The sequence below is a fragment of the Artemia franciscana genome, chromosome 1 (genome assembly GCF_032884065.1).
Source record: "Artemia franciscana chromosome 1, ASM3288406v1, whole genome shotgun sequence".
In the NCBI taxonomy this organism is placed as follows: domain Eukaryota; kingdom Metazoa; phylum Arthropoda; class Branchiopoda; order Anostraca; family Artemiidae; genus Artemia; species Artemia franciscana.
Genome location: NC_088863.1, coordinates 15,935,354 through 16,208,345, shown reverse-complemented (window position 1 = coordinate 16,208,345; position 272,992 = coordinate 15,935,354). Strand labels below are relative to the sequence as shown.

General features: G+C 35.0%; 2 protein-coding genes across 6 annotated transcripts; both read right to left on the bottom strand.

Moving 5' to 3' along the window:
* Positions 1–19,802: 19,802 nt before the first annotated feature.
* LOC136040113 (craniofacial development protein 2-like) lies at positions 19,803–20,576 on the bottom strand. The gene has a single exon (XM_065724585.1). It carries the CDS (start codon positions 20,574–20,576, stop codon positions 19,803–19,805), a length of 774 nt encoding a protein of 257 aa, XP_065580657.1.
* Positions 20,577–30,677: 10,101 nt separating this feature from the next.
* LOC136026295 (QRFP-like peptide receptor) lies at positions 30,678–253,937 on the bottom strand. 5 transcript variants are annotated; one of them, XM_065702715.1, is made up of 9 exons: positions 253,619–253,937; positions 204,621–204,742; positions 192,358–192,481; positions 127,845–128,044; positions 107,538–107,688; positions 89,414–89,577; positions 70,118–70,270; positions 45,241–45,340; positions 30,678–30,982 (listed from the first exon to the last, which is right to left on the bottom strand). In XM_065702715.1, the coding sequence occupies exons 1-8, from the start codon at positions 253,889–253,891 to the stop codon at positions 45,259–45,261; spliced, it is 1,269 nt and encodes a 422-aa protein (XP_065558787.1). In that variant the 5' UTR covers positions 253,892–253,937; the 3' UTR covers positions 30,678–30,982; positions 45,241–45,258. The 5 variants fall into 5 exon arrangements, 4 of the variants coding, with proteins under 4 accessions (XP_065558787.1, XP_065558792.1, XP_065558801.1 ...); XM_065702720.1 differs by having other exon boundaries at positions 45,253–45,340; XM_065702729.1 differs by lacking the exon at positions 45,241–45,340 and adding an exon at positions 56,037–56,060 and having other exon boundaries at positions 253,619–253,936.
* Between the last annotated feature and the right edge of the window lie 19,055 nt (positions 253,938–272,992).

Below are 272,992 nucleotides of genomic sequence, written 5' to 3'. Positions count from 1 at the left end.
AGTTATGTTCTTGTATAGGGATTGCATATATTTGTCCATGAAATTGTCTAAACTGTTAAATATACCACTGAGGATTTTTACATTTATTTTAATACATTCCATTCAATCATATTTCCAAGATTGGTAGTTTACAAATCAAAATTTTTACAGGAAAATTCTCTTACTTAATGCTAAATCTGAGTAAATTTTTATTTTGTCCTCAACTGACATCGAAAATCTGAAAATATCAAGGTTTAAAAAAATTAATTAGAAATCTCCACAGCTTGAAACCCAGAAGATTTAAATAATTAATCTATAAAAATTGAGAAAAATACTAAGAAAAAATTTCTTTATACAAAGAAAAAACACACACATAATTATTTGTTTTTTAAGGAGTATTTCAACTCGTATACTTAGTTTGAAGCACATACCTACATGCATCTTTATTAGAGTTCCTATCTTACTGACGATTTTGGTCTTTATTTGAATATTTTAGGATGAATAGAAGAGGAAATACTAACGAAGAGTTCTAAACTGACAGGACCGGCCATTACAAACGTTCACTGAAATATCGAGGTAGACATTGACTGTGTAATAAATAGATATGGCGGTAGTGGAAATAGAGAAATAGACTTTTTCTTATAAAATTACGAATTCTGTAATTTAAGCGAAATATAAGAAACAGTTTGTGGTAACGAACTGTAGTAAGGAACGATCCGGCTAAATAGTAACCAAAACTCCAAAAAACGGAATTTTGATATTTGTTGCATCAAAATAATTGTATTTTTTATGCTGATTTGAAATATATATGTTTCATCAAGTTTAGTCTTACCCATCAATGGTTACGAGCCTGAGAAAACTCGCCTTATTTTAGAAAAAAGGGGGAACCGCTTACTAAAAGTCATAGAATCTTTCCGATAATCACACCGTAAGATTCAACGTATTAGAGAACCATACTGTAGAAGTATTTTGTATTTTTTGCCAGAAGACAGGTCACGGATGCGTGTTTTTTTTTCAGAAGGGTGATCCTATCGACCCAGCGGCCCTAGAATGTCACGAGAGGGCTAACTCTAATGGAAATTAAAAGTTCTATTGCCATTCTTAAGTGAAAAATTAGAGGGCACATAGGCCCCCTCCCATGCTAATTTTTTCCCGAATGTCACCGAATCAAAATTTTGAGATGGCCATTTTCGTTCAACAAAGTCAAACACAGTCCCCACAATACCCCGGGGAGGGACTACAATTTACAAACTTCGACCATTGTTTACATATAGTAATGGTTATTGGGAAATATACAGACGTTTTCAGGGGGACCCTTTCGTTTTGGGGGTGGGAGGAGGGGGTTACGTAGCAGGATCTTCCATAGAGGAATTTATCATGACAGAAGAGAATTTCCATGAGGGGGGCGTAGGATTTTCTAATATTATTTAAAAAGAGAAAAAAAACTTTTTTCAACTGGGAGTAAGGAGCAGAATTAAGGAGCTCTTCCTCAATACATCGCTCTTTACGCTAAAATGTTTTTTATAATTTCAATTATTTATTCTATGGCCTTTGTGATTCAGGGGTCATTCTTAAAGAATCGGGACAAAATCCAAGCTTTGGAATAAAGAGCAAGGTATTGAAGAGGGGGCTAACCCCCTCATATGCATAATAAAAATATGCAAATATAGAAGTTCGTTACGTAAGTTAGTTTGTAAGTTAGGTATATTTATTAATAATAAAAACGTTAGAAAAAAATAAAAAGTTCTAGTTGCATATTTAAGTAACCAAAGATCGGAGGGCAACTAGGCCTCCTCCCCACTCATTTTTTCTCAAAATCGTCCGATCAAAACTATAAGAAAGCCATTTAGCGGAAAAATACTTATTATGCAAATTTTGTTTTAATTATTCATGTGCGGTGAGCCAACGTTCCGAAATTAAATAAAAAACAAGTTTTTTCAACTAAAAGTAAGGAGGGACATTAAAGCTTAAAACGAACAGAAATTATTCCGTATATGAAAGGGACTGTCCCCTCCTCAATGCCCCGCTCTTTACGCTAAAGTTTTTTATTGTTTTAAAAAGTAGAGTTGTGAGAAAGAGTCAGACTTTGGCGTAAAGAGTGGGGCATTGAGGAGGGGATAGTCCTTTTCCTCTACGAAATAATTTCTGTTCATTTTAAGTTTTAACATTGCTCTTTACTTTCTGTTGAAAAACTTGTTTTTTTTTTTTGTTTAATTGAACTTTAAAAAGCGGAAAGATACGCTACGTTGTTATGAAAATTGAATTTTGATTAGTAAATTTTTGAGATTTTGTCAAAATTGACACTGTATATTTTAAAAAAGACACTATTTGTTTTTTAAAATGCGCTATTTTTGAAAAGAAAGAGTGACCAGTTAATGCCTATAATCAAAACGCTTGTTTTATATGTCTTCTATGCATTTCTATCTCTTCGTTCTGTTTTTCTTGTTACACCCCTTAAAAAACTAAGCGATGCCACAAAGTTAGGCAACATACTAAATGGTTTGACCTATATAAAATGTCACAAAGAATGCATGACCCAAAAATGGTTCAAGACCTTTTTTTTTTTTTTTTTTTTTTTTTTTTTTTTTTTTTTTTTTTTTTTTTTTTACAATAGAAGGCTCAACTCACTCGCTATAGTGGTAAGAAGTGCAAAGGCAAAAAATTATACAGAAAGTACTTGATATCATACTTTTTCTTATAGATTGTGAACAGCTTTTTTTTTATGTCCGGGTTGTTTTTATAACTTACTATTTTTTGTATCAATATTTCTATGCCGTTTTGAGTTCAACAGATTGGTTAGAACTTAAACCCTCACCAGATTTTAGATTAAATTTACAACCATTTCCACTACCTACCTACAATACATTATTGTCAAGGTTCCCTTTTAATTGCGGGTACTTCTTTGTTCGCAAAGTTTATCGAAGCTTCCTATTATGCGCCCCCCCCCCTAAAGAAAATCCTGGATCCACCGGTGACCCAGCCTGCTAAAATGTTGTGTGTCAGATCTCAGGAACAATTAAGGGTATTAAGTCGAAACTTCCAGAGAATGTTTAAGAACAGGTTGAGCTTAATCATTTGAACAATCAGTTGTTCCAGCTCAATCAGTTGAACAACCATTTTCAATTTCTAGTAACATGAGACAACCATTAAGTCACTGCACTGCAGCATATTAGCCATCTTCAGTTGAAATTAAGCAGAAATGTTGGAATGATGCGTCACCTTGAGTTTATTTTAGCTTATAATGTATTGAGGTCCGTCTATTTTAGTTTAGTACATTCTTACCTTAATTATTGCCCACTTGTTTATCCGAATACATTTAGGAGCAACTTACTGCCACTCCAGAGACAATAGAATAAAGGATTACGACTGAAAGAATATGTTCCATCTCCTGTTACGTTCCCAAATAAATCAAGTACTCAGAGTATGTATGTCACATTGAATATTCTTCCTGTTAACCAGTTTGTAATGTTTCAGACAGTTCTGTTTGTTGTTCAATATCTTAAGAAGGCATTGCCTGCGTATTTTTGATGAATCTGAGCTGTTACAGGTATTAGATGAGGTCGATTCATGTCAACAGTCCAGGAGGTGGTGGATGGTCTGTCAGACGCTAATTAAATCAGAAAGATCGCATTTTTCACTTAGAATAGTTTAGTTACAGTACGAAACAAGTTTGGTAAAAATTACAATCTATCTCTTCCTCTATGAGCACTAAAAGATAAAATTAAGGAGTCCCTAATGAAGATGTGATTGGTTACCGTCGCCCCAACTAAACATTCTTTTACTATGTATGTGTACATATATTATGTACTATGTATTATGTATTATGTATATTTTACTATGCATGTGTTCATATATGCATGTGTATGTGCTTTTACATATATCTGTACGCCTTTTTGTCTGACTTATTTGGGGGAGGTGCTCCCTTTTCCCCTATTGATGATGATGAGTTGAATAAAGAGGTAACAAAATTTAGAATTTTGCTTTTTTTCTGGGGGATTTATGAGTCTGGAAAAATGAGTTACTTATTGTTTTTAAATTTTATTTTGGAGGGTAGTTCTACATAGAAAATTAAAGATTTTGGTTTAAATATGCATATATGGGGAATATTAGTAAAAGTATGATTAACTTAAATGTATTTTTTAAGTGTTTTTGTTCCCTGACGTGTTTTTGACTCTGTCGAGATTTTTCTCTAACAGGAATTCAATATGTTGCGTTTAACTGGTATTAATTATAAAACCTTGGACCTTGTCCTACGCCGTCACTGTCGTACCTATCGGTCGTATTTGACGATTTTGTAATTTTGATACAATTTTTGGGGATACAATCCTAGAGATAATCCATTTCATATTCAATATGAGCTTTAAATATGTTCAGTTTTCTATCCTAATTAATTACATGGGTCTAAGATGGAATCCTTCTTTTAATGAAAATATCTAAAATTGACGGGCCATTCGGGTGGATAAAGCTTTTCACCAATAATCCTTAGATGTTAAAAGGAAAACTCTTCAGAAGGGAAATGTCATTGAGATATTGGAATCAGATTGATTTATTTTCATTTCACAGAGCTACGGGAATGCGGCTGGAGTATTGGACAGGTGGAACAAAATTAGCTCAGGAAGTTTGGGTGCAATGAAACCAAGGAATTACTCCTTAATCCCATCTTGAATAAACGAGTCCTCCAACTGAAATAATTTGGTTTAAGAATCGTCTGTGAAGGAAGGGAGAATGGAACAGGAACGGGAAACTTTGGAAAGCTTATATCTCAAATAAGGATGACTGAGTCTCTGATTTGCTGAATGGTCGGGATGACGACCGCGGAAACAAGACGACGCCGAAAAGAAGATTGTCAACCCAAGATAAGACACTGGCTTCAGATATTTCACAATATTCAAGCAAAGCTAAAGGATATAGTAAAGGAAAAAAAAGTCCGACAGCTGGCATACTATATGTTGAGGGTGGTGCGGCCAAATCCATCAATGGCTCCATAAGCCGTGAACTAATCATGGTCTTTTTCTTTGGGGGGGGGGTGGTAAGGTAATAGGCCTTTGAAACCTGACTTTGACCTTTTTTATATTTTTTTCCGATATTCCGAATGAAACTAAAAAAGAACTATTAAGAAACAAAGATTATATGCTCTGAATGTACTTTAAATATATTTATTGTAAAGCATTTATAAGAGGTTTAATTTCCTGAATATAAAAATCTTTTAATGTTATTTAACAGTTTTCCTTAAATAATTTAAAAATAAAACTAATTTATCTAAAATTAAATCTGAATTTCAATGCTTATCAAGCTTTAGATTCTCTTAAGCTCTGCTTAGGCTTTCCATTTTGATTTAATCTGGAGCTGCTAAGTGTTCTATCCACGGTATACACTTTTTCATCCATAAAGCTACGTTGGTCTAAAATTTGATCTACGACTTCTACGAATCATACCTTCTTTAGCGTGCCGACACGTGAGGTTTTTTTTGAGGAACCATGCTCAATTCATTCTAGTTGCTTTCTTTTCTCTGTCGCGGCTCATTGTCCACAATAATTCTTTTCTACACTAGCTTCCTCTTGGCTCAAGGACTTTCAGCTGTAAGTTTCAAACTGGTCAAGAATAAAAATTTTCCTAAATTTATAGGCGTCCTTTTCCCCCTCCCAACAGGAAAATTTAATCCATACGCTCTAGGAAAAGATCCCCGAAATTTTTTAGCAAATCCCACCATCAGCATCAAAGAAGTGCCAATCCCCCTTTTTCCATTCTAAAATCTATGTGAGAGTTTTTACCCCAGGGGCTGTTGGTGTTATGTCCTTCCAGGAGGCATATCTATTGGACCTTTTGACTATTTTGAACAAAAAGCTTTCTCTAAACTTTGATCAAATGTGTTATGGGCTTCGAGGGGAAGGTGACGATCTGACAATATCGGAAGAAGATGCGTCATTTCCACAATTTCTGACAACTCTCATAGAGGATGGCTATGCTGCAGAAAAGAGAAACCCTATCCTAACTCACAAGATGCCATTTTATCTTGGCACTTTAAACGTATGGACTTCGGAAAAATCTGCAAAATTAGAACCAATGGTCAAAGAACTTGACAGATACATATGGACCTTATAAGACTTTCAAAAACCCATCTACTAGGCTCAAGAGAACAGCGATGTGGCGATATCACACTGTCGTACTCGAGAAAATGTGATGGGAGACACTGACAGGGGGCTGGGTTTCTTTTGACATGTAAATTCAAATCTCTATTCATAGCCACAAAACCAGTCCCAGAGTGTCTCATGATGATTCACCTACGAACGAAAGCAGAGAATATTTCTGTCACCCAAGTGTGCGCCCCGGACCCCCTAAAAACCAGATATACAAGTTGAAGTCTTTTATCAACAACTTCAGGCTCTAGCTGACGAAGTCCCAAGGTAAGACCTTCTAATTGTGGTGGGTGACTTTAATGCTTTTGGTGGGGAAACAACACAGTGTGACAACGATGACTTAGGCAGGTTTGGGCTCGGAAAACGGAATACAGCAGGTGAGTGACTACATGAGTTCTGCTGGGATAATGCACTCTTTCTTAGGAACTCCTTGTTCAGACATAAAAAAGAAGGAAGACGACTCGAATATTCCCACATAGAAAAATAGCAAATAAGATAATTATATGTTCATCTTGAAAAACTGAGAATCGTCTGTAACAAATACCATAGCTTTGCCTGGAAGTGACTTAGACTCAGATAATGTCCTGGTAATGAGCACACTAACCAAACTTTGACTCGAGACGGTTTCTGCAAAGAAAAAGAATATTCCAAGGTTAAGAATTGAAAAACCTAAAGAACGTTCACACGTTAAGCTTTCATATAGGCACTTAAGGAAAGTCTTAATCCTAAACTTGAGTCAGCCACCTCTCTTGTAACTCCTGGCACCCTGGATAAACTAGTCGAGAAAGTGAGCTTCGCACTTCTGGAGTCAGACGAGGAGACGCTTGGTCATAAATCTAAAACTGATAAACCTTGGATCACAGATGAAATACTTCAACTCTGTGAGAAAAAAAAGGCAGGTCTGCAACAAGCAGAACCGCAAAAGTAGTTCATATACAAGATGATTTAACGAACAGTACAAAAAGAGGTACGAGTAGCCCTCAGAAATTACGTACGAGAGAAATATGAGTCTTGCGAAAGTAATTTTAAATCAGGAAATAGTCAAAGAATGAACAAAACAGTCAAGGACTTGCCACAAAAATATCAGTCACTACCACTAGTATTTTGAACAAGGATTGTATGCCACTTGGGAATATTGAATTCATTAAAGAAAGATGGGAAAAAAATTTTGAAGAAAAATTGAATCCGTTTCTCATGTGCAACCCTACTGTACTATTAGGATTTTCCAAACTTGAGTGCGATCCTAATCTCCCGCCATTATCGAGTGAGGTGAAAGATGCCATTTGAAAGCTCAAGAATAACAAAGCCCCAAGCTTTGACAGTATACCTGCCGAACTACTTAAAGTGGGTTCTACAATGCTAGAGAACATATTTCATAAAGCAGCTTTCATCAATTGGAACACAGGTCATTTCCTGAAGCATGGGCCAAAGCAGCAATCATACCGATCCATAAGAAGGGTCTAAGAAAAACTGTGAAAATTATTGACCCATTAGCCTCACAAGCCACCCATCCAAAATTCCAACAAAGATTCTCCTAAGTCTAATCAGAGCAATCACAAACCACATTATCAGTGATTTTCAGGCCGGTTTCTGCACTTGAGGATCAACCACACAATCACAGATAAGATTTTTTGCAGTGAGAGCTTGGAGATATTTATCTTCAGTCCGGTATAGAAATCCTTCAAATATTTGTTGACTTCAAGCAGGTCTTTGATCTTATATGGTGAAACGGGCCATGGACTATTTTGGATCAATAAGGTGTGCCTGAAAACTTAATCAAAATTATTCAAAATATGTCCAATAACTACCGTAACTACGTTCAGAACCAGGAAGGGCAGACGGAAGAATTTGAAACGATTTAAGGTGTGCTTCAGGGTTGCATAGTTTCTCCTCAACTACTCAAACTATTTTTGCACGCTATCATATCCCTACTAGAAAATAAAATAGGCCTGAAGATTAGTGAAATCTCCAGAGACAACCTAGCTTATGCTAACTACCTCGATATGATTGCTGAATTTGTACCTACATTACAGGGTCAAGCTTCTGAACTAGGATACGCAGCAAATAGCTTCGGCAAAACCATTAATCTGAAAAAGACAAAAAAATTTTCATACAGCAAGACACTCTAGCCCTTCTCCCTTTTATGTCATTGTAAGTGGCAAAGTAGTTAAATCGGTCACCCAATTCGCACACCTAGGGAGCCTACTAGAATTAGTCAGTAGTAGCAGCAACAACACAAAAAAAAGACTTGCATTAGGAAGTACAAGCTTCAAGAGGCTGCTCCCCCTCTTCAAGAATAAACATTTATCAATACAACTAAAGCTACAGCTCTTCGACTTGTTAATCGTTCGTGTCGCCCTATACGCTTGTGAGACGTGAACCCTGAAACTGGAGAATGTGCGAAAAATTTTAGCCTACGAAACAAAATGCATTCGCCATTTTGTTGGTATAACGTACCTTGACAGAGTGTCTAACCAAGAACTTTGGAACAGCTGAAGCGAAAAACAACAAAGCTTCAGAGATTGCGTCTACAACAACTGAGGTATCTGGGCCACGTTCACCGGATGGAGAAGTGCCAAAAGCTATTTTTGAAGGTAGAATACACGACAGTCACTGCCCCTTCGGACCAAAGAAGAGATGGCGAGACAGCTTTGGAAGAAACCTCCTGCAACTGATCCGTCAACATGTAAAGAAGATGGCTCCAACGTGACCCACGAGGATGTTCGGGACATAAGTCGATTAGTTTTCAGTTATTCATTTTTGTCCGTTGCAATCTCTCTGTGGGGAATTCAAAAAGTGATTTTTGCTTATTGGGATATTTTGAGACAGAGAGGCGTTAAGCATCAACAGCTCTATAGAAGAGCTGCTCTGTACAGCTCTATATAATCGTCTTGCACGATTTGCCCAACAAAAAATTTGGCCCAAACCAAACCAATAAAAATTAAAAGTGACAAACTTATACAGTCATCGCATGATTCACCAACAACCAAACTTGTAACAAAGCTGGAATCCAAGAAATACTCGTGGCTTGAGTTGTCATACAAAAGGTGTGAGAGCCTATGTTGACATACAGAACCTATGTCAGCCTTGACCCAGAACCTAGCCTTGAAATACTGGATGAACGAAAAGACACATAGACCTGCTCAGATATTCCATTGTTGCTACAGGCTACATTAGTCTATCAATGAAATTGCTATTTTTTTATTGAAAAGATAGCAATAAAAGATAGTGTGTAAGCTTACAGTAACTTTTGTTTCTGAAAAACTAAAGCTGTTGAAAGAAAATATAAGATGAAACTCGTAAAACTTCAGCTGTGTCGCCCATAAAAAGGATGAACTTAATCTCTTATCGATTTCACTTTATTTTGTAATTAATATTGCCGGTTATCAATGTTATTTCTATGCAATTATACATTTCAACGTTGCCAATTGTTTCAGCTCAGTTCAAAGAAGAAAACAAGGAAACAACAAGATGATGACCAACAAGGTCATCAAAATTTAAAAAAACGTAGAAAGTAATAAATATTTTTCATTAGTCACTGTGCTTGTGAAATAATGGACACGGATCTTTAAAAACAATTCACGCTAAGAATATTTGAAATAGCCTCATTCATTATTTTACAGGGTTGTGGTGTAGTCCTTAAGAAAATTACCAAGCTGAAAAAAAATTCTTTTTACGCAAAATGTTTAAACATTAATAGAAACCTATAGTTGATATGTCTCATCACCCAAGCTATAGTTTTGGCTAGCGCTTAAAACCTAACTCAATAACAAAACAGTTTTCTACCTAGAGTTTGTCACTTTCCATGAGTAACAAATTTGAATTTTTTTTACTAGGGGAAAACTGACTGTTTTATTCTCAAACAATTCGAAACTTGTCACTGAATCCATATACTATTTTGACTGTGAGTAATTCGAATCTAATAATAATTTAGATCTTTATCTCATAAAATAAAAAGGAATTCAAACGAAAGTAAAGGGTAACTTTAAAACTAAAAATGATAGAAATTATTCTCTCCATATATGAGAGGGTCAACTTCCCTTCGACCCCTTGCTTTCTTCAGTATACAAATCATGAAATTTTCTTTTATAGTTTCTTAATATTTCATCATAATTGACTAACCTCAATTATGTCCCCCTCAAGTAGTAAATTTCCAGGTTTGCATCTAGTTTCCTGTGTTTATAACAAAAAAAAAAAAAAAATCATATTCCCGTAAAATTATCTATTAAACAGTTTAAAGTGTGTAATTAAGCGTCTATGTTCTGCTGTGTTGATTGTTTATTGGTAAAAATGCTAATTTTTGTATAATCTTTTCTTTTTGAATGAAGAAGGTCACTCCAAGAAATACTCGTGGCTTGAGTTGTCATACAAGAGGTGTGAGAACCTGTGCTGACATGCAGAACCTATGCTGAACATATGCAGAACCTATATTTGTAGGAGCTTAAAGGGAGTGTAGAACCTTGAAATACTGGATGAACGAAAAGACACATAGACCTGCTCAGATATTCCATTGTTGCTACAGGCTACATTAGTCTATCAATGAAATTGCTATTTTTTTATTGAAAAGATAGCAATAAAAGATAGTGTGTAAGCTTACAGTAACTTTTGTTTCTGAAAAATTAAAGCTGTTGAAAGAAAATATAAGATGAAACTCGTAAAACTTCACCTGTGTCGCCCATACAAAGGTTGAACTTAATCTCTTATCGGTTTCACTTTGTTTTGTAATTAATATTGCCGGTCATCAATATTATTTCTATGCAATTATACTTTTCAACGTTGCCAATTGTTTCAGCTCAGTTCAAAGAAGAAAATCAGGAAAAAGATTCAACCTCATATGACAACATATTTTTATGTCAATTTCTTGGTTTGTTACAAAACAATTACAAGGGAATGGATGATTGAGTTTGTACAAGACTCTCATCGGTTTAAACTATTTTTCCCTCCTATTTTCCTTTCAGAAATGAAGTCAATGACCAACAAGGTCATCAAAATTTAAAAAAAACGTAGAAAGTAATAAATATTTTTCATTAGTCACTGTGCTTGTGAAATAATGAAAATGGATCTTTAAAAAGAGATCACGTTAAGAATATTTAAAATAGCCTCATTAATTATTTTACAGGGTTATGGTTTAGTCCTTGAGAAAATTAACAAGCTGAAAAAAATTATTTTTACGCAAAATGTTTAAAAATTAATAGAAACCTATAGTTGATATGTCTCATCACCCAAGCTATAGTTTTGGCTAGCGCTTAAAACCTAACTCAATAACAAAACAGTTTTCTACCTAGAGTTTGTCACTTTCCATGAGTAACAAATTTAAATTTTTTAACTAGGTGAAAACTGACTGTTTTATTCTCAAACAATTCGAAACTTGTCAATGAATCCATATACTATTTTGACTGTGAATAATTCAAATCTAATAATAATTTAGATCTTTATCTCATAAAATAAAAAGGTATTCAAACGAAAGTAAAGGGTAACTCTAAAACTCAAAATCATAGAAATTATTCTCTCCATATATGAGAGGGTCAACTTCCCTTCGACCCCCTGCTTTTTCCAGTATACAAATCATGAAATTTTCTTTTATAGTTTCTTAATATTTCATCACAATTGACTAACCTCAATTATGTCCCCCTCAAGTAGTAAATTTCCAGGTTTGCATCTAGTTTCCTGTGTTTATAACAAAAAAAAAAAAAATCATATTGCCATAAAATTATCTATTAAACAGTTTAAAGCGTGTAATTAAGTGTCTATGTTCTGCTGTGTTGATTTATTGGTAAAAAGGCTCATTTTTGTATAATCTTTTCTTTTTGAATGAAGAAGGTCACTCTTCTCTGTAAGGTTTTATTGTGTTTTACAGAGAGTATTTATGAATACGAAATATGAAATTAGAGAGTAATCGCAAGTGTTTTATTGACCGAAACTCAAATGAGCAGTACTAAATCCGTATATGAGAGAGTCAGCCCCCTCCAATTCTCTAACTATTCTTTAACTGAATTTTCAAACCTAATACCTAAAGAATAGAAGTTGCAATTCTGAATTTACAACATAATTTGTTACACCCATAAATGCATTCAATAAAACAATGTAAAAGTTGAGAGCAAAGAGCGAAGATTTAGGAAGGGGGTAAAAGTTGTAGAACGTATCATGTACAGGAAAATTTCAGTTGACTTTGATTTTTAATGTTGTATTACTTTAATTAGAAAAAAATGTTTTTGTTTCATAATATCAGAAACAAGTTTCTGGAAGTTTAAGGTGTATTTTGACTTTAAATATTGCAGTAAAAAAGAAGAAGAAAAACGAAAAAGAAGAAGATAAAAAAGAAGTAATTTATCCCTAATTTCGAAACCACCAGTAAAAATTAATTCCAACAAACGACACTTTTCTCTTGTATGGAGGAGAGGGAAGGATTAAAGCAGGTGACACTACTAGGGTTATATTCTGTAACGTTTATTCATAATAAGTTTTACTTTATTAGTTGGTATGATTTTTGTTCGCTTTGGTTTCATTCATAAGGTAATTTTGTTCGTTTCAACTTTTACTTCTTGTATGAGTTAATTTATACCTTTGCTGAAAATTTTGGAGTTTTTCATAATAGTTTATGGCAATTTTTCAATGAACACATTCTGTATATGTGCTATTTATTCTAGTTGTTAACAAGTTTCATTAATAACAGATATTAATAGTAACTGATCGCAGTTGTGGTAAAAGTAATTATGGAAGTAGCGTTTTTATTGTGTGGTGTAGCTGCAGGAATAATCTCGGTAAGACTAGTCGTCGAGGATGTTTAGTTGTTGAAGTAGTCGTCGTAGGAGCAGCCGTTAGGGAATCATGGCTGTAGGACCAGTTGTAGCAAGAGTAATTTTGCCTCAAAATTTATATTTCTTTAGAGTTTCTTCTTACCCTAAGTCATTCAACCTAAAATATTGATTCTTACTCGTCGTTCTCACCAGCTGACATAGTAAACTATTAAATCGTAACTTAGACTAATCTTGGCGAGAGGTCTTAAAATTTACATTTTTTTCAATTTAAGTTATATTTTTTAACGGCTTAGAAAGAAATTGGTTACAGGAATAAAATGAGCAATTGTTCAACCAACATGGAAACAAGTTTTAAGTAGTTGCTATGGCCCAAATTTCATTCAAATCCCAATCTTGAAAAAATGGTAAAAGATTATGAGTAAGCTATTGGTAATAGTAATAGCGAGCTTTTAATTAAAATAAGCAATCCTTAAAGCTTTTGCTTTTTTGTGTGAAAGGATATTGAAAAATTCAACCGTAAAGTATTCAAAACGGAGCTTAGATAGGAAAACAGAATGGATAACGCCCATGGAGCAATCATTATCGACCTATGTGAAATTTAGCAGAAATAATGGTGTTTTCATCACTGCTAAGTTGGGGATATGTAGCATCGTCCATTTGTAAAATTCAATGCATAAAGTGGACCCGTGTCAGAGGAGAGATCACGGGTGATCGTTTATTTGTTTTTTTTTGTTTTTTTTTCGTTCTTTTTCCAGGGGTGTGATCATATCGACCCATTGGGTCTAGAATATTGAGAGAGGGCTCATTCTCACGAAAATCAAAAGATCTACTGCTGTTTTTAGTGAAAATTGGATGGCAACTAGGCACCCTCCCCAGCTATTTTTTTCCAGAATCATTTGGTCAAAATTTTGAGATAGATATTTTGTTCAACATAGTTGAAAGACCCAGTAACTATGTCTTTGGAGATAAAGTGACAACCCACAGTCCTTGGGAAAATATCTTTATAATAAAAAAAATGCCTATTGTTTACGTATAGTATTTGTTATTGGTAAGTACGTATGCTTTTTTTTCAGGTGGGGAGGAGAGGACGACTGCTGGGGGTTTGGCACTGGGAGAATTTACCAAGGAGATGTAAGTTTGCAGGGGATGAACTTTTCAGGGAAAATTTTATGCTGGAGGAATTCGCCAGAATCCTCATAAATTTTTTTATGTCTTTCTTTCTCTTTACCGACTCAGTTTTACATGTGGACATGTTAGGGATGATTGTTCGCGGTAAAATTCTCATCAATATTGATTTTTCTGGAGGATATTTGCGTGAGAAAGGGATTTTTACGCCAGATTTCATGGCGCTATTTAAAAAACAAGTTTTTTCATCTCAAAGTAAGGAGCAACATTAAAACTTAAAATGAACAGAAATTATTACGCATAAGAGGGGGTTTCCCCCTTTTCAACGCTTTGCACTTTACGCTAAAGTTTAAATTTTGTCCTGTTCTGAAGACGACCCTTGGACATAGGGCCAAAATATCCACAGAATTGAATTCCACTGTCTTGTCAAATTTTCCTATTGTTTCTAAGTTGTATTTGTTGAAATCATTACTATTTGGATACTTCTGGTAAAGCCTTTTTTTCTATTTTTCGGTAGGTAATGTTATATACTCTATTCACTTCTGGCAAGGTTCCCTCCCTTGCCTAATCTTGAAAAAATTATTCTTTAGCAAATAGACAAAGGAGAAAAAGTCACAGAGGGTCCTTAAGTGTCAGTTCTCTCTTTATGGGTCTTCAATTTTATTGTCATTTTATTAAGTTGAAACTACCTTTTTCCACTAACTCTTGTAATTTTTCTAGACCTAGTTCATATCAGACAGGTTTTTATTAATTTAGAGTATTCTGTTGTCACGTATTCGCAAAGCCCCCATTATATACATTTTTTTGTCATTATAACACTGAGAGAGAAGAAAAGAGTTTACTAAATTTTCAGTACAGTTTTAAGATTTTTTGCTAGTACATTAGGCAAAACTTTAAAACTTGAATGCAAATTAGAAATATTTTTGAAAGAATTATAAATTTTATTTAACAAATCCTTAATGAGCCATGCACGGTGTAAACGGAATCTAATGTTTGAACTGGTTCAACAGAAATTTATACAAACATGTATAGCCTATCTTATAAAAATTAGAGAAACTCATGGGTTCAATTTTTAAGACAAAGACATCCATATAGAGAAATGTTGTCTTCGATGGCGGTATGCGCCAACTTCAACAAAGAAACAGTGGAAATTTATCAAAAAATAATCTAAAATTTTACGGCCCAGACATCCTATGTATGGCTTTCCTTTTAAGGTTTAGTTTTTTAAAGAAGTAAAATATTATTGATGTTTATATTTTGCAGATGACAAGCTTTGTCAAGTTTTAATAATACGTTTCCCTTATCTAACTTTATTATTCAACGTGACAACGCTGAAAAATATGTGGTAGGCTACTGTCCAAAAACTTCATTATTTTGACAAAACCAACAAAATATTTCGGTTTTCACCTTCTCACATGGTTTTCAGGCAAGAACAGACCAAAGATGGGCCCAGGGTGCATAAAAAATGAATTTCAAATTGTAATTCAAATTGAAATGCTTCAAAATTTCCAAAATACGACTATGGGAGTTCCCCTCTCAGCTTAGGGCCCCCTAAGCTGAGTTACTGTCTTTTTTTCATTTTCGATCTTTTTTATTCTTCAATTCGTTGCACCAGGTATAATTAAATATCTGACTATCTCTTTAAATAAGAATAAAATGATGGTTTCTCCTTACTTCCGATAAATAATTAGACATGGATAAATTCAAATGTGTCATTCTACGACAAATCGGATCTAGCTACATGGTTGTTAAATGCCAAAAAGATTTCGTGAAAATCTTTCAGATTTCATAATTTCATGAAAGATCTCATGAAAAATGAAGGAGTTCATGTGAATTGTGAAAATAATTCAGCTGAAATCCAAGACTAAGAACATCCCTGTCACAAATACAAAATCAAGACTAACATATAGAAATTACTTTTGTGCAGTTTGCAATGACGACTTTAAAATTCGTTTAAAATAAAAAATTCGTTAAGTTGGAGTTTGTAGGGTTAAGTTGTGGGTTTCTGAGTTTATAGAGAATCAAGGATGCTCCTTAGTGTCTTTGGTGTCACCTTGCCAGAGGGCTCTGGGGGGTTTAGTTTCTGCCTTGAAGGTATTGTTATATGTTCTTTGGACTATTTTGAGCAAAGTGGCTATCTCACAATTTCAATCAGATACGTTTGATGATAAAGAGGGGTTGTCGAGGTTGGCAGTTGCTGTCCATCACTTTCTTTTAAAGTGAACTAGAACTTTCAATTTCCGAGCAAAGGAGCCTCCTCTAAAGCTTATACAACCATACAATCCATTAAAACTGAAAATACCGCCGGCCATAACTTGCAATCCTTGTTCCAAGACTCTGGTGGTCTGTATCAGCCCCAAAAGCCTTGTTATATGATTTTTCGACTACTTTGAGTAAAATGACTATCTCATAATGTCTGTTAGATGCATTTTAGGACAACGCGACGTGTAGGGGGGGGGGATAGAACCCCTCTGATCACTTTTACTCTTAACAAGGGCATTAGAACTTCTTATTTCAAACCCAATGAGCCCCCTCCAAAGTATATTCGACCAACGTTTCTTTAAGAACCTTATACGCCCCCAGGGTATTACTTACAAAACTTTGGCCTAAGGTCTGTGAGGAATAAGGATATAATCTTCAAAGACATAATTTTTGGACATTCAACTACTCTGAAATAAATTGCTATTTCAAAATGTTGATTGAATGTTTATGGAGAAATGATTGGTGTGAGAGGGGTGGGGGCTGGAGCTCTCAAATCGCTTTGGACTGTTTAAAAGAGCACTATAACTTCTAATTTCAAATCAAATAAGCCTCATCTGCAGTTTGCATGACCACGAGCTCCATAAAATCTTGTATTACCCAAGGGCATAACTTACAATCCTTGCCCCAGGGCTCTGGGGGATAGTGTCAACCCTGATGGCATTGTTATATGCTCTCTGGATTATTTTGAACAAAATGACTAGCTCACTATTTCAATCAGATGTGTTTGGTAAAAAGAGGTATAGTTGGGGAGGGGGAGGGGCTGGTTGCCCGCTATCACTTTTTAAAGGAAACTAGAACTTCCAATTTTCAACCAAATGAGCCTCCTCTAAAGCTTATACAACTATCCCTTCCACAAAAACCTTAAATGCACCCGAGGCATGACTTACAACCCTTGCCTTCAGCCTCTGGGGGTCGGATTAAATCCCCAAAGCCTTTTTATATGATATTTAGACAATTTTTAAGAAAATGGCTATATCAAAATTTCTATTGGATGTATTTTGAAGAAACACGACGTCTGTGGGAGAGGGGGGTAGCTACCCTCCGATAAATTTGATTCTGAAAAAAGGCACTTAAACTTCCGAGTACCAAACTAATAAGCCCCTTCCGAAGTTTATACGACCCTCCTATGTATTAAAAACCTTGTATGCCCCCAGAGCAAAACTTACAACCCTTGCCCTGAGAGCTGTTGGGGGGTTGTCATTCTCAAAGAAATAATTGCAGGGTCTTTCAACTACGCTGATCAAAATGGCTATATCAAAATTTTGATGAGATGTGTTTGGGGAAATGATGGGCTTGGGGGTGGGGTTATTTGCCCTCCAATAGCTTTTGACTATTAAAAACGGCAGTAGCTCTTTTTCCAATTGCAATCGAATGAGCTCTTTTTGAGTTTCTATGAACACTCCTTCGATACGAGGTGCCCTGGCCTAAAACCAAAACAATAAAACAACAAGAAAAAAAAATGCATTATGCATACACCGCTCTTAATTTAGGCAGTACTCTTGTGCTGTCAATTATGTCCCCTATGTATGGGGGCAGGAGGAGGGAGGGGACCTATGAAACGAGAAGACATGAAAGATATATAAATAAATAAATAAATGGCAAACCTTACCTTAGACCTTAGTTCCTCCAGAGCCACCGGTGGCGCATAGGGTGTCGACAAAGCCTCTCCATTCGTCTCGTATTGGTGCTGTAGCGATGACGTCTTTCCATTCAGGTATTAGTGAAGTGCCGGCCGTCCTCAGATCTCCATCATATGTTCGTCTCAATGTATTTTTGGGGCGGCCTCTCTTTCTTCTACCGTCTGGCTTCCATTCATTGGTTGTTCGAGGAAGGCGGCTCTCTTCCATTCGAAGAACGTGTCCCAGGTATGTCCATCGCCTTCTTTTCAGCAACTCAATGACGGGAGGTTGACCTGTTCTGCGTATTTCTTCATTTGTAATTTTTTGTTGCAAGCTTGTATTCAACATTCTTGTGAGCCTCATATTTTCAAATGCAAGGATCCTTTTTTCAAGCTGGGTGTTTATTTTCCAACATTCACTTGCGTAAAGGAGAATTGAGAGTACATTGCTGTTGAAGAGTCGAAGCTTCAATCGCATTGAATATTTATTACTTCTCCAAACAGGCTTCAATCTATTGAAGGCAGCTGTAGCTTTTCCAATTCTACGTTTAATCTCGGTCGAGATCTCTCCATCACAATCAATCCAGCCACCCAGGTACTTGAACTCCTGGACTTGTTCTAGATCCTTCTTTTTGCAATGGAGAACAAGTGGCGAGGTTGTGATAGCCATGCGCTTCGATTTGTCAATGTTTATCTTTAGCCCGACATTCTCTGCATTTTTGGTAATAGTGTCAAGTAGCTGCTGCAGCCGTTCTTTAGACTCTTCAAGAAGGAAAACGTCGTCCGCGAAGTCCAGATCGAACAGTCACCCCGTAGCCCAGTGCGAATCTCAGGGCGTAATCTATTATAATTATAAAGAGCATGGGGGAAAGTATACATCCTTGGTGAACACCAGACATGATCTTGAAAAAACTAGTTGAACCGTTTTCTGTCTTTACGCAACATTCCGATTCTTCATTTAAGCGCTATAATCATATCTACTATTTTCTCGGGAATTCCATAATATTTCAAAACTCTCCACAAGCAATCTCTGTCAACTGAGTCAAATACCTTTTCAAAGTCAATGAATAGGAGGTAGAGCTTCTTGTTCCATTCTTTTGATTCTTCGACAAGCATTCTCAGTACAAATATGAGATCAGAATAGGATCTCCCAGTTCTGAAACCATGCTGCTCTTCTCGTAGAGTTGCGTCTACTGCTTTCCGCAGACGCTGCAAAATGACGGAGGCTGATAGTTTGGATGAGACAGGGAGAAGATTGATGCCTCTCCAGTTATTGCAGTTCATCAAGTCTCCCTTTTTGAAGAGTTTGACTAAAATGCCTCTGCTCCAATCTCTTGGGGCCTTCCCTAAGGTCCATATTTTGGTGAAAAGGGAAAGCCAAATGGATATGCAGGTACTAATTGAGTACTTCAGCATTTCTGCTGAAATGCCATCAATACCCGGGACTCGTCCATTTTTTAACTTCTTTGCTGCATGCATGATCTCCTCAGCACTCAGAGGATCTGTATTGATGTCTAAATACATAAAAGGGATATCAGGTGTGTTTGCTTGATCACAAGTTCTCCGTCTTTTCAAAAGTTTTTTGAAATGGGAAGCCCATCTCTCGTCAATTTTTTCTGGATCATATATAATCGATCCATTTTCGTCCTTGACAAGGGTGATTCGGCTGCTTTGTTTTCCTACCATCTCATTTTTCAATCGGTAGACAGTTTAGGAGTCACCCTTCCTAGCAACTTCTTCAGCTAGAGCTGCTTTCTTTTCAAGGAACTTTCTCTTGTCCTTTCTTGCACTCTTTTTTACCTCTTTATCTTTTTCTTTGTATAATTGTTTTGTTGCCAGCTCTGAACACCTTGTAGTATCTATGAGCATGGCTTGCTTGAGTGCCTTTCGTTCGTCAATCAGTTTCCATGTTACGTCAGAAATCTATCTTTCCTTTGGTTTCTTTCGGAAACCTAGATTTTCTTCGGCAATCGTCATGTATGTACTTTTTATTGTCTCCCATTTCTCTTCAACGCTTTCTGAGTCATTTGCCTCAATAGCCAAGGCATCAAATTTGTTCCATAAGGATATACAGAAATCTCCGCGGGTTTTTCGATCCTGTAGCTTGTCCGTGTCGCACAGTTTCTTCAGATCTTGCTGTGTCTTCTTTTGGGCACGTAGTTTGATCTGCATGTGGGCGATCATGAGCATATGATCCGACTGGGCGTCTGCTCCTCTATACCCACGCACGTCTAAAGGGATTGTACGCCACCGTCTGGCGATCAGGAAATGGTCAATCTGGTTTCGTGTTGAACCGTCTGGAGATGTCCATGTGTACTTGTACTCATTTTTATGCTCGAAGAGTGTCCCACCAACGACAAGGTTATTACTTAGCGCGAAGTCTACTAGTAATGCACCATTTTCGTTAATCTGGCCAAGCCCATGCGGTCCTAGGACTTCCAGACAGTACTTGTGATCGGCTCCTACTTTGCCATTCAGATCACCACTAACACATAGAACATCATGTTTGGGGACGTCTTTGGTGACAGCTTGCAAGGTTTCATAGAAGCTATTTTTGACATCATCATCCGCCTCATTGGTAGGAGCGTAGCATACAATGACAGGAAGCTTGGTGTGTGTTGTAGGTAATCGTGCAAACAAGATCATTTCGTTTATTGGAGTCCATTTGAGCATTGTGTGGTATGCTGCAGGGGACATTGGGAATGTCAAATGACAAACATTCCCGTTTAAATCTTAGTATGAACCTGTCCATCATTTATGTCGGTAAGCGGATGTCCGGCTACCATATGGTGCACACATAATAAATTGCTTACTCCAAAAATTTTTACAAGAATGTAGGAGACTAGAGTGTAATTATGAACCAGCCCCCCTTTATTGTTTTCTGAAGACTTCTGTTCACTTAAAAATTTGGATATTAAAGCACTCCTTTTTAGAACTTTGGTATACTCTCTCTCCCCTCTTCCCCTCCCCCAATGAAAAGAACTGCACATAATCCGGCAAACTTACATTAGAGATTCCACCCTACTCTAAATCCTCCTTTTATTGTCTTCTGAAGACTTATACACTCTTAAAATTTGGATATAAAAGTGCATCCTTTGAGCCTAAAGGCACACTCCCCTCGAAACACAGGTTCCTCTGGCCCTCCACTATAATAGCTGTCGCAGTATTATACAGCACTGTACGCAATTTCGCCATGCCTCAAACAAAACAACTTACTTGAATGAAGCCTTAAACAGAATTTTTATATCAACCGTTTATTTTATACGGAATATCTGCATCTTCAGGAACCAATGCTCTACCATGCTTTTTCAATGTAGCTGAAAATGAAAAAAATGGTGTTTTACACAAAGCTAAAAATTTACCACCAGTTAGCTTTAGAACGCATGATGGTCTGTTTATATGTTTTGGTTAAGTTTTTCTATAAGAATATGTTTGAAGCATCTGAACAGATTTTCGTGATCATGACAATAGGGTAACTTTCCGAACACGGATCCCTTTCCATCCAAACCGACTCTGGAAAAGAGCAGTGTTTCAAATTTTATTGACTAAAAGGCAGGACACAATGGGTCAAAAATAGCTTGGATTTTCCAGATCTGTACAGATTGATACTAAAATCAGTGCAGATTTGTACAAAAAACTTATTTTTGGTACCTAGAGGTCAAATCTGAGTGGATTTTCCATTTCAAGCTGCGTTCTATTTACGATTTCAAAATCAGCAATTTCGTCAAAATTTTATTTCTGCTGCTTTTGATTTGAATTCTGTCTATTCAGTAAGTCGACAGAGACTCGGAAATCTAACGGATTTCGCATTTCCTTACAGTGCACGATGCAAATCCTCTGTCGACGGAGAGACAACAGATTTTTTCCTTAGTCGTTCCCGAGAGAACAGTTTTGTCAACAGAAAATCAAAAGTGCAAATATTTCTTTGTCGACGAGGAAAACAAAATCAAGCGACAAAAAGACAACAATTGCTGCCAAAATACAAATCGAACTGGTTTCAACCCGGCATCAAATAGTTGACAGAACAGATTAACTTTTTGACCGAAATCGCTTGCTGTACAATTAGACACCAAAGAAATACTAATATTTCTTGGCCGGAACTGGAGTTAGGCAGTTTTCTGGTTTTAGGCAACTTATTTTTGGAAAATCACGGCAGGAACTGATGGGTGTCTGGAGCCTATCATTAAAAACAATGTCAAAGCGTGACATCAGGAATATTGCGTTGGATTCCTAAAACCAACTCAATTTCAAAGCTAAGCGACACAAACTATGACGCTCCAATCTGCAGCGAAAGACCAAGGAACCAGTAGCCAAAATGTCACTGACACAAAGATTACCATAAAAGTTCTTTGGCAAATCTTTTGCTTATTTCCAAAACAGGTAAAGAAGCAAGCCAACTCAAGAGGCAGTCACGAACTGCGGCATTTTTTTGATGAAGTCATCTTTGTGATCGAGGGCTTGGATTTGGGGAATCAGTTCCGTAGGTACAGTTTAAAATCATAAAAAAGTGTATGTTTTCCGGTTTCCAAACAACCGAGTTTGACAAAGAGAGGAAGAACTTCTCACAATACGCTGGACGACACAGGTCTGCCGATGGTGGAACGCAAGTCCCAGAACTGGGGAAAAACGATACTTTAACTGATCAACAGAAATCGACAGAACATGGACCTAACCAGCCTGCAATTACCTTTCCCGTTGTTAAAAAAGTAAGATACAAATACCCAAAATATCAAAACCGTTTTGTAAAAATCTATTGCAGCAAATTTTTTTCACTTCGAGCATTGCATTGAGAAAGATAAGGCTAGCTGCTTTGCCTGTGATTTGTTCTCCATAGGAAGGGGGAGGGAATGAAAGAGATGTGCCATGTTTACTCGTTTCCCACTATGAGTCAAAATCCATATAGCATCAGTTTCATGTCTTTTTACTTTTATTTGCCACAAGGCTTCACTGCCATATATAATTGACAATGAAAAGTGGAGCAAAGATATTGAAGCAGAGAAAAAAAGAAAGATAAATTGAAAAATCACAAGAATGTTGATAGATATCACTATCACACTCGATAAACAGGGACTGTACTTTCGGGGAAAAGATCATGACGAAAGTAACTTCATTGAGGTAGAAAACTGGAACATCATAATGTGGAGATTGAACAATGGCTAGAGTATAAAAATTAAACGGTACCCATGTAACTACTTACCTTTGGCGCATCTCACCAAACTATTTTATAGACCTGGTAGGCAAAGAAGCCTTGACGAAGGTCAAGGACAAAGATAAGCGGTCAAAATTCTACGGCATCTTCACTGATACTACATCAGTGGCGATCCAAGAGGAATGACTGGTTGCCTATTTCAGACAAGTCAACTCAATTAGAGTGGTAAAGGAACGGCTCCATTCCCTTGTTTGTTTTCCATCCAAAAAGAGCTCACGTAACTGCAGAGATCCTTGAAGTTTTCAGAGAGTTTGAACAGGATTTAGAAAAGTTAGCAAATCAGTTGTATCACTGCACACAATATGTTGGAGAGGTGTGAAGAGGCCAAACGAGTGTTTAACTCTTGTCATGTACTAAACACCGTATAATTGTTGTTTGGCTCGTCGAGGCTATATTATTGTCAAACATTATTGCGAGGAAAGGGTTTTGACCCGAAACATGTTTGGCGTGTTTCATCAACTGTATGTTTTCTTCACAACTGATTATAAGCGAATTATCCGGTGCCTAGTACATATTGAGTCTGTAGAAGGGAAGCTTAGCATCAAAGAAGTTTCAGAGACGAGGTTATCATAAAGACACTAATCACCAGGTACTTTTTGGAGCATACTCCCAGAAATTATTACTCTTGCGTGACGTAAAAGGGTCCTAAAATCTTGATACTGAAAGGAAATTGAAGGTGGAGTCATTTCTATCAGCAATTTTGTATCTCAATTCCTCGCTAAACTGATGTTCAAGAGGAATACTATGCGCAAGACCTACGCCCTAATGAACTACCTAGACCTAAGCCCTAATGAACCAGACCTACGCCCTAATGAACTATTTTATCGACGTGGCAGTACAAGAAAGCAACTTGTTTTGCGCTTGAAGATCTAATCCGTTCCAGCAACACAGATTTTGCTAGTCAAGTTTAAGCTTATATACAGAATGCAACAGCACTGCTTTCTCTCCCAGATCCTTGTAGACACTTTGATGAAGTCGACAGTTCTTTGTCTGACAAAACAAGTTATTCTAAATCCAAATTCAAAAGAATTTTACGTCGGTGACACCTTCTAAGTAGATTTTCTGATAAAGGTGCAGGAGCAGAAACGTCCAAAAACTAGGAATCGATCTGCTATTAAACCATATAGCTCAAAAAGACAGTGACTTTATCAAGTAAAAAGCTGCCAGAATTGTGTGAGAAAGCATAGCAGCTTTTTCTGCCAATCAAGTGTTCAGCAAAGCTGGACACTTTAAAATTTAGTAAGTCAGTCGTAGCCTTCCCTGTTCTGAAATTGCCACCAGGAGCACTGAAATCAGAAACAACAATAATTCAGAAATATTTAAGACAGACTCAGACAAACTCCAATTGTCTTAGAGCTTTTTTTAAAAACTATATCCATGAACTTAGCAGAAGGTAAGTGGATCTTCTGAATGATCAAAACTATAAAAAGTCGATTGAGGTCAACTATGGGCGATGATAGACTAGCCTTACTTATGTTCCTCTACACGGAAAAAGACGTAGCTGCTGAGTTGGAGCCATCGGTACTTGTTGATTAGTTTAAAGGGAAGAAACAAAGGCTTATCCGTCTTTAATATTCATTACTTTATATTCAGTTTGCTTTTGTGCAATATATTTCCGTAATCAATCGAGTTAAGTGGAACTTCTGTGACTTTGGTCTGAGATAGTTGGGTCCACCACCTTTGTCTTAGAAACGAAAAGGCAAACCTTGAAATTAGGAAAGAAATAAAAATACTGCATTTTTTAAGTCTGATAAGTGTTATATTATTAATATAGCTTATGTGTCCATATTTGTCAGTACACTGGACGATTTTGTCTGCACATTCTTTAAATCTCTCATAAAAACCCAAAACCCTAGCTGCCTCCATAGTTTTGTATTGTTTCAGTTGTGAATTTAAGCAATAGTGCATAAATTAAAAATAATTATTTGTTTTTGATTCTATATTTCTGTCGTGACAATACAGGATACATTCTACTCCACCCTCAACAAAATGACATGGCGTTGTATTATTAGAGAGTATCTACGAATCCCTAGTTGGCTAGCTATCAGCTTCTAAGCTATATCAAACAGTTCTTGGTAACGAACTGTAGTAAGGAGCGACCCGGCTCAATAGTAAACGAAACTCTAAAAACGAAATTTTCTTACCAAAATATACATTAAAGGAATCAGATTTTTTTGCTTATTTTAAATACATAAGTTTCATCAAATTTAGTCATCAAATATACTCATCAAAAGTTACGAGCCTGAGAAAAGTTGCCTTAATTTGAAAAATAGGGAAAAACAACCCCTAAAAGTCATATAATCACACGAAAACCACACCATCGCATTCAGCGTATCAGAAAACCCTAATTAAAAAGTTTCAAGCTCCTATCTACAAAAATGTGGAACTTCGTATTTTTTGCCAGAAGACCGATCACGGGTGCGTGTATATTTGTTTTTTGTTTTGTTTTTTTCCCCAGGGGTCATCGTATCGACCAAGTGGTCCTAAAATTACGCAAGAGGCCTCATTCTAACAGAAATGAGAATTTCTAGTGCCCTTTTGTGACCAAAAAATTAGAGGGCACCTAGGCCCCCTCCCTCACTCATTTTTTCCAAATTCAATGAATCAATATTTTGAGATAGCCATTTTTTCAACATAGTCGAAAAACATAATAACTATGTCTTTGGGGAGGACTTACTCCCCAAAGTCCCCGGGGGAGGGGCTGCAAGTTACAAACTTTGACCAGTGTTTACATAAAGTAATCGTTATTGGGAAATGTACAGACATTTTCAGGGGTATTTTTTGGTCGGGGGGGGGGGGGGTTGACGGGAAAAGACTGTGTGGGAGAGTCTTTCCTTGGAGGAATTTTTTATTGGGAAAGCAAATTTCAATGAGGGGGGCGCAGGATTTTCTAGCATTATTATAAAAAAAACAATGGAAAATTAAATATGAAAAGTTTTTTTCAACTGAAAGTAAGGAGCAGAATTAAAACTTAAAACGAACAGGTATTATTACGTGTATAAGGGGTTTTTCTCCTCCTAAATAATTTGCTCATTATGCTAAAGTATTTTTAGTTATTTCAACTATTTATTCTACGGCCTTTCTGATTCAGGGGTTATTCTTAAAGAATTGGGACACAATTTAAGCTTTAGTGTAAAGAGCGAGGTATTAATGAGGGGACAAACCCCCTCATATATATGATAAAAATATACGAATATAGAAGTTCATTACGTAAATTAAATCTTAAGTTGCGTATATTTTTTACTAATAAAAACGCTCGTTAAAAATTAAAAGTTCTATTTGCCTTTTTAAGTAACTTAAAAATTGGAGGGCAACTAGGCTTCCTCCCCCCCACCCCTTTTTACTCAGAATCGTCTGATGAGGACTAAGAGAAATTCATTTATCCAAAAAAAGAATTAACAAGTCAATTTCATTTTAATGATTTATGTGCGGAGAGCCACAATCAAACTTGCATTAATTCAAAAACGTTCAGAAATTAAATTAAAAAAAAAACTAGCTTTTTTAACTGAAAGTAAGGAGCGACATTTAAAATTGAAACCAACTGAAATTAGTCCGTATATGAAAGGGGCTGTTCCCTTTTCAACGCCCAGAAATTACTCCGTGTATGAAAGGGGGAGTTCCCATCTCAACGCCTCGCTCTTTACGCTAAAGTTTTCCACTGTTTGATAAATTAGAATTGAGAGAAATAGTCAATGTTTAGCGTAAAGAGTGGTGCGTTGAGGAGGGAATAGCCCCTTTCATACACGGAGTAATTTCTTTTGGTTTTAAGTCTTAATGTCGCTCTTTACTTTCAGTTAAAAAGGCTAGTTCTTTTTATTTAATTAGGTAAAAAGACATTAATGTCTGGGTCAAACCAAAAGCAGTACGTCCTCAGATAGGATGGGAGAGGGGCTATTAAAAATATTTAATGTAAATCAGAGCTAATTTGGAGGGGATTAAGAGTGAAAAGTCAAAGAGACTTAATTGGAGCAGGAGTCATGGGAGTCAGTACACCAATTTTCATTTTTTTTTTCTTCTTGATTTATTTTATTCCTTTTCAAGTCCAAATAGTGTATGTTTCTCATTGTTTTAATTACTTTTTATTCTTCAATTCTATTTCATACACCTTGTTGACTTGGTCCTGCAATAAGTTGTATATAGTCCTTGTAGTGTGATTAATTTATTTGTGTTCAGTTTTCATTAGCTTAGACAAAATCCAAAGAAAAGTGATTGGAACTAAGAAGATGGGTTTAAGGCTTGTGAATTTACTTGGAGAAAATATACTGCAGATATTTTACTTGTTCCATCAGCACAATATCCTCACCTCACAACGAATGAGGAAGAAAAACATAAATTACAACAACGAGATACCAAGGCTTGGCAAGCAATAGCATATATCCAGAACAATTTAACAAGAATTTAAAATCAAGGCAACAACAATTAAACAAAATATACAAACTTCCTCGGTAAATTAATGCTTCTAACATTAAATAAGCATAAGAAATCAACAAATATACAAATTTCATGGGGATATTTGTTTTAGGTTAACGCATTTCACTGGCCCTTTAAATTATCTTTGGAATTTCGACTCGGCTGGAGAGTTTGGCTTTAGATCTCTTATTCTGAAACTCCGTACATTAAATTCTGAAATAGGAACAAATTTATAAGGTGATACATTTGTTAAAAAACCATTATTGTCTCTCAGACGTTTTCATATACTGATAAACAATAGGAGAAAATAAGATAGAAAATCATACAAAGAAAAAATATATTATTGAGCAATGGAATAAAGTGAAGTGCCAAACTATCTAACAAAAATACTTCCATGAAAAACAAAGGATGGTGTTGTTTTATGCATTCATAAAATATGCTATCTTCCTGCATCATAAATTGTTTGTTTATTAGTTTCTTCCCTACCAATATGACACTACAACTCGAGCATCCATCCCATTTCCATATTCACAATATTTAATTTCCTCTATGTTTTTAGTATTTATTTCTTACAGAACCAACTAACTTATAAAATTTCAGCATTTGACAATGATGAGACTCAGAAAAACGAGAATGTGAAACTGAACCTAGTAGCTATCAGAACTTCAAGATAAAATCAATCCTAGTCGTTGCAGACTAAGTGCTAAAAGGAATTAAAGTTTAGTGACAGGCTAATATCTTGTAGAAATGAGAAAACAAATAAAGAATAAAATCAATATTTCAATTATGTACGTCTTAAATGAATTTCGACGAAATAAATTTTATACAAAATATTCACGTGTTATAATGTAAAATCAAAGAGGACTTACGTGAAAGAAAGAAAAAACATTTAAGCTGTTAATTACAAAGAGGTTCTAAAAAGGTTACGAAATTTTTAAACTAAAAAACTGTTTTTTCCCTTTTGGGGCCTTGATGGATACTTAACGAACTAAAGATTGTCTACGAATTTTCTTTCGACTTTAACACGAGATTTATTATTTAAGAAATCCAATGAGTTGATTATGTGCTTATCATCTCCCTTTAAGAACCTTAATATAGAGAAGAAGGCAAAAGTGACAGCTCATGAGAAGAAATGTAAGCTACCTGACGACTTCATTTTCGTCACATATTGTCTTAATCTGTTCACAGACTGTTAGATCTTTTGAATATAGGTTATGTAATTTTTTAAAACTGATTTGAGGAGGAAAAGGAGCGTAGATGTGGTGGAGCTGAAATTATAGGTAAAAGGTGACAGTTTTTATTTATTTATAACCTTAAGTCCTAAAGGCTATCATAACCAGGGGTGATCTGTTTTGCACTGTCTTCACCACAATATAATCCGTGACACACAAAAACTGAAATCACCTTTGATAATGAGGATTAGAAATTATAACGTAAAAATCGGACAGAACACTCTTTTCAATTCCATGATATTGCTGGCTTTCAAAATTATTCATTTTCATCTCTAATAAAGGCTACCCCCTGAATATAGGTAAAAACAAGTCTTAAACTGTTTTATTTTTGTGGGTAACTGCTCCTCTACAATATGGAAATATCACTCGCAGAGCCTCGCCGTAATACCAAGATTGACGTTTGAAGACACCATGCACGAGTGGCACCGTAGAATTGCTCAATGACACTATAGCTTAGTTTTAAAAACATATTTTTGTATCGGATTCTGATTAATGAATATTACCCTTTTTTTCATTTGAGGGGCTTATGAGCCGTTCAAGCTTCTTTTCTTATGTTGCTTCTTCAGTATTATATTCCACCTTGTAGTTTTACATTTGTAGGTATACATGTCCTTAGTCTAGGTTAGTAAATGCGGGAAACACTAATGCTGGTCACTGAATCATGTGGCAGGAGGACTATCATTATGTTCTAAAACCTTTGTTTTTATAGAGGTAAGCTCAGGACTGTACACACCTCCATTCAACTGAAATTCTAAATCCCAAACATTGACAAGTGATTTTAACACCAAACAAGATGCTGCAAGATATTACCAGAACATAAATATAAGTGAAGCAATGTGCTTGAGACTTTCAAATTTCGTGACTCCCTAAATTTCACGACAAGACATAGAGGCCTACCCTATGAAACAAGCAACTATACCACGGCTAGTGCCCGTCTTAAGTTTCTTTCTGATGATTTTTTTTTTCATTTATAAGGTTATTATCAGTTTTATTGACATTATAATTATTATTATTATTACTATTATTATTATTATTCTTCTTATTATTATTACTATTATTATTATTACTATTATTATCATTATTATTATTATTATTATTATTATTATTATTATTATTATTATTATTATTATTATTATTATTATTATTATTATTGTTATTGTTATTATTATTATTATCATTATTATTATTATTATTATTATTATTATTATTATTATTATTATTATTATTATTATTATTATTATTATTATTATTGTTACTATTTTGTTATTAACTTAATTGTTTTCCTAAATAAATATTGAATTTATTAAATTTCTCTACTTGTTCTGAATGTATGTCCCCTTTTATTTTCCCTTTCTTGATAAGCTTTGCTACTTTCTTGTGACGACAAGATTTTCATTCATATGGGTATTGGAGCCCAAAAAATCCGCAAGAAGAAATAAAGGTACTTCAGTTTCTCTTTAAAAATCAAAAATCTAAAAAAAGGTTCAATTTTGTAACACTCGGTAAAACTAGATTTTCTTGGCAAAAAAAATTCTAAGCCTTAGCAGCTTCTCAAGAATAACTTAGTACAGTTTCCCATTTTTGATAAAAGCTCTTAATTTAATTTAATGAACACACCAGTCTCACTTACACATTTTTATTTTTTACTTTAAAAACACCAATAACTCACCTCATTTGAAGGTTTTTCACAAATAATGAAGGAAACGCCTGTTTTGGGAGGTGTATGAGACTTATTTTCAAGTTTTTGGCCACAGACAAGCTGATCTTTTTCTGTAGGGTCAGTTTTGAAGATGTTACATCCTGTTGAGCAAGGCCCCACATTCTCAAATTAAACTACATACAGACAAAACAAGACATCATGGTTTCATTTGCATGCCCTCATTGCCGAGATTCATTTAAAAAATAGTATTTTCTCTAGGCACTAGTACTAATAAATTCATATTCTACTTTACTGTTTAATTAGTTTATTCAACAAAAAATATTATAAATATTTGCCCTATATTTTAAACAGGTATACAGAGAGTATAGTTTATATATACGATAAATTACTTGCGCCAACTTAAATTGGAGAGCAGATGGTTTAAGGTGCCGAGCATACCACACACTAATCTTCTTTTAATTCAATTCAGAGTTTTTCCTCTACTGCTTTTTCGACTCTATTCGTATCAGGATCGCCAACTCTGCTTTTCCTTGAGTCTCGACACCTCAAATTGCGTCATAATTTCCCAAGCATCAGATTTGAAGTCCCAGTCCTAAAAAATATATTTGATAAGGCATTCTCTCCCTCCTTCCGTTACAAATTCAATCTACTCTATAAAAGCAATGCATTGGTAAAAAATTCACAAAAAAATATTTTTCAGCCCTGGTGGAAAAAGGAGGAGACTTGGGGGATGGGATGAACTTTCGAGACTATCTAGTTAGGACAGATCATGTTCAAAAGTTGTGAAAAATGAAGTGAATAGAACTGTTAATTTTTTTGGGTATGTTTTTTTGTACTATTGGGATTAGTGAAACCTGGAAAAATAATATTTCATGTAATGAAATTACCAAAAAGACTGGATTTGAAAAAAAATCGTGAAAAGTAACAAATCCTGACAGTTTAACGCACAATAATAGTGAAAGGTGAAATTGACCGTACTTCCGAGGCATTTTCTTGCTTCTGGAAGAAAAAAACTTTTAGTCAAAGACATTTCTGTTTGACCCAGGTATTTTTTAGATCAAACATGAGTCTTCATTCTTCTGTCTAAGCTAGGTCAAAAGGAAAATTTTGTCCAAGAATGCCATCTAAAGACAGAAATGCAACTTAGAATAAACAAACAAAAAGTGGAGACTACGTTTGGGTTTAAAAGGGAAATATTAGGAAAAACTAGTTTCCTTGCTATTTTCAAGAGATAAGTGTAGGAAAAAGGTAATATAAGCAATAATAAAACATTTTGACGTCGCCTAGGAAAATGCTTGTTAACTCCAAGCCTGATTTAGGTCCGAACTTTGTTGCACGTTAAAACGTAATCATCAAATATTCATAGTGCTAAACTTCCAGCACATATGGGTAATAATGTCATAACATATAGTGAAGACTTGGTATTCTATCTACCCCTAGGGGGTCGCACTTATCGTATTCTGGATTCAGTTATGCTTGTCGACTTTGCAATTCCTTTGGGCTCAAGTCTAATTACATATTAGATTTCGAATAGAACGAAAATAAAACAGCTTTTGATTCCATATCCAATGTTCTTTCCCCACAATGAGGCCAGATATTGTTCTTGCCTATATATGTAAAAATTGATGATTTTTTGAATATTCCTTTATTTTTTAGCTCAATTTTCATTACTGCTCATCAGAAGCTGGTCCATAATACCAAATCCAGCTAATTCAAACAACAAGCCAATAAAATCAGGAAGTTTGACTGCCATCCGTCAATCTAAAGTTTTCCGCAAGAACCAGGCAATCTATAGACACCACTTTGAAAATTTCTCGGCATTACAATAACTTGTTCGTGGTTCGATATAAATTACCTTGTTCTTGTCGGAAAACATGAGTAAAAAACAACAAAATTTAGAAAGTAGGCTAATAGAATAGAAAACACGGGTTCTAGGCCACATCATTAATCAATCCAATTTACCCTATTTTCAATTGAATTCACCCTAGTTTATATGATAATTTCCAACATTGTTTCAATTTTCCATCATGAGCTTTCAGATCAAACCAGGTCTTTTGAAATAAGAAATTGATGCATATTTTACTTATATCTAATACTTTATATACACTATTGATAAACTTTAATAATTCAATATGGTTCAATATTTAACTGCTATATCAACATCTAAACAATTATTACTATCCTTACCTTTTTTTTAAAAAAACATTAAAAGTATACTTTTATCTAATTTTTGTAATGTCTTTTCAAGATCAGCTGCTTTAGAACAAAACGATTACGTGCAGATAGACCAACCATTTTACCTTTAAAATCAATAGTGATAACGATTTTCTTTCCATATTTAGTTGTAACATATTTCATTACTTTAATTGCATATTCCATTCCAATGTCTAAATCTTCTTTCCTAATAGTTCGATTATATTTATTTTCCATTTTCATTTCGCTTTAACGTTTCTCCATTTATTAGTTGATTATTTTATTAAAAACATTTTCTGATTCAGAAATAATTTTTATTATCTTTACTGTTTCTGTCAGAAACAAGTTTCAGAGCCTGCACGCAATCGTCTCTGACTTGTCCAGTAGACCTCTATTACAGAAGCTCGTATGATAAGTAATCATTTGAAAAAAAAATCCAGCTATTGAAATCAAACCCTTGAGTAATGATACGTTAATTGGTTAGACGGTTTGTATAGCCTTAGCATTCTAGGAAAATATGGTCTCTATTTTTAAAATTTTGGAGAATATAATGCGAAAAGTAAGTAGGGTTTTATTTATTTGTTAAACTTTACAGACTTGGAGCAGTATATATAACCATTTAATTTTACTTGTTTCATATATATCTCAAAGTAAAAACTGTAATGTTTGCGTAATTTATTTTCACGTTTTAATTATTTCTTCGTTAGTCAACTCTTCCGATTTGTACAGAGCAAGCAATTCTAAATAGAATGAATAAGCAGTTTTATACTCACCCTTTCTTTCTGCTATTCTTAAATTTTTTCAAGTCTTTCAATTAGAAATGTGCAAACACATTAGGAAGCAAGGGGTAATATAGCAAAAGCAGATACTCCTAAAGTACTAAATATAAATTTGGACTGTATACTACTACTACTACTAATAACTCACTGCAGCACCAAGCCGCCTGAGGCCAACACAGCTACGCACGCTCCTCCTCCAACCTAATCTATTTAAAGCCTCCCTCTTTACACCCTCCCAGGAAGTTCCCATTTCCTTTAAATCCTTATTTATGACATCCTCCCAACCCAGACAAGGACGACCTGCTTTCCGTGTAGCCCCAGACGGTTGGCCAAAAAGGACAATCTTTGGTAATCTGTCATCCTTCATCCGTAGAACGTGGCCTAGCCATCTCAACCTTTCTTTCATTATAGCCCCAGAAAGCGGGATTGAACCACACTTTTCGTACAACCTACTGTTTGAAATACGGTCAGTCAGCCGGGTACCCAGAACAATCCGTAGGCAATTTCTCTGGAAAACATCTAGTAAATTTTCATCTGCTTTTCGGAGTGTCCATGCTTCAGAGCCATATTTGACCACTGTCATCACTGTAGCTTCCAATATTCTAATCTTGGTTTGTAGGCTTATCTTTCTATTCTTCCAAACTTTTTTTAACTGTGAAAAAACACCCTGAGCTTTAGCTATTCTACTTTTAACATCTTCACTGCTCCCACCATCTTTACTAATAATACTACCAAGGTAACTGAAGCTCCCAACCTGATCAATCTTTTCGTTACCTAAGGTCACCTGTTCATCTTCACTTATTCCTAACCTTAGTGACTTAGTCTTCTTAACATTAATTTTCAAGCCTATTTTAGCACCCTGAACTCGTAAAACCTCTAAAAATTCATTCATTTTGCTCACACTTTCATCTAATATGCTTAAATCATCAGCATAATCTAAGTCCAGGAGCGTTCTTCCTCCCCATTTGATTCCATGGTCTCCAATTGCCTTTCCTGTGCTCCTTAAGACGAAGTCCATCAAAATGATCCATATAAAGGGGGATAGAACACAACCCTGCTTAACTCCTGATTTAATACAAAACCAGTTGCTAACCTCATTTCCTACCTTAACCGCAGCAGTATTATTCTCGTACATAGCGCAAATCACTTTTATGTATTTTTCTGGTATACCATATAACGATAAGACCTTTGTTAACGCTGTTCTATCAACAGAATCGAAAGCTTGCTCATAATCGAGAAAACTAAGGACCAAAGGTGTTTGACAACGAAGGGACTTCTCAATTATTAACCTAAGAGTGAAAACATGGTCGACACATCCTCTACCTTTTCTAAAACCGCATTGTTCTTCCCTTAAAACTTTGTCTACAGCATGTCTCAGTCTAAAAAGTATCATATTACTCAGTAATTTGCTACCTACAGAGACCAAATTAATGCCTCGATAATTCCGACATTCACTCTTGTCACCTTTCTTATAAAGTGGTTTAATTAAGGTTTTCCTAAAATCATTGGGTACTTCCCCTTTTTCAAAAATCATGTTCATAATCTTCAGTAGCTTATTCCTAACCTCAGAGCCACCATATTTAAGGAACTCATTAATCATACTATCAGCACCTGGGGCCTTATTATTTTTTAATCCTTCTAGTACTGTCGCTAATTCTTCCTCACTAAACAAATCTTCCTTCACATCCAAGGTATCACAAACTTTTTCATTTTCATCTATATCTTTTCCTGCAACTGTATCTCGGTTTAGCACATTCTCAAAATGTTCCACCCATCTTTCTTTAACTTTTTCCTTATCACTAATTGTGACCCCATTTCTATCTTTAACTGGGACTAGTCCGGATCGGCAACTCCCTTTCAATTTATTAACATGCCAGTATAATATTTTACTATTATGCCGTCTAGCCGCATTTTCCAGATCCTCAGCAATTTTATCCATCGCCTCCATTTCACATCTCCTTAGTTCATATTTTAATGCTTTCTCCACTTTCTTTACATTCCTTTTGTTTTCATACGACCTATCGCTCAGATAATTCTTATACAAACCCCTTCTACTCTCTATTAAACCTAAAGCTTTTTCACTAATATTCCTAGTTGCTGTCTTAGCACTCTTCCCTAGGACACCATCAGCAACTTCACAAATTGTTTTTCTGAAATTATTCCATCCATCTTCCACATTGTCAAATTTTAAACCCTCAAGTTTAGTACTCAACTGTTCCTGGAATTTTTTTCTCAAATTTTCATCCTGAAGTCTACCAACATCATAACTTTCCGGGAGGGAGTTACTCTTCCGAAATTTCAGCTTTAAATTAACCTTAGACACTACTAGATGGTGATCTTTACTTTTAACATCAATAACGGCACTCCTATACACCCTAGTATCTTGTATTGATCCTGCTAGTCTTCTGTTTACAATAACATAATCAATAAGGTTTGCTGTCTTACCATCACGTGAATACCATGTCAACTTATGGGCCATTTTGTGACCAAACACCGTATTGGTTATAACTAGGTTGTTATACCTACAAAATTGCAAAAGCCTATAGCCATTACTGTTTTCTTTTCCTACACCAAAATTACCTAGGCTAGGATACCATCTATCCCTATTTCTACCAACCTGGGCATTAAAATCTCCTAGCAAAAACACCATATTTCTACCTGGTACCCTGTCTATTTGCTCCTGTAACTGTAAGTAAAATTCATCTGAGTCACTAGTATCTCCATCAGTTGGTTCAATGGGGGCATATACTACTATAACTGATACCCTAAACTTTTTAGTCATAAAATGAGCAATTAGTATTCTATTATTAATACCTTCCCAGCCTAAACAAGACTTAGCAGCTTCCTTATTCATCATGAGCCCTACTCCCTGTCTATGTACCCCATCCTTCCTTCCTGAGTAAACAAATTCTATGTCACCTAATTTCATGCTTCCTACCCCTGAGATATGAGTTTCTGAAAATGAGTTTCTTTCCAGCATTTGCATCTAATGCTGGAGCACCACTTGTTAGAGAAGCTTTACCTATTGCAGCGGCTAAAGGTATTAAAACTGGAATTAAGCCACCATTTTTAATCAGGTAATGATATGATATCTCTACAGACATCTCTATTCCTTATTTTTCTGTGCTCAATTTGTTTTCTTTTAAACAATAGTTTAATACGGTCTTTACCAGCAATAATACTCGCTATTCGAATTCGTCAATTTTCTATTTTCTTAAAACATTTGTTTATTTTCGATTTTTGAAGAGGAGATAAATGAATTGTGTATTTAATAAAGCCAGCTTTTTGATTCCAAATTGATCAAGAAGCGATAAGAACGATAATCCTGGATGATTTTGAAGTAGTTAATAGTAGAATAAAATAATATCTCATCTTTTATTTTCAATTTTATATTTTCAAATCTTAATCACTTGTCTCTTATATAGTAAAAGTTTAACAGTTTTCGTTTATTAGCTTGTGCATGCGTTACTCGCACTTTAAATTTTTTTTCCATCGAAATGCGTTTCAATTTTTTTTCAAAAGCTATTTCAATGGTTAAATAGAAATCAATACAAAGGAGTTTAATAAAAAGCTACAATTCATTCGAGATGTAAGTGGTAGAGAGAGAGTTCTAAAAAAGAACCAAGTATGGAGATTTCAAATCTTTTTCTAAATAGGAAAAAAATCTGAGAACTTCAATGTATATAGAAAAAACCCCTTTCAGTTAATATTTCAATGAAAACGAATAAAGCTGATTTTGGAATACTTTTTGACACCGTTGATAGAGATTCAAAAAATAAAACAAATGGTAAGGATAGTTCAATTTACAACAGTTGTATTATTTTATTCTCAGGAGGATAATGAAGAACTGATTTTTCATAACAATAGTGATATCGATCAAAGCAATCAAAAAAGCAATCACGGGAATATACATAAATTAACCATAGAGAATACACTCAGATCAGGCCTATAATTTATGAGATTAGGTGAAATTGATTACCGAATGACCAGATTACCAAACTATGCGGACAGTACTTATAAAGAATTACCTGAGTTTGGAAAAAAATTGCATCAATATAAAAAACAATGATAATAAATGCTTTCTTTGGTCAGTTTTAGCTTATCTTCAGTCAGCTAAAAATCATACATACAGACTATCAAACTATAAACCATATGAAAATAATTTCAACATTAAAGGAATAACTAATTTTCCTATGGATATTCAAGATGTTAATCAATTTGAAAATGAATATAATACTAACATTATTTGAATAAGATTAATTATATGAAATAAGTGAAAATAAAGTGTTTAAAGCTTTTATTCCTAAGACAAAGATCAATGGTGAAACTGCTATATATGTGATTAATTTATTCTGTTTTAATGATCATTATGTTTTAATTAAAGATTTAAGTAGATTTCTATCATCGCACATATCAAAACAAAAACTAAAATTTGTCTAACTATAATCTGTGGAAGGACTTTAATGAACAAGAAAAATTTGGAATGCATGATAAAAAAGATAATCATGAGGATCCTGGCATTGTAATGAAAAAACCAGGATATAAAATGGAATTTAAGAGTTAGCAAAGCAAAAGAAAGTACCTTACTGTATTATAGCTGATTTTGAATCGTATAATGAAGAATCTAATCAAAATAAGGTAAAAGACAATTAATATAGCAGAGCAAAATTCCATTTGGATATGGATGATTAATTTACTCTATTTTAATGATCATTATGTTTTAATTAAAGAATTTATTAGATTGCTATCATCGCACACATCAAAACAAAAACTAAAATCGTCTATGTATATTCTGTGGAAGAACTTTAATGAACAAGCAAAACTTGGAATGCATAATAAGAAAGAAAATTGTGAGGTTTTTGACATCAATATGCAAAAACCAGGGTCTAAAATGGAAATTTAGGAATAGGGCTAAGCAAATTAAAGTACCCTACCGTATTATAGCTGATTTTGAATCGTATAATGAAGAATCTAATCAAAATAACGTAAAAGAACAATTAAAGTAGCAGAGCAAAAGCCATTTGCATGTGGATTCCAAGTATGTTGCTCTTTCGAAAGAGCGCAGAACATATATTACGATACTTTGGTTTAGATGCTATCGGGCATGTTGAAATTACCTTAAAAGAACTGTGTGAAGAAATAAGTTTTGAGACAGTTCTGGTTGAAATGCTTGGAAAACATCTAAGTATAGCATGAAGGAAGGCTGAGTATAAAAATATTTATTCATACTATTAAGATTTGCTTGTTAAGAGTAAATTGGGTTAATTGGCTAATGAAGAAATATTCTTTTGAGTAATGAATTACGATTTGAGTAATTCTATATTAAACAAGTAAAATTAAACGGTTATAAATACTGCTACGAGTCTGTAAGTTATAATAAATAAATAAAACCCTTCTAATACAAACCTTAAAAATGAAAAACCTTAAAAATACCAACCACCTTTTCCCAGAGTGCTAAGGCTATGTACACCATCTAAACTAATGACGCGTCGTTACTCCAAGGTATGATTTCAACAGTGGAAAATTCTTTTCCAGTGAGTACTTGCAAAAACAACTTCTGTAATAGAGGTCTATTAGACAAGTCAGACACGATTATATACAGAGTCGGAAACTTGTTTACGACGCGTGTTTGGCTTTCGGACCAGAAATCGTTCATGGAGTGAAAGATTCTTGGGACTGATTCCAAGGCTATTAAATCAAAGGGAAAAATAAAAAAAATATTTCCGATTCAGAAAATTTGTTTAATAAAACCATAAACTAATAAATGGAGAAAATTTTAAGCGAAATGAAAATGGAAAATAAATATAATCGAACTATTAGGTGAGGAGATTTAGACAATGGAGTGGAACAAAATGTTAAAGCAATGAAATTTGTTAGTACTAAATATGGAAAGAAAATCATTACCACTATTGATTTTAAAGGTGAAATCTTTAAGGAGCTGATCAAGAAATATAAAAAGTTAGATCAAGGTATGATTTTAAAGGTCATTGAAAGAAAAGGTAAAGATGAGAAAACTTATTTAGATATTGATCTAACAAATTTATATTAAACCATATTAAATTATCAAAATTTATAATAGTATATATAAAGTTTTGAATATAAGTAAAATATGACCCACTTTCTTATTTCACAAGACCTGTTTTGATTTTAAAGCTCATGATGGAAAATTGTCAAAAATGTTGGAAATATTCATTTAAAACGGCCTAAATTCAATTGAAAGTAGGTTAAACTGGATTGATTAATGATTCTGCCTAGAACCTGTGCTTTCTATAGTACTTAGGCTCTAAAAGCATGAAACATAAACATAATCTTCTTAGATTTTATTAGAAGACAAGAATCTTTCGAATCAGTGGTTGCGGAACATTATTTGTTTTTCCTCGCCATATTATAATATTTAATGAAACAAAAATCATTTAAAATTGAATTGGACTGTTACTAAGTTTTAGAAAGATAATAAAAATAAAATGTTAGGGGATAAATATAAAAAGAGACAAGAGAGAAAAAAACTTAATTTTCTTTCTAAAAGCTTGATTAGAAAACAGGTTAAAACTTTGTATGCTTTTAACAAGGAAGAAGATTAAGAAATTTTGGAGAATCTATTCCGAGCAAGTTTGAACATAATAGTATAGGCCGTAATAGTTCCTACGACCAGGATAGGCTTTTCAAACCCCGCCCCCTACATAACCCCAATCCACCAATCAACTGTCTTGCAGATGCAAGTGACGTAACATTGCGATGTCGCAACGGTAGGTATTTACAAACACCTGGCGGTTATTACACAATATAGTCTAGCCTAGTAAATTTATGAATGTTAATTCTTTCTATGCTAGACAAAATGTTTCTTAGAGTAGGTCTAGGTTTTTCCTAGCTTCCGATATGGCATAAGTATTTAGGATGTATAGTTAAGCCTATACTAAATGATCCTCCATTCTCTACCCCTTTTCCCCCAACCCACATTACTCTTAATTTTTCTTTCTTATTCGCGTATTCCTAATTAAAGACATGGAAAAATTACGTGTGACCCGAAAAAGTTTTAAATTACCCTAGATTCTACGCATCTAGCGGTCGAACCCTGCGGGCAACGCTTAAATCGATTTTCACACGTTTGTTTCAAATTAACCTGGTTTCAACATAGCTAGCGGTCAGAAGCTTGCGGCCAAATTGTTCCTCATACATTGGAGTTCTTGAGAAAGGTGGGTCCCAACAATATTGGATTAGACTGTGAATACAAACACACACATAGGGCTAGATTGGATTCAGAAGAGGTAAGTTTTTTTTTACATTATGTTTTCTAGTGTAGGTAGGTTTTGAAAGTTGTACTGTACTTCAACTAGTACCTGTAGTTAAAGATTTGCAACTTTTCATACCGGACGTGGGTTCGGCCTCAACCGGAAAAGTGTGTAAAAGGTCCAGTTTTCCACCAGTTATGTTTATACTTTGTGGTCTCAGACGTCTAGATTTCTATAAACGCATTTTTGAGTTTAAAATTTTTATTGATCAAAGCTGATAGATACAAAAACTTAATAAGAAAGCGATACTGGTTCACAATGCTTATCAATACAGAACGGAGACAATGCTTTAAAATCAACATTAAAGAAATTCACAATAATATTCTCACTTATAAAATCATTCCACAACGAATTAGGTGTAAAAATAGTTACAATGCTTTGAAAGGAATAACGACGTAAGCGTATGAACAGTAAAACATGAAATCCACAATCCATAGTGATTTGAGTCACTACAGATTTGAGTCACTACTTCAAATCTGTCTACAAATTCTCCAATATTTTTCCATTCACCGCAGGAACAACAAATCTTCTTAAAAGAGGTATGGCAAATCGCATCATTTTCCCAAAAAATTGGCTAAAGGCACCATATCCAACCATAGGTGTAGCTTTTCCTTGATAGTAATCAATTCCAGTTTCATTTTGTATTATTTTCACAAAACAGTCTACAGAGGGACAAACAAATTGTCTACGGCTATTCATCTTTTCTAAATTCGACTGTAAGCGACATTAGTCCTCTGTTAATGGGTATAAGGTTATTCTTTTCAGTTTTAAAACTAAAATGAACAATTTCAATGTTTTGTCTGCTTATATCTAAATACATAAATGGCTGGAACGAATAGCTAATCACTTCTTCGTTTGTCGTTTTTCTCGGGAGAATTTTTAGGATGGGAGCAGTTGTTATTCCAATACGCGCACGCTGAACAATGTCCGTGTACACAGAGATTGAATTCCACTGATATTAAAGTGCTGTGACTAATAGTCCTTCTATGCCATAAGTCTGGTGAAACTTATTATCCGGTTCTGGCTCAATACTGTTTTCTTTGTATCCAGGAACTTCTCGCAAACCATCACCAAGATAGCAGGATTCGCCAACTTTTAGTCCCAGTATATAGACTCGATCATATAGTTTATTATAATGAAAATTAACCGATTCTTTGCCGGTATAAACCAAATTTTTCATGTCTTTGATAATTTTCGGAATTTTATTGTACTGCTTATTCTTTGGAAGTCTTATTTTAGTGCCTAGACGCTTGTTTGGGTCTTTGCTATTACCAACAAATCAAAACTCTTCATCTTGTCATACTTATCTCTTCAAATCAAAAAATACTCTTCATCTTGTCTCAAAGAATCTGAAGAGTTGGTTAAATGAAGGGACACTGGGGCCACTTTCCCTCGTGATCCTTGAAGCACAATTGGGGGGTTAAGATTTGTCAGTAAATCAGCAATCTCGTTTGATTAATCATAAATAGGGTCTGGGACGTCCGAAGTAAATGTAACATAGAAGGATTCAATCGACATTTCTAACATGATCTGCGTTTATCCAAGTGTTGAAAGATGTGGAGTATCATAGTCAATTAACAAGCAACTGTTTAACTCCAAGATATTTTCGCCGCTTAAGTACTTTATCTGTAACATATTCATCGGGCTCTTGGACTTTTTGTAGTTTACTCTGAAAGAAACATCCAAGAACAGGCTCATCTGACAAATCCACTAATTTAAAAGTGACCGGATCTGCGGATTGAACGCTAGCAATTCGAAAAATTTCTTTGCTAAAATTAAATTGTCATTTCTCAAAGACTCCTTTACCACGTCAAATTCTAACACTTTGTCCAACTTGTAATTGATTCGTAAGCTTTTTCCGCTTGCTTTCAGTTTTTCCATGCATAAAATCAAAAATATAAGGTGTATATTGCAAGTTTACTTGATTCTGTGTTATATTTCCAAAGCTACGATGCGGTGAATTATTATACTGACAAACAATTAAGTCAAGTCTTGGTACAAAAGAAAATTCAGATGAATACTTGGTACAAAAGAAGCTTTCGGATGACTATGGGTATGATAGAGTTCAATTTGATACTTTTCAAGAGTCTTTTTCACACTCGGATTCAAAAATTTCTTTCCTCTACCTGTATGTATCTTTTTAAATGTCTGTTGAGAAAACACTTGCTCCAATTGTTTTGCAACTTCACTTCCATGCTTACTTTTCAATGGCTCTACAAAAAGTTTGCATGAAAAAAACATCAATAATGACCAGTAAAAATTTGTATGGTGCATTATGATTGGCACAAGTTCTATACAAACTTATTAAATCTGCTTGAGCAATCTCAATTGGGTAGAGTGCTATAGTTTTTCTAAAATGTTTCGGTCTAACCACTCTCCTATGCAAAGTATAGGACTCTTGCTTCTCCAAAAACTTTTGAGCTTCTTATTGAGATGTATTTGCGGCCAATGCAAGACGGTGTGGAGAGGAAAGAGATCCAAACTTTCCAATATTTTCATAAAATTGCTTTAAATTTTGCCATTTCCTTAGTAACGAAATCTCTGTTGGGCTTGTTGATCGACGTCGATAAAGACTTCTAAAAGTACCAGTCTTAAATCGTTGTCCCGATTTAATTGGTGACCAGCTTGGTGACTCGAGAACTGTAGAGTTGACACTTGCAAAAGATCTGTCGCTTTCAGTGACTTCTTTTGAACTGTTTCTTTTTAAATTTTGCATGTCTTTTAACATGCCTTTATTTATGATTAGACTGTGGGGGGTATTGCTGTCAGCCAAAAAGTTTAAAATGTTTGAATCAATAGAATATCCTGACTTCCTATTTGAGCCAAGGTCTGTTAATAAATCTGTTGCATTATAGAGCTTATCGTGAATTTTTATATCGTTAAAACCACGTTCATTTTCGAATCCATCCAGTTGATGCAAGTGATGATATAATTATTCTGCAGACTGTCGGTAGGATACAGGAAGCTTCTCAAGAATACCTTCATACTCTTGAGCGCTTGCCTGCGGTGAAGAAAGTTCCACCGATCCCGGACCGTGATTTTGATTTACCGGCGCAGGGCACGGGCCCGTATTCTGATCTACAGCGGTTGGGTTCCGTCATGATGCTAGCGGTCCGCTGGGTTGTGGTTCTGAGGGTAGGCTAGGTTTTGAAACAAAATCCATTTTAATTGGTTTTGTCATGTCACTTCGATACTTTTGAAGGCAAAACATTGCAGATTGAAATAAAAATAATTTTTCAGAATCAGATATGGAATCATTATTCAAGAAATCAGCCATCTCATATTCAAAGCGCTGCTTTGGCTTAATAGCTGTCTCCAGTGTAATGAGCTTGTACGGTCGAGCTGCTGCCATTTCTGATAAGTAAAGATCCAATTAAATTTCCAATAATTGGTAATAATACAAAAAAGCCATTCAGTAGTCCTTTTATCGGAAGGTTCACCTATTCACTTCCGCTTTTCAAGCAACGAAAACTATCATTCTGACATGCGAAACAGTATTTTAGAGTTAAAAGTCAAAGTTTTTAAATCAGATGGAAATCTTGTGACAGATAGCAAAAAAGTTTCATAAGATGGTGGCGGCATTATGAATACTTTATTCCAAAACATTCAAGTGTTTGTCAACGATGTGCTTGGACCGAGTGGTAATTCGTTAAGTGCCTACACTTCATTCGCATCGTATACATTATTAACGCCAAACAGTACAAAAAAGTCGCGTGGACCAAAACTTTGGTTCCTACACAAAAGAAGATGGTATTTTGAATGCTAAATTGGCGATAAATTTGCCACTGAAACTCTACACCTTGCTGCGCGACCATCGCACGATTTCTTCCAATTAAATCAGTTTATACCACCTGGATTAAAAATTGACATAATGTTTTTCCCATCATTGCCTAGATTCGTTTTTCGAAAACTTGAAAAAGCCACTCCTGATGTTACACTTATAATAAGTGAAGCAGTTTTATATATCTGAAAAGTAAACATTGTATCCTCTCTAGCATTGGCAGTGGAAAAGGTCAAAGCTAGGGGACGTAACCTGAAAATTATGATTCAAAAACTTCTGTCTACATTAAAAATTATTCCAACTGGCAAGTCTCTCTTTTGCTGAAAGTTCATTGACGACATATGGACATTTCCCTTCAAAAATTATTCTTTGTCTTTTAAAAACTTCGAATCAGCTGGGAAGCTACCAATCCAGCCCGTTTAAATTTGAGCATTTTCATCTACCTTCTCTGCATCTTAAAGTGAATGGACAACCCATTTATTCACTATGCTTGGGAGGAAACGAAACAACTTTTGAAAATTGACTATCATATGATGAATGGATACGCGATTCTGCCCTCATATGCTTGAATATTTTAGGAACTCCAGGTCTATCTTTTATTAAAGACGGAACACTTCGATTAGACCTCACTTTTTCACAAGCCACAGATGCATCTATTAGCCTTATAATTATTGAATTTCAAGAGACGTTTTTGGAAATTGACAACTCAGGAGCAGGATTTCTCCCGATTGCATCATGAATACGGATCAAGTGCTAGCTGTTTTAAAAAAGGACATTGTTGCTAAAAAATATAAAAGTTTCTGCTTACCTTCCAACTTACCAGCAATTACCACTCTATCCAGCATGCTTTTTGGCCATTGGTCTGGTTTACTAGTGATGAACCGGAAAACGGTTGAGGCTTTTGATACCTACGGAAGAAATTATTCTGAATGGAAAAATATTGAAGAATTTGTAGACAGATTTGGAATATTGACTCAGAATCGAAGAAAAATTCAAAATACCATCACTATGGCTTGTGGATTTCATGTTTTACTGTTTATTCTGTTACGTTTACGTCGTTATTCATTACAAAGCATTGCTAATATTTTTACACCTAATTCGTTGTGGAATGATTTTTTAAGTGAGAATAATATTGTGAATTTCTTTAATGTTGATTTTAAAGCATTGTCTCCGTTCTGTATTGATAAGCATTGTGAACAGGTATCGCTTTCTTATTGATTTTTTTTTATCTATCAGCTTTGTTCAATAAAAATTTTTAAACTCAAAAATGCGTTTATAGAAAGCTAGACGTCTGAGACCACACATTATAGACATAACTGGTTGAAAACTGGACCTATTACGTACTTTTTCGGTGGAGGCTCGAACCCACGTCCGGTATAAAGTTGGATATGCTAGTCCAATTTAGAAAGTGTAGTCCAATCTGTATCTAGCCTAGGTAGATTTCTCTATTCAGACTTTGCAAATCTTTAACTACAGGTACTAGTTGAAGTACAGTATAAAATTCTAAAACCTACCTATACTAGAAAACATAATGTAAAAAAAACTTACCTCTTCTTAATGCAATCTATCCAAAGGCGTGTGTTCGTATTCACAGTCTAATCCAATATTGTTGCAAGTCACCTTTCCCAAGATTTCCAACGTATGAGCAACGATTTGGCCGCAAGCTTCTGACCGCTAGCTATGTTGAAACCAGGTTTCAGCGTTGCCCGCAAGGTTCGACCGCTAGATACGTAGAATTTAGGGTAATTTAAAACTGTATCGGGTAACACGTAATTTTTTCCTTGCTTTTAATTAGGAATACGCGAATAAGAAAGAAAAATTAAGAGTAATGTGGGGTGGGGGAAAAGGGGTAAAGAATGGAGGATCATTTAGTATATGCTTAATTATACCTCCTAAATACTAATGTCATATTTGAAGCTAGGAAAAACCTAGACCTAGTCTTAGAAATATTTTTTCTAGCATAGAAAGAATTAAAATTCATAAATTTACTAGCCTAGACTATATTATGTAAAAACCACCAGGTGTTTGTTAATACCTACCGTTGCGACATCGAAATGTTGCGTCACTTGCATCTAGAAGACAGTTGATTGGAGGATTTGGGTTGTGTAGGGGCGGGGTTTGAAAAGCTTATCCTGGTCGTAGAAACTATTAGGGCCTATACTACTAGCCTATTCCAATATTTTTGGATTATTCATTTTAAGTCTAGTAAGCGTTAGCAAATTCTGTCTTGTTTTAAAAGGCTTGACAAATCTTTAGACTGGTTGTATGAGAGATCCATGGGGAGGACTTATAATCTAAAGGACTAAAGGACCTAAAACCATAAAGGCCCTAAAGGCCCAAAGGCACTAAAAACTTCGAACAGTTTCACTGACCTAAGGGCAAGTCAACTTACTCTTTTCACCGTGAGCATCACTGGTACTACCAATCCTATTATGGTAACATTGATTCACAGTCCAAATTTCACCTAAAGGCAAATGTTAGATGAATAGATACTTTGTTTTGATTTCCTATTTATATTGTGTTCCCCATTTATTTCTCAAATGAGCCCAGTTTGATTCCTCAGAGCATGCATATAGTTTTCATGAGACCAATTTTCATGATTTTCATGATATTCTTCCCAGATGTAGAACCTTTGTTAACAGGAACTATGATCCCTCCCCCTCTCAAACATACACTATTAATTTTATGACAAGCAGTCTTATATCTTTAGATGTTAAACCCATCTGTTCCCGATGGAGCCATAAAACCAGGGTTGCCACTCCAACAAAATAAATGGTACTAATAGAAACCACCAAAAAGTACTACTTTAGAAAAAAAGTACTACTTTCCAAAAAATTTTGCGCTTCGCGCAACACGCGCATATTCGACCCGATATTTATCTCTTTGGTTTACCTCATAGCAAGATGATTTTTTTTTTGTGTCTGTGTTCGAGACCGGTTTATCTTGTCCACCTACAAACAGTCTTGGAAAGTATTTGCTTGGAAATGATAAGCTATTCAGCTAATAAGATTAAGATTTATTAATTGCTAAGCAGCCCGAGGGCCATGGCAACAAAAAATAAAAAGAAATGCATCACACGAAAATGCACATAAAAAAAAAAAAAAAATTGCGCCAGTCGCATACTTGAATAAGGCGAGCCTAACATAAGGAGGGTTTTCGCGAGTTGGAAAGCAAAGTCGGAATCACTTTCCAGTGGTTTTCGCGCTGCTTCGAAAAGTTGCCGAGCTTTCCACATCGGTTTTCGCGCGTTGGAAACCGAAGCAGCTTTCCGGGAAAGTGATTCCACGAGGTTAGTGGAAAGCTCCGCGGAAAGTTGAATTTTCGGCGGGAATTTCAAATTTGTTGAAAGAAAACAGTGCAAGTATCACTAATAAATAAAGAAAAATGGCAAGCGGTATTGGGGTGACTTCGGTGGAATGTATGAGAATCAAAGAACCGTTAAGTAAACCATATTTATTCGAAATAGTTTGTAATTCAATATTTTCTCGGGGATATCAGCTTTCCATGTGTTTTCGCGATCTGTCCAGCGGGAAAGTGGAAAGTGATTCCAGGAATCGCTTTCCCACAGTTTTCGCGATGCGCTTCGCTCGCCGGAAAGTGATTCCGAGATCTCGCGAAAACCCTCCTATAGATAAGGATACACACGTTTTGGGCACTATCAGATTTACATATATCGAATTCTTCAGAACAGTGCCAAACAGTGGCACTTGCTGATAGTGCCAGTTGCAGAAAGGTTTGTTTCTTGTTCAGAGGGCTAGGACAATTGTGTAGCTGATAGTGCCCTAGAATTTAGATTGCAACATTTTTATTTCAGGTATGAAATTAACAAAATACAGAGATCTTTCAGTTATTTAAGTAACTAGTATAGAGATTGCATCATCGCTACACCATCATCACAGGAGCATAACATAAATATTTAACATTAGGAGGTATAGGACTTTCGACTTCGAGACTAAAATTATCGGCCTTTGTTAACCATTTTGAGCCAGTGAATTGCTGGAGCGTTAATCTGGCTTCTTTTTGTTGGTATAACAAAACTTTTGCAATAGATTCTTCTTTATAATGAGAGTTTGAAGGCTTCAAAGTTGTTAAGCGAAGACGGAGTTTCGTGTCCTATTGGTCAGAGAACCGTTGTTTGAAAACCTACCATAAGGAAGCACAAAATGTACGGAAAGTTTGAAGGCTTCAAGCTTCCCTTTCTGATGAAACTTTTCTACGAAGCTGTAATTCTACAATTAAAAAAGAGCAAGCAAACTGTTTCCAATCACTTACAGGCTCAGAATGGTTATCAAACACGGATAAATCAGTCACAAATTCGGAAGTCCTATACACAACAATATTAAATTACTTCATTTCTGCCTTTTTCGTTTTCTTCAGGTATTCTACAATCTCTCTACAATCACAGACAAATTAAGGTGCCACGAAACAAGACGTCCTACTTGGCTAATCAGGGCTTCCATTTCTTTGCGCTCCTGATCAGTTCTGCAGAAACATCCCATGTTTCTGGATTCGGAACTTCTCGTTTCACGTGCATCATATCAGAAATCGTTTCTGGCAGTAATCTATTTCGGAGTGGTGTCCGAATCAGCTTTAATGCCGAAAACTGACGTTCGGCCGAAGCGCTGCTGTGAGGCAGAGACATAATACCCTTCATGAATATGGGTAGATCGGTAAAAGCGGGATCTCCAACTCCATCCTTGAGGGTGGATACCAAGTTCCAGAACTGCAGAACTGGCATTTTCCCTTCTTTCAAGTCTTTCTTCAGTAGTGGTAGCCTCCTCCACTCTCTGTTTAGGACTTCAACATTCACCAAACCACTGAAACAGTCCCTGAATATGCGGTAAAGAGGGATTATAGAAGGAACCGATCTAGACAACGCAGTTTCCAGCGACAGCCAGTCAAGCATTCGAAGCAAGGGGTCTTCACTGTTCACTCGTCACTTTATTTCAGAACACAACTTGATGTAAAATGCAAGGCAAGGCTTCTTTGCCGTAGCTAGCTGCCTCTCTTGAAGTTTACGACTGTCTATCTGATCAATTGCGAAGAGCTCGAACTCAGCTCCAAAATGCATTTCTGTCTCCATAGTTCTGAAGTTTCTGGGGTCTGAGAAATCTATTTCAAAGACAGAACGAATGGCCAAAAGCTCATCTTTGATATAATTCCTTGCCAGTTCGGTAAGAGTGTCCCCCACACTTTTTAAAAGCTTGTGAACTTTCACTTCTGTGCTCTGGAATTCGACATTCAACCGGTTCACAATAGGCAGAACATAGTTGAGAAACAGGTAGTAGAGTTTGACTTCAGGATCAGTCAGAGCTGCATAAAGTTTCACAGCCGTTTGATCACGACCTGCAATCGCAGGTTCAGTGAAAAATAGTGCCAGGACAGTCCACTGTTCCACCAGTCTCTGTGAGACGGCCTCGAATGCAAGCCAGCGAGTAGCGGACGGATATAGCAGTGCATGCTCGGCTATTTCACAAAACTTTTGAAATTCTTTGAACTCGCGTAGACGTTTCGCGCTATTCGAAACGTAGGTGTATATGTCATTGCTGAATCTGACGATCTCTGTAGGCAATTTCTCACAAGCGGAAGCAGAGCACAGAGCAAAGCTGTGAAAGATACACCCAAAAACAGCAAGCCATGGAATATCTCTCTTTATGAGGGCTGCAAGACCGTTGTTCCTCCCAAGCATCACACTTGCATTATCAGATGCAAAACCAATACACTTTTCAAGTGATATTTTCTTTTCGCTTGAAGTCTTGTAGATCAGGTTTTTCAGGCCTAGTGCTGTTGTATCCTCGACTTCTGGGATAGCCAGGAAATCTTCCTTGACTTCGCAAGTTGTGCCATTGTAATATCGTACAATTATTACAAGGTACTTGGTACCACACCTGTCAGTACTTTCGTCAGCTATTAGGGAATATACTGACTCTTGCAATCTTGAGCTAAGCTGGCTGATAGCATACGGGGCAATCACGTTTTTAATTAGCCCCGTTGTTTTTGTCCTTCCGCATGCAAGACGTTTCACTACTGACGAATCAGGTATGAACTTCTGCAGTAGTGCTGGTAAGCTATCCATCATGCTCATCTCTTTCGAGTTCGAGGCTACCCAGGCTGACATAGCCAACTCTAAAGCTGTCACCTGTCGGCTTATTATCTCTCTTTCTTTCGCTGCTCCGGACAAAACAAGGTCTTTGCCTTGTCCGTCAACGATAATCACTTGATTCTTCATCGAATCAACTTTAGACATGTGACTTGCAGTCACTGCATGTCTACGTAAATGAGATAGCCCCCCAGTAATTGTCCTTTCACAGAACCTGCACCAAGGTTTTGTTTTGTCTCTTGCATACCTTTGGAGCCAGCCCTGCAGGTCTTTTTCTTCTATCCAATTTGCACTGAATCTGTATTTTCCCAGACTTAGATGGTTTCTTTGTAGAGATTCTCCGTTTGGTTATGGTTACCAGTTCACAATTATCATCTTCACTTTCGTCTGTCATTTCTTCATGATCACTGGCTTCATCCCCAGTGTCATTACTTTCAGTATCTGATTCAGCTGAGTCACAATCTTCACTAACTGATTCACTGGTTCTATTCTGAGAGCTGTTAACCTCTCTAACTGGTTCACCTTCATTTCCTTGTATTGTACTGTCATTTTCTTGTGACTGGTCTGTTTTCTGACTAACCTGGCACAACCTTCATATACTTTCTAATGTCCATTGTTCTGTAATGTATAAATTTCAATAAACATACTGGGAAAAGTGAATTTCTTTTGTAAAGTACATAGTATTAAGCAAAATCACAGACAGCAATAGGCCATGGTTTTGCTGGACAACCTGGACCCATTTAGGTCTAACGTCAATAACTGTCTTCACTTGTATTATTCTTAACTATAACTTATGAATCCTAAATAATCCTAAATTAAGAATGTTTTTGCTTCTTTGTGCATTCCCTTAAAATTGCAAACTTGTTGAGCAGTATAATCAAGTGGTGGTATTATGACATACTGAAACACACTAATTTTCCTTTTGACACACAGTTGGCTTACTTTGCTTCTCTTGTAGTCTTTTAGTTATGTAAGCCACAAAATGAAATGTAACACATAAGAAACAACCAAGGTATACCTGGGGACTATATAATTACCCAGATTTCAGCTAGTTTGTTGTAATACTTGTAAACACTGGTGGGCGATAATAGGTTCCAGTGCACAATAACTGCCAAATATAACAGGATGTAAGATTTTATCGCTCCTGAATCTGCACAAAAGTTAATGCACATATGAACTAATGAACCAGAATGTACATATGAACTAAGAGTCCCCCATCAGGGGACAACAAGTATTCATAATAAAATAAAATTCATTGCTACTTTAACAATAAAAGTAGAACTGCCGGACTAGTCGGACTAGTTATTTGTCACCAGAACGGACTAGTTATTTGGACTAGTTATTTGTCATCAGAATGTACATATGAACTAAGAGTCCCCCATCAGGGGACAACAAGTATTCATAATAAAACAAAATTCATTGCTACTTAAACAAGAAAACTAGAACTGCCGGACTAGTCATGTATATTAACTATTTTTTTGGTTAGGACTAACCCCTTGGGTTCATTAAAAAATAATTTGGGACTAGCCCCATTGGGTGAGTCTACTCTCCCTACTGGATGGCACTAATTCACAGGCGGATTAGTTTACAGACTTTCTCCTTTCAAAACTAAAAGCCACTCTTCTTGAACTGATTTTCCTTCAGTGAAGTGAAGGCTCCACTTCACAGATTATAGAACTGGCTCTTGTCTTGCCTTTCTTTTAAAATGATATTTGTTGAGTTCAAGATCAGTTTTCAGCATTTTAACCCATGGCAAGATGTTGTATCCAGTGGGGCAAATTGAGTCTTCTGTCAGTTGAAATCTGGAATTCCTGGGGCAAATTTCTGACAGAGCTTCAATATCTATCTGACTTAGTTTGAGCCGTGTTACCAGTTCTGGCATCTTGTTGGTGATAACATCAATGTTTGCTGTCACAATGTTTACAAGTTTTTGGGTGTGTCTGGGCAACTTTTGGTTATAAACACTATTATTCTCACTTATAGTTGAAGTGGCTGGATTACAGCTGAGGTACGCAGAGCAGCTATTGAGGGACAATGTAGAGGGGCATGGGGACATAACTGTTAATTCACTATTTTTTACTTTCACAGAAGTTTGCTGTTACATTGTTATTATTACTCACATATAAACTATTTACAGGGGGGGCTGAAATGGTAGGAGGTAGTGGCTATTTTTCCATGCTCAAGCAGCTTGCTATCAGAATTGCTTGTGTTTGCCCATTTTTGTGATTTTTCTTTTTTATTCACTAGGTCTGTTTCTCTGCATGCCAGTCTCTTCTTCATCTTTTCCAGCAGGGTTTTTCTGGTGTTGCAACCTTCGTTGAAACTGTTGCTCTAGAGTCGATTTGTGCTGGTAGGATGCATCCAGGATAAGCTGCTTTTCAGTAGAGCCGGCTACTATGAATAAGACTGGTGGGTGTTGCAGTGGTTGCCCAGCCGTGAGGGCTTAGGCTGGTAATCTCTTCACAGCGAAAATTTTGGTTGCTATTTTGTAGGTATCCTGGAAATATTTGGCAAGGAAATCTTTGTCACTTGCTTGGATTGGAATTCTGTATCTGCTGATGTTGAGTTTTTATTGCTGCCTGTCTTGCTTGCTTCTGACTGTGTGGTGTAGGTGTTCATCTAGTCCATCTGGTACAAGCTCTGTCACTTGTGAAGTCATTGCCAAGTCAACAATCGCTTTTACCTTGCTAACATTGCATTTTGTGACAAGTTCTTTGTGAATCTCTTGGAGGCCCTTGTTGTCAGTTGACATTATGCTAGCAGTATGTCAATATTTGGCAAAGAAGACTTTGTCACTTGCTTGGATTGAAATCCTGTATCTGCTGATGTTGAGTTTTTATTGCTGCCTGTCTTGCTTGCTTCTGACTGTGTGGTGTAGGTGTTCATCTAGTCCATCTGGTACAAGCTCTGTCACTTGTGCAGTCATTGCCAAGTCAACAATTGCTTCTACCTTGCTAACATTGCATTCTGTGGCAAGTTCCTTGTGAATCTCTTTTGAGGCCCTTGTTGTCAGTTGACATTATGCTGGCAATGTCGTCATGCACTTCTTTTTTGAAAGATTCATGAGAGAATATAATTTGAGTTTATGCTATCAAGTATTTCTAGTATACCCTAGTGTTACCAACAGAACTTGAACAAAATTAATGGTTTTACTGCTACTGCTACTAACAACTCACCACAACACCAAGGCACCTGAGGCCAGCACAGCTGCACACTCTCCTCAATCCCAAACTATTCAAAGCGTTCCTCTTTTCCTCTTTATACCCTCCATTGAACTTCCAATCTCCCTTAAATCTTCTTTATAACATCCTCATAGCCCAACTACAGACAACCTGCTTTCCATTTAGCCCTGGATGGTTGGCCAACAAGAACTATCTATGGCAATCTTTCATTACCAGAATGTGTCCTGGACAAGTCAACCTTTATCTCATTACAGCTCTTGAAAATGGGATTGAATTGTATTTTTTAATGTTGATTGTTTGAAACATGGTTAGTCAGCTGGCTACCCAGAACAATCCATTGGCAATATCTGTGGAAAACATATTGCAAATTTTCATCTAGTTTTTGGAGTGCTTGTGCTTCAGAACCATATTTGATTACTGTCATCTCTTTAGCTTCCAAAATTCTAATGTTGGTTAGCAAATTTATCTTCCTAACTTTTCAAACTTTTTTCAACTTAAAAAACACCCTCAGCCATGGGTAGTTTACTTTTAACGTAGTTAGTGCTCCCACTGTTTTTTCTAATAATACTGGCAAGGGAAGTGAAGCTGTTCACCTAATTAATCTTTTTACTACCCATTTTCACCTTTTCATCTTGTCATATTTCTAGCCTTAGTGACCTTGTCTTATTAACATTAATTTTTAAACCTATTCTAGCACACCAAACTTGCAAAACCTATTAAAGCTCATTCATTTTGCTCAAACATTCATTTAGGATGGATGTTTTTCCTTCCCAGTTGATTCCATGTTCTGAAATTGCCTTTCTTGTGCTCCTTAAGGCAAAGTCTATAAAATTGATCCATATTAAGGGGGATAAAACACAACCTTGCTTAACTCCCAATTTGATATTAAACAAGCTGCTAACCTCATTTCCTACCTTAACCACAGAAGTATTATTCTTGTACATAGCACTAATCACTTTAATATGTTTGTCTGGTATACTATACAAAGATAATACCTTCACTAAAGCTTCACTAAAGCGAAACGAAACGATTTCGACTTGACTTGAAAAATTACCGAAAAAGTGCCATTTTATGGACAAAAAAGTACTACTTTTACAAAAAAGTATTAAAAAAGTACTACTTTCACGTAAAGTATCCAAAAAGTACTACTTTGATCAAAAAGTACTAAAAGTAGTACTTTCGTACTACACGTGGCAACCCTGCATAAAACTACTTTTTTTTACGAAGCCTGAACATTGAAGACAAAAAATATAAAACGTTACTTAGTGACTTGTTCAAGATTCAAATAATATCTGTCAGGATCATTTTTTTTTTTTTCAGCTTAAGGATGAAGATAGGGGGTATGAATTTCTGCAAAATTGAAAGAAAATATGTAATACTCGCTTGCAAAATGATAGATTAGTACGTTAACTTGAATATTTTTATCGCGCAATCTTGTTCGGATAGTTAGATGACACGACGTGTTTTATTGTCAGCTAGATAAACGGAAGAATATTATTATGTGAGATTTAATTATTTACATTTTGTAGTCTTCTCGCAAAAAATACTACCAAACAATCTTTTAGAAAATCTACTAATAACAATAACAAAAAATCCTTTAATAACAAGTCAAATTTTTTAATATAGTGAGAAATAAGAAAATAGTAAAAAAAAAAAATTGTAAAACTTGTTTATTTCGGCTTTAAAGCTGGAAGCCTTTTATAAACAGAAAAAAATGTATAATAAAATAGCTTAAATAAAGTATTTAATAATACAAAATATGTCAGCTATTTATAATTGCATGTATGTGCTTGAATTAATCTGAATATGGGACTATTTACTTAAATAGTCCCTTATCAGAAGATTAAGTCAGAAATATACGCAAGCTCGTATATAGCAGACATCCTGCTTTGTACCTTGTGTTATGAAAAAGGTTTTTTTTTTAAATGTGAGTTTACTTTCTTTTTTCTTTTATGTTTTTGTATAGCATCTGTGGGTTTTCTGTGGGGACTTTCCTGTTTTATTTAAGCTATTTTTTTTCTATTTTTACCCGTTGATAAAGGCCTCTAGTTGTAAAGCTAAAATATTTGGACTTTTATTATCATTTTTTAATTAATTGTTCTTACTATCTTAGATATTTTTACCGATTATTAATAAACTTTGATGTCAATTTTAAATGGAGAGGCAGTGTGGTAGAAATGCTATTGAAAAACCGAGCAGCTATTTCCGAATTGAAAATATTTGTAATAAATACGTAATTTAATAAATATTTTTGTGTAATAAATGTTTAGGATAAGTATGTGTTATGAACATGTAATCGTTAGAATAGGTTAGAATACGTACCTATGTTTCATGTTATCGTGGATGCTAAAAGAATAAAGATTTAATCATTAAATTAAAAATGTATTGGAAAGAAAAACGTATTTGCCCTGGAAACAGACTAACAAAAAGTAATTGAAAGTAACTTATTCTTTAAGTATTAATTTATTTTATATTTCTGTTTCAAGACTATAAAAAATTATTCATGCAACCCTCCAGTTATTAAAGGTTTAGTGCAGTCATTTCTCAGTAGTCCTCCCTAGAGTATTTCCTGTAGGATCATTAGTGGCTCAGTAACGTGTACTATGGCTTCTTGTAATATATACTATATATATGCATTTACAAATGCTGGGATTATTGGCCTAAGTAACTGAAGAGTAAAAGAATATTAAGAGCTTAGAACAACAATTTAAGCGTTATTGTTATGCTTTAATATTAAATTACATAATATTAAAGAATTAACTGAAGCTATTTACAGTTTAGAATCATGTACAATTTTGCGTATTTGCAAATATGGTCATTTTCAAAATAAAACTCCTGCCCTCCAGAATCTCCACTTCCTTTGCCTGAAATGTGAATTTTTTCTCAATGCTTTAAGTATGGATGCTTTAGCAAAGAGAAAACATGATAAAAAGTAAAAAAAAATTGGCATGACCATGCAACATTGTAAGGGAATTTAGTTTTTTTTTCAAAGACAATCGGTAAATAAAATTTATATGCTACATATATGGCAGTCTAAAATTTTTCAAAATGCACTAATCTTACTTTAGCTGGGTGGTTGAGGGAGAGCCCCTTCCTGAAACCCGTTGCTGACTCTTCCTACCTAATTTTTCTGCTATGGGCTGCCTTTCATAGTCCCATAATATTTGTAGGAATTACTATATAGCCTAATAGTTTGGAGGTAGCAGAATTGAGATTTTCTGTACAGGATTTCAACTCTTGTTGATAAAAGAGCATCACCAAGTGCTGAAAATCTTGTTATGACTAAGATGGGCCCAGAATTACACAAAGCCACCAACCAACTGGAGGTCCCCAGGGACTTCCTGATGTTGGATTCTAAGCCATTTTAAGTGCTTCTGTGTAGACTTGAGAAGATGTTTTATTCCCCGATAGCACCGGTTCTGGGACCATTGATTTTTCTGAGGCCAAAATAATTTCAATGATATAAAGAAAATGAAAATTATAACTTGTGATGTTATAATGTCAAAAAATAACTATCGTATCGAACTTTTGACTGACGAATTCAGACCATTTGAACTGACCATATTAGGAGTTTCAAAAATTCATATCCTATTATTAAAAATCTAAATCAGGTGATATGCAAATTATTTACTCAGGCATGAAGGATGGGGTACATAGACAGGGAGTAGGGTTCCTGACGAATAAAGAAGCTACTAAGTCTTGTTTAGGTTGGGAAGGTATTAATAATAGAATACTAGTTGCTAAAAAGTGCAGGGTATCAGTTACACTAGTACACGCCGCAGTAGAACCATCTAACAAAGGTTGTAGTGACTCTGATGAATTTCGATTATAGCTACAGGGCAAATGGACAGGGTCCCAGGTAGAAATGTAGTTATTTTATTAGGATAATTTACTGTCCAGGTCAGTAGAGATAGGGATTGCCGGTAACCTAGCATAGGTAAGTTTGGCATAGGAAAAGAACAGTAATGGATACACACTTCTGCAATTTTGTTGGTAAAGTGATCTACTTATAACTTACAGAGTATTTCGTTATTAAATTGTCCATAAATTAACAAGGAATTCGCATGATGATAAGACAGTTAACATTACTGATTATTTTGTTGTAAAACGTAAACTAGTTCAATTGTGTCAATGGTCAAACAGTTCGTAATAACGAACTGTAGTAAGGAGCGATCATGCTCAATAGTAACTGAAACTCTGAAAAACGGAATTTTGATACCAATAGTTGAATCAAACGAATTTTATTTTTATGCTGATTTTCAATATATAAGTTTCATCAAGTTTAGTATGACCCTTCAAAAGTTACGAGCCTGAGAAAATTTGCCTTATTTTAGAAAATAGGAGAGACACCTCCCAAAAGTCATATAATCTTAATAAAAATCACACCATCCGATTTAGCGTGTCAGAAAACCCTACTGTAGAAGTTTTAAGCTCTGATCTACAAAAATGTGGAATTTTATATTCGTGATGTGGATCACGGATGTGTGTTTATTTGTTGTTTTTTTCCCAGGGGTGATCGTATTGACCCAGTGGTCCTAGAATGTCGTATGGGGCTCACTCTAACTGAAATTAAAAGTTATAGTGCCCTTTTTAATTGACCAAACAAATTGGTGGGCACCTAGGCCCCCTCCCACGCTCATTTTTTCCCAAGGTTTCCAGTCGAAAAACCTAATAACTATATCTTTGGGGAAGACTTAATCCCCCACACTCCCCAGGGGAGGGGCTGCGATTTACAAATTTTGACCCTTGTTTACATATAATAATAGTTACTGGGAGGTATACAGACGTTTTCAGGGGGATTTTTTCGCGTTGTGGGGGGGGGTTGGATCATTTGGTGGAGTTTACGTGTGAAGATCGTTTCATGGAGGAATTTATCATGAAGGAAGAGAATTTCCATAAGGGGTGTGCAGGATTTTTTGGCTTTATTTAAAAAAACAGAAGTCCCTAAAGCTAGGAACAAGTGAAGATGAAAAGGTGACGTTGTGTAACGAAAAGATTAATCAAGTAGACAGCTTCACTTACCTAGGTAGCGTTATTAGTAAAGACCGTGGATGCAGTGAAGATGTTAAAAGTAGAATTTCCTAGGCCCAGGGTGTGTTTTCACAGTTGAAAAAAGGTTTAGAAGAATAGAAAGATAAGTGCAAACCAAGGATAGAATATTGTAAGTTACAGTGATGTGAAAAGTCAAGCATCTTTCTGAAGTATGGCCACTCTGAAAAACGGCTCTGTGTACCGGACTGACAGACCGTATTTAAAACAGTAGGCTGCATGAAAGGTGGGGCTCAGGTATGTTTTCTGAGACTATAATGAGAGAGAGGTTGAGATGAATGAAGAATGTTATACGGATAAAGCCTGACCGATTGCCAAAGATTGCCTTTTGGCTAGCAGTCTAGGACTAAACGAAAAGCAGATTATCCTTGGTTGGAAGGGATGATATCGTAAGGTAAGCTTCAAGGAAATCGGGAACTTCCTGGGAGTGTGTAAAGATGGCGGCCTTTAATATCTTGGGGTGAAAGAGGAGTGTGCATAGCTCTTTTGGCCTCAAGTAACTTGGTGCTGCGGTGACTTATCGGTAGTAGTAGTCGTAGTTGAGGGAGAACGTAGTTCTCTCTATTATAGGATAATTTTTGTCTGTTTTGGATTCTACGCCACTCTTGCATAAGAATATGCCCCTCCCCCTTCCGCCTTAGACTGCGGAAGAATATTTTTTGGGAGGGCGATTCCCATTTGAAAAAATGCTTTTTGTTGTTTTAATTGAACAGATGACAAAAAGACAAATTTGAAACCCCGCTAACGTTTGGAAAGTACATTCTCCACCCCTTAAACTTTCGTGAATTTACGCCTCTGCACTCTTGACTTTCACTATAAAGAAAATTTATTAACTTCTGATTGAGGGGGAGGGCTATACTTTACATTTTTCGTGTCCTAATGATAAAAGAAAGGAAAATAAATATTTTTCTTCCATAGAACATTATATTATAGCAAAACATTCGCTTTACGGATCGAAAGTCCTGTACAGTTGAGTCTTAATCAAAAGTCTTAAGTGAATTTTTTCTTGATCAGAAGGTTGATGAGTGACATGCTCCGTAATGTTTTAACAAAACCGTAGCGAGCAAAAATTAGTTCGTAAATGTCATCAATTGTTGCATCCTATTTTTGGAAAATTCTTCGAAATAATGATATAAGACAAACTGGGGGAGGTAACATTTCAAGCGAGCTCTTAGAAAATAAACTGATGGAAGATGAAAGACCTTTATAAATGCAATGAATTTACTGGTGATTTAACATATATGACGAATTTTGTATTTTCGATCAGCTCTGTAAAAGTATTTTTTTTGCGCTGATGGATGACCAAAGATTGCGCATAATATTAACAATATGATTACTTGCAATGATTTCTTTGGAACATCAATATGTGTATCTGGACATGGGGAGATAATCAAACAGTTCGCAAAAGTGAATATAAGCAAAGAGTGACTAAAACCAATAGTCATACAAATAGAAAAAAGTAATTTTTATACCACTATATGCATGAAAAAGATTTATTTTTCATTTTCAAACCAAAACATATAAAAACTAATAGTTTAAGATTATTTATCAAAATTTATTACAATATTAAAACTTGCGTTGTTTTAGAAACGGGGGGGGGGGACACACCCGAAAAAGGATCACAATCCTTATAAAAAATGAAACTGTTAAATAATATGACTGAGAACTCTGAAGCACAGGCTTCACGCTCCACCCATAAGTATACGATAGCACGCATGTTTCCGAAGAAGAACGGTCATGATCACGTATTTTTTTCCTTGTGTGAATGTATCGAGCCCCCGGTCAAAGAATATCAGAAGCAAACTTATTCAAAAGAAAACTTAAAAATATTACTATGCGTTTTGAGCAAAGATAGATATTATAGCTCAGCAAAGTGACAATTTTAGCCATAAGTTTTAGCCATTTGTGGCGCAAAATAGTTTTTGTGGACAAAAATTTGTAGGAAGAACAAAATGCTATCGATTGAGAAGTATGCACCCATACAGAGATATATCCATCCTGAAAACCTAATGCTATTCATACAAAATGAACAAAAACACAGATCTTCAGATATTTATTTTATTTTCAGCTGGATAAAAGTACGCTTAAAAGGATCAAAAGTAGATACAGTCATGCGTTTTTGATTTGCATAGAGAAGCGCAGAAAGCGATGCCTAAGTAAAGTTCAGTTTGTTTTTCTCCCCTAGACCAAGATGTGGTGATAAAAACTTTGGAGGTGGCTTGTTAGACTGAGAATGAAAAGTTTATAGTGCCATTTCAAGACTCAAAATTGACTGGGGGCAACCATCCCTACTCTCAATCACTTCTTGGTTACCCTTCCCCTCAACCCCCAAAGAGATTCGATGAAAATATTTACATGGATCTTTTTTTTTAAATTGTCAAGAGGGCCAATAACTCTGCCTCCGTTGATGATATGCCCCCCTAAACTTAAGATACTAATCAAAATACACTATGTGCAGCCATATTATCAAAAGAGTGTATCTGCAATCAAACAGTTCGTGGTAACGAACTGTAGTAAGGAGCGACCCGGCTCAATAGTAACCAAAACTCTAAAAAATGGTACCAATAGCTACATCAAAAGAATCGCATTTTAATGCTGGTTTTAAATATATAAGTTTCATCTAGTTTAGTCTTACGCATCAAAAGTTACGAGCCTGAGAAAATTTGCTTTATTTTAGAAAATAGGGGGAAACACCCCCTAAAAGTCATAGAACCTTAACGAAAATCCCACCATCAGATTCAGCGTATCAGAGAAACCTACTGTAGAAGTTTCAAGCTCCTATCTACAAAAATGTGGAATTTTATATTTTTTGCCAGAAGGCAGATCACGGATGCGTGTTTATTTGTTTGTTTGTTTTTTTGGTTTTTTTTTTTGTTTTTTTTTCCCAGGGGTGATCGTATCGACCCAGTTGTCCTAGAATGTTGCGAGAGGGCTTATTCTAACGGAAATGAAAAGTTCTAGTGCCCTTTTTAAGTTACTAAAAAAATTGGAGGGCACCTAGGCCCCCTCCCACGCTAATTATTTTACCAAAGTCAACGGATCAAAATTCTGAGATATCCATTTTATTCATCGTAGTCGAAAAACATTATAACTATATCTTTGGGGACGACTTACTCCCCCACGGTCCCCGTGGGAGGGGTTACAAGTTCAAAGCTTCGACCAGAGCTTACATATAGTAATGGTTATTGGGAAGTGTAGAGGCGTTTTCAGGATGATTTTTTGGTTGGAGGCAGGGGTTGAGAAGAGAGGATATGCTGGGGGAACTTTCCATCGAGGAATTTGTCATGGGGGAAGAAAATTTCCATGAAGGGAGCGCAGGATTTACTAGCATTACTTAAAAAAACAATGAAAAAATAAATATGAAGAAGTTTTTTTTCAGCTGGAAGTAAGCAGCAGCATTAAAACTTAAAACGAACAGAAATTATTACCCATATGAGGGGCTCACCTCCTCCTAATACCTCGCTCTTTACGCTAAAGTATTTTTAGTAATTTCAACTATTTATTCTGCGGCTTTTATGATTCAGGGGTCATTCTTAATGAATTGGGACAAAATTTAAGCTTTAGTGTAAAGAGCGAGGTACTGACGAGGGGGCGAACCCCCTCATATATGTAATAAAAACATGAGAATACAAAAGTTCTTTACGTAAGCTAATTTATAAGTTATGTATATCTTTTACTTATAAAAAGATTCGCAAAAAAAAAAAAGTTCTAGTTGGCTTTTTAATTAACCGAAAATCGGAGGGCAACTAGGCTTCCTCTCCCGCTCTTTTTTTCTCAAAATCATTCGATCAAAATTATGAGAAAGCCATTTAGCCAAAAAAAATAAACATACACGTTTCGTTTTAATTATTCCTCTGCGGAGAGCCAAAATCAAAACATGCATTGATTCAAAAACGTTCAGAAATTAAATAAAAAAAAAACAAGTTTTTTAAATGAAAGTAAGGAGCGACATTAAAACTTAAAACGAACAGAAATTACTCTATATATGAAAGGGGCTTTTCCTTCTCAACGCCCCGCTCTTTACGCTAAAGTTATTTACTGTTTTAAAATGTAGAGTTAAGAGAAAAAGTCAAACTTTAGCGTAAAGAGCGGGGCGTTGAGAAGGAAAAGCCCCTTTCATATACGGAGTAATTTCTGTTCGTTTTAAGTTTTAATGTCGCTCCTTACTTTCATTTAGAAAACTTATTTTTTTATTTAATATCTTAGAAATGGCTAAGGACAAAAACTGAAACTTTAGTTGCTTCTGCTACTACTACTACTACTGTGACTGCGACTACTTATGACTGTGACTACAATTACTTGGGAATGTAGCTATTTGTGACTGTGACTAGGTCTACATGTGAATACGAGTAGTTACGACAGAAACTACTTGCGACTTTCACTACTTGGAACTGGGACGATGACTACTTGCCACTGTGACTTACGACTGGGATTTGAACAACTTGCAGCTGCCACTGCTTGTCCCTGTGACTGCGACTAGTTGTAACTGTGACTACTGCTAGTACTATTCCGACTACAACGGCATCTGTGTCACTACTACCACTTTATACTTCTATTGCCACTACTACTACTACTTCTGACATTACTACTACTACTACTACTACTACTACTACTACTACTACTACTACTACTACTACTACTACTATTACTACTACTACTACTACTACTACTACTACTACTACTACTACTACTACTGCTACTACTACTACTACTAATACTAATACTACTACTACCACTACTATTACTACTACTGCTACTACTACTATTGAAGTAAATAAAAAGGATTAAAGTAAATCCAGCTTGACGAAATGGCTTATTCGCAATATCGCAGTATAACTGAGGTTAATAAATTAAGAATTTCAGAGAATTTAGGGGGGGGGGGTGAATCAAATCAAAAGATTCTATGAGCATCCATGCAGTCAAAGAGATGCATCTGCTACAAATCATAAACTGCTAAGGATATTAATTTAAACTATCAGAGAATTTCGAGGAGATATTACACTAAATCAAAAGACACTGATCCAGCTTGTCAAAAGGGCTTATCTGGGTGTACAAGTGTTCATCCCAGGAATGGCTATCGATACCAAGACTTTCAAGCTTCAAGGAATACTAAGGGAGTGTTAGACCAATCTAAAAGACACTATGTGCATCCTGGTTGTCAAAAGGGCTTATCCGCAATACTTAAAAATCGGCTAATATTATTTAGCTGAAGCTTTCAGGGAAGATTGAGGAGTATAACTAAATGACAGGAAGTAAATGAAAGGATAATATATGCATCATGATCATCAAAATTCTGTGTGCAAAATCTTAGAAACGGCAAGGGTAATAAATTTTCAGAGAATGTTCAAATAAATCAAAAGACAATTGACATCCAGGTTGTCAAAAAGCACATTTGAAGTGTCTCAGGGACGCTTGGGTATAAGTTTGAACTTTCCCGAATGTTCAGAGGGATATTGAACTCAATCAAATTATGTGTATCCAGATTACCCCAATGAAATGTTTTCTACACCACACCTGACAATGGCTCACGCCAAACTCACCAATAAAAGAGTTTAAAGAATCAGTAAGATCGAGAGAGGTGAGTAACGCCTCTGATACATACTCGTGAATTATCAATTCAAGTGGAACACAGTCATACAATCAATTCAATGGAACACAACACCTATAATCAATGGAACACAAATGAGGCCGTAGCCTGTAGAAGGTTTACGTTTAGGGGACAGGGGGCAGTAGCCAAATTCATTTTTTTAGTACTTTTTGTTTCTTTTAAGCTTGATTTGTGCATTAATTTTAATGTTTTCTTGTTTTTGGCTTTATTAATACATCTATATCAGTATCCATTATCTATATGTTTGATGTGATTATTTATTTTAATTTCTATTTCTGTTTTGTGTTGTATTTATTCTTTGGTAGTAGTTTCTGGTGAGAATTATTGAAAGGGTATTAACACAGCACCCCAGTAACAGAGGCCTTACAAACGCATAGTGCACCATTTGTCTCTAAACATGCATTAAGTCCATAAAGAAGAGCCGTTATTGTAGACCATTCACCCAATAAAGAATGGCCATGAGATATCGCATAGTTTTTTGTTTGTTTTATCTTTTTTAGCGTTGGGCAATTAATTTTATTATTGTAGGGTGGGGGGGTATTTTTGCACCTTATGGTTTTTAGCTATGTCTTGTTAGTCCCCAAGAAGAAGTGAAAAAATAACATGGACATTTTATTTTATTTTTATAAATAAATCACATTTATTATCTTTATTTATCTTTATTTTTTATTTATTTTTTATTTATTTTTTATTTTATTTATTTATCTTTATTTTATCACATCCCCAGAGTAAATTCACTGCCGAAAATAATAATAATAACAATAAACATTTAAAAGCGACTTCATCATGACAAGAAAAATAGCTGAAGATTAAATTGGAAGAAATACCCTCTCCCCTTGCTTTCACAAAGCCAAATAAGCTTAGTATCTGAAAGATGTAATAACAAAACTAAGGATACAATTCACTTGAAATTCACTAATCTTGGGGCAAAGACTTTTAAATTCATCATGAAGTCTGAATTGGGCTGAGATTCAATCAATAAAACCCAATCCAGTAAAATTCAGTTGGCTACTTCATTTCACAAAACTATTTGGTGAATTTTGGAATGTTTTTGTCTCGTAGTTAATTCTTGTTAGCTTTCTTTAATAACAAATTTATTATTAAAAAAATTATACATAGCTGTTTGAAGAAAATTCGGTTTGTTCCATTTGTATTCAACAAAAAGTTTGACTTGAAGCTAGGGAGAAGTTTTTCATTTATTTTCCCATATATATGTAAAACATTTTCCATTAATGGCCTTGGAAAGACGGTACTTTGGGTGATATATATTGAGAAGAAAAATTTATATTTTAGAGACAGTTTTCTTCGATCCTTTAACTTCAAAAAAAAAATTTCAATAGAAAAAGTTTCAATAGACAGTTTTGTTCGATCCTTTAACTAATAGTTTCAAAAAAAAAATTCATAAAAATATTTTGAAAAGCATACAAAGAAGCTACAGGGTAACTTGTTTTCTCTGACTTACATAAAAACAAAAATTTAAAGTATGGGAGAAATACTCTTTTTAATGGATAGTTTAATAAACTCTAAAGTTCCTCTTTTCATCGTCGTGATGTTTTTATGGACTAACTTAAAAAATTACTGTAGTATATTTGGGGTTATGGAAGAAATTTTTATTTCTCCAGCACTTACAATCAAAGCACTCTTTCTAAAAAAAAAAAAAAAAACAAAAAACATAAATAGCAGAATTACAGTAATTTTGTTCCGTATTTTCTACATCATGGCGTTTCCCTCTTGTTTTTTTTTTGGTTTTGCAAAAGGCAATCAAGTCAGGCTCCCACGTACTCTGATTATGAATTTATCTACCTGAACTAGGTAAACAGCAATGGGCTGTACAGGGCCCTGTTTGAGTGGGTTGATCTAGCCCCAGTCAACGAAAAATCTACTGACCTGGAGCCTGTAAGGCCAGTGACCCTGGCCTTACAGATGAAAAAATATGAAAATTATGGCTACAAAAAAATTTTCGGTTTGTTCAATTTGTATTCAACAACAAGTTTAATTTGAAGCTAGGGAGAAGTTTTTCATTCATTTTCCCATATGTGTGTAAGACTTTCCATAATTTTTTTTTTGAAAAGCATACAATCCACAGAATTTGTAAAAATAGTAATGCCATTGTTCAGCCACTACACGTAACAAAAGATGACGGCAGTAAGACTAACTCCGTGACGGAAGGCGGGGAGGTAATGCTAAATAAGTGGTTTTTAAAGGATAATCATTCAACTGGTAGTAATTACTATAGCGAAATTGGAGCAGAACTTGCAGATTTTTCAACTAATAGCACATCAGGTGTTACCCAAGTCTATTTGATCAAAATAAAAGAAATAATAAAAGGTTCAAAACCATCGAAGGCCCAGGCACAGATGGAATTGTAAAGTTAGTACTACTTAAAATATCGATTCCCTTGCTCCTAGTTTGGTAAAGTTAGTGAATAGTTGCTTAAAAATTTCATATTTCCCGAAAAGTTGGAGAAATGCAAATATAATGGTTAAAAAAAATGGTAAAAATAATGCCGGGAATCCAGCCTCATATCGTCCGATTAGCTTACTCTCAAATCTTGGTAAAATATATAAGCGTGCCATTGCCAATAGAATGAGTGCGATTAGCACTGAAAATAGTTGGCTTTCACCCCCAGAGTTTGGCTTCCGTAGTGGTAAAAGTACTATTGATGCATTTGATAGTATTGTTGCCGCGGTGGAGGAGAACATGCGGAAAACAAATTTTTAAGTTATGCATGTTTTTTTTTATATATAAAAGACGCATTTGACGCCGCTTGGCACCCTGGGATACTGAGAAAGTTAAAAGTAAAATTGTGCCCTCATGGGCTTTTAAATTTAATTTATAGTTACTTTTCAGATGGAGTTGTTACGTATAAGGCTGAATATTCGTGCATTTCAGAGCGATCATGTCCTCAAGGTGGAATATTATCTCCCTTGTTATGATCGGTTAATATAAATGATCTTCTAAAACTAAATGATAGAAAATTATTACGGACTGACCATGTTAGACATAAAATCAAATCTTCAAAAAAAATCTTCTGATCGTCTTTTAACGGTTGCCAGGAATGCTTGGAACCTAAACCCATTTGCATTGAGGATGCTACATAAATCAGTAATCGAAAGCCATATTTTATACGCATGTCCTATTTTGATCTTTGTACTAAAAAAAAAAACATTCAGCAAATGCTACGGTTGGCGCAAACATTCAGAGCATTGGAATTAAGTATCTTAAGTTAACTTCAAAATTGGTCTAGGGTTTTGAGTCCTACTTTAAATGGAATTAGTTATTCGGCACATCATAGCCATTACACTGACCAAATTATTGCAAATCTTTTTATTAAGTGCATCTCAGCCATTTCATATAGACCGTTAATCTTTAAATGAGATTTTGTATACAAAATGGTTTGATATGTTTAAAAATTCTGTTAGCACATGGCCGGCTAACTTTTTTGAAAATAAAGATGATTTTATTTCTACATCAAAAGTCCACCCAAATAGCAGATTAACACGGCTTATTACAGGGCAGAGCAGATTGCTTCTCGAAGACAAAAGCTAAGGAGCATCTGTAGAGGCAATATATGGTTCTAAATGTATGTCTCCGTGAGCTTTCCTCGACAAGTATTGCTGCATACTTTAAGAAACCAGAGAAACGAGCTAGCAGGATTCACCCCGAATCATTAAATAAGGGAGTAAAATGATTCCCCTTATTAATATATTCTTTTTTTCTTTTTTTTCCCAAGGGGTGATCGTATCGACCCAGTGTTCCTGAAATATCGCGAGAGAGCTCATTCGAACGAAAATGAAAATTTGTAGTGCCCTTTTAAGTGACCAAAACCCGGAGAGCAGCTAGGCCTCCTCCAACGCTCATTTTCCCCCAAAGTCACCTGACCAAAATTTTGAGATAGCCATTTTCTACAGCATGGTCGAAAAATCTAGCAACAATGTCCTTGAGGATGACTTAATCCCACCAGTCCCTGGGGGAAAATCTGCAAGTTAGGAACTTTGCCCATTATCTACATATAGTATTGGTCATTGGGAAGTATACAGACGTTTTCAGGGGGAATTTTTTCTGGTTGGGGGGGGGCGTTAATAGGTTACGTAGGAGGATCTTTCCATGGAGGAAGTTTTCAGTGGAAAAGGGAATTCTTTTTTGAAGGAATTCATTTTTAAAACGATCAGAAATTAAATAAAAAACAAGTTTTTACAACTCAAAGTAACAAACAAAATTAAAACTTAAAACGAACATAAATTATTGCGTATATGAGGAGGTTTGCCCCCTAGTCAATACCTCGCTCTTTACGCTTACGTTTTTTTATACTACTTTCAAAAGAGTTTTTTATTCTAAAAAACGTCCTTTGTGATTCAGGGGTGATTCTAAAAGAGTTAGAACAAAATTCGAACTGTAGCGTAAAGAGCGAGGTATTGACATGGGGGCAAGCCTCCTTATATACGAAATATTTTATGTTCATTTAAGTTTTAATGTTGCTCCCTACTTCCATTTGAAAAAAACTTGTTTTTTTAATCTTATGAAGACTCTACGTCTGTGCAGTTATACAGTAGATCTTCTTAAATTACCAAAGACCTTGTAAACAATATCTGATTGTACAAATTGGCTGAGTGGAAACTTGTATAACATATATTATATATTTATTATATATTATACATTTATATATTTTAGAAAATTGTGAAAAATATGGAATTGAATTTTTTATTTAGCTATGCAGCTGTTGGTGGTAGGAGGTGCCATATACAAAGGAAACGTGGGTTAAAAGTGAGTGTAAATTAAGCTAAAAAAAAAATGTGGCACCTAACAGCTTTGGAAGAAGAAACTTTCCCTTAAAGGTGTAGTTGTCTGAGGGAATCAACAGAACTTTAGTGTTTTACGGACCAAAAGATAAGTAGTATATTATTAGTTACTTTTTCTTATTAATTTCCGCAGCTAATAGTTTATTTACTTTACGTGGCAGCACTAACAAAGTGGAGTACTTCCTAAAAACCTTATAATTTTGAGACAACCAAAAGAAAAATATTAAAAAAGTATGCTTTTTAGGTACTAATAGACCAAAGACGGGTAAAGGGAACAAAAAAAAATATTTTTATATCGTTGGTACTTTGAAGACTGGTTGCATATTTGAACCTAATTGAAAAAAAAGTACTGAAAATTCCAGAAATATTGATATAGCATGGCCAGGAATAAAAAACAAAAATTCATATATAATGTAAATACGAAAAATGTCGAAAACATCAAAATTTTATTAAAACCAAAAAAGATGGACATTATTGTCAAGAAATAAAACAATGGAATAAAAAAAATGCATAACACGGTTGATCTAAGAGGAAAAGATAAACACAAAAATTGTGGTGATGGGTTATAATTGCTTCTGCTGTGTATAGAACAAACCCTTCATTGCGCAGCGGCCACTGTGCCATATTACATATGGCACACTGCCATATTACATATGGCTGCGGTGAATAGTCATCTGCCTCTTAGTATACTTTTTGAACATTTTTCCTTGTTAATGGATCTACTTCTTTTTCAAGCCGTCCCGCGGATGCCAAAAGTATATGCAAGGATCGAGAGGTTATTTCTTTATTTTAACTTTATGAAACTTAAATTTAAATTTTGTCCTTTTGTCTTAGCACCAATAAAGCTTACTCTTAAATGAGTACAAATCATGGCTTTTCTTCTCCTCTGTAATGTTTATTCCAGATTTATCCACTATTGTCATTCAATGTTCAAAGAGAGAACTTACCCAGCAGTTTCTGTGAATTTAACAGATGAAGTCGGCTGCCTTCCAAGAGTCATTTTGCTTTTGTTCCTCCCACACTTGTTGCACTTCAATGCTGAAATCATACTCGATCGAAAATTACGAGACATGAATCCATAAATTACAGGGTTGACACAACTGGAATTAGAAAGGAAATATTCGACATTAAAAAACAGGAGATGCTTTCAAAAATAGCTTCCTTTCGTGTTGACAATAACTTCCTTAGAAATTGCATCCAAAGGATGTTCTTTCGTTTATTTGATAGTTAGATGTGACAGTTTGACTGCACATTAAACTGGCCGTTAACTTCTACGTCCCATAAATATAAATTGAGAAAAGATAGAACTTCAAACTTGGAAAATAAATAACCCCAAGATATTGCAAATAATTTGGAGACCCAGGTGCACATAGCATCTTTTGATTTACTCAGGTATTCGTGCCGTTCCTGAGTATATCCTTAGGAAACTGTGGTAATCTAGGCCAGCTACCGCTCCCTAAGAGCTTTTCTACTAAAACTGTATGCAAAATACGGCTATCTCACATAATTTACGGTTAATGTCCCTCGTGCTTTCTGGGTGCCGTTGATCCCAAAGGCATACTATTAGGTATAAATTTTGTTTGGTTTTATTCATGTCTTTTAGTTTTACTGCTGATGATGAACTCTGTATATGTGTTCGAAATATCCAGTTAAATTTTATATTTGTTCACTGTCAATAAAAAGGTTTCATCCCTATTTTGAACTGTTTTACTTTCCTTAGGACACTGTGGTAATCTAGGCCAGCTACCGATCCCTAAGAGCTTTTCTACTAAAACCTATATGCAAAATACGGCTATCTCACATAAGTTACGGTTAATGTCCCTCGGGCTTTCTGGGTGCTGTTGATCCCAAAGGCATACTAATGATGTTTTTGTCATTTATAAGCAAATCGTCATGTCACAATGCTGTTGGAATGTCTTAGGGCTTAGTGAGTGGGGAGGGCTGAGTAGCTAAATAGAGCAGAAGGGGGCTGGTTGCCCTACAATCACTTTTTCCTCTTAATAAGGACACTAGCAGTTAACACTTCCAATCGAATGAGCCTCCTCAGAATTTTCTACAACCAAACCTTCCACAAGATATAGCAGGGGAATAAAAGAAAACTTAATAAACAAATACATAGAAGGCAAATGGTTCCTTATTTAGGCAGTGCCACAGCACTACCTCTGATCATCTGTGCACAGTAAGTAGCCTTATGTTAGGTAATTCTTTGCATTTTGGAGTTAGAACTCACAGGCAAAGAAGATATAATTTGGTTATGAGCTGCTAATTTACTAGTGACAAGCTCTGGCTATAAGCATAGTCCTAAAAATATAAGTAAAAATGAACTAAATAGCAAATCGTTGCACACAAAACTGATAGTGACGAACTTATAGATTGATTAAAAACATGTTTTTATTAAGATTTTTATTCCCAGTGTTGCTGTAGCTGGAGTCTTTTCAACTGTATCAGCCTTAGATAGCTCAGAATTTGCCAAGTAGGTGCATATATGGTGGAAGTAATTCAAAACATTGTTAATAAGATTTTCAAAGTCTTATCTCCGTACCTAAGAATAATCTTGGTTCTCCACAACTCCCTCCTGCAAGTAATATGTTAGCTTAGCTCTTAATGCAGGACACTAGCTACTTAAAATGTCTTATTCCTATTAAAATAAATCATCAGTAGCCTACATAGAGGTTGCATTCCTTTGATTAGCTTTGAATAGCACCAAAGAAATAAAATAAACACAAGCCAAAAATAAAAGCCGATGTAATTATCACACGTATGATTCTGACGGTTATGTCTCTTGAAGCAATTTCGGGTAATACCATTAGAATATAATCAATAAAAGCCAATGAAGTTATAACAATTGAATTAATTTGAAGCCAAGGTCTTCAAAATATAAGCCAATTATTTTGTCACGTATTTATGGCAGAAGTTTTATTCTTTTAAGTAACTTTGAATAACACCAATAAAATAAATACAAGCCAAAAATAAAAGTCAATGAAGTTATCACACGTATTATTCTGACGGTTATGTTCCTTGAAGTAACTTCGGATAATACCAACAGAATACAATCAATTAAAGTCAATCAAGTTGTGACAATTGAATTAAATTGAAACCCAAAGCCTTCGAAAAAAAAGTCAATTATTTTGTCACGCGTTTATGACAGAGTTTTCATTTCTTGCAGTAGTTTTGAATAATGCCACAAATTTCAAGTCTGTATAACACTTACTGTGAAACAAGCTTTTTAATTCAGTAAATATAGAAAAATATAAAATAAAAATATAAATAAAATATAAAAAGGAAAAAAAAAATATATATATATATAAATATAGTAAAAAATATAAAAATACAGTATAAACATATTCAATGATTTATTTCAAAATTATTTATCGACGTAATCATACTGATTTATTAATAAGAAAATTAAATCAAACAGTTCGTGGTAACGAACTGTAGTAAGGAGCGATCCGGCTCAATAGTAACCAAAACTCTAAAAAATTGAATTTTGATATCAATAGCTACATCAAAAGAATCGCATTTTAATGCTGATTTTAAATATATAAGTTTCATCAAGTTTAGTCTTAGCCATCAAAAGTTACGAGCCTGAGAAAATTTGCCTTATTTAGGAAAATAGGGGGAAACACCCCCTAAAAGTCGTAGGATCTTAACGAAAATGACACCATCAGATTCAGCGTATCAGAGAACCCTACTATAGAAGTTTCAAGCTCCTATCTACAAAAATGTGGAATTTTGCATTTTTTGCCCGAAGACAAATCACGGGTGCGTGTTTATTTGTTTTTTTTTTTTTTTTTTTTTTTTTTTTTTTTTTCCCAGGGGTCATCGTATCGACCAAGTGGTCCTAGAATGTCGCAAGAGGGCTCATTCTAACGGAAATGAAAAGTTCTAGTGCCCTTTTTAAGTGACCAAAAAAAATTGGAGGGCATCTAGGCCCCCTCCCACGCTCATTTTTTTCCCAAAGTCAACGGATCAAAATTTTGAGATAGCCATTTTGTTTAGCATAGTCGAAAATCATAATAACTATGATTTTTGGGGATGACTTGCTCCCCCACAGCCCCTGGGGGAGGGGTTGCAAGTTACAAGCTTCAACCAGTGTTTACATATAATAATGGTTATTGGAAAGTGTACAGACGTTTTCAGGGGGATTTTTTTGGTTTTGGGGGTAGGGTTGAGGGAGGGGGCTATGTGGGAGGATCTTTCCTTGGAGAAATATGCCATGGGGGAAAAAATTCAATGAAAAGGGCGCAGGACGAATCTGGTCACGTTAGAAAAAAATGTCAAATTAAGAGCTTAATATACAATGCTGGGTGTTCGGAGCCTCTCTATTATGGAGTATAATTTGAAAATAACACAACTATACGAGCGATAAAACATGTATACCAGAACCATAACTCAACTAACGAAAGAACTGCTAAGAGATAACACAACTATAAAGCGAAAACAGGTGAAAACTAACGGGAAAATAAACGAACTAAGAGGTGGAAGGGGCCCAGAGAAAAAATATAATCCTTTTTCAATTTTGAGCCTAACTTCCGCAAAGGAGTAATAATGTCAGAAGCCCCGAAATACCGAATTATTTTCTTTTCAAACACTTCGTGGTAAGGAACTGTAGTAAGGGGCGACCCGGCTCAATAGTAAACGAAACTCTAAAAAACGGAATTTTGATGCTAAAAGATACATCAAAAGATTCAAATTTTTACGCTGATTCCAAATATTAAGTTTCAATTAATTTAGTCTTTGTCATCAAAAGTTACGAGCCTGAGAAAATTTGCCCTATTTTGGAAAAAAGGGGGAAACATCCATTAAAAGTCACAGAATCTTAACGAAAATCACACTATCGCATTCGGTATATCAGAGAACTCTATAGCAAAAATTTCAAGCTCCTATCTAAAAAATGTGGAATTTTGTATTTTTTGCCAGAAGACAAATCACGGGTGCGTGTTTATTTATTTGTTTGTTTTTTTTTGTTTTTTTCCCAGGGGTCATCTTATCGACCAAGTGGTCCTAGGATGTCGCGAGAGGGCTCATTCTAACGGAAATGAAAAGTTCTAGTGCCCTTTTTAAGTGACCAAAAAATTGGAGGGCAAATAGGCCCCCTCCCATGCTCATTTTTTTCCAAAAGTCAACAGATTAAAATTTTAAGATAGCCATTTTGTTCAACCTAGTCGAAAACCATAATAACTATGTCTTTGGGAATGACTTACTCCCCCACAATCCCTGAGGGAGGGGCTGCAAGTTACAAACTTTGACCAGTGTTTACATATAGTAATGGTTATTGGGAAGTGTACAGACGTTTTCATGGGGATTTTTTGGTTTGGGGGTGGGGTTGATGGGAGAGGGCTTTGTGGGAGGATCTTTCCTTTGAGGAATATGTCACGGGGGAAGAAAAATTCAATGAAAAGGGCGCAGGATTTTCTAGCATTACTATAAAAAAAAACAATGAAAAAATAAACATGAAAACGTTTTTTCAAATGAAAGTAAGGAATAGCATTGAAATTTAAAACGAACAGAGATTATTACGCATATGAGGGGTTCTAAAAATACTTTAGCATAAAGAGCGAGGTATTTAGGAGGAGATAAATACCTCGCTCTTTATGCTAAAATATTTTTAGTGATTTCAACTATTTATTCTACGGCCTTTTTGATTCAGGGGTCATTCTTAAAGAATTGGGACAAAACTTACGATTTAGTGTAAAGAGCGAGGTATTAACGAGGGTACAAACCCCCTCGTACACATAATAAAAATATTAGAATATAAAAGTTTGTTACGTAAGTTAATTCTTAAGTTACGTATATTTTTTACTAATAAAAACGTTCGTTGAATATTAAAAGTTCTAGTAGCCTTTTAAAGTAACCGAAAAATTGGAGGGCAGCTAGGCCTCCTTCCCCACCCCTTATTTCTCAAAATCGTCTGATCAAAACTAAGAGAAAGCCATTTAGCCAAAAAAAATTAATATACTAATTTCATTTCAATAATTTATGTGCGGAGAGCCAAAATCAAACATGCATTAATTCAAAAACGTTCAGAAATTAAATAAAAAAAACTAGTTTTTTTTAACTGAAAGTAAGGAGCGACATTAAAACTTAAAACGAACAGAAATTACTCCGTATATGAAATGGGTTGTCCCCTCCGCAGTCCCACGCTCTTTACGCTAACGTTTTTAATTGTTTTAAAAAGTAGAATTGTGGCAAAGAGTCAAACTTTAGCGTAAAGAGCGAGGGACTGCGGAGGGGACAACCCATTTCATATACGGAGTAATTTCTGTTCGTTTTAAGTTTTAATGTCGCTCCTTACTTTCAGTTAAAAAAAACTAGTTTTTTTTATTTAATAATTAAAAGGATACTACTTAAGAGGAAAAAAATATCAACTGCTTAAGCTAAACAACCATTATGGATTTGTGTTTTGGCAAAAGAATCATTACTATTTGGCTACTTCTGGTAAAGCTTTATTCCGTCTAATTTCCGGAAGGCAATGTTACATATTCTATTATCTTTTGGAGATTCTCGCATAGTTCCATCAGTAGCTTAATCTTGGAAAACTTATTATTAGCTAATAGACAAAGGGAAAATACCACAGAGGGTCCTTAAATGTGAGTTTTCTCTTTACGGGCCATTTTAATGAGTTGAAACTACTTTTTCCATTAACTCATGTAATTTCCCAAGAGCTAAAGCCTTATTAGACAGGTGGAAATTAATTTAGGGTGTTCTGTTGTCATATTTTCGCAAAGCCCTCTCTATATATGTTTTTTCTCATTCTAACACTGAAAAAGCAGAAAAGAAAGAAAGATGTTTCAAGTTAAATTAGCTTTTGCTTTGTATTTCCAAGAGTTTACTAAATTTTCAGTAGGCCTAGAGTTTTAAGCTTTTTTTAGTATACAGCCACGTTACCAATGAAACATAAATATTCCCCATCTACAATTGACTATACTGATCTTTTACATAGTTTTCTGTTAATTACAAAAGCACGTAGATGTGATGAATTCCTGATGTTAATACCATAATCTACTGCAGGGATATAAAAAATGCTGTTTTCATAAAAAAATGATTTTGTTTAAAAAATTATTTTTTAATTACAAAATGTTTTTAACCACATCCATTTCCTTTAAAATGAGCCATTAAACATGTTTCTACGACGTTCCATTGCCAAACTATCGGAGGAGGAAAAGAAAGAAAGAAGAAAAAAAGACACCGTGTATGCAGAATATCGTGGATGTAGCCCCTTTTCTTGATTTTCAAGCCAATATATTTCCCTTGTTGTTCAAGCCAAGCCACTGTAAGTTTCTTATATAAGGGTTTCGGACAAGGCGGTTCTAATAGTGTACTTCTTGTTTTGATCTGACTCTATTTTAGGAGTTAAGGGCTATCTTATTTCTTACTAATGTACTTAATCATCTTTTATTAGGCTGCTAACTACCGTTGCAACCCAGATTAGGCGGTACTCAAAAAATTAAATGAAAATTAGAAAAAAATTTGAGATAATAATTTATTTTTAACTGACGAATCCTTATTGTACCATGCATGGTGAAATAGAATATAATTGATTTTGGAACAAATGGAATAAACTTGAATTAATGGAATAAACTGGTTCAATATAAATTTACACAAATAGAAACATATATTTCGTAAAAAATAGAAAAAGTTGGGAATTCAGTTTTTCATGGTGACGGTGAAATTCAGTCTTTGTTGGTGGTATGTGGCAACTTAAAAAAAAAATAAATGTGTGAAAATTATCAAAAAATAATCTGAAAACACACGGCACCAAAAAGCCTGAGAAGATATGGCTTTCTTTTTAAGGTGTAGCTATTTTAAGGAAGTAAGAGATTGTTGATATTTATGTTTTACAGATGAAAAACGTTGCCAAACCTTGATAACAAGTTTTCATTACTTAATTTAATTATTCATCCTGGCAGCGCTGACAAAATTTGGTACGGTCCAGAAACTCATTATTTTTACACAACCAATAAAATCTTACAGTTTTCACCTTTTCATATGGTTTGACCTAAGATAACCTAAGATGGGCTGAGGGTGCGGAAATTTATCGTTAATAGTAATTCAAACTGAAATAATTCAAAACTTTCAAAAGTCGACTATTGGGAAAGCCCCTAAGCTGCGTCACCGGAGTTGACGACCAAAAAAATACATATTAGTCACGTTTGGGATGCCTGAAATCGACCAACTTTTACAGATTCTAGTTCTTTATTCAATTCATACAAGGAGCACAAAGAATATTTTACTCGGTTTTGAATTATGTTTTCAAAGTTAATTTATTTTAGTTTAGTTCTAAAATTCTGCTTAAGAGATTTGTAAGAACGTCGAGATTGCCCCTTAAACAAAATATCACCTGTGAAGGAACTCTTGAAATATCTGTGACGACCTTATCCCTACCCAGTAGAAAAGAGATGAGCGCATCTCATTGCCCTGAATTAAAAACATGGGCCGCCACTTCAATAATTTTACAAATAAAAATTGACAAACAATTTAACTGTGATCGAGTTTTATTCATTTCCTCTAAAAGTGAAATGAATTGCTTCCTAGTTGGAAAACATTATGATCAACGATGAGGACGAATGAAAGGCTTCACTACGCTGTTAAAAGCGAACAACTGAACGATTATTTCAGTGGAACAAATGGGAGATACAGCTCTTGGACAAATAAAAAAGCAGGTTTTTTTAACTGAAAGCAAGAGGTAACATTAAAACTTAAAACAAACAGAAATTATCCTGTATATGAGGGTGTTTGCCCCCTCTTTAACCTTTCATTCTCTACGTTGAAGTTGTTTAGTGGTTTAAAACAAAATCCTTATTCCAAGTCAACAGCCCTTGAGATCATGAAGATCCAAAATGCTATAACCTATGCTTTGATCAAATATCAGAGGACATTAATAACGAGCAAGATGAACTGATAGCATTCGCTGACGACACTACAATCACCTGCTGCGGACTCGATATGCCTTCACTCCAGCGGAAGCTTGAAAACATCATGGAAGAGACCTATCTGTGGATGGATGCCAACAAACTTGTCATCAATGTCGATAAATCTTGCATCCTATTATTTTCTTGGGTAGGAACCCTTCATTCGGAAACAACAGGAATTGTGACGTTTCATGGAAAGTTTCAACGACCAGCAAATAGATGTGCAAAATATTTAGGAGTAATAGCAGATGAAAACCTTTCTTTCCTTCCTGACATCCATCCTGTAGAATTAAAGCTTTCAAGGAATCTGGGTTTCATGAAGAAACTCAAGCACACATTTCCACGTAAAACCCTTACCCTTCTCTACAATGCACTCATTAAACCCCACTTACATTACTGCGCAATGGCATGGCAGTCGACGTTCAAATCCTATCTGAAAAAACTGGATTCCATCCACAAGAATGCCTTGAAGATCATCAAACACACAGAAGATTATCTCTCGCTGAAATCGCTGTTTAAGCTTTCCTGCTTGGTTTTTGCTTTCAGATTCCTCTTCGGCTTGCTTCCTCCGCCTTTTAGGAATCTATTCCGTTTGCAATCCGAACAGCATCTTCCAATTACAAGACTGTCTGCATAGATCGATATTCAACATACACCAACAGTGAAGTTGGATTTTTTCGCCTGACATCGTCTGTGCTAAGGCTTAATAGGACCTCCCTTGGTTCTTTCAAAAAGAGAATAAAAAATTATCTTATTTTGAATTAGTTTAGTTTTAATGATGATTCTAAATAGAAAAGTGATTTTAGCTATTATTGACTTTTTTGGTGTGGGGGTTGGAGTGGTTTCCTCCTGGATGAAGAGAAGGGGACTTGTAAGGCTGGTTTTGTTGGTGGGGGCCATGGTTGTATTGAGGAGTGGAGGGAGTGTGTATTTATTGTTGAGGTGATAAGGAACTCAGCATGCATTTTTTGCGTAGAGTTGAGAGATTATGTATGTTATGACTGTTATAATTTTTATTAACAAACCCGAATGAACTGAACTGAACTGAATTCTGCAGTTTTTCTTAAAGAATTAAGACAAAAAGTCAAGCTCGAGCGTGGAGAGTGAGGAGCATAGGAGTGGCTAGCCCCCCTCATATACGGAATAGTTTCTCTTCGTTTTAAATTTCAGTGTCTTTCCTTACTTCTGGTTGAGAAACTTATTATTCCTATTTAATTCCGTTTTCCCTAAATCCGTAATGCCAAGTATAATTAAATATCCGACTATATCTTAAAAAAATGAAATAATTGTTCAGTTGTTGGCTTTTGCAAACGTAGTGAATCATGTCTTTCGCTTACATTGTTGATAAAAAAAGAATTGCAACTATTGAAGCAATGATTTCAAGTCATGCCCAGACCTAATTAAAATATAAGATAGGCTACCCGCCCCAAAAACTCCCGATTTCTCGCTTTAAACTTTCTTATATCAACAATTGTCAAATGATCAGTAGCGTCCCGCTTTTTCAGGTTTTCTGCTTAAGAATTAAAAAGTTAGATTGTAATCAAATCTTGCACAAAATTCGAATATTTAGTCAAAACGTTGGATGATAAGCAGTTTTGTCGAATAAGTTCTTAATAATATTTTTACTACCAAATTTTGGGTTGATGGAGGGGGGCATTGCTTTTATGGTTAGAAATTCTCCCTGATCTTTGATCTTCTACTTGGCTGAAGCCAGTACAACTTCTACAATAGGGTTCTCCTATGTTTAAAATATTGTGTCCATATGTTTAAATACATAGAAAATTATACATAATAAGGAAAGAGACACATTGCCATTAAAAATTGCTGAAACTTAAGCTTCTGGTAACACTTGCCAATCCCTCCCTTCAATAAATTTCATAGTGAGGCTCATGATGCCCGCGTCGACTCGTCTGCCTCTGTGCCGGTAAGTTTGTGGATGTAATATTTTATTATAGATAGAATAATATCGTCTCAATGAAAGGGGCACTATTACTCCTCCCTCCAATACTACTACTAAGGGCGTCGGCCAAAAATATAACAAGAATCAAGAGGGATTAGATAGCAATGTCTCCCTTCCGCCTAAAAATCATTGGATACACAACTAAAGACAAAATTACAGTTAGAATATTTAGGCATTATCAATCAATCTTTGAGGCATCTTCCCCCAGCCACTGCCCCAAATCTGTTACCCCTCGTTCATAGTAGCTTTTGCGTACTTACACATCACTGTATAAAAAATTATCAAACTGAAAGACAATCAGTTTAGTTAAATGAAAGTTTAAAACAAATTTCAGAAATATTTCTGCAATAAGAAGATAAGTATCACAACGCAGCACCTTTATTTAGGCTTAGCCTATTTTGAGGGAGACGAGAGATTATTTTCTACACTTCCCTCTACCCCTACTTATCTGAAGGTTCATCAAGAGTTAGACAATTTGGGTCTCGAAATGTGGTGTTTTAGGCATCGTGCATCCTCCTGATTCCACAATGAAAAAAAAGAAATATGAGGCCAAAATTCCATAACCTTGGGATGGGATCCTACAACTTCCTCAGTAGAAGTTTCTAATATGCAGAATCTAGCTGTGTTTTCATTGAGATCACTTGCATTTTTGAGAATGTTTACTCCATTTTTGAAAATGAGGCAATTTTTTTTCGTTCTGGTAGCTTTTGACTTGTAAAATTAAACTTAAGGAATTTTAGATATTTGGAATCAGAATCAAATACTGATCCCTTATGAAAATTCTGTTTTTTTTAGTTTTTTCGCAAAATTCTTTTTTTTTTTAGAGTTTCAGTTAGTATTGGCTGGAGACACATCTTATTTACAATTCGTTGTCACGAACTATTTAAAATATTTCATTCAAATGGTCTGACTGGGTGACTGAACGAAAAAATATTTAATGAAGCGCTTCGCGATGCAATGAATAAATTGCTTCAGTGCATCAGTCGCAATGTAGTTGTTCGGAAAGTTCCCTTTTGTAGTTTTGACTTTAGAAACGCTGTACTCACTTTTAAGACTCCATACATACTTGGCTATCCCCTTTATTTGTTTACAGTGATGTTTTAGTGTTAGTTATGTCTAGTCTAGATATAATAATCTTTTGTTCCATGAGGAACTATAGTCGCATACCATTTACAAGAAGATGGACCAGAATTTAACCCTGAATCCAGAAAACTTTGGTAATAATGTTAAAATTGACAGAGGGGAATGGTATAAGAAAGCCAATACGGCTTGATTAGTGTTTCAGACAATTATTTCCACAATATATGTGACTGCATTTTCCCATCGTAAGTACCTGCCCCCCTTTAGACAAATCGATGTTCCTGTTTCGAGTTACTAAATTCAAGGTGATGAAAGTCGTTACGCTTGTGGAATGCGGCAATTCGGAAGCAATAGAAAGTTTTTTTTTCTAACCTTGTGAAAGTCGCTCTGCCTGATATTAAGACAGTATTTGCATATATATTGAATTTAATATTTCAGACAGGTGCCTTTCCCACCTCTTCTAACGGTTCAAAAGCTATTGCTCAACATAAAAGGGATGACCATAATTTTCTGTCTAATTACCACCCAATTTCAATGCTGTCTGTGTTTTCAAAAATTGTAGAAAGAGCGTTATATAATCGGACGTACAATTTATTTTTGAAGAGTCAGAATTGTTTTCGAAGCTTTAATTTGGTTTCTGGAAGATACATGATACTGATCATCCTATGATCATTCCTCACCAGTTTGTAGATGATTGTCTTGACAAAGAAGAAATTCCTGCAAGCATGTTCCTCGACATTGAAAAAGCGTTCGGCACAATTTCTCATTTGATATTAATTTTTTTAAGCTTAATAATTCGGAGCTTCGTGGGAAAGCATTAGATTTAGTAGAATCATATCTTCCTGAGAGAACTCAAGTTATTCTAATTACTTATTCTGATTTTTCTTTCTCACCACTATCTTCGTAAGTTGGTGTCTCTCAGGGTTCAATTACGGGTCCTCTTTTCTTTCTTCTTTATATTAACGATCTGTGTTTTTCTACGGCTTCATCTTCTATAGATACACGGTTTACTGGTGATACACCAGATTCTGTGTGGGGTAAATTTTTAAATGAGTTTTAAATAACTATTTCCTATGCATACGGTCGTATTTCAAAACGGATTGATAAACATAAACTTGTGCTTTATAAAGAAAAAAAAAAAAAAACTCAGCTTATTATTGAATGTAGAGTTGGCTGCAAATTTACAAAAAAATAACATCTTGATTATGCAGGATTGGTTTACCTAAATATATTTCAATCTAATCTTTCTGAGACCACACTGGCTAATCATGATTAAACATAAAACCCTGAGGAAAGAAAGAAAACGAGGACAACAAACAGTCAGTGAAAAAATAGACAATTATACAAAAATAAAATAGGATAACCCTTTCTGAGTAACAGGAAAGTAACTCAGAAAGGGTAATCAGAAAGGGAGTCAAAAATGATCAAAGGGCCACCTTTCCAAATAAAAACCAGTAGCATAAAAGGGAAATGACGATCATGCCTCTAGAAGACATAGGGCGTGTAAGCTCTATTTCCATTTGTGTTAATTCCTGTTTGCTTTAAGTTTGACTTTACCATTCATTTTGTAATTGTCCTTATGGATTTATGCATTATCGTCATTTCATTTCGTTATTTCTATCGTCATTCATATTTATTTATTCGTTTCATCTCGTATATTCATTAGGGACCTGTAAGTCTGAACTATTGTGAGACTTTATTTATTCTTGAGCTGGTTTTAAAATTTCTCTCTAATTTCCTTTTAAAAATATCACTATAGGAAAGAAATATTTAAAATTAATTTTATAAAAGGAAGTTATAAAAGGAAGTTAATTTTATAGAATGTCAGCAATATACACGAAATGTTACTAAAATTGTTGCTTTTGTCAGCCAGATTTTTTTTTTTTTTTTTTTTTTTTTTTTTTTTTTTTTTTTTTTTTTTTATGGACTCTTTTTTTATGGATTTTAGTACATGAAGCCAAAACTCATAGCTTATAATCAAAATTTCATTCAAAATTGCAACTGAGATTGCAGAGATTTTTACTGAGAATTTTAAGAAGTGTCTTCAAAAATATGTGGAGCTGAGTGGAGCTGAGACTAAAAGAAACTTGACTTGATTCCCAGCAAAAAGTATAGGCCAAGCCATATATAAGAAAGTTGTTTCTTAAAATGTAAAATAGAGCCAATAATGCAGGAATGGTTATTGAATATTTCAAAAAACCCGAAATTCAGCTGAGACTTCAAACTAAGTAGCAAGAATTCCCCCTACCCAAAAAAAAACAGCAAAGAAAAAAATTCTGTTATAATTGCAAAAATACAGTCGATAATTCAGGATTTACCACTGAGACTCCCATAAAACGTCGCGGAAATGGATAAACTGGATGTGAAATTGTATCTATTTTGACATAATCCCTCTAAAATATCGGTATTTTGAGATTGCTTATAAGTTCTGTCTTGTTTGAATAGCTTTAGACCCCTCCCTCCCGCACCACAATAATACATTAAAATGTAAGTAATTGTTATATGGACTAATTTGGATAGGCTATCTTCAGTAAGATGGCCAAGCCTCTCAATTTGTTTTATAACGTTGGTTAGACAAATAGAATCAGTGCCATCTAGGATTTTGAATAAAATCACAAAGCGATTTGCTTTTTAATTGACAATAATCTACTTCAGCGTTAACATGTGGACTTATTTTAACGCTTATCTGAAAATATACGTCAAATTGTCATGAGTGAAGCTAATATAGGAAGAGCATTCTTAGCATAGACAAATCATATATGGTCATAAATCCCCAACAACATTTATTCACTTCTATTTATTCAAAATTGTCGAGCCATGGAAAAGGTTCAACACTTGACCTAGGCTCCAATGGGAGTGAAGTCTATTTATAGGTTAAATTGAAACACATATCATAGTTTCATGGGTTTAACAATGAGAAGGGAAGTAGTATACCCGAAGAAAAATTTTTGTACTTTTAAGGATTTTACGAAAAATCCTCAACAGTGCGTTAAGTCAAAATTTGACAGAAAATAGTGAGTATCACACAGAAACGACAAATATTTTTTTTACGATAGGAGGGGATTTCCTACCATTTAATGCAGTTTTTTCTACAAAGTTTAAGAGCAAAAAAATGTAAAAATACATATAACAATTAATGGCACCTTTATGATACCGTCCCTACCTAATATTCTTCTAGTTTGTTTCTCAGACGCTCGATCCTATTGAAATATACCTAAGTATGATAGAAATATAATACTTTAGAAACAAATTTAGGCTATATATTTGCGCATTAACGAGGGGGGGGGGGGTAAAGTATAGCAGGTCTGTATGCCTAGTGTGTTTGGTACAATTATTCTGCATATTATGAAGTAAGAATTGTTTTCACACTTCACACAGCCCAAATACTTTACCCCCACCCCTAATGTGAAAATATAAAGCCCAAGTTAAATATTTTCCCTCTATTTTGTCACTTTTCTTTTTCATGTCCCATGCTAAGCTAAAAGAAACTAATAAAAAAAAAAGATTCTACAAAGCATCAATGGATGAACAATTTGAGTGGTTGGAACTAAGTCATACTGGTGAGTATCACACAGAAACAACAAATATTTTTTTTTTTATGATAGGAGGGGATTTCCCACCATTTAATGCAGTTTTTTCTACAAACTTTTAGACCAAAAAAATGTAAAAATACATATAACAATTAACGGCACCTTTATGATACCGTCCCTACCTAATGTTCTTCTAGTGTGTTTCTCAGACGCTCGATCCTATTGAAATATACCTAAGTATGATAGAAATTTATTACTTTAGAAATGAATTTAGGCTATATATTTGCTTATTAAGAAGGGGGGCGGGGAAATATAGCAGGTCTGTATGCCTAGTGTGTTTGGTACAATTATTCTGCATATTATGAAGTAAGAATTGTTTTCACACTTTACACTGCCCAAATACTTTACCCCCAACCCTAATGTGAAAATATAAAGCCCAACTTAAATATTTTCCCTCTATTTTGTCATTTCTCTTTTTCTTGTCCCATGCTAATCTGAAAGAAACTAACAAAAAAAAAGATTCTACAAAGCGTCAATGGATGAACAGCTTGAGTGGTTGGAACTATGTCATATAAGTACCTAATTAACTTAGGTTCTGACAGGAGTTGAATTTTTTTGACGTTATATAACTGTATGTAATAAAATCCTTCAACAAAGTTTGGTCATAGACCCAACCCCCTCCCCAGATGAAAAATAGACAAGTATGACCTAATTTTTTCAACCACATTTTCAAAAAGGTGGTTTACTTTCTCGACTATATGTTTGCGACCTCAGATCCATTTTGTGTTTTATGGTGAGAAATCATGGAAATCTGCATGATAGTTCCTGCATTTTTGGCTCCAACATACGCAATTTCAGGAAAAAGATCTTTAACCTCGACAACATTTTGCTATTTTTGGGTAATTTTTCTTTCAGAAAATCTCAGTCCAAAATCTCAGTCCAAAGTTTTCATTCTCAGCTCCATGATGTAGTCTCCAATCCTTAAAAAAAAAAAAAAAAAAAAAAAAAAAAAAATCCGGGTGAAACAATCAGGTTAAATTTTTGGCAATCTTGGGCACATCTTGCGATTTCATTTTGTTCATGTTTGATCCCAAAAGGAATGTCGTACAGCGTATTTGTTGTTAGCCTCCCCTTTAGGAAGTTTTTAATCTATCCTTTTTGTGTAGTTTTTTACTTGCATTACTATGCGAGGAATTTCATATCTTTCTTTGGGACGAAAATTGTCTCTTCATGGCTGCTGTAAAATTAATAAGCTCTAGTAGAAGCTTTAACGGTATGTATATTTTCTTGGAAAAATTATACAAGAAAAATACAGATATCTGATAATATTTTATAGCGAATAGAGTAACTATTAGATCTGAAATTCCTTCCTCACCCCTTATTTCTGAAAATCGTCTGATCAAAACTAAGAGAAAGCCATTTAGCCAAAAAAAAAATTAATATGCAAATTTCATTTTAATAATTTATGTGCGGAGAGCCAAAATCAAACATGCATTAATTCAAAAACGTTCAGAAATTAAATAAAAAAACTAGTTTTTTTAACTGAAAGTAAGGAGCGACATTAAAACTTAAAACGAACAAAAATTACTTCGTATATGAAAGGGCTGCTGACTCATCAACACCCCGCTCTTTACCCTAAAGTTTGACTCTTTCTCTTAATTCTACTTTTTAAAACAGTAAAAAAATATTTATTTTATTATTTTATAGCGAAAAGAGTAGCTATTAGATATGAAAATCATGGAATTTGGGCGAAGTTTTCTCCTCAAATGAACAAAAAGAACAATATTTGAAGTGAAAAATTAGTAGATATTTATATATATAGATTATCTTATATATGAAGCCTTTCCGATTCGTCAACTCTTTGTAATTTACTCTAAAGTTTCACCTGTGCTTTACTGCAAAAATAAAAAAAAACTAATTTTTTTAGCTGAAAGTAAGGAGCGACATTAAAACTTAAAACGAACAGAAATTACTCCGTATATGAAATGAGTTGTCCCCTCCACAATCCCTCGCTCTTTACGCTAAAGCTTTTAATTGTTTTAAAAAGTAGAATTGTGGCAAAGAGTCAAACTTTAGCGTAAAGAGCGAGGGATTGTGGAGGGGACAACTCATTTCATATACGGAGTAATTTCTGTTCGTTTTAAGTTTTAATGTCGCTCCTTACTTTCAGCTAAAAAAATTAGTTTTTTTTTATTTAATTTCTGAACGTTTTTGAATTAATGCATGTTTGGTTTTGGCTCTCCGCACATAAAGTATTAAAATGAAATTTGTATATTAATTCTTTTTTTGGCTAAATGGCTTTCTCTTAGTTTTGATCAGACGATTTTGAGAAATAAGGGGTGGAGAAGGAGGCCTAGTTGCCCTCCAATTTTTCGGTTACTTAAAAAGGCAACTAGAACTTTTAATTTTTAATGAACGTTTTTATTAGTAAAAAATACACGTAACTTAAGAATTAACTTACGTAACAAACTTTCATAACCTTATATTTTTATTATGTATACGAGTGGGTTTGTACCCTCGTTAATACCTCGCTCTTTAAACTAAATCTTAAGTTTTGTCCCAATTCTTTAAGAATGACCCCTGAATCAGAAAGGCCGTAGAATAAATAGTTGAAATTACTAAAAATACTTTAGCATAAAGAGCAAGGTATTTATCTCCTCCTAAATACCTCGCTCTTTATGCTAAAGTATTTTTAGAACCCCTCATATGCGTAATAATCTCTGTTCGTTTTAAGATTCAATGCTACTTCTTCCTTTCATTTGAAAAAACGTTTTCATGTTTATTTTTCATTGTTTTCTTATAGTAATGCTAGAGAATCCTGCGCCCTTGTCATTGAATTTTTCTTCCCCCATGACAGATTCCTCCAAGAAAAGATCCTCCAACATAGCCCCCCCCCCAGCCCCACCCCCAAACAAAATAAAATCCCCCTAAAAACGTCTGTACACTTCCCAATAACCATTACTATATGTAAACACTGGTCAAAGTTTATAACTTGCAGCCCCTCCCCCAGGGACTGTGGGGGAGTAAGTCATCCCCAAAGACATAGTTATTATGGTTTTCGACTATGCTGAACAAAATGGCTATCTCAAAATTTTGATCCGTTGACTTTGGGAAAAAAATGAGCGTGGGAGGGGGCCTAGGTGCCCTCCAATTTTTTTGGTAACTTAAAAAGGGCACTAGAACTTTTCATTTCCGTTAGAATGAGCCCTCTTGCGACATTCTAGGACCACTTGGTCGATACGATGACCCCTGGGGAAAAAAAAAAAAAAAAAAAAAACAAACAAATAAACACGCACCCGTGATTTGTCTTCTGGCAAAAAATACAAAATTCCACATTTTTGTAGGTAGGAGCTTGAAACTTCTACAGTAGGGTTCTCTGATACGCTGAATCTCATGGTGTCATTTTCGTTAAGATCCTACCACTTTTAGGGGGTGTTTCCCCCTATTTTCCTAAATAAGGCAAATTTTCTCAGGCTCGTAACTTTTGATGGGTAAGACTAAACTTGATGAAACTTATATATTTAAAATCAGCATTAAAATGCGATTCTTTTGATGTAGCTATTGATATCAAAGTTCAATTTTTTAGAGTTTTGGTTACTATTGAGCCGGGTCGCTCCTTACTACAGTTCGTTACCACGAACTGTTTGATATTTTAGAGTGCAACAAATACTGTGGTTGGGTAACAGCAAGTGCTTTATTTTAGCATTTCAATGTTTTAAATAAGCAAAAATATCCGATAACCTACCTAAATATTAGCAGTTGCACAACTTACATGTTTTTATGAAGTTTCAAATAAATTTAAGAAGTTAAAATAGTGATACAAAGCTTAAAATTCCTTTTCCGTTTATTTTCTACGGACAACATACATCTACAGGCACGAACGTGTCATCGTGGGCTTTATGGCTCTTGAAATTTCCCTCCAGTATGCTGTTTTTTGCTAAAATTTGAAGAAAGATAGTCAATTTGTCGTTATCAGTATAGGTGCTTCACCACGATAATATACTCTCTCACACAGCCATCATGGTCATGTATTTTTTTTTGCCAAAATGGCACTTGAAAATAACTGGATTTTGCCCCTTGTGATTTTTTCAGCTTCTTTTTATCTATGCAAGTTAAGAAAAAAAAAAAACCAAAAGGGTATCCTCACTGGAATTTGGATGCCATTAGAGAATCAACGTCAAGGCGCTATCATTGGTAAGAATGGAGCAATTCTGTGAGTGGCTGAGTGGCTATATTTTAAATGAAATATTTTTAACCATGGTTTTGGGAACTTCACAGTTGGCAACTTTTTTTACCATATTTCTCTCAAAGAGACAGGGAATTTGGACTTTGTTGTTATTACAATGACATTGTCTATTTGGTCAGTTTAATCATAAATGGGTACGCAAAATCAAAAACATAACTAAATTCCTGAAGAAAAAGCTTGTAATGGAGCCCATTTCATAATTCCACAAAACGACCACCACTTTTAATAATATGCAAGAATTCGAAACAGAAAAAAACTATTTTTCCTTCTTTTCTCCTTTTTCTTTCCCCCACCCCTTTTCCTTGCTTGGAACCTTTGTCTCTTATGTAAAGATTTAAAACTAGCCCTTTTTCATAATCATAATGTCCAGAACAAGTCTCAATATCCTTAAAAAACTTACAACTAATAGAAACGTAAAATGAAAATGTTCGCCCTGTTGAAAGTTAGGATAGACAGATAAAAAAAAGAAAGAATGTCTTATTCTTCATCACAATGATAGAAAAAACATGTCCAACCTGTTTGTGTAGGCCAATAATTGTACAAAAGTATATGTCACTCGCGAGATGCCGACGTCCCTTTGTAGTGAAAGATGGTCAAATGCTGTCAACACTTCATCAATCAAATATGGAGTCCAACAAACAATAAAAATCACAACAACTGTCACAAGCATTTTGATGAGCTAGAAGAAAAATGATAGATGTCATCAATTTAGTCCAGGAAGGGAACACCTCCAAGTCTTACGTGAAAAAAGAAAGAACAACATGACTAAACTGTTAATAGTCGCTCAAATAATTTTTTAGCATTTTGATAGGCTAAGGGAAAAAATTCTAAATAAAAAATTGCACATATACAATTGCGAATATTTTTTTTTTAATTAAAGACTGCTTTCAGTTTTTAGGTTTGAATAGTTAGTGACGAGGTGAAACTAATTTCAGAGTTATATGTATACATTTTTGTACTTGTAAAAGGCTAACAAGCTCCATTAGCTCTCTCTGGCACTTAAAAGTTTACAGACACTTTTTGCCACTTGAACCTAACAATTTGCAATCCTATGACTGTTATCTTCTTTCTTACTCGTAAAAGCCACAAAGAGGCTCCATGTCAGCCTTGGTTGTGGATGGTCAACTTTCTCGTTGACAAAATAGATAAGAATCATAGAGCTACACGAGAGTACTTCTTCCGAGGCAATAATGGCTCGATATTCAATAACGTCTTTGTAAAACATTTTTCAAGTCATCAATAGTATACTCGAACCAAGTGAGCCAACACCACTTTAAAATGTTTTTATTTTCAGTTTCTTTTAAGTTTTGCTATCTTATCTCGTTATTCAATGATACATTTCACCACTATATTGATATAGATTGCACCTCTTTAAATGCTCCCATTTTCACCTTTTTCAAGTAATGCTTTGAGATATCATTATTCGACATCCTCTCCGGAAGGTGAACACCCAAATTTCATCTTAGGCAACCAACCGTTTTTTTATTGTCTAAAAAACTAGAGTCGTGAGAAGGGTGAAACTTTAGCGTAAAGAGCGGGGCGTCGAGGAGGGAACAGCCCCTTTCATATACGGAGTAATTTCTGTTCGTTTTAAATTTTAATTTCGATCCTTACTTTCAGTTAAAAAAGTTATTTTTTAATTTAATCTTTCTGTTAAAAGACGAGAACCAAGTCACAGCTATTTAAATTTGTTTCATTGATGCTATGGAAAGTAAAGCGATTCTTTTTAAAAGCCTTCACCAATTACTAAAATAAACATCTACTGTACAATTCGTAGCCTTTTCTATGGATACACAAAAAATTCCATGATCTACTCATAAACGATAAATCACATAAAACAAACGTGTCAAAATGTTGAAACATATATACTGTCGAAGCACAATGATACGCTTGAGCTAATTAGATTTTAGAGAGGTACATCTCCATCAATCAATTTGATGTACTTCTAAAGTTATTTTCTTATTTTTTTAATAGTGGTTTCCAATAAGACTAGCATCTTGAAGCGCGCATTTTTCACTTCTATGTCAATATCTATCAATACCTTATTCAAAGTAAGAGTTGTTTATCGCCAAATTGTAAACTGTTTTAATATCGTCATAATCTGAAACCATTTTGATTTTTGAAGATGAGGAAATCCACGTTTCTCAAAAAAGAATTATTGTAACGAGCTTAAAATAAGGAATGACTCGGGTTAATAGTAAACAAAACTAAAAAAAAGCATTGATAACAATTAATATGTCAAATGAATGGCTTTTTATGAATGTAAGATTCTTTAAGTTTAAGGTTACCAATTAAAAGCTACGAACTTTTGAAAACTCACCTGATTTTGGTCAAAGGAGGGGAAAGGGGTGGTGACGCTCAAAGAGGGAAGTGGTGCTGATGAAAGTCGCACTGTAGAGCCTAAAATATCAGAAAGCTCATATTTGCTAAAATGCTATCATATTTGCTAAAATGCTAAAAGTTGCTAAGGTATAAAATGCCCTCCATCAACCTTTAGCAATCAAAAAAGGTCGAGTGAATTTTTATTGGAATTGTGCCATCGAATTTATTATATAACAGAACTATTTTGCAGAGAATTAAGGCATTATCTACAGAAATATGAAATTATGTTTTTTTTCCAAAAAGGATTGTTATGGATGCATGTTTATTTGTTTGTTCCTTTTATTTTACTTATTTTTTTTTAATTTCTTTAAAGAAGGGACCGATTTGAACCAATGGCTCAAGAGTATTAGAAGAAAAAAAGTTAGACTGAAAATTGAGCGTGTTACTGATCATTTTATTTTGCAGAGAAGACTGTACCAAAAGAATGCGGCATACACTGCCATTTTGTGACATAAACGACAATCTCAGCCCGAAAGGTACCAAAAACCCATTGAGTGAAACTCTTCGATATAAATTTATCGAAAAAATATGTATATATTAAGATTTCCACTTTCAGAGACAGTAGTGCCGCCCAGCGGTGCTTTTTTCATAAGGATGTAAGTACTCAGGTAATTTCCAAGGTCACGCTGCCTTTCCATGACGATAAATAACAGTTTGAATAGGGATTAATCCTTTTATTAGACAGTGGAAAAGAACAATCAAAATATATACTGGATATTTTGACCACTGCATATGTGATGCGAGTACTCCCACAAAATAAACACTTGATATAAACCTTTCTTATAAAACTTCCTTTAACTAATTTTATCCGTTTAGACCAAAAAAAAAATTATGTACAGTGGTGAATAATTGCGCATCAGCCATTATGAAGGAGGGCCAGTAGATCTTAATGTAGGCAAAAAGAGTATGCCTAAAGCCTCATAAATGCTCTTACGCCCAAATTTCCTATCTCTCCGTAAGCCTTCAGATAAATATTGAAGGAATTTTGGAGAAGGGGTAGAAACTAATCTCTAACCCTTCTTGACTCCCTGAAATACTTATGGCCCGGGTCTTTAATAATGGCGTAGAAGAGGAGGGAGTGAATGCGGTCCAATCACACTTTCTTGGGCTAACACGAGAGAAAGGTTAAAATGGCTAATCAAATTTCACGGATTCCACGGACGAAGGATGATAGATTGCCAAAGATCGTCCTTTTTCGTCAACCAACTAGGGCCGAAAAAAAACAGGTTATCGCTGAAAGGGGTGGGAAGATATCGTGAGGAAAGATCTAAGGGAAAGGGGACTTTCCGGAGGGTGCAAAGAGTGAGACTTTGAATAGATTGAGATGGAGGAGGAGCTTGTGTAGCTGTGTTGCCCACAGATGGCCTGGTGCTACAGTGAGTAGTTGTTAGCAGTAGTAGCATTAGTAGTAGTAGTTGTGGTAGTAGTAGTAGTAGTAAAAGCTTACCTTGGACACCTCTCCATTTAATGCCCATGATTCATAAAGAAAGGATCATTGCTTTATATGAATTTTAAACTAATTTTAAAAATCTAACAGAATACCTCTCAATTTCTAGGTGAAAGTCACTTTACCATTATCCATCTTAAACAATTCATATTCAGTAAACTTCCAATCTTCACGTCTTAAGTTGATTGTGACTGCATTTTTTGATATTATATCCGACCATTTTTTTTTGTATATTCTAGAAAATGTTTAGCACTACTCATTTTAGGAACTTGTGTCTCAGTATGAAATATTAGTATTTATTTCAAATATATCCAATTTTCAGTAAAAATCCAAGTTCTACTCAAATAAATGAAGTCTTGTCATCTCCATCTGTCAATTATTAAATACCGCTTTTGGAATATTATGCCCACATGCAAAAAAGTCGAAATTCTTAATATATATGTCTTCAAGATGGATTGGAGATTGTTCTTATTCAAGTAGCCAAAAATAGACCAACATTCGAAGCAAATGTATTATCTAGAATAAAGTGACTTTGTTCTGGGAACAAATTGCATTTTAAGAAATGAATAGTAGTAATTACATACACCATTAAGGACTAGCTCGAATAAGAGAATAGCAGTTATTTGAATATCTTCTACGTGAAAACAAAGAGAAAGTGAAGCTGTTTATTTTGAACAAAAACATTGGTTGTTTAATATATCTTTCTTCAAAATCTTGTATAATATTCTTTTCAGCCTTGAGAACATGGAATAGAAGAATACTCAAAGATTAATGTGCTGAATTTTGTTGATGATTAAAGTATCTTAAAGACATGTTTCAAAAACTTAAAATATACCCCAACGGATATCCTGAAACAAATGAAGCTCATACAATTAAGATAACAGACAATTTATTTCCTTAAGACCCCCCCAACTTTCACCTGAATAATCTCCAAGAAATGTCAGTTAGTGCTGTGATATTACTGGGTTTTACCTTTTCAAGCGACTTAAAATGGTATTACTATATTTATAATATCTTAAAACATGTAAATGCCACATTTTGTCTCCTTGAACGGCTTAAAAATTGAAATATACTGAATCGAGTTGTTTGAGAATTTTTCGATTATATAGGGAGAACTTCCATATATAGGGAGGGAGAACTTATATAGGAAGGGAGAACTTCTCTCCTGTAATTAGTTGATAAGCTAAATAAGTGATTCCCCCTCTTTTTTATACTATAATTGTATAATGTTTAATTTGTAAATTTCAAACTTTCTTTTTATAGTTTTTTAGATTTTGTTTTCAACTAAATTGTTTTGTGTATATTTATTCACAAGGCTAAATTGTCTAAGTATTTTTATTTTGTTTATTCCCTTTTAACTCTGCGAGTTTTAACTATTTTTCACATTTTTTACAAATTTTTGACATTTTGATAATTTATTTGCTGACTAGCCCTATTATATGTGCTTGCTTTTACTTTTTTATGTTTATTGACCCTAAAGAGCTAATTATCTTATCTTACGTCCTAGAATTTTCGGAATTTGGCGCCATTTTTATATTAAAAACGTGATAGAAGAGCACCCAATCTTTCCACCAGTGTCTTTTGTGCCCACGTGGTGTCATTCCAGTATTGCATGGTATCGGAAAAAAAATTTTATGACAGTCATTTTAACAAAACATTTTATGTAAAACCCGAGGCCCAAGGATACCAAATTTTACAGATGTATCGTTCCAAAACACGTGTAACGCAACATAGATGTCTTATGCTAGAAAAAGTGGTCATATTACACTTTATTGAGATCCATATCATGCATGGATTTTGGTGTGTATGAAAAGGAGCCCAAAATTTCTGCCTTAAACTTCAGTTTCCCCTCACCTTCATATCAATAAATCTTTGCATTTCTTACTTGCACTAATCAGGGACTATTTAGAAAAAATCTTAAACTACTAAATTTTAAATACTTAAATATAGTTCTAATAATAAATTCAGTTACAAATCTAAATTTGGGAAAATAAAGCTTAATAGAAAGGATCAAACATCGGAGACTAAAAAAAAATTTAGAATTGCAGAGAGTAATGAGCTCCACAGCCTCTGGGACCACTTAAGCACGACCGTTTATACAATGGCTGCTCTTACCTTAGCTGTTATTACCTCGACTACTTCTAACACAATAGTTTCTATTAGGACATTTACGACCAAACTTAATCCAGTCTCATTTCTCATATTGTTTTACCTCTACTAGTACAACTGCTCCTTCGACAACTCTTCTTTCCGTGGCTAATCTTGCTGTAACTACTCCCACTACAACAATCTTTAGAATGGACTACCCTTGGCATGCCAATTGTTATTAAAAACCTAAAAACAAGACTTTCCCTACCCTTTATATCATGTCTAATTTTACCACCAATGCTCAAACCGCAGCTACTATCAATCCAGCAATCAAACAGTTCGTGGCAGTGCTGTCAGTTACTTGAAGTACTTTTACTTGAAGTACTACTTAAGTAAAATTTTCCATTACTTGTACTTGTACGTAAGTAAAAACTCTAGGGTGTACTTATTACTTGATACTTAAGTAAGATTACGAAATACTTATTACTTAAGATACTTTTAATGTACTTGTTTTTCAAATACTTTACCTTTGACACGAAAATTTTGTGTGTGTGTGCTTAGGCAATGTACAAGAAAACATCACCTTTATATTTAGAGCAAACTCAGATATAGCTCCATGCCCTATTTTTGGATATGAAATAAGGTATTTGTTTTTGACGAAAAAAAATTATAGTATGATTAACACTTGGTTTAAATTTTGTTTAAAAGTTATATAACAAAGAAAATTGAAATTATTTCACAGTTCACTGGTAGACACAGCTAAAATCCCTTGTTTTGTGCTAAATGTTGCATACTGTAGTCCATTTGGGCTTATATTTCTGACATTAGTGTTTAAGTTTTTTCATCTCGTCAACTGAACCAGATTTCTACCATTTCATCATCTTCAGGACCATATTATTGGTAAAACTACCGAAGCTATGTTGGTAGACAATCTTTGCCCATCTAAATGTTGTCTGCAATAAACAAGTCTGGAGAATTCTATCTGGGTCCAATGCAGTGGTATTTTGTCAAATTCGTTCCGGCAAATTCAGTGACACAGCTAAAATCCCTGGTTTTGTGTTAAATGTTGCATACTGTAGTCCATTTGGGCTTATATTTCTGACATTAGTGTTTAAGTTTTTTCAGCTCGTCAACTGAACCATATTTTTACCATGTCACAATCTTCAGGACCATATTATTGGTAAAACTACCGAAGCTATGAATCTTTGCCCATCTAAATGTTGTCTGCAATAAACAAGTCTGGAAAATTCTATCTGGGTCCAATGCAGTGGTATTTTGTCAAATTCGTTCCAGCAAATTCAGTGACACAGCTAAAATCCCTGGTTTTGTGTTAAATGTTGCATACTGTAGTCCATTTGGGCTTATTTTTCTGACATTAGTGTTTAAGTTTTTTCAGCTCGTCAACTGAACCAGATTTTTACCATTTCACCATCTTCAGGACCATATTATTGGTAAAACTACCGAAGCTATGAATCTTTGCCCATCTAAATGTGGTCTGCAATAAACAAGTCTGGAGAATTCTATCTGGGTCCAATGCAGTGGTATTTTGTCAAATTCGTTCCAGCAAATTCAGGTATTCAGACGAATCTGACTTCGCTTTGTTTGTCGCTCCATTTGTCGCTCCATTCATAAGTTATAAGCCCTACCAAATTAAAGGAAAACTCAACTTTCTTAAGACTTGAACCCTCTCCCCCTCGCCCTATTTGATATAGGGGTTGTGATACCAGAAATTGATATGAGCCCTAATCTTAGGCATCTTTGGTCTAGTTTTCATTCGGATCCGTTACTCCATTTGCAAGTTATACTAAATTAAACAGAAAGCTTAAATTTTTCAGGAATTAAAACCCACTTTCCCTTGTTATATCTGAGCTAGGGTCTTTATCTCAAAACTTGATATGTGCCATGGTCTTAGGCCTCTTTGGCTCAATTTTCTTTCAGATCACTTTAATCCTAAACGAAAAACTGTTATTAGCAGGTAAGGCCTTCTCCCCCCTGTTTTATTTGAGCTAGGGTCTTCGTCTTTCAACTTGATGTGTCTCATGATCCTTGGCAGGAAACCTGGCCATCAAAATTTTCATCCAAATCCAACCAGCGGTTCTTCCCTAAACGCGATTACACAGACGGACGGACAGACAGACAGACGGACGGACGGATTTTGCAACGTCTTAGATAGGCGTGTTGGCTCATTGGATCCAAAAAAAGGAAAACAATAGCACATCATCATCCAGGCATCATCACCTATTTGGATAGTGGAAAATATCCATCAAGATAGGTTTTTAAGATCTGTCTGTCTGTCCACCCGTCTGTGCAATCGAGTATAGCAGGAGAACTGCCATTCAGATTTGTATTAAAATTGAACTATTTGGATTAAAATTGAGTTTAATGAGGGCGATGGGGCTTTAAGTGCAAAAAAATTCGAGTTTTTCATTTAATTCCCTGTAACTTGAAATTGTAGAGAAGAATTTCGACGAAAATTGAATAAAGATGCCCAAGAGTATGATATGCATTGAGCTCTGGGATGGAGACGCAGGCTTAATTAGGGTGAGGGGGAGGGGCTTTAGGTGCTAAAAAAGTTGAGTTTTTTGTTTGACTCAGTTTAACTTGCGAATGAAGTAATGGATTTCAATGAAAGTCAAGCCATAGATGCCAAAGTCATAAGACACATAATGTTTGGAGATGAAGACCCTAGCTTAATTAGGGGAGGGGGCTTTAAGTACTAAAAAAAAGTTGAGTTCTTCATTTTATTCATTGTAGCTTGCGAGAGATTGATGGATCTCAGTGAAGATTGATCCAAAGGTGCCTAAGACCGTGACAGGCATCAAGTTTTGAGATGAAAACCCTAGCTCAAATAGAACGAGGGGGAGTAGGTTTTAAGTGCTGAAAAAAACCAAGCTTTTGGTTTAATTTAGCATAACTTGCAAATGGAGCAACGGATCCAAATGAAAGCTAGACCAAAGATGACTAGGATCAGGGCTTATATCGAGCTCTGATATTACAAGCCCTATCTAAAATAGGGCGAGGGGGAGGGGTTTCAAGTTTTAAGAAAGTTGAGTTTTCCTTCAGTTTAGTAGGGCCTGTAACTACTTCCACCCATGGCTTGCCCAAATCCTGGAAATAACCCTTTTCCAAAATAAGTCATACTGAAGCCAACCTTCAACCATTTATTCCATCCCCAGAGAAAAATTACTTTGTACAGCACTTAGTGTACATACAGTGATCGCAAATTCTGTCGGTCTGTCGGTTTGTCAGTCCCGGTCTTGCTAGTTCAGGCACTTTCAGATAAGCTAGGACGATGAAATTTGGCAGGTTTATCAGGAACCAGACCAGATTAAATTTGAAATAGTTGTTTCCGATTCGACCATCTGGGGGGGGGGGGAGTGGAAGGACAAAAATTAGATCGAATCTTAATTAAATTTGATATTTAGAAGGATATCATGTCTCAGAGCTCCTATTTTAAATTCCTACCGGATCAAGCGATATTGGAGGGGGAAACCTAAAATCTTCGAAAATGCTCAGAGTGGAGGGATCGAGATGAAACTATAGTTGAAAAAATTAGCACAAGTCCTAGATATGCGATTGACATAAACAGAACGAATTCACTCTCTTTTGGGGAGTTGGGGGGAGGGTTAATTCTGAAAAATTAGAAAAAAATGAGGTATTTTTAACTTACGAAGGAGTGATCAGATCTTGAATTTCATCGGAAGAAATTTCATATTTAGAAGGACTTCGTAACTCGGATCTCATGTTTTAAATCCCGACCGGATCCAGTGTCATTGGGGGATATGGGGGGGACCGGAAATCTTGAAAAATGCTTAGAGTGGAGTGATCAGGATGAAACTTGGGGGGAAGAATAAGCAAAAGTCCTAGATACGTGATTGGTATAACTGAAATGGATTCGCTCTCTTTGGGGGAGTTGGAGGGGGTGTTAATTCGGAAATATTACAAAAATTGAGGTATTTTTAACTTAAGAGCGGGTGACCGTTCGTGAGGTATTTTTGAATTTGATATTAAGAAGGAACTCATGTCTCAGATCTCTTATTTTAAACCCCGACCAGTTCTGGTGCTATTGGGGGAGAGTTGGAGGGGGAAACCGAAAATCCTGGGGAACGCTTAGAGTGGAGAGATCGGGATGAAACTTGGTGGGTAGAATAAGCAAATGTCGTAGATACGTGATTGAAGAAACCGGACTGGATTCACTCTCTTTGGGGTGGTTAGAGGGGTCCAGTGCTTTGGAAAGTTTACTACTTCTGAACGTGCTAGGACAATGAAAATTGGTAGGCGTGTCAGTTACCTGCACAAATTGACTTGATAAATTTGATTTTCCCGATTCAACCATCTGGGGGGGGGCTGAAGGGAGAGGAAAAATTAGAAAATGAGGTATTTTTAACTTGCGAGTGGGTGATCGGATCTTAATGAATTTTCATATTTAAAAGGACCTTGTGTCTTAGAGCTCTTATTTTAAAAGCCGACCGGCATTAAGCCTCTGATTTTTCTTTTAAATTAATCTATAAAATCTTATAATTTTGATAGAGCTCATGTCATATGAGCTCTTGGCTCTTCCGGCCTCGTCACAAGTGCCATATGAGCTCTTAGCTCTTGTTTTACTCCTTTTTCTCAGAAGATTTTCGACTTAGTCTCATGGTTTTTGCCACTTTATGGTGTGAAAACTGCTGCTAGAAATAGATAGGTTACAACTTCTGCCGTATTTAATGTGTGCTTGCATCGTGCCTGCGTCCCCTTAAAAGTTCTGTTTCTTACGGTAATATTGGTTTATCTTCTGTTGCATATGCAGACGACATTCTTCTTGTTGCCCGGACTCGCCGTGGATTGCTTTTTAATTTTACTATATTAACCAATGAACTATCTGAGATTGGACTGCCGGTTAATGCGTCTGAATGCGAGTTTATTTGTTCTAATAGCCGTTATGCGGTCGCTCGGTTCGTTGCTGGGACTGAAATTTTGCCATGTTCTTCTTTAGTTAGTTGGCTTGGTCTGTGTTTCGGTCCAACACTTTCCATTACCTTTTCATCGCTAGTGAATCAAGCCGTGAAAATCCTACGCGTCGTTTATGGAAAAATATCCCCAAACAAAAGCTGTTACAACCGCAACGGTATGTGCATGATTTATAACGCTTATTGCGCCCCTGTGCTTTTGTTTTTATCAGGCATGGCTCATCTATTTCGTAAGAAAAATCGCCATACTCTACGTGCGGCTTATTTCAGATATTGCAAATTCCTCTTCCAGCTTCCTAGATGGCACCAAAACAGAAAAATGATTGCTCGATTTGGTTTAATAGATATGCCTTCTTGGATTCGGTCTTCCATTGATGATTTATGTACAAAGACTATCTTCTTTATTCACGTTTACGACCCTCTGCAGCCTTTTTTTCCATATTGATACTGGTTAATTAGTCCATGTTGTCTTTTGTCAGTTTGAATTTTTTTCTTGCATTTTATCGTTTTTGTTTTTGTTTATTTATAATACTCCGTACTTTATGTTTTTTTTAATTTTACGGATAATAAAGTTCATTCATTCATTCATTCATTCATTCTGCAGTTTGAACAGCCGTATGGAATGCGTCTGAATCAGCGGGCTTGCTGCAAGCCCGTGATTTTATAATATATGTTTGTAGGGAGTTTTACCGACCATCTGAATTGACTACACAGCATGCGGCTTGCTTGAGTGAAAACCAGCCAAAGGATACAGATGCCATACATTTTCATAGCGTGTCTGAAATTTAACTTGAAAACTTGAGGCAGTTTCCTTGTAAAGGTGCCGAGGGCGAGACATGTCATCAAAGTGTGAATCAAGACTTCATTTTCATACTCTTCTTTGTTTTCAGCACGCTGAGAGCCAGCGACCTTCAGCTAGCTGCCAAAAGTGTGGATTTTTGCTGCTCCTTTTTATTGAGCTTTGATTTCTCTTATTAAAAAAGTCTGCAACTGACTCACTTGGCTCCTTACTTTTAAATCTGAGTTTTTTTGTTGCTAGGGTTTTTACTTATTGTATCAGAGAATGAACTACTTTATTACCTTTTATCTGTTTTTAAAGCCAATCCAAAGTTTACTTTTCTATTTTCAATTTTTTTCCACCATTCTGACATGTTTCAGAATAACCCTGTATTTCTTCAAACGTGCCAGATTTGACTGAACACTAATCGCCAGAAGTTCAACTCTATATGCACTGTATTAATCCTGTCATGTGATCTGTCTGATCCAAAAAAATTTTTTTGACTGCACTTAATTGTTTTGATAGTCTTTTTCTTTCAAGCCGTTGTTTTGAAAATTGGTTGAGATTATTTTTTGGACTTCGTTGGGTGTTTACCAGCCAAACAAGGGAAAACATATTTTGAATATTTTTTTTTATCATTCCCACATGTTTCAGAATAACCGTGTAATTTTTCAAACGTGCCAGACTTTACTGAACACTAATCGCCAGAAGTTCAAATCTACGTGCACTGTGTTAATCCTGTCATGTGATATGTCTGATCCAATCAAGAGTTTTTTTACTGCATTTAATTGTTTTGATAGTCTTTTCCTTTCAAGCCGTTGTGTTGAAAATTGGTTAAGATTATTTTCTTGGACTTCATTGGGTATGTACCAGCCGAACAAGGGAAACGGTTAAAAACGATAAAACGGAAATTCTGGTTCTTGATTAAGATTTCCAAGAGAGGAATGACAGGGGACATTTTATAGGCAAGGGAAGGGGCTAAGAAGCCTTCAGAATGACTTTAAAAAAGGTATATATATATATATATATATATATATATATATATATATATATATATATATATATATATATATATATATATATATATATATATATATATATATATATATATTGCATAGGATAAATACTTGAAGTAATGATTAAGTACAATTTTGGCAAGTACTTGATATTTGATAATTAAGTAAGAATTTGGAAAGTACTTATTACTTGATATTTAAGTAAAAAAACCAGGAGTACTTAATACTTGATACTTAAGTAAAAATTTAGAGTTCTTGTTGCAGCACTGGTTCGTGGTAACGAACTGTAGTAAGTAGCGACCCGGCTCAATTGTAACCGAAACTCTAAAAAATAGAATTTTGAGACCAATAGTTAAATCAAAAGAATCGTATTTTTATGCCGATTCTAAATACATAAGTTTCATCAAAGTTAGTCATACCCATCAAAAATTATTAGCCTTAGAAAATTTGCCTCATTTTAGAAAAATAGAGAAACACCCCCTAACAGTCATAGAATCTTAACGAAAATCACACCATCAGATTTAGTTTATCAGAAAACTATACTGTAAAAGTTTCAAGCTCTTATCTGCAAAAATGTGGAATTTTGTGTTTTTTCCCAGAAGACTGATCACGGATGCGTGTTTTTTTTTCCCCAGGGATGATCGTATCGACCTATAATTTCGCAAGAGGCCTCATTCTAACAGAAATTAAAAGTTTTAGTGCCCTTTTTAAGCGACCAAAAAACTGGAGGGCCCCTAGGCCCCCTCCCACGCTAATTTTTTCCCAAGTCACTGAATCAAAATTTTTAGATAGCTATTTTGTTCGGCATAGTCAAAAAACCTAATAATTATGTCTTTTGGGAGACTTAATACCCCAGAGTCCCCAGGGGAGGGGCTGCAAATTACAAACTTTGACCATTGTTTACATATAGTAATGGCTATTGGGACGTGTACAGACGTTTTCACGTTAAAGGGGGGTCAGGGGAGGGGGTTACGTGGAAGGATCTTTCCATGGAGGAATTTATCATGAGGGAAGAAAATTTCCATGAAGGGGCTGCAGGATTTTCTAGCATTATTTAAAATAAAACAACGAGAAAATAAATAAGAAAAGCTTTTTCAGGTTGAAGTAAGGAGAGGCATTAGAACCTAAGACAAACAGAAATTATCACGTATATAAGGGGTTCGTCTCCTTCACAATACCTCACTCTTTGCGCTAAAGTATTTTTAGTAATTTCAACTATTTGTTCTATGGTCTTTGTGATTCAAGGGTCATTCTTAAAAAACTGGGGCCAAAATGAAGCTTTAGTGTAAAGAGCGAGGTATTGACGAGGGAAAGAACCACCTCATATACGTAATAAAAATATACAAATACAGAATTTTGTTACGTAAGTTAATTCGTAAGTTACGTATATTTATTACTAATAAAAACGTTCTTAAAAAAAGATAATAGTTCTATTTGCCTTTTTAAGTAACCAAAAATTGGACTGCAAATAAGGGCTCCTCCCCCACTTTTTTTGTTTTTGTCAAAATCGTCTAATCAAAACTATGAAAAAGCCATTTAGCCAAAAAAAAATTAATGTGCAAATTTCGTTTTAATTACTCATGTGCGGTGAGCCAAAATCAAAACATGCATTAATTAAAAAACGTTCAGAAATTAAATAAAAAGAAACAAGTTTTTTAACTGCAAGTAAGGAGCAACATTAAAACTTAAAATGAACAGAAAACATTCCGTATATGAAAGGGGATGTCCCCTCCTCAACGATTTGCTCTTTGCGCTAAAGTTTCTTATTGTTTTAAAAAGTAGAGTTGTGAGAAAGAGTCAAACTTTAGCGTAAAGAGGGAGGCGTTGAGGAGGGGACAACCCCTTTTATATACGGAATAATGTCCATTCATTTTAAGCTTTAATGTCGCTCCTTATATTTGTTAAAAAACTTATTTTTTTATTTAATTCCTAAAAGGACTTGTTTGACCACCTCTGTCGCACAGTATAAACGCTAAACAGTAACGAAAATTCCTACACTTTCCATTAAAAATTTTTGGGACACATCAGTCGTATATCTTTCTTCATGACTTCTTCCGTAATATATGCCGTGGAAGCAACTGGAGCTATATCTATGGTCCAAAGGGAAACTATTTGTAATGTGGCCCTTTCGCAAGTGCGACAGGTAAGTAATCATTACCATAATTACTCTTGCTATGTCTATGAGTTGCTACGAAGATTAGTAACCTATTCCTAGCATGACTACTCCTACGATGGCATTTGTTGTTATGTTTTTACTGTTAATAAACATTAATGTCATCATTAATCAAATTGATTGGTTAACAAAAAATATGTGAATGAAAAAACCGAGAAAATATGTAATATTCAACATAATTACAGATTTAATTTATAATACAAAATATTCAGAAAATTAGCTTGTGGTACGCTGTAAAACTACAATGAAGAGGAATTACTATGAGTAAATAAATTAAGCTTAAAATGAACAAAAGCTATAATGGCCAATAAGGCCAAATTCAAAACAAAAATAAATTATTAAAAATGTGTCTGGCTAATTCCCCTCCTCACTTCTCTATAAGTCTTAAACGTCATAGAACAAAATATCTTGCAAATTTTTTATGTTTCCGTCAACTTTCAGATAAAAATAGAAGGAGGAGATTAAGGGTGGAATTGAACCACCCTTTCTTCATTCCAAAGAATGTTTTTGATTGGCGATGCGTAATGATAGTTCCCCTCCTATTGTTCCCCTCCTATTGCAGATATAGTTAGAAATATCTTAAAAACAAATTTTCCATTTGGGAGGATAAGTCATACCATGAGCTTTTTTATACCAGGATTGGATTTGACTTTGGAATAATTGTCATTTTTGCTTTTCCACTTGTTCCCCAGGAGGAGGGTATTAACTTTTGCCAGGGAGAGGTTATCTTTCTACTCATATATTGTTCAATTTTCAGATCAATCGTTTGAAAAGCAAAGCGTGTAAAAGAAAACATTTACAATTTGGTAATAAAACTTAGAGGCACTTATACTTGGTGCATCCTAATATTTTTTTTTAGTAGGGTACATGTTTATTTTTAGCGTTAAGAGTGAGATTTTGTAGAAAGGGGTGGCAAATCACCAAATATCTAGAATAATAACTGTTTGTCTTAATTTTTTCTACTCCTTTTGCCCTCATATGAAAAAAGATTATTTCATTAAAATTTAATGTGACAGTTGGATGGATTACATATTTGTAATTTTCATCAAAAATGTGAGTTTCTCTGCCCTTCAACTACCTGAACTTTCTGCTAAAATTTCAACTTTCTAACGTAACATTTAGATATTGTATGTTGTCTAGTTGTTATAAAACATAAGAATTTTTAAAGAATCCTGGCCATTTTGCTATCCCAAAATGACACTCAGGAGAAAAACATGGTTTGAATGGATCTTTGAAATGTATGAATCTGTACAAGTGTGGATGCTAATAACCTACTTAGTAGTCTTAAAAATTAATGCCCGTATCGCATTTTTCCGTTTATCTAACAAGCAACAATTGAAGACACAAAAACTAAAAAAATTTAGATTGGACTTTCTCTGTTTTCGCTGCAGTTGCTGGCTCAATCTGTCTGAAAAAAGCACCCCCATAAGCAAATTTCATGAAAAGGACCTTCAATTCTATAAAATTTAAAAAATTCCACATTTCTAATATATCAAACAGTTCGTGGCAATGAACTGTTACCACGACCTGTTTTTTTTATTTAATTTTCCTAAGCTACAGCATTGAGATAATGTACTAAATTGTTCTCAAAGAGAATATCAGCAGGGCAATGTAGATCAAGAGGATTAATGTTTCTTCGAACATACTTTGTTATGTTTTTAGTTGAGAACTAAATGTTGAGAACATTGAGAACAGCTTGTCAAACGGATTTTAGTAATTGTCTAAGAAGTATGAAAATTTAAAGTATGACCTATAGACGTGGCAGTAACAAAATGTGTATCTAATGATGATAGATGGTAATAAGATTACCTAAGCTATGGATGTCAGGTGATTGAGTTTTTTCAAACGATAATTTTGATAGGACCTGTGCCTGTCATCATCATGAACAGATTCAGGAATTTGAACCTGATGATGACAGGTACAGGTCCTGTCGAAATTATCGTTTGAAAAAATCAATCACCCGACATCCCAAGCTTAGGTAAGCTTCTTAACATCCATCATTATTATGTATAAGAGTCAAGTTGGCCTCAGAGAATACATTAAATAAAAAAAATAGTTTTTTTTTTACTGAAAGTAAGGAGCGACATTAAAACTTAAAACCAACAGAAATTACTCTGTATATGCAATGGGTTGTCCCCTCCGCAATCCCTGGTTCTTTACGCTGAAGTTTTTAATTGTTTTAAAAAGTAGAATTGTGGCAAAGAGTCAAACTTTAGCGTAAAGAGCGAGGGATTGCGGAGGGGGGACAACCCATTTCATATACGGAGTAATTTCTGTTCGTTTTAAGTTTTAATGTCGCTCCTTACTTTCAGTTAAAAAAAAACTAGTTTTTTTTTTCATTTAATTTCTGAACGTTTTTGAATTTATGCATGTTTGATTTTGGCACTCCGTACATAAATTATTAAAATGAAATTTGCATATTAATTCTTTCTTGGCTAAATGGCTTTCTCTTAGTTTTGATCAGACGATTTTGAGAAAAAGGGGTGGGGAAGGAGGCCTAGTTGCCCTCTAATTGTTTCGGTTGCTTAAAAAGGCAACTAGATCTTTTAATTTTTAACGAACGTTTTTATTAGTAAAAAATATACGTAACTTAAAAATTAACTTACGTAACAAACTTTTATATTCTTATATTCTTAATTATATATATGAGGGGGTTTGTCCCCTCGTTAATACCTCGCTCTTCACACTAAATCTTAACTTTTGTCCTAATTCTTTAAGAATGACCCCTTAATCAGAAAGGCCGTAGAATGAATAGTTGAAATTACTAAAAATACTTTAGCATAAAGAGCGAAGTATTTATCTCCTCCTAAATACCTCGCTCTTTATGCTTAAGTATTTTTAGAACCCCTCATATGCTAATAATCTCTGTTCGTTTTAAGTTTTAATGCTTTTAATCCTTACTTTCAATTGAAAAAAACTTTTCATGTTTATATTTTCATTGTTTTTTTTTAATAGTAATGTTAGAAAATCCTGCGCCCTTTTCATTGAATTTTTCTTCCCCCATGAAATATTCCTCCAAGGAAAGATCCTCCCACGTAGCCTCCTCCCATCAACCCCACACCCAAACCAAAAAAAAGGCGGAACAAAATGGCTATCTCAAAATTTTGATCTGTTGACTTTGGGAAAAAAATGAGCGTGGGCACTAGAACTTTTCATTTCCGTTAGAATGAGCCCTCTTTCAACACTGTAGGACCACTTGGTCGATACGATGACCCCTGGGAAAAAAAAAAACAAATAAACACGCACCCGTGATCTGTCTTCTGGCAAAAAATACGAAATTCCACATTTGTGTAGATTGGACCTCGAATTTTTTCTATTGGGTTCTCTGATACGCTGAATGCGATGGTGTGATTTTCGTTAATATCCTATGACTTTTACGGGGTGTTTCCCCCTATTTTCTAAAATAAGGCAAATTTTCTCAGGCTCGTAACTTTTGATGACCAAGACTTAATTTGATGAAACTTATATATTTAAAATCAACATAAAAATCCGATTCTTTTGATGTATCTTTTAGCATCAAAATTCCGTTTTTTAGAGTTTCGTTTACTATTGAGCCGGGTCGCTCCTTACTACAGTTCGTTACCACGAACTGTTTGATTAGAAATGTATATCAACTGAAGTGTCTATTTTTTTTTGTTCGTTCATCTGATATACAGATGAGTGACTGAAGCGTTCTAGTAGATATTTGTCTTAACAAACTAGAATTTAGATTTATTATTAAGCTTAAGCCTCTTTAAGAGGGACTCAGGACTAACCACCAAACAATCTTTATCATTTGAGCCCTGGGGTGAAAAGAAACTTACTTGTTTTACATTCCTTGTGTCCAGGCTGCTTCCTTTACTTGAGTAAGTAATTTTTATGTGAAATCGAGGGGTGCGATGCTTTTGTTTATTTTCAGCATCTCCAGAATTAGGACTGGATTGGATTTCAGCATTACGGGATTCATAATCAGTACTGAAATGAAAATAACAAATGTTTATTATAACTAAACCTTATATTAAAATTGTTTGCCACTTCATTTCGACATATAAATTATGTAATTAGATAATATTTAATACTGTTGTTTGTCAGTGCTTTTGCTCTTTCTTCAGTAGCTTTTATTTAAATAAACACGAGTAAATTTTAATTGCCTAATACTCTCATGAAAAGTTTTTCTTTTTCAGTGGTTTTATTTTATTTGTTCACGAGGTAGTGTGATAAAATGTTTCATTTTTTGATCTTAATGCTCTTGTGTAAGAGCATTCATTCTTGAAGCAAATAATACTAATGATTAAAATCCATTGAAAAATTTAATCCTTCAACTGTAGTAGAAAGATGAGAATGCTGAGTCAACTCAAAAATCTCGATCATTCCAGTAGGATTTCCCAGTAGGCGAAGATCATATAATGAGAGCAATTTCAGTTACCCAGTTGTCTTCTAAGTCCTGTGGATATGTTCAGTCATGAATTTCTGAAAACTTTTTATTTGGGCTCTCTAATTGTCTTCAAATGGCTCACAGAAATTCATAGACTATTTGAATTACAGTTATTTAATAACTGTCTACCTTAGTTCTGCCTTAGGATGGAGGGATGGATGGATGTTATACTATCTATCAACAAATCATTTTTGTACAACTCTGAAAAAGACTTATGCCAGCTTTGACTCTCACTTTGATTATTTGTCTTGACCTTTTCTCCAATTATCCATGGCTTGATGGTACCATGATTTTAAATCCAAAATCAAACTGTTCTACTGGAACCTCGATAAAATTTGGTCCACGTCGGGGTTTAAACAAAAAGGTTTTTAACGACCCCAAAATAGGTATCGTCGAAGCAACTACCGGAAAACCCAAAAACTACTAATAGCTGAGAATGAATGATTGATAACTGAAAATAAAGACAAGTGACGAAAAAAACTGACGAAAAGTCAGAAAAATAAATGACGAAAAACAATAAACAAAAAAAAACCTAGATTTGTAGTGCTGGAGGGAATGTTAACCAGTGGGATGTATCAGTATCTGGCAAATTTACTTATTTTCTTTTTCTCCATTTCCAGTGTTCCATCCGTTTTCCTCTTTGTTTCTCGTGCTTATTTCCAATAAATAATAATATTATTATTCAATAGGTTGAAGAAACCATAGAGATTGAACACTTTTTTTGCCTAAACTTTCTTTTTTCTATAAGTTTGAACTGCCTCGTGTTGTTTGTGAATCTTTATAATGGTTTATATGTATGCTTTCAATATAATCTAAAAATTTTTTTAATGCTTTTTGATACCACTTTACCACAAACTATTCCCTCCCTTCCAAAAAATGCTATAGTCCAGTTAAATGGGGCAATTTATTTAATTCTGGAGAATGGAAAGTGTAGTGTAAAATTTTGAGGTGAATGGTAGGAGTAGATGTATACCAGCAGTAGCCCACTACTGTGATCTCCTTTTCACTGTATCTAACTAAAACTATGAGGGCTAGGGTTGATCAAACCAAACAATTAGTCATAGAATACTGGAAAACGGCTATTTTAAGCAACATATTAAGGGTTCTTGAGCCCTTGTAATAAACAGAAAATAATAAATGGGGTGGGAGAAAAAAAATTCTTGACTTTTTGACCAAGAGTCTGGTCTTGGAAAAAATAGATTTTAGATAACTAGGTTCTAAGGATAAAGAACAACATATAGCAAGAGAAATGCTAAATTTTCAGCAATCAAAATAATTCATGGTAATCCAAATTACAAAATCTTTCAAGATCCCAAAATATAGTAAACAGCTTCCAAGGAGAAATAACAAAACACAGTAATAGACATGGTGAATCTTTAGCTATGGACAGAATTATTAGCAAGTCTTAATTTTGAATGATTGTTTCATTTATATTTTATGGTTTGTGATTTAGTCAACTCATTTTTTTGTCTTATAAGGCGATTCTTTCTCTCTATTTCTTAAAAATGGTTTTACTTAATTTTTTCAGTACTTTGAAAGGTTTGTTTTCACTTTAAATTTTTTAGTATTAAAGAGAGTTCGATGGAGGCTCAAAATGTCTGCTCTATTTTGTTTTATTATTTCAGTGGCTGAGAAAAGTCATAGTTGATATTTTGTCTTTTGATCTTTTTTTGTCTTCAGTTTTCTTACTTATTTATGTTAGTCAATATAGTTTTATATCACCAATATCAGTCACAATTTTAATGGCTAACAATAATTAATATATCTCTTCCACGTTATTGAAGGAATCCTTGCTCATCTTATAAAATGACTCCTGGGAGCCCTTAGATTGTGATCGTTGTCCAATGACTAAGAGCCAAATAACCAATTGCTTTTGCTCAACGAGGTTAGTCTATGACTTCAAAGTAATAAAATGTCAGCTACGCCAATATCAGGTATTGTATTGTCATCAGGATAAGAGAACGCATAGTTTTCAAATAACTGTTCCAGGAGATGAACTTTTATATACAGGGATTGTGCTATAGCTCGTTGATTCCTAATTTATTTGAAAGTAGGATTGACATTGACAAAGTAACTTATCAACATTTAAGTGAAAAACGTGGAAGTTTAATTGGTTGTTCTTCTGTAGGCTTCAAATAAGTAGTGTTACATAAATTTAGTTATTAGACATTTTAAAAATATTACTGTAAAGCAAAAATTAAAATCAAATTGAAATTCAATAATGTAGTAATGCAAGTTTTAACCTAATAATTAACTATTAATATTACTCTATACCCTGGTATGGAAGAAATCCATGTCTCCTTAAATTTCTTTATATTTTTTGAATATGTGAATATTCAGAGCGGTCGTAATAAAGTTAGATTAGGTATTAAATTGTTAAGGTGGGCGACTGAATAATAAATTTTGCTCACATTTTTTTAGGGGGTATTTTTTTTCTACCCTATTCCTTCCTGGTCATGAAGCTTTACGAGGGAGTTTATGTTGCAGTTCGGTTTTTGCTGGAAATTTATTGAAAATAAAAGAACTTGGTGATGATGCCGAACAGAATGAAAATGATGATGTAGACGATTTGAGCCTGGCAGCACATTTTAGGAGATCAAAAGATTATGTCCTGGTTGATGCAATCTATCCAACAATTGCCTTCTGGATTAGGTCTTCTACGTTTTATCAGGTGTTGAAAAAACGCACAAATCAGGTGCTTGCATAGGCCAAAGTGTCTGTAATGTAGCACAATTTAGTAGGCTAAACTTTAGTGTCTACCACAGTATAGTATATATCTATTCAGCTAGGATTCAAAGCCCCAGAAACTTAATTGAAACACTAGAAACAATAACGTGGCGGTAGCTACAACAAGAATTAAGATTTTTGCCTTATTTTCTAAGTATTCGTTACTGCGCTAGAACAGGTTATTCACTTGACCTATGTCAATACAAATTGAAATGAAAGGTTCAGATGCTCAATCAATAAGTGTTCTTGCTTTTTGAACAAAGCACACTTGTTAACGATTGATCTTGAAACTTTACGTAATTAAGGTTTGTTTATTGTCAGAAATATCTAGTAGATCAGCATGAAGAAAGTAATAATAAAAATTGTAAGAATGAACACAACATTTTTTCTTCATTTTTTTTTTATCACAAGCTCCCCTCGATCTAAGCCAAAATTTAATATCTCTTCAATCTTCTGGTCCAAGGTCCCTCAAAATTCCAACTGATTCTCTTAATTCTTTAATTTATATCCTTAGATGAACCTGAGATGATAGAGATGCGTCCTTTTTACAACCTGGATGCGCATAGTGTCTTTGGATTTCGTTCAAAATCCCCCTCAATATTCCCCGAAAACTTCAACTTCATAACCTTAGCATCTCCCATTTATTATAAACGCACTCTCTTAACAACCTTCAGCATTCCCAATAAATTTTAACTTAAAATTTCTAGCTTTTCCTTGTATACTCCAGATGCATCTTTTTGACAACTTGGATGCAACAGAAATAAGAAAAAAATCAATAAAGTACAAAAAACAGTCTGACATTTAGAAGATTTAGGGGCATTCGCTCTAAGCCTTTAATTTTTTAGGCTTTAATTCTTTAAGCCTATATGGTGCCAGAATTTCTTGCATATGATTTCTATTTTCTGTTTAGATTTCTATATACTTATTTATTATACTGCCAAGACTCAGGAAGTGAAGTTGTGTTAATCCTAATAAAAAATACCAAAAAACGATGAAAAAATAATACTTTAGAAATAATTTTGGGCTATATATTCGCACATTTGGGGGAAGGGGGTGGGGATAACCTAACCCCCGCCATCGCTAATGAGCAAACATATAGCCCAAATTATATAATTCAAAAGTGTTCTGTCACCAGCAGCTTGTTTTCCACTGAGCGTAAACTAATTGTTTCTTAATACAGACAAACATAACCGGTTTGTTCTCGAGTTTTACACAGCGTAAACTTGAGTGTTGGTGGTATAATACATAAATACCTTTTCAATTTAGCCAAATGTAATTAAAGTAGTTGATTTAGCTTTAAACTTTTCATAGATGTGATTTTCTTGAAAGATTGATAAGGGGTGAGCAATTGGGTATCATAGTGTAGTTTTCTATTGCAAAATTGGTACATTAATTTGAATTTATGCTTCTTTAAGCCTTTTGCATTTCTTAGTTGCTGTCTGGTACATTTCTCCGTTTGTGCATTTATTTGAGCCCTGATAGAAGTGTGAAAGACTCGCTTTTCTAATTGTAAAGTTGCTGTAATTTTTTTTTGTAAATTATTTATTTTTTATTTTTTTATTTTTATTTGTAAAGTTGCTGTAATGAATCAATAAACATTCAGGAACGGATTTTTGGAGGGATAAGAAAGTATCTTCAAACTCTACCGCATTTGCAAGGCCTTCAAAAAATCTGTTTTAACTTAAAATAAAAGAAAATAAAAGAAATTTAAAAAAAAGTAAGCCAGAAAGAGACTGGCTTAACATTCACTTGTTAGGGACTACGGGGTCTACCAGTTGATTCCAAAGGTTAGTTATTCTAAATATTATACTCTTGGTAGAAAATAGTTTGAAAATATCAAACATTTCGTGGTAACAAACTGTAAGTAAGAAGCGATGCGGCTCAATAGTTAACAAAACTCGAACAGAGTCTTAATAACAATAAATACACAATAAATACATCAAAAGAATCAAATTTGAAACTTATTCCAAATATGCTAAATTCATTAAAAATTAAATGGTACCCATCAAAAGTTACACGCGTGAGAAAATCTAACCAATTTTAGCAAAAGGGAGAAAACACCCTAAAAAAATCAAGTAATCTCAGTGAAAATCACTCCATAAAATTCAGCATACCAGAAAACTCTACTATAGAGATCTCAAGCTCCCATATACAAAAATGTGAAATTTTCTAATTTTTGTCAGAAGAAAGATTACGGACGCGTATTCATTTTACCTTTTTTCCCAGGGGTTATTATATTGAACCAGAGATCGTAGAAGATCGGGAGAGGGTTATTTTGATTGGAAATCAAAAGTTCTAATGCCCTTTTGAAGTGACCAAAAATATCAGAGAGCCACTAGCCCCTTCCCCTCCACTGCTCATTTTTTCCCAAAGTCAACCAATAAAAGTTTTGAAATTGCCATTTTATTCAGCATAGTCGAAAAATCTAACAACCCTGCCTTTGAGGATAGCTTAACCCACCACAGTCCCGGTGGGAAGGACTGCAAGTTATACACTTTGTCCATTGTTTACATATAGTATTGGTTATTGGGATTGGGAAGTAAACAGACATCTTCAGGGGGGGACTTTTCTGATTGTGGGGGCAGATTTCATTCTTGATCGCCATGTCATGTCCTAAACATCTAAACCTTCCTCTCGTCTTAGCCCTAGAGAGCGAAATAGAACCACATTTTTCGTAGAGCTTACTGTTTAAGAGACACGACAGTAATACGGGTACCCAAAAGAACCCGTAGACAATTCCGCTGGAAAACATCTAAGAAATGCCGTACAAACATCTAACGAGTGCCAAAGTTTCATAGTAATACTTGACTTCTATCGTCACTGTAGCTAGCATTCTAATCTTGGGTTACAGAATTATCTTCGTAGACTTCCAAACTTTTCTCAATTGTGAAAAAACAAATTGGGCCTTAACTATTGTACTTTTGACATCCACCATCTTTACTCCATCTATTCACCATCCACTGCATCCACCATCTTTACTAATGAAAATTCAATAAAAATACAAGTTTCTTTTAACTGGAAGTAAGGAGCGACATTAAAATTTAAAAAGAACAGAGATTACTCCGTATATGAAAGGGGCTGTTCCCTCCTCAAAGCCCCGCTCTTTACGCTAAAGTTTGACTCTTTCTCTCAACTCTACTTTTAAAATCAGTAAAACACTCTAGCGTAAAGAGCGGGGTGTTGAAGAGGGAACAGCCCCTTTCATATACAGAGTAATTTCTGTTCGTTTTAAGTTTTAATATAGCTCCTTACTTTCAGTTAAAAAATTTTGTTTTTTTTATATTTAATTTCTGAACGTTTTTGAATTAATGTATGTTTTGATCTTGGCTCTCCGCAAATGAATAATTTAAAATGAAATTTGCATATTAATTTATTTTTTTGGCTAAATGGCTATCTCATAGTTTTGATCGGACAATGTTGAGAAAAAAAAAGGACCGCGGGTGTACGCCTAGTTACCCTCCAGTTTTTTGGTTAGTTAACCCTTTCACGACCAAGCCCTCGTTTTTCGAAAAAAATTGACAAAAAATATATGATTCCTGACCAAAAAGACACGCTAATCTTGAATATGCTCATAAAAACCTTCTAAAATGAGCATTAAAAAATCTGTTCAAAGCAGGACTCTGCAATCCCGTTGGGCAAATGAATCTGACCAAATGCTAGCCGAAGGGACTGAGAAGTCCAGCTGGGCAATTTAATTTTTTGTAAAAAAAGATCGTTTATTCAGAATATAAAACTTCAATTACAATGTTAGTTCAAACTCAGTCATTGATGATACTCAGCAAAACAATTCTTCCGTTCGTTGATGCACAACGTCACACCACATCTGGAGCAAATTGAGTGTGGTCTTGATTCAAGTTGCTTTAGAGAACACATTTCACAACAAATTTAGGCCAGTGATCGCCCAGACCACTAAGACGGACATCGTCTGGAACTGAGGCACCGCAACTGCCTCGTCTTTTCTTGTTAACTGCAACAGCCTTCTGAAAAGTGCTTCCATTTTTCCTCTTCAATTGTGGCACAGACATGAGTCCTCTCACGACCCTTCGCCGAAATTGGAGCAGTGTCAATTTGTCTTCGGGGAAAAAGAGACTGTGCAAAACATGGGCATTACAGAGTGTTCAATTACAGTGTTTCAAATCAACAAAACCCCGAAACAGTCGATGCCACCATTTTAACGACTTTCTATCTCTTCGATATGCTGCCCTTTTCTGGTCTGAAAGGTTTACACCACCTGCTACTTGAAGGGTTGTGATAACCAAAGTAGATCCATCGTAATTCTTTCTTTTTACAGAGGCTACCTCTGTACCATGGTAGTTAGAGGCAAACAGAACAGTCTTGGAATCCCTCCATTTATAGACACCAATTGATCCAAAATGTTTTTGGTCGAAACTTCCTCTATTTAAAGCTCTGTCGGGTGCAAGGACAGGAAGTCCCTTCCTGTCTAGAACTTTTAATTTTTTACGAACGCTTTTATTAATAAAAACATACAAAACTTACAAATTAACTTACGTAACTAATTTCTATATTTGTATGTTTTTATTACGTATATGAGGGGGTTCACCCTCCCGTCAATACCTCGCTCTATACGTTAAGGCTTAAATTTTGTCCCAATCCTTAAGAATGGCCCCTGAATCACAAAGGCCGTAGAATAAATAGTTGAAATGAATAAAATTACTTTAGCGTAAATAGCGAGGTATTAGGAGGATCTGAACTTCTCATATGCGTAATAATAATTTATGTTCGTTTTAAGTTTTAATGCTGCTCCTTACTTTCAGTTGAAAAAACTTTTTCATATTTATTATTTCAAAAATAGCTAAAAAATCCTGCACCCCCTTAGTGAAAACTTTCTTCCTCCATTAAACATTCCTCCATGGAAAGTTCCCCTCACGTAAACTCCTCCCCTCAACCCCTCCCCCAACCAAAGAATTCCCCTGAAAGCGTCTGTACACTTCCCAGTAACGATTACTATATGTAAACACTGGTCAAAGTTTATAATATCCAGCCCCTCCCACGGGAGCTGTGAGGGAGTAAGTCGCCCCCAAAGACATAGTTATTAGGTTTTTCGACTATGCCAAATAAAATGGTTATCTCAGAATTTCGATCCGTTGACCTCAGGGAAAAATGAGTGTGGGAGGGGGCCTAGGTGCCCTTTAATTTTTTTGTCACTTAAAAAGGGCACTAGAACTTTTAATTTTCGTTAGAATAATCCCTAACACTCTAGGACCACTGGGTCTATACTCTCACCCCTGGGAAAAAAAAAACAAACAAACACGCAATCGTGATTGGTCTTGTTGCAAAAAATACAAAATTCCACATTTTTTTAGATATGAGCTTGAAACTTCTACTGTAGTTCTACGTCGAATCTGATGGGGTGATTTTCGTTACGATTCTGTGACTTTTAAGGGGTGTTTCCTCGTATTTTCTAAAATAAGGCAAATTTTCTCAGGCTCGTAACTTTTAATTGGTAAGTCTAAACTTGATGAAACTTACATGTTTAAAATCAGCATCAAAATGTGATTCTTTTGCTGTAACTATTGTTCTAAAAATTCCGTTTTTTAGAGTGTCGGTTACTATTGAGCCGGGTCGCTCCTTACTACAGTTCGTTACCACGAACTGTTTGAATAAACTAAATTGGAAAAACAAGTTTTTCAACTGAAAGTAAGGAGCACCATTAGAACATAAGACGAAAAGAAATTATTATGTATATAAGGGGGATCATTCTCTCGTCAAAACCTCACTCTTTACGCTAAAATTCGAATTTTGCCCCAATCCTTTAAGAATGACTCCTGAATCACAAAGGTCACTTAAATAAAATACAAAACTCCTTTAAAAGTACTAAAAAAAGTAACTTAAAGAGAGCGGCATTGACGAGAGGGCAGCCCCCGTCAAATACGCAATAATATCTGTTTGTTTTAAGTTTTAATGTTGCTCCTTATGTTCAGTTGAAAAAACTGTTTTCTTTCTCTGATCTTTTTCTAAATAATATTGGAGAATCCGGCCTCTATAGAAATTCCCTTTACCCATGAAAAATAACTCCGTGAAAAAATACTTCAACGTTAATCACCCCTTAATCAGAAAAATCCCACATTAAAACTTCTGTATGATTCTCAATAACCAATACTACAGGTAAACAATGGGCAAAGTTAATAACTTGTTCCCTTCCCCGGAGGCTGTGGGAGGTTAAGTCATCCATAGCTATTAGGTATTTCGATTGTGCTGAAAAAATGGTTATCTCAAAATTTTGAATGAATGACTCTGGAGAAAAATGAGCGTGGGAGGGGGACCAGCTACCCTCCAATATTTTTTTTTTATTTCAAATAAAATGAGCTCCCTCCTGATCTTCTAAGATCACTGGTTCAATATGATCACCACTGGGGAAAAAATCAAATCAATAGGCGTACGTTATCTTTCTTCTGACAAAAAATAAAAAATTCCACATTTTCCACATAAGGACTTGAAATCTCTATAGTAGGGTTCTCTGGTATGCTGAATCTGACTGTGTCATTTTCATTAAGATGACTTGATGATTATCCCTTTTCTTAAAAGTGAGCGAATTTTCCCAGGCTCGTAACTTTTGATAGGTGCCATAAAATTTTAAAAATTTTACATATTTTGAATAAAGATCGTAATTTGATTCTTTTGATGCATCTATTGTTATGAAGACACTGCTTTTTAGAGTTTCGATTACTATTGAGCCGAATCGTTCCTTACTTACAGTTCTTCACAATTGACTCCTTGATAAAAAACGAGTTTTTTTCAACTGAAAGTAAGGAGCAGCATTATAACTTGAAACGAACAGAAATTATTTCGTACATAAGGGGTTGCCCACTCATCAGTGCCGTTCTCTTCACGATAAAGTTAGTAGAACTTTTAAAAAAGCTTCCTATGAAATTGAACGGCCATTGCGTTTCAGGAGTCGTTCTTAAAAAAATTGGGACGAACAATCAAACTTCAGCGTAAAGAGCAAGATATTAAGGAAGGGGTAACGCCTTCGTATTATGAAGAATATCTGTTCATTTTGAGTTTTAATGTTGCTCCATACGCTCAATTGAAAACAACTTGTTTTTCTTTATTTAGTTTCTAATTGTTTTTCAAATAATACAGGCATAATTGGCTCACCCTCCATGAAAGATACCCTCCCTTCACGGAAAACTCCACCGGAGGAATTTTTCCTAATTAAAATCCCAAAATTCCGTCTGGGTAATTGGTTCCTCACTGAAAATCTTCCCCTCACTGTAAAGTGTCTTGCAGACGATTTAGCCTGAAAAACTTTCCTTAGTATATTTTCATTTGAAAAAGATTTTATGTTCTAACCATTTTTCCATCACTCTGGAAATCGCCCTTCCGTGGAATTTTTTTCTCTCTCGGAAATCAAAACCTGCTGAAAACTACCCCCGGACCATTCCCCTGGGACCTCTTGAAATGTAAAATTGAGCTGGTAAAGAGAAAGTAAGAAAAATAAAAAGAATTTCCTACAGGAATTGTGTCATATGTCTTAAATGTAAAATGCCTCCGTAATGTTCACCCCCGGAAATTCCCCCACCCCCAAATAAAAATATAAAAAAATCCTCCATTCTTTTAGGTCACTCAAAAACGTCACTAGAACTTCTAATTTGCATTCGAATGCACTCTCTCCCGATCTTTTAAGACTATTAATTCGATACGATGTCCCTAGGAAAAACAAAAACAAAAAACAACAACAAATAAACACGCATTCGTGATCTTTTTTCTGGCAAAAAATGTAAAATCCACACTTTGTATATAAGAGCTTGAAACTTCTACAATTGGGTTCTCTGATACGCTGAGTCGGATGGTATAATTTTCATTAATATTCTTTTTCTTTTAGGATTTTCTTTGACTTTCTTTCTCGATTAATGTCTGCTGCTATATTTCCTGATTTTCGTAAGGCTTTTGATTTCTTCTACTACTTCTACTACTGTAAATACTAATACTACTGTTACTATTAATACTACTACAACTACTACTACTACTACTACTACTACTACTACTACTACTACTACTACTATTACTACTACTACTACTACTACTACTACTACTACTACTACTACTACTAACAATTCACCGCTGCACCAAGCCACCTGCGGCCAACAAAGCTACGCACGCTACTCCTCCATCCCAATCTATTCAAAGCCTTCCTCTTTACACTCTCCCATGAAGTACCCTTTTCCTTTAAATCTTTCTTTATGACATCCTCCTACCCCATCCACAGACGACCTACTTGCTGCTTAGACGTAGACGGTTGGCCATAAAGGACAATCTTTGGTAATCTGTCATCCTTCATCTGCAGAACGTGTCCTTGCCATCCCAACCTTTCTCTCATTATAACCCTAGAACGGGGATTAAACCGCACTTTTCGTACAGCCTACTGTTTGAATTACGGTCAGTCAGTCGGGTACCCCGAACAATCCGTTGTCAATTTCTCTGGAAAACATTTAGAATATCTGCATCTGCTCTTTGGAGTGCCCAAGCTTCGGAGCTACATTTGACCACCGTCGTAACAGTAGCTTCCAATTTTCTAATCATGGTTTGCAGACTTATCTTCCTATTCTCCGAAACTTTTTTTTAATTGTAAAAGAATAACCAGATCCCTAGCCATTGTACTTTTAACATCTTCACTGCTTCCACCATCTTTTCTAATATTACTACCAAGGTAAGTGAAGCTACCCACCTGATCAATCTTTTCGTTATCCAGCGTCGCCTATTGATCTTCATTTGTTCCTAGCCTTAGTGACTTAGTCTTCTTAACATTTATTTTCAAGCCTATTCTAGCACCTTGAACTCGCAAAACCTCTAAAAGTTCTTTAATTTTCCCTGCAGTTTCATCTAGGATGCTTAAATCATCAGCTTAATTCAAGTCCAGGAGAGTTTTTCCTCCCTATTTGATTCCGTGGTCTCCCATTGTCTTTCCCGTGATTCTTGAGATAAAACCCATCAAAATAATCCATATAAAGATGGATAGTACACAACCCTGCTTAACTCCTGATGTAACGACATTAAAACTTAAAACGCACAGAAATTACTTCGTATATGAAAGAGGCTGCTACCTCATCAACGCCCCGTTCTCTACGCTAAAGTTTGACTCTTTCTCTCAATTCTACTTTTTAAAACAGAAAAAATTTTAGCGTAAAGAGCGGGGCGTTGATGAGGTAGCAGCCTCTTTCATATACGAAGTAATTTCTGTGCGTTTTAAGTTTTAATGTCGCTCCTTACTTCCAGTTAAAAAAACTTGTTTTTTTTTTTATTTTATTTCTGAACGTTTTTGAATCAATGCATGTTTTGATTTTGGCTCACCGCAGAGGAATAATCAAAACGAAATTTGCATATTTTTTTTTTTTTTTGCTAAATAGCTTTCTCGTAATTTTGATCGAATTATTTTGAGAAAAAAAAGCGGGGGACGAAGCCTAGTTGCCCTCCGATTTTTTGGTTAATTAAAAAAGCAACTAGAACTTTTAATTTTTTACGAATATTTTTATTGGTAAAAGATTTACGTAACTTATAAATTAGCTTACGTAAAGAACTGTTGTATTCTCATGTTTTTATTACATATATGAGGGGATTCGCCCCATCGTCAGTACCTCGCTCTTTACACTAAAGCTTAAATTTTATCCCCATTCATTAAGAATGACCCCTGAATCACAAAAGCCGTAGAATAAATAGTTGAAATTACTAAAAATACTTTAGCGTAAAGAGCGAGGTATTAGAAGGAGGCGAGCCCCTCATATGGGTAATAATTTTTGTTTGTTTTAAGTTTTATTGCTGTTCCTTACTTCCAGCTGAAAAAGCTTTTTCACATTTATTTTTTAATTGTTTTTTTTTTTAAATAATGCTAGTAAATTCTGCTCTCCCTTCATGGAAATTTTCTTCTCCCATGACAAATTCTCGATGGAAAGTTCCCCCAGCATATTCCTCTCTTCTCAACCCCTCCCCCCAACCAAAAAATCCTCCTGAAAACGCCTGTATACTTCCCAATAACCATTACTATATGTAAGCACAGGTCAAAGTTTGTAACTTGTTGCCCCTCCAACGGGGACTGTGGGGGAGTAATTCGTCCCCAAAGACATAGTTATAAGGTTTTTCGACTACACTGAATAAAATGGCTATCTCAGAATTTTGATCTGTTGACTTTGGGAAAATAATTAGCGTGGGAGGGGGCCTAGGTGCCCTCCAATTTTTTTGGTCACTTATAAAGGGCACTAGAACTTTTCATTTCCGTTAGAATGAGCCCTCTTGCAACACTCTAGGACAACTGGGTCGATACGATCACCCCTGGGAAAAAAAAACAAACAAAAAAACAAAAAAAAACAAATAAACACGCATCCGTGATCTGCCTTGTGGCAAAAAATGCAAAATTCCACATTTTTGTAGATAGGAGCTCGAAACTTCTACAGTAGGGTTCTCTGATACGCTGAATCTGATGGTGTGATTTTCGTTAAGATTCCATGACTTTTAGGGGGTGTTTCCCCCTATTTTCTAAAATAACGCAAATTTTCTCAGGCTCGTAACTTTTGATGGGTGAGACTAAACTTGATGAAACTTATATATTTAAAACCAGCATTAAAATTCGATTCTTTTGATGTAGCTATTGGTATCAAAATTCCATTTTTTAGAGTTTTGGTTACTATTGAGCCGGGTCGCTCCTTACTACAGTTCGTTACCACGAACTGTTAGATACGAAACAAGCTGCTAACTTAGCCCACAAAATTCTTTTGCCGTAGCTGTCTATTTTGGTATATGCCATTTTCCCTATTTCCGTCCTTTTTTATTCTCTACCTTTAATTTCATATGTTTTTATTTTATTTTTGAAATGATTGAATTGTGTTTTCACATATGACCGTCACTCAGTTCACCTCATTTCTATTCGTGTACCAAAAGAATGTTTTGAAATGTCAATCATTTTATATCTTGGGATTGAGGATTTTACAATAGTAGGATAATACCATACGAGGAGATATTCCGAAAAAGAGAAGCAATTATTTGTGACGGGACGATTCCCAGTTGTGTGTTTTCATTTGACGTCACTCAGTTCACCTCATTTCTATTCGTGTAGCAAAAGAAAGTTCTGAAATCCCAATTATTTTATATTTTGGGACTGAGCATTTTACAATGCTAGTATAATATTATACAAGGAGATATTCCTAAAAAGAGAAGTAATTATTTATGACGGCAAGCTGCCGATTGACAGAACTTTAACACACTACTGACAAAAGCATATTCGTTCCCAACTAACATCCTAACCAACTTAGTTTCAATTCTATTTGGTTTTTAGATTTCTTTGAATGAGTATCTCTTTGAATGGACAAATTATTTAATCAGCTTTTGGCTGCTTTTGAACTAAAAGCTTTCATTCGTCTTTTGTCCAGGTCTTATTCAACACCTTTTCTTCCTAGTAAGAGTGAAAATAGTAGAAAAGGCTATGACCCACCTTAACCGTTTGTGGCACATTCTTTGGCTAGATAGGAATTCCAACTCACACGTAGTTAAATGTGAACCAGAATATCGAGGACAAACTGAATTACCTCCACCAGAAATTGACTCAAGAGATTAAACAAGCTCAAAAGACTTCTAGTGCGACATTTAATACCCCTAAGCTCTTAAGGTAGTCCTAGTAAAAAGAATATTTTTTCGAACCCTCGCACTACTCTGTTTGGTAAGTTGAAGGAGTCTGATAGAACACCTGCTCAGGTGGATTGACATCACACCAAGACCAAAGCTTTTCTTCAAAATGGCAGGTTCAGCAACGGACTAAACACTAATACATGAGCCCTCTCTATACCACCCTGAGTCTCTATCGAATGAACTTTCTAACTTGTTCACTCAATTTTAGTTTAAACTGTCAATCTCAGATCTCCATTCGTTTGAAATTTTCATCTAAAAATTTTCGTCAGCCTGGAGCTGTGGCAGTCCAATCTCTGTTTATTCTTTTTAATGAAACAATTCGTTTTTTCATCCTTTCAGGACTTAAAACCTTATTATCTCAGAGAAATAAACTATTTCTTTTATCCCATGCCTTATTCTTCCTATCGCATTACAACCGAAACAATATTCTTAGTTAATCTTTCAGTGACAGCTCGTTGGTAGTACAAGAATATTTCAACGATATGTTATGGGGAGTTGATGATAGTTTCCCATGAAGAGAAGACTTTACGTATAAACAAAAAAACTGGATAAAGATTGGCAGAAAACTATAAAAAAAGAAACGAATATAAGGGATTTTACTCTTTCTCTATCTCCTTCTTTCTCTCTCTATATATCCCCCCACCTCTCTCTTTCTCTCTCTCTTTTATTTTTATTTACTGTCTATGAGTTCTTTTTTTGATAATTTTAATATCTCCCCGCTTTTTTACTAGCCAGGGAGGCCTTGTGGGGATCAGCGCAGTTGTATTTTTTTACGATTTTTTTTTGTATAGACAGTGTGTCTTACCTTATCTCTATTCCTTATATTTGAAAAAAAAGCTTCGAACCCCTTCGGTAAAAATATAAAAGAGTTGCTTTTTGTTAACACACACTCTAGGTGAGTTAATTTTGTTGAAATATATCTAGAATCCGAATCTGAGTTGGGGAGAGCCTTTTCAAGGACTCCACTCTATTCATCACACTAGGACAACAACCTCATATAAACATTAAATAAAATAAACAAGTTTTTTCATTTCAAATTAAGAAGCAATATTAAAACTTAAAACCAACAGAAATTATTACATTTATGAACGGGTCTTCCCTCATCCATACCTCGCTCTTTACACTAAAGTTTGAATTTTACCCCTCTTTAAGAATGACTCATGAATCACAAAGGCCGGATAATTAGAATAAATTGCTCTTTTAAAAGAACTAAAAAAAACTTTAGCGTAAAGAGCGAGTTATTAGTGAAATATTGGTGAGGGCGACCCCCCTTGTATACGTAATAACTTCTGTTCGTTTTCAGTTTTAATGTTGCTCCTTACTTTCATTTGAAAAAAACTTAAGTTTCTTATGTTTAATTTCTGGTTTATTTTAAGTAATGCTTGAAAATATGGCTCTTCCTCCAAGGAACATTCTCTTCCCTCATGAAAAATCTTCCATGGAATGATCCTCCCACATAACCCATTTCTTCTGACCTCCCATCGAAAAAAATCACCCTGAAAAATTGTTTATACTTTCTAATAACCGATAATATATGTAAACAATGGACAAAGCTCACTACTTGCAGCCCTTCCCACGGGGACTCTGGGGGTTAAGTCATTCTCAAAGACATAGTTATTAGATTTTTCGACAATGCTAAAGAAAATGACTAACTGTTTTGGCCAACCACTTAGAGCTAATGAAAAGTAGGTCGTTCCCAAATGGAGTCGGAGGAGGTAATAAGGAAGGGTTTGATGGAAATAGAATATTATTCAGAGGTAGTAAGGATGGAGGCCTTGAATAGATTGGGATGGAAGAAGAGCGTGCGCAGCAGTATTGGCTTCTGGTGGCTAAGTGCTGCAGTAAGTTATAAGTAGTAGGAGAAGTTGTTGCTTTAGTAAATATATCATCATTGGTATTAATAAATGTCAAGCATTTCAAATCGAAGAAAGCCTTTAGGTTTGAAGAGTTTTCTTTTTATATTTGTGATTTGGCAGATTGCAAACTTTAGCACTGCAAATAAAGTTCTAAGTTCTGCCATTTGATGAAAATTATTGCATTATACGAAATATGTCCTAATAAAAATATCATTGAATTGTAAATGTTTTGATAACAATCATAGTAAGGTCACATCCATACTTTAAAACACTTCGTTTGTTGACCTTAGAGAATTTTATAGAATGGTTCCTACGAAAAACCAAACAAATGATTACGCGACATGGCCCAATAGTAGCCGAAACTCAAAAAATAAATTTTATAAAGACTAATACATCAAAAGAGCTGATTTTTTTTGCTGAATGGAAATATATAAAAAAATCAATTTAGATTAATGTTACTTCAAACCTGAAAAAATTGCCTTGTTTGAGAGAAGAGAGAAACAGCCCCAAAAAGTCAAGTGATCTTAATGAAAATCATACTATCAGATTCAGGATATGATAGACTGATGCTGTAGGGGATTCAAACTTTTATCTACAAAAATACGAGTTTTGGATTTTTCATTTTTTTTCTTGCGAGAAGAAAGATCATGGATGTGTGGTCATTTGTTGCTTTTAACCCCAGGAATGATCGTTTCAAACTAATGGTCCTAAAATATTGGGCTTCATTTAAATGTAAATTAAAGTTCTAGTGCCCTCTGAAGTGATTTAAGTGTGAATTTATTCACCCATTGTGCTCATGCGATATTTTTAACTGAAAATATATGGAAATTTTTTCGAGGAAGAATTGTCTTCAGAGTGGGGGAGGGGAGAATTTTCTACGTAAAAATTTTTTACATGGGAGGCTTTTACGCGGGAGGAAATTTCCAGATTTTATATAGGAAATTTTCTTTATTTGTCTTACTTTATCTTTGGGTACAGAATTTTATATGTTGAGAGGAAGTTCTTGGGGCATTGTCCGGGAGAAATATACTGCGGGGAGGAATTATATGGGGAATTCTTCTGTAGCACACTTCGGAGAATAAACAAAAGAGGGCTGCAGGGCGATACCGCCCTTCCCTTTTTATTATAAAAAAACTTTTCAGATATTTATTTTAATGCTCTATTTAACTAAACTGAATTGTTTCAAAATACGGTGATGCATAAGTGCGTATCAGCCATTATGAAGGTAGGGTACTGGGTCACTGTGTTAGTCTTTGGGTGGGAGGGTACCAGATGCCTGTATAATATAGAACGAGTTTCTGGGAATTGTTATCTAATCTCTACTAATTCCTGCGTATATTTTGGGTCTAGGACTTTATTATTGGTGCTAGATATATTCAGTCGTTGACGGGAATTGTCCAGCAAAAGATTTCGCTTAGGGGAGTCTGCCCGAGAACTTTCCATGAGGGGGGAATTTTTCACGAAATTTTTTACAGAAGGGGAGGAATATTTTCCAGGGATTTATAAACAATTAGTTCTTAAAAAAAAATATTCAAATTCGAAATAAGGAAAATTTTACAGGGGGAACTTATCAGAGAGAATTTCCAGCGAGGGGAAAATTGTTCAGGGGTGTTTTCCTGGGGGAAGAGAATTTTGCACAGCAAAGCGTTTTTCGTGAGTGAAATATCCTTGGGAAGAATTTTTGTGGGAAAAATGTCCACGGAGGGAAGGATATTTCTTAATAGAACTTGATAAATTATCAAATATTAAGTGAAAAGCACAAGTTTTTACACTGAAAATAAGGAGCAAGATTAAAACTTGATATCAAAGAAATTATTCGGGATACGAGGGAGACTGTCCTCTCTCTTCCCCCTTGATAGTTATGATAAAGTTTGTTAGTGTTTAAAAAAAAAAATTATATCAAGTGATTGGCCCTTGTGCTTCAGCTGCCGTTCTTTAAGAAGTGGGAAAAAAGTCCCCCTCCTATAAAGAATAATTTCTTTTTAATTTTGTTTCTTAATATTGTTCCTAATTTTCAGTTGAAAATAACTTTTCTTGTGGTTTAACCATTAATAAAGTTGAATCTAAATCTTAGAAAAAGTACAATGCATCGTAGATTTTGATATTTTAATAGTTCCAAAATCCAAATTTAAGTTAATTTTCAATCAAGGAAAAAAATTTTTCAATGTTTTAAAGTAAATTAATTTAGGATAACATTTGAGCTACAAAATTTTCAAAGTGGGCTATGTATGTTCTATTCTTGGTATGACTCAGGAAAAGATAGAGGATACACTTCTTTAGGACACCTTCTTTACACGACGGTCTGTGGATATGGAAGTTGGAACTAATAGCTCCTTATGCACCATATGTGTCCTAACACAGATAGTATATAATTTTTTAAGTCAAGATAGGCTGTGTCCTGTGTTACCACCTCTTGCCCCTCTTTCGAGGAGAGGGACAATAGCTTTAACCATAATTGCACTATCTCCTATATCTATTAGGAATAATCTCCTATGACTCCTTGAGGAATTTTGAGATATCAGATATTGATTAGATCAGTCATAGAAGATAGATTAGGTACATATCCTTTATCGATTCTTCCGCATAATTGCATTTCTTCATGTATTTGAAAATACCATTTCATAAATAGCTTAACAGTATTAGGCCTAAGTATTATCAACATTAACACCAAGGGTTGAAACAAGTAGTAAAAAAAAAATGTTTAAAAGGTAAAGGTTTCAGATTGTTGTTAACATTAGATATAGATAGATAGATAGATTTATTACAAGCCAAACAAGGCCATCCTGAACAGTATTCCGAAACTCAAATTGAAATTAACATAAACCTGCTCTCCCCTCCTGCCAAGACAACAACAATAACAAAACACGAACTTGAATTACTCCCATTTACTTACACATCAATAGTATGCATACAATAAACTTAAGAAGGCTATACATCACAGTATTCTGTAGCACACATCACAAAAAATAGCATAAATAGTAATCATCTCTGCCCCTCCCCCTCCCTAATAAAAAAGAAAACAAACATACAAATGAAATACAGGTGTGCCAAAAAACTCGGTAGTACGACCCAACCTGGAGGAGGGAGATATTTTAGTACTTCTTAGAAAATCAATATTGGAGAATGTCGGCATTCACCTGTGAAGGGTAACTTTCACTTATACTATTTTTGAGATTCACCAGTGGATGTTTATGGTGAAGACTAACATTCATCAGTGAAAGTTGACAATTTCTAGTTTTCGGTCTTTCACTTTAACATATACATGTTAAAAATTAACCTAAAAAAAGTTTACTGAGGGTTTATTTTATTTACTATTTGACTGATTATGAGTTTTTAAATAAGGAAACCTTGGCATATTTGTTAAATCTAAAATGGTACCCCTGCATCGTCGCAGTGATTTGTCTACCAAAAAGCCAGAGAAACGTTTTGATTCCTAATAGCGAAGGAATTGAACTAAAACAATTGAAAAAACTTACTTGTTAGTCATTTGAGCCCTCTGTCCAGCCATTTTCCAAATTTCAGTTCCAATCTTCATGTAAGTCATCCCCATGATGTAAGATGGTATAATGAGCAAGAGAAAAAGGTGAAAGATGGATATTACCCGCCAAGTAATAGTGTTATCGTAATCTCTCGTGCACCAGAAAGCTGGAAACCGGACGCCAACTTCTTTGATAACCTAAAAAATAATACAAATTAATATATTTCGACCCTCTGTACGAAACATGAATGCACTTAGAGAAGTATAAAAATGTAAACAAATAGAGTGGCAAAAAAAAATTACAAGAAGAACAACATTTCAATTACGTAGACAATATACTTAAAGTGCATAGTTAAACAGAAAGTCGACAATAATCTCGCGATACTTACGGAATCTGTCCACAAAAGGGTCAATTCTTGTAGAAGTTCAATGACACCATTTATTGGAAATGTAGAGGCTACCAGTCTAAAGTGCCAAAGGGAAAAGATATTTCCAGAAGTGAAAGAATATAGATGACATTTTCTTCAAAGGGCGAAAAAAGTGTTTTGAATTCTACCTAAGGGTTATCATGTGAAAGTCGCTTTTTACTAAAGATGTTCCTGGCTCGATTTTCTCAGCTTAAGAGAATAATTTTCTCAGCGATTTTTTCAGAAACTGAATAAATACAAGTATGTCCTGTTGAGAGTCTTTAAGGCTATAAGTCCAAATATTAGTAAGACTTTCGATCCGTCTGTATGAAGTAAAAAGTTTTTGGCTTTTAATAACCAACTCTTCTTTAATTTGATGACAGTTTAATTTATTTGATTAAAAATTTAAAGAATGTTTTCTTTAAGGCTCTTATGACTTAATTTTTGGCTTGTTTTGAATTCCTTTTTGTTCCAAAGGTAAGGAAGCAAGTTACATAAATATTACCAACAACTTAAGTAAAAGTTATACACCTCATTAATACTGCACGTTTGTTGCATCCCCCAAACCCTCTATGTATGTGCCTTTTCTCAAATTTTCATCTGGACAAAGTCATAAGGACCTTGAAACACATGCACACAAGGCAGCGGATGATATATTTCCTGCCGATGTTATTCTGATAGATACCGCAAAATTGAAAAATTTTGACACAAATTAATTGTTATTTAAGCCTAAACCTCCTATCCCCCTTGAAATGAAAGCACACTAAACATAAAAAATGTTCAATGTTGCAGATACAGTTTTGTAGTTCAGAAAACATGTTTAATGTTTTCTGTACAACAGTTTTTGCATTCTAAAGCGATTTTTTTTTCAAATAATTAAAAATAAGTCTGTCATTAACCGCAAATATTCTGTTATTGGTTTTTATGTCTATTGGTTCTATTGGTTTTTATGGCACAACTTTGCCTTTTATGTATGTCCACAGATTCTGGATTTTGGACAGATATTGGAAGGATTACTTTTTCATTTCATGGTATCCTTTTGCCTTTCTTATTAAGCGTTTGCAGTATTAGCCTGTTGGTGGCTCCAATGACGCTTATAGATTCTGGATTGAAACAAAACTTCTAAATTGAAAGAATAGCCGCATTTCCTTGTTAAGAACATCTTAGTGCAAATCGTGTGTCACAGAACTACAGCTGTTAAAAAAAGTGACATATTGCGTACCTAGATATCCTTCTAACAAGGTGCTTAAAAAGGAGACAAGACAACTCGGTATCCAAACCTAATATGTCAACCTCTATCTATGGACCGTGTTCCAATATGAAATATTAGGGTCAATACTAGCTAGTTATCATAAATAAATACTAACTTTCGATCCCTATCACTAAAGTCTTTAAGGATCCATGTCAGTCGGTTTCTACCGATCACAAAAGCCTGTTGGATTTTCCAAGATGGTTAAGGATTTCAATATTTAAGCCAAATCTTCGTGAAAGCGTTAATGGAACAGGTTTCTCTTTTTTTGCTCAGTGATATTCTTAGGAAAAGTGCGGATGAAAAAACAAGATAGCTCTTATTTTCTCACCGTGTTCGATTGAGATCAGACAGTACTTACTGGTAGGGGTCATCATGACTCGAATATTTAAAAAGAACTACTTTTTTTCCGGTGAGGTAAGATTGTATCTCTGATATGCAGAAACAATGCACTGCAGAAGGTAAGATTAAAATGCTTCTTCCTTGTACTGACCAATTTTGTTTGAGATCTGACAAGCCTGATTGCTAGAATTAGGGAAGAAAGTGATTTGGGTAACTCTGTCGTTTTTGTAGCCAAAAAGGTCACACCGAATCTAGACCCCTCTGATAGATTACTAAGAAACTAGCTCGTACTTCTTACCAAATTTTGTTGGCTATAGGCCAAATTTTGTTTTGTTGGCTACACTGGCTTTAGGATACACTACACTGGCTGGGGACCTCTTTACGAATGCGATTCGCTTTAGCTTATAATTTTATTTATAAAACGGTGATGACTGTAATTCCTCAAGGGAACAGTGTGTTATGTAATTGTTTAATTTTTTGACGGTCTGAGATGAATGGTTTACGAAGTTTTAAACAAGAAAGGCCTTTAGTCAAAAAGGTTCGCGGTAACGAAATTTAAGTGAATATCAACAGGAACCAATTACATCCAAAATTCTCAAAAACGGAATTATAATAACAACGCATATGTCCAACGATTCAATTTTTGCGGTAATCCCAATTATATAAATTACATTTTAAGAACTCCCCAAAAATAGTTCTGAGCCTGAGAGCATTTGTACAATTTTGGAAAAGAGGAGACAACATCACCTAAAAGGATCATAATCGTGAAATTGAAAATTGTGCCATCTAATTCAGAAGGGTTTTGCATCCGATTCACATTTGAGATATTTTAAAATCCTTTACAAAACCAAGAAAACTGACATCCCACACCACAAAAATTCGGTGACGGATGCCAATTCCTTGGTGTGTTCATTAGTTTACTCTTTTTTTGTGTTTGTGTATTTTTTGTTGTTTTTTCCAAGCCTCATCGTATCGATACAGAATTAGCAGAGTATCTGAAGAAGGTATCATTTGAACTGAAATTAAAGGATTTAGGGCTAATTAAACCAACAAAAGAGATCGCGTCACAATAAAGTTCTGATTTTGCCATTTTGTGCTGCCAATCAAACTTATAGGTTTTAGCGTAGCTTTAATGAAGATAATAGATGTTTTTATGAGCTATTTAAGTTTCAAACAGTTCGTGGTAACGAACTGTAGTAAGGAGCGACCAAGCTCAATAGTAACCGACACCCTAAAAAATGGAATTTTGATACTAATAGTCACATCAAAAGAATTGCATTTTAATGCTGATTTTAAATATATAAGTTTCATCAAGATCAGTTATACCCATCAAACGTTACGAGCCTGAAAATTTTTTCCTCATTTTAGAAAATAGGGGGAAACACCCCCTAAAAGTCATACAATCTCAACGAAAATCACACCATCAGATTCAACGTATCAGAGAACCATATTGTAGAAGTTTCAAGCTCCTATTTACATAAATGTGGAATTTCGCATTTTTTGCCAGAAGACAGATCATGGATGCGTGTTTATTTGTTTTTTTTTTTTTTTTTTTTTTTTCCCAGGGGTCGTATTGACTGAGTGGTCCTAGAATGTCGCGAGAGGGCTCATTCTAACGGAAATTAAAAGTCTAGTGCCCTTTTTAAGTGACCAAAAAAATTAGAGGGCACCTAGGCCCCTTCCCACGCTCATTTTTCCCAAAAGTCACCGGATTAAAATTCTGAGATAGCCATTTTATTCTCCATAGTCGAAAAACCTAATAACTATGTCTTTAGGGGCGACTTAATCCCCCGCAGTCCCCGTGGGAGGGCCTGCAAGTTACAAACTTTGACCTGTGTTTACATATAGTAATGGTTACTGGGAAGTGTATAGACGTTTTCAGGGGGATTTTTTATTGTTTAGGGTTACATGGGAGGATATTTCCATGGAAAAACTTCTCATGGGGGAAGAAAATTACAATGAAGGGGGCGCAGGATTTTCTAGCATTATTTGAAAAGACAATGAAAAGACAACGAACAAAAATTATTACGCATATGAGGGATTTACCTCCTCGTTATACCTCACTCTTTACGCTAAAGTATTTTTAGTAATTTCAACTATTTATTCTACGGCCTTTGTGATTCAGAGGTCATTCTTAAGGAATTGGGACAAAATCTACGCTTTAGTGTAAAGAGCGAGGTATCGACGAGGGTTGAACCCCCTCATACACGCAATAAAAACATACGAATGTAGAAGTTCGTTACGTAAGTTAATTCGTAAGTTACGTATATTTTTTACCAATGAAAACGTTTGTAAAAAATTAAAGGTTCTAGTTGCTTTTTTAAGTAATCAAAACTTGGAGGGCAACTAGGCCTCCTCCCTCTGTCCTTTTTTCTCAAAATCTTGCGAATAATTGCAATTAATTAATATGCAAATTTCGTTTTAATTATTTATATGCGGAGAGCCAAGATCAAAACATACATTAATTCAAGAACGACCAGAAATTAAATTAAAAAAATGAATTTTTAAAATGAAAGTAAGGAGCAACATTAAAACTTAAAACGAACAGAAATTACTCCGTATATGAAAGGGGCTTTTCCTCCTCAACGCCCCGCTCTTTATACTAAAGTTTCTTACTGTTTTAAAAATAGAGTTAAGAGAAAGAGTCAAACTTTAGCGTAAAGGGCGAGGCGTTGAGTAGGAAAAGCCCCTTTCATAAACGGAGTAATTTCTGTTCGTTTTATGTTTTAATGTTGCTCTTTACTTTCATTTAAAAAAACATGTTTTTTAATTTAATTTTCAAAAGAAATCATACTGTAGTGCAGTAACAAACTATACCATTGTTTGTAACAAAATAATAATTTTTGGCACTAAAGGGACGAAATATACACCGAGTAATAGCTTGAGATAGTAATCCATTTAAAAAATGAATAAGCTAATATTGTAACTCCAGTTTTGAAGGAAATGTTACCATTCGGCTGCTTATTTATCTCTAAAATTTCATACAGTCTATGCAAATGAGCCCTTAAAATGGACCACTCATCCAGTGCTCTTAATGGCAATTCAGTGCTATATTGTTGCGTCCCAACTATTAGAGTAGGGTTATTAGATCTGTCTATGGGGTGGGGGAGTTTCCTACAGTAGCCTCTCACTATTTAGATTACACGGTAATATAACACTGAAATCTAATATAGTTTAGAAACATTGTTTCCAAATGAAAGTTTAGCACAGCGGTAAAACTTATAAAAAAGGGACCTATAAAAAGCTGCTACCCCCTCATTCTCCTGCCATATAACAAAGGAGCTACTACACTCTTGGCGTCTTGTTATTTATGGTAAAGTGAATTGTTTTCTATCTCAGAGCTTTAAGAATGGAGACTTTTACGGAAGAGCAATTTGGTCAAAGGTTTAAAAAAGGGCTTTAACAAAATAAATTTTTGTTTTACTTTTTTTTAAAAGGCAATCAGTAAATAAGACGTTTAAAATAACCTGGTGAAATTTAGATTCTTTTAGCTAGTTATCTAGTCAAAATTTAGCATAAACAATGTAGGGCTTAACGACTTATAACAGCCATCGTCTCATGTGTATGGGTTAATTTCGGTTCGTTTTATTAAGTTTCGATATTAATTTTTATTTTCAAACTAATGTTTTAAGACTACTGTTTTAAGTCCAGTCTTAATCAGAGACAGTGCTCAAATGCTGCCTAAGTAAAGAGTTATATGCCATCAGTTAATATTTGTTTTTTCACCAAGCCATTTCGACTGGAAGGGGTGGTCTTAGAATCACCTACATTCCTATCACCTTAGGTTTTAATAGAGCTCTTTATTTTCATTTGGAATATGCTGTTTTTTGGAAAGCGTTCGTTTTAAAATTAATAATCATGTAAGAAATAGAGTTTACTTCGGAATAGTGCCAGCTTGCAAAAAATAAAAACTTCAGAAAATAACGTTTAATTTTCTTCTCACTGGTGCAATTTGCAACTACATTTTCAGTCAACCCTTGCTAGTGATCTCTGCAATTTTGAATAAGAAATTTAGAACTAAAGTTTTCAAGTATATCACTTCCGGGTCGTAAATATACAACGATATTCTTATCGCTTGACAAGAATTTATGAGAGTAGTGACGGAAAAGCACCCAAACTGTGATTCGGATTTTTAACAGTGTTTGCAAACATGTTATAATCATTCTAATTCATAATATTTAATCGGGATAGAGTTACAGAATAAGAGAATATTGTTTCTATTTTATATTCGGTTACTGCTCGTATTTCTGATGAAGTCTTTCACAGGCAGCATAATAGCGCTACCTAAGTAAACAGCGATCAACACGTATGCAAGGAGACAGTATACATACTCTCTACTTAGGTTTACTTTAAAGCCAAACTGACTATCTATTTACATCATTAATTTACGCTCCATTAACTTTCACAATACTGGGGTCAGAGAAATGAGATGGCATGAGGCACATTGTTTTGCCTCTTTACCCTTTTCTAGAACCTGGGTAAATATATCTATTGAACAAATATCACCCACTGATCTAGAGAAAAATCATCTGGTAAAATAAAGCAAGGTGTCCAATGAGCTAAGCACTGACATAAAACCAATGCATACCGCAGACTTCGACAATATACTTTGAATATCTTTTCTTTAGGTTTCTTATAGCTTATTTTATCGTTGATTCTGACAATAAGTAACGTATAAAATAGTGGCTCGAGTTCAGTATCGAGCTCTGATTCTTTTTGTATTTGAAGTGTTTGGTATGGTGACAAAAACTTAGATTTGTTTTAATTAAAAAACTTAGATCTTAGATTCACTTAGCTTCACTGGGGAGCCTAGTATCGGAGAGGTCATAGGATCTCTTACTATTTAACAGACTACACACCAAATTGAAATTCGAACGGACTAATTCTCTATTTTGATCAAGTGAGTTAGCACGATGTTTAGACCGCCACTTGGCAAAATGACTATTTAAACTGAGTTAATAAGCAGGACTGATGAATCGCTTTACAAACTCTTTCCACTAAGAATACCAGAACCAAAGGGTATCTCGAGTAGCCACTAACTATGAACAGCCCTTTGACTGATCGAAACAGCCATTTTTTCTACACAACGCATTGCATGAATCAAATCACTTGTATAGACATACAGCTAAACCTGTTTTTATGACATAGCTACTGACGGAACTTATTACAGTAACTGAAATGGCACTCTAATCTTGTCAAGTATGTCATCAGAAATTTACTGAAGTAAACAAAGATCAGTTTTATTCTATTCAAAAATATTTTTCATTGAAAAGGTGCATGAACAGGACTTTAGAAATTTCAATCTATTGGTAAGTAGGAGATGATTAGAGATCCTAATGACAGTCATCTGCAGTGATTGTTTCAGTAGTCATTTAATCCGTATACGAAGAAAGAAGTATCTGAAATCGAGGGCTTGATTTATTGTTAAGATTACAGTTGAGATTATTACTTAGAATGACGCTGCATCTAAAACTGGGAGCACCAGACATGGGCTTAGCAAATTTGCTACATGCCGTACTGAATTTTCTATCAGACTATCCATCTTTATTATCAGTTTTCAAGTAGACATAATATATAATTTGGCAATTGATAATCACTGAAACAAAGATGTCCATGGAGATATAAACTATAGGCAAGATATCAGCTCTTACTAAAACTGCAAAGCCACTAAATGGCTGGCTTCTTCCACAACTAACCACAGGAGATGCGAAAAATTCATTCCAACCATTCAGCTTAAGTAAACCAAGCCATTCATTCAAAGAAAAATTCGATAGCGAGCATATAATATAGCAGCTATGCGAGCATTCTTCTAGAAGAGGTCACTTCGTTAGAATACTACCATGAATGAATCCACTACCATGAATACTACCATGACTTCTACTGAATACTACCAGTGAATACCACCGGTGAATGCTACCATGAATTCGGCTGAATCCAGCTGTAAGGGTTTCAGGGATCTGGTGAACAATTTAAACATATGTTGGACTTTTCATTTTAGCTTCCAAAGACTGATCATGAAAGTTGCAAGCCTGCACTATCCAGTGAGCACCACATTGATTCGACAAAATGAGATGCCAAACAGCCTTATAGGGACTTAATACAATAGTGAGATCACAACTATTATCGCAAAATTTATTACGAAAGTCATTTCATGATTCAGAATGGTCCAGATCCTTGGGTGGTTCTTTTAGACTACCGGACAGGTCAGTTTTGAAGCCTGGGACAACCCGTTATGCGACAAACTACCATTAACATTCACCACTGCGAAATCAGCGAAATTATTAAACTTCAGACAAATTGCATTGATATCTAGAGTAAATATAGCAGTTTTCTCACTGGGAATTACAGGCAACTCGTCGTGTTTGGAAATGACACAATGGGTAGGACTACTTTGTGTTCATCACAGGGAGAAGGCATCTAATAATTGCTCTGACATAATCAGCCATTTTCTGTCTATTTGTGGTGCGTGTAGAAATGGCAGCCTCAGTCTACGAAAACTTCTTGGCATCAACAGCGAAAAAGACCCAAGCAATTTTCACAAAACCAATGCAAGCATTCCCTGCCATTCTTTCTCAAAATAAGGAATTCAGCAGGGCATTCCAGATCAGCTTCTCTACCGACATCGCGGTGTGAAACGAAGCGCCCAGACCCAGCCAGAGAGAAATGGGCTGAGCTAGGGAGGATCTTTCCATAGGGGACTTTATCTTGAGGGAAGAGAATTTCCATGAAGGGGCTCTAGAAAGTTCTAGCATTATTAAAAAAAAAACAAGGAGAAAATAAATGAAAAATAAGTTTTTTGAACTGGAAGTAAGGAGCAGCATTAAAATGAACAGAAATTATTACATATACAGGGGGTTTTTTCCCCTTCACAATACCTCGCTCTTTACGCTAAAGTATTTTTAGTAATTTCCACTATTTATTCTACAGCCTTTGTGATTTGGTGGTCATTCTTAAAGATTTGGGACAAAACTCAAGCTTCAGTATAAAGAGCGAGGTATTGATGAGGGGATGAAGTTAATTCGCAAGTTACGAATATTTATTACTAAGAAACGTTCGTAAAAAAAATGAAAAGCTTTAGTGGCCTTTTTAAATAGCTAAAAATTGGAGGTCAACTAGACCTTCTCCCCCACAGCTTTTTTAGTCAAAATCTTCCGATCAAAACTATGAGAAAGCCATTTAGCCAAAAAAAAAAATATATTTAAATTTCGTTTTAATTATTCATGTGCGGTGAGCCAAAATCAAAACATGCATTTATTCCAAAACGTTCAGGAATTAAATTATAGAAACAAGTTTCTTTAACTGCAAGTAAGGAACGACATTAAAACTTAAAACGAACAGAAATTATTCCGTATTTGAAAGGGGTCTTCCCCTCTTCAACCCCTCGCTCTTTATGCTAAAGTTTGACTCTTTCTCACAACTCTACATTTTAAAACAATACAAAACTTTAGCGTAAAGAGGGAGAGGTTGAAGAGGGGAAACCCCTTTCATATATGAATAATTTGTGTTCGTTTTAAGTTTTAATGTCGCTCCTTACTCGCAGTTAAAAAAACTTGTTTTTTATTTAATTACTTTCAAAGAATCACAAGGAAAATGTAACCATATTTCCATATTTCCCATATTATGCTAAAAAACTAGTTTTTTTTAACTGAAAGGGAGGAGCGATATTAAAACTTAAAACGAAGAGAAATTACTCCGTGTATGAAAGGGGCTGTTCCCTCCTCAATGCCCCGATCTTGTACGCTAAAGTTTGACTCATTCTCTCAACTCTACTTTTTAAAACAGTAAAAAAAAACCTTAGCGTAAAGAGTGGGGCGTTGAGGAGGGAACAGCCCCTTTCATTTATGGAGTAATTTCTGTTCGTTTTAAGTTTTAACATCAATCCTTACTTTCAGTTAAAAAACTTGTTTTTTATTTAATTTCTGAACGTTTTTAATTTAAGGCATGTTTTGATTTTGGCTCTGTGCACATGAATAATTAAAACGAAATTTGCATATTAATTTATTTTTATGGCTAAATGGCTTTCTCATATTTTTAATCGGACAATTTTGAGAAAAAGGAGCGGGGGAGTAGGCCTAGTTACCCTCCAATTTTTGGTTGTTTAAAAAGACAACTAGAACTCTATTTTCTTACGAACGTTTTCATTAGTAAACATATACGTAACTTACGAATCAACTTACGTAACGAACTTCTATACTCGTATATTTTATTACATATACGAGGGGGTTCACCTCCCTGTCAATACCTCGCTCTTTACACTATTAAATAAAAAAAAACAAGTTTTTTTAACTGAAAGTAAGGAGCGACATTAAAACTTAAAACGAACAGAAATTACTTTGTATATGAAAGAGGGTGCTTCCTCATCAACGCCCCGCTCTTTACGCTAAAGTTTGACTCTTTCTCTCAATTCTTCTTTTTAAAACAGTAAAAACCTTTAGCGTAAAGAGCGGCGCGTTGATGAGGAAGCAGCCTCTTTCATATACAAAGTAATTTCTGTTCGTTTTAAGTTTTAATGTCGCTCCTTACTTTCAGTTAAAAAACTTGTTGTTTTTTTATTTAATTTCTGAACGTTTTTGAATCAATGCATGTTTTGATTTTGGCTCTCCGCAGAGAAATAATTAAAACGAAATTTGCATTTTTTTTTTTTTTTTTTTTTTTTTTTTTTTTTTTTTTTTGGCTAAATGGCTTTCTCATAATTTTGATCGAATGATTTTGAGAAAAAGAGCGGGGGAGGAAGCCTAGTTGCCCTCCATTTTTTTGGTTAATAAAAAAGGCAACTAGAACTTTTAATTTTTTACGAATCTTTTTATTAGTAAAAGGTATACATAACTTATAAACTAGCTTACGTAAAGAATTTTTTATTCTCATGTTCTTATTACACATATGAGAGGGTTCACCCCCTCGTCAGTACCTCTCTCTTTACACTAAATCTTAAATTTTGGCCCAATTAATTAAGAATGACCCATGAATCACAAAAGCCGTAGAATAAATAGTTGACATTACTAAAAATACTTTAGCGTAAAGAGCGTGGTATTAGGAGGAGGTGAGCCCCTCATATGGGTAATAATTTCTGTTCGTTTAAGTTTTAATGCTGCTCCTTACTTCCAGCTGGAAAAAACTTTTTCATATTTATTTTTTCATTGTTTTTTTTTAAATAATGCTAGTAAATCCTGCGCTCCCTTCATGGAAATTTTCTTCCCCCATGACAAATTCCTCAATGGAAAGTTACCCCAGTATATCCCCCTCTTCTCAACCCCTCCCCCCAACCAAAAAATCCTCCTGAAAACACCTATACACTTCCCAATAACCCTTACTATGTGTAAGCACTGGTCAAAGTTTGTAACTTGTAGCCCCTCCCACGGGGACTGTGGGGGAGTAAGTCGTCCCCAAAGACATAGTTATAAGGTTTTCGACTACGTTGAATAAAATGGCTATCTCAGAATTTTGATCCGTTGACTTTGGGAAAATAATTAGCGTGGGAGGGGGCCTAGGTGCCCTCCAATTTTTTTGGTCACTTAAACAGGGCACTAGAACTTTTCATTTCCATTAGAATGAGCCCTCTCGCAACATTCTAGGACAACTGGGTCGATACGATCATCCCTGGGAAAAAGAAAAAAGAAAAAAAAACAAATAAACACGCATCCGTGATCTGCCTTCTGGCAAAAAATACAAAGTTCCACATTTTTGTAGATAGGAGCTTGAAACTTCTACAGTAGGGTTCTCTGATACACTGAATCTGATGGTGTAATTTTCGTTATGATTTTATGACTTTTAGGGGGTGTTTCCCCCTATTTTCTAAAATAACACAAATTTTCTCAGGCTCGTAACTTTTGGTGCGTAAGACTAAACTTGATGAAACTTATATATTTAAAATCAGCATTAAAATGCGATTCTTTTGATATAGCTATTGGTATCAAAATTCCATTTTTTAGAGTTATGGTTTCTATTGAGCCGGGTCGCTCCTTACTACAGTTCGTTACCACAAACTGTTTGAAAGCTTAAATCTTGTCCCAATTCCTTAAGAATGACCCCTGATTCACAAAGGCCGTAGAATAAATATTTGAAATTAATAAAGTTACTTAAGCGTAAAGAGTGAGGTATTAGGAAGAAGTTAACCCCTCATATAAGTAATAATTTCTGTTCGATTTGAGTTTCAGTGCTGCCCCTTACTTTCAGTTGAAAAAAACTTTTTCATATTTATTTTTTCATTGTTCTTTAAAATATGCTAAAAAACCCTGCGCCCCCTTCATGGAAATTTTCTTCCCCCATGACAATTTCCTCCATAGAAAGATCCCCCCGCATAACCCCCTCCCCTCAAACCCTCCTCAACCAAGAAAATGCCCCTGAAAGCGTCTATACACTTCCCAATAACCATTACTATGTGTAAACACTGGTCGAAGTTTGTATATTGCAGCTCCTCCCACGGGGACTGTGGAGGAGTAAGTTGTCCCCAAAGACATGGTTATCGGGTTTTTTGACTATGCTGAATAAAATGACTATCTCAGAATTTCGATCTGGTGACTTTGGGTAAAAATGAGTGTGGGAGGGGGCCTAGGTGCCCTCCAATTTTTGGTCACTTAAAACGGGTACTAGAACTTTTAATTTCCGTAAAAATGAGCCCTCAGACGAAATTCTAGGACCAATTGGTCGATACGATCATCCCTGGGAAAAAAAAAAAAAAAAACAAAAAAACACGCATCCGTGATCTGTCTTGTGGCAAAAAATGCAAAATTCCACATTTTTGTAGATAAGAGCTTGAAACTTCTACTCTAGGGTTCTCTGATACGCTTAATCTGATGGTCTGATTTTAGTTAAGATTCTATTACTTTTAAGGGTTGTTTCCTCTATCTTCTAAAATAAGGCAAATATTCTCAGGCTTGTAACTTTTGATGGGTAGGCCTAACCTTAACGAAACTTATATATTTAAAATCAGCATTAAAATGCAATTCTTTTGATGTAACTATTGTTATAAAATTTCCGTTTTTTAGAGTTTCGGTTACTATTGAGCCGGGTCGCTCCTTACTACAGTTCGTTGTTTGATTGACTTTCAATAAATGACATTTTATTACTGTTCGAATTGGCAGTTCAGCTTCCTAACGCTTAATGCCATGGGTATGGTGGTGAGCGACCAGGGGACAATCACCTCCCTACCAACTCATTGTATCTGGTGGTTTCAATAAAATATTGAAATACTTTGTAATTAAACTTAAGCAATAAATTTAAGCAAAAACAGCCATATTTTTATTCTTAGAAAATAAAATTCTTCCTTTTAGACTGTTGTCTGATACCCAGATTTGTCTTAGTAAAATCTTACTATCTTCGGTGGAAATGAAACAAAGGAATATTAAGATCATGACATGAGCCCATTGTTTCTTTTCTATATTCTGTACTGATATTTGAAGAATTTTATAAAAATAAAGTTTGACTGAAAACACAAAGCTATATGGGGTGTTTATGCAGTAGAAATATCTTTAAAATTAACGTCTTTAAAGAAGCACTTTAAGATCTTGATATTTACTGTAGAACAAAAAAAAACAACACTTATTGACGTTTAAATGTGGCTTAAATTATTTGGTTTTATCATTTAATGATTAGCTCGATCCAAGGAACAATTCTCTTTTTGGTTTTAAGACGAACATTTCGTTATAATTTTGTAGACAAGCCGGAAATGAAGCTGTCTTGGTAGCATTGGGACAATAGGCTAACTTCTGCTATTCGCAAAATTTGAATTTATCCTCACTGTAGACAGGAATAACTGGAATTCTGGAGTTTAAATTATTGTTACTAACTCCTAATTTGGAGAAATATTCTAATACGTTTATAAGGTTAAAACTTTTTATTGCTGGCAATTGATATAGCAGCTGGTGGGATCAATGAGTTGCCTTATAAATCAGTCTTCCAATTTTGAATTCTGCTGAACAGCATTTCGCTTAGTGACAAGACAATTCTTTGTTTTTTTATTTACAAAGAATATAAAATGTATTCTAAAGGTAACCGTTGCTGTGACTGATGAGGGGCTACTGAAAACAATGCTGATTAGTATATTATTTTTTATAGCATATATAATGCTTAATACTCCCTGTATAAGTTCTGGTATGTTATTTTTTTAGTATTAAAGTAAATGAGACTAATGTAATTAATATATCAGAATACTTTTTTTATCTTAGATTTGAGGCAATTTATGTTTAAAGACGTGATCTTTTCTTATCTAAAATTCATTCATTTTACTCAAACTTTCATCTAATATGCTTAAATCATCAGCATAATCTAAGTCCATGAGAGTTTTTCCTCCCCATTTGATTGAACATCCATTAAAAAAAACTCTCCCAGAGCAAAGCGGCTTTTTCAGCCATTTTTTGGTTCAAAACAACAATTCTAGCCAAAAGAATTCTAAAAATTCATTACGTTAAAATTCTGGGATTACAATCAGGGATTCACCGCTTGACTAACAGACTCTAACAAGTCCTATAAGTAATAATTAAGGTAACCAAACCCTTTTATGTAGCAAACAAAAGTAAAAAAAAAAACTATTATGTAACATCCAAAAAAATCCTCATTTACCGGGGCCTCTGAAGGTTTTGTAAAACACTCAAAGAAACTACACCGTAACAATCAAGGATAACCTGATTTGACGAGGGCTCTAAAGGTTCTAAACACTCAAAAAAATCATTATGTATCAACCAAACCCTATTATATAACAACAAAGGGAAACCCTCCCTATTATGTAATTTAACACTTGCTTCTCTTAGAAAACATTCCCTCTGACCTAACATGCACCTGTGTCTTGAAGAAGTTTCTCAAAAAGTGTAGGGGATTGGGATTTGACGGGATATGGATGACTTTCAAGCCATCTTGGCATCACTACTTATATAATAAAAAAAAAGAATACCTTTATTTCCCCAGGAAATGCAATCAACTTCCCTTCTGAATCTAAATTAAATGATAAAAACAAGTTTTTTCAACCGCAAGTAAGGAGAAAAAAATAAAACTTAAAACAAACAGAAATTATTACTTGGATGAGGGGGGTTGCCCTCTTCTCAATATTTCGCTCTTTATGCTAAAGTTTGACTTTTTGTTCCGATTATTTAAGAATGATTCCTGAAACAAAAGGACCGTTTAACTAGATAAATAAGCTTCTTTTAAAATTTCTAAACAAAATTTTGCATAGAGAGCGAGTTATGGATAATCAAAGATATCATATTTAAAAAAAAATTGTTTTTTAAACTGAAAGTAAGGAGCGACATTAAAACTTAAAACGAACAGAAATTACTCCGTATATGAAATGGGTTGTCCCCTCCGCAATCCCTCGCTCTTTACGCTAAAGCTTTTAATTATTTTAAAAAGCAGAATTGTGGCAAATAGTCAAACTTTGAAAATGTAGATAATGAAAGAAAAATGTAGATCTGTCACTGCCTTTACTTTCATCAGAAAAGCTATGTGGCTTATCGCCACGGTGGTTAATTAGAAATCTAACAATTAATAAGACTATTGTGGTTAATTTTCCTTTGGAAATGAACGTTTTCTTCCTTGTCGCAGTTCTTGATAAATACTTGTTTTTTCCTCATAAGAAGCAACTACCTATTGATAAAGGACCATATATTTCTTGATTCTTTAGAAATTTATTCAGCGCTGACATTAATTAGTGCCAATTCATGAAGGCTTTCCTGCGCAAAATACAATCTCTGACAAGGAAAACGAATATAAGGAAATCCTGTGGATCGCTGCAAACCATCCTGCATTATTTCTTGTAGCTAGGCATATTCTTCAGGCTATTAAACTCAAAAACACAAAATCAAAAAAAAAAATCAGAAAAACAATAACCTTTAAGTTTGATACCAAGCTTGTAAAAAGCATACCTAGCAATAGGAAAAATTCTGCAAATGGTAAGAATTTCGTCTTGTTGCTATAGGACTGTTACCGTAAAGGTCCGAAATCTGATTAATTTTGGATTCAATGAGTTTTGCGAGTCAGCTTTTCTTACGCAATCTATGATGGTAAATGTTAAAGCTAGGTTAGGTTATTGCGTTAGTTTAGGTAAGATTAAGTTAAATTAGGTTAAATTATGTTATAAATATCAGAAACGTGTCAAAAACCTAACTTAGCGTAAACTAGCCCAGCCTAACTAAACCTAATATAACCGAACGTAACCTGTCATCATCAAACTTTGCATTAAACTGAACAAAGTTGACTAGGAATACTGACTAAATCAAAGGAGAAAAAAAGATATTTCGGGCTTTCACCTGTATTCGTCGACATTCCCAAAACTCGGACATTCACGATAACAGAACTATGAAAAAAAATTAAGGAAATTGGGTTGTCTCCAAACGTGGCAGGTGGTCTCTGATAGTCCCCAAACGTGTTAATGTAATAATAACTCCGGCGTTGATTCTCGGTACATGTTCAACATTTTTAAAAACACAAAATGAGTGAACAAAATGTCCAAGAAGATTTTTATTTTAATAAAGAATATTTTGAAAGAAACTTCAAACAGGAACAGATCACGAATCTAGTTTTTTTTTTACAGTGCTCTATAAATTCACGAGATAAGTTAACTGCCAATCATTAACTCGAAGCTCAATCATTGTTTTTGACTTTCCTTTGTTGTTTCCTTTTTTTGGCTTTATACTTCTCTTCTCCATTTTTGCACAACCACTGTTGTTTTCTTTTTTGGCTTTATACTTCTCTTTTGCATTTTCGCACAACCATTGTTGTTTTCTTTTTTGGCTTTATACTTCTCTTCTGAATTTTTACACAACCATTGTTCTTTCCTTTTTCAGGCTTTATACCTCTCTTCTGCTTTTTGGCACAACCATCGTTGTTTTATTTTTTGGATTTTTACTGCTCTTCTGCGTTTTCGCATAACCATTGTTGTTTTCTTTTTTGGATTTATACTTCTCTTCTGCATTTTTACACAACCATTGTTGTTTCCTTTTTTAGGCTTTATACCTCTCTTCTGCTTTTTCGCACAACCATTGTTGTTTTCTTTTTTGGCTTTATACTTCTCTTCTGCATTTTTAAACAACCATTGTTGTTTCCTTTTTCAGGCTTTATACCTCTCTTCTGCTTTTTCGCACAACCATCGTTGTTTTATTTTTTGGCTTTTTACTGCTCTTCTATGTTTTCGCATAAACATTGTTGTTTCCTTTTTTAGACTTTATACCTCTCTTCTGCGTTTTTCGCACAACCATTGTTGTTTTCTTTTTTGGCTTTATACTTCTCTTCTGCATTTTTACACAACCATTGTTGTTTTTTTTTCTTAGGCTTTATACCTCTCTTCTGCTTTTTCGCACAACCATTGTTGTTTTCTTTTTTGGATTTATACTTCTCTTCTGCTTTTTCACACAACCATTGTTGTTTTCATTTTGGCTTTATACTTCTCTTCTGCATTTTTGCACAACCATTGTTGTTTCCTTTTTTAGGCTTTATACCTCTCATCTGCTTTTTCGCACAACCATTGTTGTTTTATTTTTTAGACTTTATACCTCTCTTCTGCGTTTTCGCACAACCATTGTTGTTTTCTTTTTTGGCTTTATACTTCTCTTCTGCATTTTTACACAACCATTGTTGTTTTCTTTCTTAGGCTTTATACCTCTCTTCTGCTTTTTCGCACAACCATTGTTGTTTTCTTTTTTGGCTTTATACTTCTCTTCTGCATTTTTACACAACCATTGTTGTTTCCTTTTTCAGGCTTTATACCTCTCATCTGCTTTTTCGCACAACCATCATTGTTTTATTTTTTGGCCTTTTACTGCTCTTCTGTGTTTTCGCATAACCATTGTTGTTTCCTTTTTTTAGACTTTATACCTCTCTTCTGCGTTTTCGCACAACCATTGTTGTTTTCTTTTTTGGCTTTATACTTCTCTTCTGCATTTTTACACAACCATTGTTGTTTCCTTTTTTAGGCTTTATACCTCTCTTCTGCTTTTTCACACAACCATTGTTGTTTTCATTTTGGCTTTATACTTCTCTTCTGCATTTTTGCACAACCATTGTTGTTTCCTTTTTTAGGCTTTATACCTCTCTTCTGCTTTTTCGCACAACCATTGTAGTTTTATTTTTTGGCTTTATACTTCTCTTCTACGTTTTCACACAACCATTGTTGTTTCCTTTTTTAGGCTTTTTTAGGTTGTTTCCTTTTTCAGGCTTTAAAATTCTCTTCTGCTTTTTCGCACAACCATTGTTGTTTTATTCTTTGGCTTTATACTTCTCATCTGCGTTTTCACACAACCACTGTTGTTTCCTTTTTTGGCTTTATACTTCTCTTCTGCATTTTTGCACAACCATTGTTGTTTCCTTTTTCAGGCTTTATACCTCTCTTCTGCTTTTTCGCACAACCATTGTTTTTTTTTTGCTTTATACTTCTCTTCTGCGTGTTCGCACAACCATTGTTGTTTCCTTTTTTAGGCTTTATACCTCTCTTCTGCTTTTTCGCACAACCATTGTTGTTTTTTTTTTTTTGGCTTTATACTTCTCTTCTGCGTTTTTGCACAACCATTGTTGTTTCCTTTTTTAGGCTTTATACCTCTCTTCTGCGTTTTCGCACAACCATTGTTTTTTTTTTTTTTGGCTTTATACTTCTCTTCTGCGTTTTGCACAACCACTATTGTTTCTTTTTTTGGCTTTATACTTCTCTTCTGCATTTTTGCACAACCATTGTTGTTTCCTTTTTTAGGCTTTATACCTCTCTTCTGCGTTTTCGCACAACCATTGTTGTTTTATTCTTTGGCTTTATACTTCTCTTCTGCTTTTTCGCACAACCATTGTTGTTTCCTTTTTTGGCTATATACTTCTCTTCTGCATTTTTGCACAACCATTGTTGTTTCCTTTTTTAGGCTTTATACCTCTCTTCTGCGTTTTCGCACAACCATTGTTATTTTATTCTTTGGCTTTATACTTCTCTTCTGCATTTTTGCACAACCATTGTTGTTTCCTTTTTCAGGCTTTATACCTCTCTTCTGCTTTTTCGCACAACCATTGTTTTTTTTTTTTGCTTTATACTTCTCTTCTGCGTGTTCGCACAACCATTGTTGTTTCCTTTTTTAGGCTTTATACCTCTCTTCTGCTTTTTCGCACAACCATTGTTGTTTTTTTTTGTCTTTATACTTCTCTTCTGCGTTTTTGCACAACCATTGTTGTTTCCTTGTTTAGGCTTTATACCTCTCTTCTGCGTTTTCGCACAACCATTGTTGTTTTTTTTTGGCTTTATACTTCTCTTCTGCGTTTCGCACAACCACTATTGTTTCTTTTTTTGGCTTTATACTTCTCTTCTGCATTTTTGCAAAACCATTGTTGTTTCCTTTTTTAGGCTTTATACCTCTCTTCTGCGTTTTCGCACAACCATTGTTGTTTTATTCTTTGGCTTTATACTTCTCTTCTGCGTTTTCGCACAACCATTGTTGTTTCCTTTTTTGGCTATATACTTCCCTTCTGCATTTTTGCGCAACCATTGTTGTTTCCTTTTTCAGGCTGTATACCTCTCTTCTGCTTTTTCGCACAACCATTGTTGTTTTTTTGGCTTTATACTTCTCTTTTGCGTTTTTGCACAACCATTGTTGTTTCCTTTTTTAGGCTTTATACCTCTCTTCTGCGTTTTCGCACAACCATTGTTGTTTTTTTTTTGGCTTTATACTTCTCTTCTGCGTTTCGCACAACCACTATTGTTTCTTTTTTTGGCTTTATACTTCTCTTCTGCTTTTTCGCACAACCATTGTTGTTTTCTTTTTTGGCTTTATACTTCTCTTCTGCATTTTTACACAACCATTGTTGTTTCCTTTTTCAGGCTTTATACCTCTCATCTGCTTTTTCGCACAACCATCATTGTTTTATTTTTTGGCCTTTTACTGCTCTTCTGCGTTTTCGCATAACCATTGTTGTTTCCTTTTTTTAGACTTTATACCTCTCTTCTGCGTTTTCGCACAACCATTGTTGTTTTCTTTTTTGGCTTTATACTTCTCTTCTGCATTTTTACACAACCATTGTTGTTTCCTTTTTTAGGCTTTATACCTCTCTTCTGCTTTTTCACACAACCATTATTGTTTTCATTTTGGCTTTATACTTCTCTTCTGCATTTTTGCACAACCATTGTTGTTTCCTTTTTTAGGCTTTATACCTCTCATATGCTTTTTCGCACAACCATTGTTGTTTTATTTTTTGGCTTTATACTTCTCTTTTGCGTTTTCGCACAACCATTGTTGTTTCCTTTTTTAGGCTTTATACCTCTCTTCTGCTTTCTCGCACAACCATTGTAGTTTTATTTTTTGGCTTTATACTTCTCTTCTACGTTTTCACACAACCATTGTTGTTTTCTTTTTTAGGCATTTTTAGGTTGTTTCCTTTTTCAGGCTTTAAAATTCTCTTCTGCTTTTTCGCACAACCATTGTTGTTTTATTCTTTGGCTTTATACTTCTCATCTGCGTTTTCGCACAACCACTGTTGTTTCCTTTTTTGGCTTTATACTTCTCTTCTGCATTTTTGCACAACCATTGTTGTTTTCTTTTTCAGGCTTTATACCTCTCTTCTGCTTTTTCGCACAACCATTGTTTTTTTTTTTGCTTTATACTTCTCTTCTGCGTGTTCGCACAACCATTGTTGTTTCCTTTTTTAGGCTTTATACCTCTCTTCTGCTTTTTCGCACAACCATTGTTGTTTTTTTTTTTGGCTTTATACTTCTCTTCTTCGTTTTTGCACAACCATTGTTGTTTCCTTTTTTAGGCTTTATACCTCTCTTCTGCGTTTTCGCACAACCATTGTTGTTTTTTTTGGCTTTATACTTCTCTTCTGCGTTTCGCACAACCACTATTGTTTCTTTTTTTGGCTTTATACTTCTCTTCTGCATTTTTGCACAACCATTGTTGTTTCCTTTTTTAGGCTTTATACCTCTCTTCTGCGTTTTCGCACAACCATTGTTGTTTTATTCTTTGGCTTTATACTTCTCTTCTGCTTTTTCGCACAACCATTGTTGTTTCCTTTTTTGGCTATATACTTCTCTTCTGCATTTTTGCACAACCATTGTTGTTTCCTTTTTTAGGCTTTATACCTCTCTTCTGCGTTTTCGCACAACCATTGTTGTTTTATTCTTTGGCTTTATACTTCTCTTCTGCATTTTTGCACAACCATTGTTGTTTCCTTTTTCAGGCTTTATACCTCTCTTCTGCTTTTTCGCACAACCATTGTTTTTTTTTCTTTATACTTCTCTTCTGCGTGTTCGCACAACCATTGTTTTTTCCTTTTTTAGGCTTTATACCTCTCTTCTGCTTTTTCGCACAACCATTGTTGTTTTTTTTTTTGGCTTTATACTTCTCTTCTGCGTTTTTGCACAACCATTGTTGTTTCCTTGTTTAGGCTTTATACCTCTCTTCTGCGTTTTCGCACAACCATTGTTGTTTTTTTTGGCTTTATACTTCTCTTCTGCGTTTTCGCACAACCATTGTTGTTTCCTTTTTTAGGCTTTATACCTCTCTTCTGCGTTTCGCACAACCACTATTGTTTCTTTTTTTGGCTTTATACTTCTCTTCTGCATTTTTGCACAACCATTGTTGTTTCCTTTTTTAGGCTTTATACCTCTCTTCTGCGTTTTTGCACAACCATTGTTGTTTTATTCTTTGGCTTTATACTTCTCTTCTGCGTTTTCGCACAACCATTGTTGTTTCCTTTTTTGGCTATATACTTCTCTTCTGCATTTTTGCGCAACCATTGTTGTTTCCTTTTTCAGGCTGTATACCTCTCTTCTGATTTTTCGCACAACCATTGTTGTTTTTTTGGCTTTATACTTCTCTTTTGCGTTTTTGCACAACCATTGTTGTTTCCTTTTTCAGGCTTTATACTTCTCTTCTGCATTTTTGCACAACCATTGTTGTTTTCTTTTTTGGCTTTATACTTCTCTTCTGCATTTTTACACAACCATTGTTGTTTCCTTTTTTAGGCTTTATACCTCTCTTCTGCTTTTTCACACAACCATTGTTGTATTCATTTTGGCTTTATACTTCTCTTCTGCATTTTTGCACAACCATTGTTGTTTCCTTTTTTAGGCTTTATACCTCTCATATGCTTTTTCGCACAACCATTGTTGTTTTATTTTTTGGCTTTATACTTCTCTTTTGCGTTTTCGCACAACCATTGTTGTTTCCTTTTTTAGGCTTTATACCTCTCTTCTGCTTTCTCGCACAACCATTGTAGTTTTATTTTTTGGCTTTATACTTCTCTTCTACGTTTTCACACAACCATTGTTGTTTTCTTTTTTAGGCATTTTTAGGTTGTTTCCTTTTTCAGGCTTTATAATTCTCTTCTGCTTTTTCGCACAACCATTGTTGTTTTATTCTTTGGCTTTATACTTCTCATCTGCGTTTTCGCACAACCACTGTTGTTTCCTTTTTTGGCTTTATACTTCTCTTCTGCATTTTTGCACAACCATTGTTGTTTCCTTTTTCAGGCTTTATACCTCTCTTCTGCTTTTTCGCACAACCATTGTTTTTTTTTTTGCTTTATACTTCTCTTCTGCGTGTTACACAACGCAGAAGCTGTTGAAACAACCATTGTTGTTTCCTTTTTCAGGCTTTATACCTCTCATCTGCTTTTTCGCACAACCATCATTGTTTTATTTTTTGGCATTTTACTGCTCTTCTGCGTTTTCGCATAACCATTGTTGTTTCCTTTTTTTAGACTTTATACCTCTCTTCTGCGTTTTCGCACAACCATTGTTGTTTTCTTTTTTGGCTTTATACTTCTCTTCTGCATTTTTGCACAACCATTGTTGTTTCCTTTTTCAGGCTTTATACCTCTCTTCTGCTTTTTCGCACAACCATTGTTTTTTTTTTTGCTTTATACTTCTCTTCTGCGTGTTCGCACAACCATTGTTGTTTCCTTTTTTAGGCTTTATACCTCTCTTCTGCTTTTTCGCACAACCATTGTTGTTTTTTTTGTCTTTATACTTCTCTTCTGCGTTTTTGCACAACCATTGTTGTTTCCTTGTTTAGGCTTTATACCTCTCTTCTGCGTTTTCGCACAACCATTGTTGTTTTTTTTGGCTTTATACTTCTCTTCTGCGTTTCGCACAACCACTATTGTTTCTTTTTTTGGCTTTATACTTCTCTTCTGCATTTTTGCAAAACCATTGTTGTTTCCTTTTTTAGGCTTTATACCTCTCTTCTGCGTTTTCGCACAACCATTGTTGTTTTATTCTTTGGCTTTATACTTCTCTTCTGCGTTTTCGCACAACCATTGTTGTTTCCTTTTTTGGCTATATACTTCTCTTCTGCATTTTTGCGCAACCATTGTTGTTTCCTTTTTCAGGCTGTATACCTCTCTTCTGCTTTTTCGCACAACCATTGTTGTTTTTTTGGCTTTATACTTCTCTTTTGCGTTTTTGCACAACCATTGTTGTTTCCTTCTTTAGGCTTTATACCTCTCTTCTGCGTTTTCGCACAACCATTGTTGTTTTTTTTTGGCTTTATACTTCTCTTCTGCGTTTCGCACAACCACTATTGTTTCTTTTTTTGGCTTTATACTTCTCTTCTGCTTTTTCGCACAACCATTGTTGTTTTCTTTTTTGGCTTTATACTTCTCTTCTGCATTTTTACACAACCATTGTTGTTTCCTTTTTCAGGCTTTATACCTCTCATCTGCTTTTTCGCACAACCATCATTGTTTTATTTTTTGGCCTTTTACTGCTCTTCTGCGTTTTCGCATAACCATTGTTGTTTCCTTTTTTTAGACTTTATACCTCTCTTCTGCGTTTTCGCACAACCATTGTTGTTTTCTTTTTTGGCTTTATACTTCTCTTCTGCATTTTTACACAACCATTGTTGTTTCCTTTTTTAGGCTTTATACCTCTCTTCTGCTTTTTCATACAACCATTGTTGTTTTCATTTTGGCTTTATACTTCTCTTTTGCGTTTTCGCACAACCATTGTTGTTTCCTTTTTTAGGCTTTATACCTCTCTTCTGCTTTCTCGCACAACCATTGTTGTTTTTTTTTGGCTTTATACTTCTCTTCTGCGTTTCGCACAACCACTATTGTTTCTTTTTTTGGCTTTATACTTCTCTTCTGCATTTTTGCAAAACCATTGTTGTTTCCTTTTTTAGGCTTTATACCTCTCTTCTGCGTTTTCGCACAACCATTGTTGTTTTATTCTTTGGCTTTATACTTCTCTTCTGCGTTTTCGCACAACCATTGTTGTTTCCTTTTTTGGCTATATACTTCTCTTCTGCATTTTTGCGCAACCATTGTTGTTTCCTTTTTCAGGCTGTATACCTCTCTTCTGCTTTTTCGCACAACCATTGTTGTTTTTTTGGCTTTATACTTCTCTTTTGCGTTTTTGCACAACCATTGTTGTTTCCTTTTTTAGGCTTTATACCTCTCTTCTGCGTTTTCGCACAACCATTGTTGTTTTTTTTTGGCTTTATACTTCTCTTCTGCGTTTCGCACAACCACTATTGTTTCTTTTTTTGGCTTTATACTTCTCTTCTGCTTTTTCGCACAACCATTGTTGTTTTCTTTTTTGGCTTTATACTTCTCTTCTGCATTTTTACACAACCATTGTTGTTTCCTTTTTCAGGCTTTATACCTCTCATCTGCTTTTTCGCACAACCATCATTGTTTTATTTTTTATTGTTTATTGTTTTATACTTCTATTATTATTGTTTTATACTTCTCTTTTGCGTTTTTGCACAACCATTGTTGTTTCCTTTTTCAGGCTTATACTTCTCTTCTGCATTTTTGCACAACCATTGTTGTTTCCTTTTTCATGCTTTATACCTCTCTTCTGCTTTTTCGCACAACCATTGTTGTTTTTTTGGCTTTATACTTCTCTTTTGCGTTTTCGCACAACCACTATTGTTTCTTTTTTTGGCTTTATACTTCTCTTCTGCATTTTTGCACAACCATTGTTGTTTCCTTTTTCAGGCTTTATACCTCTCTTCTGCTTTTTCGCACAACCATTGTTGTTTTTTGGCTTTATACTTCTCTTCTGCGTTTTCGCACAACCATTGTTGTTTCCTTTTTTAGGCTTCATACCTCTCTTCTGCGTTTTCGCACAACCATTGTTGTTTTTTTGGCTTTATACTTCTCTTCTGCATTTTTGCACAACCATTTTTGTTTCCTTTTTTAGGCTTTATACCTCTCTTCTGCTTTTTCGCACAACCATTGTAGTTTTATTTTTTGGCTTTATACTTCTCTTCTATGTTTTCGCACAACCATTGTTGTTTCCTTTTTCAGGCTTTATACCTCTCTTCTGCTTTTTCGCACAACCATTGTTGTTTTTTGGCTTTATACTTCTCTTTTGTGTTTTTGCACAACCATTGTTGTTTCCTTTTTTAGGCTTTATACCTCTCTTCTGCGTTTTCGCACAACCATTGTTGTTTTTTTTTGGCTTTATACTTCTCTTCTGCGTTTCGCACAACCACTATTGTTTCTTTTTTTGGCTTTATACTTCTCTTCTGCTTTTTCGCACAACCATTGTTGTTTTCTTTTTTGGCTTTATACTTCTCTTCTGCATTTTTACACAACCATTGTTGTTTCCTTTTTCAGGCTTTATACCTCTCATCTGCCTTTTCGCACAACCATCATTGTTTTATTTTTTGGCCTTTTACTGCTCTTCTGCGTTTTCGCATAACCATTGTTGTTTCCTTTTTTTAGACTTTATACCTCTCTTCTGCGTTTTCGCACAACCATTGTTGTTTCCTTTTTTAGGCTTTATACCTCTCTTCTGCTTTTTCACACAACCATTGTTGTTTTCATTTTGGCTTTATACTTCTCTTCTGCATTTTTGCACAACCATTGTTGTTTCCTTTTTTAGGCTTTATACCTCTCATATGCTTTTTCGCACAACCATTGTTGTTTCCTTTTTTAGGCTTTATACCTCTCTTCTGCTTTCTCGCACAACCATTGTAGTTTTATTTTTTGGCTTTATACTTCTCTTCTACGTTTTCACACAACCATTGTTGTTTCCTTTTTTAGGCATTTTTAGGTTGTTTCCTTTTTCAGGCTTTAAAATTCTCTTCTGCTTTTTCGCACAACCATTGTTGTTTCCTTTTTTGGCTTTATACTTCTCTTCTGCATTTTTGCACAACCATTGTTGTTTCCTTTTTCAGGCTTTATACCTCTCTTCTGCTTTTTCGCACAACCATTGTTTTTTTTTGCTTTATACTTCTCTTCTGCGTGTTCGCACAACCATTGTTGTTTCCTTTTTTAGGCTTTATACCTCTCTTCTGCTTTTTCGCACAACCATTGTTGTTTTTTTTTTTGGCTTTATACTTCTCTTCTGCGTTTTTGCACAACCATTGTTGTTTCCTTTTTTAGGCTTTATACCTCTCTTCTGCGTTTTCGCACAACCATTGTTGTTTTTTTTGGCTTTATACTTCTCTTCTGCGTTTCGCACAACCACTATTGTTTCTTTTTTTGGCTTTATACTTTTCTTCTGCATTTTTGCACAACCATTGTTGTTTCCTTTTTTAGGCTTTATACCTCTCTTCTGCGTTTTCGCACAACCATTGTTGTTTTATTCTTTGGCTTTATACTTCTCTTCTGCTTTTTCGCACAACCATTGTTGTTTCCTTTTTTGGCTATATACTTCTCTTCTGCATTTTTGCACAACCATTGTTGTTTCCTTTTTTAGGCTTTATACCTCTCTTCTGCGTTTTCGCACAACCATTGTTGTTTTATTCTTTGGCTTTATACTTCTCTTCTGCATTTTTGCACAACCATTGTTGTTTCCTTTTTCAGGCTTTATACCTCTCTTCTGCTTTTTCGCACAACCATTGTTTTTTTTTCTTTATACTTCTCTTCTGCGTGTTCGCACAACCATTGTTTTTTCCTTTTTTAGGCTTTATACCTCTCTTCTGCTTTTTCGCACAACCATTGTTGTTTTTTTTTTGGCTTTATGCTTCTCTTCTGCGTTTTTGCACAACCATTGTTGTTTCCTTTTTTAGGCTTTATACCTCTCTTCTGAGTTTTCGCACAACCATTGTTGTTTTTTTTGGCTTTATACTTCTCTTCTGCGTTTCGCACAACCACTATTGTTTCTTTTTTTGGCTTTATACTTCTCTTCTGCATTTTTGCACAACCATTGTTGTTTCCTTTTTTAGGCTTTATACCTCTCTTCTGCGTTTTCGCACAACCATTGTTGTTTTATTCTTTGGCTTTATACTTCTCTTCTGCGTTTTCGCACAACCATTGTTGTTTCCTTTTTTGGCTATATACTTCTCTTCTGCATTTTTGCGCAACCATTGTTGTTTCCTTTTTCAGGCTGTATACCTCTCTTCTGCTTTTTCGCACAACCATTGTTGTTTTTTTGGCTTTATACTTCTCTTTTGCGTTTTTGCACAACCATTGTTGTTTCCTTTTTCAGGCTTTATACTTCTCTTCTGCATTTTTGCACAACCATTGTTGTTTCCTTTTTCAGGCTTTATACCTCTCTTCTGCTTTTTCGCACAACCATTGTTGTTTTTTTGGCTTTATACTTCTCTTTTGCGTTTTCGCACAACCACTATTGTTTCTTTTTTTGGCTTTATACTTCTCTTCTGCATTTTTGCACAACCATTGTTGTTTCCTTTTTCAGGCTTTATACCTCTCTTCTGCTTTTTCGCACAACCATTGTTGTTTTTTGGCTTTATACTTCTCTTCTGCGTTTTCGCACAACCATTGTTGTTTCCTTTTTTAGGCTTTATACCTCTCTTCTGCGTTTTCGCACAACCATTGTTGTTTTTTTGGCTTTATACTTCTCTTCTGCATTTTTGCACAACCATTTTTGTTTCCTTTTTTAGGCTTTATACCTCTCTTCTGCTTTTTCGCACAACCATTGTAGTTTTATTTTTTGGCTTTATACTTCTCTTCTATGTTTTCGCACAACCATTGTTGTTTCCTTTTTTAGGCTTTTTTAGGTTGTTTCTTTTTTCAGGCTTTATACCTCTCTTCTGCTTTTTCGCACAACCATTTTTGTTTTATTTTTTGGCTTTATACTTCTCTTCTCGTTTTCGCACAATCATTGTTGATTCCTTTTTTGGCTTTATACTTCAATTCTGCGTTTTGCACACTTTTAAAAAGATTAATTTCCCTTCAATTTTGCATGCTTTTAATAAGAAGTTTTAAAGCTTTCATTGTGCTTCGTTCCGGAAGATTTAATGGGATCTTTTTAGAGACGCTTTTAATCACTTGCTATTAACACAATAACTCCCTTGATGTTTGCTTTGTTGCATGTTATACTATCTTATTAAATGGAACCTTTTCAAGTTTATGGTGGCTGCAGAATGTTTAAAATTATATTCAGAGATGCATATTTGTAGATTATTACGATTTCATATCATATCATACTAGTATCACAAATTGATCAAATTAAATTTGATCGAACTTATCAAATTGACTGAACAAACATTCAATCAATTGAAATATACATTTGAATAATAAAAATTAAAATCAAGGGCATTTAATCTTACGCTAAGATAATCCTACAATTTTTAATGTATACTTACGTTATATAAATTAGAATTAAATTTATTATTTAACTCATATTAAACTGATCTTATATTTGAGTGAGTTTAGGGAGTCAATAAATATGGTAAAAATCACCAGCTTTAAACTTAAACCCAGTCAGAGCAACTCAATTGTAGACAATCAGCATATTAATGCTAGAGCCCAGGCAACCCAATATAAATAGGTCCATTCTAAGCAACCAAGAAAAGTATTTCCTCACAATACAACCAAGTTAATTAATCCTTAAATAAGTGAATATAAATATACCCCTAGCACTGGTAATTGAAGAAAAGCAGACAAAATGTCTAGCAAACATAACTAATGACATTTAATTTCAAAATAGATAAGCACAACTTTATTATGAAAAATATGCTAGTTCAACTTCAGGTGCAGCCTGTCCGAGAACTCTAATTTAGAGGTTCCAAGCCCCTATGTACAAAATGTGAAATTTTGCGGTTTTTCCAAGAAGAATCATCACAGATTTGTCTTTATTCGATTGTTTGTTATTTTTTCCCTTTGAGATCATCTGGTTAAACCAATCGTCCTGGAGAATCAGAAGTAGGCTCTTTAGAAAGGGATTGACCTTCTTATGTGGCCAAAGCCGATTGTTACCCAGAGAAGAGTCGTATTCAGCCATTTTTTGGCGCATAACAACAATTTTGGCCCTAATGTTACCAAGAAGCCGCTATGTGGAAACCTGGAGATAGCCAATCAATACAAAATTGTGATTGACCTTCTTAGTTTAATTGTGCTCCATGGCGCATTTGTTCCTGTAGATGCACGTAGTCAATACAAAATAGGCCATTAGTATATAAATTTATTTTAAATCATTAGTTAGCTTTGTTTATTTATTTGAGACTTGATAAAGTTATGTATGGTGATCAATAAATGTGCATAAACGATTATAGAGGAGATTTGGTGGATCTTTGTGTAAGTAGGGGAATGCGCTTCAAACTTCCAGAAGTGCGCTTATATGCCCAAATTTTTAAACCCTCTGCGAGCATTCAAATGAAGTTTGCGGGGAGGGTGGCAAAAATTAACGTCTAATCTACCTTTATTGTGCGGAATGTGTTGACTACACCTATAATATTGTTGCAAGGGGTGATAGAGCCCCTCTTATTACAGAATTTTTTTTATATATTATATAAAAACATTCACACGCCTATCGACACAAATATGTATAGGTGAGGCATGAGTGTTGCGAGGAAACTTTTCGAAGTAGGATGACGGGGGCTGCTAAATGGTAACAGGATTTTTTTTTATCCGCAGTTTAAGTTGTAATCTGTCTCATTTTTCTCACTTATAAGCAATGTTTAATGGCTTCATGTTTTCCCGTTGTGTTACTTCACTACTGGTGTCCATGGGTGCATTTCTATGAAAATATTTATTAGAATTCAGTTGATAACATGGAATTCATGGAAATAATGACCTACAATTATTTTTTGATATTCCAGGTCACCCTCCTAATAATTATTTGGTAGAATAAATTTTTCAGCGATGGTGATATGATTATAAGTACTTTTTTACGATATTAGACTTGAATATAAGGAAATGGGCTGAAGTAGAGAGTTTTTCCTCATTTTCCAATTTAAGAAAGCCTTATGTCAAACAGTTCGCAGAAGTAAACTGTTAATAAAAAGCGACCATTTTTCTAACCACTCTAAAATCTAAAAAAAAAACAAAGTTTGATTATAATATAATCAACAATAAATACTCTTATTCATGTTGAACCATTATATGTAAAATATTTTAAGTTTAAAGGTGCTCAATAAAACCTATTAATACAGGAAGATTTGCAGAATTTTGTATTTAGAACGAAATTCCCGCAAAAATGGGCATTCTGAAGGAAATTAAGCAATTGAATCCAATATGTATGAGAACCCTAAAAGGAAGATCTAGAAAATGTGATTTTGTTCTTTTTTATGAAAGTAAATGATCGTTTATTTTGGATAGTTATACCTTATTTCTAAAAAACTAAAATACAAAATGAACTTCTTTATTCAAAGCATCGCTGTACAAAAGTTCATCTCCGATTTAAAGATGAGGGGGGGGGCTATAACCCTCTGTTATTATAGGGTGATTGTGGGTAGGCTATGCTACTAAAAATGAAAAAATAAAGTAAGAAAACAAGTTTTTTCATATGAGCCGAAAGAGCGATACTAAAACTTAAAATGAAAAGAAAACATTTTATAAAATGGGAGCTGCCCCCTCTTCCAACACTCTCTCTCTTTGCATTAAAGTTTCATTTATTGTCCCAATTCCTTTAGAACAACTGCTCAAACATAAGGATCGTTTAATCGGAATAAGAACCCTGGGATTCTTGGTAAAGCCAAATGCATCTTAAGGCTCTTAGTTGATCGTATAACCAAGACCATCCGATAACCATCGGATAGCAGAATGGCTGCCTTTTCCCTCAAATTCTTACCTTGGAACCACATCCCCTGGGGCATTGGGTGTCGACCCTGGAGGCAGAATCATTAGAAATTTAGATACTTAAGAAAAAAAAATCTGATACAATATTATGGGAATTTTTTGTTGGAATGGGGAGCAGCTAGCAGAAAATGGCCAGGAACTTTTTCACCATCCAATCACTGTAGGCCCCACTGATTTTCTATGATCACTCCACCCGTATGAGGTGGTCGGGAAAAGAATTCATTTAAGGCACATGGTCTATTTATTAGGCAGCGTTACAGCACTGTCTCTAACAATTTTGTTTTAACCAGTAAATATCATCAATATATTCATACTTTCTTTCAGTTGTTTAATTTCATAATCGTACATGGATGATGAGGCATTTGTTCCTGCCAAAATGTGGATATTCATTATTGAGCATTTGCTGCAAGGAAAGATTAAGGTCAAGGTGCTTCATCAATCTACAACAGAAAATCAATCCAATTTACATGCTACATGAATTTCAAATTTCACCGAAATTCATTACTGCACCAGAAAATTGTTATATGACAGCTATGCACAAAATAAATTGTCTCTGTAAAGCCGAAAGGTCAAGTGTGACATTTTCACACTTCTGAGGTACAAAAAAGGATGCGATGTTTGACAATCATCTCAACAGTGTTAAATTGTCCGATTCAACCTCAGTTTTGACAGTGATAAAATGCAAAATTATTCTGTGAAGAAGCAATGTTAATGTTCTATTTAGATTTCAATTTAGATATATGTGAAAGGGAATTTGTTTAAGGAACAGAATAGTAAAACACCCAGTTATCTCTTCCATGTCAAATGTTTTTAGTTTGTACGATTACAACAGAAATATAAGGGCTTTGATTTTTTCTTTGTTGCTATATGAGGGGGATTGCCCCCTCGTCATTGCTTCGTTATTTACGCTTAAGTTTGACTGTTTAATCAATTTAAAAAGAATAGCGTAAAGAGCTGACACGTACGCAGGGGGGCCTTCGGGCCCGGCCCTATTACGGAACGCCTGCGTCTTAAAGAAAATCAGTAACACCTGCTGGCTGCTAGGGGCCTGGAACTGGTTGCTACGGCGCTCAAATAGATTATAGTCGTACTACTAATATGGAAAAAAAAAACTGAAAAAATCATAAAACCTGGCTGATGAAGGTTTACCAAATTGGGGGTGCTCCCTCTCAAACCCTTGGCTTGGGTGTCATAAAATATGTATTTTCTGTTATATCTCCGCTTGCAATTAGTTCTGGTTAATTATGCCACCTAAATAGGCCATACTTATTAATTTTGCGGTTTACTTCACAAAAAAATGTAACAGATAAATCTTTGGGGAGGGACAGGAAGATATGCCATCTTAAAACATAAAATGCATGGGTCACGGGTGAATAAAGTAAAATATTCAGAAGGGATGGAGGAAAAAAGAGTTACATCGAAATCTTTGTCTCATTAAGAAATTCCCAGGAAAAACATTCCCGAACCTACCTAGAGAGTAATGCCTTTTTAAGTGAAGCTGATATGATCTATCAATTTATTAGAAAGTAGCTTAAGATGAAATAGCCCGGTGGACATTGCAGTAAAATTTTCCCTGTGGAGGTGAAACATTGTTACAACTATTATCAATTTTAACTGCGTCAAACGGTATAACTGTTCGATAGTTTCTCTATATTGCATAATTAATAATAATGAATTTGATTTTTACTTACAAGACAGTTGCCTGGCCACGCAGCAGGCTCGTCAAAATGCAGAAATTTTATGAGATACATATTTTAAGAAAGAAATTATTAAATGTTTTTATGTTGACGCAAATTGAAAGCCATATAGCATCCAATTGAAATCACTGAGCCCCTAAATTGGCAACAAATGTGTTAGTTTTTTAAACTATCTTGGTGTGAATGAAGATACGGGTTAATAGTTTTCTCTTTCCAAGTAAATAAGCCCTCTCCCAAATTACTACGAAAGACCTCCCATACGAAACAGTCGGAATAAAAACATGTTGAAGGCACTTCGTTCATTCATTACTTAGGCCGTGTTACAGCACTGTCTCTAACATTTTTTAAAGCTAACATCATTGATAAATCCAAACTTCGACATATTTATTTTTTGTGCTTGTGAATGAGTAATGAAATACAGTTGTTCCTTCCGGAAAAAAGGATATTCATTATTCATTATTGAACGTTTGCATTAGCTGCAAGGAAAGATTAAGGTCAAGGTGCTTCATCAATCTACAACAGACAATATATGCAATTCTACTCTTTACATTATTTCCAAATTTTACCAAGATCCATTACTGCACCAGTAAATCGTCGCTGTCACGCCTCAAACTCAAGTGCGACACTTTTACACTTGTGAGATACAAAAAAGAAAATATAACATTTAGTAATTATATCAGCAGTTGAAAATGCCCGATTCAGCCTCAGGCGTGATAGTAACAAAATGTGAAATATTCTATGATAAAGCAATATTAATCATTTAGTTAGATCGGGGTGGCCAATTTGGTCCACCAGTCTAATTGGTGGACTTGCCCCCCCCCCCCCCAACGTCGTTCGTTTGGACAGAAAGTAGGCAAAAAACGATGCTGCAGCCATAAAACTTTAAAAATTTACCACCTGGCTTAAATTTGAATCAACTATAGTGTGAAATTCTGATTTTCAAACAGTTCGTGGTAATGGTGTAACGAACTTTAAGTAAAGAGCGACCCGACTAAATAGTAACCAAAACTCTAAGAAACGGAATTTTAATACCAAGAGATATATCAAAAGAATTGGGATATTATGCCGATTCTAAATATATAAGTTTCATAAACTTTATTGTTATCCATCAAAGGATACGAGCCTGATAAAATTTACATGATTTTTAAAAAGGGCTTACAGCCCCTCCCCCCCCCCAAAGTGAAACAATCAAAATGAAAACCCCACCTTTAGATTCAGCGTAGCTAAGAACCCTACTGTATATGTTTCAAGCTCCTATCTTCAAAAATGTAGAATTTTGTATTATCTATTAGAAAAAAGATCACTGAGAATGTTTAATTGTTTGTTGTTTTTTTTTTTCCAGCGTTGATCATATCCACCCAATGGTCGTAAAATATCGGGAGAGGGCTCATTCGAACGGAGATTAAAAGTTCTAGTGATCTTTTTGAGTGACCAAAATACTGGTCACTCCTCTCCCACATCCCTTTTTTCCTAAAATCCTTCAAGTCCAATAACTATGCCTTTTGAGTTACTATGGCCCTCTTATAGCCCCAGGGGAAAGGTCATTCAGTTTTGAACTTTGCCTATTGTTTACGCATGAATAGAAAATCAGACAATGAATGTCAGATCATGAAAATAAACGGGAGTTCATTTTTGTTATGTTACGAAATGTTAAATTGGAATCGGAGTGTATGGAAATGTGGAAAAATCAGGCTGGGATGACTAATATGTAAAAGTCGGCTTTGGAATGCAAATTTTAATAATTGGGCTTAAAATCAACAAAAGAAAGACTTTTGAACAATATATTAGTAAAAAAATTGGTATAGGATCTTACGGAAGCGTGAATAAACTAAGCTCAGAAGTCTAATATGGAAAATTTGTTTGAAAAAAATTAAAGATATACGCTAATGTGTGCGTATTCTAAAAATACGAGCTAAGAAGCCCGTCTAAGCATCCTTTCTCTTCCTCAGCCTGTCAATACTATTATTTTACATAGAATGCTTCTTTTCAACCTTTTAGGTTCCATCTAGCCCTCTTTTCATGTGGATTGGTCCTTTTAAAGCCTGTTGGTTTTATCTTGCCTCCTTCGATCACCATAGAAATATGACATTAAAACAAAAAAAAATCGGGAGGAATAGCTATACTAATATTTAGAAATTCAAATTGAATGTCTCCGTGGAAGGGATTAAATGAAATAGCTTAAAGAATAAAAAAAGAATTTCATATTACGTTAAACAAGGAATTGGAGAGATCTTGCCTACTCGTCTTTATTTCTACACTGGTTGAAGACTTGGGCTAGTCTTTTCCGAGCTTCTTGGTTATATCTAGTCTCCTTTTGCCCCCAAAGAAATGAGGTATTAGAATTAAATTAGAATGGAACTTGATACACTTCTGAGAATTCCAAACTTGAATACCATGAGCTAATTAAAAAGGTTTTGAAAAAATATAGCCACACACTTTATTTGTAGTTGGAAACCTGGGTGATTTAGAATCGGAAAAATCAAGGATATTCAAACTATGATCAAAAGTTAAGTTATTAGTACATACATCCACCCTATTTTCGATTCCATCCTATTTTTCTTTTTTGTTTTTCATAAATATTATTGGGACGCCAAATGGTTGTACATATGCTTAATTGTGGGACATTTTTTTGTAGGAGAAGATTCGATTTTTCATTTTATTTAAGAAAACGTCAGGGTTAATTTTCTATTGCATCAATACAAAAATAGCAAATTTTCTCTGACATCTTTTGACATATATTAAGTACTTTAGCTAGGCTATCGCTCAATTACTAGGCCTTCTAGGCAAAACAAAACAGGATCATTCGTCATCTCTTTGACCTATGTCATCCCAATTGTCAGAGTTTCCTAGAAACTGGCAAGTCGAAACAAACCCTTTTAAAAACTAGTTTTTTTAACTGAAAGTAAGGAGCGACATTAAAACCTTAAACGAACAGAAATTACTCCGTATATGAAATGGGTTGTCCCCTCCACAATCCCTCGCTCTTTACTCTAAAGCTTTTAATTATTTTAAAAAGTAGAATTGTGGCAAAGAGTCAAACTTTAGCGTAAAGAGCGAGGGATTGTGGAGGGGACAACCCATTTCATATACGGAGTAATTTCTGTCCGTTTTAAGTTTTAATGTCGCTCCTTACTTTCAGTTAAAAAAAACTAGTTTTTTTTATTTAATTTCTGAACGTTTTGAATTAATGCATGTTTGATTTTGGCTCTCCGTACATAAATTATTAAAATGAAATTTGTATATTAATTCTTTTTTTGGCAAAACGGCTTTCTCATAGTTTTGAGCAGACAATTTTGACAAATAAGGGGTGGGGAAGGAGGCCTAGTTGCCCTCCAATTTTTCGGTTACTTAAAAAGGCAACTAGAACTTTTAATTTTTAACGAACGTTTTTGTTAGTAAAAAATATACGTAACTTAAGAATTAACTTACGTAACAAACTTTTATATTCTTATATTTTTACTATGTATACGAGGGGGTTTGTCCCCTCGTTAATACCTCACTCTTTACACTAAATCTTAAGTTTTGTCCCAATTCTTTAAGAATGACCCCCGAATCAGAAAAGGCCGTAGAATAAATAGTTGAAATTACTAAAAATACTTAGCATAAAGAGCGAGGTATTTATCTCCTCCTAAATACCTCGCTCTTTATGCTAAACTATTTTTAGAACCCCTCATATGCGTAATGATCTCTGTTCGTCTTAAGTTTCAATGCTACCCCTTACTTTCAATTGAAAAAAGTTTTCATGTTTATTTTTTCATTGTTTTTTTTTTATAGTAATGCTAGAAAATCCTGCGCCCTTTTCATTGAATTTTTCTTCCCCCATGACATATTCCTCCAATAAAAGATCATCCACTATAGCCCCCTCCCCTCAACCCCACCCCCCAAACCAAAACCTTCCCCCTGAAAACGTCTGCACACTTCCCAATAACCATTACTGTATGTAAACACTGGTCAAAGTTTGAAACTTACAGCCCCTCCCCTAGGGATTGTGGGGGAGTTATTCCCAAAGACATAGTTATTATGGTTCTCGACTATGCGGAACAAAATGGCTATCTCAAAATTTTGATATGTTGACTTTGGTAAAAAAATGAGCGTGGGAGGGGGCCAAAGTGCCCTCCAATTTTTTGGTTACTTAAAAAGGGCACTAGAACTTTTCATTTCTGTTAGAATGAGTCCTCTTGTGAAGTTCTAGGACCACTTGGTCGATACGATGACCCCTGGGGAAAAAAAACAAAAAAAAACAAATAAACACGCACCCGTGATTTGTCTTCTGGCAAAAAATACGAAAATCCACATTTTTGTAGATAGGAGCTTGAAATTTTTGCTATATGGTTCTCTTATACGCCGAATGCGATGGTGTGATTTTCGTTAAGATTCTATGACTTTTAGGGGGTGTTTCTCCCTATTTTCCGAAATAAGCCAAATTTTCTCAGGCTCGTAACTTTTGATGACAAAGATTAAATTTGATGAAACTTATATATTTAGAATCAGCATGAAAGTCCAATCCTTTTGATGTATGTTTTAGCATCAAAATTCCGCTTTTTAGAATTTCGTTTACTATTGAGCCGGGTTGCTCCTTACTACAGTTCGTTACCACGAACTGTTTGATGAGTTTAATAATTTGTGGTTCATGTATTTATGTCGGGTAGATTTTGTCAGTCGGTAATGGTGTTTTTAATATTGTAGTTTTGTGATTTGATAATCAGTACTAATGTGATGGAGTACAGTTTTGGAACAGATTCAGTATGATAGAGCAAAAAAAAAACAATTAAAAACTTACATACAGAAGCTTTTACCTAGCATTGTTTATATAACCTTTGTTATAATCTATGTTGAATTTAGGATACTATCTCGCTGAAAATGCTAAATTTGAAAATCCATCTAGGGCCTAACGGTATGCATGATGGTGTCAAATGGAATCAACAAAGGTAATTATAAAATACTTAACGAACATTTAAACTTACCCCTGCAAGTCCGGCCTCCCCAAATGACTCATATATCTTTCTCCTCCTTTACAGGTGGAGGAGCTCTTATGGGGATTCTTACTTTGTATTAATTGTAATTTTTTTCATTATTAATAAATCTTACCTTTTCCTATTCTTGGTCATAGAGCCTTACGGGGGGTGGGGAGATGTCGAATATGCTTTTATTTTTTACTATTATGTGTTGATTATTGCATAGGAATAAGTAATTATCTTTCGATCATGGAGGAATAAACAGTGGAGCTTGGAACTGATTGACGAGGAGTTCACGTAGCTATACTGGCCTTAGGTGGCTTGGTGCCACAATGATTCGTTAATAGTAAGAGTAACGATGTAATCTATATTAGTTTAATCGAAATGCTTCCTTATATTTTTCATATCGTTCTAATTTTCTCACCAAAATCTGTAAGTGAACGTGAACAAAGAATTTTTTCATGCAAGAAGATCATTTAAGTTAAATTTATATTTATTTGACCAGTATTGTCAATAAATTGCTTTGTGTTATACTTTAGTAAAATTAGCTACCCTATCCCAATAGAGTGAAGTGATTTTTTTACTTGTTCATGAGCTTTATGTTATACTTTAGAAAAATTAGCTACCCTATCCCAATAGAGTGAAGTGATTTCACTCTACATTTTTTTAGCTGCTAATTGCTGAATTTTCACTCATGTTTCTCATTTTTTACATTCGTAATTAACAGTGTTGCATGATATGACAAAGAGTGATAGATGGCTAATTAACGAAAAATCAGACAAAGGGTCATGGAAACAAATCTCAATACTCAAAACAACAACTCAACAACGTATACAAAATAAAATGGGTAAAATACAAAACAAAAACCAACTCACATGCGAACAATATAAAAAAGCTCACATAAAAAAAAATCATAAATAGCCATTGAATAAGACAACCACAAAAAAGCATTTAGAAACAGAAGCTTTCGTTCCAAAAACCTAATATTTTTTTTTTTTTTTATCCTTGAAGATTGTTGGTCATTTTGTTGAACTTTAAAGTCCGTGTAGGAAATTATCGGCTAAATACTGCATAAACTACAAAAAATTATTTTGATAAATTTAAATGTTTATATTTGTTTCGAAACGAACTTTAAAAACTATCAATGTGCTACTTTAATATGTTAATTTGCGCAGCTGTTACGACTTAAAAACACTGATCGTAAAAGTCAGCACGTCTCCAGTTCCTCTTCCGGAAAATATGGTTTTAACCCTTAAATACCTAATTGCTAGGTTGCAGAGCAATTTGGATACAGAGTAAACTTACCGGGAAAATTTTTTGGTAAAATAAGAAGGGAAACGATGAACACTAGGGAGAAAAATTTAAAATATTTCTCAAAGGAGCAAGAAGAAGAGACGTCAATTCCAATATTAAATCAAATAGCTTGTTTTGTCTCCAAGCGACTGAATGGAAGTAATAAGGGAAATTAAAATGCTGCATTATTAAACAGTTTGTTGAAGATTACGAATAGTAAAAAGTGAATTGTGCTAATGAAAGCCGAAACTCTAACAAACAATTTCGGTATCAATACATGCATGGAAAGAGTCAGATTTTATTATAATTCCAAATTCGTAGAATTCTTTATCCATAAAAAGATACGAGCCTGGGACAAATTCGCCGAATGTTAAAAATGCGGGAATGCAACCTAATGAGAGAGGTAATGAAAACCAAACCATCGAGTTTAGTATAACAGAATGCGCTATATCAGAGGTGCTACAGCAAAGAATGATAGGGGTCAATAGTGATCGAACTCTAAAAAACGGAATTTTGATATTAACAGATATACCAACAAATTTGAATTATTATAGGGATTCCAAAGATATAATTCGCATTAATTTTATCGTAATCTATCAAAAACTACGAGCATGAGAAAATTTACTTGATTTTATAATAAGGGAGTTAACATCACTTAAAAGTCTAAGAATCTTGACGAAAATCACACCTTTAAAGGTATTTTCACGAGTGAAATTCTCCATAGGGAGTTTCCAGGGGATAAATTTTCCAGGGTGAACTCTCCCGAAGTGTTTATTTTACATTTTTTCAATTAAATCTTGTTTTTGTGTTTCTAGGGGCTGAGTTGTCATGGTAAGCTAAGAATATGTTAGCACCTAGGCTATGAGGATAATATAAACTCCGAAGATTGATCTCAGTATGTTTTGGTTAACCGTACTTCTTCCACTACTTTGCCTGTATTGAAAGGTGTCCCACAAGGCTCTGTGCTTGGACCACTTTTGTTTCTAATCTACATTTATGATCTTGTTGAAGGTCTTCATCCCCATGTTCACCCTGTTCTTTTTGCTGATGACAATAATTTTTTCATTGCTGCGGTGGACCTGCCATCTGCCACTTCTATAGCTCAAGGTCCTCTTGATAAAGTAAAGGATTGGTGCTGGTCAAATGGTATGGCTCTTAACAGCCGAAAGAGTGCCATTGTCAACTTTAGAACCCCTTACCGCATGAGAGACGTACAGGAGCCAATCACCCTGACTTTTGGGAATGATATTATACCACAAGCTACTGTGGTGAAACTTCTTGGTGTATATCTTGACTGTTTTCTTTCTTTTAAACCGCATATAACTCATACTCGTTCCTTAATCCTCCGCCAGTCTTCAATGTTGCACCGGATTAATTCATTTCTTCCTCCTGATATTATGATTTCTCTTTATCATGCTTTTATTCATCCTTACCTTTCTTATTGCTGCTCTGTCTGGGGCAATACTAATAAATCTCTTCTCTGCTCACTTCAAAGAGCCCAAAATAGGGCAGTGAAGGCTACTTTTCTTCTCCCTCGGCTTTACCCTTCCTATGACCTTTATAATGATACTGGAATAGCTCCGCTGGATCATATTATAGGTAAAAGTACTATTTATTTAGCGCATTCTGCTTTTCTAGGTACTCTTCCGCCGACCCTGCAGCAGTTTTTCTCAAGGACAGGCTCAGGTAGGTACTTTTCTTCTTTGCGTATTTCTTCTCGACGATTTATTTTACCAAAACGATCCTCTAAAGCAGCACAGAGGTCTCCTGTAAATCAGACAATTCTATTATGGAACTCCATCCCTTTGGATGTCCCTCTTTTTCTTTCTGCAAAGGCATTATTTCGTCGGGTCTTTCCAGTTAAATAATTTTTGTCTCTCTTTTAATTCTATCCCAATTTGTATGTCACTTCTCTTCTTTTAAAATCTTATCTTGTTCCAGTGTTTTTTTTTTTATATATTTTATAAGTGTTTTATTTTTGTTCTCTGTGGCCCATTACAAGCATAGCTTCTTGGGCCCATTAATTGATTTACTTTTGTAATAGTTTTCTTTAGTATTAATAAATTGATTGATTGATTAATTGATTGTATATGTATATATACATATATATATATATATATATATATATATATATATATATATATATATATATATATATATATATATATATATATATATATATATATATATATATATATGGTATCAAAATTCTGTTTTTCATACTATTGGTTATTATTGAGCCGGGTCACTCCTTACTTACAGTTCGTTACCACGTACTGTTTGATGGGGATTTAGCCTCTATAGCAGCCTCTCGCATTAGATTAGAGTTGCACCTGACGTGTTTACACTATTAGTGGAGGAAAGATACGGATAAAAATGGTCAAACCTCGGGGAAATTGCAGCAGAATTTTTTCTTACACCAAATGTTCAGAAAAATCAGTCTAATCACACAAAAAAAATCCCCCCGAATCCCCCTTGCATAAGTATCCCAAATTCACCCTTGAAGGTGAAAAATGAGGGGAAAAATCCGACTTTCGTGTTGATAAATATTTTTGAGTTTAAATAGTCGTTTCCTATCAAATCAAGTATTCCGACTCCAAATCTGAATTCAGATTTTTCTTTATTCTGTACCCTAATGCCCATTTCTACCCTTAAAGGGTGGGGGGCAAAACTCAAAATTAAGAGGTTGTTGCATTATTTGGCCGTTTCCTTAGGAATCAATGGCGGTGAATTCGAAAATGAAGTTAAAAACTTGATTTTACGTGATCAAGTACCTCATCCTACCTAAATTGGCAGTGAAAGTTGACCTACGTGAACTAGTTATTTTAATCATTTGTCGGTTGATTCACCATTTCCTATCAAGCTAGGAATGGTGCCTTAGGATATATGTCTCGAAGAGTCTAGTTTCAAACCAGCATTCCAGACTCCCCCTCCAGTTTGCAGTTTCCAATCCTTAGTGTCATTCTTTAGGTGATCTAATCAGTAGAGCCATCTACCATAGTACTTGCTAGATGATTGGCGTGTTCAGGGCTATATACATGGTTTGTGCCGGTTTATTTACTTCCGCAAAGAAAAGACAAAATAATAAACTGGGATCCGCCAGCTTTAATTAGAAATATTTAGTGAGACAGTGTTTAAGATTTTGCTTTTGATTTTGGAAAAGAGCGGATATTCATTTCTGCTTTTTAACTTCATTTGTGCAATTCCATCTACTGTGTATCATTTAAGCTGAATTTGTTCTTCTAGGTGGCGATGGATTGTATTCCGAATGGATTGTGCCTGGATTCCTGAACAAACAAGTTGTATGAAATAATCAGTCTTCTAGAACTGTCAATGAAGAGAACATGATCTGCCCGATATACCAAAGCAGCATCAAACCCTGTGAAAACACTGCCATATTATCCGAGAAAGGAGCCGATGCCGTGAATAACGCAAGCAAAGAAAGAGGTAGTAGCATAGCTGTGACGACTGGAAATGAAGTCCACACCGCGTGTCGTGGTAACTCCTGTGACAGACGTCGGATCAACAGAGAAAAGAACGCTCAAAGGAAACTTGAGCAGAAAGAAGCGGTTGCAGCCCCCCGACCAGATCTTCAGATCCACGCTTTGATTTTTCGAAGAACTGCCTATTCTGTGGTCAAGCGGTAAAATTATGCAATATCACAAGTCGTGAATTCGCTGAAGCTTATGCAGTATGAACTCATAGCTTCGACTACTCGATTAGTGAAATGTGTAAGAGCAGGGACGATCAGTAGGCCATGACAGTACTTGGTCGGATAAATTCAAAGACTTCTAACCTTCATGCAGAGGATGCCGTTTATCATCAAATATGCTCAGTAAACTTCAGGACAGGAAAAGAGATTCCACAAAAATTCTGTGGTCAAGAAGAAGTGATTGACGTGCGTCCACCAAAGAAACGGAAGGGAAGACTGTGCGATAGTACAAGAAAAGCCGCTCTCGAAGAAGCGCTTCGGTGCTATGCCAACAGTGAAGAAACTGTACCTCTGACGACCATTTTAAGAAAAAATTTTCATATTCTCTCTGAAACTGACTGTGATAGTTTGGCCTACAGCTTTCGTCAAGCCAAGGATTTGCTAGTCAGTGAGTATGGCGAAAAAGTGGTTGTGTCCGATTCAAATGGGAAAGAGACACTCGTAACATTTAGAGACACGGTTGACAGGATATTACGAGAATTCACCAAGAAGAAAAAGCAGATAGTGAAAACGGAGAAAAGGATCAGCTCATCAAAGTCGTTGGAAAGATAATAAGAAGTGAAATCAAATCCGTTACGACAAGGAAGGATTCCTACGAATTTCTTAACGAGATATCGTCAGTAGAGAAGTGTTGGAAATTCGTGTGCCCATCTCTTTGTCAATACTGCTTTCATCGATAGGGGTCGACGCGCCTCGTCGAATATCTTTTATCGGACAATGTTTCTAATAGGAACATTTTTATTCTATTGTGCTAATAAATACATCAGAAACTTTCTATCTGGTGACAACGAATTGCAGCTTTTTTAGGTCTGAAGCAAAATAAGCAAATAATTAAAGTCGATAAGCTCTTTTACCGCAATTAAATAATGGTAATTACCTATTGACCGTCAGAAAATTACAAAAAATAACTGCTGTAAGCTTATTGAACGCAGGTCCTCATTATATTTACCACGTAAAATAAATCCCCTTTTTTCACGTAAAATAGGAATTGATAGCCGATCCTGGCAATTGTGGTTCACTTTAACCTTCATCGGTAAACAAAGGAAACAATCTTCAGAGGTGCATAAACTAACAATCTTGTTTTATTATTTTTCGTCTTAGTGTACTACTTTCATAGACAATCCATGAAATTTCCCACAGTATCAGGAAACTCGTGTCTTTTTCTCTGATATGATATAATAGTAAATTAGTTTTCCATGGATATACCATGGTGAACTTATATATATACAATATAATTTTATCTTTTTAATGTAGGAAAGAAATTATAATAATTTAATTGAGTAAAAAAATAGATTATTTACTATCTTTGGTGAAACTAAAGCCGGTGCTTTTGCACCCAGGTCGCACCACAATAGATCTAAATTGGTGGTGGCAGATTACTATCGGTACCTAAAAAAGTTACTGGTATCTAAAATCAGCTTTACCGATTGTTAATTTCGGTCCTCAGGATAATCAAGAAGTAAATAGTAAGAATTTATCTGAAATGATAATAGACCAGATGAAATCACTACTTGCAAAAGCAGTTTTGCTGAAAAATGTAAACCAACAACATAGATAGAAGAAAAGAAGACACAAATATTCGTTTATTGTAAAAAATCAACTTGAGTTCCCCTAAGAGCGAGAATTGTAAATGTATATAAAAATTCGCCCCAATCCTGGGAATCAATTTTAAAAAATTGTCAGAACCAAAATTCAATCTACTGGATTACCAGAATTGTTACCGGAACCAAAATAGATAGTAATACCAATTTTGGTCTGATTCCGGAATTGGAACCATTCGGGACAAGAGGTAACCAGAATTTATGAGCTGTTATACCGAATTTAGATGTCTTTGGCTGCCCAAATTAGCTAACTGCTAATCTGAATTTGGATCCCAAAGAGAATGGACTCGGATACTGAAGACCCTGTTTTAGTGAGAGCTTATTTTGTAAAAAATTCTACTTTTTAGGGAATCATTTAAAAATAGCCTCTCCCTTGTCTCAGGTCTCCAAAGCCTATCTAGAGTCTAAATACTATTAACAACGATTAATCCTGTTATTTTCAACGTCCTCTTGAAAACCTCTATTAGTTCCAGCTTAAAATTAGAATTTTTGGAAAGGTCCAAAATTTATTTCTTCACTTGACTGAATTAGCTATGAACGTCAAAGGAAAGAAAACAAAAGCCATGGCTCTAAGGATAATTAAAAGATAGGAAAGGTTAATTACACGATTACCAATTTATTTTCTTCTTCACAAGGCAAAAAATATTTGAAGCCAAAATATACATGATAAGTATTATTCAAAAATTTTCCCTACTTGGATTAGCTGCTTTTCACATTTGAGTTACAGCAAAAACAGATATGAATAAAATTAGTTTGCAAAACTCAGCAAAGATTATAAATTAATTTTCTTTTCATTTATTTTTCAGTTTAGAAAAAAAACTGAAAACCAAAAATCGTGCAAAAATGAAATGTTACGAAACTTAAAAAAAAGTATGTCAAAGCCAGAATACATCAGCGGAGTATTGTAAATAGCCACTGAACACTGAAAAGACGCAAAGACTCAAAAATCATTTCTAATTTGGGTTATTTTTATTTTGGGGTCTACAGAAGAGGAGCCTCCTTGAATGACCTTTGTATCTACTTTGGACTGCAAAAGCCTTGAAATGACTGTTTGTAGAGAATTTCAAAGCATGACTATTCTAGAGTATTAGTCCTAGGGAAGGCACGGGATGTCTTTCGAGAGTTCCACCTTTTCTCTCGGGCTAACTCAGCCACTGAAATTTGTCACCTGATGACTTTGAACTCTGATTCTAGCTTTTTTATTGAGGAAGAGCTCCTTTAATAGAAATCAGCCCTGCACAGGGGATCATGTTTGTCAATATTTTTTATTTTATATATTTTTTATTTTCTATTTTTTTTATTTTATTAATGTTTAATATTTAATATATTTTAATTTTATTAATATTTTATTTCTATATCTTTTATATTTTATATATTATTGTTTTTAAATTTTATTTTTATTTTTATTATAATTGATCATGTTTGTCAATATTTTTTATTTATATATTTTTTATTTTTTATTTTTATTATTTTGTTTTTTATATTTTATTAATATTTAACATTTAATATATTTTAATTTTATTAATATTTTATTTTTTATATTTTTTATATTATTATTTTTATATTTATTTTTATTTTTATTTTTATTATAATTGATCATGTTTGTCAAGATTTTTGACTAGAACAAATTTGAAATTTTGTTCATAAGGCTAGGATGTTTTTACTCTGAAAATTATTTTCCCTACGCCTAGGGTAGTTAAGCCTATAGACCTGTAGAAATTCGAATCAATACAACTAGTACAGCGGGATGACAAATGGGCGTCCTCTCAAAAGCCTGTCAAGCACGGAATATTGCAATTTAAGAAGTGAAATTTGGGGAATGGTCTTTGGGAAAATGGTATTAAGTGAAAAAGTTCTGACGATATGCAGGGAAATTTGGAGTATCAAACTACGTCGTCTTATCACGACAGCTTTTATGCTACAATGTAGAGTGATTCTTAAGGATTGTGTCTTTTTGATCACTTTTTAAAATGCAAAATAAGACTTAATTTCACAATCCACATGCTAGAATAATGTCATAAAATCGTTTCAAAGATTTTATATCCATTACCGTTCATCTTTTGGCGTTTAAGGTTAAAGTATTCTAAGATCTTTGTAAATATTAATTTAAAAAACATTTTCCACAAAAGAAATTCTTTAAAGAAATATAAAGAGCTCCATTAAACCAAAAATGAGCGGAAGGAAAGTTAAATAATCTTTCAACCGTAAAGCTACCACAAATCACCATTAATATGCAACATCTTCTGCCTTGGGAAGACAAATCATTCGCTTTTTTTAGCACAAAAATAATTGTAGCTTTACCTTCTGCAATCTCTGACACTAAGCCAACATAGCAGCAGGTGGACTTCAGCAGGAACTTGGCAAGGACGTAATCTCCTACTGACAAGGAAGATGGGCTGAACTGCAGGTCATCATTATTGTCTTCTTTACCAAGACGTAATAAATCAGATGAATCATCCTGGTTGAAAACTAGTACGGATGTCTTCTTTGGATATTGCTTCAATTTTTTCCTTTTCTGGAATGTCAGTGAATATTGGTTCTGCCTGTATTGCATTGCTTACGAGAACTTTCGAGAACATTTACCATAAGCGGGAAGGTCTAATCATTTTTGAGGCTATTCTTGCCAACTGACCTTTCAGGTTGGTAGGTGATGGTCTAAGAGAGGGACTGGGGTCAGTTGATCGTCCAGGAGAAGAAATATGATCGTTTGCTTCAGACTCGAAAATTTTGTCTAGTTGCGAGGCTACTGCATTTGCTTTATTTGAATTTACTTGATCTTGAATAAGTCAGTCCATCACATTGGACGGGATGAGATCCACTTTACTGAACATATTTATGTAAAAAGTCCAGATTCCAGCCTTTTGAAAGAGGAAGTGATATTGGCTGGTGAAAACTTCTCTAGGTAAGGCGTAACGCAAAGCTCAATCACCTGGTGAGTAGAAACCCTTTGTAAATATTTTAAATGGAGCCTGTCATTTAACTTTAGCTGGAGATCGTTCTTGAAATCTAAGGGTAGGAGTTGGCAGGAACAATATGGTGGGAAGTTAGAAGAACATTACCGTTTTACTTGCAGAAAGAAATCAACTTGGATTAAGATGACTTTTGGGATTATTATGCAAAAGGAGATGAAAATCGTTTTTTGAAGAGCAGCAATGCTTCCGAAAGTGTCGTAGAGCCAACAAAAGAAGTCTCATCGTTCACCCAACCCGATGAGTATGCGACGCCAGGGGAGCCTGGAGGAAAACTTTGTACCATCTCAGGCTTGAATTTTTTAATTCGAAAAAAACTGGTGAATCCTATCTGCCAATTGAATTGATGAAGGAAAGCAATGTTTAATTTTCTCTCCACTCGGTAGAAACATTCTGTTGGCTCAGGAGCACGAAGTGAGATATTGGCGTTTCCTTTCAAAAAAGTTGTAAGCCAGTCTTTTTCGTTCTGTCCAAGATGATGGGCTTAAAATTTTATTTGCAAAAACATATTGAAAGGCCAGGTTCTTAACATAATGTGAGGTAAGACCGTAACTCATTCTTGATGAAGTGATTAGATAGTCGTACATGTCCCTTTTTTGTTTGTTATAAAAGATTTACTGATTGTCCTCTGTGTCTTTCTCGGCTTTTCTGATTGCTGCATCAATATCCCCCTCAGGCAAATTTTCATTACTCTTTTCACCATCTTTTGACTTCTTTTGACAATTGTACAGGGAGCTTTTTTTATTTTGAATTGCGCTGTAACTACTCTGATTGAAAACCTCCTTACTAAAAACCTTCGGACCGCAGCTCTTAGATTTTTTTGCGAGAGAGAGAAAAAAAGAAAGAAAGAAAGAGAGAGAGAGAGAGAGAGAGAGAGAGAGAGCAGGAAGTAGAATAGAGCATGAAAGAAGATTGAACATGCTGCTTTAATCCAAAAGCTATCTTTTGCCTCTGTTTCGATAAAATTTGAAGTGGCCAAGTAAGGGCTTTTCAAAATCAGTCACTTTAATTACTGAATATGGAAACTAAATTATGATTTAAGATATGAGAATAAAATCTTTTAAGATGTAAGATACATGGTCGTAACAAAGAAAAAAAAGAGCTATCAGCTCATATGGCACTTGGGACGAGGTCGGAAGAGCCAAGAGCTCATATGATTTGAGCTTTAGCAGAATTCTAAGAATCAATAGATTGATTTTAAAGGAAAATCAGAGGCTTAATGGCGGTCGGATTTAAAATAAGACCTCTGAGAAAAAAGGTCCTTCTAAATATTAAAATTCATTAAGGTCCGATCACCCACTCGTAAGTTAAAAATACCTCTTTTCTTCTAATTTTTTCTCTCATTTCAGCCCCCCAGATAGTCGAATCAGGGAATACAATTTTATCAAGTGAATTTGTGCAGGTCCCTGGCACGCCTACCAATTTTCATCGTCCTAGCACATCCAAAAGCAACAAACTTGCCAAAGCACTGGACTCCCCCTAACTCGCTTAAAGAGAGCGGATCTTATCCAGTTACGTCAATCACGTATCTACGACATTTGCACATTCTACCCACCAAATTTCATCCCGATCTCTCCGCTCTAAGCGTTTTCCAAGATTTCTGATTTTCCCCTCCAATCCGCCCAAAAAAATGTAACCAGGTCTAGTCGGTAATTAAAATAAGAACTCTGCGAAATGATTTCCTTCTACATATCAAATTTCATTAAGATCTGATCACCCGTTGTTAAGCTAAAAATACCTCAATTTTTCCAAATTAACGCCCCCCCCCCAACTCCGCAAAAGAGATCCGAACCATTAAAATTATTTAATTCATGTATCTAGAACTTGTGCTTATTCTTCCCATCAAGTTTCATCCCGATCTCTCCACTCTAAGTGTTGATCGGTTTCATCTTGTTTTGAAACCGATGATCTGAGTTATGAGGTCCTTCTAAATTTGAAATTTCAGTAAGATCTGATCACTCCTTCGTAAGTAAAAATTACCTCATATTTTCCAACTTTTTAGAATTAACCCTCTCCCAAACTCCCCCAATGAGAGCGGATCCGTTCCGGTTATGTCAATCGCGCATCTAGGAATTGTGTTCAGTTTTTTCACCAAGTTTCATCCCGATCCCTCTACTCTAGGCGTTTTCCAAGATTTTAGGTTTCCCCCCAACTCCCCCCAATGTCACCAGATCCGGTCGGTATTTTAAATAAGAGATGTGAGAGACATTATCCTTCTAAATATCAAATTTAATGAAGATCTTATTAACCGTTCGTAAGTTCAAAATAACTTATTTTTTCTAATTTTTCCAAATTAACCGTTCCCCCACTCCCCTCCAGATGGTTGAATCAGGTAAAAGACTTTTTTTAATTTAATGTAGCCTGGTCTCTGATACGCCAGCCAGATTTCATCGTCCTAGCTTATCTGGAAGTGCCTAAACTAGCAAAACCGGTACCGACAGACAGACAGACCGACAGACAGACAGGATTTGCGATCGCTGTATGTCACTTGATTAATACCAAGTGCCATAAGAAACTCATAAGAATCCGTATCTTTGCCTGCTAGTTGTATGATGGAGAAAAATTTTCAGCAATGTTTAATCCCGAGACAAGTAGTACTCTTTGATTTAATTTAATACCTCCTCAAGTTCGCCTGAAAAATAAGTCATAATAACCTTGCCAAATGATTCTTTATATGGTCTTTGACAACCAGGATATACTTATACTTTTTTGATTCATTTAAATTGTAAGAAATGAAGTAGTAATAGTAGCAGCCCCGAAAGCATCAACCTAATACCCCCAGTCGTTCTCGATATATTGCAGAAGTGTCTTATTGGTGACCATACCCACAGTGTCTTTTTATTTAGTTTTAAAGAAACATTTAGTTTTAAATCATAATGGACCAATTACACAATTGTTGAAGGTTTCTGTTTTACTTATTTATTGGGCTACGAGATGATGGAAGTTATTTTAGCATCGATACAGGCATTATCCAAAAGTTACAAGCGAAAGATTGGAGCTGAATAGCCTGAAAGAGGCTCAAAACTCAGCAAGCAGGGCAATACAACATTTGTCAAATGAATTAAGAGCTGAAATGACGGAAATAAAATCAAAAATATCTGCAATAAAAAGTAAAAAAAAAAAAAACACAGAGAAACTAAATACACTCCAGGACTTCTGTATACCAATTCTCGAAAAGGAGGCTCGAAGGAAGAATTTAGTAATTTATGGGTTGCAAGAAAGCAAAGCCAATATTTCTTTCGAAGAAGAGTTAGCGCATTATCTTGCAAGAATGGTTCCCCAAAGTAGTATCCAGGCTCACGATTTACAGGATGTTTTCAAATTGCCATCAAAATCGGAAACACGTCCTATACTTATTCGGTTTTCAAATGCGGATCAAGGAGACGTTGTTCTGCGCAACGGGAGAGTTTTGGACAGAACGAGTGTTTGTGACTCCGGATTATTCACATGAAGAACGAGAGATTAGAAACAAATTAAAACTGATACATCAAGAGGCACGCACCTAAAACCTGAAACCTAAGTGGAAGGGAATGAAGGTAATTGTTAATGAAATCACTTACGAGTACGAAAGAGAAACTTGCACTGTGCGGGCATATAATTGGCGTACTCAAGTTAAAAAGCCAAAAAACATTACAGAGGAGAGAACAAGTAGTCCGGTATCAATCAGGAGATACAAGAATTAGATCTTTGTCAATAGAGACTGCTTTGTCGGAATTTGAAACAGCTACGGGAGCGAGGGGGAAGATAACGACAAGCAGAACTCAAATAAACGAGATCTAAGCCTCAATAGGGAGGTAGAACAAGAGCTAAGTAAGACGGCAAGAATTAAGAATGATAGAAAAGACAGTGAAATAGTCCCTGCTATTAGGCTAATTAAGCCAATAGACCCAAAGAAAATTGAATCAATACGACTAGTGCAGCTGGATGAGAGGTGGGCGTCTCCTCAAAAACCTATCAAGATAATTCAAGAAGTGAACTTCAGGGAATTGTGTTCCAAAAAATGATATTGAGTGAAATCAGTTCTGACGATATTCAAGGAGTATGGCTGTAAATATAGTAAATATAGCGATGGGACTTTTAACGTTTATGCCTTTTTGATCACATTTTCAAATTAGAATTCTCAACAGTTACGGGCAATACAACACTCTAGTTCACATTCCACACGCTAGACTAAAGTCATTAAGCTACCTTTCATCGTTATGTGTTTAAGGCTAAAGCATTTTAAGCTTTATCTAAATATTACTTTAAATTTTTCCCATAAAAAAGGTTTCTTAAAGAAAAGTAAAGAGCTTCATTAAACAAAAAAGATGAGCCGAAATAAAGTCAAATAATTTTCTAAGCTAAAACAACCATATATCACAACAAATAAATTTTTTATTTTTCAATGTTTTTACTTTTTTACTTTAATAAATATAAAAAGAATAAATATCAGTATACATAGGGTATATCAAACTGACATTTCATAGTCATTTGTTTTTTTCAGTAAATTGAAAATCTGGTCTTCAGAAGGCATGAGGGTTGTCAGCCCTACTCATATTATTTTTTTGGTTGTTTTGAGTTCGACTTTATTTATTAATGGGTATTAGCGGTAGTTTTAGGCTTAGAAGATTATTTAACTTTATTTCTGTCTTTTTTTGTTTAATGGAGCTCTTTAATTTTATTTTTAAAACTTGTTTTATGGGAAAAGTTTTTTAAATTAATTTATGTTGGTTTTTTATTGACATAGTATTTTTTGTCAAAAAATATTATATCTTTACGGTTTTCAAACAGTTCATGTTACAGAAGTATATGTAAGTAGTGGTACGTCAATAAATTTGAAAAGACACATAGGGGGTATACTATTGGAGCTTCTAGCCTCTCGTGACGCTATTAAGTGCACCTGAGCCTTGTGCGTTACTACAATACATTGTTTTGTTACGTAGTGGTAGAGTAAACCTGCTTGTTGCGGTATATTACATATGTGTGCCACGTAACACTGTAGCACACTTAAATTTTTGCGTAGTAGGAAATGTTAACATGTGTTGAGAATGACATAATCTTACGTGATTTGTTAGATGTATTGAGAATGACGTAATCTTGCGTGATTTGGTAGACTTCAGTGACTCGTGAGAAACTCCCGTCTGTAACTGAGGACGGCATGCACGTGGGTGTTACATAATAGCTGCACATACGTAGGATGCTGCGTAATACTTTAAGAGATTTTTTCTTTAAGGCTTTTTTCTTCGCGATTTCATTTTCTTCAAGATTTTGTTTTTGGTTTTAGATATATTTTCTTCAAGAACCTTTATAGCCGAAAAGGTTTTGCCCAATTTAGGAACTGAAAGAAACTTCCTCCAATGGAACAGTGCCTTAACCATCTGGACCAGTATACTATTGATGTTATTATGTCCCAAGAAACATATTCTACGTGACAAGCTGTTTCCATGCTCAGAGAATTCTCCGCATAACTTCTAGATCGATTAGCCTAAGGATTGCGGGTTTTCAATCGATTCCCTTTGAGAGCAAGCTAAAGTCTCACAATGATTTTGACTATTTCTGATATTTTACGTGCACTTGTCTGTTCAATTTCATTAATTTTCAAATTTTAGCTTCTCACATTGGTTTGTATGACGCAAACTTTTTATTGTACATACAAGTTTTATTAAAAAAAATTCATAAACATTATTGAACCAAATTAATCCTAGGGGAGTGAAATTCATATTGTACAAGCACGTACTGATGTGCTACCTAATAAAAAATTGGGAGCACCAGCATCGACCGACTGTTTGAAAAGCATAGGGTCTACTAAAGATATATCTTTTATTTTTGTGGCGAGATTTAGAATAAGTTTTTGCTTTAATGCGATATGCTACCTTAAAAATCATTTGTTAACCTCAGCATCGGCTCAAAATCTCAAAACACAGGGTCCATTAAAGCCTTTTTTTATTTTTGTTGTATAATTTATGGCGATACGCTAACTGCATTTGCTTTATGGTGATACGCTAACTTAAAAGTCATTTTTCAAGTCCCGGTGTGGGCTGACTGTCTAAAAAAACATACGGTCCATTAAAGGCATCAACTTTGTATTTGTTGCATGATTTAGCATATATTTTGCTTAATGGGGATACGCTACCTTAAAAGTAATTTTCAAGCCCCAGTGTCGGCTGACCATCTCAAAAACATACGATCTATTAAAGTTATCTACTTTGTATTTGTTGTAAGATTTAGCACATACTTTGCTTTATGGGGATACACTACCATAAAAGGCTGGGGCTTCAAATTTTTCAAGCCCCAGTGTCGGCTATTTAGAATATATTTGCTTTATGGGGATATGCTACCTTAAAAGTCAATTTTAAGCCCCAGTGTCGGCTGACCGTCTCAGAAAAATAGTGTACATTATAAGATATCTCTTTTATTTTTGTTGCGAGATTTAGCATAGATATTGCTTTATGGCAACATGCTACCTTAAACATCATTTCTTAAGCCTCAGTATCAGCTGCCTGTCTCAAATACATAATGTCAATTAAAGACATCTTTTTTTGTTGCGAGATTTTTCTTTAAGGCATTACGCTACCAAAAAGTCATTTTGTGAGCTTCAGCTTTGGATGACCGTCTCAAAAACACGCTACCTTGAAAATCATTTTTAAAGTCACAGCATTGGCTGGCCGTCTCAAAAAATAGGGTCCATTAACGCGATCTCTTTTTTTAGATTTAGCATAAATTTTGCTTTAAGGTGATATGTTACCTAAAAATCATTTTGTGAGCCTTAGCACCGACTGACCGTCTCAAAAACATAGAGTCCATTAAAGACATATTTTTTTTTAAGCGAGATTTAACATAAAAATTTTGCTTTAAGGAGATATACTACCAAAAAATAATTTTGTGAACCTCAGCGTCGGCTAATTGTTCCAAAAGTATTGGGTCAATTAAAGACATCTGTTTTATTTTTTTTGCTATATTTAGCACAGACTTTTCCTTTAAGGTGTTAGGCTACCTAAAAATTATTTTGTATGCCTCAGCATCGACTGACCGTGTAAAAAACATAGGGTCAATTAAAGACATCTTTTTTATTTTGCTGCAAAATTAAGCATAAAATTTGGCTTTAAGGCGACATGCTACCTTAAACATCCTTTCTTAAACCTCAGCATCAGCTGGCTGTCTCAAAAACATAATGTCCATTAAAGACATCTTTTTTTGTTATGAGATTTTCCTTTAAGGCGTTACGCTACCAAAAAGTCATTTTGTGAGCTTCAGCTTTGGATGACCGTCTCAAAAACATAGGGTCCATTAAAGACATCTTTTTGTTGTTGCGAGATTTAGCATAAACTTTTTCTTTAAAGCGATATGCTACATTATAAATTGTTTTTTAGCTTCAGCATTGGCCGACAGTCTGAAAAATCATTTCAGACTTTGAAGTTATTTTTGTAGCGAGATTTAGCATTAATTTTGCTTTAAGGCGATCTGTTACCTTAACGATCATTTTTCAAGCCTCAGCGTCGATTCACCATGTCAAATCATTAGATCAATTAAAGACAATTCTTTTATTTTTGTTGCAAGATTTAGCTCAAAATTTTGCTTTAAGACGACATGAACTTAAAAAATCATTTTGTGAGCCTCAGTATCGGCTGACCGTCTCAAAAACGTAGGAACCATTAAAAAAATATCTTTTATTTTTCGACGGCCTCAATACTTAACCTAACCTTATCTAACCTACCGTGTATAGGTTAGACCGAAATGTTTGCCAACTCTCATCACAAAAATAAAAGAGATGGCTTCAATTTGACTCTATATTTTCGAGACTGTCAGTCGGTGCTGAGGCTCACAAAATGATTTTTTAGGTAGTATATCGCCTTAATGCAAAATTTTCTGCTAAATTTCACAACAAAAATCAAAGAGATGTCTTTAATGGATCCTATGTTTTTGAGACAGTCAGCTGACGTTGAGGCTTGAAAAAGGATTTTTAATTTAGTATATAGTCTTAAAGCAAAATGTATGCTAAATTTTGCAAGAAAAATACAAGAGATGTCTTTAGCGGAACTTATGTATTTGAACCGGTCAGCCAATACTAAGGCTCAAAAAATGATTTTTTTTAGGCAGCATATCGCCTACAAGTAAAATTTTATGCTATTTCTAGTTAGAAAAATAAAAGAGATGTCTTTAACGGACCTTATGTATTTGAACCGGTCAGCCGATGCTGAGGCTCAAAAAATGATTTTCTTAGGCAGCATATCGCCTAAAAGTAAAATTTTATGCTTAATCTAGGAAGAAAAATATAAGAGATGTCTTTAATGGACTCTATGTTTTGAGACGGTCAGCAGATGTTGAGGCTTGAAAAATTATTTTTTTTTTTAGTTAGGTAGTTTATCGCCATAAAGCATATTTTATGCTAAATCTCGGAGCAAAAACAAAAGAAATGTCTTTATTGGAATTTTTTTAGATAGAAAATCGCCTTAAACAAAATTTTATGCCTTAAGTATAGCAAAAAAAAGAGATGCCTTTAATGGACCCTTTGTTTTTGAGACGGTCAGCTGACGCTGAGCCTTGAAAAATAATTGTTTAGTTAGCATATCGCCATAAAGCAAAATTATATGCTAGATCTAGCAACAAATATAAAATAAATGTCTTTAATGGACCCCGTGTTTTGAGACAGCGAGCCGACGCTGAGTCTCACAGAATAATTATTTAGGCAGCATACTGACTTAAAGCAAAATTTTATAATACATCTTGCAGCAATGGTAGTTTTTAATGGACCCTATGTTTTTGAGACGGTAAGCGAACGACAAGGATGGGAAAATGATTTTTAAGGTAGCATATCGCCTTAAAGCAAAATTCTATGCTAGATCTAGCAACAAAAATAAAAAAATCTTTAAGGGACACTATGTTTATGAGACGGTGAGCCGATACTGAGTCTCAAAAAGTTGTTCTTAATCTATTTTACTTTTGTTGCAAGATTTAGCATAAAATTTTGTTTAAGGTGATATGCTACCTAAAAAATAATTTTATGAGACTCAGCATCGGCTCGAACAGAAGTGGTCCTTCCACCACTCAAGACAAGAACCTTCGTCAAAAAGAAGTGCACCATCCCTGGACAGGACAGAACTCAAGGTGGGAGTTTTATTTTCAGTGAGATCTTGGAGATGCTTAAATAGGCTGCCCATGTCTTTCTTGTTTGCAGCTAGCTCAATTTCATCGGCTTTCCTTGCAACAAACTGGGTTCTATCCCGGTGAATGAGTCTGTTCTGCACTCCAACGAGCCTTCGATATGTGGTCATGTCCCCAAGAAGACTTGCCTTCAGCCTTTGCTCTATAACTTGCAGTGTTTCATTAGTTAGCCACGATTTCTTTTGATTACTCCTCTTGCCGAGCACTAGTTGTGCTGCTTCGCTGGTCTGCAATTTAAAATGCTTCCAGAGATCTTCACTGCTATTGAGTGAGCCAAGGGCCTCGAAGCGATATAAGGTTTAGTCTGTCAGTTTTTCTGACGTCGTCAGCATGTCTATTGACGCGCGACGGTCGAGATCTTAAAAGGGAATCCGGGTCCGAGGCTATATTGTAACTTTTCGTAGCACTTAAATTTCGGGTGGAGGGTCGCTAGCCCAACCAACCCTAGGCCTAGGATCTGATTAGAGCTAGGTTAAACCTAGGTACTGAGATTCCCGGGGTGGGCTCCACCTGCCACATGAGTTTGCAGCCGTCCTGATCGGAGTGTTTAGTTAGGGGAGAAACCCCATATCCAGAGGCACGTGGTCAGCAGACAGAGTCTGCCTCATTCCGGACGAACTCCATTCACTTCACAAGAATAATAAAGCTGCTGGTATCTGTGGCTTAAACTCAGAGCTGCTAAAATATGGAGGTCCTGCAATGCTCCTGTTTCTACACACCCTGTTCTCTACAATCTGGTAAAGAGAGATAATTCCCCAGGATTGGCGGAAGGGTGTCATCATCCCCTTATGGAAGAGAAAAGGCTCAAGAAGCGACTGCTCCAACTACCGGGGAATAACCCTACTGTCAGTCCCTGGCAAACTGTTTTCAATGGTCCTGCTGGATCGATGCCGGAGCATCATTCGAAAAATCCGGCGACCGGAGCAAGCTGGTGTTAGGTCGGATCATTCAACCATCGAGCAGATTTTCACGATTCGACAAATAGTAGAGAAGACCACAGAGTTCCGACAAAAAATATTTATTGCCTTCGTTGACTTCCGTGCTGCATTTGACTCAGTCGATCGAAAAGCTCTTTGGCGGATTCTAGAGTTGACTGACCTACCCGAGAAATATTGCAGACTTCTCAAGGCGCTGCACCATGGGACGGAGAGCTGTGTACAAGTAAATGGTCGGTACAGCCCGTTCTTTCAAATCACCACAGGGGGTGTGCCAAGGATGTGCAGTGGCCCCAGAGCTTTTCAATATCATCATAGATTACGTTATGACAAAAACCACTTCACGTCTCAGCTTTGGGCTCAAATTCGGAGATCATACCATCACAGATGTTGATTTTACCGATGACTTGGCCATTCTGGCGGACTCCATGGAGCAGCTGCTGGAAGCGCTCCGAATTCTGCGAGAAGAGGTTGCCAAAGTAGGACTGCATATAAACTGGAATAAAACTAAAATTATGGCCATAGACCAGTCTTCTCCTGCTATTAACTCTCCAGTTAGCCTGGACAGCACCACTAGCATCGAGGTTGTTAATGACTTCACCTACCTGGGCTCCGTAATTTCTTCAAATGGCTCACTTCTCCCCGAGCTGCAGGCGAGACTATCCAAAGCGTCTTCTGTCATGGGTAGACTGAATTGTCACCTCTGGCGAAAACCAAAGATCAGTCGCAAAACGAAACTGCGGATCATCAACGCTCTAGTCGGCTCTGTGATGCTTTACGGAGCTGAGACATGGCAAGCATCAGCTGCAACCCTCAAGAAAATAGGCGTATTTCATGCAAAGAGCCTGAGGAGGATTGAGGGCCTATGATGGTCCGACTTCGTCAGCAATGAAAAGCTTCTGCAGATCACAGAGCAGTCTTGGTTTCTGACTCAAGCAGCCGAGCGAACCTTACGATGGTTCGGGCATCTGCTTCGTATGCCACCACATCTACCCGCAAAGTTGATCTATGACTTCGACCCTATCAAAGTTGGTTGGAAGCGACCTAAGGTTGACCGAAGAAACGTTGGTCCGACAGCCTGTCCGAGTTCTTGACGATGGCAAACATCAGACAGGGCGAAGAGCAAATACTCGCCATGGACCGAAGTGGGTGGAGGAGGCAGACGTCACTCTCTACGCCGAGCAGTGCCCGGCAGGAGACTTAAGTCAAAGTAAGTCAGCATCGGCTCACCGTCTCAAAAACTTAGGGTCCATTAAAGACATTTATAATTTGAAGATAATTTATAATTTAAAGGTCCATTAAAGACAATAATAATCACAATAACAACAATAATAATAATAATAATAATAATAATAATAATAATAATAATAATAATAATAATAATAATAATAATAATAATAATAATAATAATAATAATAATAATAATAATAATAATAATAATAATATGAATTATAGTAATAATAATAATAATAATAATAGTAATAATAATAATAATAATAATAATAATAATAATAATAATAATAATAATAACAATAATAATAAAAAAATAGTAATAATAATAATAATAATAATAACAATAATAATAATAATAATTATAATAATAACAATAATAATAATAATATTAATAATAAAAACTATGTTTTTGAGACGGTGAGCCGATGCTGAATCTCACTAAGTCATTCTTGATCTGTTTCATTTTTGTCGCAAGATTTAGCATAAAATTTTGTTTAAGGTGATATGCTATCTAAAAAATAATTTTGTGAGACACAGAAGCGGCTAACCGTCTCAAAAACATAGGGCCCATTAAAGACGATAATAATAATAATAATAATAATAATAATAATAATAATAATAATAATAATAATAATAATAATAATAATAATAATAATAATAATAATAATAATAATAATAATAATAATAATAATAATAATAATAATAATAATAATAATAATAATAATAATAATAATAATAATAATAATAATAATAATAATAATAATAATAATAATAATATTAATAATAGATAGTATATTATGCCCACATCACTCTTTAATTGGGCAGCGTTATTGCGCTGCCTATGAGTTAAGTTTAAAGCAATACTTTTAATTTTATGTAGCAGCTACTAATTTTATGCAGCAAAAATTTTACTGTTATGAAACATTGAAAGGAAAGCACACTTTTGTCCCCCCCCCTTCAACAGGAAGCTCATTTGATTGGTTCATTTCCTTCAAGTTATCTCGTTTGGCTCGTATTATGCTTAGAATTTTACGTATTTCAAAATGTATTATATCCGTTTCTCGCATTTATCAAAACAGCATGATATTGGAATTTTGTTATCAACATTGGCTTTTCATTGTCTTAGAAACTTGAGATAAATCTTACTTACACGAGCGATTACTTCTCGATAAAGTTATGAGCCCAAAGCGCGATGTTTCAGTTTTTCTGCTATCCTGCAAAATCCGTGGAAAGTAACCTATTTATTTTAATCTGCTACTGCCAACATGAATATACACGAAATGTTGTGGTGATGTCATAGAGCTTTGTAGGAAAGGGCTGACGCCCTAAAACAAGCATATTTTTACACCCAGATATATCAGGATTTTGGTAATTGTTAATTATTCGGAGCACATTCAAGAATTTTGCTCTGCAAGATCTGACAAAACCCGTTTGACTACCTGTACTTGGAGACAATTAGCTTAGGCTCAGTGGAAAAACTGCTTTCCACAATTCTTTGTCGTAGTTTCCATAGTTTCGTCACTAAGGTATTATATTTTCCGTCATATTTTGGTGTAGTTCGTTAGGATAAACCGCACTTCACGTCTTGGATAGGCTCCGAATGATTAACAAGTGCCCAGATTTTCTCCCATCTTTGTGTTGCTTTCACCAAATAATTTTTCGGGGCCCTCTTACCATGTGTGGGGGATTTAATCATATTACTTTATTTTGACATTTTGAATTCGGTTTGCACTTAACATTATTTTATAAGGAGAGTTGAGCTAGCATCTTAAAAAACTGTTAAATTCAGTTGTTTTCTTCATCTAGCATCATATCCTACTGTACGCTCAGTGACATTGATACTGATGACGAATCTTGGTTGTTGCCCTGAAACAAGTAATTGTCCTGATTTACAGACTGTTTACATAAAACCAAATTTAGTGATTGATTTTCTGATGATTAGATGATCAGTATATTTCGTTTTTTTTTTTAAGATAAAAAGAATAAGGATCCTTCAGAGCCATTGCTGGCAAACAAGACGTCGAATCAGCGAATTGGAGTTTTTATAGCTATTACATATTTTTTTTTACAGGGATCGATCCCAGGGCCTCGTAATGCCAGGCAGAGCATAAATCCACTGTGTTACCATAGAGGTAAATGACTACTTACAAAATTAAAATTCAGTGATTTCAGCTCTTTTCTAAACTGCTGTAATTATGAATAAAAAATACCCAAAATCTCATTTATTGGTACTTGAAAAACAAATAATAGAACTTAAGGAAATAAGAGTCTTCTATCTTTTTTAGGTTGTTCGGTGAATTTTGTGCAACCAGATTTTTGTTTATGATTTATAATTATAATGATAAAATATTTATAATTTTTGCCTGAAGAAAAACCACGGATGCGAGTTTAATTGTTTGTTGCTGTTTAGTCAGGGTTAATTGTATCGATTTAGTGGGCATAGAATGCCGATAGAGGGCTCCTTTCAACGGAAGTGAAAATTTCTAGTGCTCTTTAGAAGTGACTGAAAAAATTGGAAGGCATCTAGACCCCTTCCTACGCTATTTTTTGTCAAAACATCCGATCAAAAATTTGAGATAGCCATTATGTTCAGAATAGTTGAAAGGGCCAATGTTTTTGGAGATAAATTGACCCCTCAGAGCCCTGGGGAAAAATAACTGAATTATAAAATGTGCCCTTTGTTTTCGTATAGCATTTGTTTATTGGGAATTATGCATAAATTTTTCGAGTGGGGAGGGAGGACAAATTTTCTGATAGGGAGATTTTGCACGGGGAGAATTTTCGATAAAAAGGGAAAATTCCAGAGGGTGACTTGTTTTCAAGGAAAATTTTATACTGGGGGAATTGGCTAGAATTCCTATATGAAATTTCTTTATATGTGTTTCTCTTTACCGATTCAATTTTACTCGTGGAGATATTAAGGGTAATTATCCGGGGTTAATTTTGACAGGCGTGAATTTTCCAGAGGATAATTCTGTGCGAGTTGTATTTTTCTGTTTAGGTGCAGCCAGATATCCTGGCATTATTTAAAAACGGTCAAAAATTAAAGAAAAAAAAGTTTTTTTCAGTTGGAAGCAAGGAGCAACATTAAAACTTAAAAGAACAGAAATTTTTACGTATATGACGGGTGTTTCCCCCTCCTCAAGGCCTTGCACTATACGCAAGTTTATTTTTTTTCTGAATTCTTTAAAACGACTCCTGAAACACAAGGGTCGTTTAATTAAAACATTACTTTTTTGTGAAGTGAAGAAAACTGTGAAGAGAGAGGTGATGAGGAGGGGTCAATCCCTCATATACGTAATGATTTCTGTTTGTTCTAAGTCTTAATGTGGGCGGCAGCCCCCCACAACAAAAAACCTGTACAAAAGAGTCTTTAAAAGCGGGGAGTTTGGGGGGCGGCAGCCCCCCAACTGCCTCTCCTAATTCCTGTACGTTTTAAGGTTCGACTTTGGGACGCAGCCTCTTTAACTCTTTAAGAAAACGAAGTTTTTTTCATATTGTTTCTGTACGTTTTTCTACAATCCATGGTGGATGTAATTTAATAATTCCTGTACGAATGTTGATATTCGTAACTTTTAAGAATTTCAAAAATTCTTGATAAGAATTTCAAGGTTAAGGATTTTAAGAATTTCAAAAATTCGACGCGGAATTCTCCGAGTAATTTTCCTGGAAAGTTTCTTTGGGAAATCTAAACCCCCCGATTTTCTAGCTTAGATTCCTGTACATTTTAAGGTTCGACTTTGGGACGCAGCGTCTTTAACTCTTTAAGAAAACGAAGTTTTTTCATATTTTGTGAAAAAAACCGCCCGATAAGGGACTTGAACCCTTGACCCGAGGATTAAAAGTCCCACGCTCTACCGACTGAGCTAACCACCTGCATGTGTGTAAATATAACTTTTAAATAACTTTTAAAAATTTCAAATTAACGTGGGCTCTTATGGAGAAATGGGTTAATTAGGTGGCTAATGCGTGGTTTCTGGAAAACAGGGAAGGAGTTATCGGATCGAGCTGAAATTTCGTGGATAATCTCCTGGGCCGTAGGGGACCTTAACTTGTGAATTTTAGTCCGATCGGACAACGTTAAAGGGGGAGGGTTGGGGGGTCGAAACTTTCGGGGGGTTAAGATTTTCCTACGAAACTTTCAAGGGCACTTACTGGGAGAATTCCGCATCGAATGAGTTTTCGTACATCCAAATCCAATGTCGGCTGTGACCTGCAGGCGTCGAGAAAAAAAAAGAATATGAAAATTAAGTGGCTATGCGTGGTTTCTGGAAAACAGGGAAGGAGTTATCGGATCGAGCTGAAATTTCGCGGATAAGCTCCTGGGCCCTAGGGGACCTTAACTTATGAATTTCAGCTCGATCGGGCAACGTTAAAGGGGGGCTGGGGTTGGTGGGTCGAAATTTTCGGCCAGATTTTCCCCATGAAGGAAAAGTCGGAGGGGGATGAAATTTGGCAAGTTTCTTAGTTGAAGCTCGGGCTACGAAATGCATCCCTCCCCATTCCTCTGCGACCACTGGAACCGAAGATCGCTTAACATTGTCGTGGTTCGCCTCTTTATAGAGGCACGAGTGTGTCTCCTTGATACTTTCATCCAAAGGACTTCCCAAAAGATAATCACTTACGATATTTGTATTTCTGCAGGATATAAGGGTGACATAATAACTCACCAATTATGGAAAACGGAAACTTACCCAATTGGGTCAATTTGATATTTAAAAAAGAGCAATTTTTTTCGTGAAGGATTATTTCAACAAAGGGAATTCGGAGGAAAAAACGTTAAATTATTCTAATCTGTGGAAAATGTCAGAGAGTGACAGGATAAATCGTGAGATTAATGAATTTTTTTCTAGAAAGAGGGAAGGTGACAAACCTCACTCCACTGCTTACGTGGCATATATTATTTATCTCTTCTATTTTGAATATATTTCCTAAACAAAAGTGTTTATTAAATTACACAAATAAATAGAGAGGGAAAGGAAATTCATACAAATAGACATTCATACAAATTCTATGATTAATATATGAGCATATTTGCCATCAGTGATTGACCAGGAACAAAACCCAGTTTTTGCATACAATACCTGACTAATGATTACCACTTACGTAATATGTTCTAATTGTTTCTTTATTTTTAAAACAGCGAGTTTTCAAGATGAAAATCCAGACGACTTGTGCAACTCTTTCCTCACTACAAGTAGGATCAATAATATTTACAAGTGAACGTTTTGTCATATGCTTTGTTAATGATATGGTTTCCACCAAAATTAATAGCGTCAAAAATGTCTAATTGTGAAAGGATTATTCTTGCAAAGAAATGCGCTTCTCAAAATGTTATCTATTATTTGAGTGTCTCTGTCACAGAAAGCGGATGACCTTAATTACCTACCTTAAGTTGACAATTACCCTTAAGCTAGATATCTAAATCTCAAAATTTAATGGTGAAAAAGTTGGTCAATGAATTACCAAATTAATTCACCAATAACAAAACTATAGCAAAAAATTAAACTTACAATTAAAGAGTCTAAGCTATCGAACTGGTACAGACATTTGTATTATATGCATTATTATTGTCTAAGCTCCTTGGCCTGCTGTAATGCTGATCATTCTTGGAACGAACTTGGAATAAAGTCCGTAAGGCCGTGTTTTCCTGTTCACTCATGATAATATACACATTCAGTATATCCCGCAGTAGAATAGTATGATAAATTTTCTATTAATCATCTTATAGTTGATTTCTTATTGGATGATGTGGTAATATCTTTGCTATTGTTAGATAAAATAGTATAAAATCGATTTGATTTTTTTAAGTCGATTTTTTATCGATTTTTATATTTTTTAGGAACTACCCAACACTATGAAACCCCCTTTCTTCTGCAGATAACTTTACTCCTGTGAAATAACAGAAAGCTAAAATCTATCAATGTGAAACTTGGTCCTTTTTTTATCTATAGTCACATTTGAAGATAATTTAAAAGTCTGAATAGCATTAAAATGCTATTACTATCATGGAGACTGGGGTTTTAACAAGCTACGTCGAGGTTTAGCCTAAAAATACCCATTGTCTTCATATGAAAAAATTACCTGAATATGCCAAGTTGGTAGTGCTAGAAATAATGAAATCAACCAAATTCCAATGATCATTCTTCTTGTATGGGATGTTGTACATAAAGTTTTTGCGCGCAAAGGATGGAGGATGGCGTAGTATCTGAAAATTAAAAAAATTAATTGATCCTCTTGGCATGGCCTATCGATTCTTAACTGTTTTAAGCAAGAGGTGTCAGAACAGTTGTCATAATGATAACCGGCGTGTGGCGGCCAAGCGTTTATAGCGACGGTACTTTTTGATCCTCCAATTCCCGCTCTTGCTGTCATTGCAAAACTCTATTCGCCAAGTGTAAGATTATTAATCCATCTACAGGGAAGGTGAGCCTGGTTTAGACTGCCGTGAGACATGTTATTTTTACCATGCTGCGTCATTGGCGCTTTACTTAAAACTACATGTTTCTTGAACAGTCTTGGAAAGAACTAATAAAATTAATCTGCATATTTGATATATAACAATTTAATTGCTGAAAGCTAATCACTTTAGTACTTTGCTTCACTTTAACTTTTATTTTCATTATTGTAATAAGTACAAAAAAAAAATATTTTAATTTTAAAAACGTCCGAAAACTGTTTGTGTCTTGAACAGTCTTTGGAAAGAACTAATAAAATGAAAGTAAATATTTTATATATAATGAAGTTAAATTCTGAAAGCTAAGCAGTTCAAGATTTTCGTAATTTTTATTTTTGTTTCCGAAGTTTTGTAATGTTTTGTAAAGTTTTGTAATTTTTGTAATGTAATTCGTTTTCAGTAAAGCGCAAAGACGCAGTAGGATTTAGAATTTTACAGTTAGGGAAAGGGGTAGTAGCCAAACTCTTGTTTGTAGTAATCTCCGTTCTTTATTAAGCTCCACTTGTACATTAAATTAAAATTGTAATCTTTTTAAGATATATTTATTCATTTATATCGGTACCTGTTGGAAGTTTCTTTGCTATGATTTTTTATTTAATTTTTGTCCGTTTTGGGTTTCATTTATTGTTTAATAGTAATTTCTGGTCGTTTTTAGGTTTAATTATTATAGGAACTTATTTTTGCTTGAATTTAATATGACCTTTACTTTTCTTTGAATAATTTTTTGGAAACATTTTTTAAAATTAATTCCATGAAGAGACGTGTGATCACCAAGTAATTGCATATTAAACTAAAAACTTTGAAATCTAATTTCAATAAGTTGTATTATCGTAATTGCCTAGCCTTTATAACTCGATAAAATCTTATTTTGTACAACTGTCAAAAACTTTTTTTGGTGTTTTGAAATAATTCTCAAAGGGAAATCTAGGAACAATTGCCTTTAATTTTAGGAAGTAAGATTTTAAAATCTTATAGAAAGTCACATAATATCGATAATTTTTAAAATATTTTGTGTTGTTTAAAATTCACTGTGTCACCAGACTATGCAGTCAAAATAGCCAAACCCTCAGAGGAAACTAGACCTACGTTGCCTGAGCAACGTGAAGTGTTGCGGCAACCTTTGTCCGGCTTTGCCGAATAAAGTGTTGCGAGAGCAACACTTTGGTTTTTTTTTCTTTGCTATCGGTTAAACGCTGAAGTTGTCAGCCTATCGAAGCTTTTCAAACGTTATGTTCAAAGAAGAATGCGATCAGTAACCACAAGACCAAAGGCTATTCCTCAGCGTTGAAAAAACAACAATAACAAAATAATATCGAAAGAAGGGATTAAATTGACTTTGTAGCCAGTTGAAATTTATCCTTTTCAATCGTAGACATCGTGACGGATGAAAGCTTAGAACCATATCTTATATAATCTAGTTGGTATCATAAAGCTATCCGTAACTTTTCAGGATCAAAATACCATAGATGAAACTCTATTATTTATTACGAAACTGCCTCGTTGTTTTACATTATCGTTTGAACCCGTTGCGTAAACACTTAATTCTCGGTTGCAGTGAGTATGGGTAGGCTAAACCAACTAGAAAAAGTTATAAACCCCTCTTCACTAAGGATGATTGTATTCTAACAGACGATTATTACTTACAAGTCCCCTACATGTCTTACAACTGGAACCAACTCGGTCTTACCATCAAATAAACTGGAAACACATAATAGGTACACCAAATAGCAAAATTTGCAAATTCCTCACTGCCAAAAATTATTATGAGCTAACAGCCGACCTTTCCTTACAAGTCCCCTACATGTCTCACAATCGGTATCGGCTTATTTTGGGTTTCAGTGTGTACCCTACTACTGAAGTTGTCAACCCCTGACACTTTCAAACTAGTATATCTCATGAAGGAATTTTTGTATCAAAAAATGGATGACATATACTTGATCAACTCATCAAGAGCTACCGATTATCTTTTTATCTGTCTTAGTTCAAAATTTAATTTTTTTGCCGTAGGCCAACTTTCTAACGTCACTACTTAGAAAGGAGCAATGGATAAGCTTCAATTTCTTTAGCAATGACAGAAATTTTAAAGTTTAAGAGGTTCATCTGATAACATTTCTCTACCTCAATCCCAAGTCCGGAAAAACAAATGATAAACCCAGCCAAAATCACGGCAGCACTTTCGGACCCGTGGGAAAATGCCGCTTTTTTGCTTCTGTAAATTTTCCTATTTATCACTCAAAGAAGATATATTGGCTGTGGGGTGGGGTAACTACCGCATATATTTAACACTTATAGATCTTAGTCCATCTTCAATTTGAAAGTGGTGCCTGTCTGCTTGCCTGCTAGAACGGAGCTTTCCACTCGAAAGCAGAAACATGGTTTGATGAAACGAAAGCTTGGCTTCACAACTTCAGACACTCCTCTCTGACATAGGCTACATAACTCCACTTCAATTCGCACACCATAGGCTCTGGCTCGTGGACAAGCAAAAACCATCCTTTTTGGCCCCAGGCAAGAGTTCTGTGGAGCTTTCCAAAATGTAATGCCATATTCATCAATCCGGCCTGAGGTCCACACTTTCCGTAAAAACCACACAGATTAGACCCTTACCAGTTTCCAGGAATAAGCCGACATCGACGGCATAGGAAAAAAACCGGGAAAAAACCAAAGTTTTGCTGACGCAACACAATGAGTTTTACCAATAAAGAAAAAATCCCCTTGCCGTGTTGAATATTATTATATCAGACTTTATCGATTTGAATGCACAGACTGTCTAAGAAAAGTAGCTTTAGAGAACTGGATATTTTTTTTCTAAGATTGTTCAAAAACGTTAAGATATTAACTAAAAAAAACAAGTTTTTTAACTGCAAGTAATGAGTGACATTAAAAATTAAAACGAATAGAAACTATTCCATATATGTAAGGGGTTCTACCACAGAGATAATACAACCTAGCTAGACACTGAATATGGTCATTAATTTTATAAGACTGTTTTTTGGGCGTAAATTGAAATCCTATATGTCAACGACAAAAATAAACGAATGTTGGAAATATATTAATATATTGCTGAAAGTATATTAATTAGAGGCACTTGGAAAGATACGACTAATGAATAGGGGTGTATTACCCTTAAGCTGCGCCTTAATTTCAAAAAGTGTATACCAGAACGTGATAATGATTGTTTTATGAAATATGTTGAAATTATACTTCGGGAAACGTAGTAAATTATGCTCTTCATTAAGGATTCATTTAGGAGAAAAAATTTATGAAATGGAGAATCGATTTAAAAAGACGTCTGATTAGCCCAAACGCATGAATTAATGTTGAAAACTTCAGGCCCAATTGCTAGTTAGTTTTGTGAAGTTAAATAGAAAACTGTTAGTTACGGGAAAGTAGTTATCGTCGCTAACTTATCTTAGGGCAGGACGGACTCTCAAGGAGTCTTCCTGTACCTCCCATGTTAAAAATTTGGAGTTTGCCTGATGTTTCTGACTTAGTGATCTCGGCGGTTTTTATTTTAACGGATAGAAAAAAATCTGGTGAATATTTTGATCTAGTCGAATCTTAAAGCCAACAATTATTTTTTTTTACAATTTCAAAACAATTATAAAACCTGTTTCGGGTTTGCATTCTAGACTGCTACACAAGACATTGTTGTTCTGGGGTATCAAAAAAAGCTAAAAATATTCTATTCAACAATGATAAAACTTATTTCTATAATATATACTTGCTGGCTGCAGTCCCTTCAAATACTTTACATATTTGTGTTCCAAAGTCAAAAATTCCCCTCAAAAGACTAGATGCAGCTGTTATCGGAGCGCGTGAGAATATATGATTTAGACCGAGGGACTAACGAGTCTGATTGTTCTTCTGAAATTCAGTGAAGTATTAGTTAGGTTAGATAACCTCGAAGACCATACTGCCTTTTCATGACGAAAGTATAACAGTTCAAAATAGGGATGAAACCTTTTAATCGACAGTGAACATATATAAAGTTTTTAATCGTATATTTCGAACACATATACAGTGTTCATCCTCAGCAGTAAAACTAAAAGACATCAATAAAAACAAACAAAATTTGTACCCAATCAACAAATTACATATAGTCAATTAACAAAGTGTTGTTTATAAGATCCCATGTACTTGCGGAAACTCTTATATGGGACGCATTAACCAGAATTAAAAGACGAGATTACTAAGACATCATAATTGTATTTCATCGTCCTTAAAGCAAAATTTCAATCCTGAACATTTCACGTCGACTCTATCGGAACATATTTATAACCATCGGAACAAATCATTTTATTTTGTTTGAAAATGTTTCTTTGATTTGTTGGGACCAAGGTTTAAAGCAAATTTTCAGGGAAACAGTCGGAATTAAAGAAAATTATTCAAGAATAAGGCCATAAACAGAGATAAAGGTATATTTGGATTAAATTCAATTTATGATAATTTAATGAGGTCAAATAAAATAAATTTCATTTCACCTAAGAGATATGACCTCTGTCCGTCTGATATGTCAGATAAATCTAATGAACCAGAACCGAAAAGGTCAAGGATTTTTGCTTACACTGTTGCATTGAAAAAAATAAGAGCAATAAACTATATGTAATTGGTTTATTGGGTATAAATTTTCTTTGTTTTTATTGATGTATTTTAATTTTACTACTGATGATTACCACTGTATATGTGTTCGAAATATCCAGTTAAAAAATGTGTATCTGTTCACTGTCGATTAAAAGGTTTCATCCCTATTTTGAACTGTTATGCTTTTATTAGTTATTTGTAACCGCTGTTACCAGAAATTGTCGACGAAAGGTTGCCAAGAATTATGGAGATACGAGAATCATTTATATGAATCCAATTATGCTAGGCGTAGGTAGTTGTCATGTATAATTACTATCTTATCCGAATGCAAGTTCAGATATTCAAATGCACAAGCAGCACTCAAGATTTAGACTTTTTTATGCACCCGTATAAAAAAATAAGAGGAAGTACTGTTCACTTCGTTGCAAGCAAATATTTCAATTTTATTTGTGTATATAGGTGTGCATGAAGTAAAAACCCAAAAACATATCTTAAGGCAGGACGGACTCTCAAGCAGTCTTCCTATACCTCCCATGTCAAGCATTTGGAGTTTGCCTGACGTTCCTGACTTAGTCATCTCGGCGGTTTTTATTTTAACAGATAATCAAGTCTTAAAGCCGACAATTATTTTTTTTTACAATTCAAAATAATTATAAAACTTGTTTAGGGTTTGAATTCTAGATTGCTACAATTGACATTGTTATTTTGGGGTATTAAAAATAGAGCAAAAAATATTCTATTCAGCAATAGTTAGTTTAGATAACTTTGAAGACCACACTGCCTTTTCATGACGAAAGTATAACAGTTCAAAATAGGGATGAAACCTTTTAATCGACAGTAAACAGAAATAAAATTCTTAATTGTATATTTTGAACACACATACAGTGTTCATCATCAGCAGTAAAACTAAAAGACATCAATAAAAAACAACAAAATGTGTACCCAATAAACTAATTACATATAGTCAATTAACAAAGTGTTGTTTATAAAATCCCATGTACTTGTGGAAGCTCTTATATGGGACGTACTAACCAGAATTTAAAAACGAGATTACTACAACATCATAATTGTATTTCATCGTCCTTAAAGCAAAATTTCAATCCTGAACATTTCACGTTGGCTCTATCGGAACATATTTATAATTATCCAAATCATTTAATTTTGTTTGAAAATGTTTCTTTGATTTGTAGGGACCAAGGTTTAAACCAAATTTTCAGGGAAACCATTGGAATTAAAAAAAAAAAAAAAATATTCAAGAATAATTCCATAAACAGAGATAAAGTTGAATTTGGATTGAATTCAATTTTTGATAATTTAATGAGGTCAAATAAAGTAAATTTCATTTCACCTAAGAGCTATGACCTCTGTACGCCTGATATGTCAGATAAATCTAATGAAATAAAACCGAAAAGGTCAAGGATTTTTGCTTCCACTGTTGCATTGAAAAAAATAAGAGCAATAAACTATATGTAATTGGTTTATTGGGTATAAATTTTCTTTGTTTTTATTGATGTATTTTAATTTTACTACTGATGATTACCACTGTATATGTGTTCGAAATATCCAGTTAAAAAATGTGTATCTGTTCACTGTCGATTAAAAGGTTTCATCCCTATTTTGAACTGTTATGCTTTTATTAGTTATTTGTAACCGCTGTTACCAGAAATTGTCGACAGAAGGTTGCCAAGAAGTATGGAGATACGAGAATCGTTTATATGAATCCAATTATGCTAGGCGTAGGTAGTTGTCATGTGTAATTACTGTCTCATCTGAATGCAAGTTCAGATATTCAAATGCACCAGCAGCACTCAAGATTTAGAATTTTTTATAGACCCGTATAAAAAAAATAAGATGAAGTACTGTTCAATTCGTTGCAAGCAGATATTTCAATTTTATTTGTGTATATAGGTCTGCATGAAGTAAAAACCCAAAAACATATCTTAAGGCAGGACGGATTCTCAAGGAGTCTTCCTATACCTCCCTTGTCAAGCATTTGGAGTTTGCCTGACGTTTCTGACTTAGTGATGTCGGCGATTTTTATTTTAACAGATAATCAAGTCTTAAAGCCGACAATTATTTTTTTTTACAATTACAAAATAATTATAAAACTTGTTTCGGGTTTGCATTCTAGATTGCTACAATTGACATTGTTGTTGTGGGGTATCAAAAAATAGAGCAAAAAATATTATATTCTAAAAATATTCTAAAAAAATAAGCATTTGGAGTTTGCCTGACGTTCCTGACTTAGTGATCTCAGCGGTTTTTAATTTAACAGGTAGAAAAAAATCTGGTGAATATTTTGATCTAATCAAATCTTAAAGCCTACAATTATTTTTTTTTTACAATTACAAAATAATTATAAAACTTGTTCGGGTTTGCATTCTAGATTGCTACACTTGACATTGTTGTTGTGGGGTATCAAAAAATAGAGCAAAAAATATTCTATTCAACAATAAGAAACTTTTTTCTATAATATATACTTGCTGGCTGCAGTCCCTTCAAATACTTTACATATTTGTGTCAAATAAAGTAAATTTCATTTCATCTAAGAACAATGACATCTGTCCACCTGATATGTCAGATAAATCTAATGAACCGGAACCGAAAAGGTCAAGGAGATTTTCTTCCATTGTTGCATTGAAAAAAAAATAAGAGCAATAAAATATATGTAATTAGTTTATTGGGTATAATTTTTCTATGTCTTTTAGTTTTACTGCTGATGATGACCCAAAAACATAAAACCCAAAAACATGTACTTTTATTTGTAGTTTCGACAAGTTTTTACCGCACCCTGGCAAATGATGGTGACCAGACCACAGGCATGCACGCGGGGGAGGGATTCACCCCTCCAAACTTTGCAAAATTTCTCCTCGAATAATTTTTATTTAATTAAATCTTCCTATTTACTTGCCAAATTACGAAGAATAACAATGCACTAATCGTAATTTTGAGTGAAAGCCCTCTTGAGTTCAACCTTCTCGTTTTTATTTAGTGGAAGCGGCGAAGAAAACTGATAACTTTGTCTTTGACAGATATGCTGCATCTGAAAAAGAATTGACTACGGAGTAAAATGTCTGGACTTTGGCTAGGCCTTAAAATATACTACTGCTAAGAAAACGCTAAGAAAGTAGGAAAGTAGGAAAATAAGAAAGCTAAAGTAGGAAAGCTAGAAAAACATTGTTGGGGGCCTGGGTTTGGAACTTTAGGGCGTAAAAATTTAATGGCGGTGGCAATAGGCATCCCCCTTTAAAGATTTGCCGATCTCCCTTCAAACTGATACACAGATATGCGTACAAAGATCAGTGAAGTCCACTGTACATAAAGCACGGTAAAAAAAAATGGAGACAAGAAAGATATTCCTGGGGGAAAAGGGCCACCTTGGATAAAGAAAAGAGCCTATGAAAAGACTTTTGTCACAAATAAAGAGTGTGGTTATAAAAAATTAATTGTTGTTTTTATGTTCATAATTGCTTTTTTAACTGTAACGGTGTGGCTGGGAATGTTCTATTGATATACCGAAAGCACCCTGTGGTAAGCAAACATCCAAGTACAATCAAAAGTCCATTGACATTGTCGTAACAAATAAAAAGTCGAACAGCTAGAATTTGAGCCTTGTTAGCTATCTGAGCTCTCATTAAGCTCATTGAGCTCATGAGAGCAATGAGCAATGAGCAAAAGCTCATTGCGCTCTCAGCCTGAGCTACAAGACTAGTCTCATGAAAAATTATTAAATATTTTGTCCCCTACGGACAACAAAAAAAAGAAAACAGATGTCACGCAATTGATTTGTTAAACTCTTTCAACTACCAGGAATCCGAAAACAATGAAAAAGGTCAATGCTTGTTATAAACAGATTGCTTGGGACTGAGCTGAAAGCATACACTTGGAAAATTTTGTGGAATATGGAACAAAAAAAAAGTTAGAAAACAAAGTATAAAAACAATATAGCAATTAATGTAGTAATTAATCGTATAACCAGAGTTACAAAGTCAATATATAGTCATAAAATGTTTTTACTACTCTTTAAAAACTCTGTCATTTATTAATATTCGAAATTGTGTACGAACCAATTTTAAATTTTAATTTAGTTATGGTTTTTAGTAATCTTACGTGTTAATTAAGAAGGTGTTTTCTTCATAAACAGTTCATAGAATGATTTCTCTAGCAAAATAGTGTTATTAGAAATGAATAGTCATTTCTAAATAAAATTGGAGTGATTAAATAAATTTCACATAATCATTGTGTTTCTTGAAAAAAACAAACTGATAGCTAAAAAGGGATAAGCCTTAAGAACTACATGGAAAAAATGTTTGCTTCTTGTGTTTGTTCAAGATATAATCTTTATTAGTACTTTATCAATCTTCATATTTAACAATTTGAGCCTATTCCTAGGTCCAATAATTGAAATTTTTCTTCACAGACATATTTTTTGACATAATTAACCCCTAATTTTTGAAACCCCATTTGTTCTGAGTGATTACATACAGAGGCGCCATTTGACGGGGGTCAGGGGTGGGCATATGCCCAGCCCAGATTTTCCAGGCGGGCCCAAGCTTCCACCACAAAGGGCCCTTTTCCGGTCATAATTATCCATTATGTCCAACATAATCCATTCTGTTCAAATTATTTGAACTAGCTGCATGCCTATTAGCCAAAGAGCGTAATTACCTGACGACCCTTGGGGTAATTGCGCTATTTGCTATTAATCATTGTAAACTTTGAAAGTAGGGTTAGATCCGTAATAAAAGTCTCAAGTTCTGTCAAATGCCCCATGCCCACCCCAAGATTTGGCCCAAATGGCGCCTCTGATTACATACAATCCAAACTTACAAGGCCAGTTCAATGGTACCATAGGACAAAAGCTTCGCGCCATTTGATACGGACCGTACTATCAACTGATACCTTGGAAGTATGCCATTTTTTCTCACAAAAAAAAAATTGGGAGAATTTTGTTACAAATTCAGAAACTATGAAGTGAGATAAACTCACAACTTACATTAGGCCAAGGGAATATTAAAGCAAGTCCTACTTATATCCTAAATGGCTCTAACATATTGAAAGAAATATTTTGTGTTAAAGTGAAAGTTCGTGAAATTTTAGATTAAAATCAAAAATTTTATGTTTAATTTTTCCAAGGTGCTCTCAAGACTGGCAAATAAATATTAGATCAGCCACGCTGCCTAAATAAATTAATGATTAGTGGGAATTAAATTTAAACTCAAATTAATCAAACAGTTTCTAAAAAAAAAACTTTAAATCTTACTGCTTAAGACATTAGTCGGTCATAATATAAGAAAAAATAGATATTAGAAAGCGTGTGACCCTGCGTCTCTCTTACAAAAACGGCAGTTTATAGCGATGAAAAAGACAGGAAAAAGACGAAAAAGACAACAGCAGGCACGTACAAGACGAAAAGACATAAAAAAGAGAAAAACAGGGATAGACCACAAAATTGATTTTCTTGGAGATTGGGTATGTCATTTCACGCTACATTTGTCTATGCAGACAACCCTAAGGAATCTAATGTATGCAAAAAAAGGCCCATTAAATAATGGCAGCAAAGGAAAAAACGTTCAAAGTACTTAAAATTGCCTGTTCAAAGTAATTTATAGAGAGTTGTGGACAACTCTTATCAAGGTGGGAAGTACTGTAGTAATCAGACCAATTAAGTCAGAAATTGATTTAGTAAAATTTAATATTAAGACGTAAAATACAAAATACGAAGTTTTGCATTACCGCTTTTTACTAAAATGAAACTTCAGAAGTTAACCGTAAAATAGCCACATATCCTGGGTTCCATGATTTGTGTAAGCTTTGAAAGGACACTGAGAAATAACCAATTCCTTAGCTATGTATGGTTGTGGCCTGGAAAGACGTGGTAGACTTAAGGTATAAAAGATATATTTTATGGTATCTAGCAATTTCTTATCTTATATGGCTCGGGTGACCTTTGGTCCTTTTTACTTAGGAGTACTTCCGAATATCGTAAGTGCCTTAATTTTTTATAGTTTATAATTATATTGTTATATTCATTTTATGCTGAGGGACAAATAGTCCTAGTAGCCTATATATCGCTAGATTCTTGTATCGTTGTTTTGAATCAAATAAAGACAACCTTAATTATATTCAGCCTCTCATTAACGTTACTTAAGCTTCTCATGTAAACCCAGTAGCTACGCCTCGTGTAATTAGTCAGGCCAACCCTGAGCATCTAGCAACTTTTTATCTTTTATTGCTCAGGTGAACTCTGGTTCTTTTTACTTAGGAATTCTTTGGAATAATGTAGGTGCCTTAATCTCTTATAGTTTATAATTACATTATTGTATTCGTCTTATGTCGTAGGACAAATAGTCCCAGTGGCCTATATATCTCTAGATTCTTGTATCTAGCTATGAGTGAAATAAAATTAACCTTATTTATGTTCAGCCTCTCTATAACGTTATGTTAGCTTCTCATCTATCTCATAACCAGTAGGTAAGCCTCGTGTAATTAGACATGTCAACCCTAAGGAAATACTACCTTAGTTGGAGATATACTTTATGGTATCTAACAACTTTTTATCTTATATTGCAAAGGTGATCTCTGGTTCTTTTTAGTTAGGAGTTCTTTGGAATATCGTAGATGCCTTAATCTCTTATAGTTTATAATCATATTATTGTATTCGTCTTGTATCGTGGGACAAATAGTCCCAATGGCCTAGACATTACCAGATTCTTGTATCGTTGCTATTGTATCAATAACCTTATTTATGTTCGGCCTCTCTATAACGTTATTGAAGCTTCTCATCTATAACCAGTAGGTGCGCCTTGTGTAATTAGACAGGTCAACCCTAAGGAGATACTACCTTAGTTTTAATCACCCTTGGGACTGTACGCCATACCCCCTCCAAGGGCCAGCTTAGCACCTACTTTACTACGACAGAAAGTTACTTTACTATACTCACAAATGACTCTCAGTACATAGCAGCTGTGCTTTTTCCTATGTTTAGGGGGAGGAGTGGTAAAACTGTCTGAATTAATTGTGGGGGGGGGAGTAGTCTAACCGTCTGAATTCAGTGCGGGGAGGACCCGTAAGTTTTTATACTGATAGTGGAATTCATATGCTAAGAAAGTTATACGTATTTCATGTTAATATATATGACGCTTTAATTTAACTGCTTTCTTCTTTAGGCGTCACTGTTCTTTATCATTTCAAATAATATTACCACAGAGCTCTCGATACCTCCGTTTTATTGCTGCTAATGAATTCAGCATTTAGGATACGAACAAGTTTGACAGAGATAAAAAGGAGTATAAGTTGCTCTTACCTTTCCAAGCTTAATGCAGTTAGTGTTAAGACCGAGCAAATAGCTGAATACATTTGCAGATAGTGAATAAATTTGCACAAGAACAAACCCAATGTCCAGGAGAATGAATATAATTTTACCAACTGAAAAAAAAAAAAAAACAAGTATAAGCTAATGTTAACCAGAGCAAATTTGAAAAGAGAGCGACAACAGCTGAAGAGTTAAAATTATAGAAGCCACTTGTGTATTTTAATTAAAACTGTTTTCATGTAGCCTATATTATGTTTTTTTTACTTCGTATTAAAAATAAATTTAAGTTCTCCTGTAAAAGTAAAGATCGATATTAAAACCCAGAACTAGCTTGCACAGCTCTCCTTATATACAGGATAATTTGTTCCCTTTAAAATTTATTGTGAATCTTTATTTTCACTTGAATTCATTGCTTTTTGCTTTTTCATATTCGTCTCTAATACCAAATCCAGGGATGTAGTAAATTTGAGGGGGGGGGCTACCATCCTCTAATTCTATACTTTTCGAAATAATGTTTAACATTAGTTATAGAGATATAACGCTGATTTAGGTTTTATCTTCGAAATTATTTAGCCTGTTGTTTCCCTAAGCAAGAGGGAATCAATCCCCAGCTTGAAACGTAGGCTCGGTCCTAATTTCGGCCCTAACGCTCTGAAATGTAAAAAATAAATTTACATTAAAATAACCGCTTATGTGATAAGAGGTGAGCTTTTACCCCCTCCGTCTCCTGCCATGGCCCTTTTGGCGTTCATAATCCTACATTCATTCACATATAAACTCTTCAATATAAACGGAGGTCAAAAGCTAAACCCGTACTTAATTAGTTATTTAATATGCTTATGCCAAGCCCATCTTACGGAAGGTTTAAAATATTATATTAAATTTTGGTAATTTTTAGGGCGGATTCTAAGGTAATTTTGGTAATTTTGGGGCTTTACTTATCCTTATCCTTCCACAGAATTAATGCTGGCCTCCCTCCTAGTGTTTGATAACAAACAATGAATTACTCCATAAAGGTTAGTTTTATTAGATAAATGTCTCCTTACTATGAATTGTGTGTAAGATTAGGGGTTGTACACTTCACCCGCACTTGGCCTCAACAGCTGGTATTCACTCGACAGTTATGAGGATCTGAGTTATATATTGCGTAATTTAGATTTTTTTTTTTCAGTCAACATACCTAAATTGCCCGAAAAAATATACGGCTTCCTTACATCATTGATCCAGAAGGGATAGGGTACACAAAGTGGCCCTCAAGCATCATATTCAATCTACCAAATTTAGTGCTTAACCTATTCCATCTGCTGGATTAGTTTTTGCACATTCAAAATAATTGATTTTTTACTTCATTTCTAATGAAGGTGGATGGAGAAAGGCACATAGGCGTGTGGTCATCCTGTAGATGCCTAAAACATGCTTTTCTATCTTTCAAAAACAGGCAACAAACTCTAGAGAGTACAGATCAGTACTGGTAACTGTTATAAACAAAAGCGAAAGACAGGCAATTACATTTTTTTTTTTCGAGTAAATTACCTTCCACTAAAAGGGACGAGGATGTACAATGTATACACCTCAGGGACATTTCTTAGCCATTGTGACAGTTCCATCCTCCTAATATTGCCATCATAAGAAAAAAAGGATCTTCATCCTCCAGAGGCAATGATGGCGAATGGGGTGCCATCTACAGTTTTGTTTTGTAATGTAAATGGCAGTTATTCATCCAACAGTTATGAGTTAAAGGCTGAATACTCATCCAACAGTTATAAGGCGAATGACTAAGTTAGAATTAGTGATAATATTTCGTTTGTGTTGAGGCCAAAATGCGGTTTAGGGGCATAAAATAACAGAGATCGGTAATTCACTGTGACGTTTTTTTCCTTTCTTTTTATAATAGCACCAGATCTTTAAATTTTTGTTTGAATGGACTCTCTTTCATGATCGATACTGGTTCATTACGAGCATCCATATAAAAAGCTAAACAATAGGAAATCTTGTCCATCCTTCTCTGGAAAATTGAATAAAAAAATAACTTTTTTCGACTGGAAGTAAGGAGCAACATTAAAACTTAAAATGAACAGAAATGATTACGTATATGAGGGGGGTTTCTCTTCCTAAGCACCTTGCTCTTTAAGCTAAAGTTTTTTTAGCACTTTTATAAAAAGCGACTTATTTTTCTAATTAAATGAATATAGTGTTTCATGAGTCGTTCTTAAGGAATTGGGACAGAATTCAGACATAGGGACAGAATAAGCCATCCGCCTTATATATGTAATTATTACTGTTCGTTTTAAGTTACAATGCTGCTCCTTACTTTCAGTTGAAAAACTTGGTTTTTATTTTGTGTCTGATCGTTTTTTAAATAATCTCAGGTAATCCGGCTGAATCTCCAGGGAAAAATCCCTCCTCCCCATGGATTTATTCTCTAGAGATTTCAATCCTGTCGAAAATATCTCAGAAAATTACTCTTAACATCTCCACGCTTAAAACAGAGTCGGCAAAGAGAAAGTAAGACATAAGACGAATTTCGTGTATTTATTCTGGCAAATTTCTTTGATGTAAAATTTCTCCAAAAAAAATAACTCCCTCAAAACTTCCCACCCCATGGAAAACTATCCCCGTGGAAAATCCCACGAGCAGAAAATTCGCCCCCTCCCTCCCGAAAATTGTATGCATACATCCTAATAACGAATACTATAGGTAAACATTGTCAAATTTTGTAACTTAAAGAACTATCCCTAGGAGCTGTGGGGGGTCATGACATCTCCAAAGATATAGTTATTTGGTCTTTCAACTATGTTGAGCGAAATGGCATTCTCAAAATTTTTATCAGAAGATTTTGAGAACAAATGGGCGTGGGAGGGGGTCTAATGACCTCTAATTATTTCGGTCACTTAAAAAGGACATTAGGAACTTTAAATTTCGTAGAAATAGGCCCTCTACCTATTTTTTAGGAATACTGGGTCGATGCGATCACTCCTGAAAAAATAAACAACAAATAAACGCGCATCCATGATCTTTCTTCTGGCAAAAAAAAAACAACAAAATACTACATTTTTGGAGATAGGAACTTGAAACCTCTACATTTGGGTTTTCTGATATATTGAATCTGATAATAGATTTAATTAAGAATTTGCGAATTTTAGGGGTTGTTTCCTCATTTTTCGAAAACAAGGCAAGTTATCTCAGGCTCGCAACCTTTTATGGATAAGACTAAACTTAATGAAACTTGTATATATAAATTCAGCACAAAAATTTGAATTCCTTATTTGTATCATATCTATTGGTATCAAAATTCTGTTTTTAAGAGTTTTTGATTAAGAATCGTACTATTTTTCAGGGGAATCCAATCCTTTTTTCTTCCAAAGTAAAGCGTATTTTCATTTGGTAATAGCTTTTGATGAACAACTGTAATATATTTTAAACATGTATAGAATTGCTGTACACTCATCGTTTTTAAGGTTTTCAAGCTATGCTTTTGGATCAAATCCTATTTGTGTGAATATCTCCAATGAAGCCAGAAGAAAAAGGGAGCATTGCCTTCCAGGAAACGAGAGAACATTAGAAATATATATGAATAGGAAACAAGAAACATTCCCCCTCAATTCTTATTGAAAATGATTCTCCTTGTGCAATAATTGTACAAGGAGCAATTACAATTCATATGTAATTACATTCATAATTATATAAAATGTAATTTTTCATATGACACAGATGAAACATTGCTGCAATAAGAGGAAAGGTATCATAAAGATTAATTTCTACCCTCCCTCCTCCTTCGAGCCTCCTTTTATATTTGTCTGAAGGCTCACTGAAAGTTCGAAAAATTGGGAGACAAAGACCAACTTTTCGAGGATTCTTCCCTCACCTTAAACTTACAAAGATCCACCAGTCTTTCCTCAATCTTACCAGGCGTAATATGGATTAGCTTATGAAGCTTTAAATTAAAGTCTATATTAACCGTTTATTTTGCAACGATCTTGTATTTCCTTGGGAACAAAATGTTCAACTGCGCGGCATTACATTATTTTTTGTACGAACGTTTTTGTTAGTAATAACATACATACTTCACGAATTAACTTAAGTAATGAACTTCTATATTTGTTTATTTTATTATGTATATGAAGGGACTGGCCCCCTCGTCAATACCTCGCTCTTTACACTAAAGGTTGAATTTTATCCCAAATCTTTAAGAATGACCCGTGAATAACAACGGCCGTAGAATAAATAGTGGAAATTACTAAAAATACTTTATCGTAAAGAGCAAGGTATTATGGAGGAGAAAAACGTCTTTTGTACGTAATATTTTATGTTCGTTTTTAAGTTTTACTGCTACTCATTATTTCCATATGAATATTTTTTCTTCTCATTTTTTCTTTTCAAATAATGCTAGAAAATTCTGTGCTCCCTTCATGGAAATTTTCTTCCCTCATGATAAATTCCTCTATGGAAAGATCCTCCAACTTAACCCCCTCTACCGACACACTCCCACCCCAACGCGAAAAAGTCTCCCTAAAAACGTCTGTACACTTTATAATAACCCTTACTATTTGTAAACAATGGTCAAAGTTTGTAACTTGCAGCCCCTCCCCTGGGGCCTGTGGGGGATTAAATTGTCCCCGAAGACATAGTTATTAGGTCTTTGACTAAGCTGAACAGAATCTCAAAATTTTGATCTGGTTACTTTTAGGAAAATTGTACGTGGGAGGGGGCTTAGGTGCCCTCCAATTTTTTTTGTCAGTTAAAAAGCGCACTATAACTTTTAATTTCCATTAGAATGAGCTCTCTCGAAAAATTCTAGGACTACTGGGTCGATATGATCGCCCCTGGAAAAAAAAAAAAAACAAACAAACAAATAAACGCGCATCCGTGATCTGTCTTCCAGCAAGAAATTCAAAATTCTATATTTTTGTAGATAAGAGCTTAAAACTTCTACAGTAGGGTTCTCTGATACGCTGAATCTTATGGTGGGATTTTCGTTAAGATTCTATGACTTTTAGAGGGTGTTTTCGCCTATTTTCTAAGAAAAGGCGAATTTTCTCAGGCTCATAACTTTTGATGGGTAAGACTAAACCTGATCAAACTTATATATTTAAAATCAGAAGTAAAATTTAATTCTCTTGATACAACTATTGGTATTAAAATTCCCTTTTGTAGAGTTTCGGTTACTATTGAGCCGGGTCGCTCCTTACTACTTTTCGTTACCACGAACTGTTTGATGCTTAAAAAGTGAGCTAAAACTTTCTTTCTCTGTTTGAGTTAGCTTTTTCTGATGTTCTTAGATCATTGGATCAATACGACTTCCGCTGAGAAAAAGAAATGCGTTTCGTGATCTTAGAAAAAAAATCCTAGAAAAATCCCCTCTTAGAAAAAAATACGAAATTTCGAATTTTCAGAGACAGGGACTTGAAACCCTTCGACGGGGCCTTCTGAAATGCGGAGTTTGTTATTGTTATTTTTATCTAGCTTCTCCTCTACTTTTAGGGATATTTTTTTTGAAAATTCAGTATGTTTTCTCAAACTTAAAATTTTTTGGGGCGACTTCAAATGTAACGAATAAAAATTCAACTATTTTAATCTACCTATTGATGCATGATATATAAATGTGTTTTTGTATGTATGTATTTTTTTTCTGCATGTATAAATAAAAAAAAACTAGTTTTTTAACTCCAGGTAAGGAGCGGCATTAAAACTTAGAACGAACAGGAATTATTCTGTATATAAAAGGGGTTCTCCCCTCCTCATCGTCTCGCTCTTTACGCTAAAGTTTGACTCTTTCTCACAACTGTACTTTTAAAACAATGCACAACTTTAGCGTAAAGAGCGAGGCGTTGAGGAGGGGACAACTCCTTTCATATACAGAATAATTTCTGTTCGTTTTAAGTTTTAATGCCGCTCCTTACTTGAAGTTAAAAAAACTTGCTTTTTTTGTATTAAAATTCCTGAACGTTTTTGAATTAATGCATGTTCGATTTTGGCTCTCCGCAGAAGAATAATTAAAACGAAATTTGGGTATTAATTTTTTTTTTGGCTAAATGGTTTTTTCATAGTTTTGATCAGACGACTCTGAGAAAAATGGGTGGGGGGAGGTATAGTTACACCCAAATATTTTGGTTACTTAAAAAGGCAACTAGAATTTTTAATTTTTAACGAACTTTTTTATTAGTAAAAAATATACATAACTTACGAATTAACTAACGCACCGAACTTATAAATTCGTATATTTTCTTATGTATATAAGGGGGTTTGCCCCCTCGTTAATATCTCGCTCTTTACATTAAAGCTTTAATTTTGTCCCAATGCTTTAAGAATGACCCCTGAATCACACAGGCTGTAGAATAATTAGTTGAAATTACTAAAAAATACTTTAGCGTTTAGAGCTAGATATTCAGGAGGAGATGAACCACCCATATGCGTAATAGTCTCTGTTCGTTTTAAGCTTTAATGCTGGTCCTGACTTTCAGTTGAAAAAACTTTCCATATTTATTTTTTCGTTGTTTTTTTTTAAATAATGATGGGAAGTCCTGCACCCCCTTCATGGAATTTCTCTTCTCCCATGACATATTCCTCCAAGGGAAGATCGTCCCACATACACCCCTCCCCTCACCCCAGGCTAACCAAAAAATTACCAAAAAACACCCCCCCCCACAGGGACTGTAGGGGAGTAAGTCAGCCCCAAAGACGTAGTTATTATGTTTTTCGACTATGTTGAACAAATAATGGCTGTATCGAAATTTTGGTCCGCTGTCTTTGGAAAAAATGCGCGCGGGAGGGGGCTTAGGTGCCTTCCAATTTTTGGTCACTTAAAAAGGGCACTAGAACTTTTTAATTTTCTTTAGAATGAGCTCTCTTGCTACATTCTAGGACCACTGGGTCGATATGATCACCCCTGGGGAAGAAACAAACAAACAAAGAAATAAACACGCATCCGTAATCTGTCTTCTGGCAAAAAATACAAAATTCCACGTTTTTGTAGGTTGGAGCTTGAAACTTCTACTGTAGTATTCTTTGATACGCTGAATGTGATTGTGTGTTTTTCATTAAGACTCTATGACCTTTAGGGGGTGTTTCCCCCTATTTTCCAAAATAAGGCAAATTTTCTCAGGCTCGTAGCTTTTGATGGGTAAGACTAAGTTTGATGATGTTTATATACTTAAAATCAGCATAAAAATCCGATTCTTCTGAGGTATATATTAGCATCAAAATTTCGTTTTTAGAGTTTTGTTTACTATTGAGCCGGGTCGCTCCTTAAAACTGAAAATGAACAGAAATTACACCGTATATAAAAGGGTCTGTTCCCTTCTCAACGCCTCTTTACGCTAAAGTTTTTTTTACTGTTTTAAAAAGTAGAGTTGAGAGAAAGAGTCAAACTTTAGCGTAAAGAGTGGGGCATTGAGGAGGGAACAGCCCCTTTTATATATGGAGTAATTTCTGTTCGTTTTAAGTTTTAACATCGCTCCTTACTTTCAGTTAAAAAACTCGTTTTGTTTTATTTAATAGCTTCTATAAGACAACCATGCAACAAGTATATTTACTTTAGGGAATAAAGCTCCAACCTTTTAATTTGATAAAGGAGTTCTGCATGATCTTTTATTCTTATTTAATATTGAGAAAAAGGAGAGTTTGTAACAAATAAAGTGCCCCATTATTTTTTATCTACATAAAAAATAACAAAATGGAAATGAATTTTAAGCGAAAAGCAATTTTTTTTTTTACTCTGTTTTGTACTCTGGAAACACAAGAAGAGATTCCGTGTACACCAAAAGGCTGTCGAGGCAGAATTAGGTACCCGAAACTGGGAAAAATATATCCCGGCAACCAATACTGCAATCTGTCCTGCTAAAATTATTTTCCAAGTTGTTTTTCTAGAACACCTTAGAAACGGCATCAAATGACCACTTATTTTGGCTATTTTTTTTAGAAAGCCCATGATTCTTTATTCATTATTTCCTTTTTAATTGAAGAAAATACTCTAGCAATCTCCGTCACATTTCTTTTATTATTTTTGATCATCCCTACTAATTATAAATAGCAAATCTATATTCTTTGAATCTCATCGTTTCCATTAATCGTAACTCAGACGTTCAACAGCTTGAATAAACATACTTTGCATATAAAATTACTTTCGCTTATCAGCTGTTAGTTTCAGGCAAAACATGGGGGAAAAGGTTACACTCTTTAATATATATATATATATATATATATATATATATATATATATATATATATATATATATATATATATATATATATATATATATATATATATATGTATATATATATATATATATATATATATATATATATATATATATATATATATATATATGTATATATATATATATATATATATATATATATATATATATATATATATATATGTATATATATATATATATATATATATATATATATATATATATATATATATATATATATATATATATATATATATATATATATATATATATATATATATATATATATATATATGTTACCGTGAATGTCCGCAAATTGGTGTATGTTGACATTTACCGGCGAATGTCCAAAATACGTTTTTTTTTCTCCTTGGATTTAGTCAGCGTTGCCAGTCAGCTTTTTCAATGTAATGCAAGGTTTGATGATGACTGGTTAGAATAGATTAGTTTTGGTTAAGTGAGGTTAGCTAAGATTAGGTTTTTAACCCATTTTTGATATTTAGAACCAAATTTAACATCATCTAACTTTAACTTTTACCATCATAGCTTGCATCAAACTGAAAAAGGCTGACTAATAAGGTTCATCGAATCCAAGCAGAGAAAAAGGAATTTCGAACATTCACCAATGAATGTTGACAGTGACAATATTTCAGACATTCACGGTAACATGTATACAGTGCTTCCATTGTCCCCGAATTTTCGGGGATTTCCCCGAAAATTGAGAAAAATCCCCGAAAAAAAATGTCGTTCCCCGAATCCCCGAAAACTCCCCGAAAATATTTCTTTTCCCATGATCTGCCCGAAATAGAGTTAGTGGAAGGCTTACTGTTCGTTCCACAATTTTAATATTGTTTTGCAACTTTATACTATGGTACGCTGGCGAACGTATGATATTGAAAATATAAAACGGAATTGAGCTTATAGTTTGGAAATTCAAATCTTCTAAGCATTGGAAAGTTCAAAATTAACCGGTTGGATATAATATCTTCTGCTTCAAGTTATAATTATCTCGTGAGTATTGGTGATTCTTCGTATTTCCTTGATTGTTTTACCATACTTACACTTTAGACAATTGTGATTGCAGCTGAATGCTTCAGTTACCTAACCAAGGTCTACCTGGTCCCACCCAAAATTTCCATCCCCCCTACTCTCAACCTCTATTTGGAATCCTCCCTAAAGGTCAAAGTGCAACAATATATACGCAAGCACGAAATATTTGGTGCTTTGGAAGAAAAAGGGAGGTATATTGTATATCGGTACTATTGTAGAGTCCTTCAGTGTTATAAGTCCCAGGAATATGAACACACTAAAAGAGAATGTAGAGCTAAGGATTCAGTCAGTCTGTTTGAGGTTCTAAGAGAAACACCAATCAGACCAGTGCCCATTGAAAACAATAGAAAACCAAAAGCCTCTGCGAAATTGGACTGGTTTCTGTGCCGACAAAACAAACTCAATGATGGGATGTCATAATTTGGTAGCAAAGCTGATCAGTGACAATTATCCGTGGGTGGTAGTTGTCAAGTGTGGTTGCCACTCCATTCATCTGTGTGCTTCGTAGGGGTGCATGAAGCTTACCAAAACTCTGGAAGACTTTTGTAGCCAGGTTTATAGTCATTTCTCTATGAGCACTAAGCGAGTTGCAGTACTTAAATAATTTCAAGATTTCTCGGCTACACCAGATCAAAAAATTCAAGCCCCTTTACAAACCCGGTGGCTGTGTGTGTGAAGGACAAACCCATGCATGTGTGTGAAGAATCCTTGAACAGTGGAGCGCATTGTCCCTCTATTTCTCTAGTGCCAATTTTGATGACCCCACTCATTGCAATAAACTTGCCCTTAGTGCTCTGAAATATCCTTTTATGAAGGTTCTAATGATGTTTGTTGACTACGCTTTAGGCCTTTTGAACTACTTTAATGTATTGTTTCAATCGAAGTCACCGATTTTCTATAAGCTGAAGACGGAAATACTTAAGCTTATTGCAACCTTGGCTATAAGCTACATGGATGGAACTTGCGTCAGAAACTGTATTGATCTTTTGGGTCTTAACGTAACAGACGAGAGCCATTATTCTGACGCTCAGAAGGTCTATCTCGGGTATACTGCGGAAGAGGAGTTGGCATCCTTGGTCTCGTCTAGTCCAGATATTTCACAGTTAGAGGTGAGGAAGGTCTAAATAACAGGAGGAGACTATTACAAGGAGGCCATTATCCAGATACAGAAAGCTTTACGTTTGAATGTGACGTTTATGAGTTCACAAGTCTACTTGATCCTGTCAATTCTTGAAACTTGAACCCACCTAGCCTAGCAAATTTTTTAAGAAGTCGTGGGTTGCCTTCGTGGAACAAGGCAATAATTGACAGGGAATGGCGTGAACAGAACACTGTTTCTTTGGCGGGTTTAGACATATGTACGATGTCCGTAGAGGAGTATTGGCAGTTTATCTGTAAGCAGACATACCCATGTAGAAAGCCGAGGTTTGAAAACCTAAGAAAGGTTTTAGATTACTGATTTTAGTACTGATTGCTAGATTACTGACTATACTACTAGATTAATAATGAGCTCTTGTCGCGTGCAAAAAGTAACCAGTTATTTTTTCCTATTGAATGAGTCCGGACTTCTAAATTAGCATAATGTCGAATGAGAAAGAAAGACTTGTGCATAATGCTTTGCTAAATTATTTATCGCAAATAAGCAAATATATCGCAAATATATCCAAGCAAATAAGAGTGATGAAATTTGCGAAAAGGCAGTGGGATTTTATGACAAGGATACGATTATAAAAGCTAAGGATACACTTTGGCACTATTCGAATACTTTGAGTCGCAACGCTGCTCGCCAAAAGATTGCCGATAATGTGTTAGATATGCGGAAACTGATCCAGTTATGTGAGACTAACCGGATCAAATTTCCGAAATTCGTAATATTTGATCCTACGGAGGTCCCAACTACGCCTGATGAATTGAGTGCTATTGTTACTCAAAAAGTGACAAAAATCTCCAATAATTTAAAGGACTTTATTGAAAGTGAGAAAAAACCCGTGCAGCTGAGAAACTTGCTACATCCATGAATCAATTAGTCACTCCACCGGCCAAGCCTTCCTATGCAGTTATTCTCAAGAAGCCCCCTTAGACCTTTAAAACCCCGACTCCCGTAAAGCTTATCTAGAGCAAGTTTGTGGATAAGCTAGTGGGAATATAATCGAGATTTGTCCCAGTAGAGACGCCTAGAAAGTAGTCACAAAGGATAAGTGGTGCCGAATCTAATATATCACACATAACCGGGAATAACCCTGAAGTCGAGCCTAAACTCCGATGCCCCTCCTTTTTCGGTATTATCCATTATGTTCCTGAAGATCTGAATGAAAATAGCCTATATGATCTGATTGCCAACTGTTTGAAAGCAACTCAGATCCAAAACACCCGTTCGTTTAAGCTTCTTTTTGATTCTAAGGAGGATCTCGAGTCCTCTACTCGCTTTCCACCCATCATAGGTTACGAAAGACTCCCCATTAGTATATTTCAACGCTTGCCACTCCAATGCTTTTCTTGCCTGTCATATGGTCATTTTGCGTCTGCGTGCTCAGGTACCCGAAAATCTTCCAGGCGTTGTGAGGCTGGCCACTCCACAACCAAAGATAATCCTTGTACCAAGGCACTTAAGTGTGCTCTTCGCAATTTCTCCGACCACCCATGTTACACTTTTAAATATCCTGTCGCTCAATCTCTTGTAAATAATTCCAATGCCTGAAGAAACCTTATAAATTGTATCATGGAACATCAATGGGAAAGTTCTACCGAAACATCACCTACTCTCTGAACTTCGCTTGCGGTTTGACGTGGTGGGTCTTCAGGAACACTTCTTGTCAAGCAATAGTCGTCAACTGTTGGAGTTCACGTCTTCTCATAATCTGTTTTCCCACCATGCTAAGACCACTCGCCGTAGGCCTTCAGGTGGTTTGGCCCTGATGATACGGAAAGAGCTACTTGGTAATCTAGCTGCTAAGTCTGATAGTTTCCTTGCGGTTGAAGTTTCGAATTTGGTCATATTCGTCATTTATTTTCCTACTAATTACCGTAATGATATGTCTGAGAGAAAGTTCTCTCTCACATGTACATCTATTGCCAAGCTAGTATCAAAATATGAAGATGAATGCCTAAGTTGTCTCCTGTTTGGTGACTTTAACTGTGAACTGTCTGACCCTGAAAACAATAGATCTCAGATCTTGCTCCATGCTTGTCCAAGTCTCACCTATGTTGGAAATGATCGTGATTTTACGTTCATCCATCAATCTGGTTCCGTGTCTCAGTTGGACTATTTTTATTGTTCTTCTATGATTAAACCCACCTCTAATACTACGGTTCTTCTTGATTACTCCATATCCGACCACATGCCGATCTGTAATTCTTTTCAAATAAAGCCCTTGCCGCAAACCTCACCCACAAATTCCCCACCTAAATGGTTGTTCAGCCTCAACTGGGAAGCAGCTAACATCGATTCCTACCAGACTTCATGTGACTACACACTGTCGAAGATCCAAATTCCTTTCGCACTTCTCTGTTGTCCGAATATGACAGTAGACTCAGAAGAAACCGTCCTACTAAATATCTACTGTTCTGAGATAACGCATGCTATCCATACAGCTGAGAAAACTGCAGTTCCGGTCCACAAAATTTGCCACGGCACGGAAGTGCTTAACTAGCAGAATAATCCTAATCTCCTGGCCGCAAGTGATTCAGCAAAATTCTGGCTACATTTATGGGCAGACTGTGGGAAGCCTTGCTCTGGAGTAGTCAACGCTGTTCGTATTTACACGAAACATAAATTTTCCAAAGCCATCGCACAGTTTAAGGCTAACGAAATTGCCCGTACCAGCGATATTGTCGATAATTCGCCACTTGCTTTATGGCATCTTCGATCTAAGAACAAATCTTCCAATGGCCAGCCCTGCATGCCAGAAATAGACTGGTGCGACTACTTCAGAGACCAATTTTCAGCCCCTAAATCCTACCTAGATAACACCTTTTGCCAAGCCCTCGATAAGGAGCTTCAGTTTGCAGTTAAGGATATTGGTGTCCTGGTCACTCCGTCCTTGATGCGTTCCAAAATTGATAAGGTAAAAAAAAAAAATCTAAGGGCATCGATGGTATATCTGGTACCCATTTAAGCTTTGCCAGCAATCTTCTCCTAGAGCACCTTTCTCTGCAATTTCAAATGATTTTCGTTACTGGCATCGTTCCAGACAGCTTTGGTGTTGGATTGGTCCATCCTTTTCTCAAAAAAGGTAAACCAGCTGACCAGTGAGCTTCAAGTCGTCCGATCTTTGTTTCAACTACTTTTTGTAAGCTATTTGAATCCCTTATTTTTGATGAAATTGCACTTCGATGCACTACTCCGGACAACCACTTCGGTTTCAAAAAGCACTCAGGACGGGAACACGTTCACAGCGTTCTTGCAAATCTTCTTATTGATGCAGATAAAAATGGTGATCTTCTCGTCTTTGGAGCACTTGATGTTAGTAGAGCCTTCGATTCTGGCATCCATGGCCATATCCTGCTCAAAGCCCTTCAGCGAGGTGTTTCCTCTTGTATCCTTTCCCCTGTTTACAGTATGTACAATAAGTTCTCGGCTGTTATCCTGATCCCCTCTCCGTCTGGCAGTTTTCCTTCTAAAGAAATGCTGAGTGTCAACAAAGGCGTACGTCGAGGTGGCAAAACTTCTCCATCACTGTTTAATAACGCTATTATCGAAGCACAGCGAGTAATAAAGCCGTCGTGCTTTTTCCGTGGGATTAATCGTTCGCTGCTGAACTTTGCTGATGATATTCTCCATGTTTCTCATTAGATATCTTTATTTCAACAAAATTACGACTCACTTGCAGCGGCATACAAGTAGATCGGACTTTCCTTCAACGAATCTAAAACAGAACTTCTGTTCTTCAATGGTTCAAAAAATGAACTGTCAATCAACCTCTCCGTTAAAATTGGCGACACTCTGATTAAGCTTTGTGAGTCCCTTACGTATCTTGGCATTCCTATTTCTTCTACATTGAAGGACACATGCTCAGCACTGACAAACCACCTCTGTTCCCGTCTATGAACGTCTTACGGATTACTTGTTGCCAATGCCAATAAGTATCGTTTCAATCGTCCTCTCCTTGCCCGGCTATACAATGCTTTTACTACCCCCATCTGCTTGCTCTGGTTCCCTTCTGGAAAATATTCAAAGCTACCGAAAGGAAAGCCATTTGCAGCGCATTTTACAGATATGATAAGTTTCTACTGCATCTTCCTTTGTGGCAAAGCAATGGCGACATCTCCAGAAAATATAAGGTCACCAACCCTTCCATGGCCATAGAGAGAAGAATCTCCAAATTCAGTACCAATGTTTTAAGAGCCAACCACCCCTGGACTAGTGTTATTTTATAATATCTGTAGTGGAAGTGTATTTAAATTTTTGTGCTTTTCTTTCTTTTTCTTTTATATACTCCGTCTTTTCCGTTTTTGACAGGTAATAAATTAATAATAATAATAATTACATGTGTGCACTGCCATTTTCTAACGTTACAGCAGAACGCTTGTTCAGTGCCCTCAAAGATTTGAAAACAGATAAACGAAACTGTTTGGCGACAATATTGGTTGCGTGTAGTCTTCAGACCAAAGTGAGAATGAAGAGACTCAATCTCAGTTCCTCTTCTCTTGTCCTTGACCGTGAAATGACGAAGCTTCTGTCCAATGTTAAGGCTTCTGCAACTGCTGAAGACGCAGCTACGCTTATTTCTGGTTTTGTGGCTCCCTAGGTCGTAGGTAGTGTGCTTAGTTTAGCTGATATTGAACCTCTTCGTGGCAATTTTCAATGACATATTTTTTTTTTGTATAATTGAATATAATTGAAACTTGAAGGCTTTATTTTTTCCTGCACACAATAGTACGAACAAGGTTTGTTGCAAATACATATTTGATCATTCGAAAAATTCTTTTGGCTCCCCCATCCCAAAATACTCCCTTTTTGGTCCAGAAGAAATTGAAAAAGCTGATTTCCACTCTAGGATTTAAGCAGGCGTAAATGTTTGAAGCTAGGTAGAACCGCCGGACCGAAAAGGCTTTTGAAACACCAGTCAAGAAAATAAAACCTGTATATATTTCAACCAATCAGAGAAAAAACGGATTGGCCAGGTATCCTAAACAAAAATTATTTTTATTTATTTTAAGTTTATCTTTTTAAACCGAATCTTACGCGTGGGGACCTTTATGGTATTTGTCCGGGATAAATCTTTAACGGTGTTGAATTGTCTAGACGATTTTTCCTGGGAGAGGAATAATTTTTCTGTGGAGATAGAGCTGGATTTCCTGGCATTTTTAAAAAACTGTTTGAAATAAAATAAAAGATTTTTTCCGTCTGAAAGTACGCGCAAGTAGCAACATTAAAATGAACAAAAAAAAATTTATATATATGAAGGGGATAGCCCCCTTTTTCTTTACGCTTAAGTTCAGATTTAGTCCCGATTCTGTAGGAACAACTTCCAAAACGATTAAAAAATGAGAAGCTTAAGTACTAAAAAACTTCAGCCTGAATAGTTGGGCATTTAGAAGGGGACAGTCCTCTCACTATGTTATCTTTTCTATTCGTTTTAATTTTTGATTCTGTTCCTTGCTTTCAGGTGATTTTTTAAAATTAAATTTGTGGTGTAAGTTCATGTTTGCTTGCCGAAGAATATTCATTAATTTCGAGAAATCATTGCACATGTTATTGCTTTGTACGAGATTATTGTCTTTCTATAGGCTACTTTATTTTCGTCGCCTTTCTGAAAATAAATGACATAAGAATTTCGTTTTCGGGCTATGGGAATAAGGCAGCAAAGATAATATAGAACCTAAAGCAACAAAATTGCAGTGTCATTCAGCCTATTTTTTTTAATTTATTTAAAAATAGTTCTGAGGTTTTGTCTGCAATACCAGCAAAAATCGTTTTTGGCTATGGGTTCCAATCCTGTACCCTAGCTCTAGAGCCTATTCTGTTAAAAACTTGATTTAGTATGCTGATCCAAGCCCTACTTGAGGCTGAAAACGAAGCTATAACCAATTTTGTAACAAAATTTTATTTGGAACATGCCCCCAAAAATTCACCGAATCTTGAAGACTTGTCCCCGAAAACTCCCCGAATTTCTTAAATTTGTCCCCGAATTTTGAGATTCGAGAGTGGAAGCCCTGCATGTATATGCTACCGTGAATGTCTGAAATCTGTTGAATGTTGACATTCAACGGTGAATGTTAGCTAAAACAAGTTGCTTGGTGTGTGTCCAAAATATTTGGTAAACATACTTATTTCTGAGTTTCACCGGAGAAAGTTGACATTCACCATCCACTAATAGTGAATGTTGAGTATTTTTGAGATTTATATTTTCTTCTCCTTAATTCAGTCGTGATACAGTTTTCGCCGCTCTTTCTGGGAAGAATGAATAAGAACGTAAAATATACAGCCCATTTTTAATGAGAAAAGAAAATAGTAGTAGCAAAAATTTCACAAAGCACAAGTTTCACACATGACTTAATTGCTGAATTCTCTACCATTATCTGATTGCAGTATTGCAGGAGCAACAAATGCTAGAAATATTTGAAGAACGAAAAATTTACTAAATTATGTGATTACAAGTCTTATTTACCGCAACAACTTAAACTATTATGAAACTTTGAATTGCAGAAAAGGGCTTTTGTTTTTACAACTGTATTTGCTTGTGGAACACTTCCTTTTGCAATGTCAGTGTATGTAATGTAGCATTGCCCACCACTTCTCAAATTACTTGCAGCGGCTTCTGTCAGCGAAATTTCTTGAAAATCGGTCTCTCTAATAGAAAGAAACTTTTCATTACACATTACGCTGATTACGTGTTCATTCATTACACTGATTACGTGTCTAAATCTGCTTGAAGGTGCCATTTTCATTTGCAAGTTTATAGAAGTCGAAATTTTCTATTACAACAACAACCGCTAAACAATTTGGTTTCTAATTAGAGATTAAATAAAAAAAAGTTTTTTTTTAAATGAAAGTAAGGAGCGACATTAAAACTTAAAACGAACAGAAATTACTTCGTATATGAAAGGGGCTGCTTCCTCATCAACGCAACACTCTTTACGCTGAAGTTTGACTATTTTTCTCAACTCTTCTTTTTAAAACAGTACAAAAATTTTAGCGTAATTGAGGCGCTATTGAGGAAGCAGCCCCTTTCATATACAAAGTAATTTCTGTTCGTTTTAAGTTTTAATGTCGCTCCTTACTTTCATTTAAAAAAACTTGTTTTTTTGTTTAACTTCTAGACGTTTTTGAATTAATACATTTTTTGATCTTGGCTCTCTGCGCATAAGTAATTAAGACAAAATTTACATATTATTTTTTTTTTTGACTAAATGGCTTTTTTATAGTTTTAATCGGAAGATTTTGAGAAAAAAGGAGCGAAAGAGGAGGCCTAGCTGCCCTCCAATTTTTCAAATACTTAAAAAGGCAACTATAACTTTTAATTTTTTTTACGAACGTTTTCATAAGTAAAAAAGTATACGTAACTTACGAATTAACTTACATAGCGAGCTTCTATATTCATATGTTTTAATTGCGTATATGAAGGGGCTCACCCCTCGTTGACACCTCGCTCTTTACACTAAAGCTTAAATTTGTCCCAATTCCTTAAGAATGACCCCTGAATCACAAAGGCCGTCGAATAAATAGTTGAAACTACTAAAAATACTTTAGCGTAAAGAGCGAGGTATTTCGAGAAGGCAAAACCCTCATATGCGTAATAATTTCTGTTCGTTTTAAGTTTTAATGCTGCTCCTCACTTTCAGTAGAAAAAACTTTTCATATTTATTTTTTCATTGTTTATTTAAATAAGGCTAGAAAATCCTGCACCCCCTCCATTGAAAGTCTCTCCCCCCGTGAGAAGTACCTCCATGGAAACATCCTCCCTTGTAACCCCCCCTGTCAACTGTCCCCCCAAACCAAAAAATTCCCTGAAAACGTCTGTACACTTCACAGTAACCATTACTATACGTAAACACAGGTCAAAGTTTGCAACTTGCAGCCCCTCCCACGGGGACTGCGGGAGAGTAAGTCGTCCCCAAAGACATAGTTATTAGGTTTTTCGACTATGGTGACTAAAATGGCTATCTCAGAATTTTGATCCGGTGACTTCGGGAAAAAATGAGCATGGGAAGGGGCCTAGGTACCCTCCAATTTTTTTGGTCACTTAAAAAAGGCACTAGAACTTTTAATTTCCATTAGAATGAGCCAATTCGTGACATTCTAGGACCACTGACTCGATACGATCACCCCTGGGAAAAAAACAAACAAAAAAAACAAATAAACAAATAAACACGCATCCGTGATTTGTGTTCTGGCAAAAAATGCGAAATTCCACATTTTTGTAGGAAGGGGCTTGAAACTTCTGCAATAAGGTTCTCCTTTACGTTGAATCTGATGGTGTGATTTTCCTTAAGATCGTATGACTTTTAGGGGGTATTTCCCTCTATTGTCTAAATGAGGCAAATTTTCTCAGGCTCATAACATTTGACGGGTAAGACTAATCTTGATGACACTTATAAATTTGAAATCAGCATTAAAATGCAATTCTTTTGATGTAACTATTAGCATCAAAATTCCATTTTTTAGAGTTTTGGTCACCATTGAGCCGGGTCGCTCCTTACTACAGTTCGTTGCCATGAACTGTTTAAAATGTTGCTCCTTACTTTCCATTAAAAAACTTGTTTTTTATTTAATTTCTGAACCTTTTGAATTAATGCATGTTTGATTTTAGCTTTCCGCAAATGAATGATTAAAACGGAATTTGTTTTTTTTTGGCTAAATGGTTTTTTCTTAGTTTTGATGGGACAATTTTGAGAAGAAAAGGGGTGGGAGAAGAGCCCTAGTTGCCCTTCAATTTTTGATTTAACTTTTAATTTTTTACAAATATTTTTATTACTAAAACATATACGTAACTTACAAACTAAGTTACGTAACAAACTTCTATATTCCTATATTCTTAATACGTAAATGTTACGTATAATATAGTTTTAAAATTCAGATATTAACAAGGGGCGATGGTTTGATTGTTGTTAACGTTCTATGACTTTAAGGGGGTGTTTTCTCCTATTTTTAAAATAAGATAAATTTTTGCAGGATCGTAACTTTTGATGAGTAGGGCTAAATTTGATGAATCTTATATATTTAAAATCAGCTTAAAAATCTAATTCTTTTGATGTATCTATTAGTATCAGAATTCCGTTTTTAGAGTTTCGTTTACTATCCTTACTAGCCTTGTCACCCCTAACTACAGTTCATTCCCACGAACTGTCAAACAGTTCGTGGTAACGAACTGATACCACTAGTTACATCAAAAGAATCGCATTTTATTATTCAGCGTATCGGAGAACCTCGTTGTAGAAGTATCAAGTCCCTATCTACCAAAATGTGGAATTTCGCATTTTTTGCCAGAAGACAAATCACGGATGCGTGTTTATTTGTTTTTTTGTTTGTTTTTGTTTCCCAGGGATGATCATATCGACTCAGTGGTCTTAGAATGTCGTGAAAGGGCTCATTCTAACGGAAATTAAAAGTTCTAGTTTCTTTTTAAGTGACCAAAAATTTGGAGGGCACCTAGGCCCCCTTCCACGCTTATTCTTTCCCCAAAGTCACCGGATCAAAATTCTGAGATAGCCATTTTATTCACCATAGTCGAAAAACCTAATAACTATGTCTTTGGGGACGACGTACTCCCCAGCAAGTCCCCGTGGGAGGGGCTGCAAGTTACAAACTTTGGCCTGTGTTTACAAATAGTAATTGTTACTGAGAAGTGTACAAACGTTTTCAGCGGGATTTTTTTGGTTTGGGGGAGAGTTGAGGGGGGGTTACGTGGGAGGATATTTCCATGGAGGAACTTCTCATGGGGGAAAACCCTTTCAATGAAGGGGGCGCAGGATTTTCTAGCATTATTTAAAAAAACAATGGAAAAAAAATAAAAAGTTTTTTCTACTGAAAGTGAGAAGCAGCATTAAAACTTAAAACGAATAGAAATTATTACGCATATGAGACGTTTACCTCCTCGTAATACCTCGCTCTTTACGCTAAAGTATTTTTAATAATTTCGCTACGTAAGGTCATTCTTAAGGAATTTGGACAAAATTTAAGCTTTAATGTAAAGAGCGAGGTATCGACGAGGGGTGAGCCCCCTCATATACGCAATAAAAACAAACGAATATAGAAGTTCGCTACGTAATTTAATTAGTAAGTTACGTATATTTTTCACTTATGAAAACGTTCGTAAAAAATAATAAGTTGTAGTTGCCTTATTAAGTAATCAAAAATTCGGAGGGCAACTAGGCCTCCTCCCTCGCTCCTTTTTTCTCGATATCTTCCGACTAAAATATGAAAAAGCCTACTGTTTTAAAAAAAGAGTTAAGAGAAAGAGTCAAACTTTAGCGTATTGAGCGGGGCGTTGAGGAGGAAAAGCCCCTTTCATATACGGAGTAATTTCTGTTCGTTTTAAGTTTTAATGTCGCTCATTACTTTCATTTAAAAAAAGAACTTGTTTTTTGTTTAATTTGATAGGGATTGGGTTTTAGGAAATTTTTTCTCTATGTACAAATATATATATATATATATATATATATATATATATATATATATATATATATATATATATATATATATATATATATATATATATATATATATATATATAGACTTTGTCTTAAGGAGCATATGAAAGGCAATTGGAGACCACAGAATCAAATGGGGAGGAAAAACGCTCCTGGACTTAGATTATGCTGGTGATTTAAGCATATTAGATGAAAGTGTGAGCAAAATGAATGAATTTTTAAAGGTTTTGCGAGTTCAGGGTGCTAAAATAGGCTTGCAAATTAATGTTAAGAAGACTAAGTCACTAAGGCTAGGAATAAGTGAAGATGAACAGGTGACATTAGGTAACGAAAAGATTGATCAGGTTGGGACTTCACTTACCTTGGGAGTATTATTAGAAAAGATGGTGGGAGCAGTGAAGATGTTAAAAGTAGAATAGCTAAGGCTCGGGGTGTTTTTTCACAGCTAAAAAAAGTTTGGAAGAATAGAAAGATAATTCTGCAAACCAAGATTAGAATATTGGAAGCTACAGTGATGACAGTTGTCAAATATGGCTCTGAAGCATGGGCGCTCCAAAAAGCAGATGAAAATTACTAGATGTTTTCCAGAGATATTGCCTTCGGATTGTTCTGGGTACCCGGCTGACTGACCCTAATTCAAACAGTAGGCTGTGGGAAAAATGTGGTCCAATCCCGCTTTCTAAGGCTACAATGAAAGAAAGGTTGAGATGACTAGGCCACGTTCTATGGATGAAGGATGACAGATTACCGAATATTGTCCTTTTTGGCCAATCGTATGGGGCCACAGGGAAAGCAGGTCGTCCTTGTCTGGGTTTGAGGATGTCATAAATTTTAAAGGAAATCGGAACTTCCTGGGAGGGTGTAAAGAGGGAGGCTTTAAATAGATTAGGTTGGAGGAGGAGCGTACGTAGCTGTGTTGGCCTCAGGCGGCTTGGTGCTACAGTGAGTTACTATTAGTATACATATATATATATATATATATATATATATATATATATATATATATATATATATATATATATATAATAGAAATTATACTTTAAGAAATTATTCGTACAACATTTGTATATATATATATATATATATATATATATATATATATATATATATATATATATATATATATATATATATATATATATATATATATATACAAATGGTGTACGAATAATTTCTTAAAGAACCAAATATCACTTTTTTATTTGAAAACTGAGAGAATGAATTCTTTGTGTCTTATCGTTATAGTCGGTTCTTTTCTCTTCTGTTTTCGGGGAAGGGGGAGGCGTTTCTTCTGACATAACTTAAATTCTGTTGCAAGTTTATCCCACAAATTCAAGAAATTCAAGATGATAAAACGTATTGTAAGATCACAATTGGAAATGGAATATTTCTGTGCGAAGCATTAACTTCATAAGTGCAGTTATGTTTTTACTTCATATGTTAAATATTTAACTCTAAGTCAAGAGAAAAATTAATTTGTTTCTACGAAAACCTCAAGTGCACAGGTGAATAGTTTCTCCACCGTGTCATTCTAAGTAGTGTGTTTATTACTTGTTTTCCAAAGTATTATTTTGGTAATTATTGCAGATTGTTTCTAGGAAGAAATTCGGGGAGGTTACTATGCTATCTGTTTATCTACAATAAAATTTGGAACCCAGGTGTTTTTCGTCGCTGTTCTAAGAAAATGTACTTTGTTTTCCTTTTAATTAAGATACAAGTCTTGTTTTTTATTCGGGAGGCATTTTTACATTTTCTATCTTTATTTTCATTGTCTGTGTTCTATTATGTCAGCTCCTAAGTGAGATTTTAAAAGCCTGAAGTGAAAACGGCTGTGACACTTCGTCGTAAATTTCTAAAATGTCTCTGAAAATTTTTGGCGACCCTTGCATATATATATATATATATATATATATATATATATATATATATATATATATATATATATATATATATATATATATATATATATATATATATATATATATATATATATATATATATATATATATATATATATATATATATATATATATATATATATATATACCCTTAAAAAGGGCACTAGAACTTGCAATTTCCGTTAAATGAACCCTCTTGCGAAATTCTAGGATCACTGGGTCGATACAATCGCTCCTGGAAAAAAAAACAAAAGAAAACAAAGAAATACGCATACGTGATCTGTCTTCAATATGCACAATTTCACATTTTTGTAGATAGGAGCCTGAAACTTCTACAGTAGAGTTCTCTGAAACGCTGAATCTGATGGTGTGATTTTCGTTAAGATTCTGTGGCTTTTAGAGGGTGTTTCCCCATATTTTCAAAAAAATAGGGCAAATTTTCTCTGGCTCGTAAGCTTTGATGGGTAAGGCTAAACTTGATCAAACTTACATATTTAAAATCAGCATTAAAATACAATTCTTTTTAGTATCAAAATTCTGTTTTTTAGAGTTTCGGTTACTATTGAGCAGAGTCGCTCCTTACTATAGTTTGTTACCATGAACTGTTTGATGAATATGTTTTGCGCGATGAATATATACTATTGAAAATATGATTGTTTTTTTTAAATGAAACTTCGAACCATTAAAAAAGAATGGAAATTTTTTGGGTCACAATAATTTTAACGAGCGATATCAGGGTTTCTACTTTTGAATTCTTTGAACTGAAGCTATATGTTTGCAATGATTTTAGGTCTGATACTCAAATCCTTGTTAGGAGACACTAGTAAAGCAATCTTAGTTTGTATGTTTTTAAAGTGTAAACCACTAATGTCATAGATTTATGCATATGTGTGCCCTACATATGTATTTATGCCCTCCGGTATAAAAAATAACAATCATAAAATTTCAAAAAGACAAAACTCGCCCCTCATTTTTCGCTCTCCTGCAGTCCAGCAGTCTTGTACAAATTTTTTTCGTAATTCAAATTCAAGTCAACCCCTTATTAAATTATATCCATCTCTTTGTTTTGTAAATGAAGATGAATTCGTCTTCCATAAACTAACAAAAATAGAAGTTTATACATATACTAGGCAGTAATCATATTTCTAAATAAATAAAAATAATTACAGGCTATTGTACAGAGGATGTACGATCGAGTTCAGAGCCTCAGGGGCGCAAACTTGGCAAAAGCTTTTATTGTGCCGACCTTAAAAGGCATAATCGGGAAATGTCTACATGATTTGTTTCGATTTTTGACATTCAAACTTCAAATAAATAAATCATCCAATAAAAGTTCTAGAAGAAGTTGATGTAGTTAATATTACATCGAGAGCCATTATGATTAATCAGCTGAAAGCTACCACTTAACGATCTCTAATCGTCTTTAATCAGCCAAAGGAAAACAATCAAAAATCCATTGCAAGGCCATTAGTCTGAAAACACTTCACAGTCGATAGGTTTACGAAAGAAAAATAAACAGTTGAACGTTCCTTGTCTTTCTAATGTGGTAAAGGCATATCAACATTTTGTATGTTATTCTACCACGAGAAAGGAACCAGGAGCAATAATGAAACCTTTTGCATTGTAATATTTTTCACTAAATTAAAACTTTGCTTTTAGTGTTTGTAATTTCCTCTATACGAGTTGATTGTTCACAAGTTGACACAATTTTTGGAATCTTCCGAGAAATATTAAAAGCATTTTCTAAATAAACTGAATATTGAATATCAAATTAGACCTTTTTACATTGTTTTCTAGGCATTTTGTCTACAGTTTCTATACTTTTTTTGCTGCAATCGAGTATTATCTCTCCCCAATTCCTTTCTGCAGTTGAAAGGGTATTTTCTTCCTTTTAACTGTTGGAATTTCAAATCCAGCTGTTGGAATTACTGCTGTTGACAGGAGCGCCGTTGTTTAGAAATCAAACCAATTGACTAATCTGTCACCTATTGACTAATAAATCACCCCAGTGGACTAATCTAGCTGTTTTGACAAATTTCAAGGAGCAATTGTTCATTTTAGGGATTTACTACAATGAAATTAAATAAATTTGGTTTGGTAGAGATTTCATTTCTGACTTCTACCTTTTCTGCTAAGGCTCTTTGGCCATTTTTTCATTCTACGTGGTTTCTAGTGTGTTATAACGCAGACCAATTTTGAAGAACCTGACTAATCCAGTTTGAAAACAGAACAAAAATCCTAATTGAAAATTCTAGTGTCCTAGTTTATTTTTTCTTTTCTTTTGAAATACTCGAGAAATCGACAATTTCATTTAAATTCTTTGTTTTCAATTGAAACTTTTCATTTGTTAGAGCTGTACTGACCCAGTGTTTGGTGCGCTGGATTTACAATACTGTGTCTTTAAGGGAAGGGGTTCGAATCCTATTGTCGCTGATTACTTGGTTTGGAAGAGGGGTCAGTGTTGTGCCTCCTTAAGCTCAACCAGATTTGACCCAGGTCCGAGTGGGTACTTGGAGAAATCTTGGGGGAAAACAAAAAACACAGGAATCGTCAGATGATTTGTCCCTAACCATGTATAGTACTCCTGGCCAAAGGCGGTAAATCAGGAGATCTGTACCCGCGCTATGTGAATCATCATCTGCATTTGAAAAGATTTAAACAAGTACATATCATTATAAAACTGTAGATAAAACAATAAGAGGTATGAAAACTTTGATTTGACTCAACCTCTATGGCTCAAATGGAAAAAGTATTAAAGATTGGGCTGCATTTAACTAACTGGTTTGCCTATTAACTTTTACGTTTAGACGTGGTAACACATACAAAAATATTATGCTTGCCTAAAAACTTCATAATTTTTAAACAATTAAAGAAAACTCTTAGAAAATTGCATTTCTTAAGGAGGTAGAAAATATTTTGATTTTGATGTCATTGCTACTTGGACTCTCCAAAAACTAAAACATCCAAGTTCTTGGAGAGGAAAGATTCAGCAAAAGAGCTTAATCTAAAAGGTTACCATGCAGATTCAAAGAATGAGCCGCTACCAGTAAGCCTTTGCAAGCAATTCAAGATTTATCCTCAATTACTGCACAAATGAAGACACTGGAAAAATCGTTTTGATTCTTAAGACCTGTTCAAAACTTTTTTGGAAAACTATTAGAAATTTCAGAAACTTAACTGGAACTTCTTGCTCATTTCACGATTCCCATCCAAAAAAAAATTTTTGAGTTTGTATCTTTCATCACTTCGGAAGTATGGACCGTTAACAGTGAGAATACAAAGCAGAAAAAGAGTAATGTTGCTCCTTAGCACAGTGATGGCAGGGGAAGGTTTCCACATTTAACTGAATTCGAAAACTTAATTAAGCTGTTCGTGGCAGTGAAGTGCAAGTAAAGATAAACCAAAATACGCATGAAAACCAACTAAAAGGGCTTGGTACCAATATATAGATCAAGAGGATTAAGGTTTCATTATGATCAGATATATGTAAAATTCATTGAACTGTTTTTACCAAAGTTTTTACCTATTCATTGCTTCTCTTTGTTCCTTTGTGCTATTTAGTATTTTCTGCAATTTCTTTTTTTTGTGCTGTATTTTCTAGATTAGATAGTGAAATATTTTGTACGGGTTTAGTCACTGAATAAAACCTTTCATACACGCAAAGTTTAATAGCTTTTGGTGAATAATTTTTGATTAGCATAGAAAAAACAATTTAAATTTAGAATATCCAAAAAAAACGTAATCAAAATTTTCTTTTGAAAGAATCTTGTATCTGTCTCTTATGGCTATCAGTTTGATCCTCATGTTCCGGTGAAAAGGGCCTGTTACAGAATTCTCCAGGGACAGACGGCTTAGAATATCAAATTAAATGAAAAAAAAACTAATTTTTTTAACTGAAAGTAAGGAGCGACATTAAAACTTAAAACGAACAGAAATTACTCCGTATATAAAATGGGTTGTCCCCTCCGCAATCCCTCGCTCTTTACGCTAAAGCTTTTAATTGTTTTAAAAAGTAGAATTGTGGCAAAGAGTCAAACTTTAGCGTAAAGAGCGAGGGGGTGTTTTCCCCTATTTTCTTAAATACGGCAAATTTTCTCAGGCTCGTAACTTTTGATGGGTAAGACTAAACTTGATGAAACTTATATATTTAAAATCAGCATTAAAATGCAATTCTTTGTAGATTCTGATGTAGCTATTGATATCAAAATTCAATTTTTTAGAGTTTTGGTTACTATTGAGCCGGGTCACTCCTTACTACAGTTCGTTACCACGAACTGTTTGATAAGTTATTTTATTTTTAAGACTATTTTCCTCTAACATTTGAAGAGAACAATAGCTTTTTCAACAGAACTTGATTCTTAAATATACTCCATTTGATACTCAAATCATTATTATGGGGTTTAACACTTCCTCGGTAATGATTCTAAGAGATGAGTCTAAATATCTTTCAATGAGGGGAAATTGAACCGTAAAAAGAAGTTCTTTGCTATAGGTCAATTGAGAAATAATATCCTGCTATTTATATTTTAGAGAATATTTTCCAACAGATTCTAATACTAGTTATACTATAAAATTATAAATGATTTATGTAGAGCTTTTAATATGATTTCGTATGATCTTGACATTGGATGTGACGGGGAAAAAGTAATTGTTCCCAGCTTTGCGGATGACACTCATATAACTGTGGCTGCACGAACAGGAATTCAGCTGTTGAGTCGTATTAGTTCTTGTCTGGAGTTTGTACAAAATTGGATGAAGCTTAATAAGTTAAATTTGAATTATAGTAAATCTTGCTTTTTATTGTATGGTAGGAGCTCAAATTATTACCCTTGGATAGACAGACTTGATATTGCTGATATGGGTATTTTAAGAATGAATTGTACAAAATATCTAGGAGTTTTAATTGATGAATGTCTCAGCTTTAGAGAACATATAGATTATATAAGTCTTAAACTCGCTAGGAATGTTGGCATTTTAAGAAAGTTGCAGTATATTTTCCCAAGAGATATTTTAAGAACAATGTATTATTCCTTAATTCATCCTTATCTGCTATATTGTTGCAATTTTTGGGGTAGTACATTTCCTTCTCATCTCGATCGTGTTCGAGTTTTGCAGAATAAAGCGCTTCGAGTGTTATGTGGTGTAGGTTTTAAAGACTCGGTACAAAAGAGGTATATAGAATGCAAAATCTTGCCTTTAGCAGGACTTATTATTTTTTATCGAAGCCTGTTTATATATAAATATTTTCAAAATTGTTTACCAATATGTTTTAAAAGTATGTTTGAATTAGGAAGTGATATTCATACACATTCTACGAGACAGTCCGATATAATTAGTCGTCCGCTTACTATTACCCGTAGATCTCAATTCTCTATTCGGCATCTAGGACCCCATGCATGGAATTGTTTACCTACGACTTTGAGAAACATGGATAGTTTTCTTGAATTTCGGCGGGAATTAAAGCTATTTTGCCTTAATATTTATGGTTTTGATAGTTGAGTGGACCTCAAGTGGAGCCAAGATGTTGGTTTTGATTTTGGCGATACTGGTAAAGTGGTTTTAGTTTCTTTTTGTTTTGTCTTTTTTGAAGTGTAAATCCGTTTCGATTGAAATGCAGGGTAATTGATTTTTTTCTTCTTCTTCTTTCTTTCTTTTTTCTTTTCCTTTTCTTTTCTTTTTATTTTTTCTTCTTTTTCGTATTGTTTTATTTGTATGTGTATTGGGGTTGTAAGCCCAAACTAGCTTTGCTTCGGGCCATTTGCTTGTTTTGTTTTGTTATTTATATTAATAAACCCATCTTTCTCTCTCTCTCTAAAACTTCATATTGGTGGATAGGAAGAATAATATTAAATAAGTGGATTGAACATCTGCATAACTTTTGGCCTTCTATCGGGCTTAAGCCATAGTGATCCTCATCATGTATATAGAACCTCCACCTTAAATATAGAAGGAAAATGATCGGACATTCCATTACAAGCATATTATTACACTATATCTCGCTTTAAAATCTTGTTTATTTAAATAAATATACTTCCGAATATTTAACTGAGATGTCGTCATGGCCAGAAACTCAAGCATAATAACATAAAAACATAACTTTTTCTCCCTAAGAATTAAATTAGCCCAATCTTTCTTCAAACATTTTTTGTCCTTGGTAACCACTCCTTCGTAACCCCAAGTGAAAATATAAAACCTAATTGATCTCCCCATCGAATATTCTTTCAAAGTTTTAACTTATTACCCGCTTTGCTCCCAAAGTTTTGCACATACACCCTTATGATAATATGGCGTCACAAAGTGTCTTTTGGCTTAGTTCAACATTCCCATCATTATTCCTTGAAATTCTCAACTTAATTCCCTTAGCCATTGATAATGTATTCAATATACACTCTTTTAACAACATGGATACAGAAATTTACTTATAATTTAGTTCAACATACTCCTGAAGGTTCATTGAATGTTTTGACTTGATTTGGTTAGCCGTTTCTGAGAAAGTACAGATGCACTATTTTGCAAGCCTTAACTCACAGACTGGGCTTTGATTTCGTTCAACATCCCTCTTCAACGGACGTCGAAGAGGATCGAGGGGATAAATCTGACAGTTCCTGAGATGCTGCAAAAAATAATTTCACATTTGGGCTGATTTTTACATTGATTTTTACATTTGGGCTGACAGAAAGGTGTATCAGTAATGTCCCAGCACCATCTTAGGCTACTAAGGTAAAGATTTCAGGGCTACTAATATTTCAACTGCCATTGCTACTGCTTCTACCACAGCAACAACTACTACTGAACTAAATCAAAATAGTTTAAGTGTGGGCAAAATGGTATATATTCAATATATCACCATCAGCTGAAGGCATTAAGTTGGAATTTTCGGGGTTACTGATGCTACTACCGCTGCTGATATTACTATAGGTAAAATATATCTGGATAAGGATAGGGTATAGCCCTGAACCCCCCATTGCACTTCCTGGCTGAAGGGCCAAGAAACGGGGATCAGCACCGCCGGTAGGGACTGTAAATTCTAATGCCGTATCCTTTACTTTTTTTTATAGCTCAGATCACCGTTTTGCAAGCCAGAACTCACAGACTGAGCTTTGGTTTCGTTCAACAATCCCTTCAACGGACCTTAAGAGGTTCGAGGTGATAAATTTGACAGCTCCTGAGATATTGCACCTGAGATAAGTCCTTTTGACAACCCTGGTAGACTTAGAGGCTTTTAAGTTAGTTCAGAATGCTCCTCAAAATTCCTTGAATATTTCAGCTTGATACCCTCAGCTCTTTCTAAAATTAAATAAAAAAAACAAGTTTTTTTAACCGAAAGTAAGGAGCGACATTAAAAATTAAAACGAACAGAGATTACTTCGTATATAAAAGGGGCTGCTTCCTCATCAACGCCGCGCTCTTTACGCTAAAGTTTGACTCTTTCTCTCAACTCTTCTTTTTAAGACAGTAAAAAACTTTAGTGTAAAGAGTGGGGTGTTGACGAGGAAGCAGCCCCTTTCATATACGAAGTAATTTCTGTTCGTTTTAAGTTTTAATGTCACTCTTTACTTTCAGTTAAAAAAACTCGTTTTTTTTAATTTAAATTCTGAACGTTTTTGAGTCAATCCATGTTTTGATTTTGGCTCTCCGAAGAGGAATAATTAAAACGAAATCTGCATATTTATTTTTTTTTCTAAATGGCTTTCTCTTAATTTTGATCGAATGATTTTGAGAAAAAAGAGCGGGGAAGGAAGCCTCGTTGCCCTCCGAGTTTTGGTTAATTAAAAGGCAACTAGAACTTTTAAGTTTTTACGAATCTTTTTATTAGTAAAAGATATATGTAACTTATAAACTAGCTTACGTAAAGAACTTTTGTATTCTCATGTTTTTATTACATATATGAGAGACCCCCTCGTCAGTACCTCGTTCTTTACACTAAAGCTTAAATTTTGTCCCAATTCATTAAGAATGACCCCTGAATCACAAAAGCCGTAGAATAAATAGTTGAAATAACTAAAAATACTTTAGCGTAAAGAGCGAGGTATTAGGAGGAGGTGAGCCCCTCATATGGGTAATAATTTCTGTTCGTTTTAAGTTTTAATGCTGCTCCTTACTTCCAGCTGAAAATAAACTTTTTCATATTTATTTTTTCATTTTTTTTAATAATGCTAGTAAATCCTGCGCTACCTTCATGGAAATTTTTTTCCCCCATTACAAATTCCTCGATGAGAAGTTCCCCCAGCATATCCCCCTCTTCTCAACCCCTCCCCCAACCAAAAAATTCTCCTTAAAACGCCTGTACACTTTCCAATAACCATTACTATATGTAAGCACTGGTCAAAGTTTTTAACTTGTAGCCCCTCCCACGGGGACTGTGGCGGAGTAAGTCGTCCCCTTAGACATAGTTATAAGGTTTTTCTACTACGCTGAATAAAATGGCTATCTCAGAATTTTGATCTGGGGACTTTGGGAAAATAATTAGCGTGGGAGGGGGCCTAGGTGCCCTCCAATTTTTTGGTCACTTAAAAAGGGCACTAGAACTTTTAATTTCCGTTAGAATGAGCCCTCTCGCATCATTATAAGACAAATGGGTCGATACAATCACCCCTGGGAAAAAATTTAAATAAACACGCATCCGTTATCTGCCTTCTGGCAAAAAATACAAAATTCCACGTTTTTGTAGATAGGAGCTTGAAACTTCTACAGTAGGGTTCTCTGATACGCTGAATCTGATGGTGTGATTTTCGTTATAACGCAAATTTTTTCAGGCTTTTAACTTTTGATGGGTAAGACTAAACTTGATGAAACTTATATATTTAAAATCAGCATTAAATGCAATTCTTTTTTTGTAGCTATTGGTATGAAAATTCCATTATTTAGAGTTTTGGTTACTATTGAGCCGGGTCGCTCCTTAGTACAGTTCGTTACCACGAACTGTTTGATGTCGCAGATACGCGCGTTGGACAGCCTTTAGTGTCCATTGGTTTAGTTCAACACGCTCCTTGACATTTCCTGAAAGCTTCAACTTGATTTTCTAAGCTATTTCTAATATATTCTAGATACACTCTATTGGCAAACTGGATGAATAGCGACGAAGACCACACTGCGTCGTTCATCATAAACATCAACAACATGAAAAACAAAAATGAATTTTTGTCGCTAGACGCTGGAATTCATATTTGAATGAAAATTTTTATCCTGTGTCCAAGGGCCGTTCTCAGTAAAGCAAAAATATATAAAAAAAGAGACTTACATTAAAATACAAAGATGAAAACTAAAATGAAAAAAAAATTAAACGGTCTCAGTGTCCTTACTTCAGCAAAGTTCAACCAGGATTCTAGTTAAACCAGGACTAGGTCTAATGGTCGTTATATATTTATGTTTTGCTGAGGATGGCCCTTAGATGCATGTTTGAAATATTCATTCAAATATAGAATTCCACTGTCTTGCGAAAAGAATTCCCTATTGCTCTTCTTGTTGTTGATATTTATGACAAGCTGGATGCATAGTGTCCTTTAATTTAGTTCAACTGAACCCTACCCTATAGGCAGCGGTATTGAGCTGTCTTAAATAATAATTTTTTATTAAGGCAGAAAGTCTTCAGAATTGATTACGTCATTAGTCTTTATGTCGCTTTTATGTTCACAATCCCCTAGCGATTAATTGAGCGCGTCAAAGAACGAGAAAAAAAGATCTAATTGCAATCATGTTGATTAAGAAAATCTGATGATGTAAACTGTTTCCACGATACCTAGAAATGTTTTGTTTTTTTCAATGGCCCTAATTTTTTTCCTGACAAATTCATAAACTGTATGATGAAGGAAAATACGCCTCTTGTAAAGAAATAAGAATGAAAAATAAACTTATATGCTGGAGGCTGTTTGTCAGTGACAAAAGAAACATTGCTTTAGAATAGAAAAGCCAAATTAGAAAAAATAATCACCCCCACCCAAAATACATTCTTTGACTTTTAGGGAGTATGCACATAAAATTTGAAAGCATTCAATGGGAATATTTTTTTCGCAAATTTGAGTATGTAATAACTGTAAGATAAAAAGATTAACTGAATTGACGAGTTCATTATGACTTGGAGTGCATGGCAGTTGCTATATTAATCGAATAATAGCCGGCAAGGTAGCTTCTATGTCTTCTGCTTAACGCAAATAACGACAAAGACCACACTGCCTTTCCATGAAAAACACCGAAAACAAGAAGAACAATAGGGAATTTCTCAATACAGTGGGAAACGAATTAGAATGAATATTTCGGTCCTATATCCAAGGACCGTCCTCAGAAATACAGATATATAATAAAAAACAACTTACAAGAGGATAAAATCAATAAAACTAAAATTAGCCGTTTTTCAAAACAGTCACAGCATCCTTACCTCAGCGAAGTTCAACCGGGACTGATAAATAAATTGTGATGAAACGAGGCAATTCATTGAAATGAGAGAAAACGATTTAAAAACACGTCTTTAATGCCAGCCTAGCTTTTTTCTTTGTTGATCTTATAGGTTAATTAGTGACAGGTTCTGAGTTAATATCTATTGATTTTTATTATATTTCGTAAGGTCATTTTTAATTAAATTTGTGTATAGAGCATTTAGTGAATATTCTCCTAAATCTCTATTTAAGGAAATATTATTATTAATCTTAAGTCTGATTTCAATTGCTTCTCGAACTACTCACTTTATGCCTAGATCATTGCTAATAATGGCGGATTTCTTCAAAAAGTTTTTTGTGGCTAGGATTTTCAAAAGCATGGCTGCTTAAAGCAGAATCAAAAGAAACAGAAGTAATATTAGAATAAGAGCTTTGGTGATATCATCCTTATGTGGTTGTAGGCATGTGTTATATATCCGTATTGCTGAGGACGGCCCTTGGACATAGGGCCGAAATATTAATTCTAATTTATTTCCCACTGTCTTGAGAAATTCCATATTGTTCTTCTTGTTTTTGGTGTCTGTTTAACGCTTTTTCTATAAGATGATTGGTTAAAAAGAGGACCTCTGAAATCTAATGCTTAGATAGTTCATACGCCTAAGAGAGCATTACTCCACTTTGTCCTACAAGAGCGACATTCTTGTAACATAAAGTAATTACATATATTTCATATGTTCAATTTTTAAGCTAAGTTATAAACCATACTTTATTTTCAAGCTAAATCAAATTTCAAAATCATATTAAGAATGGCCTATATTTTTAGGAAAAAGATCAAAAGGAAAAGGGGAACTAAAAAATACTCAATGTAGTTACAAATTGACATACTTTTTATCTTTACTTTTAGATAAGATTGGCCCATATTTTTAGAAAAAGGGGAATGAGAAAAATCAAAAGGGGAACTAAAAAATTTTCAACGTAGTTACAAAGCGATATACTTGCTATTTTTACTTTTAGATGAGATAGTCCTATATTTTTAGGAAAAGGGACAAGAGGAAAAGGAAAAGGAGAACTAAAAAATACTCAACGTAGTTAAAAACTGACATACTTTTTATCTTTACTTTTAGATAAGATTGGCCTATATTTTTAGGAAAAGGGCAAAGAGAAAAATCAAAAGGGGAACTAAAAAATTTTCAACGTAGTTACGAACTGATATACTTTCTATCTTTACTTTTAGATGAGATAGGCCTATATTTTTATCAAATCTTGCGTCTTTACATCATCAAAACGAAATAAAATTGTGAAAATCAATGAAAATATCACGAGAATTCCTAATTTTAACCATTTCTTTTTTGACTTTGCAGAGAAGAAATAAATACAAACTTAGAGTCAGTATATTCTTGATTGGACGAGTTTTAATATGTTTGGACAGTGCTTTAGTAGTTCGTAATAATATTTGCCTGTTTGTCATTGTTTTTTCAAACTCAGCAGATTAAACTTAGAGTAGCCATTGTAATTAGCAAGCTGATGTCCACAGGTGTAACAAATTAGAATGAATATTTCGACCCTATGTCCAAGGGCCGTCCTCAGCAATACAGATATATAACACATGCCTACAACAACATAAGGATGATATCACCAAAGCTCTGAATTCTAATATTACTCCTGTTTCTTTTGATTCTGCTCAATACCCCTCAATACCGCTATCTAGCTACCTCTACCGCTACCTAGCTCAATACCGCTGCCTATAGGGTAGGGTTCAGTTGAACTAAATTAAAGGACATTATGCATCCAGCTTGTCATAAATATCAACAACAAGAAGATCAATAGGGAATTCTTTTCGCAAGACAGTGGAATTCTATATTTGAATGAATATTTCAAAAGAATTGCATTTAATGCTAATTTTAAATATATAAGTTTCATAAAGTTTAGTCTTACCCATCAAAAGTTACAAGCCTGAGAAAATTTGCGTTATTTTAGAAAATAGGGGGAAACACACCCTACAAGAATCTGGACGAAAATCATTGAATCTGAACGAGAATCACACCATCAGATTCAACGTATCAGAGAACCCTACTGTAGAAGTTTCAAGCTCCCATCTACAAAAACGTGGAATTTTGTATTTTTTGCCAGAAAGCAGATAACGGATGCGTGTTTATTTAATTTTTTTCCCAAGGGTGATCGTATCGACCCATTTGTCCTAGAATATTGCGAGAGGGCTCATTCTAACGGAGATTAAAAGTTCTAGTGCCCTTTTTAAGTGACCAAAAAAATAGGGCTAATTATAATGGCTGCTCTAGATTTAATCTACTGAATTTGAAAAAAACAATGACAAACAGGCAAAAATTATTAAAAGTTACTAAAGCACTGTCCAAACATATTAAAACTCGTCCAATCAAAAATATACTGACTCTAAGTTTGTATTTATTTCTTCTCTGCAAAGTCAAAAAATAAATGGTTGATCTTAGGAATTCTGGTGATATTTTCATTAATTTTCAAAATTTCATTTCTGTTTGATGATGTAAAGACGCAAAACATAATAAAAATATAGGTCAATCTTATCTAAAGGTAAAGATAAAAAGTAAGTCAGTTTGTAACTACGTTGAATATTTTGTACTTCCCCTTTTCCTTTTCCTCTTTTCCCTTTTCGTAAAAATATACGCCTATCTTATCTAAAAGTGAAGATAAAAAGTATGTCAGTTTGTAACTACGTTGAATATTTTTTAGTTCCCCTTTCCATTTTTCTCTTTCCCCTTTTCCTAAAAATATAGGCCAATCTTATCTAAAAGTAAAGATAAAAAGTATGTCAGTTTGTAACTACATTGAGTATTTTTTAGTTCCCCCTTTTGCTTTTCCTCTTTTCCTAAAAATATAGGCCTATCTCAATATGATTTTGAAGTTTGATTTAGCTCGAAAATAAAGTGTGTTTAGAACTTAGCTTACAAATTGAACATTTAAAATATATCTAATTATTTTATGTTACAAGAGTGTCGTTCTTGTAGCACAAAGTGGAGTAACGCCCTCTTAGGCGTATGAACTATCTAAGCATTAGATTTCAGAAGTCTTCTTTTTAACCAATCATCTTATAGAAAAAGCGTTAAAAAGAAGACATATAAGCTACTTTGCCGCTTATTATTCGATTAATATACCAACTGTCATACACTCCAAGTCAAAATGAACTCGTTAATTCAGTTGAACTTTTTATCTTACAGTTATTTCATACTCAAATCTGCGATCAAAAAACGTTCCCATTGAATGCTTTCGAATTTTATTTGAACTCTCCTTAAAAGCCAAAGGATGTATGATACATTCTTTAAGTGGGGGGTGATTATTTTTTTTTAATTTGACTTTTCTATTCTAAAGCAATATTTCTTTTGTCACTGACAAAGAGCCTTCAGTATATAAGTGTGTTTGTCATATTTATTTCTTCACAAGAGGCGTATTTCCCTTCATCATACAGTTTATGATTTTGAAACGAAAAAAATTAGGGCCCTTGAAACAAAAAAAAAACATTTCTATGTATCGTGGAAACAGTTTACATCCTCAGATTTTCTTTATCAACATGATTGCAATTAGATCTTTTTTTTTCTCGTTCTTTGACGCGCTCAATTAATTGCTAGGGGATTGTGAACATAAAAGCGATACAAAGACTAATGACGTAATCAATTCTGAAGACTTTCTGCCTTAATAAAAAATTATTATCTAAGACAGCTAAATACCGCTTTCCTGGCACGTACGCAGGGGAGGGGCCTTTGGGCCGGGACACCCCCCCCCCGAAATTTTGTGAAATTTGTAATTTCCTCATGGTTTCTTGGGATTTCTGGTAAAAATAGGATATTTATTAAGAATCTAGATACATGTTTGAAGCCTTTTTTTGGGGATTTTACAGCATGCAATTATTCAGTCAAGTCACTGCCCAATTATTAACCAATTTTCGGTCCAACTTTTTACCCTCTTTGAAGTAATTAGCAATTGTACTGTTATATTTTTTTGTAAAGAGAGTGCTTTCCACAGCAAAATAGAATTATCCTTGATATTAGGGCGTTTATCCCCCCCCCCTTTTCAGAATAAGTACAGCTTTTATTGGATCAATTTTGGAAACTATCGTTTTTCATTAAAATCTTCGTTTTTATGGCACATGGTATTAACCAAGTGACCTTTAGCAATCGCAAATTCTGTCAGTCTGTCAGTCTGTCGGTCCCGGTTTTGCTACTTTAGGCACTTCCAGGTAAGCTAGGACGATGAAATTTGGCAGGCGTATCAGGGACCGGACCAGATTAAATTAGAAATAGTTGTTTTCCCAATTTGACCGTCTGGGGGGAGTGGAGGCCCGTTAATTCGGAGAAAAAAGAAAAAATGAAGTATTTTTAACTTACGAACGGTTGGTCAGATCTTAATGAAATTTGATATTTGGAAGGATATCGTGCCTCAGAGCTGTTGTTTTAAATCCCGACCGATCTGGTTAAATTGGAGCGGAGTTGGGAGGGGGAAACCTAAAATCTTGGAAATCACTTAGAGTGGGAAAAATAAGCACAAGTCCTAGATACATGATTGACATAACCGGAATGGATCCGCTCTCTTTGGGGTAGTTGGGGGGGGGATTAATTCTGAAAATTAGAAAAAATGAGGTATTTTTAACTTACGAACGGGTGATCAGATCTCAATGAAATTTGATATTTAGAAGGGTGTCGTGTCTCAAAGCTCTTATTTTAAATCTTGACCGGATCTGGTGACATTGGGGGGATTTGGGAGGGGAAACCTAAAATTATGGAAAACTCTTAGATTGGAGGGATCGGGATTAAACATGGTGGGTAAAATAAGCAGAAGTCTTAGATTCGTGATTTAAATAATTGGAACAGATCCGCTCTATTGGGGGGGGGGGGGGAGGGTGTTAATTCTGAAAAATTAATCTCAACTGGATCCAGCGTTATTGGGGGGGGGCAGTTGGGGGGGGGACCGGAAATCTTATAAAATACTTAAAGCGGAGAGACCAGGATGAAACTGGATGGGAAGAATAAAAACCTGTCTAAGATACGTGACTTACATAAACGGACCGGATCTGCTCTCTTTGGTGGAGTTGGAGGGGGTAATTTGGAAAAATGAGATATTTGTAACTTACGAAAGGGTGAGCAGATCTTAATGAAATTTGATATTTAGAAGGATCTTCTGCTTTAAAGCTCTAATTTTAAATTCTGACCAGATCATGTGACATTGGGGGAGTTGGAGGGGGAAACCGGAATTCTTGGAAAACATGAAAATTGGTTGTAGTTTTATCTTACGAATAGGTGATCGGATCTTAATGAAATTTGATATTTAGAAGAAATTCATGTCTCAGAGCTCTTATTTCAAATCCCGACCAGATCTTTTGACATTGGGGGGAGTTGGAGGGAGAAATCTTGGAAACACTTGGAGTGGAGGAATCGGGATGAAGCTTGGTGGATAGAATAAGCAAATGTCCTTGATACTTGATTGAAGTAACCGTACTGGATTCGCTCTCTTTGGGGAGTTGGCGGAGGAGTTCAGTGATTTGACGAGTTTGGTGCTTATGGACGTGTTAGGACGATGAAAATTGGTAGGCGTGTCAGGGAGCTGCACAAATTGACCTGATAAAGCCGTTTTCCCAGATTCGACCATCTGGGAGGTTAAAGGAAGAGGAAAAATTAGAAAAAATGAGGTATTTATAACTTACGAGTGGGTGATCTGATCTTAATGAATTTTGATATTTAGAAGGACATCGTGACTCAGAGCTCTTATTTTAAATCCTGATCGGCATTAAGCCTCTGATTTTCCTTTTAAATCAATCTATTGATTCTTAGAATTTTTTTAGAGCTCATACCATATGAGCTCTTGGCTCTTAGCTCTTCTTGCCTCGTCATAAGTGCCATATGACCTCTTAGCTCTTGTTGCAATAGAAGAACTACCCCCCACAGCACCCATATTGCACTGTTAACCCTAAAATTTTCCTTCCAGTGGAATATAATAGATTAAACACTGGTTCTAAATCGCTATGAACATAACCTTAGCTTAAAACGTACTTTTGAGGCTTCAGTCTTCTTCCCCCCATCCGCTACAATATTACAGATTAAAGTTAATCTGTATTTTCCAATATACGTGCTTTTTGCATTACTAAACAAAAAAAGTGCTGCTTTATATCTGCTGTTTCGAAGGTTTTGCCCCCCCCCCGAAAAAAATTCCTGCGTACGTGCCTGCCGCTGCCTATAGGGTAGGGTTCAGTTGAACTAAATTAAAGGACACTGTGTATCCAGCTTGCCATGATTATCAACAACAAGAAGAGCAATGGGGAATTCTTTTCGCAAGACAGTGGAATTCTATATTTGAATGAATATTTCGAACTTACGTCTAAGGGCCATCCTCAGCAAAACATAAATATATAACAGAAAAGATACTCACATTATAATGCGACCATTAGACCTAGTCCTGGTTTCACTAGAGTCCTGGTTGAACGTCGTTGAAGTAAGGACACTGAGACTGTTTAATTTTTTTTTCATCTTAGTTTTCATCTTTGTATTTTAATGTAAGTCTCTTTTTTTATATATTTTTGTTTTGCTGAGAACGTCCCTTGGACATAGGGTAAAAATTTTCATTCAAATATGAATTCCAGTGTCTAGCGACAAAAATTCCCTTTTGTTTTTCATGTTGTTGATGTTTATGATAAACGAGGTAATGTGGTCTTCGTCGCTATTCATCCAGGTTGCCAATAGGGTGTATCTAGAATTTATTAGAAATAGCTTAGAGTATCAAGTTGAAGCTTTCAGGAAATGTCAAGGAGCGTGTTGAACTAAACAAGGGACAATAAAGGCTGTCCAACGAGTTTATCTGTAACATTTTAGAAAGGGCTGAGGCTATCAAGCTGAAATATTCAAGGAATGTTGAGGAGCATTCTGAACTAACTTAAAAGCCTCTAAGTGTACCAGGGCTATCAAAAGGGCGTAGGTGCACAGCTTTCTCAAAGTAGGGCGTAGCTTTCACAGAAAGGGGAACTAAAAACTACTCAATGTATTTACAAATTGACATACTTTTTATCTTTACTTTTGGAAAAGATTGGCCTATATTTTTAGGAAAAGGGAAAAGAGAAAAATCAAAAGGGGAACTAAAAAATTTTCAACGTAGTTACAAACTGACATACTTTCTATCTTTACTTTTAGATGAGATAGGCCTATATTTTTAGGAAAAAAGAAAAGAGGAAAAGGAAAAGGGGAACTAAAAAATATTTAACGTAGTTACAAACTGGCATTCTTTTTATCTTTACTTTTAGATAAGATAGGCTTATATTTCTAGCAAATCTTTCGTCTTTACATCATCAGAAAGAAATTAAATTGTGAAAATTAATGAAAATATCACAAGAATTCCTAAGGTCAACCATTTCTTTTTTGACTTTGCAGAGACGAAATAAATAGAGACTCAGAGTCAGTATATTTTTGATTGGACGAGTTTTAATATGTTTCAAGTTCAAGTTCCTTTTATTATCAATATCCATCCATTTATAAACAAAAATATCCCAAAGGGATCAATGGCACGTTATTTGGGAGGGGGGGGAAAAAGTCACTGTTTGGACAGTGATTTAATAATTTTTGCCTGTTTGTCATTGTTTTTTTCAAACTCAGTAGATTAAACTTGGAGTAGCAATTATAATTAGCAAGCTGATGTCCACAGGTGTAATCTTCTGGAACTTTTTACACAACAACTTGTCTCAGAGAGCACAATTTATATCTTAGATATTTTGTCTCTCTATGTGTTACGCTGGATATTAGAAACGGTTTTAAGAGCAAATATAAATGTGTGGATGTCATTTATCCAGGGAATTTTCAGAAGAGTTCAAGAAAATCATGGCATATATGATGTCTTAAAACAAGTCTTTACTGTTCTGTCCAGATTTGACGTTAAATCTCTTGTATTTTCTTTTAAATTTTAATGGATGAAATAAATCGATAAATGGGACACTGTAAGCAGCACAGATATGAAAAAAAAAAAAAATCTAGAAACAGGAATTTTTTAGAAAGTTACAGCAAAATTGGCATTTTCATAGCGTGTTGCGTATTATAATTTTTATTTATATATATATATATATATATATATATATATATATTGCCTCTGAATTATTTGTCTATATTATTTTTTCTATTGTTCAGTAAATGACGACTTATACTTATTGACGACATGACTGCCTGTCCATGGATTATTCTTTATGGTTGATTGTGTGTGGCTATGCTGTTTGACCTATGTGATTGTATGGATGAGTAGGGTTGAGGCCTCATTCAAGTGCTGGTCTATATTAATCACTAATTTAGGAAAACAGTCTTCCTTTTCTCCTTCTGTCTCTTTATTTTATTTTATTTTATTTTTTTTTTTTTTTTTTTTTTTTTATTATTTTTTTTTTTTTTTTTTTTGTGTGTGTTTGTGCTGTAGCATTGGTGATTTCTCTTTTCATGATATATATATATATATATATATATATATATATATATATATATATATATATATATATATATATATATATATATAATTTTAGGGCACGATACAAAAACAGAAAAAAAGTATCTTAAAATTTCTGCTTGAAAAATGTAGCTTTGTCAATAACAATGTCTTATTTGTTGAGTTTGTGGATCCCAAAACACCCTTGGTTAGACAAAATCGGGAAAAGAGAAAAAGGAGAAGAATAATGACCCGAATCATAATTTCCATTTATAATTAAATGTAGCAAAAGGAAGTAACTTTTGAAGTGGAAAAATATAGAAAAGAATTAAAATACAGGTGAAGATTTTCAATTCAGTTTAGCCGAGAGTCCTACTTCATTTTACAACATCTTTCATAGCCAAAATTAGGTTTCAAAACTTCTTTATGGCAAAATTTTTCATTTTAAAAGTTGAGTACAATTTCTTAAAGTAAAAACTGGAAAAAAAAGAATATTAAAAAAAATTATAATGCGCAACACGCTATGAAAATGCCAATTTTGCTGTAACTTTCTTAAAAATTCCAGTTTCTAGATTTTTTATTTTTCATATCTGTGTTGCTTAGAGTGTCCCGTTTGTCGATTTACTTTTCCATTAAAACAAATAAAAAATACAAGAGATTTAACGTCGAATCTGGACAGAACAATAAGACTTGTTTTAAGACATCATATATGCCATGATTTCCTTGAGCTTTTGTGAAACTTCCCTGGATAAATGACATCCACACATTCATAATCACTCTTCAAACCGTTTCTAATATCCAGCGTAACACACAGAGAGACAAAATATGTAAGACATAAATTGTGGTTTTTGAGACAAGTTGTTGAGTAAAAAGTTCCACAAGAATACACCTGTGGACATCAATTTGCTAATTATAATGGCTACTCCAAGTTTAATCTACTGAGTTTGAAATAACAATGACAAACAGGCAAAAATTATTTATTTATTTCTTCTATGCAAAGTCAAAAAAGAAATGGTTGACCTTAGGAATTCTGGTGATCTTTTCGTCAGGAGCTTGAATCGGTTCGTAAGCGAGCGGTATCGATCATCTTAGGCCGCCCTGACATTCCCTACGAAAAAGCTTTGGAAGTGCTAGGACTGCCGTCACTCCAAAACCAGTACGAAACTCTGATAATGAGTTTTGGAAAGTTCTTGCTTTCTAAATCTCAGCACCGTGACATTTAGTTCCCGTTAAAGCAAGAACAAACCGATATGGTAATTCTTTCGTCCCGGTTTTCGTCAAAATGTTAATACTTATAGTGTCAAGTTTTTGTTATTAAAAATGTCTACTACTACTACTACTACATTAATTTTCAAAATTTTATTTCTTTTTGATGATGTAAAGACGCAAGATATGATAAAAATGTAGGCCAATCGGATCTAAAAGTAAGGATAAAAAGTATGTCACTTTGTAACTACGTTGAATATTTTGTAGTTCCCCTTTTCCTTTTCCTCTTTTCCCTTTTCGTAAAAATATACGCCTATCTCATCTTAAAGTAAAGATAAAAAGTATGTCAGTTTGTAACTACGTTGAATATTTTTTAGTTCTCCTTTTCCTTTTCCTCTTTTCCCTTTTCCTAAAAATATAGGCATATCTCATCTAAAAGTAAAGATAGAACGTATGTCAGTTTGTAACTACGTTGAAAATTTTTTAGTTCCCCTTTTGATTTTTGTCTTTCCCTATTTCCTAAAAATATACGCCAATCTTATCTAAAAGTAAAGATAAAAAGTATGTCAATTTGTAACTACATTGTGTAGTTTTTAGTTCTTCTTTTCCTTTTCCTCTTTTCCTAAAAATATAGGCCTATCTTAATGTGATTTTGAAATTTGATTTAGCTCAAAAATAAAGTGTGGTTTAGAACTTAGCTTAGAAATTGAACATATAAAATATACCTAATTATTTTATGTTACAAGAGTATTGCTCTTGTAGCACAGAGTGGAGTAAAGCCCTCTTAGGCGTATGAACTATCTAAGCATGAGATTTCAGAAGTCTTCTTTTCAACCAATCATCTTATAGAAAAAGCGTTAAACAGAAGACATAGAAGCTACTTTGCCGCTTATTATTCGATTAATATACCAACTGTCATGCACTCCAAGTCAAAATGAACTCGTTAATTCAGTTGAACTTTTTATCTTACAGTTATTTCGTACTCAAATCTGCGAACAAAAAACGTTCACATTGAATGCTTTCGAATTTTATTTGCACTTTCCTTAAAAGCCAAAGGATGTATGATATATTCTTTAAGTGGGGGGTGATTATTTTTTCTAATTTGACTTGTCTATTCTAAAACAATATTTCTTTTGTCACTGACAAAGAGTGTTCAGTATATAAGTTATTTTGTCATATTTATTTCTTCACAAGAGGCATATTTCCCTTCATCATACAGTTTATGGTTTTGTAGGGAAGAAAATTAGGGCCATTAAAAAAAATAAAAAATAAAAATAAAAATTTATAGGTATTGCAGAAACAGTTTACATCGTCTGATTTTCTTTATCAATTTTATTGCAATTAGATCGTTTTTTCTCGTTCTTTGACGCGCTCAATTAATCGCTAGGGGATTGTGAATATAAAAGTGATATAAAGCCTAATGACGTAATCAATTCTGAAGACTTTTTGCGTTAAAAAAAAAAAAAATTATTATGAAAGACAGCTAAATACCGCTGCCTATAGGGTAGGGTTCAGCTGAACTAAATTAAAGGACACTATGTATCCAGCTTGCCATAAATATCAAACTGTTCGTGGTAACGAACTGTTGTAAGGAACGATCCAGCTCAATAGTAAAGGAAACTCTAAAAAACGGAAATTTGATACTAAAAGTTACATCAAAAGGATTAGATTTTTATTCTGATTTTAAATATATAAGTTTAATCAAATTAAGTATTAGTCATCAAAAGTTACAAGCCTGAGAAAATTTGCCTTATTTTGGAAAATAGGGGGAAACACCCCCTAAAAGTCATAGAATCTTAATGAAAATCACACCGTAAGATTAAGCATATCAAGGACACCTACTGTGGAGGTTTTAAGTGCCTATCTGGAAAATGATGAATTTTGTATTTTATTTTTGCCAGATGAACGATCACGAATGTGTGTTCATTTTTTTTAATCACATTATTGCATTCATCGTATCAGAGAACCCTATTGCAAAATTTCAAGCTCCTATCTACAAAAATGTGGAACTTCATATTTTTTGCCAGAAAACCGATCACGGGTGCGTGTTTATTTGTATTTTTTTTTGTTTTTTTGTTGTTTTTTTCCAGGGGTCATCGTCTCGACCAAGTGGTCCTAGAATGACGTAAGAGGACTCATTCTAATGGAAATGAAAAGTTCTACTGCCCTTTTTAAGTGACCAAAAAAATTGGAGGACACCTAGGCCCCCGCCTACGCTCATTTTTTCCCAGAGGCAACGGATCAAAATTTTGAGGTAGTCATTTTGTTCAGCATAGTCAAAATTCATAATAACTATGTCTTTGGGCATGAATTACTCCCCCACAGTCCCCGGGGGAGAGGCTGCAAGTTACACACTTTGACTAGTGTTTACATACAGTAATGGTTATTGGGAAGTGTACAGACATTTCCAGGGGAATTTTCTTGGTTTGGGGTGGGGGTGATTGGAGGGGGCTATGTGGGAGGATCTTTACTTGGAGGAATATGTCATGGGGGAAGAGAAATTCAATGAAGGGGACGTAGGATTTTCTAGCATTATTATAAAAAAAAACAATGAAAAAATAAACAATGAAAAAGTTTCTTTCAACCGAAAGTAAGGAGCAGCATTAAAACTTAAAATGAACAGAGATTATTACGCATATCAGGTTCACGATGCCTCGGAAGTTTCACTTTGAACCCAAGCTGTTCCATAAATATTGCTGGTGTGCACTTTTAACCCCCTTTTGACGCCCTTTCCACCTTAATGCTCTAAGCCTTGCAAATTGTTGCAATTGAAGTAGTAATAGGAATAATTTGGTATCTGTAGTAGCATTAGTAAGGGAAGCAGTGGTAGTAGTGTCAGTCGTTAGACGCATATATTACCGATTTGTCAATTGATCTTCCCTTTTAGGTATTCTCTGAAAATTCCGACTTAATACCCAATCCATTCTTGAGGTACACCCTTTTGTCAATCAACATGCATGTATGTATTTTAATTTAGTTCTAATTAAAATTTACGCTTCATACGCGTAGCCTTAATTCTACTAGTATCATATTAGTAGGGCTATTAGTAATAACACTAGTAGAAGTAATAGTGTATTATTATTAGTAGTAGCAACAGCAGTACCAGCAGTATTAGTAGCAGTAGTAGCAGGTATATTTTGCTTTTTGGTCAACTGAACATCCCATTCATGATGCCCCTGAAGTTTTCTCTTGATACTGTAAGCCCTTCCAAAAATATTGCTGATACACCCTTAGCTCTCAAATCACTTTTGACTCTTAAAAAGAAAGCTCTAGCTTCAAATTTCAAATCAAATGAGCTCCATCGGAAGTTTTTACGACCACCCATTCCATAAAACCTTATATGCCTCCAGTGTATAACTTAAAACCCTTGTTCCAGGGGTGTTGTGTCAACATGGAAGCATTGTTGTATATTCTTTGGAGTATTTTAAACAAAAAAGCTATCTTACAGTTTCAATCAGATGCGTTTGGTGAAAAGAGGGGAATTTGGGGAGGTAAAGTTGCGTTCCATCACTTTTGACTTGGAGCTAGAACTTCCAATTTTCCACAATTGAGCCTCCTCTAAAGTTTATACAACCACTCTTTCCCTATAAACCTTAAATGCTCCCGGGGCATGACTTACAACCCTTGCCCCCAGGCTCTGGGGGTTCAGTTCAACCCCAAAAGCCTATTTATATGATCTTTGGACTAGTTCAAACAAAATAGCTATCTCAAAATCTTTATTGGATGTATTTTGGGAGAATACGACACGTGTGTGTGTGTGTGTGGAAGGGTGGGGGTAGCTGCCGTCCGATCGCTTTGACTTTTAAAAAGGGCACTAGATCTTCTGATTACCAATCCAATGAACATCTTCCGAATTTTATGCAACTACCCTTTCTATAGAAACTTTATATGCCCCCAGGTCATGAGTTACAACCCTTGCCCTCAGGGCTGTGGGGGGGGGGTGTCAACAATGAAAACATGATTTCAAGACCTTTCAACTGCACAGAACAAAATTTTCATTTCAACTTGGAGAAATGATGGGCGTAGGAGGGGCTGCTCACCAATCACTTTCATCTATTAAAAAGGGTACTAGCCCTTTTAATTTTCAATCAAATGAGTCCCTTTTGAAGTTTCTACCACAAATAATTCTGTATATTTTAAGAATCTGTCATTTGCCGAAGCAATTTTGATAACAAAACATCCAATACCCTGCTGTTCTTTTAAATCAAACAGTTCGTTTTAACGAACTGTAGTAAGGAGCGACCCGCCTCAATAGTAATCGAAACTCTAAAAATAGAATTTTGATACCAATAGTTAGATCAAAAGCATCGAATTTTAATGCTGATTTTACTAATATCGGTTACATCTAGATTAGTTTTACCCATCAAAAGTTACGAGCCAGAGAAAATTTGCCTCATTTTTGAAAATAGGGGGAAACATCCCCTAAAAGTCATACGATCTTAACGAACATCACACCATCAGAGTCAGCGTATCAGAGAACTCTACTGTAAAGGTTCTAAGCTCCTATCTACATAAATGTGGAATTTCGCATTTTTTGCCAGAAGACAAATCACGGATGCGTGTTTATTTGTTTTCTTGTTTTTGTTTTTTTTTTCAGGGGTGATTGTATCGACTCATTGGTCCTAGAATGTCGCGAAAGGGCTCATTCTAACGGAAATTAAAAGTCTTAGTGCCCTTTTTAAGTGACCAAAAAAATTGGAGGGCACCGGATCAAAATTCTGAGATAGCCATTTTATTTACCATAGTCGAAAAACCTAATAACTATGTCTTCGGGTTCGACTTACTCCCCCGCAGTCCCCGTGGGAGGGGATGCAAGTTACAAACTTTGACCTGTGTTTACATACAGTAATGGTTACTGGGAAGTGTACAGATGTTTTCAGGGGGATTTTATCGGTTTGGAGGGGTGTTGAGAGGAGGGGTTACGTGGGAGGATATTTCCATGGAGGAACTTCTCATGGGGGAAGAGACTTTCAATGGAGGGGGCGCAGGATTTTCTAGCATTATTTAAAAAATAAATGAAAAAATAAATATGAAGGGTTTTTTCTACTGAAAGTGAGGAGCAGCATTAAAACTGAAAACGAACAGTCATTATAACGCATATGAGGGGGTTTACCTCTTCGTAATACCTCGCTCTTTACGCTAAAGTATTTTTAGTAATTACAAATACTTATTCTACGGCCTTTGTGATTCAGGGGTCATTCTTAAGTAATTGTGACAAAATTTAAGCTTCAGTGTAAAGAGTGAGGTATCGACGAGGGGTGAGCCCCCTCATATACGCAATAAAAACATACGAATAAAGAAGTTCGCCACGTAAGTTAATTTGTAAGTTACGTATTTTTTTACTTATGAAAACGCTCGTAAAAAATTAAAAGTTATAGTTGGCTTTTTAAGTAATCAAAAAATTGGAGGGCAACTAGGCCTCTTCCCTCTCCTTTTTTCTCAAAGTCTTCCGATTAAAACTATGAAAAAGCCATTTAGCCAACTAAAATTAATATGCAAATTTCGTTTTAACTATTTATGTGCGGAGAGCCAAGATTAAAACATGCATTAGTTCAAAAACGTCCAGAAATTAAACAAAAAAAAACAAGTTTTTTTTAAATGAAAGTAAGGAGCGACATTAAAGCTTAAAACGAACAGAAATTACTCCGTATATGAAAGGGGCTTTTCCTCCTCAACGCCCCGCTCTTTACACTAAAGTTTTTTTACTGTTTTAAAACGTAGAGTTAAGAGAAAGGTTCAAACTTTAGCGTAAAGAGCGGGGCGTTGAGGAAGAAAAGCCTCTTTCAAATACGGAGTAATTTCTTTTCGTTTTAAGTTTTAATGTCGCTCCTTAATTTCATTTAAAAAAAACTTCTTTTTTTCTGTTTAATAAGAAAAAAGGATCTAACACATTTTGGAAATAAATTGAAAACACAAATATTATATTAGCCAAATTTAGCTTTTTTTTGCCGAGTTTATCTTTATAGTACCCGAAATAGCTCTTATAATAGGAAATCAAAGCCTCTTTTTTGAGGTATTGCAATGAAAATCCGAACTTTATAAAAAAATTTGTAAAATTTGTCTTTGTACATGATTATCATACAGAAAAAAAAATCAAAGTTAGCAAAAAGAATAGTAAAATTTGTACTCACTATATAGCAATATATTTTGCCTTATTTCTATTCATCTATCTCTTGTGTGGTAAAAAGAAAAAAAATCGGACAATCAAAAACCAAAATTTTTGCTTAAAAGCTAAAGCTACTCACCTTTAACGGGACACATATGGTTATTACAAGCAGGTCTGCAGAAGATAAACTAACAAGAAACAAATTCGTAACACTTTTCATTCGACGATATTTTGACACTGTGATTATAATCAAAATATTTCCAAACAAGCCCAAGATAAACACTGTAACGTATACCAGCGTTGTGGCTATCAGTTCTACAAGTACCTCTGTAGGCACACTTGCATCAATGTCATATTCATAAACATAATCAGCTGTTTGATTTCCCAAGCTTAGTTCATTCTCCACGTCCATTGTACTTCGAACTTTCCTTCTCGACTAAAAACGGGATCCCAGGATCCTTTTCGTAAAGGCTTGAAAAACTCAGAGCATAATATAACGCATGTTCCTTTAAATTTTCTCTTCACTATTTTTGTTTGTTTTCCAAAAACCTAGCCATGAAAAGTTTAACGACCAGACAATTTAATTTATGACTTTTTTATTTTTTAGATTGCTCTTTCATACTCCTGCCTTGTGAACCAAAGTAAGATTCACCTCAGGTAACACATCGACAATTTTGATTGAAACACTGTCTAGTGGCTATGGACATTAATTCCTGACCCTCTAGTTGGCCAATTGTTGATTGGCTAATTGTAACCGATTCAAAAAAAAAAATACTAGTTTCTTCAGAATGTATCAGTTACAATTGCCAAAAGCAAAAAAAAAATTAAATTAAAGGAGTATTTATCATTGTAAAGTTTACTTACTGGAAATTGGCAATTAAAGAAACTGTATATATTCGATGGTGCCATCTAATTTTGTTTCCCCTAAAGTAGATGTTCTCAATGGACCACTTTCTCGCCACCGCTAAAAACCCCAGAAAAACTGCCGACAGAAAAACAATAATTTATTTTTATTTAGATTATATGCCCTAACCTAAACATGGCAAAGAATAACGTATTATTTGTTTATTTATTTTTTATCAAACAACCCGTGGCAACGAACTGTAAGTAAGGAGCGACTCGGCTCAGTAGCAAACGAAATTGTAAAACAACGGAATTTTGATATCAATATATGTGTCAAAACAATAAAAATTTATGCTATATACAAGTATATATACTTTATCAAATTTAGTGTTACCCATCAAAAGTTACGAGCCTGAAAAAATTTGCCTGCTTTTTTAAATAGGAGGGACCACCCCCTAAAATTTAAGGAATCTTGATGAAAATCACACCATCATATTCAGCGTACCCGAGAACCTTGCTGTAGAAGTTTCAACCTCCTATTTACAAAAATGTGGAATTTTGACTTTTCTGCCAGAAAACAGATCACGGATGCGTGTCTATTTGTTTTTTCCGGGGGTAATCGTATTGAAACAATGGTCCTAGAATATCGGGAGGGGAGGGGGGCAATCGAACCCAACCTAAAAGTTCGGGTGCCCTTTTAAGTGACAAAAGGATTGGAGGGCAACTGGCCCCGCTTCCACGCCCATTCATTTTCCAAAGTTATCGGATCAAAACTTTGAGATAAGTCATTTTGTTCAGTATAGTTGAAAGATCAAATAACTATGTCCTTAGGGCAAAAACGGATCCCCCACAGTCTGTGGGGAGAGGCCTGTAAATTGTAAAATTTATCCTCTATTTACGTTTAGTATTTGTTAGTGGGAGGTATAAAGACACTTTTCAGGAGGGGGGTATTTTGTGTTTGTTGTAGATTTCAATTGGAAAAATCTTCCTTGAGGATGGAAATTTCCCGCGGCTGGTAGAATGAAAATTCCAGAAAAGATTTTACACTGGGGGGGGGGATTTGACAGAATTCCTATACGAAAATCTTGTTGATTTTATTACATTATCTTTGCCAACTAAATTTTGCATGTGATGGTGTTCTGGGAGAAGTGCCCAGACGATATTTTTCACGTGTTTTGAGGGGGTATTTTCAGCAAAAATTGAACTTTCTGGAGGAAACTTGACAGGGGGTTTAGTATACATTGAATGAAATTTTCATGGAGGATTTTTCCGTGATAGGGGAGGATATATTTTATGGAGGCTGAGCCGGAGAAAACTGCATTATTTGAAAAACGAACAGAAATTAAATAAAGAAGCTATGTTTTTTCTAACTGAAAGTGAGGAATAATATTTAAACTCAGAAGGAGCGGAAATTGTTCCGTATATGAAAAGTTGGCCCCCTCCTCAATACCTTGCTCTTTACGCCAAAGCTGTTGGCACTTTTAAAAAGGATCCTATTCTTAAGAACGGCTGTTTCAGAAGCGTCAAGAGCAAGCCATTGAGTAGGTGGCAACCCTTCATATACGGAATAATTTCTGTTCGGTTTGAGTTTTAATGTTGTTCCTTTCTTTCAGTTTAAAAAAGCTTCTTTTTTTGTTTAATTTCAAATGGAACCACAATTTTCAGAAGGCCATTTTCCTCAAAATAGTACAAAGGTTCAATAAAAATGCCATCGGAGAAGAAATTAAACACGTGGACAAAAGGAAAAAGGCCTTAAATAATACAACTTGCTATGTTCAAGCTAGTTTCTATAAAACTAAGCACCCAAGCGTTACTTCAGTAAAGAGCAAAGTCTCTTTCGAATTTATTTTTTGTCAGCCTATTCATATGAAATTGGTAGCAGTAAAAAATTGGCAGGGGGCTTTTCCGATTAAGAATCAATATTTGTATCAGCCATCAATATCAGCCAATTTTAAGGACCGAGTGGGATCGAAGGGGCAAAAAAATTCCCGTCTAGCCACTCATGGATCAGATTACAATTTCTGGTTAGCTATTTTTCGAATTTTTATTTCCCTTCCCCCCTCACGCAGTTCCAATGTGTCGGCACGTAGGGCTGACGCCTTGGAACTTTGGGCGTCTTTGACATCTAAATTTGGCTTATGTGGTCATATTTGTCAGTAGAATGGAAGATTTGGTCTACACTTTTTTATAATTTTCTCCAAACTCCAAACCCTAGCTTCGCCCCTACCTAGTACCAAACTTTTCCTAATTTCAACAAGAAATAGGTTAAAAGCACAGGCCCCGCAATTTAGGGAATGCAAAAGAGCAAGAAATTATTTTTGGTCAAGTCGAGAGCCAAATACTGTAATTCTAGGACTGAGAGGGCCACAATCAACTAAAATATTGTGCCCAGAAAAAGTTGTACCCCACTACAAACTACCCACTACAACTGTGCCCAACTAAATAATTTGCCCCAGAAAAAAGTGCCCAGAGTATGCCAAAATTCCTAATTCGCAAAACGACATGTAAGAAACTTAGGAGTAATAATTAATGGGCCAAAGAGTACGAAGCTACAAAAAAATCAGTGGAGGCGTGGGTTCCTGAGTACACAGCCGTCATTGGGCCCAAAATTTTCTTTCGAAATCGATGAGAAACTTGTATTCATAAGTCGCTGTGGCAAGGGAACCCAGATGCCCAAAACAAAAGTTGATACTGGATTAGCATAAGAAGGGACTCGAAGGGAATCCCCAAAACTTTATATTTTGATCAGCTAGAAACCTCTATACCGTATTTAAGCTCCTGGGCCAAGGGGATTCTAATATACAAATGTAATGTTAGGTCAGTCGAACCACATTCGTAAAATAAACCCTTACGGTGGGTCAAATATCCGACTGGCTTGAAAGTTGTATCCATAAATTCAATTATCAAAGGAAAAATATGAACAAGAACCAAAAACTAAAAATAAATATTCGTTCAATGAAAATAGGGCTTCAAAAGGGCCAACAAAATTTTTAATGGCTTGAAACCTACATCTGTGATTCCAATGGAGCCTTATCATGGGAAAATACTTTCAGCTTGTGCTCTGTCCGTCAAAAGATAAGCCCTAAGGAAAGGTAATTTTTTCTTTTAGACTTGGAATTTAAACCGTCATCCTTTGTCTAAGAGGAACCTAAAGCACAAGAAATAGAAAAAAGGGTTAACCAAAAAAGGGACTTCAAAATTTTCGAAAATGCTCCTTTTTTGTTGCTTTTGTTCAAAAACGATTGAAAGTAGTATCCCCAAGATGAATCCAGGGCTAACACCCTAATTTGGGCACTAAAGCAAACCTATACTAAACTAGAGCATTGACATACTTTCTTAGCAATACTAAAAGAGAGGAACCTCAATAGCATAACCGGTTTTCCTCGTAACTAGATCCGCTGAATAAACTATATATTTCTGTAAGGATATGATTAACATATATTCAGCATTCACAAGTCAATTGATTTAAGTACAGATAGGGGATGGCCACTTAAGTAAACAGTTTTATTTGATTTCAAATTCGACTAATAAAGTTTATGATATAGCATTGAACTTCACTTGATAGCATATATAAAATGGGCATACTGTAATCAATTGTATCATCATATTGATGGGAACGAGTGCTTATGTCAACACTTCTTTTAGATAGAAGTTATAGTCATCCACGTCCTAACCTCAAAAAAACTAATGCTACTTTTTTGCAATGCTTAAAGTTACTTTTCTTTCTTCCTTAACTTTAAATTTTATTTTATTTTTTACTTTGCAATTTTTTTCAAGTCTTCGAAAAACTTAAAATGTACTTAAAATAAAAAAAAAGTTCGCATGTGATGTTTTCAAAAGACGAAATGAAGCATGATAAAGATATGTTAGCTGTGATCTGTCCTCTTAGAAAAATACTCATCAGCTCACAAGTGGTATACTAGAGTCTCAAATAGATGCATTATGTTCTTAAAAAGTCTGAGAGAGATGGATCAGACTCTTTTTAGAGTTAGACACATATAAAGTGTGGATTTATCAGGATTCAGTCAAACACAGGCTCTACTATTAGTTCACAAGTGGTATACTAGAGTCTAAAATAGGTGAGTTAGGTTTTTACCGAAGTTTGAGAGACAAGAATTGGATTCTTTTTAGAATTTGAGACATATGAAGTAGGAATTTATCAAGATTTAGTCAAGCACAGATATTAATATCAGCTCACAAGTGGTATATTAGAGTCTGAAACAGATGAATTAGGTTTATCCAAAAGTCTGAGAGCGGTGAATCGGCTTTGTTTTAGAGTAAGAGACATATTAAGTCGGAACGTATCAAGATTCGGTCAAATACACACACACTACTGTCAGCTCACAAGTAGTAAACTAGAGTCTGAAATGGGTGAATTAAGTTATTATGAAAGTTTGAGACAGATGTATTGGATTCCTTTTAGAGCTAAAAACATATGAAGTTGGGACTTTATCAAGATTCAGTCAGAAACAGACATTACAATCAGCCCATATGGCTTACTAGAGTCTGAAATACATGAATTTGATTTTTCCCAAGGATGAGAGAGATGAATCAGTTTCGTTTTAGAGTAAGAGACATATAAAGTCCAAGATTCAATCAAACATAAACACTACTGTCAGCTCACAAATAGTAAACTAGAGTCTGAAATAGGCGAATTAAGCTTTTACCAAAGTTTGAGTGAGATGAATTGGATTTCTTTTAGAGTTAGAGATATATGAAGTGGGAAATTTATCATGATTCAGTTAGACAAAAGCACTACTACCAGCTCACAAGGTTTACTAGAGTCTGAAATAGGTGAATTAAGTTTTTACCGTCTGAGAGAGATGAATCGATTTTTTTCTAGAGTTAGAGACATATGAAGTCGGAATTTATCAATATTCAGTCAAACGCACACTCTATTACCAGCTAACAAGTGGTATACTAGAGTCTGAAATAGGTCTCTTAAGGTTTCACCATAGTCTGAGAGAGAAGAATAGGATTATTTTTAGAGTTAGAGGCATATAAAGTGGGAATTTATCAAGAATCAATCAGACACAGACACTACTATCAACTTCCAAATTGTATAATAAAGTCTGAAATGGGTGAATAAGTTTTTTATAAAGTTTGAGAGAGCTGAATCGGTTTATTTCTAGAGTTAGAGACATAAAAAGCAGGAATTTAACAAGATTCATTCAAATACAGATACTGTTATCAGCTAGCTACACTAGAGCTACGCTAGAGTCTGAAATAGGTGAAATAGGTTTTTAACATAGTCTGAGAGAGATGACAGAATTATTTTTTGAGTTAGAGACATATGAAGGCGGAGTTTATAAAGATTCAGTCAGACACAGACACTACTAAAAGCTCACAAGCTGTATACTAGAGTTTGATGAGATAGGAATTTACTAAAGTCTGAGATATATGAACGGGATTCTGTTCAGATTTGGAGACATCTGAAGTGGGAAATCTATCAAGATTAAGTCAGACACATACGTTACTACCAGCTCACAAGTGGTATACTGAAGTCTGAAATAGGTAAATTAGGTTTCCACCAAAGTCTTGGAAAAATGAATCGAACTTTTTTTACTACCAGCTCAAAAATAATATACTAGAGTCTGAAATAGATGAATTAAGTTTTTATCAAAGGCTGTGAGTTGTGAATTGGATTCTTTTTTCAATTAGAGACATTGGAATTTATCAAGATTTAGTAGGACACAGACAATACTACAACCTCACAAGGGTTATACTGGTGTCTGAAATAGATGATTTAGGTTGTTACTAAAGTTTCAAAGAGATACACCAATTTCTTGTAGAGTTACAGACAAATGAAGTGGGGAAGTTATTAGGATTCAGTCAGAAACAGAAACTATTAGAAGCTCACGAGAGATATACTTAAGTCTGAAATAGATGAACTAGGTTTTTCCCATATTCTGAGAGGGATGAATCGGATTCTTTGTAGAGCTAGAGACATATGAAATGGGAATTTTTCAAGATTCGGTCAAACACAGACATTACTATCAACTTACATGTGGTATATTAGAGTCTGAGATAGATGGATTATGTTTTTATAATAGTTTATGAGAGATAAATCAGATTCTTATTAAAGTTAGAGACATATGACATGGTAACTTATCACGATTCAGTCAAAAACAGACAGTACTATCAGCTTACAACCAATATACTAGAGTCTAAAATAGCTGAACTAGGTTTTTACCAAAGTCTGAGAGAGATGAATCAAATCAGAGATGTAAAAGGACCATATCTAGAGTCTATGATCGTTAAGGATGTGAAATTCGGAACCGCCATGATTCGGGCACACTTTTTGGGTCGGTCACAACAGTATAATGACTCCTATTGCGCATACTCTAGAATATGTTATCGAAGACTAGATTTAAAATGACTTTAGAGATTTCTTTTCAAAATTTGTTGTTGTCTCAGATTGTTACTGAGAAAGTTGTCAATAAGTGACTTCATATATGGCTTCTGATCGAATTGGAGGGCTATATGAATCCTTATGACATTGAAACCGTTGGCCAGTATCGACCACAAAAAACGTGACGCACAACAATATTCTATTTTGGGTGAATGTTGACAATGAGCATTTGTATCGAAGGTGTCCAGGGCATACCCCCATCCACTATCAAGGATAAATTATAGGGACTCAATAAATCCAAAGGCACAGGTCTGTTTATTCAAGGGAAACAGAGTTCTTTGGCAAGTTATGAAGTTCCGAGGGTATTTCACCATCAATTTCGAAAAACCATCTTTAAGGTTCATTCTCCTCAACGGTGGAAATGTCGGAATAAATTTGGAGCAGAAGGATTGTCCAGTCATTTCTGATTCCCACACGGCAAAGAAAAGTAAAACATTGCCGAGAGATAAAGGGAGTTCATACTAACAAAAAACTCTTTTTGACTTTTCATCGGTTCGTTGTCCAGTCAGATCGGTTTCCAGAAAACGATCCCCGTAAAAATAATGCCATCCCCTCATTGATCTCTCTATGAATAAGTGCTTATCCACCTCGGTGATCAGACCTGTTTTTTCATTATTGGTATTAAGAATTAGATTCATCACCAGATGAGGAGCTGAAAAATAATACCCCAAATTAAACCCAAACTCCTGATAATTTTTGTCCGTGTTTTTACAGACAATCTCCAAAAACGTCAATACAATACTTGCCAGATACATTTTACAATATTCATCCCCATTTTTACACCCTCTCTTAGCCCAAACTCTTTTAACCAATTAATAATCGGCATTGGTGCATAGACAATTGTGAAGTGAATCTTAAAACTCGTTGATGAGTGGTAAATTTTCCTCACGTAGACTCGAGATAGAGTTGTAGTACTCATACTGGAATATGCCTTTACACGTTAATAAATCATGCATTTTAACATCTGGAAAGTGCTGTTCGAGGTGGGAGAAACTATTTAAATCGTAACTTTTCTGAACTTGAACGATTTGACTAAAGAATTAGGGTAAACATTATAGGTGCACTATAGTATAGCGTAAGACCCAAGTGTGCGTAATAATAGTATCTTGAAGGGGTAGTAGCTCTAATAGTATACCCCGCATGGGCGTGCTTGAATAGACTGGGCGGTCACTACTAAAGTTCCACTCATTTTGATAAAAACATTTATGTGTAATTCATTCTCAACTTGCCTAATTTACAACACTTGTTCAAGGGGTTGAGGGAGTTAGTTCTTCTTAGCGCCGTAAAGAAATTGCTTAGCCTTATAAATATTTTAAACAAAATGGCTGCCCAAAAAAATTTTTCAGATGTCTTTATGGCTGTGGGGTTCCGGTGAAGATAGAACAGAAGGGGTGGATATTGACCTTTAAATCACTCGTGAAACCAGAAAAGGGCATTAAACCATTAAAGGGAATTTCAATTTTAGGTTTATTTTTAGATAGTCCCATGTTGTTTCTTTTACATAAAAACTAAATATTCAATTTCAGATCCCTATTCGTTCTTGATATATTATAGATACAATGTAAATACCAGGGGAATAGTTAGGGTTTTGAGTTGGGGAGGAGGTTTATAAAGAATGTGTTGACAAAATCGTCCAGTTTGCCGACAATTATGTACACATAAGCTGAATTAAACCAGCAGCATAAGCTAAAACTTAAGCTGAATCTACCTTGAAACTTCGGTTGTAGGGTTCCTCCCCTCTCCGCCCACCTTAGCTGCGCTCCTATTTTGGACAATCTGGATATGCTTAGCGTATATTGCTTTAGTTCACAATCCTCCTCAACATTCCCTCAAAGTTTTAACTTAACACACATAAACGCTTCCGAGATGTTGCAAATACAATCTTTTGACAATCTTGATAAAAGTAAATTATTTTGATTTAGTTTAACATCTCCCTTTATATTCCCTGAAATTTTCTACCAACTAATCTAAGTTGTTCCTGATATATTATGTATTGAAGATAATGTATTTTGATGACCTGGATGCATAGTGTAATATTATTTAGTTAAACATCCTTTTGAACATTCCTCAAAAGTTTCAACTTAATCCCCCTTATTCCATCCTGAGAAATTACAGATAAACCCCTTTGACAACTTGGATGCACATTGTGTCTTTTGATTGAGTACGATATCTCTTTGAACATAATCTAAAAGTTTCAACTTAAGAAATGGAGCCGTTCCTAAGCTATCCATTTGATAAACGGGAGGTACATAACATCCATACATCTTGTTCAATATCCTCCTCAACATCTTCTGTAAGTCTTATCTTCAGACGCCAGCCTTACCAAAAACCAGGATAAGACATGCCCTTCTTTCCCGTTAATGAAAGTTATGTATAAACTACATAGCAACCTGCATTGCTTGCGACCCATGCCCTAGGGGCTGGTGGAGTAATTTCATCCCTAGAGTCTTATGTATTGATCCTTTTGACATTGCAAAAAGATGGGCAAATCAGAATTTTAGTCGAATGTGTTTAGGGCTTGAAGGGCTAGGCAGCTAAACTGGGTGTTGGAGGAGGCTGGATTCCTATCCAATCCCTTTAGACTCTTAAAAAGGATTTAAGAACTTTTCATTTTCCAATCAAAAGAACCCCCCAAGTATCCAAAATAACTCCCTTCATACAAACTGACCTATAAAAACCGAACAATACTTAATATCGTCAAATTAAACAGTTTTAATTATAATGGATGAATGCTTTAAAAAATAATCCCGCAAATAATCTCTGTGTTGACATTTGTGAAGGATTACCTCAGGACAACGATGGAAAAAGAGTCACTTTCACATTTGCTGCTTATATTATCTGAGAAAGCTGCAGTGAAGGAACTCTTGTCGACGACATCACAAAAATAAGGCAAAGGAGATATTCATTGCTGAAGTAACTTCACGTCAGTTTCTGATTCATACAGTAAATGTTCCATTTTGGTACCGTTATTGGTCCCTAAATAAGCTGTTAAATGCGAACCCCAAAGATTTTACGTTACCTTAAGGCATGTTCGAAAATTATAAAATTTTAAAGGCTGTATGGGGACCCAAAATAGATGTTTGCCCCCCCCCCCCTACCCTAAGGTTTTCTTAAATGGCACCACTGAAATTCATGTTTAATATTACAGTCCATTTATTTCCATGGTTTTCAATTAATTCTTCTCTTAAAGAGAGAATCTTTAAGCTAGTAAATGCATCTATGTATGTACATCTTTTATGGGATAGAAGATTATTTGAAAAAAGAAAGGAAGGAAAATGAACTGTAAACTTGTATGAAAGACATTGACATTGATGAGATCAAACCATAAATTTACAATGAAAGGAACACGGATTTTTCTTTTTTAATAGAATGTTTCTTAGAAAATACACAAATATGGGACTTTCAATTTACATAGATTCCTTTGTGCTACCTAGTAGTATTAATTTGTTTCCACATGAAACATTATAAAATTTGGTACTCACTAGGAGTGACTACATCTTCAGGTTGAAGCTTCTGCATGTTCTGCCTCTAGATTTTACAGACATAAGACTAAGTTTTATAGATAATCAGGGTTATAATGATAAAATTTATTAGCACCGAAAATAATCCAATCCTAATGGGCAACCTAAAACCTTTTTCTTCACCCACAAGTGTTTTTACCTCACTTTTTCCCACTAACTCCTAGGGCTTTTAAGGTCACAAGTTATTTCACAAGTGCTTTACAACTGCTCAGTGACGTATCGAAGGGGCAAAATTTCAATTTTACTTGATGATAATAAAAAAATTATGTTACGAAATCTACACACGAGCTTCTCTATTGTTTTTAACTTTTTTTTAATGAAGACGAACAAGATTAATCTAGGTAATATAAATTTGCAATAAAAAACTCGATAGATAAATATAGGCCTGTAAAAAGTTTTTCCGCGATATGATATTATGTTTTTCTGAGTAGCCGACTTATAACCCATGGAATTTTGGTAAAAGAAAATCTAGGTATAAAAACGTTGGGGTGCGAGAGAATTATCTTCCGATGGTTACCAATAAAGAATTAGTAGTCTTCAAACGTTACAAATTTTCATCATTTAATCATAAGGCAGTTCATTAGGTTCTGTAACTTAGAAGAATCAAACATAACTAGATAACTTTCAAGATATTTTAATACAATTTAACAGTTCGTTTAGCAATAACTTCTTCATAATGAAGCCAGTCAAACTTACGGATGATGCTATATTTATTTTTGTTATTTTTTTCTGAATCTGATATTTGGTTTATTGGCCTCTATTAACAAAATAAAAAAACTAGATAAACATGAAGAGCATAAAGGATTATGGGGATACCAAAGGGGTCATGATATGTCAGGGCGTAATTTTTTAGCCATATTAGGTTGAAATCATCACTTAGGGTTAAGTGCAATGCAGAACATCATGAAAAACAGGGGAGGGGGATGATTTTTCCGAATCTCAGTGGCAAACACCCACCCAGGAAAAATTGGAAAATACTTGCCTCAGATTGCAGTGCTTTGGGGATTTCCGGTTGTTAAAATTGCACACGTTTAGAGCTATTAGATTTCTACTTAATTCAGCATAACGCTGGTAATACCTATTTTCAAAGCTTGTTTCGATTGACTTAGATCTTCTGCCGCGCGTTGCTCGGCGAAGAGAGTAAGTCTGCTTCCTCCATCAACTTCGGTCCATTGCAAAGGTTTGCCCTTCACTCAGTCTGATGTTTGTCGTCACTAGAAACTCGGCTAGGCTATCAGACCATTGTTTATTTTGTTGGTCATGTGATTGCTTCTAATGGTCTTTTATCGGATTAAAGTTGAAGATTCTATTTAAGGTAGGTGTCCCAATTGTGTCCAAAGCCGTACCTTACAACGGTGTCCAAACGCAAGCTTAGGGTGCCGAGCTTAAGGTACGCTCGGCTGCTTGAGCAGAAAACCGAAACTGTTTGGTGAGATGCAGTAACTTCTCGTTACTCTTGAAGTCAAATCAGTTTAGACCTTCTAATTATCTCAAGCTCAATAGCCTTTAGGGTTGTTTCAGATGCTTGCCGAGCCTCAGCTTCATCAATCATCCCAGATCTGACGAGGGTGTTAAAAATTCACAGCTCAGTTGAACAACTAATATTCAGTTTCCACCAAAGGTGGCAGTTTAACCTGCCAATACCAGAAGACCCTTTGGATTGGCCTTACTTGAAGCTCGGGGAGAAGCGGACCATCTAAGAAATTGTGGATCCCAGGTAGGTCTAGCTTTGGACAACTTCTATGCTAGTTGTTCCATCCGGGTTGACTGGAGAATTGTCAACGGGAGAAGACAGTCTATGGTTATAATTTTTGTTTTTCTTCCCCTTTATCTTCAGTCCCACATTCGCGGCCTCTTCTCGCAAGACTAGATGAACTTCCAGTAGTTGATCCATGGAGTCTGTTATGATTAAGATCTCCAAACTTGAGCCTAAAGTTGAGACTTGAAGTCGTCTTTGTCCTAGCTTGGTCTAAGATAACATTACAGAGCTCTGAGGTAACTGCACATCCTTGACGCACCCCTGTCGTGATTCGGAAAGAAGGGCTACGGTGGCCATTGACTTGAACACAGCTCTCTGTACTATAGTGTAAAGCTTTGAAGAGTCTGGAGTATTTTTGGGGGAGGCCAGTGGATTCTACAATCTGCTAAAGTGCTTCTTGGTTCATTGAGTCAAACACATCACGGACGTCAACGAAGGGAAAAAGCCTTTTGTCGAAACTCTGTGGCCTTTTCTATTATTTGTTAAATCGTAAAAATCTGCTTGACCGTTAATTGATCCGATATAAGGGTAGCTGACTCGGGTCACCAACCCCACAGAAAAGAATTGCTGGGATTAACAGAAACATGATTCCACTGTAGTTTCAATAATCTCTTCTAGAGCCTTTCTTCTTCCATAAGGGGATTATGACCCCATTCCGCCAATCTTTAGGAATTATCTCTGTTTGCCAGATTTTGGAAAAGAGAGTGTGGAGAAACAGGAGCATTGTAGAACCAGCATATTTCAGAGGTTCAGAGGCTAAGCCACAGATACCAGCAGCTCTCCTGTTCTTGAAACTTTTATCTGTGTTTTCAACTTTTGGGAAGCTGAAAGCCTGATCTGGAGGAATATCTGCTTCTGGCGTTTGACCACTAGATTGGCTAGGACCGTTATTTGGAGAGAAAGACGGGCTAGTATTATTTAAGAGCTAGCAAAGAGTGTCCTTCCAACTCTCAGGACAAGTACCTCCGTCAGAGAGATGTTTCCCATCCCTGGATAGCACAGGATTTTATGCGGGAGTTTTATTTTTCGCAAGATGTCGAAGATGCTTGAACAGGCTACCCCTCTCTTTTTTTATTTGCTTCTGTTTCAATCTCAACACCTTTCCTTGCAACAAACTGAGTTTGGTGCCACTGAATGAGACTATTTCGTACTCAGCTAAGTCTCCGATAAGTGGCCATGTCCCTAAAAAGTCTTGCCCTTTGCTCAACAACCTCCAGTGTTTCATTTGGTTGCCACGATTTTTTTGAAAAATCTCTCCTGCCAAGCACCAGAGGAGCTGCTTCACTCGTCTGCGATTCAAGAAACTTCACTACTGCTGAGTGTAGCCAAGCGATTTGATACATCAATACTATACTTCAGGCAAGTATTTGGCTCGTGGAGTTTCCCAATATCAGCAGTAACTGGACTCGGCCTAGTAACTGGACTGTACTTGGACCAATATCTTGGCAGTAACTGAACTGGAGTAACTGCAGTCGATCATCTTCTTCGTGCAGCCATCATTACTGTACCACGTATACAAATGGATAGGTTTGTGTTGAAAAGAGGTAGTCTGTCATGAAACAATTTAGTCTGTCATTCTTTCTGATGTCGTCAGCCGGATATCCATTGACAAACAATGGTCTGGATTTTAAAAGAAAGTCCGAATCCAGGGCTATTTTGTCACTTTTCACAGTTATTTGTTTCAGGTGGAGGGTTACTAGCCCAAACAACTTTAAGCCTGGAATCTAATTAGAGCTAGGTTAAACCTAGATCCTAAGATTCCTGGGGTGGGCTCTACTCACCACAAGAGCTTACGGCCACCTTGATCAAAGTGCTTAGTTAAGGTAAACACTATATCCAGAGACACGGTCTTTCATGTGGTATGTCATTATGTTGGAACTTATTTACCTATTTATTACTTTATAAATTGTTTATTTATTTATGACTGTACTTGTTTAAAAAATGTGCCCTTGAAGACACCGTAAGAAATACTAAAAGGAAAAAAAAATCTGCTGGATTCTGATTAAGGGTTTCCGCTAAACTCTAATCTTTATTTGTACTATTAATCTTTCAGGTCAGAAATCGTAATATTGAAAATTGGATTTACCCTTGAAAGCAACGTAAAAACACTACAATCATAAGAAAAGTAAAGCTGATCTTGCGTGATTTACGAATTTAGATGGATTCCATTAAACTATAATTTCGATTTGTCTTTCAGGTCACATGCCACTACTTAGAAAACTAGATCTTATCTTCCAGCAAAGGTAAAGTGTATCTTCGAGCCTGTCTATTTATTAGCCGACTATTTAGCTATTTGTGTGCTAGATTATAGAAAACCATGCCCCTGAAACCATGCCTTATAAGAATTAAAACTAAGCTAAACCTCAAGGATAGGCGCTTGCTAAGACTTATAGGAAGCACCGATATACCATTTTAAGGACTTTCCTTGTTTTGCAAAGTTTTCCATTATTCTTAATGAATAACAGTAGAATCTTTTTTATTTATTTCAAAAACCAAACGTCTTTTACGCGTAAGTTTTCTCCAGGGTCAACTCGCAAATTTCATCTCTTGCACTTCTTCTTCGATGACTTGAGGAAACCTGAGGCGTTGAAATGTTTCTTTTGAAAACGTTTACACAAGGCCTATGTATTCGGCATATTTGAATGAGAGTTACAGGGGGAATGCCCTTAGACCTTTGTTTTTTATTTATATTTGTATTTACATTTGTGGAATCATGGCTTGAGGTTTTCCGTTTGTTTGACCTTCATCAGTTCATTCGTTTGTTGAATCAGGGCAAATTTATGCACAGGCACACAACTTTTTAAACAAGTCTTAGAAAAGGATTAGCCAATGATTTATTTGAAAATAAGAGGACTGGCAAATTAAAACATACCCAATCTGAAAGAGTTAAAACTGGCAAATAAAAATATATCCAAAGTGAAAGAGTTGAAACTCGATAATAGAAGTGGACATAGCAAAAGACCTCTTTTTTCGGATTTTTATCGAATCATGAAAATTTTCTATTTAAAATCTGGGGTTTCATAGGTGTATTTTGTTGTATTTGTGTGGGGTTTTATTAAGACTCCTGTTATATTAATAACAATAATATTAATAATATATTTGGACCCTCTATACATAGAAAAATGCACTTAGAAGAGTACGGAGAAAGAAGCATACATAATAAGACCACTTATCATCGCAAACACTAAATAGTATGCTAAAAACTAATCATAAATTTTTAATGCGACAAAACAATAAAAACTCCGTAAAGTTTGAACATATATCTGTTATGAGAAACATAAACACGGAGAAAATACTTACAAAATACGGAAAGACAAACCGAACTTGTTGAAACTCTGACGTGGTAAAAAAACTTCCACAATGGCACCAGAAGAAACCACGGGGAGCAAAAACAAGTTGTAAAGCCTAAAAAGCATTTTTTTTTGTCAAATTAACCCTTAACTCAAGAAAGAAGACCACAGGACTTCCTCAACTTCTTTCTTAACATGTTTATTGTTAGTGATCGTGTTGCTTGAATCGTTATCCCAGATACAGGTCTAAGATACTTGAGAGACGCAGTGGCAAAAATTGAGTCGGGACCAACCAGAATTTTTGAATCAGGACGGTGGTGACAACCAAAGTGGGAAATCCAGTTTTAGTTGAAGTGACAGACAGCCCAATGTCAAACAACCCGACATAAAGGCTATTCACACCAGCCTGTGGTGATTACAAGTTATTCAGACAGCAGAAGAATGTCATCTGCGTACGAAAGGTAACTCGTGTCAAAGAATGGTTCAACAAGAAAATACGGTACTCTCCGGGCTGTATAGCGGATGGCATTGTTAAATATTGCAAGACTTAGCACTGAGATTTGTTTTCCTCAACGACTCATTGAAATTAGCCTGCTATAAGGATTTTCAACGCGGATACGCATAGAAGAGTTTGATACTTTTGCATCAGAGACATACAAATGAATGGGTCTACCCCACTCCTCGAAAGTGCTAAAATAGCTTAGGAGTGCTGGATTGAGTCAAATGCCTTAGAAATATTTATTACACAAACTTATAAATTTATCTTCATTCTCTCGTACTTGTCCAAAACTACATAGAGAGGTATGACACAAAAACTACATGCGCATTCTCAGCACCAAGACCAACATGAAAACTAAACGGATGATCTCCATGATCATACCTATTCGAGATTTTGAAAAGAAGAACCTTTTCAAATGATTTTGCAAGAACTGAACAACCTGTAATCCAAACGATATGTCACAAGATTGCGGGTCCTTATTCTTTTTTTTGGGACACAGGTCATGATTTCTTCGCAGAGTGCAGTTGGTGCGAATTGTTGCACAATACAAGCTTAGAAAAGTAACGCCACATGCTCAACTAGTTTCACGGTACTAGAAATCCAATGTTCAGCCTGGAGTAGGTCAGAACCAGGAGATTTGCCATTTTTAAGAAGACGAATTAGCATAAGAACCGATGATAGCGTGATAGAACCAAGATTTTGGCTATTATCTAGTCGAGAATAATGGTGAAGGAGAATCTCCCGAAAAGTTGTTTCCAACTTTTGTAAAATTTTGAAATTGATATCATAAATCCTTTTGACTAATAATTTTTGGTAGGAGTACACATAAAACTGAACAATGAATGATGGGAGTGTTAAAGGTGTGTGCGAAAATATAAAAAGAAAATAATTTTAATGAGCAATAAAAGAAAAAAAGCGCTTGTTTGAAATTAACCACATAAAAGCCTTTTGACTAATATGACTTAGAGTAGATGGTAGAAACTAAAAACAAGAGTGTTAAAGGTATGTATGGAAATTAAAACATAACAAGTTGATGAGCAATTAAAGAAAAATGAACTTGTTTGAAATTAATAAAAAAATATCCTTGAATCAACTCAGTAAGTTTTAAAAAAATGACTGACAAAAGCCTGCAAAACAACAAAATGCCAGGGTAAATTCCTTGAATCAAGTTTGTTTCTACCCTGCAACTTCTAACATTAGCTTAAAACAAGATAACTACATGACAAATCTATTATTTAAGCCAGTAATTTTGAAAGCATACTGGGAAAAAGTCTGAAAAACAGCTCAACGGTAAAGTAAACCATTGCCTCAAAATTGTTTCTAACTTGCAACTTTGACAATATACTTGAACAAGCCAATGACGACGCAAATATGTTATTCAAGCCTGCAATTTTGAAACTATACTTGGAAAAAGCTTAAAACTAATCCGATGGTAAAGCAAATTCTTAGTTCAGGCTTGTTTTTACGTGATAATTATGGGAATATACTTGAAAAAGGTCAGTGACTAGGTAAATGCTAGATTCAAGGCCGCAATTTTTTTCTTTTAGTTTTGAATAAAATATCATTGATATATTTTTTTTTTGGGAGGGGGGGGGGGAAGATGGGGGGATTGATTGATGGAGGAGTAGGGCTTAGCTGTCATAATTTAGGAATAAAATATCACTAATATATTGGGGATAGGCTAGGGAGGGCCAGGAGTCAGTTTCTGTAAGTGTTGGAATAAAATGTTCTTCATAACTTTTCTTTTGGGGAGGGGGAACTTGGAGGACTAGGGGTTAGCTCCCATAAGTTTAAAATAAAATATTGTTAATAAGTGGTTTTTGGGGTGGGGAGAGGGGACATGGGGAACTAGGGGGTCAGTTTCCGTGATTACTCGAAAGTTTTTTCAGGTGGACAGGCTATAGAGTGGGGAGAAGGTTAGTTCCAATATTTTTGGAATAGAATATCATTGGAATAGAATATTGTTAATGCGCTTTTCCTAGGGAGGCATGGGCCTTGAAGGGCAGGGGACCAAAATTTCCGAATAAGATATCGATAAGTATCTTTTGAGGAAGCTACAGGCCATAACGGAACAGGAGGCTCAGGGAGGCATGTTTCATACGGGGGAGAGGGTGCATGGAGGATTATAAGGGTTGTTGGGAATCTAAATGTATTTTGGTGTGCACAGTCATGGAGGGCCATAGAGCTCAGAGGGGAGAACAAGGACTTAAGGGACGCTGGAAGGGAGCATGGAGGACAATGAAGATAATTGATAATCTAGGTGGTTTTTAGGGCGGAGGAGGGACATAGAGGGCCAGGGGGGTCAGAAGGGAGCAGCACCCAAGGAAGGAGGTTGCATGAAGGACAAATTCAGGTCATTGGAATCTGGATGGTTTTCGGGGGCATGGGCTCATGAGAATCCATGGTATATTCTCAGATTAAGTTAGGTTTTTAAATAAAATAACGTTGATAAGTTCGTTTTTTGGCATAAGCCAGAGAATGCCACGAGCCATGATGAGCGACTAGGGACGAGGACCCTCAGACGTCGGGGCTCTGTCGACCATGATGATCCACTGAATATGGAGTGTCAAAAGCCAGGAAGTGCCAGAGACGAAGAAGCTCCATGTACCACGGAGGTCCATTCATTTCCTGTCATATCCTCGGAAAGCTTCGTCATTTGCTTCAAAAGGTTAGTAAAAATTTCTATGTATCCAATTTTTCTGGTTGCCTAAAAAGGCCACTAAAACTTAAATTTTATTTACGAGCGATTTTATTAGTAATAGATATACGTAACTTAAAAATAACTTACGTAACGAACCTCTATGTTCGTATTTTTTATTACGTATAAGAGGGGGGTTCTTCCCCTCGTCAATATATCCCTCTTTACACAAAAGTTCGAATTTTATTCCAATTCTTTCAGAACGACCCCTGAACCACAACGCCCGTTTAAGTAGAATAAATAGCTCTTTTGAAATTACTAAAAATATTTTAGCGTAAAGAGCGAGGTATTGACGAGGGGACGAACCCCCTAATATGTATAATAATTTTGTTCTTTTTAAGTTTTAATTTTGCTCCTTACTTTCAGTTGAAAAAACTTGTTTTTTAATTAATTTCTTAATGTTTTGAATTAATGTAGGTTTTGATTTTGGCTCACCGTACATGAATAGTTAAGATATATTAATTCTATATATTAATTTTACTTCATTTGGG

Bases quoted from the DNA above. Each gene is read 5' to 3' on its own strand.
- LOC136026295 (XM_065702715.1), bottom strand. From the start codon at position 253,891: ATGGACGTGGAGAATGAACTAAGCTTGGGAAATCAAACAGCTGATTAT. The intron at 107,689-127,844 runs GTAAGTTTTTTC...TTTTCATTTCAG, and splicing joins AGGGCTCAAATGACTAACAA to TACTGATTATGAATCCCGTA. The intron at 45,341-70,117 runs GTAAGTTCTCTC...TTTCTTCCGTAG, and splicing joins AAATTCACAGAAACTGCTGG to GTATCAAAAGCCTCAACCGT.
- LOC136040113 (XM_065724585.1), bottom strand. From the start codon at position 20,576: ATGTCCCCTGCAGCATACCACACAATGCTCAAATGGACTCCAATAAAC.